The 257,287-nt window shown below is 45.9% G+C and overlaps 5 protein-coding genes, 1 long non-coding RNA gene and 1 pseudogene across 21 annotated transcripts; 3 read left to right on the forward strand and 4 right to left on the reverse strand.

Moving 5' to 3' along the window:
* Positions 1-3,619: 3,619 nt before the first annotated feature.
* MAP4K5 (mitogen-activated protein kinase kinase kinase kinase 5) lies at positions 3,620-126,306 on the forward strand. The gene is made up of 33 exons (XM_061612583.1): positions 3,620-4,061; positions 12,505-12,790; positions 41,741-41,798; positions 62,337-62,427; positions 63,121-63,185; positions 65,358-65,413; positions 68,686-68,733; positions 68,831-68,873; positions 70,185-70,257; positions 73,324-73,455; positions 74,439-74,501; positions 79,040-79,121; positions 86,835-86,951; positions 89,590-89,668; positions 90,559-90,617; positions 92,574-92,638; positions 98,457-98,501; positions 101,058-101,100; positions 102,684-102,894; positions 105,259-105,353; positions 107,923-107,964; positions 110,629-110,713; positions 110,818-110,897; positions 112,210-112,270; positions 112,594-112,708; positions 113,933-113,991; positions 115,071-115,174; positions 115,702-115,879; positions 116,266-116,334; positions 118,778-118,870; positions 120,145-120,215; positions 122,267-122,322; positions 124,482-126,306. The coding sequence occupies exons 2-33, from the start codon at positions 12,683-12,685 to the stop codon at positions 124,567-124,569; spliced, it is 2,634 nt and encodes an 877-aa protein (XP_061468567.1). The 5' UTR covers positions 3,620-4,061; positions 12,505-12,682; the 3' UTR covers positions 124,570-126,306.
* On the reverse strand, positions 5,099-5,207 carry LOC133378562 (5S ribosomal RNA; annotated as a pseudogene).
* Positions 126,307-129,511: 3,205 nt separating the features above from the next.
* CDKL1 (cyclin dependent kinase like 1) lies at positions 129,512-174,773 on the forward strand. 6 transcript variants are annotated; one of them, XM_061612584.1, is made up of 11 exons: positions 129,512-129,946; positions 130,858-131,003; positions 132,342-132,619; positions 156,154-156,275; positions 159,906-159,978; positions 161,183-161,273; positions 162,901-163,101; positions 164,533-164,615; positions 165,344-165,400; positions 170,467-170,622; positions 172,155-174,773. In XM_061612584.1, exons 1-11 carry the CDS (start codon positions 129,597-129,599, stop codon positions 172,260-172,262), a joined length of 1,665 nt encoding a protein of 554 aa, XP_061468568.1. In that variant the 5' UTR covers positions 129,512-129,596; the 3' UTR covers positions 172,263-174,773. The 6 variants fall into 6 exon arrangements, with proteins under 6 accessions (XP_061468568.1, XP_061468572.1, XP_061468569.1 ...); XM_061612588.1 differs by having other exon boundaries at positions 129,857-130,034; XM_061612589.1 differs by lacking the exon at positions 129,512-129,946 and adding an exon at positions 130,236-130,328.
* Positions 174,774-176,165: 1,392 nt separating this feature from the next.
* Positions 176,166-184,660, reverse strand: DMAC2L (distal membrane arm assembly component 2 like). 5 transcript variants are annotated; one of them, XM_061612600.1, is made up of 6 exons: positions 184,364-184,379; positions 183,553-183,676; positions 181,846-181,959; positions 179,280-179,488; positions 178,592-178,763; positions 176,166-176,899 (listed from the first exon to the last, which is right to left on the reverse strand). In XM_061612600.1, exons 3-6 carry the CDS (start codon positions 181,950-181,952, stop codon positions 176,785-176,787), a joined length of 603 nt encoding a protein of 200 aa, XP_061468584.1. In that variant the 5' UTR covers positions 181,953-181,959; positions 183,553-183,676; positions 184,364-184,379; the 3' UTR covers positions 176,166-176,784. The 5 variants fall into 5 exon arrangements, with proteins under 5 accessions (XP_061468584.1, XP_061468582.1, XP_061468583.1 ...); XM_061612598.1 differs by lacking the exons at positions 183,553-183,676; positions 184,364-184,379 and adding an exon at positions 184,431-184,660; XM_061612599.1 differs by lacking the exon at positions 183,553-183,676 and having other exon boundaries at positions 184,364-184,445.
* Positions 184,476-215,564, forward strand: L2HGDH (L-2-hydroxyglutarate dehydrogenase). Of its 7 annotated transcripts, XM_061612591.1 has the most exons (10): positions 184,476-184,691; positions 186,949-187,064; positions 190,430-190,581; positions 194,555-194,686; positions 198,447-198,609; positions 199,788-199,822; positions 202,179-202,346; positions 208,311-208,468; positions 211,969-212,100; positions 214,268-215,564. In XM_061612591.1, the coding sequence occupies exons 1-10, from the start codon at positions 184,576-184,578 to the stop codon at positions 214,461-214,463; spliced, it is 1,368 nt and encodes a 455-aa protein (XP_061468575.1). In that variant the 5' UTR covers positions 184,476-184,575; the 3' UTR covers positions 214,464-215,564. The 7 variants fall into 7 exon arrangements, with proteins under 7 accessions (XP_061468575.1, XP_061468576.1, XP_061468577.1 ...); XM_061612592.1 differs by lacking the exon at positions 190,430-190,581 and having other exon boundaries at positions 186,949-187,123; XM_061612593.1 differs by lacking the exon at positions 190,430-190,581 and having other exon boundaries at positions 194,529-194,686.
* Positions 215,565-228,501: 12,937 nt separating this feature from the next.
* On the reverse strand, positions 228,502-230,463 carry LOC133378051 (repetin-like). Its single transcript, XM_061612830.1, has 2 exons — positions 229,290-230,463; positions 228,502-229,232 (listed from the first exon to the last, which is right to left on the reverse strand). Exons 1-2 carry the CDS (start codon positions 230,461-230,463, stop codon positions 228,502-228,504), a joined length of 1,905 nt encoding a protein of 634 aa, XP_061468814.1.
* A 7,064-nt stretch (positions 230,464-237,527) lies between these two features.
* On the reverse strand, positions 237,528-248,043 carry LOC133377846 (uncharacterized). The gene is made up of 3 exons (XR_009760800.1): positions 247,934-248,043; positions 239,527-239,618; positions 237,528-237,599 (listed from the first exon to the last, which is right to left on the reverse strand). It is a non-coding gene; the product is annotated as an uncharacterized LOC133377846 (long non-coding RNA).
* Positions 248,044-257,287: the final 9,244 nt, after the last annotated feature.

Consider the following 257,287-nt stretch of genomic DNA (forward strand, 5'->3'; position numbering starts at 1 on the left):
GAAAAGAGGAAGGCCAAACAAGAGATGGATTGATTCCATAAAGGAAGCCACGGACTTGAACTTACAAGATCTGAACAGGGTGGTTTATAAGAGATGCTTTTGGAGGTCACTGATTCATAGGGTCACTATAAGTTGTAATCAACTTGAAGGGATATAACAACAACAAATAGTAAATATTTCTATCTTTCAGCCTTCAGGTATCACATGAGACATTATATAAAGGAAACACAAATTAGGAGGACATCAACAGACACAAGTAAAGAAAGCAATTACTGACAGACATTTGTCATGAAGTCCATAACTTTAGAGCAGGTGCGGGAAACCTTTGGTCCTTCAACTGTTGCTAAACTACAGCTCCCATCAGCCCCAGCTAGCATGACCAATGACCAAGGATGATGCAAATTATAGTTCACAATGTCTGGTGGGCGCAAGGTTCCCCACATCTGCTTTACACCTACAGATGATGAAGGAATATGTTAGGCTGATTTCTAAATGAAATAAAATTTTGCAAACAACATAAAGAGCCTTTGGTCTGCCTATTCCCCTTAACGTCTCAATAGATGTGTGGCATGATTTTGCAAGAAATTTAATTTGTTTCTGATTTTATGTCCATGCTGTGTTTTATGGAGTTTTTTTAAAAAACAACAACTGTGTGCCCAGCAAGCTTTTTCTTAATGGGTGGCATACAAATGCTGTAAATAAATCCATAAATTCATGGGCTGGAACTCCTATGTGTGCTAGAGTACTACACACATATGCACATGCAAACACACATATTTACCTGACAATTTATTTTTCAATATTTTTTTCTGATTTCCCCCCCATGCTGTATTTTATGGGATTTTTAAAGAAAATCTGTATGCTCTGCAAGATTTTAATGGGTGGTATAAAAATGCTGTGAAATGGAAATGCACTGCCTTCAAGTGATCCTGACTTATGGCGACTCTATGAATAGGGATTTCATGGTGAGCAGTGTTCAGAGGGGGTTTCCCAGTGCCTCCCTCTAAGGCTAGTCCTCCTCAGCTGTCGAGGGCCTGCTCAGCTTGCCACAGCTGCACAAGCCAGCCCCTTCCTTGTCCGCAACTGGGCTCCTTGGGACTCTGCAGCTTGCCCATGGCTGCACAGGTGGCAGGGCACATAACCCCTGAGCCACTCATTGTGGGGTGATCTTTAGCTGGCCCTTGACACCCAGGAGATACGAGCGGGGATTTGAACTCGCAGACTATGGACTCCCAGCCAGGCTCTCTTCCCCACTGTGCTATACCAGCTCTGAATAAATCCATAAATAACATTGTGCTAAAGAAAGGACTATAGATTGTCATGCTTAACAGGCCTTGAAGCAAAGGGTCAGGAATGAAGGTGGCCATGCAAAAATGAGCAACAACCACAGCTCCTCTCTGGAAACACAAAATACAGGATTTTGGGAAGCTGCTGTAACATGCTTGCCAAACATTGGGGCAAGACACATTCTGTTAATCATGGAATGGTTTACCCAGACCCCTTTCCCACAGGCGTCCCCACCATGTAAACTGAGCTGTAATCCACTTACGCCAAAATAAATCTGGTGCCATAAGACTATGGTTTGGAGGATTTCTCTCTCTCTTGGGGAATCCTTATGATGGGATACAAGGAAAAGTATATTTGATGCAGATGAGTTACCTGTAGGCCCCCACCCTACTCACTCCCATTTAGGCACTGTAATATAAATGGTTAAATCAGAGTGGACTTTCTCTTCAGCCTGTGGAGGACTGTTTATGACTGGAAACGAACTCGCAACTAGTAGCGTAGTGGCAAATCCAGAAGTTCAGGGTCCCTTCCTGTTAATCACAGTCATGCCCCCTCCCCCTTTTTGGCTGATAATGAGATCCCTGTTCATGCCTTCTCCCACAACAACAGATTTTTTTAATTAGATTTATATCTGGCTCTTCCTCCCAATAGGAGCCCAGGGCGGCAAATGTCCCTATTCACCAATGAGCATGAAAGGCTTTTAATAATGATTGGCTCCAATCAGCAGGAAAGGACTAGGAAGCATCTTAGAAGATTCTTCCTTTCATGCTGATTGGCTCACAGGATGCTGGAGACTTAGGGACCCTGCTCCCAATAAAGTAAAGGGTCTAATACCCCCGAGACCCTCTACAACTACACCCCTGCTCACAACCAGGAATGGGAAACCAATGGGGCATCTAATGTGAGTAAGATGTTCTCTGGAACCAATTACCTAGAGAGGTAGTGGACTCTCCGACACTGGAGGCATTCAAGAGGCAGCTGGACAGCCATCTGTTGGGAATGCTTTGATTTGGATTCCTGCACTGAGCAGGGGGCTGGACTTGATGGCCTTATAGGCCCCTTCCAACTCTACTATTCTATGATTCTATGAATGCAGAACCGGGAGACTGATGGTTGTTTCGTATTTATATTTATTTATTTATTATTTGATTTATATCCCACCCTTCCGGCAGGAGCCCAGGGCGGCAAACAAAAACTCTAAAAACACTTTAAAACATCACAAAGAGACCTTAAAATACATTTAAACAAAACAACGTTAAAAACATTTTTAAAAAGCTTTAAAAACATATTTTTCAAAAATGGTTAAAAACATTATTAAAGAAAACATATTAAAAGCAATTCTAACAGACGCAGACTGGGATAGGTCTCAACTTAAAAGGCTTGTTGAAAGAGGAAAGTCTTCAAAAGGTGCCAAAAAGATAGCAGAGACAGTGTCTGCCTAATATTTAAGGGGAGGGAATTCCACAGGGAAGGTGCCGCCACACTAAAGGTCCATTTCTTATGTTGTGCAGAACGGACCTCCTGATAAGATGGTATCTGCAGGAGGCCCTCACCTGCAGAGCGCGGTGATCTACTGGGTATATAAGGGGTAAGACGGTCTTTCAGGTATCCTGGTCCCGAGCTGTACACCAAAACTAGAACCTTAAACTTGGCCTGGTTCCATGCCTGAGGACATAAGAAGAGTCTGGCTGGTGTTTCAGGCCAAGGCCCCATGTAGCCCAACAGCCCAGCATCCTGTTCTCACAGTGGCACTCTCCCCCGCTTGTGATTCCCGCAACTGGAATCCGGAGGCATCCTTCCTCGGACAGCACACATCCCATTCATGCATCCCATTCATGCCTGGACTGAAGCGGTGTGTGTAACCCCATGCATGCGTTTTTTTTTTTAAAACGTGCCAACGAATACGGATCAATTCATTTAAAACAAGTATGACCTTGCCGATTTGGCGTGCGATCTGGAGCGGGAGATAAAAGGTTTGGGGTAATCCCTTTGTATTAATCTGGAATTAAAGGACATGGTCCTTTGGGCGACTGCGGGGCGGGTGGCCACTGATCCGGGTTAAACCGGGAAGAGGGTCGTACTGTTTTGGTGTCTGCGGGGTAGGCGGCAGCAGCTAAAACCAACAAATTAATCTGAACTCTCAGCGGCTCGGCCCTCCGTGGTGGAGCAGCAGCAGCAAGAGGTGGGGCAGCTAATCCGGGTTACTTAATCCGGAGTGAGGAGGAGAGGCTAGAAGAAGCAAGGCGTGTTGTGTGTGCCGATGGATCTGTGGTGGGGCTTCCCGGGAGCGGCGGCCGCCTTCTTGCATCTCTTTCACTTCGAGGGGCAATGGAAGCCGGAGACGGTTGTGAGGGAAGCCCCGCTTCGGGGCGCTGTGGCTCTGCCTCACAGGCAGGCTCTGTCGGGCTCGGCCCTTTCGTGGCGGCGGCGGCGGCGGCGACGGACGACGACGAGGAGGCCGGATCGAGGGCGGGACTGAGGCGGGAAGGAGCGAGAGGGAGGCGGCCACAGCGGCGGCAGCGAGAGAAGCGGCGGCGGCGGCGGTTGCTTTGGTCTGGCGTGGCCCGGAGCGGGTTCGAGCGGCGTCGGGCGAGGCCGGGCCAGACCAGGCCGAGCCGGAGGCGACCAGGCCGGATTTGTGCGGCGGTGGCGGCGCTATTCCCCCCGCCAGAGAGCCACTCGGGCGCCCGCCGCCGCTCCCGACCTGCGCCTGGCCGGGCGCGGCGGGACAAAGAGGGGCCTCCCGAGAGGCCTCCCGGCTCGGCCCGGGAGAGGTAAGGCACTCGCTCGCTCGCTCCTCCGCCGGGGGCCGGGCCTGCAGGGGGCGCGGCGACGGAGCCCAGCCGTGGGGTTCCCTCCTCGGCCAGGCCTCCGCTGGAGCGGCCGTGGGGAAGGGACTGCTCACGCGCAGGAGTAATGCGAAGCGAAAGGCGTGCTTTGAATGCCGAGGGGGCCGACGCTCTATGGGGCAGGGGAAAGTGGGGTTCGGCTCCCCCACCCCACCAAAAAGAGGGGTGGGGGTTGGAAGGAAGGTAGACTGTGAGGCGAAGGGAGGCTCGCCAAGCGCACTGGGCAACAGGGATTGTGGTGGTAGAGAGCCTTTCTTTCTTGCTCACGCACAGTATGTAGCGACTTCGGACGTGTGGTGGCAAATTTGGGGACAGTTGTGCACCTCTCTGGGCGGTGACTGAGCGACGTACCGTGTGTGTGTTTACGCACCCACAGGTACTGCCTCTGCACGTGTGTGCGCGCCTTCATAACACACTAAAGGAGGATAATGTAAATGTGCTGCCTTCAAGTTGATTCCGACATAGGGCGACCCTATGAATAGGGTTTTCATGAGGCTAAGTGGGTATAAAGAAGGTCTGGATCTGTGGGTAGATCCCTGGGTGATTTGCACCAGATCTCCGAGGATTTCTGACCCTTAGCTGTGAAACAGCCGCAGCGACCAAGTGACTCCCCTCCTTCCTATACTGCAAAGTGAAGAAAGCTTTCTGCTCAGTGCTGCGGCTCAACTCCTGCACTCTGACATGTTTCATTAGGAAGTGTATGTCTTGTACCAGGTTCAAACACAACGAAATAGACCCCACATGGCTGAAGTCTTCTCACCTCTCATCCCAGAGAGAAAAAGATGCTTCACCAGGATGGTCTGACGGAGTGAGAAGCCCCCTGCCCTCATCCCTGGAGTTTGTTGTTACATGCCTTCAAGTTGATCACGACTTATGGCGACCCTATGAATCTTTTTGGGATACATTCATAGGGTTTTCATGGTAAGAGGTATTCAGAGGTGGTTTACCATTGCCTTCCTCTAAGCCTACGGCACCCAGTATTCCCAGGCAATCTCCCATCCAAGTACTAACTAGGCCTGACCCTGCTTAGCTTACGAGATCAGGCGTGTTCAGCGTAGTATGGCCGTAGGCACCCCTGGAGTTGGGGCAGGACTACTGTGTGGTGGATTTGCACATCTTTTTTTTTAAAGAACGGTCCTGTCCTCCCCATAAAAGAAATTGTAGTTCATCCCTTACAGAGCTGCAGTACCTTAACAAACTGCAATTCCGAGGATGATGATGATGATGATGATGATGATGATTATTAATTAAATTTATATACCGCCCGACTAGCAATAGCTCTCTGGGCGGTGAACATAAAATAGCATAAAAATACAATGAATAACAAAATAATACTAAAATACAATCAACAATCCAATACAATAAACATTTTTAAAAGTAAATCAGTGTAACTTAAAATGCTTCAGAGAATAGGAAGGTTTTGACCTGGCGCCGGAAGGAGAGCAGAGTCGGCGCCAGGCGTACTTCCTTTGTGGATTCTTTTGTGGGGGGGGATTGGGGAATGTGTTTTTAATGTATGGTGTGTGTGCAGCCACAGGCCCCTTGATGGGGCTAAAGATTTCTCGGTGGTTGCTCTGCTCTCTCTCCTTCTTCACCCTGCTCCCCCCAATAGCTACAATCACGGCTGTGAATGTGAAAACCCTGGTAAGTACCTGTGGCAAAAGCTGAAGATAAGGTCTGTGCTTCCCAAACTGAGCCACCACAATTGTCCGTGCAACATGGTGGCCTGGGAGGTTTCTTTGCCATGAGGTAAAACAGTGCAGAGCTTGGAAAAGTTACTTTTTTGAACTACAATTCCCATCAGCCCAATCCAGTGGCCATGCTGGCTGGGGCTGATGGGAGTTGTAGTTCAAAAAAGTAACTTTTCCGAGCTCTGAAACAGTGAGCCAGACCGATTTGCGCTTTCCAGAGGGGCCACTGCTAATGTTGACAAACAGGTTTCCAGTGTTTTGTTTTTTAATCTCTGGCCCAAACGGAGCCTGTGTTCTCTTTTGACGCCCTTGTTGTGTGTTTGAGAAGATTTGACTCCCTCTTTTGGAATCTTCCTGGGTCAGAAGCCCATTCATCCTCTTCCTGCTTGTTGTTGTTATATGCCTTCAAGTCGACTACGACTTATGGCGACCCTATGAATCAGCAACCTCCAAGAGCAAATCTCAGGCCTCCTGTTTATGCGTTTAGCAAGTTGCTGTGCTGAAGATTCATGCTAAAGCAATTAGCCTTCTGGATTGCTGAGGAGTCCAGGCTTCTTGCATACTCCTTCAGAATGGGAGCAGGGTAAACTCTGTGCTAAACAAACAGAAATTCGACATCAATGCGGTCTGTGTCAGGCAAAGCTGGATGCTGCAATGGCCTGAGTCAGTCAGCAAAGCAAGCACATTTTGAGTATGCTTGCCCAGCAGATCCAATTCTGCTTTTGTGTTGACTCTTGCCCACCGATCACTGGAAATTCATTAAGCCTCCAAGAGTTGAGCTGATGTCATCAGCTAAAGCTGCAATTGTCTCATCAGTGGTGGCAGATTTTTATTTATTTATTACATTTATACCACGCCTTTTTTTTCATGATAGAAACTCAAGGCGGCTTACATATGGTTCCCAGGCGGTCTCCCATCCGGGCACTGACCAGACCTGACCCTGCTTAGCTTCAGCAGGGCCCTGGCTCATGTGCCTTCAGACCATAGCCTGGGACCAATTGGGAGGGAAGGCCCTGAAAGTTAATGGCACACATGGGCTGGGGCCTTTTTGGAAGCGATTCTGGTGCATTGTGGTCTCTTCGGCCAACAGTGAATGGTTGTTTTTGATTATTGCACTTCCTTTACTGTCTCAAAAAGGTGTCCATACTGAGTTTTCTGTAATAGTCAAATTCATTTTGAAAGGAAGGCCATTAACCAACTAAAAATGGTTTTGACATTCAATTCTACTTTTAAGATTTCGTTAAGCCTTGTACATGTACTTCCAAGCTCCTCTTTATGGCGCTGAGGGCTGGAAGCTTAAGGAGTTTTTTTTAATAGCTGAAATTCCCACGTTGCTGAATTCTCTGCTCCGCACCGGATCAGCACTCATGCAATGCAGCTGTAGCCTACTTGGCACCCTGACCATAGCCCATCTTTTGCCATTGTAAAGGCAGTTTCTTGTGAATTTGTCTATGGTATTAAACATTTTAAGGTCTGAAATATATTCTCTGGTATATAGAGAGTCTTCCTCTTTGGTTGTTACTTTATTGAAAAAACACTCTTTGAATAAAGGAGCAGCAGCCAAATAGTTTCTCTTGCAAAAATGTTTTAGCCTTGGTCACTGGTTGAGATTTTCCACTGGCAAATGTGGAGGTTTCTCTTGGGGGAGAATCCACAGCCATCGTCATCTTTGTGGGGCCTGCCAGCCTGCTCCGCCTCTGGCCTGGCTGTTTTGTCTAGCATCTGGAAAAGCAGCAGTTCAAGGCCTTGAGTGGAAAATGGAGAATACTGAAGGCAAACCTGGGAGAGACTCTCTCTTTCTCTCTCTTAATTGTTCAGTTATTTTGTTTTTAAAAATGTATTGTAAATATATTTTATAATATATAATATGAAAATATCACAATTGCACAGTATATAAGCAAAATAGATGATAATGTTTACCTACTTAATTTGCATTTACATTTTTTTTGGTAAAGATTAATATACACAAGATGACACATTCATCTCATATCTTAGCAGCCGGATAATGCCAATAAAGCAAATGCACTATACTAACTATATATTGGTTTCATATAGAAAAATGATATTCATAGTTACTCACATTTTTCCTTCCCCTCTTTATTACCTTCAGCGATATAAAATAAAAACATTACTGTCAAACATAAAAATCAGAAAATGATGAAAATATCAGATAAGAAACACCACAAGTAAAATTTACAGAGGAAGGGGTGATGGGGCTGTTTGGAACCCCATGGTGTGTGATGCCTTTTGGCAGTTGCTGAGGCTATTGAACCAGTTGTTCCCTTCCTGCCTCACCAACTGGTCAGAGGAAAGAACCACAGTCAGGTCAGGCCAAAGATGCAAACATGTAAGACTAGAACTTTCCAGGCCTTGGGAACCAGGTGATCATGCAAAGCCTATCCCATGCTATTCTGTGCTAGTAAGCTCACAGTCTAGGATACGCTCTCATCCTTGGTACCTGTTCTCTGAAAGAAGCTTTAAGGCTGTCCTTCCCTTATGCTCCTCATCTCTCCAGCCATCGAGGGTTAGATCTTGCTGTTCATTGTTGTTGTGTAAATTTGTTAAGCAGAGAGTAACAGCGGTCTGAAATGCGAGTGTGCCAGCGTGTGCGTGCGTTTACCTAAGACAGCAGGCTTTTACCCTGCATTGAGATCACTGAGACTTAAGACTTAGTAAATAAGAAAAGCTACTTTATTATAGAAATACATAGTAGATAGAAAGGCATACCTAGTTCTAACTAACTAAGTTGGAGGCGCAATACCCAGGCGTGGGAATTGCCCTCATGGCTAGGAGAGAGAGAGCAGAGACAAAGGTGTCTCCTCTCTGTGGGACAGTCGGAGAGGAGAAGAGAGGAAAGGGCGGAAGGAGGAGGGGAGGTAAGCTTCCCTTAAAACGTATCAGTCAACGGAAGGAAGTCAGTCAGAGCATCACAGGTAAAGGTAATCAAGCCTATCCATCTGGTGGACCCTCACTCTATCTCCCTTCTGGAACATAAACAAAAGAGCAAAACAGGAGTTGCTCTTGCCCCACTTCCAACATTCATCAGATCTGGTCAGTGGGCACTTCCCTTTAAGGAATTTATATACCACCCTTCAAAATATTTATCCCAGGGCAATTGTTGTTTTGTTTGTGCGTTAAAGGCTCTAAGCCGTGCCCCTGCACACATGTGCCATAGGCAGCTGTAACTGCTGTTGCTTCATTTCCCCTTTGCACATTTCCTTCTGGAAGATTGCTGTGGCCCAAATGCTTGCAAACCTGCATTTCCACCCTTCAGTTAGAATACTTCCAAGCTGACTGTCAGTGTGTCTGCAGAGAGGCTGAATAGATGTGTGCGTAAACCTCTTGAAGGAACCTTGATGCCGTAGCTGAAATGATTCCTGTCAAGTAATCTTCCGTAGGGCTCCCTTTGTTCACAGGAGACATTGGTACATACCACCCACCAGGCCAAGAATCTTGAGTTCCATTAGGAAAGAGCCAAGTTTCTAGCCCCTAATGCTGTTAGGATGTGCTTGCACGTATTTTATCTCAAACAGAATGGAATGGGTGCAGGAAATAGGTACTGTATTATTAAACAGAGAACTGTCAGCCCTGTCCCATTCCAATTTTTACTGTCTCCAGTACTGTTACTGGGAGTAGTCACAAAGACTGCCTTCTCTTGCCTAGAGGAACCTGCCTGAGATCAGTCCCTCCTGTCCGTTTGGTCTTATTGTCCTGCTTGTCCGCTTCCTTTGGGGCATCTTTCACCGATGAAATAATGTTTTTAACTGACTGTTTTTTGAATGTTTTTTTAACTGTAACTGCTCCAGTATTTTTAACTGTGTTTTTAAAATGCTTTTCTTTTTCTTGTTGTTTGGTTGCTTTCGTTGATACGTTTGTCGCCCTGGGGTCCTTCAGGAGAAAAGGTGGGATATAAGTCCAATAAACAAATAAATACATCTGGTTGGCCGCTGTGAGAACAGGATGCAAGATGGGGGCCTGATCCACCTGCAGGGCTCTTCTTAGGTTCTTACATTCCTACTTTGATTAGGACTTTGGAAGTATTTGAGCCCCAGCTGGTGAACTCCCAGAAGTGGGGTTGGTTGGGCGGGGGTTCCAGTGACTGGCAGCAAGGTGCCCCCCATAACTCTGTGCCCCTTTCCTGGAACTTGTGGGAGATACTCCCTTTCTGGACAGCCATCTGTTGGGAATGCTTTGATTTGGATTCCTGCATTGAGCAGGGGGTTGGACTTGATGGCCTTATAGGCCCCTTCCAACTCTACTATTCTATGATTCTATGGGAATCACCTGTATGCCTCCTTGGGTTCCATGGCAGAAAAAAAGGTGCGCTATAGATGTAAGAAACATAAATAAATAGAATGAATTATGAATACAGTGGAATCTACAGAGTTCCATTTGTACAGGCACAGAATTGGAGTTTTCTGGTCCAGAGTTTTGGCTGTTCTTTGGTGCATTTGACTCATTGTTTGGGGGCAAATGAAGCATTGACAGGAAGCCTGGGATTCCCAGTCCAGTCTTCCCCTTGTAATGCTCGCTTGTTTTGGCAAAGGAGGGTTTGGGTACACACATAAGCCGCCCTGGGCTGCTGCCAGGAGGAAGGGCGGGATATAAATCTAATAATAAATACATAAATATTTGCAAATGTAATGCTGAGTTTGAGCCTTAGACAAAGAGTCATAGAAGAGTAGAGTTGGAAGGGGCCTTTAAGGCCATCAAGTCCAGCCCCCTGTTCAATGCAGGAATCCAAGTTAAAGCATTCCCGACAGGTGGCTGTCCAGCTGCCTCTTGAATGCCTCCAGTATTAATATCCATAGTTAATATTTCATAGTGTTAATATGAATCCCTTCACTGTGCAAATAGGATATTGGCTTGTATCCAAAGTAGCGCTGATGAAATTGTCTCGTCAACACAAGGATTTCTGCTTGCGCAACAGAACTCCTCCTGCACACCCCCCAGATCTGTTCTGGGGTTCCCCCAACACTTTGGAGCTGATTTTGGGAGGGCTGGAGGGGGAAGGAGGAGGGGAACCTCCATTGTGCAAGCAGAAATTGTTGTGTTGATGGGACATGTTAGTTGACCTGTGAGGTGAACCGTGACTTTGGAAATTTAACTCTCACCTGAGCTGTGAAACAAGGCAAGCTACTTTCTCCTCTCTGTCAGCCTTTTGCATCTGCCTTGTGAAAATATTGGCCAAACTTCAGGGGTTGTTGTAGTAAGGCCTTTGTGGGCCTATGGGCTCATTTGCAAACCAGAGGAACTGTTGAGAGCATCACCCACACACATCCTGCAACCAAGCACATCCCCCTCCTATTCTGATAGGGCTACAACAGAACACTCCTTTCAGGGACGGAGGGTTCCTGAGGGTGCCAGGGAAGGTTTCTGCAGACCATGTTAAGTATTTGAAAGGTTGTTATTATCTGTTAAATTGATACCCTGCCCTTTCTCTCAAGGGAGCCCAGGAAGGCAAATACATCTAAAAATAATCTCATACCCTCACAGCTAATAATGTCAAGGTGGCCAGGAACAGGTTACCTTTCAGCCAGGGCCGGTTCTAAAGGGCGGCCAGGTTGGGCACTGGCCCGAGGGCCCCGGAGCTACAGGAGCCCCTGAGGGGCCCTCTGCTCCCCTTCTGCAATCCGCGTCCCCCACTTACCTGTCAGCCGGCTTTTTAGCATTGCCCTTAATGAAGATGGCGGCCACAGCTTCCCTAAGGTACAGAAGCCGCTGCCACCATCTTAGTTGATGGCAGAGATGTGCATGCGTAGCACGCACGTGTGCCATCAACAAAGATGGCGGCGGAGGCTTCATTTCCCTTAGGGAAACCACGGTCGCCATCTTCATTAAGGGCAATGGTAAAGACTAGATAGGTAGGGGGGGCGCGGGGGAGCCGTGCGCACACCCACCCACCCACCGGGGGGCAAGGGCAAGCTGATGCCCAAGGGCCCCCGCATGCCTGGAGCCGGCCCTGCTTTCAGCCATCGAACACTTGGGGAAACAGGAAGATTTTTAAGTTCTTCCTGAACGTTAATAAGAAGGGAGGCTGGCACATCTCGCCAGGGAGCGCATTCCACAAATGGGGAGTTGCCGCTGACCTGCCAAGGGTCAGTGAGAGCCAAACATCAGTCAGCAGTGGAGCCACCCTTGCAGTCGGCTGCCTTTGGAGGTAGAACTGTGGGCTAGCTAGTCAGGGCTGGCGAGGCTGTTTCTTCTGGCCTGACATGGAGGCAGCTATTTATATCCTACCCTTCCTCCCAGCAGGAGCCTAGGGCAGCTCCTGGACCATGAATCCAGGTGAGGTGGCCCCCCTCAGGCATTGTTGGGGCAGCCAGAGTAGGAGATGGACGGATCCGTCCCGTGGGGCAGAGTCCGCTGGAACATTCTTCTGTGAGGCCCATTCAAGTGGGTGGAATCTGCAGGAGCACAACAACGCTATCTCACATTACTGACAGCAGTGACGGCTGGTGGCTCCGTGTCAGTGGGGCAGTGGAATCTGCTCCGTGTTTTACTCTGAACTTTGAAGGAGCTGTCCAAGGGGTTCCAGCATGCCATGGAGCCACCAGCAGCCCCTGATTAGCAGGGTTTCCATTTGGATGTTCTGCCTTGGGCACCGGACGTTCCGGCCACCTGCGCACAAACCCTCACAGATGCTCTTTTTGTTTTCCCTTTTTCAAATGTTTTAGGCCCACAGAAGAGTGGACCGAAGTAATGCCTGCCACCGGTGGATCGCCTCGCTAGGACCTTGAGCGGGCTGCTTATTACCTGGTGTTGTAAAGCCCAGAAGAGAGGAAGGTCAAGGCAGCTCCACCCCGTTCCTGTTCCCCCTTTGGGGGGGGGAAGCGGAGATTATATTAACAGGTGATGGATCCTCTGAGCCGCCCAAGCGGGGATATTATGCGGCGGAACCCACAGCAAGACTATGAGCTCATCCAGCGTGTGGGCAGTGGCACTTACGGAGACGTCTACAAGGTGAGAGTCTGTTGCAATCAGAAGAGATCAATTCCATTACTAATTGGGATTTCTGTCCCCCCATCCCTGCAATAGCTTGGGCTGCTTTACAGTTGCTGGAGGGTATCACCTTAACCTCTTCTGTCTGCAAGGGGTGGGGAGAGGCTGGTCCGTCTGCCCTACTTTTGGAGGGTCAGTGGAGGTCACCTTGCTTGCATGGTCATATTCCAACATACAGCACTGTTACAGTATGGACAAGCAAACTCAAAAAGCTTCCTTAGATTATGTGAATCGAGCCATAATGCATATTATGCCCTAGGTTTTGCAATGAGAAGGGTTGGCACTTCTTAATGATAGCTTTTTGCTGTTAATCTCCAACACTGTTGCTGTGAAACAGTTTGAAATAGAAGGGAGGGAAGCAGAGAGAGTTCTGTAATCTTTATTTCAAGGGGTCAAACCGTCTGACTAGTTCAGCTTTAATTCTGAAACCCGGGCTTTGGGGCAGCGCAGATTTCATCTTCTTGATTGGGCTTTGATATATGATGGCTGATTAGGGACAAGAGGAGAATTCCCCCAGAATTTTTATCTTTTTTAAAATTAATTAATTGATTTATTTATTTATATCCCGCCCTTCCTCCCAGCAGGAACCCAGGGCGGCATTTATTGCAGATTTCACCACTTTAAAGCACAGTTACAAATGACAGACATGGAATATAAATTGAATAAAACAACAAATAAAGCAAACATTTCCTATTCAGAAAAGGAGAAAGTCAGCAAGAGAATGGAAGGAAGTTTGTTTTGCAGACTTAACACCCCATTTTGCTATAACCCCATTTTGATATTTTAGCGTGACATTGTTGCATACAGTGGTGCCACCCAACTCACAGAATTTTAATCTTTTTTTTTTAGTGGATTGGCTGCCTGATTTCGTTCTCAGGAAAAAGGCAACCCATCAGAGTTAGTCTGGTGGACCAGGGAAATTAGGGGCAGGGGGAGAAGAAACCAGATTTGCAATTGGAGGGGTCAAAGTTGTGAAGGCTGAGAAAAACTGACATTCCTGAACCTGAAGGCATACACCCGCACCCGGACATTTTTCACAGGTCGCCTCCCATCACCACGGTGTGGTTGACCTCACTTTCGTCTTATATTTGTGCCTTTGAGTTCTTCATGAATATACTCATTCAGACTTTTGACTTGGTTGTATATGACTAGGTATCATCTCGCGTTAAATGTGATATTCAGAGGCAAAATGAAGTAGAGAATTTGAGGTCCTGTGACGTGAGGCAGTGTGGGAGACAGACAGATCTGAGCCACAGGGCACAATCCCCTGGGAGGTTCTCTTGCACAGGACCTGTTGAAAGGAACAGAAGGCTGTGCACAAGGCTTGCACAGGGGTGAACTTCCCTATGGATTGTGCCCCATGCGGTTAATCTGTGATTTTTTTCACCTCAGGCCCCAAATATCTTTGGCTGTCCCTGGGCTGACTCAGGATGGAATTACAAGCACCCAGCTTTATGTGTGTGTGTGTGTGTATGTACTAAATGCGCATCTACCTTCCCAGAACTGAAGTAATCCCATGTGTTTGGTTGTTTGGGCTTGTAGGAGTGGCTTTCCAACACTGACCTCTGTCAGAACGGTCTTTGTGGATGCATCTTAGAATGCAGTGGAGAAAGTTTAGTTGGCAGAGATGTTACCTATGATGGCCATGTTTTCCCTCCACTGTTGGAGGCAGTATGCATCTGAATGCCAGTTGCTAGGAATCACAAGTGGGGAGAGAGTGTTCTTGCGCTCAGGTCCACCTTGCCGGCTTCTCATGGGCATCTGGCTGACCACTGTGAGAACCGGACACTGGACTAGATAGCCCATTGGCTTGATCCAGCTGCAGGGCTCTCCATATGGTCTTATGGCTGATGCTGCTCCTGAGAAAGAGGAGCACTTTGTGTAAATATATTGATTGGTGAAGCTGATGCTCATGGATCTGTGTGATCAGCAAAACATCTCAGCTTGGCTGTGCGATCAAGCTGGGAAGGCTAGTGCAGTGGTGCTTCAGCTGTCTCTGTGCAGAGTCCACAGCATCTCTCAGTCTCGATTTGGTGTGTGCAGGAGTGTGTTCCAGGTTCCACTGTCCTAATGGTTTGCTCCACAAGCGTGTAATATACTTGCCCTGCAAGTCAATTAAGTAAAAGCAGTGAAATTATGCAGCGTTTAAATCTGTGTTTTATGTGCCAACCTCTTATGCTATTCCATAAACACTCCTTCAGGCTGTATGAATTGAATGCTTGATGCAGTTTCAGAATTCTCAGAAATGAAGGTTTCATTTTTTTAAATAATTACTAACTAAATTTTATAATTTTTTGGCTCAGGGAGCACCAAGGTGATTAATAATATAAAATCAACTTTGACAGGGTTAGGTTTCATTATTATTAGTTGAGATTTTACTGTTTTAATGTATTAGCATGCTTTTCTTCTTTACGTCACCCAAAGTGACTGGACAACCAGCCAGATGGGCGACTAATACATTTAATAAATAAAATAAATAAAATAAAAGATAATTACAACAAAACACGTGAATACATTTTCACAAGCAACAGCTGCAGAGATGTGGGTGGTGGCTACAGATCCACACCATACATTTAAAGCCCATCCAACGCACATATAAGTCACATGACTTCCCCCAAAGAATTGTGGGAACTGTGGTTTCCCCCTCACAGAGCTACAGATTCCCAGCAACGTTTGGATATTACGCTTCCCATGATTCTTTGGGGGAAGTCATGTCCTTTAAATGTGCGTTGGATGCGCTTTACTTGTATGGTGTGAATCTGCCTTAAGCCAGAGGGAGACTGAACAGGCCACAGGCCTGATTCATAATGATACCATAGCGGTGAGATTGCTAGTTCTCTGTAGCCGTTCTGGTAACACTGTAGGGCACGTTGGACAAGCCCATGATGATGTTGTTACTGCCCATGTCAGCACTGCCTTAAAGCGCCAGCCAACATGGTGCCCTTCAGATGTTGTTGGACTCCAGCTCCCATCAGCCCAAGCTACCATGGCACCAGCGGTCAACGATGAAGGAGGCCCTTCTCTCAGTCCCAACACCCTCGCAAGTGCGCTTGGTGGGGATGCGAGATAGGGCCTTCTCGGTGGCTGCTCCTAGGTTCTGGAACTCCCTTCCTTCTGTCGGCAAGTAAAGTCTTTTTTATTCCGACAGGCTTTTGGGATAGAAGGTGTTTAGGATTGGGCTTTACAAGGCTTGTTTTATTGTTTTATATTATTATTTGTATTATTTTAAATTGTTTTTAGAAAAACAAGTGCCTTTTACAGTTTTAAGGTTGTGCATAGTTTAATTGTATTTTAATTGTATGTTTTTCTATGTTTTTAATTACATGTAGTTTTATTTGTAAGCCGCCCTGAGTTCCAATTTGGAAAAAGGGCGGGGTAAAAATAAAGTTTCAATTCAATTTCAATTCAATTCAAGGAGGCTGTAGTTCAACAGAATCTGGAGGGCACCACTTTGGCTACCCTTGCTCTAAGGCATGGGACTTTGGTGTTTTGTAGAGCCTCCATAGCAGACAGATGCAGGTCAAGTTATACCAAGAAGCCATTATATGCTAATCTGTTGCTGTTTTTACTCTGTTTTGTATTGTGCTGGGGGTGTGCCCAGGGAACAGTTGTTCTTATCTTCTGCCCAATTTGAACGCTTTTGGGTGTTTCCAGTTTTTCATTTTGTATTGTTATTATATGTTACGTTTGCTGGTTTGTGAAGAAATTCTCTTTTTAAAAGCAGGATAAAATCTGTGGCATAATTCAGATAAAGGAAATAGGCTTTCCTTGGTGTGGAATTAGGATTTCTGCAGCAAACCATCCTGCTCTTGATTAACTGGCTGCTTCGTGTGTGCAGAAGGAGGTCCCTGCATCACTTTGGCCCAAGTCTGCATGAACTTTTACTTGATTTTAAATGTTGTTGTCATTTACCGACAGAAAGAAATCTTGGTTATGGCATGTTTTTCAGCTGAATCATGCTGTTGGGGGGTAGGGTGGGTTCAGCAAAGTGAAGCACCTTTCTGCTCTCTTTCCCCCTCCCACTTCCCAGTGCCATCAACTTTTAACAAGGTGTCAGAACTTTTGGGCAAAAGACTGCTCCCTTCTGTATTCCTGCCCCTCCTAAAGCAGGCGAGCGTATATCTGTCTCGCTTTTGGGAATGTGGCATTTACAGGGCCCGATTAAAAGGACACAAGTTTAGCCCCTGGTTTAAGAACAGCTTGCAAGAATCAGATTAAGGTGGATATACCGTTCACAGCATGCTTGGAATTAAGATATGCACAGTTCCCCAGGTGCTTGTTTTGGTTGTCTTGGAGCCATTTCCATCCTTGCTCAGGATTGCTCCTATGGACTGTCCTAGATTTGGTATTCTATGGAACTCTTTTTGTTAAGTAAAGGTCACTCACTGCTCCTGGTGGGAATGTACAACACAGCACAGGCTACGTCACTGTCTGCTGAGACTTGCAGCAGCTCTCCAACATCTCGGGCAGCATAGAAATGTCTCAGCCCACCACCTGCTCCTGGCAGGGAAGCAGAGCATGCTACTCATTTGAGCAGCAAGAGATGCAGAATGCTCTCTTCGGCACAGCATGTTGTAGGGATGAGATGGGCAGAGGGAGGTGACACATTCTGGTGGAGACTCTTCATTGTATTTGTAATGTCCTAGGAAAGGCTTTTTGAGAGTGGGATATTAGTGCTTTCATTAAAGCAGGCTGCTACCTGGCTGAGTGCAATTGATGCAAGCTGGTATGAAGGGTATTTATTTATTGTATTTATATCCCACCTTTCCTCCAAGGAGCTCAGTGAAGCGTACAAACATGATTCTCCTCCTCCTGATTTTATCTTTTTAAAAAGGCTTTTTAAAAAAAATGTTTTTAACGTTTTGTTTAATGTATTTTAAGGTTTGTTTTTATGGTGTTTTAAAGTATTTTTAGAGTTTTTGTTTGCTGCCCTGGGCGGGATATATATATATATATATATATAAAATAAATAATCTTCACAACAACCTTATGAGGTAGGTTAGGCTGGGAGACAGTGACTGGCCCTATGTCACCCAGTGAGCTTCATGGCCAAGCAGGGATTTGAACCCTGGTTTCCTGGGTCATAGTCCGACACTAACCACTACACCACACTGGCTGTTTGGTTCGAGTCTTTGGTCTGAGTCACCCCTTTGCAGTGAACACACTCAGTGGCAATGAAGCCAACAGCTAATCTTTCAGACTCACCTGTGGTATAGGTCTAACAATAGCTGTGATATGCTTTGCCATGCCATTGTAAGGCTTCCTGGCCCTCAGGGAAAGGTCATCGCTCAGTGGTAGAGCATCTGCAGAAGGTCACAGGTTCAATCCCTGGCATCTCCAGGTAAGGCTGGGAGTGTCCCTTGTCTGAAAACTGGAACAGGTTCAGAGGAGGACAATGAGGATGATTAGGGGACTGGAAACAAAGCCCTATGAGGAGAGACTGAAAGAACTGGGCATGTTTAGCCTGGAGAAGAGAAGACTGGGGGGAGATATGATAGCACTCTTCAAGTACATGAAAAGTTGTCACACAGAGGAGGGCCGGGATCTCTTCTTGATCGTCCCAGAGTGCAGGACACGGAATAATGGGCTCAAGTTGCAGGAAGCCAGATTTCGACTGGACATCAGGAAAAACTTCCTAACTGTTAGAGCCATACGACAATGGAACCGATGACCTAGGATGGTGGTGGGCTCTCTGTCACTGGAGGCCTTCAAGAGGCAGCTGGACAGCCACCTGTCGGGAATGCTTTGATTCAGATTCCTGCATTGAGCAGGGGGTTGGACTGGATGGCCTTATGAGCCACTTCCGACTCTACGATTTTATGATTCTATGAACTTGGGCAGTTGCTTCAGAAGAATATCCTGGTCCACTGTATGGAAAGCTGCAGAGAGATCAAGGAGAACTAACAGGGGCTCATTCCCCGGTGTCTCTCTCCCAACAAAGGTTATTGTACTAAACCCTGATTCAAATGGATCTCCACAATCAGTGGAGGAAAGAGGAAGAGTAGCTGGTTCCTGCTGGAAGGGAAGGAGGAACAAGGTGGGCGAGCTGGGAAAGGGTGAGCAGCTGCAGTTCATATGTACAGCTCCATTTAGTTCTGGGTGGATTTATACTGCAGTTGGGGAGATGCTTATTCTAGAAGAAGCAAAACAGCTGAGATTTGCTGGCAATGGAAGTAAAACCACCACCACCCCAGCAGGGGGAAAAAAAGTAAGTCTAATTGTTCAAAAAAGGAGAACCATTTCTCAGCAAAAATCTAATTTGGCAGGAGCTGTCTCGGTTGATTAGTCTTCCCCCTAGGCAACACAGCTAACCTGTCCTCTGTGTTTAGAGACTTGACGACGCTATCCCAGCCCTGTGTTGGGTGATTGGGTTTATTTAATTTAATTAATTTATTTATTTATTAGATTTATATACCGCCCGACTAGCGATGGCTCTCTGGGCGGTGAACATAAAATAGCATAAAAAATACAATACATGACAAAATATAATACTAAATAATACAATCAAACAAAAATCAAATACAATAACATTTTTTAAAAATGAATCAATTTAAATTATTATTATTTATTATTTCAATTTATATACCGCCCTTAGCAGAATAGCTAATTTTAAATTAAATTAAAATGCTTCAGAGAATAGGAAGGTTTTGACCTGGCGCCGAAAAGAGAGCAGAGTCGGCGCCAAGCGTACTTCCTCGGGGAGACTGTTCCATAGTTCGGGGGCCACCACTGAGAAGGCCCTAGATCTTGTCACGACCCTCCGGGCCTCCCTGTGAGTTGGAATCCGGAGGAGGGCCTTCGTAGCAGAACGTAGTGTATGGGCCGGTTCATATCGGAAGAGGCGTTCCGCAAGGTATCGTGTAGTTAAGGGGCATCAGGTTTGAGCTTCTTCCCACAATCTGAGAGTCAAGAGGTGATGATCTCTGTGCCATTGTATGAAGTTCATCCTCCCGGAGCAAGGAAATCCAGGCTGATGTGGCCATGCTGTTGGGCTATTCCCGAGCGGTAGTCACTAGGCTGCGGTCAGTTGAGCACATAGGCGGCTGAATTTGGTGTGTGTTCTGGCAGGATTGGGATTGGAGTTGGATGGAGCACTGGGCCAAGTTCCGTGATACATTTTCTACAGGATGGGATATCAATCTATTAAATAAATAAAAGTAAGTGCAGAGGTAAGAATTGGTTATCTCAAGGAGTGCCTCCTCTCATGCAAAGTTTAATATCGGGCAACAAGGCCTTGCTTCAGGGTCCATCTTATCTGGCTGCTGGATTTGGCCTTTTGTTGGGGGCATAGCCCTGGAAAACTGGGACACCTTCCTTTAGGCCGTTAGTTGGCTCCCTCTGGGATATTGTTTTGTAACTGCATTAGGTGCCTTTTCTGGAGCAGCAGTGTGCATGTCATCCTGACCTGTGGAATGCGGCACTGAGCACAGAATTCTGCTTCCTAAGGAATTGCGTTGATTGTTGCTATGGTTTATTAAGGGTCTTTGTAAACCAGGTGTTTAGCCCTTATTGGTGCAACGATGCACATAATGTCAGCCACTATTGGGCCAGAAAATTCATGTCTACTGCAGAAAAGGAAGCTGCTTAATACTGAATCGAGAGCCAGTGTGGCGTAGTGGTTAAGGTGTCGGACTGTGACCTGGGAGGCCAGGGTTCAAATCCCCCCACAGCCATGAAGCGCACTGGGTGACCTTGGGCCAGTCACTGCCTCTCAGCCTCATGAAAACCCTGTTCATAGGGTTGCCATAAATCGGAATCGACTTGAAGGCAGTACATTTACATTTTTTATACTGAGTCAGACCACTGATCCATCTAGCTCAGTACTGTCTACACTGTCTGGCAGCGGCTCTCTGGGTATTCAGGGAGGAGTCTCTCCCAGCCATGCCTGGAGATGCCCCTGGGGCAAGGCAAACGCTCTGCCACTGAACTGCAGCCCTTCCAAATAAACATATTTGAGATGTCTCCAGATTAGAGATGTAAAATTTCCAGAAATTTAGAAGCCATGGGAAAAAACTTTTCCTCCCAGAAAAAAAGAAATTTTTGGAAAAATGGGAAAAAAATGCAATATTAGCACTTTTTACAGATTGAAAGTCACTTTGTTACTTCAGGAACATCAAATGTAAATATGTACAAGTTGGTTTGCCATAAAATTGTCACATGTGGTATATTAAAAGTACATTTTATTCAAACAATTATTACAAATTGAATTTACTTTTTAAAATTTTTACTTTTTTTTTTTGGTAACAAATGGATCTACAAGATTCTGAACTGTAAGGAACCTCTTTCATATTTCCAGTTTATGAGGAGCAGGCAAAAAGCAAAAAAGAGAAGAAACCATCAACATGAATAACAAAGAAAATTATTTATGTCTGCGCTAGTCCTCTACAGTGTCAAGCAGACATAAAGCATCTATTCCCATAAAAAGAACTGAGAAGAAGGGGGGACCAAGATTCAGTGAAACATTTTATTCATCATGCTAAAATAAAACATTGCATAATCCATTTTCTTCATTTTTTTTCAATTTTTCCAATTTTTTGGAAAAAAATAAAAAAATGGTTTCAGAAAAAAAGCCCATTTTCCCCCCTGAATTTTTCTGGTTTTTCCCCAGGCCTTCACATCTCTACTCCAGATTGAACATAGGATACTGCCCTTATGCCAAGACAGGCCATTGGTCCATCTTGCTCAGTATTGTCTACCCTGACTGGCAGCGGCTCTCCATCAGTTTCAGATGGGCGTCTTCCCAGCCCTTTGGGGAGATTTATTTATTTATTACATTTATATACCGCCCCATAGCTGAAACTCTCCGGGTGGTTTACAGCAATTAAAAACATTAAAACAAATATACACATTTAAAAACACAATGGGGAGGTATATAAATGCAATAAATAAATAAATAAAATAAAATAAAAAATTTAAAAACGATTTAAAAACCAAGATGCCAAGGATTGAACCTGGGACCTTCTGCTTGTAAGGCGGATGCTCTGTCATGGAGCCAAGGCCCGTCCTTGTCCCTCACCGGCTAGTCTGCATAGTTTTCCTTGGGGGAGAAGCTGAGGGCTTGGTGCTGTCCTGGGTTGACATCCCAGTTCAGGCAGCGGCCTTGCTGAGGAAGCTGTAGACTTCTTTGCACCTCAGTTACTCATCTGTATAATAAGCAAATATATTTGGATGCTGTCGAGTAATGCATTGCACAATGGTTTTTGCTGCTGGGTAAGTGCAGCAAAGAATAATTGGGCTGTCTCCCTTGCTTTCCACCTGCCAGCCTGCACTGTTTTTTGGGCTTGCTTCTGGCTTAGTCTTTTGATATTAGAACTGGCCAACAAGCGCTCTCCCCCGCTTGTGATTTATTTTATTTATTTATTACATTTGTATACCACCCCATAGCCGAAGCACTCTGGGCGGTTTACAACAATTAAAACATTAAAAACAAATATACAAATTTAAAAACACTTAAAAAAAAAAACAATTTAAAAACATATTTTGTGATGTGTCTGCTCCAGGTGGTTTCCCACATGGGGGGCATAAGAAGGTTGCTCTCCAACTTGATGTAACAGACTTGGTGTGGAAAGTAAGCTTCTAGCCCTCATGGCTGCAGAGATAAACTTGAGAGCGTGCCCTGGGAAATTTTTGGTGCGGCAGGATCGTGTGTTTGGGCAGGACGTGCACCAGTCAAGTGGTCAGGCTTGAATGCTTTGCAGTTCGTTACCCCCACCCCTTTCCCATAACATGCAGAGGCAGAACAAACTGTATGCAGAAGCAAATAGGGAGTTGGTGTGGTGTAATGGCCTGGAGACTTGAGCTGTGAATCGGCAAGCCCATTCTTGAAACGCCTGCTCTGCCAAGAACTCATGAAATGAGTCACTTTAACCATGGTTAGGGCTAACCAGGGCTTCTTCTTTAACCAGGGCGACAGGCTTGTTAACAACCCTGATTGAGAGTGAACCTAGTTAGCCTTGTGTGCAGTTAATGCTGGAGGCAATGTAATGTTTCACAATGGTGAAGTCTAGCAGGGGGATTCATGCTGCAAAAAGGGAATGGCTGGGAAAAGGGGTGTTTGATGCTGCAGCCAGCTCCTGTTACTTAACCCTCAATAAGCAATTGGGATTACTAGGTGTTCAGAAGTCCTGAAATAGCTTAACAGTTGCTACTGAGACATTTCAAGAGTCAATTCTGCTTGCTTGCTGGATCCAGAGGGTTGACAGTTGTTAGTGTTTACATCAGAAGATAACTTCTTTTCATCTTGCATTTTGGCTCAGCTGTTAGGATTTTTCTATTAAGTTCTGAATGGCTGGACCAGAGACCTAGATTTTTGTCCATCTGGCTATGAGAGCCAGGAGCATGGCTGCCTTTAAGATACTTGGCAGAAAGACATTGAAGTGTTGTCAGGCTTGATAGGGAAACGTTAGAAGAAAGATTCCTCTCCATTGGGTTCTTTTTTAAAAGCTACACATGTGGGTTTTTTCCTGTTAACCTGGCTGCTAAGAATGGCATAATATATTTGCATTCTCCATCTGTTTTTCTATTCAGAACCAGGGCACAGGGAGGACTTAGTGTTTTCTAAAGGGAAGAGGGATGTTTAGACAGCCAACCTGAACACAGTCATGTGAACTCAGGGGATCTTGCTTCTTGTATAAGATTGGTCTGTTAAATGCAGGCTCTGAACTGAAGTGAGCTGCCCTGGAGTTCACCTGACAGTGAATGCAAGATGTTTCCCCTTGAGCATACAGCAGGGATAAAGGAGTGTTGACAAAGGAATGTTCTTGCCTCTGGGCTGGTTCATACATGCATGCTCATCCCAAGCGCCATGTGGTGGTTTACACGTGTGTATGAACCATCCCTGATCATGTACCACAGATAAGAGTTTTGGCATCGCTTTGGACACCGTTTGAGTGCCTTTTAGTGGAGTTTGCTTCCATGGTTCAGCTGCACGTCATCGTATTACATAGCCAGGTAATGTTGCATGTAGGCATGAATCATGCATAGTGTGCATGTGTGTGAGAGTGAGTGAGTGAGTGTGAGAGTGAGTGTGTGTTGCTGATGTGCAAGTGATGTGTGTGTTGCTTGTACCAGCCCTTCATTCTGTTATTGTGGTGGTCTCTGGAAAGAGAGTTGAGCAGGCGATGCGGCCCTGGGAGAAGTGGCCCCAGCCGTACAGCAGCTGCCTTCACGACCTGTGGAGCCAAAAAGAGGGAGGGCAGGGCTTAGGAAGCTGCCTTGTGCCAAGCCAGATTATTGGTCCATCATGCTTAGTGGAGGGTCAGACCAAGATTCATGGAAGTAGGTCGTTGTGCGTGCCAAAGTAAGTTAGCAAAAGGTTCTTGCTCCCCCAGAATGGACTAACCTGCAAGCCCACACATACCAGTGTTAGTCAGGTGTGTCTGTGTGGGAACCCTTTAAAAGCTTCTTCCTCACCAGAGGCAACCAGTTTATTAAAATCTTGGAAAAGCGCTTCTGCTTCTGCAGACTTCTCCAACCTCCAGCCCTCCAAGTGGTTTTTTTTTAGACTACAGCTTCCATCGACCTGGGCTGGTGGGAGTTGCAATCCAAAGCGTTCGGGGGAGCATCGGGGCTGGGGACGGCTAGCTCAGGGAGGGTTGGAGAAGTCTGTGCTGTTAATCATTGAATGCCCATTTCCCAACGGGCTTTACCGCTGAACTTGCTCTTGTTGCACCAAGCATGCCCAGCGGGCTCTTGTGTAATGGATCTGAATTCAAATTGCTGGCTTTGTCCCTTGGCTCTGGCAGTTCCCAGAAGACGAGGCCTTTACTCTGCACAGGTCTTGACGTCACCAAAATACTTGTTGGAGCCTGCCTCTAACTAGTTTGCAGCTGGGTCAGGAGTTACCTGATTATTTTGCTGGAGGGTAAAGTAAGACTCCCGTCAAGGGCTTTTGCAGGAGAACAATCGTGACTTTCTTTTATGACATTGCAACTTTTAAAAAAGCCAGTGCAGTGCATTAGCTAGATTGCTGGGCCTTGGATGCAGCAAAGTGTTATTATGTGATCCCAAGGTTGAACCATAACTCAGTGAGTAGAGCATCTGCTTTGTCTGCGGTGGTGGTAGTGGGTGTCCCAGGTTCAGGACTTACCCTCATGGGAGTATTACTTCATACTAAAGACGCTGTTTTTACCTCCGTTTTCTATTTTCACCGTCCACAGTAAGGGCTCAGTGCCAGCTGCAAACACGATGTTTTCTATTCACACTGAGGGGAAGGATCAGTCACACAGTTTCCTAACGACCACACCAATTCAACATTTCCACTCCCTCTGGTTACCTGGCAACCGAGCATGCTCAGTTTGTTCTACCAATTAGTTTCATTATGAAACAAAACCAACCCGAAAGTGCGATTTACTTGTATTTTCACTGGTGCAGTACAGCTGAAATACAAATCATTGTTTGAGCAGTGTTATGCTTTTGCACACGAGTTAGAGGGAAAAGAAAAATAGAGGCACCGTTGGCAGCAACATAAAAAAGGCTTACAGAATGGGGGAGAGCAGCCGGAAGTTGCTTGTCAGCCCGCAGGAAATGAAATGAAAGAAGGGAGGAGGAGGGAGTGGGCGTGGAGAGGGGAACGATTGACAGACCCACCTAAAAGCATCGGAGCATAGCGTCTGCAAGCACTGGGGAGTGAAGACTTTTCTCCTTCCCTTATCGTATTATCAGCAGATTGGGTTAGTATGGATTTACAGGGGGAAAACTGCACGATAGCTTCTGTTTGCCGGTAACGTCATGTGAACCATACAAATTAAAAAGGGATGTGAGTAGCACCAAACGCACACTAAACCACTGTGTAGATGAGCCCTCAGTCTCTGCTTAAAAGGATCTCTGGTAATGGTGCCAAGAAATATCTCTGCCAGAGACCATCTAGAGCGGCTTTTGGTCAGAGCAGCTAGCCTAGATGGACCGTTCTTTTGATTCGGCTTCATATGTTCAAATGACTGGTTCTCCTTAAATTCCTTGGAGGGAATGTTGTGGGGCTTAAAGCCCTGTTGCTTTGTCATGCTGAAAGTGTAGCATCCTTGTTCATCCCATGCATGGTACGGGAGGCTCTCTACCTTCTTTGACCTTGCAACAATGGCCTGGTTGTGAGGTAGGGGTCCATCATTCCTGGTTTTGGGGTGGAGAGCTGCAGAGAGAGAGAGAGAGAGAGAGTTGCCCAAGGCTATGGAATGAGACCTTTGCATGCGGCTTTAGGAAGTGCAAGCGAGGGAGGCTCGCATTAACCTGCAAGCCAAATGGGCTTTCTCCCTATTCCCAGGTGAAATCCATGGGGAAGTTCCCCCTCCTCTGCTTTTGACCAGCTTCCACTTATTTCTGCGGGGGCTTGTGTGGAACAGCTGCTTTCTCCAGAAAGGTGGCTGTTAAAATATTTTCAAATAAGTAATAAAATGCCCAGTGAATTAGACCTATAGCTGATAGGAAGCTGCTTTCTGCTGCGTCAGTCCTTTGGTCCATCTAGCTAAGTTTTGTTGACACTGACTGGCAGCAGCTCCTGCAGGGCTTCAGGCAGGGAGTCTTTCCCAGTCCTGTCTTGGGATGCCATTGGGGGTTGAACCTGGGACCTTCTACATGCAGATCAGAGGCTCCACCACTCAGCTGTGGCCCTTCCCCTACAACTCCGATCTGTCTGCCTTCCACTCCAGCCTTTTTAAACAGTTCTGAAACGGTCTAATTGTGAGATTCTTCCCCCTGCCCCAGTCCGTCCGTCCGTCCGTCCGTCCGTCCGTCCGTCCGTCCGTCCGTCCGTCCGTCCGTCCTTCCTTCCTTCCTTCCTTCCTTCCTTCCTTTTTAAAGAAAAAAACACATATGGAAGGAAAACACACATATCTGGAAGAGCTACAGACTGAGAGGTACCACTGCTGGGATGAGACTCTGCTGGGACCATCAAGGGGCAAGTTTTTCCACCTGCTTTGCCCCCCCACCCTTGCTCTCAGTGACATTTTTCTGGGGACTGTCCTTTACCAGGAAGATGAATGCTTTTGGATAGCTGTTGATGCTTTTTAGAAATGCTGTAATTTTGTTAGTTTGATTTTTTGTAAATTGTGTTGTTTTTTATTTGCATTTCTGTTTTTTATTTGTGTGAAAGCCACCTTGGGGGCCTTTTTGACCAAAACGTGGCCTAGAAATAAATAAATAAATAAGGCTGGAATCTTGAATCTGCTGCTTAACCCAAGCGTTGCCAATCTGATGCCCTCCGGATGTTGCTAGACTCCGTCTGCCAACAGCTCCAGCCAGCATGGGTGTGGTGGGTGGGGATGATGGGAATCGTCGTCCAACAATGTCTGGAGGGCATCTGGCTGGCAAAGGCTGACACAGAACCCCTCCGTGGCCAGCTGTGGACCCGCTCGAAAAAACACCCTGCTGCTTTCCTGCTGCTGCGTTTCTCCCTGGTGGGAGAGAAAAGCCAGCTGAGAGGGGTGATTTTGAGCAGATGAGCCGCTGGCAGGTGAAGGGTTGGGCAGCCTCAGGAGGGGCAGGTGGGTATTGAGGAGTGACCCATCCGGTGTGGTTTGGCCCTGAAGTTCCTGTGGGGGAGGGAGAGACAGAGGAGGAATCCGCATGCCTTGAAGTCAGAAAGCCACTTCAGTGTGAAGCTGGTACCTGTCTCACCTCCACTTTGCTTGGGGGGTGGAAGGGAACCAGTGCAACAGCAGCATCCAAAATTCAGAAGTGCATTAAATTCTCTTAAGAGGGAGGGGGCCATTCGGTGGCAGAACACTTGCTTTTCATACCAGAGGCTCCAGGTTCAGCCCCTGGAATCTCCACTCGAAATGGATCCCTAGTAACAGGCCTGGAAAACACTGGCAATCTTGTGGAGACAGTCGGAGAACTGCCTGGGACTAAACCGTCCTTCCCCAACCTGGTGCCTTCCAGATGCTGTGGACTACAACTCCCATCAGCCCCAGCCAGCCCAGCAAAGGCTGGGCTATATGGAGCTGGCCTGATCCAGCAGGCTCTTCTTATGTTCTTATGTTCTTATGAGCGCTGGTCTGAAGAGATCCGCGTGCATTTGTGTGTCCTTTGAAAGCCTCTCTGCAGATGAGGATCAGGTGCAGATCTGCAGTTGCATCTTCTCCCCTGGACTTAGCTGCTGCACTAAGGCGGCTGCCTCTCTGGAGCCTGCCTGAGAACTTCTCTTTGTCTTGGGCCTCATTTGTACAAGGAGCTGATGATTGCCTGAAGTGCGTTAGGCCTGATCAGGGCTTGCGTGATGGAATCCCTATGTATTAAAACCAAACTTGTTAGGAAGGTGGTTTCTTCCCTAGCTTTCTTCCCGACACTCTTTTTTTCCTTGTGCGGGGATTTATTCTTTATTCTTTATTCATGTTACTAAGCCTTGGCCCTATGTGCACAGCTTGTTCAGTGGGACCAACAGGTTGGTGTTTGTTTGGGAAGCGCTAAGGGGTGTGGGTCACTATAAGTCGGGATTGACGTGAAGGCAGTCCATCTTCAAGGGGGGTGTGTGTGTGTTTCATCACAGTGGTAGTCACCTTCTTAAAAAGGGCTTTGAAGAAGGAGTGGAAGCAAGAGATTTCAGGGAAAGTAGCTGCTATCAGTGACTGGCTAAACTGGGATTGGGGCAGCCACACCTAGAACATGGCATTGGGGGTGTCTCTTCACCCCAGAGTTCCTGCAGCCAGTTGTTGGAGCTTTGAGAGCAGCCAACTGGACGTTCTGCTCTGTTGACAAGACAGAGGCAGAAGGCCCAGATCCCAGTAATTTTCCTAACAGTAGCAGCGACCAATGCAGAAAATCCTTCAGTCTGCCAATCACAGGAACTGATTAATGTTGCACATCTCTGTTGCTGTCTCAGCCTGAGGGGGTTCTCTAGCCCTTAACGCACACAGGGTTGACTGCCATTCCTGATTCTCCAAGCCATGACTCCCCCTCCCCCTTGTGTCCTCAGATTCAGTTAGTTGCTTACTCTTGTGCACCACTTGTAGTTTGCCATCAACACTTAAACTGGCAAGCTATGGTTTGCTCTGCTTCTCCAAATCAGAATTCCAAACCATGGTTTGCAATTCTGTTTTGGAGGGCAAGTACAAATGGCGGCGTGCATGTTAATAGAAATGCGTGTGGTGTGTTGAAGAAGGAGGAGCTGACTGAGCAGGAGGAGGGAGTGTGTTTAGTTTGGAGCAGCCTCCCTCAACTGGCTGGAGTGAATGGGAGAGGGAGGGTACGAGGTTGGGGAAAGCTGGTTTGGAGGATCAAAGATATCGCACTTGTACCAGCCCATAGTCTTTGGTAGCTCAGTCGGCTTACTTGTCCAAGCCTCAAATTGGGAGGTTCCCAGGTCCCCCTGACCCAAGACAGCAGTTGTGTGTCCTCCTTTCCACCACAAACACCCTCTTTACATGGTTGGTTCTGTAGACTTCCTGTCATTGAAAAGGGAAGTGCCTGGAGCCAGTTGCAATTCATGCAGCTCTGCTTCCCGCCCCCATTTTTGATTTTCTGACCCGATTCCCAGTTCAGGCTAGGAAATGTTTGCACATGCTCTTGCTCTTTCTAGATTCTGGACTACTGTGTTTTACTATTTTTAAGCTGGCTTTTCAAGAGTTGAAACTGCATGTTGGAAAAGGCAACAGTCAGACTCCATTGGAAGTCCACGCTCTGCAAGCTGGTGAAACACATTTGTGCAGTGTTGAGTGTTTTACACCAGGCCCCAGGTTCAATACTTGGCCCCTCTGTTCTGACTGTCAGCATCTTTTGGGGTTTCAGACAGAGAAAGGTCTCTTCCCCATCACTTACAACCTGATCCTGTTATGGGAAGGGACATTTCTCTGCCTGAAACTTCAGAAAGGTGCTGACAGTCAGAGTAGACGATAGTGGGCTAGAAAGACCAATGGTTTGATGTGGTACGAAGACAGCTTCACATCTCATAGATTTGTTAGACTAGTGCTGGTTCTCATGCAAGAAAAAGTGCTTGGAAAGAAATCTAGGAAATAGCATGGTGTAGAATAGGAATCATTCAGAAGGGAAAGATCCATCTTGTCTAGACGTGTTTAACCATCTGGCTGTATCTACCGGAGATTTGAACTGCTGGCACTGCCGAATGAATTGTTGATGGTCCCCGGAAGCAGAGTGTGTTCTGTTCCTAACCCACTTCCCACATGGCTGGCTTTTGTTTTGCCAAGATGAATTTGCTGCATTCTGGGTTTTGCACTTCTGCTTCATACATTTGTCATTATTTTTTAAAACGGTTCTGCCGTTTGTTATTGATAGGTATTTTATGTCAGATTTACCAGTTATTCTGAGTCATCTGGAGAGTCTTCCTTGAGCTGAAAGGCAGGATCTGAGTCTTTCTCTCCCTCTTTTTTTTTAATCTGTCGGAATTTGCACCACCCTGAAGGTCTCTTACAGTTTTTTTTAATTGTTTGCTCTCATTAACACAAACCTGTTTGGGGAGTGCATGAATTTCACAGAAGGTCAAGAATTTGATTCCTGTTCTTCTATACCTCCTTAAAGAGAATTCTGAACTGCAATCCGTGTTGGTTTAGAAGGGGGGCAGGAACAATTTAGATCTGGATCTCCTGGTAGATCTTGGGGTGATATGCAGTAGATAGGCAATGATTTCTGACTCCCAAATGTTACATAATTGGAAGGAACAAAATTGCACAAATATACACAGCCGCACACCCCACGTGCTGCCACTTTAAATTACACTGATGTGAAACGAAGAAAGCCTGGGATAACCAGTAGTGGATTATTTATTCATTTATTTATTTGTTATGCTTATATCCTGTCCTTCCTCCCAGAAAGAGCCCAGGGCGGCAAATGCCAAAACACTAAGAACATATATAAAAAAACACGTTAACAACAAAACATTTTTTAAAAAGCTTAAAGCCAATCACAAGCATCCGGAAGCATCTCCTGAAGAGTCAGGTCTGCCTCTGGGATTTTGCCTCCCCAGAATGAACACGAGACAAACGTATAGGAAACCCAGAAGGACATGCAGTGCTTTTTTCCTTCATGAGTAAAATTGTGAGAACGCACAGTTAAAATTTGGGAGGGTTATCTGCGGGGAGAGAGAGGTGCTTTGGGGGCCAGCTGTGGTTCATGGACTGCCAGCTGCCTACCCCCAAAACACAGGCTAAAGAAATAGCTTTATGTGGCATCTCATTTTGGGGGGGAGAGTGGGGCGTCTGTGGGCATCACTGGTGCTTTTAGCCCAGGGTTGGGCAGACTTACTTCATGGTTGCAAGATCCACCAACCAGAGCCAAGGGCAAAAGTCATACACCCAGAATTAGAGAATTCTGAGCCCAGGAGTTCGTTATGAGCACCAAAATGAATTTTTCACACAAAAATCATTAGATTTGAGATGAAGTGTCAGCAATACGCTGCTGATATCCCCTTCCATTTGTTGTATTTTTTTTTAATGCCTCTGAATACCAGTTCCTGAGGAACACAAGTGTTGCGCTCAGGTCCTTCTGGCTGGCTTCCCACTGAGGCTTATGGTTGGCCATTGTGAGAACAGGATGCTGGAGTAGATGGGCCCCTTTTGGCCTGATCCAGCAGGGCTCATGAAATGGACTCTGGTCTATGAAATCTTATGTCGTAATACATATGTAAGTCGCTAAGGTGCCACAAGACTCTGCATTGTTTTTTCTTGTTACACAGACTAATCCAGCCATCCCTCTGGAAATTGGGGCAATGGGCTTCTTCCATCAGTGCTTTCTGACAGCACCCAGCTCAGAGCAAGGCAAGACGTTATTATCTGTGTTTTAAGTACAAATGTCTTGCCTTCAGACTTGGCGTCTCACTGGGTGCTGAAGTTAGACAGCATGAGCACCAAATTTTGAGCTTTCTCTCCATGGTGGAGCTGCTTTTAACTTGCCACATGACCATAAGAAAAATCCTGCTGGATCAGGCCAGTTGGCCCATTAGTCCAGCATCCTGTTCTCACAGTGGCCAGCCAGGTGCCCCAATGGGAAGCCCACCTGAGCGGAAGAGCAACTCTCCCCTCTTGCGATGCCCCCCAGCAACTGGTATTCAGAGGCACATTACCTTGGACTGTGGAAATAGAACATAGCCGTTCTGGCTAGTAGCCATTAGTAGACTTGTCGTCCACAAATTTGTCTAATGGTGGCCATTGCTACATCTTGTCGGGGCAAATTCCATACTTTTAACTAACCCTTTGTGAAGCCAGCCAGGAGGACCTAAGTGCAGCCAGAACGTTCAGGCTGTTTATAATTCTAGGTCCCCACCGCCCCCAGCCATAATTTTGAAAGACGCATTTATGGCCGGGGGAGGGGGTGGAATGTAGAACCATGAGCTGCTTTTCTTTATTTCTAGCTGTCCTTTTTTCTTTTCCTTCCCCGCTAAGGCCTTTTGTGCGAGTGCCCCTGTTTTCTCTTTCCTTGAAAATGAAACAGGGACGCCAGTTCTGAGAGCCAGATCTCTTTAACGGTTGGAGTCTGTAAAGTCTCTGTTAAGGCCGTGTTTTCTGAAAAGCCCAAACGCCCTGCACCATAATGGAGCCTGTCACCGCTTTCCCTCTCTGAGCTTCCAGCTGGGTAAGAAGTGCACAGAATCCACAATGGCCTCTGGCAACGTTAAAAATGAAAATGAAAAAGGACTCTGCAGAGCTACAAAAGGCGGCCTAGCAGCCAGTGTTGGCTTCATATTTGCTTGACCTGTGGGCGCCAAACGCCCCAGTGAGTAAGGGAATGCCCGTGGGTGGTGGCATTATGGCATCTTGGAAAGAGTTCCAAGGGTGGCGAGCACCATGCTGTGTGCTGTTTTGGCTGGCTGGCTGGCAGGCAGGGCAGGGCGAGCAGAAAGCACCAGCCAGATTTGGACTGGGGTTTGACATGAGCACTGTCCTGGAGGGGGGGGGGACAGCCAGGTCTCTCCATTCCCCCCCTACAATTTAGGCCAGCCACGGCCACCTGCCCTACACCCAAAGTCATATATGGGCCTTGGGATGTCCCTGCCAGGGTTGCCCAAGAGGCTCTAGGCAGAGGCAGAGTCGGCTTCCAAGGGTGTTATTTATTCTTATTTATTTATTTATTTATTGTACTTTTAGACCGCCCTATAGCGACGAGCTCTCAGGGCGGTGTACAGCAGAATAAAACCACATTAAAATACAAGTGAGTGTGGGTACAATATAACAATAAAAACATTTTAAAAACACGGTTGAGACCAAAATTAAAATAAAATTACAATTAAAATTAAAATGCCTGGGCAATTTAGGTAACATAATTTATAATACTGCTTGATTGTAACAGAACCTCTAAGCGGTTTACAAGGAATATTAAAATTATCAATAAAAATAGTTAAAAACAAGTAATTAAAACATTTAAAAGACAATTAAAACGGGCAGTGAACAAAAAACACCTTAAAAACAGATCAACGTCTACGTGTCTGGTTAGGCTTGCCAAAACAGAAATGTTTTAAGCAGGCAGAAGCTGGCTTGTGCCGAACCAGACCATTGGCCTGTCTTGCTTAGTATTGTCTGCCTTGGCTGGCAGCTGCTCCCCAAGATTTCAGACAGCCCTACCTGGAGGCGCCGGGGATTGAACCCAGGACCTTCTTCATGCAAAGCAGATGCTCTGCCACTGAGCCATGGTCCTCCTTGGTTTCAAGCCAAGGAGTCTGACCAGAGAGGGATGAAATGAGGATTTTGGGCCGGCACGAGGAGCCTGTGGCTCTCCAGATGTTGGAACTGTGCTGGGGCCGGAGGTGACAGCCCTGCAACTTCTTCCTTTAAGTGGTTTGTCCCAAGGGTCCCCTTCTTGGCTGTGGGCCAGGAGGCTCCTGGTTCCCTTTCCAGGTGATCTGATACTTGTCCGGAATTTGTGATCTGAGAACAGCCTTGCTTCTTAATTTTCTGTAAGTGGGGTGGTGGCGGTGGAAGGCAAGTTAGCAGCCTTCATGGTTTTGTGAGAGAGTCTGAAGATGGAAATAGGCTGCAAGTTTGTTGCTCCGGGTCTGGATCCTTGCCAACTAAACTAGATTCTCTGCGGAGGAAAAACAGATTCCGAACACAGAAGAAAGTTTGCAAACTCATTTATAACAGAGGGAGGGAAGGCTTTTTCGTTTAGAGGAAAGGCTAGTAAGAGGTGACATGATAGAAGGGTATAAAACGATGCGCTGCACATAGAGGGTGGGCAGAGGAAAGGTTTTCTCCCTCTCTCATCACACTAGAACTCGTGGACATCCAATGAAGCTGAATGTTGGCAGATTCAGGACAGACAGTAGAAAGTACTTCTTCACGCAACGCATAGCTAAACTATGGAATTTGCTCCTACAGGATGGCCACTAACGTGGACAGCTTTAAAAGATTACTCAAAGTCATGGAGGAAAAGGCGATCAGTGTCTACTGACCGTGATGGCTTTGCTGTGCATTCGCTGTCACAGCCAGAATGCTTCCAAATACCAGTTGCTGGAAATGGCAGGAGGGGAGAGGTGCTGTTGCCCTCAGATCTTGCTATCCATTGTGCACGTTTCCACTAATTTATTTATTTATTTATTGCATTTGTATACCGCCCCATAGCCGAAGCTCTCTGGGCGGTTTACAACGCTCATGCCATGGATGTAACAAAATGGCCACAACCAAGGCATTAAGCATTCTCCATGTGGCCTTTTCTGGGTTCGTTCCTTCCATAGTCGCACGTTGTAGGATTGCATTCTGCACTTCTGTAATCATACCACTCAAGTGATGCAGGGTTTGGAATCATACGTGGCATCTTGAGAATCTGGGTTTTCTTTTCTTTTCAAAATCCACATGGCTGTGAAGATACGATTGAAAGCGTGTAAGCAAATATTCCTGGTGAATCTCAGAAGCCAGAGAGCCGGCTGAATGGACACAGGGTTGGCGCTTTGGGGCTTTGCGCCTCCTGTGGCTAGCAGAAGAATTATGCGAAATTGACAGCTGTGCAATTGTGCCTAATTTATTCAGGAGGCTGAAGCTGGATTTATATATATGTTATTTAAATCAGAGGAGAATATAAGCACCTTCTGACTGCTGGAGATGGAACCCAGTGGCAAGCTAAGCTGGAGACGCCCCTGGACAGGCCTGCACAACTTCTGACTCGCCAAGGCCAGGAGATGTGCACAGTGCCCTACTTAGGGGCTTGCTAAACAGTTTGTGCTGCCTGTTTCCGCTCCTGGGTTCAGGTTCTGCAGGCCTGGCAAAGGGAAATGGGATTTCTTGTGCTGAATTGCTGCTATTTCTAGTGCTGGGATTTTTGTGACAAGTATAGTCCTACTTAGGGCAGCTGTGTCCAGCAGTAATTCTATGAAGGCTCTTGGCTGGAAGGGCAACTACCTCCCAGCTTAGCCTTCTGCAGTTTTCTGTGTTTAAAGGAAGCTTTAGGGATTCTCAGCTGATGAAAGTATTTTTAACCAAGTCCTCGTAAGAACACAAGAAAAGCCCTGCTGGTTCAGGCCAAAGGCCCATCTAGTACAACTTCCTGTTCTCACAGTGGCCAACCAGATACCACTGGAAGCCAGCAAGCAGTACTTGAGTATTATAGGAGGCTGGGCCCAATGTCCTGTAGGACCCTGCAGACTTGCGTAGCAGAACGGAGAGTTTTGGGCGAGCTTGTGTGTGTGTGTTTGAATCTTTGCTAAGATTCTACCTTCCCTGCAAATTAGTCAGACAGAGGCTTTAAGCTTTAAAATAAGAAACAACTACTTTATTCTGGAAGTACATGCTTGATAGGAAAGAGTTCTATATCTAGCTAACTAGCTATGCTGGAGCAGCCAGCACTGATCCCAGTGCTGGCCCTCATGCTGGTTGAGAGGGAGAGACAAAGGAAAGGTGTCTGCTTCCCTCTCAAGAAAGAAGAAAGACTGTGGGAAGGCGGGAAGGAACTGAGATCAACATTCCTTGCATATCAGTAAAGCAGGAAGGAAGAGACAGCTGGAGATCAAAGGACAGGTGTAGCCTAGCAACCAAGAGGTGTCCTCTCTAGCTACGCCTTTAGCCCCGTGCAGCCTCAACCCACAAGTTGGAGTTGAACCTCATACATTCCAACAAGTATAACAGTGCTCTTCATGTTTGTATTCTCCAGCAACTGGTATTCAGAGGCAGACTACCTCCGACCGTGGAGTCAGAGCATAGCCATCATGGCTAGTCGCCGTTGGATAGCCTCATCCTCCATGAATTTGCCTAATCCACTTTTACTGCCATTCCGGTTGGTGGCCATTGCTGCCTCTTGTGGGAGTGAATTCCATAGTTCAGCTAAACAAATTCCCTGGCTTAATTATTAGAATTTGCCAGTTCTAAGAAAGTGCACAAAATCATTTAAATGTCATCTATCAAACCCTGAATTCACAACTGAATAAATGAAAGGTACCATTATTTGGTTAGAAGGAAAGGCTGTATTTTCTATTTCTGTTGATCCTGTTGTTGTTTATTAAATTTATATCCTGAGCTTCCTCTTAGGGCAGCAAACAAATGAGAAAATACTAAAAATATTTATTTATTTATTTGATTTATATCCTGCCCTTCCTCCCAGCGGGAGCCCAGGGCGGCAAACAAAAGCACTAAAAACACTTTAAAACATCATAAAACAGACGTTAAAATACATTAAAACTTTAACAACTTTTTTTTAAAAAGCTTTGAAGATTTTTTTAAAAAAAAGTTAAAAAAACATTGTTTTTTAAAAAAGGTTTAAAAGCATATTAAAAAGCAATTCCAACACAGAAGCAGACTGGGACAAGGTCTCAGCTTAAAAGGCTTGTTGAAAGAGGAAGGTCTTCAATAGGTGCAAAAAATACCTATAAAACATAATAAAAACATCTTTTAAAAATCTTTAAAAACATATTAAAACAAAACAGCTTTAAAAACAGTTTAAAAACAATTCTAACAGAGATGCAGACTAGGATAGATCTCTGCTTAAAAGGCTTGTAGAAACACAAAGGCCCTTAGCAAGTACAGAAAAGACAACAGAGACGGTGCCTGTCTAATATTTAAGGGGAGTGAATTCCACAGGGTAGATACCACAACACTAAACGTCTGCTATCTACGTTGTGCAGAACAGACCTCCTGATAAAAGGCCCTCACCTGCAGAGCGTAGTGGTCGACTAGGTATATAAGGCGTGAGACAATAATTCAGGTATCCTGGTCCCAAGCTGCATAGGGCTTTGTACACCAAAACCAGAACCTTGCATGTAGTCAGTAGCTAACAGCCAGCCACTATAGTTCTTTCAGCAAAGGGATAACACATTTGCGTCATCCTGCCCCAGTAAGCAGTCGTGCCGCCACATTTTTGCACCAGCTGCAGCTTCCGGGCCAACTTCAAGGGCAGCCCCACATAGAGCACATTACAGTAATCCAGCCTGTGTATGGATGACAGTGATCAGGGTATCCCGGTTCAGAACACCCACAGCTGTCTTACCAGCAGAAGCTGGTAAAAGGCACTCCTAGCCTCTGAGGTCACCTGGGCCTCTAGTGACAAAGATGGATCCAGGAGCACCCCCAGGCTATGGACCTCCTCTTTCAGAGGAAGTACGACACCATCCAAAGCAGGCAACTGACCAATTATCTGGACTCGGGAACCACCAACCCACAGCACCTTCATCTTGCTAGGATTCAGAGTCAGTTTGCTGGCCCTCATCCAGCCCACTGCTGAGTCCAGGCACTGGTTCCAGGGCTTGTACAGCCTCTCCCGATTCAGATGTTACCAGCAAATAGAGCTGGGTATCATCAGTGTACTGCTGACACTTTGCCCCACAGTTCCTGCTGACTGCTCGTAACAGCAAGCTTTAATAAGCCAAGAAGGGCAAGCGTCGAGAGGACACGTTGCTGGCCGCATCATCACAAACACCTTGTCCACATCATCAGGCTGCATCAACTGAAACCGATCCCAAGAAGTTGCAGCAGACGTTGCACTGGACACCTCATTGGGGACTACAGTACATGTGGAGGGGGCATCAAGACCGCTACAGAGGCAAGCAACTTTACCCTCAAAGTGCCTTGCAAACAATTCACAGTGGGCCTCCGAAGGTTCTAAAACTCCATTTCCTGGAGTTCTTTGGAATAGCATTCAGCCCCAGAAGAGCTCATTGGGACCTGACATTTAGCCAGCTGCAGCTGTAATTGGTGAATCCAGTGGTATTCAAACTGGGTTCCAGGAAGCCTCTTGGCAGTTCCTGGGTGAGCAGATCAGGAGTGGCTGAACAAGCTTCCCTGAAAGGTGGCCGGCCTGCGTGTCCACCCCCCCTCCCCCCGTACTGTGCAGCCTGGGCAACAACAGGAGGCCCAGACAAGCTGGCCAGCTCCTCACATGCATGTGGCTGTGGGCCTCGGGGTGTTCCATAGGGAGCAACCTTAGCTCAGTGGCAGAGCCCATACTCTGCACGTAGAAGGCCTCCAGTTCTTGAAGGTCAACCCTGGCGAGACACTGCCAGTCAGACTGGTAGACAATGCAGGTTAAACCGACAAATAATCTGCCTTGGTCTAAGGTGGCGCCATTGTTGCTACAGCGTGTGGGGAAACGAAGGGAGAACGCTTGAAGTTCAGTGGTGGGCAGAACAGACCAAAAAGGGGGCAGATGGGGGCTCCAAAGCCTTGCAGGGCAGAAAGTGTGGGAGGTGTTTTATCCCCCCCCCATCAGGTTTGAGTGAGGGTTTTTTTCCTCATTCAATTTCACTCCTATGTCCCTACAAAGGCAGAGATCTGGTCTATGTTATGGTCCCTGGGATGCCCATTGGGACCCTAGGCATATTCCCTAAATCTACCAAGTGAGGCTTGCAACTCTGCAAATTATCTGCAGCTGTAGGGCAGCTTCCTCGCAATCCCTTTATTTTCATCCTTTTTTTTTTCTTCGTTATGTTTTCTGGATTTTCTTTTTCTATTTTATCACTTACGGAGGACTGAATGTACCCTGGTTTGGCACAGATGTCACGTGCTTCCTGCAGGCAAGGAAGGAAGCAGCTGTCTTCCTGGATTTAGGGTCACCCTCCTGGTCCTTTCACCTTGTAGAGCAGCCAGGGAGGCAGTGTGGGATGGGAACGGGGGCTGACCCAGAAGGCCAGGCTAGAATGTGGGAAGGGGACGAAGGGAGATGAGAGCAGGAGGCTGCACCAGTTTTAAACCTAGTGGTGAGAGCAGGGCTGTGGGTCGCTACGTCAAACTCCGACTCCTCCATTTTTCTACTCTCCGACTCCTTCATAAATGGCAAATGTATATTATTTTATTTATTTATTTATTATTTGATTTATATCTCGCTCTTCCTCCCAACAGGAGCCCAGGGCCTCAAACAAAAATGCTAAAAACACTTTAAGACATCAGAAAAAGACCTTAAAATACATTAAAACAAAAAAATTAAATTATTAATTTTATTTTGAAGTCGGAGTCGGTACATTTCTACTGACTCCGACTCCACCCAAAATTGCTTCCGACTCCACAGCCCTGGGTGAGAGTGGCAATTATACCACCAGGGTTGTAATCTCTTGGCAGAAGTGTTTGCGATACGCCTCCAAATGTGAGGATTGCTTTAAGCATGGGGGTTCAGGAGGACCTGCGTACTTAAAATCAAGGGGTTGGAGGGACCCCTAGGCAGAAAGGTTACAATATTTGGGGCTTTTTAGTTTAGAGAAAAGGTGAGTCGGAAGGGATGTGATAGAAGTGTATAAAATTATGCATGGCATGATTCATCCTCTGTGTGATAACCTTTTGAGTACTTGATGAGTGGTATCATATTTTAAACATTGTTTTAAACGTAGGGATTTGAAATGTGAGTGGTTTTCAGCTTCTGGAGCATTTTAAAATAACATCCAGATCAGAAATTGAAGACGTAGAATTAAATGGCATTGCTCTCCACTGTCAGAGCAATATGCTTCTGAATACCAGTTGCTGGAAACCGCAGGAGGCGACGCTGCAGTTGTGCTCAGGCCCTCCTTGGGGGCTTCCCGCTGGAGCATCCTGTGAGAACAGGATGCTGGACTAGATGGGCCACTGGCCTGATCCAGCAGGCTGTTCTTAGGTTCTTAAGTGATACTGCCCTTTCGCTGGGCCTATTTATACATCATGGGGGCATTCTGTGGCTCAGAGTTTGGAAACAGGATCACATGTGTTTGTTCCCATCAGCCCCAGCACAAATGTTCCTCATCTGCCTTAACCACGGCTAGAACATAGGAAGCTGCCTTATACTGAGTCAGGCCTTTGGTCTATCTAGTTCAACATAGTCTGTGGTAGTGACTGCTGGTGGCTCCATGTCAGTGGAATCCGCTCTGGGTTTTAGTCGGAACTTTCAAGGGACAGCTTGAAATTTCAGACTTCAACCCAGAGTGGATTCCACTGCCCCACTGACATGGAGCCACGCGCCGCCACTGGTCTACACTGACTGGCACCAGCTCTCCAAGGGATCAGGCAGGGTTCTCTCATTGGAGCTGCAGGGGATTGAACTTGGGACCTTCTGCATGCAAAGGAGATGCTCTGCTGTGGAGCTATGGTTACGCGTTGCATTGGGACCTCAGTTAACACTAACCAGAACCTCCCGTTTAACCATGGTTTGTATCTGGTAAGCCAGTGCTGGTTAACAGAGAAAGCGGCTTGCCTTAACTGCAGTTTCTGTTGCTGCCGATAGCTGTGGTTGGCTGTGGTTAAGACTTGCCGGGGGGGGGGGTGTTCTTCTTTATTTATTAATGAAAGCGTCCAAAGCAGCTAGCATGCATACAGAACAACCACCAGTGAACAGTAAAACGTTTGCGGTCCTATTAAAAAGAAAAATCAGAGCAGCGAATAAAAATGCTGACAAGCCACTAACTCAACGGAGAGCCAGGTTGAATTAGAACTCTAAAAACCATCTAAAAGAGATCTAAGTGGCAGGAAGGTCATGGAATTGTAGAACAGGTCAGAAATCAAAAGCTTACTGGAACTGAAACGCTTTCAGGTGGTGGAGGAAGACCCTGTAAAGAAGGGGATGATGTGACCGGAGGGGAGGGGGAGGGGTTTGTCTGCTGGATGCCACCACAGAACAGTGGCCTTCCTTGTTTTATGCGTAGCCACATTTCCATACAGTATGGGTATCAACAGCCACTGTGGTGTAACGGTTAGTGTGCTGGACTATGACCTCGGAGACCAAGGTTCAAATCCCCACTCGGCCGTGAAGCTCTTTGGGTAGGTGACCTTGGGCCAGTAGTCACTGTCTCTCTGCCTAACCTACCTCACAGGATTGTTGTGAGGATAAAATGAGGAGGGGAGAACCATGTATGCCTCCTTGAGCTCTTTGGAAGAAAGGTGGGATATAAATATAATAATACTGTAATTGTAATAATAATAATAATAATCTGCCAGGGATGTGGAGACTCTACAGATTAAGGGAGGTCTTTATGGTGAGTGTGTGATGAAATCCCTGGATCACAAAGAAATCTGAGGCAATCCCCTGGATTGCAATGAAAACAGACGACAGCGTTTATCTTTGTTGTTGTTATGTGCCTTCAAGTCGATTACGACTTATGGCGATCGCTAACTTCAACAGCCACTTCTGGCGCAAACCAGAAAGGATACTGAATTTAAAAAACACATCCAGCTCCTGCACTCTGGTGGAGCTGCACCAACCAGCGTCAAGGGAAAAGGGAGAGAAGCCAGGTAGTAGGTAAGCATCGCAGGGGACGCACCCACCTCTTGTCCCTGAAATCTTTGGCAGTCAAGTCACAGCTGCTCAGAACAGACTCTCATTCTGGCTCCCACACGGGAGGCTGCTTGAATGACTTCCATGTGGCAGATCATCCACATTTCATTGTGATCCAGGGGATTGCCTCAGAATCTACCACTGACTACTGGTGGTCAGTGTCATAGTTTTAAAATGGCGGTGCTGTTCTGTAGAAATGCTTCAGAACTGCAATCTCCCCAAGTCTTGTGCATTCTGACACATGCATGAGCCCCTCTGTTTAACGCACTGATGCATGTTTCCTTGCCCTTGGCTTAAATCTGTTGTCATTTTGCTTTTTTCTAGGCCAGAAATCTGCATACTGGAGAATTGGCTGCCGTAAAAATTATCAAGTTAGAGCCAGGTAAGCTCTGTCCTTTTTTTAATACGTGTTCGTGATGGATTTGTTTCCGTAGCAACCTGCCTTCACCCCAGTTTATCCCTACGACAATCCTGTGAAGTAGGTCAAGCCAATCGGCAATGACTAACCCCAGGCCGCACAACAAGCTTCAGGGCTGAGTAGGGAACCTGCTTCTCCCTCACCCAATTCCACTGTACTGTGCCACAGTATGAGTCTGAGAGGTTGTGTCTTGACCAAGCACCCTCACAGGTTTTCTGGCTGACCAGGAAGCTAAACCCAAGAATGTGCAGCACACCACACACACATATACACACCACACACATGTTCATCTGCTCTACCACCTGGTTTTGGGTTGCAGTCAGATCGGCTGATTCCTCTCTCTGAAACAAGGCATTCTAGTTGCAGTCCATTGTATTCCTATGAAAACAGGTACAAAAGATCAGGTGCTCAAAGAGTTCCTCCAATTCTAATTCAAAGCACAGTGGACATCTTCAGTTTGTTTTCTGTTTATTCTTTGCTAAGTAAGAATTGTAGCTTCATTTGAGCCAAGGCTCTAGATCCTGCTGTAGTTGGAGTCATGAATACCCCCTTTGCAAATACCCCCTTTTTAGGGAAGGTGATTGAGAGGGTTGTGGTGCAGCAATTGCAAGTACTCTTGGATGAAACAGATTATCTTGACCCATTCCAGTCTGGGTGGCCGTGGTCGCCCTGATGGATGACCTTTGTTGGGAGAAGGACGGGGTCCTGCTTGCGGGCTTCCCCCAGGCACCTGGTTGGCCACTGTGAGAACAGGATGCTGGACTAGATGGGCCACTGGCCTGATCCAGCAGGCTCTTCTTATGTTCTTATGAGTGCGACCCTGTTATTCTTACTTGATCTCTCAGCGGCTTTTGATACCATTGACCATGGTATCCTTCTGGACCGACTTGGTGAGCTGGGTATTGGAGGCACTGTTTTACAGTGGTTCCGATCCTATATCAAAGGTCATTTTCAGAGAATAGCAATGGGTGATTGTATTTCGGCCCCTGGCAGTTGTACTGTGAGGTGCTGCAGGGTACCATCTTGTCCCCCATGCTGTTTAACATCTATATGAAGCCCTTGGGAGAGGTCATCAGGAGATTTTGGGTGAGGTGTCAGCAGTATGCTGATGATACCCAGCTCTATTTCTCTGTAACATCTGAATTGGGAGAGGCCGTCCAAGCCCTTGACCGCTGCCTGGACTCAGTGGTGGGCTGGATGAGGGCCAATAAATTGAGTCTGAATCCTAGCAAGATGGAAACTCTGTGGGTTGGTGGTTCCCAAATTCAGATAATTGGTCAGTTGCCTGCTTTGGATGGGGTCATACTCCCTCTGAAAGAGCAGGTCTGTAGTCTGGGGGTGCTCCTAGATCCATCTTTGTCGCTAGAGGCCCAGGTGACCTCCGTGGCTAGGAGTGCCTTTTACCAGCTTTAGCTGGTAAGACAGCTGCGGGTGTTCTGGACCGGGATACCCTGATCACGGTTATCCATACACAGATAATCTCCAGCCTGGATTACTGTAATGAGCTCTATGTGGGGCTACCCTTAAAGTTGACCTAGAAACTACAGCTAGTGCAAAAATGCGGCGGCACAATTGCTTACTGGGGCAGGATGACGCAAACTTGTTATCCCGTTGCTGAAAGAATTGTACTGGCTACCTGTTAGCTACTGACTAAATGCGAGGTTCTGGTTTTGGTGTACAAAGCCCTATGCAGCTTGGGACCGGGATACCTGAAAGATTGTCTAACTCCTTATATACCCAGTCGTAAAATGGGCCACACTGATGGTGCATGTGTTTCTGCAGGTGTAAGGTTTTCCAGGATCTCCAGTGAAAGGGCTTGGGGGGTCCAGAGAGTTGCTGGTACCGTAAGATGAAAAGAAGTGCCTGAGATCAAGGTCCAACTAGTCTAGTTATGCATTTCTTACAGCAACCGAACAGATGCCCCTGGACACAGGGCACGAAGTCCGTGAGCCTCCCCACCCCTTGTTGCTTGTCTCCCAGTATTTGCTCATCGGATAAGGGCAACTTCCCATGGGGCTAATAGCTATTGACATTGTCTAATTTTATTTTTTTTAAAAACCAACCCATCTGAGCCAGTGGCCACCAGTGTATCTTGCAGTAGTGAATTCTGTAAGTTAATTCTGTGTTGTGCAGCAGGCAACAAGGCATTAGAAATAAAAAATCCAGAAGAGTAATCATGTCTGCAGCAAAAGGGTGACGTGGAGCCTTGGAGAATTCAGGCGTCAGCTGAAGTAAGTTCTTGCCACAATAAACAGTTTGTTGTGGCAAGGGCTCATGTAAGGAGTTAGATGAATTAGGTGTGACTAGTTCTGACTTGGTGTGAGGCAACTCCTTATTTCTTTCTTATTTATTGAAAGCATTTTAATGCACCCCCCTTCAGCCAAAAGAGCTGCTTACATAAGATCTATAAAAACCAACCATAAACAAGATAAAGTCGGTCCCTGGTGGCAGGTGTGCAGGCACAACATGAAAAGAAAACTGGACGTGGAGGGAGGAAGAAAACAAGCAATCCCCAGTTCTCAAAGTTCCAAAATTTTTATAATGACAAGATTGAATGGAAGCACTTCAAGAAGAGGAGGAGCCAAATGGGGCTAGACTCTCAGCAGAGTCACTGGAGTCAGCCCTCCTGTCGTGTCTCATCTCCCCTCCTTCTGCAGCTTATATCCTTGAAAGAACACTGTGCAGGCCATGCTCGGTTCTGTGAGGTGTCGCTTGCTGGCTGCAATAAGAGCCACAGTCTCGAGGATGCATCTGCAGCTGATTGAGGTTGATGTCACATGCCAAGGAAACCGAGAAGGGCCGTAGCTTGGTGGTAGAGCACGTGTGTTGCTTGCAGCCGTTCCCAGGTTCAAATCCCCAGCCTCTCCAGCTTAAGGTTCAGATGTAGGTGATGAGAAAAGGCCTCTCTCTGGCTAAGAGCTTGCAAAGCCACTGCCAGTCAGAGTGGATGATACTAGGCTGGATGGACCAATGGCCTGACTCGATATAAGATGTCTTCTGCATTCGTATGCCAGTGACACCTCCTGGATGTAATTTAATGGTTGATGAGTTGGCTATATCCCATCAGGTCTCTCCCCACTACCGCCACCTTCAGATTTTCCATGCAACCAAATAATTTTGCCAGGTGGAAATCATTCCTTCCACAGCAGCCAGCTTGCTAACCAACATCTTTTGGGTTTTTTTTTTTGTCAAGGCTGTCTTAGAGCACTTCCTCTCTGAAGTGCCTGATTATGCTGTTTTCCAAGACGCAGCTCAGAAATGCTTCAGGCTTCTGTTCTTGTGGCTGTGGGCTGGCCAGGGCTGCCTCAGCACGTAATGCCTATTTTTAAAAGTCTCTCCACCAGCTCCTATCAATTCTTTCTGGGTTGTGAAAGGTTTAGCTTTGCCTCTGAGCAAGCAAGAAAATGCACCATTTGCGAAAATCAGAGATGGATTTGGTGTATGGCTGTGGCATAAAAGAGCCCAGTGGAGAAATGACTATGCAGGCGATCGCCTTTAAAGAGCTAGGAGCAGGCAGAAGGGGCCTTGCTAGGCTGTGACCCATCTGTGGGCTCTCCTCTTGATATAGTAGTTCATAGGTGGGGAACCTTGGGGCCAAATGTGGCCCTCCAGGCCTCTGTCTGGCCCTTGGAATTCTCCCTAGGCCACACCCCTTCTCCATAGGCCACGCCTCTCCCTGCTCCTGCTCTGTACCCCAAATGTTTTTGCGTGGCTGTAATGTGTCCTCGAACTCTGATAAGTTAGATTGGATTACTGCAAAGTGCTCTTACGTGTAGGCGCCTTTGAAGATGGCTCGGAAACTTCAACTGGTCCAAAATGCAGCAGCCAGATTATTGGCTGGAGTTCCCTTTAGATCTCTGTTTTAAAACAGGTGCATTGGTGCCAGTTCATTTCTGGGCCTAATTTAAGGTGCTCACACTAGTGTTGAAAGCGCTAAATGATTTAAGTCCCAAATATCAGAAAGACCACCTCCTTCACTACAGACCCCCCTTGGGTGATGAGATCAGCAGAGAGGGCCCTTTGGGTAGTTCCATCACCATCAGAAGCTCAGGGGATGGTGGCCCAGGAGAGGGCATTCTCTGTGGTGGCCCCTAAGTTCCAACAAACCTCTCCCCACCGAGGTTTGTTTGGCAACTTCATTGTACAGTTTTGGGTGAAAGTTGAAGACGCACTTCTTTACCCTGGCCTTTGACACCTGAGATGTATATTTTAGGACCCACCCTATGTTGTGATTTTAGGTTGTTTTTAATTGTTTCTAATGCTGTATTTTGAAATTGTAACTTGCCCTGGGACCTTTGGGTGAAGGGCAGGTTGTTGTTGTTGATGATGATGATGATAATGCCTGCTGTCAGTCTGGATGGAGGATATAGGCATAAACCGACTATCCAAAGATAGAATGCACACTTCTTACTCCACTCACTTTTGCCTCTGGACCAACACTGGCCTTTGGAAGCTTGCCCAGGAAGGAATGTGGTCCTTGAGCTTCAAAAGGTTCTTCAACCTTGCACTAGTTAAGAGTCTGAGCCATGGATTGCAGGCCAGCCAGGAAGGTGATGAGGGCCCTTTGGAGGGACACGAAATACATCTCTGCATTTAAGGTACACATTTTTTTTTTTAAAAAAATGCAAGTTGCAGCTGTGGGAGTCGAGCGGTGGCTGATAATAGTTGGGATCACAGCAGGACAAGAGGGATATTTTAACCCTTTCCTCCCCTGCTGCCATCACAATGACTTCCCTGAAGCTGCTGTTTGCATTGGGAGGAAAGCTCCCACTGGAGCCAATGGGCGCTTTCTTCCCAGTGCAGAATTATTTTTATTTACACAACAGTAAAAGTTTGCAAAATATTGAAAAGACAAAAAAGACCTAAAACCTTCAACCCTCACCCCACCCCAAGATAAAAACCATATACGTACTTGGCCACTCAATTAAAGCACTTTTCATAGCACGAGCAACCCACAGCCCAAGCCAGAAGGCCTTGACCAGCAATAGGCTAGCTGGAAGGGATAATGTCTTTAAAGCCTTCTGAGAAGCTTGCGTGTGGCAGCCTGCCACGGATCTGCTAGCAGGGAGTTCCAGAGCCATGGGGCCACCATGGAAAAGGTTCTCTCCCTTCTGGCTACCAGTCTGGCTGACCTAGGAGGTTGACCCCTGAGGAGCGCCTCCAATGCAGATGTCAGTGTGCAAGCAGGTTGATCAGGGGCATATCAGAGAGCTTGGGGTCCAAAAGGTGTAAGGCTTTAGCACTTAAAGCCAGCGCTTTTGGGTTTGGAGACACATTGGGAGCCAGGGCATATGTTGCAGGAGGGTGGTTGTTGAAACTGACCACCTCAGTAACAAATGAAATTAGAATGCCCCTTTAGACCAGGCGTGGGGGACCTTTGACCCTCCAGATTTTGCTGAACTATAACTCCCATCAGCCCCTGCAGGGATGGCCAGTGGCCAGGGATGTTGGGAAGTTGTAGTTCAGCAAACCTCTGGAACGCCAAAGGGCCCCCACACCTGCCTTAGTGACACCCTGCAGGGGAAGTTCAGAAGCCTATTTGGGCATTAAACACTATATGAATAAATGAAATTATAAATAGTGCTGGGCTTGTCCTGGGCAGCTTGTCCTCCATGAACGACCTTCTAATTTTGATGAGCCACCTCCAGTACGTTTCTAAGGGTCCCCAGGGCTCCTCTGGACACCTTTTGAAAGTGGCTGCTGTCTCTCTGATCGCAAGGAGATGTGAGCAACAGTGGCCAGGCAGGGTCAGGGAAGAGAGGGTGTGTGAGCAGCATGACCCCGCCCCCTGAGGCTTTGCAAATGGGGCAGGGTCTCCAACTGCTGCAAAGGACCCTCACGTATCCATGGGGAGGAGGGGGAGGAGCTTGAGTGAGGTGGCCCCATCCTCCATTTTGTGGCAGGCCGGAGGGGAAGGCTCTGCCCCGCTGCTCTATGCAGGGGGAGGCTGTGACTCGAGCCCAGCCTGTCTTGAGCAACCCCCTGCCCTTCCTGTCCCCTCAAATATCATGCTGTTGGACTCTTGAGCCAGGAACAGCCCCTCACCTCACGCCATCCCTTGAATTTCTTCACTCCTGCTTAGACATTCCCAGGGGCTTAGCTGGGATTCCAGGAGAATAAAACTGTGTTTCACAGCCGGAGCATTTTGTGATGTTTCCGTGATAACTGGATGAAATAAAAGCCAGGCCTGAAAGAGAGGCGTGCTATGTTGTCTGCCTCCTGACAATCCCCCGACTGGCTGCTAAACTGACTTTTCTGTCTGGTAGTTGAGCTTTGCATTCAGTTTTTGAGCCACTGCTGATATTTACAAGCTTCCAGGCTTGAATCTGAGTCAGGGTTGGCTCTCTTGCTGTCGGGGCTGAGCTGAAGAGCTTGTTTCTTAAGTGCAGGACTTAGTCGTGTGTGTGTGTGTGTGTGTGTGTGTGTGTGTGTGTGTGAGAGAGAGAGAGAGAGAGAGAGAGAGAGAGAGAGAGAGAGAGAGAGAGACTGACTTTGCATGCAGGCAGACGGCCTTATCTGCACCAGCAAGCAACTACTGCTTTGTCCTCTCGCCTCCCCTCAAATGTGGGATTCTGCACGTCCGTTTTCAGGGTTTGTGGCATCCAGGCAGACCTAAACACCCTCTGCCCGCTTCCCTCGCACGTCGCCTCATATTTAAGAAAAGAAACGTGCACAGTTTTAGCTCAGTCAGAGCTGACATGAGTGTCCCCTCCTCCAGGCTGCTCTTTGTGCAACTCTACAGCATTTCTGCATTTTGTACCTGGAAATGGACTGCCTTCAAGTTGATCCCTACTTATGGCTACCCTGTGAATAGAGATTTCATGGTAAGGGGTATTCAGAGGGGGTTTCCCATTGCCTCCCTCTGAGGCTAGTCCTCCCCAGCTGGCGAGGGCCTGCTCAGCTTGCCACAGCTGCACATGCCAGCCCCTTCCTTGTCCGCAACTGCCAGCTGGGGGGCAACTGGGCTCCTTGGGACTATGCAGCTTGCCCACGGCTGCACAGGTGGCAGGGCATGTAACCCCTGAGCCACTCCCTGTGGGGTGATCTTTAGCTGGCCCTTGACACCCAGGAGACGTGAGCAGGGGTTTGAACTCACAGACTCTGGACTCCCAGCCAGGCTCTCCTCCCCACACCGATAAATGGGTCCCTGTGCCCAAGGAGCTTACAAGGTAAAATAGTCAATGGGGTGGTTGAGCATGACAACAACATCTGTGTATATGAAATGCTTTCAGCTCTCTGGAGACCTGAAGTTGTCTTCTATGGAGTTAGGCAATAATTGATACATCTGTCCCCACGTTGTCTGTCTTGGGCTGGTGGGAGTTGCAGTCCAAAACATTAGAAGGGTACTGGGTTGGAGAAGGCCGCTCTGAGGTGTTGGACAGAGAGAGGTCACCCCCATAGTTATTACTTTGTAAGAGTCTGAGCACATCAGTTCTGAGGATCCCGTTTTGTGTATGTGGCTAACCCATTTGGCAGTACTCTGAATCCTTTTCACATGTGTCTTGAATCATCTACGTATTGGCTTGTATTCAGTTCATAAAGAGCTGGGCAGAGAAGTTACATTTTTCCCCCTCAGTTAAGCTGTGGATACTGAATTTAAAGGTCGCCAACTGTTAACGCTGATCTGAAATTAGACTAAAGGGAATCTTTGCTTTGTGTGGTGTCACTGGGGCAATGTGTATACACAGACTAGGAATCTCTGCTTTTATTCTTTACGAAAAGCCAAAAAGAATTTACGTTTGTATATTTGTTTTAATGTTTTAATTGTTGTAAGCCGCCCAGAGAGCTTCGGCTATGGGGTGGTATACAAATGTAATAAATAAATTCTAAAAATTCTATCCCCAGCTCATAGGTGTGACAGCTAAAAATGAAAGGCGGTATTCAGCCAAATAATTGCACAAGTGGAACGACTAATGCTTGCACAATGGGACATCCTCCCCCAGATCTGCTCCAAATAGGTTGGGGGACCCCTCTGAACAGATTTAGGGGGCATGAGGAGGGAGGAAATGGAAGAAGTCCTGTTGTGTCATTGGAAGTGGTTCTGCTTGTGCAATTATTTATTTGAATACCACCTGAAACTTCCACATTTGGGAAACTTCCACATTCTGATTACCAGCTGCTGGCATTTAGGGAACTGCCAGCTCCACCATTCTGTGGGGTGCTTAGCTGACTAGTGGGCTTGGTGGACTGTTGACTTGATCCACCATGAAAATGTTTTAAGCTTCTGTGTTTGCTCTTGGATTATCTGGAAGCAGGACAAAACATGAATGCATTACACTCTTGGATTGTCTGGAAGTGGAATGAAAATATGAATACATGCAGCTAGCCCTCATCAGTTTAAAAACCACGAGGGAAGAGAGGAGAAAACAATCAGAAGCAAAGAGGCAAGAAATGCAAAGCTCCAGGAAAAAGTTCCCTTTTTTTCTTCCATGGTTTGGCTGAGCTTGTTGATTTGAGAGTGACAGTCTGTTGAATAGGGTCATTGTGCACAGAAGGGCTGAGTGAGTGAGGGTGTGCGTGCATGCATGCGGTCGTGGGAGGGCGGTTCTCATCCACTGCTTTCCTAAAAACGACATGCAGAAGTTGTTTATGTTTAAAACACGCATGGAGAGGCCTGTGGTGAGTCCCTCTCCTGATCTAGGATGAGGATGTTAGAAAGTCACGATCGGTTTGGGAATCTCCACTCACTTGGGGGATTTTCCCACCCCATCCTTGTCTGCCTGGTTGTTTTCTATTCTGCAGGGGGGGGGGAATGAGAAGCCTGTGGCTGCAGCAAGACTGTGGTCAGAGCCCAGGCAGTCAAAGAGTTGGATGCTCTGCTCTGGCTCCTGATCAGAAACTGCTTTCAGTTGTCCCTCTCTGTACTTGTTGATCTTGTCCTGGCATTTTGCTTTGGACGGCATTTTTAGTGGGTGAAAAGCTGAAGTCTGGATGCCGGCTTCCCATAGCTGCCAGACTGGGGTGCTGGGCTGAGCCAAGTGGTCAGAAGGGCCTGATTCGTTTGGGCTGTGCATGGCCAAGGGTGGCTTGAGGCCTCAGTGCCCCTGGCTGCACAACCGGCCCGCAGGCACCAGGAATATGCAAGGGAGCCCCCACTTCCCCAACCTGGCACCCTCCAGCTGTTTTGGCTAGAGCTCTCATCTGCCCCAGCGTCTTACGGCCATGCCTGTCTCTGAAGGTACCTGTATATATATAAAAGCAATTCCTGGGGGTCTTTCCCCCCAGCATTCCGTCTGGCCCTAGAATAAAATGGCAGAAGGTCCTGGCTCAGTTTCCAGTGGCTCTTGCTGTGTGCTGTGGGCCATTTGGTTTCTCACAGCGGCCGTCCAGAAGCCTCAGTGAGAAGCTGGAACCTGCAGGAGAGGAGAGCGTTGCTGTTGTGCTCAGGTCCTGCTTGGGGACTTCCCAGTGGGGATCTGGCTGGCCGCCTGGTCCAGGCAGCGAATGCCGTCGCCGTAGCTGGGCTGATCCTTTCAGCTGGAGATGCCAGGGACTGGGGCTGGGATCTTCTTCCTGCTAAGCCCGTGCCGTAAGCTGCTTGCCCCATGTGCTTCTGCCTGCCCCCAAACTCTGTGTGATGTGTGAGGCCCTCCCCTCGCTGCCTGCCGGAGGACTCAGATGGAGAGCCAGAGGGAGGCCTCATCTTGCTCTGTGTTGGAGAGCAGCCCAAAGCGGCTACCTGCTTCCCGGCTTGGCGGGCCGTAAGGGACCTTCTCCCGAGTCCTCTGTCCTCCCAGCCCCGTTCAGCCTCTCCCTGATTATGTGCACACTTTCCCCACAGGCCAGGCCAGACCCCTCCTGAAAGAGCAGAAGGGCTTGTAGTTGCCAGGCGCCCTAAGACGTTGCCAGCGCTCTGGGGCCTGGGCAGATTGTTTCCAGAGTCGCTGTGGCGCTCAAGCCCCGAACGCTGCCCACCAGCTCTCTGCTTCTCTGGCCGTCAACGGAGCAGCCAGAGAAATTAGTAAAGAGTGGAAAACCAGCAGAGTGGAATTTGTTTAAGGGGGAGAAACAGAAGTGGAAGGGAGTTTATCATCTGTTAAGCAACGTAGCTTTGGGTGTGTATATTATCTTTCTTAATCATTGCAAACATGTTTTTGGATGTATTTGTCAGGCTGCTGTTACTCTGTGCCCTTTCCCCCTTACGTTTACATGAGAAATCTGCTTTTCATGCACCTAGACAGGGTGGCTGCCCCCACCCCAAGGCTCGTTGACGAGCAACCATTGGGCTTGGCCTATGAAGCCTGGGTTCAAAGCACAGCTTGCTTATGAAATCTCAGTGTCCTTGCTCATGAAATTTCCCTGGCTCCCTTCTATGATAACAAGACTGGATTACTTCAAATCAGTGTGTATGTCTGAGTAGGGAGGTAAGGAGACATCATTTTCCATTCTGCCATATATATGTTTTATTTTATTTATTTATTTATTAAATATTTATCCTGCCCTTCCTCCCAGTAGGAGCCCAGGGTGGCTGCATTCATCACACTCAGCACTGTTTCTGTTCCGCTACAGTTCATCTTTAGACAAAAACTACATTATTCATCTAATTGTCCACTGTGGCGAAATGACATAACTTACATAATGTACATAATTATGTTAATTACTTGGTCATTGGTTTTGCACCTTATTCGTTTCATTGCAAAGGAAATGTAGATGGACTTTGGGGGGGGCGTAATCAATTACAAATGGTTTGTGTACTGAAAGCAACGACAGCAACCACTGATCATATTTGCTGGATTGATTTCCGTTCCGGACATGGGACGAATAAGCGGACACTGACAATTTCTGTCGGAATTCTCTGCCATCCCCATATCTGTTTCTTTGAAATGAAACGCGGCATAAATGGCTGCCAATTTGTTACTGGGCCAAGCTGAAGATTTTACTGTTGGTATATGAAGCCCTTGATATCCTGGGAGCAGCTTACTTGAAGGATCACCTTGCCCCATCCGTGCTGCTTCAGTCTGGGGAAAGCACCTGTCAGGTGTCGCTGTTACAGTGTGGCAGCAACTCTGCTTTGGAACTCCCTGCATATTAACATTAGGCAGGAATCCTCACTTTTCCGTTTTTAGACGCCTGCTAAAAACTTTTTTGAAAAGAAAGTTTGGCAAGGTTATCTGGACACATGACTTAGTTGTGAACAGTAGTGTAGTGGCCAGTTCAGAAGCGCAGGGTTCCTTCACGACAGTCATGCTACATCCTTGTTAATAGCTGCGCTCCCTGTTCTACTTTCTTTCATGACCCTCGCACTCTGTCATCTCCAGGTCCACACTCCACTACAACAGATGTCCCAACAAGCCAATTAGCATGAAAGGGGAGGCTGTGTGTTGGCTACTGAGAAGAGTCTTCTCAGTGGCTGGCTCACCTCCTTCCATTCTGAATGGCTCCAGTCAGCATGAAAGGTCAAGCACTGTTCCCGGTGGCTAACATGTTCCCTTTTCATGCTAATTGGCTCATACATATGCACTTGGCTGGGACCCTCCTCCCAAAAACGTAATGGGTTTATGGCACCCCCCCATGACCAAGGATGCCTACACCCCTGGTTATGAAGACTTGTTTTTAATATGCCTGCAACGTCTGGGCATGCTCTCCTCTTCTCTCCAGCCCCTGCCACTTATTTGTCCGGGGATCCTTCCCTTCTCTCTCTTTGCCCCATTCTTCTGGGCTGGTCCCTCTCCCAATGTTCCTTTGCTGGCTCCCTGCTTTTTCGTAGCCTTCTTTTTTCTTTACGCTAAATTCCTTCTTAATAAACTAGAAGATTGGGTACAGACACAACAGATTTTATACCCTGAGCAAGTCGGCTTCCGTAAAGGCTCCTCTCCAATCGATCATTGCCTAACACTCAATTTCCTGGCAAAACAGTCCATCGCCGGTCCTACCCGACATCTGTATGTAGCATTTGTAGATTTGGCCGCAGCGTTCGACTTGATCGATAGGAATGCTTTATGGCACAAACTGTATCATCTGAACATCGACCCCCGCTTGCTATACCTTATTCGTATTTTATACACTAACACCTTTGCTATAGTTAGAGCTCCCCATTCTGGAGTCCTATCTGATCCGATACCTGTGGACAGAGGCGTCAAACAAGGATGCCTCTTAGCTCCCCTGCTCTTTAATTTGTTTCTAAATGATATCATTCCTTTTTTATCCGGACCTCAATTTTTCTCCCCCTCTATCAGCCAAAGGAAAATACCGACACTTCTCTATGCCGACGATATGGACCTTCTTTCCCTAGTTCCAATCGGACGTAGAAAGATGTTGAGATCCCTACAGTCCTATTGTTATAAGGAAAAACTCAACATTAATTATGATAAAACCAAAGTTTTAGTTTTTGGGAAAAGATTCAAAGGACATCGCTGGCATATAGCTGATCATCAGTTAGAACAACCTCGAGAATTTAAGTACCTGGGTATTTATTTTTCAGATACCCTTTCCTGGCAATATCACCGACAATATATTAAATCGCACATGGTTAAGACAATAGGGACAATTTTAAAATTTTCTCGTTCTGTGGGGGGCGGTCAGATTCACCCTACTTTAAAGATCTTTAAAGCAAAGGTGATCCCACAAATCCTATATGGAGTAGCCGTATGGGGCTGGGATTATAATATCGTAACAGCCCTGGAAACTATACAAAATAGTTTTCTCAGGCGCTTGTTATCTCTCCCTGTGGGAACCTCTGCAGCGATGACTCGAATTGAGACGGGCTCCCCCCCACTGATGGCTCTCATACATTTTACCCTTCTGAAATTTTTGAGAACACTCAATGGGCCCCAGCCCGGGACATTATTACAATTATGTTTTGACCACCCGTTCGCTTCTATCTTATGGCGCTCTAAATTAACTAAACTGCTATCAACTTACCACCTTTTAGAGCAGGATTTCAACGCAATGCCAAATAATAAATCTCTACGTGAATACATATTCCTCCACTCTATGAACCAGGATAGATACTCAAAGGTATCTCCTTGGTACTGGCGATTTAAGCTTGACTCCCACTGCTCTACTTATCTCCTTCAACCAATACCCCTTGTCCTTAGACGGGCGTTTACAGCCGTACGTTTTTTCTCCTTACCAAATGCGAACAGGGAAGGTCGACTAGCCGGTGTCCCTAAGGACCAAAGGAATTGTGTCTGTGGCTCACCCTCGGCGGAAGACCTTCCCCACGTTTTGCTCTACTGCCCAATTTATACTCAGCCCAGAAATAGATTTCTTAGTAAATGGTTAGAAATCCCTCAGCTTGATTCACTTGATGCAAAAATCATTTTTTTAATGTCAGATCATAACTTGGAAGTAACCCACAAAGTAGCTCTTTTTGTAATAGCAGCAAGAAAACTTAGGGTCAATTACATTGCCCTTCGAGATATTACATAGGCAAGTTCTCTTATATGAAATCCCCGCTTAAATGCTTCCCTTTTAAATGTCTCCATTTGATTTTAAAGTATTGTATATGTATTGTTTTAATTTGCATTGGCCTTTGGTCCTGCAAACAAATCAATAAAGTTAAAGTTTTCTAGGACCTTCTGCTTCTCCTTTCCTCTGTCTAGAGACTTTTGAGCAGTTCAACCAACCACTGCCGCGCAGTCCCATCCCACCAGGCATATTTACACAAAAGCAAGTCCCACGTTGTGTTCAGTGGGGCATATTCCCAGTTGGAGCAGTTGCTGTTGCAATCTTCTTCTGTTGCAGCCTCCTCCTCCTCCTCCTTCAATACACAATAAAACAATTCTATCAAAACACTAAAATAAACATGCGCAGTTAAAATGTGCAATAAAACAAGTCCATTAAAGCAGCAATTAAAAACAGGAGGTTCAGGTCAGGAGATCAGGGGGAATGCATGCCTGAACAAGTTCGTCTTCAAGAGCTGGCGGAATGCCGATGCTATTTTGGCAGGAAGAGCCTTCCACAGCATCTCTGCTAGGGGCAATCTGCTACTCTTGGAACCAGAGGGATGCAGTCAGAGGACCTTGCCAAGCAGCTGAACCAATGGCTGCTAGAGGCTTCATCACCCCTACAAAAAATTTGCCAGCTCCACTATAGATCACTTATTTCTGTTTCCTAGAAAGCTAAAACGGCCAATTCACCTTGTAATGACAAAGACAGGCAGAGGCAATAAGAACATAAGAAGAGCCTGCTGGATCAGGCCAGTGGCCCATCTAGTCCAGCATCCTGTTCTCACAGTGGCCAACCAGGTGCCTGGGGGAAGCCCACAAGCAGGACCCGAGTGCAAGAACACTCTCCCCTCCTGAGGCTTCCGGCAACTGGTTTTCAGAAGCATGCTGCCTCTGACTAGGGTGGCACAGCACAGCCATCATGGCTAGTAGCCATTGATAGCCCTGTCCTCCATGAATTTGTCTAATCTTCTTTTAAAGCCGTCCAAGCTGGTGGCCATTACTGCATCTTGTGGGAGCAAATTCCATAGTTTAACTATGCGCTGAGTAAAGAAGTACTTCCTTTTGTCTGTCCTGAATCTTCCAACATTCAGCTTCTTTGAATGTCCACGAGTTCTAGTATTATGAGAGAGGGAGAAGAACTTTTCTCTATCCACTTTCTCAGTGCCATGCATAATTTTATACACTTCTATCCTGTCTCCTCTGACCCGCCTTTTCTCTAAACTAAAAAGCCCCAAATGCTGCAACCTTTCCTCGTAAGGGAGTCGCTCCATCCCCTTGATCATTCTGGTTGCCCTCTTCTGAACCTTTTCCAACTCTATAATATCCTTTTTGAGATGAGGCGACCAGAACTGTACACAGTATTCCAAATGCGGCCGCACCATAGATTTATACAACGGCATTATGATATCGGCTGTTTTATTTTCAATACCTTTCCTAATTATCACTAGCATGGAATTTGCCTTTTTCACAGCTGCCGCACACTGGGTCGACATTTTCATCGTGCTGTCTACTACAACCCCGAGGTCTCTCTCCTGGTCGGTCACCGCCAGTTCAGACCCCATGAGCGTATATGTGAAATTCAGATTTTTTGCTCCAATATGCATAATTTTACACTTGTTTATATTGAATTGCATTTGCCATTTTTCCGCCCATTCACTCAGTTTGGAGAGATCTTTTTGGAGCTCTTCACAATCCCTTTTTGTTTTAACAACCCTGAACAATTTAGTGTCGTCAGCAAACTTGGCCACTTCACTGCTCACTCCTAATTCTAGGTCATTAATGAACAAGTTGAAAAGTACAGGTCCCAATACCGATCCTTGAGGGACTCCACTTTCTACAGCCCTCCATTGGGAGAACTGTCCGTTGATTCCTGCTCTCTGCTTTCTGCTTCTTAACCAATTCCTTATCCACAAGAGGACCTCTCCTCTTATTCCATGACTGCTAAGCTTCCTCAGAAGTCTTTGGTGAGGTACCTTGTCAAACGCTTTTTGAAAGTCTAAGTACACTATGTCCACTGGATCACCTCTATCTATATGCTTGTTGACACTCTCAAAGAATTCTAATAGGTTACTGAGACAGGACTTTCCCTTGCAGAAGCCATGCTGGCTCTGCTTCAGCAAGGCTTGTTCTTCTATGTGCTTAGTTAATCTAGCTTTAATAATACTTTCTACCAGTTTTCCAGGGACAGAAGTTAAGCTAACTGGCCTGTAATTTCCGGGATCCCCTCTGGATCCCTTTTTGAAGATTGGCGTTACATTTGCCACTTTCCAGTCCTCAGGCACGGAGGAGGACCCAAGGGACAAGTTACATATTTTAGTTAGCAGATCAGCAATTTCACCTTTGAGTTCTTTGAGAACTCTCGGGTGGATGCCATCCGGGCCCGGTGATTTGTCAGTTTTTATATTGTCCATTAAGCCTAGAACTTCCTCTCTCGTTACCACTATTTGTCTCAGTTCCTCAGAATCCCTTCCTGCAAATGTTAGTTCAGGTTCAGGGATCTGCCCTATATCTTCCACTGTGAAGACAGATGCAAAGAATTCATTTAGCTTCTCTGCAATCTCCTTATCGTTCTTTAGTACACCTTTGACTCCCTTATCATCCAAGGGTCCAATCGCCTCCCTAGATGGTCTCCTGCTTTGAATGTATTTATAGAATTTTTTGTTGTTGGTTTTTATGTTCTTAGCAATGTGCTCCTCAAATTCTTTGAAAGGAAAGGCAATCCTTTCTGTAGCCTGTGAATGCAAGGATCCTACCTCATAGGGCTGTTGGGGGGGTTCTTTTAAGGTAGGGCGGTGAGAGGTTGGGGGGGTTCTTGGGGTGGAGGCCCAGGAGTGGTGGAAGGTGAGAGGTAGGGGCAAGGGCCTGCCTGACCGGCGAACAGGGAGGGAGATATGTGTAGACCAGGAGGGGATACTGTGAGAAGGGTGGGGAGCCATGATATTGAAAGGCTGGGCGGCAGATCCTGGAGAGGCGCAAATGGCAGGCCACGCCAGCATAGGGGAACAAGGGATAGATGCATAATATCCATCCCTTGTTCCGGACCTGTCCACAACCAGAAGATAACTGGGGGATGCAGGACTCCATCCAACCTTCGACTGCTGTTGTGTAACGCCAGGTCTGTGGTGCAAAAAACAGCACTCATCCATGACATGATCTTGGATGTGAACGCAGACCTGGTATGTATTACGGAGACCTGGCTGGATGAGGCCTCAGCTCCTATACTTGAGGCCATGTGTCCAGCCGGTTTCCAGTACGCACAGCAGCCGAGAATTGGTAGGCGGGGAGGGGGAGTGGCAGTCATCTATCGGGGATCTCTGGTTTTCGCCAGACCCCCTCTCCATGAGACCAAGTTTGTTGATTGCATGTACTGGAGGTTGGGCCCAAAGGGCAGTTTAGGGATTCTACTTGTGTACCGCCCACCCCGCTGCACAGCAGACTCCCTGACCGAGGTGCTCGAGGTGATCTCAAGCGTGCGGTTGCTTTCCCCCAACCTATTGGTTGTAGGGGATTTCAATGTACACGCCGAGACTGCCCTTACGGGAGCCCCTCGAGGTTTCATTGAAACCATGACTTCTTGGGATCTGCACCTTAGTAATACGAGGCCCACCCATGTAGCCGGTCATGCTATTGACCTTGTGTTTGTCTCGGGAGGGGAGGGAAGTGTTCTGAAAATGGGGGCTGTTTCTTCTAACCCTGTGTCATGGTCAGATCACTATCTGGTGAATATAGATCTCTCGATGCCGCACACCCTCCGCAGGGGACAAGGACCTATTAGGATGGTCCGCCCCAGACGCCTGATGGAACCGCAGGGATTCCTGAATGCGCTGGGTGATTTGGAGCTGACTGAAGGACACCCGGCCGAAGACCTGGTGATGGAGTGGAACAGGGAGATCACTGGGGCTTTGGATAGGGTGGCTCCGAAACGTCCTCTCCCCCTGAATAGAACTCAGACAGCACCCTGGTATACACCACGGTTGCGGGGTCTGAGATAGGAGGTGAGACGACTTGAGCGCCGGTGGTGGAAATCTCGCACTGAAGACGATCGGACACTGGTTAGAGCGGCAATAGCTGCCTACCAGGTGGCAACAAAGGCAACAAAGAGGGAATTCTTTGCTGCCTCTATTGCATCAGCAGAGTGTTGTCCCAGGAGATTGTTCCAGGTGGTCCGAAGCCTGGTCGGTCCAGTTGCTCAGGAACCCATGGAGCAATCTAAAATCTCCTGTGACATTTTTGCTAAACACTTTGCTGGTAAAATCGAGCGCCTGAAGAGCATGATTCCGTTCGCCGTGGATACAGGTAGTAGGCCAGGGTCGGCCAGTTGCATTCCGGTCCGGTGGGATCGGTTTCAGCCTCTTCCCTCTGAGGAAGTGGACAAGGTGCTCAGTACTGTGAAGCCAACCACCTGTCTGCTTGATCCTTGCCCTTCGTGGCTCGTCACGAGTTGCAAAGAGAGACTGAGCGAAGGGATCAAGGCAGTGGTAAATGCATCCTTGAAAGAGGGTGCAATGCCATCAGCCCTCAAGGAGGCAGTGATAAAGCCCATCTTAAAAAAACCCTCCTTGGATCTCCAAGAGCTGAATAACTTCCGCCCAGTTTCTAATTTACCATTCTTAGGCAAGGTAATTGAGCGAGTGGTGGCCAGACAGTTACAGACACACTTGGAGGAAACGGATTATTTAGATCCATTCCAATCGGGTTTCAGGACTGGACATGGAACTGAAACAGCCTTGGTCGCTCTGGTGGATGATATGAGGAGGGCGTTGGATAGGGGAGAGTATACCTTCCTCGTCCTCCTAGATCTCTCAGCGGCTTTCGATACCGTTGACCATGGTATCCTGTTGGATCGTCTAGGGGGATTAGGAATAGGGGGCACTGTTTTACAGTGGTTCCATTCCTATCTCTCAGATAGGCACCAACGGGTAGCTTTGGGAGATGAGGTATCAGACCCTTGGCCTCTTAATTGTGGGGTGCCACAGGGCTCTATCCTCTCTCCCATGCTGTTTAACATCTATGTGAAACCGCTGGGGGCCATCATCAGGAGTTTTGGGCTGAAGTGTCACCAATATGCGGATGACACACAGCTCTATCTCTCATTTAAGTCCTCACCAGAGTTGGCTGTGGATACCATGTCCAAGTGCCTGGAATCCGTAAGTGGATGGATGGGAGAGAACAGGCTGAAGCTGAATCCCGACAAGACCGAGGTGTTGCTTGTGGGAGACAGAGGAAGGCTGGGTATTACGGACCTGATGCTTAATGGGGTGAGATTACCCCTGAAAGACCAGGTCCACAGCCTCGGGGTCATTCTTGACTCCAGGCTGTCCATGGAGGCTCAGGTCTCGGCGGTGAGTCGGGCAGCTTGGTATCAGTTACATCTGATACGGAGGCTGCGACCCTACCTTCCTGTTCATCTGCTCCCACGGGTGATACATGCCCTGGTCTCCTCTCGCTTAGACTACTGTAATGCGCTCTACGTGGGGTTACCCTTGAAAACGGTCCGGAAATTGCAGCTGTTACAAAATGCGGCGGCACGCTTGATTAAGCACAGCCGTCGCCGTGACCATATCACGCCAGTGTTAATAGATCTTCACTGGTTACCAGTTGCTTACCGGGCCCAATTCAAGGTGTTGGTGCTGACCTTTAAAACCCTAAACGGTTTCGGCCCAGTCTATCTGAAGGAGCGCCTACAGAATCACCAATTATGCTGCCTGACAAGATCAGCCTCGCAAGACCTTCTCTCGGTCCCAACGGTTAAAACAGCCAGGCTGGTGCGGACCAGAGAGAGGGCCTTCTCGGTCGTGGCCCCCACCCTCTGGAACGCCCTTCCGTTTGATCTCCGACATGCTCCCTCCCTGATGGGTTTTCGCCAAGCCTTAAAAACCTGGCTATTCAGGCGGGCCTATGGGATTGGGGAGGATTCATTTTATAAGGTTTTAAATAGAAATTGGTTTTAAATGGATTATGATTGTGTTTGCTTGTATTTTATTTTGTATTATGTACTGCTCTCTATTATTGTGAGTCGCCTAGGGTGTCCACTAACCTGGACAGATAGGCGACCAACAAATAAGATTTATTATTATTATTATTATTATTATTATTATTATTGTTGTTGTTGTTATTATTATTATTATGAGTGCATCAACTGTAGACTTTAAGGTAGTTTGTTCTATGGATAATGGGCACAGTTGTGGGAGGGGATTTGTTTAAAAAACTAGTGTCTAGTTGATCAGATTAATCATTTAAAATAATTTTGATTGCATAATAGGGATGCTTGAGGAATTTGATTCCTGTGAATTTTGACACAAGCTGACTTTCTGGATGTGCACGTTCTGAACTAAAGTGTGGAGTGGAACATAATTATCTTTCAGAGGTTGCACTTCTCCAAATTTTGCAATGCCGTACCTGGCCCCCAAATGCATTAAAAATGCACATTGTGGGATAAAATACATCTAGAAATGTGCACATTGTGGTCAAATACACAATTACATATTGTATGATAATATATGAATTTTCATGAGAGTTTTTAACAAAAGATTATAGCTCGGACGTGAGATGGGATGGATTTATGAATGAATGCATGCGGCACTGACACAGAATGGAAATAGATTGATTCATCCTGTCTAGAAAGACACCTCCCATTATTTAATCTGGAAGTAGATTTTTAGGAGAATATTCTATTTTTAATGCAGGCAGTTCTTAAAACTATGTGGCAAGCACCATCTTGGAAGGAGCATTCCCCCTGCCTGAGGGGAGGGGGACATCTCTTCCATGAGATCAGCTGCTCCTACACACATTGCAAGACATATTTTAAACCAGCCTTCCCCAACTTGATGCTCTTTACCTGTTTTGGACTACAACTCCCATCAGCCCCAGCCAACGCAGCTGTGCCGGCTAGTCCAAAACAGTTGGAGGGCTCCAGGTTGGAGGAAGCTGATCTTAAATGCAAAGAGAGTATGCTTCCTCCTGTAAAAAACAAAGAAACAACTGTTGGTTTTTTTCCTCATGTGCCAATATATGTAGATATAAAATTGACTAAAACTCGTACGGTCAATCAGCTAAGCTCCGTCCAGTCAGGCAACAGCCCTAATGGTGATTAACTATCTGTCTTTTTCAGGAGATGACTTTTCATTGATTCAGCAAGAGATCTATATGGTTAAGGAATGCAAGCACTGTAATATAGTAGCTTACTTTGGAAGCTATCTCAGGTAAGGCCTTCTTCTGTTTTATGTAAAGTCTTTTCTGTGCCAACTTCCTGAATGAGGCCTAAGGCTTTTCTGCACCAGCTCCTGAGGAGCGTGGCGTGCACCATTGTTGGTGTTTGTCACAGTCAGCAAAACTTGAATGTTGGGACTTACAGAGAGGCACTTCTCAGGCTGTGATAAGGCAGACGTGTTTTCCTCCCTAAATTCTGTTGGAGTTCTGCATTTTATTGAGCGGATCTCTGGGAATACATCTCATTCCTTATCAGGTTTGATCCTATGCCATGTGCACGCGTTTTCTGATATTCAGCACTGTTAGAAGTGTTCACACAGCTTGCTCCATACCAAGCAATCCCCACCCTGGGAAAATAAACCAAGAGGTGTGTTTTGCTTATGTGATACTTGCAAATCTGCAAACGTGTCAAGACTGGAGCTTGCTGTGGATCTTGACCCTGTGATAGCTGACTGTATAAATACGCTTGTAACCTCCTCAGTTCCTGCCCGCATAATGCAAATAATGGTGGCCAGGTGGCACTTAAACATCACAGAGCTCCTGTGAACATGGTGAAGGAAATACTGTGTGCCCTGAGCCTCAGGCACAGGATGGGCTATGCCTATCAATGCAGTACAAATAAATGGATTTTCAGTTTGTTATAAATGTCCGAAATTAATTCTGATAATTTATGCTTCATTTCATAGCCGTGAGAAGCTGTGGATTTGTATGGAGTACTGCGGAGGAGGATCCCTTCAAGATATTTATCATGGTAACTGGAAACTATATCTATTTAACTGTATCCATCTCTCTATCTAATCTATCTCTGTATCTAATCTATCTCATCATGCTATTTCTTCAAAGAGCTCAGGATGAAGTGCATGGTTCTCTTCTCCTCCCCTCCATTTAATTTGGGGCTCAATTCTCACTGTTTCTATCCAAACCCTGGAGAAATGAATGCGAAAGCCCTGGTGACTTCGGAATTAGATTCCTGCAGTTCACTCTACACAGGGCTGCCCTTGAAGGCTATCGAGAAGCTTTAGCTGCTTCAAAATTACTGCTGCCCATCTTTTGACCAGAATAAGCTTACAAAAACATATTACGCATATTTTATTACAGCAAGCTGCAAGCACACAACAAATAGCTAACGGTGATTCAGGCCTCAGCCAAGGTCAGGCTTCAGGTCATCAGATCTCAAGATCTGGGCTGTGTGCCTGACTGGCTGTTGATCCAAGTGGTCCAAAAGCAGGTGCCTGGTCCTGTACTTGCAAAAGCAGGAGAAGCTCTGAAGTGAGGCCTTTATGAGTGGTGGGCTGGGATTGGCTCTTTCTGTCAGCTGACAGGTGGGTACTACAGCTTAGGTGGCAGCCCCAAGCCACAGAGCTCAGTCTGCCAGCCTTGTACTAGAGGCAGTGCTGGTGGCAAGGCAGCCGTCTCCAACCTTGCTTTGGACTATAAGTCAATTACATAAAACTAGTCAGTGATTGCTGTAAGGGCAGCTGCCAAACGCAACTAATTTTAAAAGCCTGCATGAATTAAACTGGCACCCAAACCCCGCCATGGTCAGCACCAGCCAGATCTGTGAGGGCTGGGCATTCCACAAATGGCATGGCACTGTTGAGAACGCCCTGTTCTGCTGGACCCACAGGCTTCCCGTAGGCATCTGGTTGGCCACTGTGAGAACAGAATGCTGGGCTAGATGGGCCACTGGCCTGACCCAGCAGGCTGTTCTTACATCCTTATGTTGCCTATCATATCCTCAACAACTGCGGCACCATTAAGACCATTTCCGGACCATTTCCGGTCCGGAAATTGCAGCTGGTACAGAATGCGGCGGTACGCTTAATAAAGCAAAGCCGTCGCCGGGATCATGTCACCCCAGTGTTGATGGAGCTACACTGGTTGCCAGTTGTATACCGGGCCCAATTCAAGGTGTTGGTATTAACCTTTAAACCCCTAAACGGTTTCGGCCCAGTTTATCTGAAGGAACGCCTCCAGTATCACCAAATATGCCGCCAAACAAGATCGGCCTCACAAGACCTTCTCTCGGTCCCACCAGTGAAAACAGCTAGGCTGGTGCGGACCAGAGAGAGGGCCTTCTTGGTCATGGCCCCCACCCTCTGGAACTTGCTTCCTTTTGACCCTCGACATGCGTCCTCCCTGATGGCTTTTCGTCGAGCCTTAAAGACCTTGTTATTCAGGCAGGCCTATGGGATTTCTGGGGTGGGTTAGGCTATTACTAACAGGTGGTTTACTGTTGTATGAATATGTTTTAAATTGTGTTTTATATTGTGTAAGTCGCCCAGAGTGTCTGTTAAGTCAGACAGATGGGCGACTAACAAATAAAATTTTATTATTTATTATTAAGAGGCCGTCCCCATCACCTTCAGGCAGGGGAATATCAGAGCAAGGGGTCCATCAAATATGGATCCTAGGCTGTGTTTTTTGTTTTGTTGCTTCATATACCGCTTAATGCCAGAATAGTCTTCTGAGTGGTTTACAAAGCGTAATAACCAGTTGCACAAATGTTATAATTATAGGATGTTTAGATTTTACAGGTTGTGCATAATTAAACTACACAATAAAACAATCCTATTAAAGCATCTTCCATAATTAAAATACGCAATAAAACAATTCCATTAAAACAACTCAGCAATTAAAACAGGAGGCTCGGGTCGAGAGATCGAGGGAATGCCTGTGTGGAGCTTAAACATGCCAGAAGAAGTGCCTTGCTCTCAGCTTGGTGGATAACTGGCAACCAGTACAGTTCCTTCAGAACTGGCACTATATGTTCACGGCCAGCCATCCCCGTCAACAGCCTGGTTACCACCGTGTTCTGTACTAGCTGCAGCGTCCGGACCAAGCCGAAAGGCACCCCCACAGAGGTCGAGGTTGTACCACAGCTCAATCCTTCATCATTTTATAAGTTTGCTTTTCCTTTCAGTGACAGGGCCGCTATCGGAGTTACAGATTGCATACGTTTGCAGAGAGACGTTGCAGGTATGGTACTTCTGTGCAGTCCTGGGTGATGATGGATGTATGAAACTGCAGCTGTTTCATTAGAACTGTAGCTGAAAATACCCTGGGGAAAAATCACAATATGACCAGTAATAATATTTGGCTGAGCCAGTGTGGGGTAGTGGTTAAGGTGTTGGACTACGACCTGGGAGACTGGGGTTCGAATCCCCACACAGCCATAAAGCTCCCTGGGTGACCTTGGGCCAGTCACTGCCTCTCAGCCTCAGAGGGAGGCAATGGTAAACCACCTCTGAATACCACTTACCATGAAAACCCTATTCATAGGGTCGCCATAAGTTGGAATCGGCTTGAAGGCAGTCCATTTCCATTTTTAAGCATGATTGCATGGGAGTAAATCATATTGAACTCTGTAAGTATGCAAATGATCAAATCTGCCCTCCGTCTCCCTCCCATCTCCCTTTTGCCCATTCCCTCCCCCTTCCTTCACCCCCTCCCCCATCCCCTTCCAATCCCCTCCTTCCCCCTCCTCCTCCTTTCCCTCCCCCCCACCCTCCCCCTCCCCCATGGTCAGTTTTACCTATCCTAGGATTATGACCTGGGAGACCAGGGTTCAAATCCCCACACAGCCATGAAGCTCACTGGGTGACCTTGGGCCAGTCACTGCCTCTCAGCCTCAGAGGAAGGCAATGGTAAAAAAAACCCTCTGGATACCGCTTACCATGAAAACCCTCTTCATAGGGTCACCATGAGTCGGAATCGACTTGAAGGCAGTCCATTTCCATTTCAATATTTGGCTAATATATATTGCTAAATATAAACCAGCTGCTAAATACAGTGATCTTGCTTTGAACTTTTCACATCTACTTCATATTTCAGCTGACATTATATATTGGGAGTTGTTACATATACATAGAAATAATAGGGGTTCCTGACCAAACTTTATATGCATTCCCCAAGTGGCGGGTGAGACCCTGAGGCTCCCCAGAAAGTTTGTGGGCCACTTGTGATTCGAACTGGGGCCTCAGTAGGTCTACTGCTTTGCCGTGATACATTATCGCAAATCCCAGGGAAAGGCTGTCTATTCTCTAGGCTAGCCACATGTTAAGGGAGATGGCATCTGATCCCTTCCAAGTTGAGATTCTATGGGTTTAAAAGAAGATGGTGGATTTTTTGAACTGGTGCAGAGCCAAATGCAGCATTTTTTTAAAAAAAAGTGCCTTTCTAAGATGTGGTTTGAGGTGCCTTTGAGGGAGACTGTGACTGCTCAGTACTGAGACACCTGCACTAAAAATACCTTCACCCAGAAGCAAACATTTCTGATGTTGCACTCCTGGGTGGCCTGTTCCCAGCTCTGTTTTATTCTCTGAGGACAAGGCGCAGGGCTAGGATATGGGGACCTCTTTGCTGGACCATATTGGGGAATAGGAAAGCAAGCACCACTTATTTATGAATCGCAGAGTCATGCAATAATAATCATTTTAAAAAATAGTAATGTGTTTCAATAGCTTTTTTTTTAGTATTAAAATGTTTCACACACATCTCAGCTGTCCTCTTGGTTGGGAGATTCAGGACAGGCAAGAGGGAGCCTTTCTGACAGAACACATAATTCATTTATGGAAGTTGTGTGCTGCTGGCTTTAAAAGAGGTGAGACACCTTCATGGGGGAGGAGGAGGAAGAGAGGGCTGGCTGGCTGGCTGTTTGTCACGATGGCTTCATGGAAGCTCCAGTCCACAGGCCATCTGATAGATGCTCGGTAGCAAATGTCAGGAGGGGGCTGTTACATCCATGTTAGGGAGTTGTACTTTAGGAAGTTCCTGATCAAATTTATTTGTCTTCTTGTTTTCCCCCCCGTGGGTATTGAACTGAAGTTTTATTGATGGGCTATCTGAATTGTTTAGACCATTTTTTTCATATTGTACGGTTGTTGTTTTTGTTGTTGCTGCTGTTATTTTGATAAGCTGCTGTTAGGCACTTTGGGCTTCCTTTTGCAGACGGAGTTGAATTTGTCCATGGAGTTTGATTTCAAACCATGCAAGCAAGGTCTGCAGATGCTTCCAGTCATTTGATCAGCAGCGATTGCCAAGTCCTGCTTTTGGCAGGAATTGGCTTCACTCAGGAACTCGCATCAGGAGGCCTCAAGTGAATCCAAATCTTAACAGAGCTTCCACTTGGTGCCAATTTTAAAACGTATGTTCTGCTTCCACTGCCGGAGGCAGGATGCCTCTGAATGCCAGTCACTGGGAAACACAGACAGGGAGAGGTAGTGTGGCCTTCAGCTCCTGCTTGTGGGCTTCCCGTAATTGCCATCTGGCTGGCCACTGTGAGAACAGGACGCTGGACTAGATGGGTCACTGGCCTGATCCAGCAGCCATAACATTTTACAATTTGCCCTCCTTTAGTGACGCTCCTTTAGTGAACTTGTCAAGGATTATCAATACCTTGGCACAATCATTAACCAAAATGGAGACAATAACCAAGAAATCAGCGGAAGGCTAGGACTGGGGAGGGCAGCTATGAGAGAACTAGAAAAGGTCCTCAAAAGCAAAGATGTACTAAATCATTCAGGATCATTCAGACCATGGTATTCCTGATCTCTATGTATGGAGGTGAAAGTTGGACCGCAAAAAAAGCAGATAAGAGAAAAATCAACTCATCTGAAATATAGTGTTGTATGAGACCTTTGCGGATACCATGGACTGCAAAAAAGACAAATAATTGGGCGTTAGAACAAATTAAACTAGAACTACCATTAGAAGCTAAAATGATGAAACTGAGGTTATCATACTTTGGACACATCATGAGAAGACACAATTCACTAGAAAAGACCATAATGCTGGGAAAAACAGAAGGGAGTAGAAAAAGAGGAAGGCCAAACAAGAGATGGATTGATCCCATAAAGGAAGCCACACACCTGAACTTACAAGATCTGAACAGGGTGATTTGTAACAGATGCTATTGGAGGTCACTCATTCATAGGGTTGCCAGAAGTCGTAATCGACTTGAAGGCACATAACAACGAGTGACTCTTAAAGACTACCTTATAGGGTGGGTGGATGCCTCACTATGCCTCATAGGAATGTGGGAAGTTGCCTTATACACAGTCAGATCATTAGTCCATCTACCAAGTGCAGGTTGGCAGCAGCTCTCCAGGGTTTCGGAGAATCTTTCACAGGCCTGCCTGGAGATGCTGGGGATTGAACCTGGGGCCTTCTGTGTGGTGGGAAGATATTCTACCGCTGGGCTACATTCTGCCTTCATCACTGCTGCTTCTTGTGTTTTGGTTTTTTCTCAGGGACTTGCTTATTTGCACATGAAAGGCAAAATGCACCGGGATATTAAGGTATGTGATTCCTCAAAGGTACTCTTTGTCGGGATAAAAAATAAAATGGGTTATGCGGGTGATGGTGAGCTTCGGGATCTTTTTGTTTGTTTTTCAGGGTGCAAATATTCTGCTGACGGACCATGGGGACATCAAGTTAGGTAAGTTTGCTGGCTGTCCTTGGCTTCCTTGAAAGCAGAGTCAGATGTAGCATTTGTAGAACACTGGAGGGTGGTTTGGGAGACGCTTTGCTTCATACAGTGCAAATGTACCTTCTCTTCTTGAGGATGGGCTCTGTGTGCAGCAAAAGCTGGATGTGGATGGGACTAATTGGCTAGCTCCTGCGCATCTGTGACCCCTGAAGAAGCCTTGCAACTCTTTTTTTTTAAGTTTCTATTTTGTAAAAGCAAACAAATAAGGTGAAGGATTTACACCCAAATGTATATATGATGCTTTAAAAAGCGGGGAAGGAGCTGCTGGTAGCCTGTCTGAAGAATGTGACAAGCAGCAGGGCTCCTGGCTGACCGTGTTCTTGAGTTGATAGAACGTGCATCTGCCATGCAAATGGCAAAGTCGAGAGAAAGGGGTTCAGAACCTTCTGTGACTTCTCTTTAAATGTTACATCTGTAAGAAATTGAATCATTTCCCCCCATCTCCGGAAATGAAGAGTCACAGTGTATTGTGATTATTAGTAATAATAATAATATTTCAGTTTATATCCCACCTTTCCTCCCAAAGGAGCCAAGACTGGCAACCATCACTAATAAAGCTTTTTTTTAAAAAAAGCGTTCTAAAAACAGTTAACAATGTTCTCTCAGCCAGTGATCTCAGGTCTGCCAGGAATAGTGTCTTTCAGCCATCAAGTGCCTGGGCAATCAAGAATGTTCTTAAATTTCACCTGAAAGGCAATAATGAGGGAGACAGGTGTTCGCTTAGGGGGGGCATTCAACAAACAGGGAGCCACCACTGAAGAGGCCCTGCCATGGGTCAATGCCAACTGGGTATCCCCCCTTCTGGCTCCTGGACTAAGCTACTCTAAGACATAGACATCCCAATCTGTGGTGCGTTTGTATGGGTGGACGTGCAGCCATTCCCCCCCCCCCAATGCTGTTGTGTCATTGGAGGTAACTGGGTGAGGATCTGTGGAATGGGGTGAAGGGATGTTCTTTTTAACAGGAGCTCTTCCGCTCCTATTTTTGTTGCTCTCATATGCCCCACTGCATTGCCCCCGTTCAGCTGCCTCTCCCGCTTGGAGAGGAGAGCAGGTGGAAAGGGGTAATCCTCTCATGGCTGGCTCCGATGCAAGATGAGCAGTGCACTTGAAGGGTCTGGCATGCACACCTCTCCCCCCCGCCTCCACACGCCCACACATTCCTGGGTGAGGATCCAGGACTTGCTAATAGACTTTAACTTTGGCTGGCATCAAACGAAAGGCCAGCTTCTAGAAACGTCTCCGCTTCTTTCTCCCGCAGCTGACTTTGGCGTCGCAGCAAAAATAACAGCCACCATCGCAAAGAGGAAGTCGTTTATTGGCACCCCTTACTGGTAATAAATTCCTGGGGACTATTGAAACAAGGGCACACGACCCTGAGCCAGGGGTTTCCAGGCTGTGCTAGGACGATTCCACAGGAGAAGCATTTAGCTAAGGGGGCAATGAGCTGACAGCAGCAGACTTCCTGGCTGGACGTCCCCGAGTCTCGCCTCTTCAGCTCGTGCTGAATGTGTCCTGCCAAATTCCCTCCGTTGGCTGACTTTGCAGGAATGGGGAACCTCAGGCACGGAGGCCAATTGTGGCCCTCCAGTCCTCTCCATTTGGCTGTTGGGATTCTCCCCAGGCCATACCTTCTCCGTAGAACACACCTGTTGCCTGGCCGGAATGGGTCCTTGAGCTGGAATAACAGCTGCATACACAGTACACGTTTCAAGCACGTGACTTCCTCCAGGGAATCCTGGGAACTGCAGTTTAACCCTCTCAGAGCTGCAGTTCTCAGCACCCGTAACAAGCTACAGTTCCCAGGATGCTTTGGGGCAAATCGTGTGTGTTTGCAGCCAATGCTTCTCGCTTGCCTGGGTGGAGGGGTCTCTGTATAGAAATGTATCTTTGTTTTTAATGTTTTAATTGTTGTAAACCACCCAGAGAGCTTCGGCTATGGAGCGATATATAAATGCAATAAATAATAATCAATAAATGTGACTTTTTCATGGCTGGAATGTAACCTAAAGAGGCACATCCATTGCTGTGCTCACTTTTGCATCTGCCCCTGCCTGCCACTGGCATGTGGCCCCTAAAAGGTTGCCCACAAGGGAATGTGGCCCTAGGACTGAACAGGTTTTCCCACCCCTCTCCTTGAACAGCTTATAATAATAATAACATAAATAATAATAAATCTTATTTGTTGGTCGCCTATCTGTCCAGGTTAGTGGACACCCTAGGCGACTCACAATAATAGAGAGCAGTACATCATACAAAATAAAATACAAGCAAACACAATCATAATCCATTTAAAACCAATTTCTATTTAAAACCTTATAAAATGAATCCTCCCCAATCCCATAGGCCCGCCTGAATAGCCAGGTTTTTAAGGCTTGGCGAAAACCCGTCAGGGAGGGAGCATGTCGGAGATCAAACGGAAGGGCATTCCAGAGGGTGGGGGCCACGACCGAGAAGGCCCTCTCTCTGGTCCGCACCAGCCTGGCTGCTTTAACCGGTGGGACCGAGAGAAGGTCTTGTGAGGCTGATCTTGTCAGGAGGCATAACTGGTGATTCTGTAGGCGCTCCTTCAGATAGACTGGGCCGAAACCGTATAGGGTTTTAAAGGTCAGCACCAACACCTTGAATTGGGCCCGGTAAGCAACTGGTAACAACTGGTATGCCCTGCTACACGCCTGGGCAGGGAAACACGTGAGCCAGAAACTCAAAATTCTCCGCTGCAACAACTTCCACAATCTGGAAGGTGTATATTTTGCCGCGGCGGACAACCTGGAATTCCTGACTAACCTATTGCACTTTTTGTGTGAGTAGGCAGCTGCTGTGTAGGCACACAAAGCACCCTCTGAATGGTCCTTATGATAAAGGTGAAGGTAGTACAGATGAGCAACTGGAAGAATGTGGGCTGTTTTATACAGCTTTGTCTCCTTTTTTAAAGGAGTTCTAAGAACTCTGTTTTTCTTTTAAAAAATGCAACCTTCTAGTCCTTATGATAACAAAGTTTGAATTGGAAAAGTTTGCAAGTGGGCCCTCAATTCCAGAAATGCTGATCACTTCTCATCTTGTGCTTGGATGCACCCAGATTGATGATGCATGTACCAGGCATATTTGAATTGGGTTTCTTGTCAAGTCTTCCCTCAAAGAATTGTTCTGAGAAGCAGTGCCCTGTGTCAGCAGCCTTAGTGCTGTCTGAGAACTACACAGTCCCCACAGTCCTTATTGGAAGCAGTGACAGCTCAATCAAATATAAAGTGGGTTCAGGTCTGGGTAGAAAAAATAATAATGCTGGGAAAAACAGCAGGGAGTAGAAAAAGAGGAAGGCCAAACAAGAGATGGATTGATCTCATAAAGGAAGCCACAGACCTGAACTTCCAAGATCTGAACAGGGTGGTTTATAACAGATGCTTTTGGAGGTCCCTGATTCATAGGGTCGCCATAAGTTGTAGTTGACTTGGAGGCACATAACAACAACAGGTCTGGGTAACTTCCAGCTGACTCACCAGGACCTTAACAAACCAGGGATGGACGGATATTAAGCTTATGGGATCTGCGTTGTTTTCCCCCAGAATAATGGATTAGAAAGAGAGGCAGACGTATACTGCGATTTAAGGGGAAGGACCAGAGCACAGTGGCAGAGCGTTGAATGCAGAAAGTCTCAAGGTCAATCCCCGACGGCATCTCCGGGTAGGGCTGGGAAAAGCTCCTGCCTGAAGCCCTGGAGAGTTGCTGCCAGTCTGTGTAGACAGTAGTGAGGTAGACAGTCCAGTGGTCTGACTCGGTACGTATTTTTAAACAGCTGGAGGTCAGAAATCTTCTGTCTTCTGCTCCAAATGACCTGGCAAGAGATCCTGATCTACCTTCTGCACATCCCCTGCAATGAGCATCCTGCTTTTGGCATCTGCAGATCAAGTCTACGGAACCAGGGCAGAATATAGGGCTGTTGGGCTGCCTTCAGCTTGATGGGCACAAGAGGGGTGAGGAACCTTCAGTCCCAGGGGCCGAATGTGGCCCTCCAGGTTCCTCTGTCCAACCCTCTTCCCCAGGCTGCACCCCCTCGCTGGCCAGCCTTAAAGTGACTTTTGTCTGGCTTGAACCATGACGGGGTGTGTTTGCGTGTGGGGGTGAGTGTGTAGGAACCGCCGACTTCCTCACAGCTGGAATGTAACCTCTGCAGTACAAAGGAAAGGGTCCCACCAGCTTTATCTGCCTACCACTGCCCACCACTGGGAGCTTGCCCGTGAGAGAATGTGGCCCTTGGGCTGAGAAGGGTTAAAGTAGAGCAAGGCTTGTTGTCGTTTAATAGTCCAGATCACGCTCAAAAGTACTGATGGGTGGCATGGAAGGTCTTGGCTATTCCTGCTGTCTAATGGCATTTTTTGGTCTCTCTCCCCCCCCCCCCCCAGGATGGCCCCGGAAGTTGCAGCTGTAGAAAAGAATGGCGGCTACAACCAGCTGTGTGACATCTGGGCTGTGGGCATAACGGCCATCGAGCTCGGAGAACTGCAGCCGCCCATGTTTGAGCTTCACCCCATGAGGTCTGTGGACACTCGGGTCCTGCTTGCGGGCTTCCCCCAGGCACCTGGTTGGCCACTGTGAGAACAGGATGCTGGACTAGATGGGCCACTGGCCTGATCCAGCAAGCTCTTCTTATGTTCTTATGTTCTTATGACAGACGCGACTCCTCTCCCCACTCTCTTTAACTCTGCAAGGGCTTAGGCAGTGGGCTAGGATTAAAGGGAAAGCTGGAATCCTAGAGTTGGAAGGGACCTCAGAGGTCATCTATTCCAACCCCTGCCACCCAGCCTCTGCTTAAATCTTTATTAGTGACATCAATATCATCAAAAGATATAACGGGTGGCTGCCCAGCATTTGGCTGGTGGAGTCCACCACCTTGAACCAGAGTACTTTCTGAAAGATGTTATAATAATATTTGCTTTCTTTAATTTGATTTGACTGGCCTGTGTTTTTTTTAACTGTTATTTAATTGATGGTTAACACTGCTGCTGTTTATTTTTAGGTTTTATTTTTATGTATTTTATTATTGATACTAAAATATCGTCAGAGAAAACAAAATCATAACACATCAGTCTCTTTTACCAAAAAACTCTTTTAATCTCTCCGTTTTTAGATACTTGTTGATACTGTGTGTTTTACGGGTTGTAGCCTTCCTTGGGTGTACTTTGCCCCCAAAGGCAGCTCATAAATAAATAAATGAACAAAACCTGGCGAAGCAATCGATTCCACACTCGGAATAACTTACGCTGTCAGGGGTGGCCAGCCTGGTGCCCTCCAGAATTATTATTTTTTTGGACTACAGCTTCCATCATCTTTGACCATTGGTCATGCTAGCTGGGGCTGATGGGATCTGTAGTCCACAAATGAAAGCTGCAGTCCAGAAAAATCTGGAGGGCACCACTTTACCCTGGTCTGTATCTTTTTTCCTTGTGGTTCCCTTTTCACATACACCCTTTTTCTTGTATTCTAATAAACAGCATGGCATGGCTTCCTTGTATTTCAGAGCCCTCTTCCTAATGTCCAAAAGCAACTTTCAACCTCCAAAGCTAAAGGAAAAAACAAAATGGTAAGTCTTGAGAATGTCTTTCTTTTGCAGGGTGTCTTCGATGCGTGGTCTTGTCTTGCTCCGTACCAAGCCCTTGGGGGTTGATTTGACCCGTGAGGAGAGCCAGAACCAACCGTGGTCTCAAGGATGCGGTGGGAAGGCAGAAAGGCAATTGACCGGCTGATCTCTGACTGGCAGCCCTTCAGACTGAGCTCTCTCTGCCCTAATCATTGGGCAGTCTGCTCCTTTGATGCTTGCCTTTCTCTTCAACCCAGGTGTAGGAAACCTTTGGCCCTCCAGATGGTGCCGGACTGCAACTCCCATCATCCCTGGCTGTGCTTGCTGGGGCTGGTGGGAGTTGCAGCTCAGCAACGTCTGAAGGACCAAAGGTTCCCCACGCCTGCTTTAACCAAGAGCCTCTTCACTGGAACGTTTCAGACGTCGTCTGTCTTGCTCTGCCGTTCAGTTCTTTTAGGATGCATGCACATGTCCCGTCAGAATGGGCATTCTCACCTTTGCTTTACGTCTGATAGGGCCAGTGCAATAGACAAGTATACCAAACGTTTTTAACTGACCTCTTGCTTTCCTCCAATGATGCATGGCTGGAACAGCAATTAAGTAGAAGGAAAATATTTTTAGGCCAGAACTTTCTGCTTCTGAGCAGGCCTCTCTCCCCCTCTCCCCACTCTCATTTTAAGATTTGTATAGAATAAGGACCAAAACAATATCTGAAGGTCAATTACCCTTCTCTTTGGGGGGTTACTTTGTTCCGTGTTTTATTCTCCTCCCCACCACGTGTGTGAGTCCCAGGGTTGTGCTATGCTGCGTTACGTTGCTCTTCCCTCGCTCCGGGTGTGCTTTTTTGTAATAGACTGCAGTTCAGTTGTGATCTCAGTGTTAGCCAAGTTTTCCAGCACCCAGATAGTCAAACCACATTCTTTTGCTACAGATGTTTTTACCATTTGCATAATAGTTGCACCGCCCTTCTTTTCTTCCTGTCCCCTTTTTGGAAAAAGAGAAGTTTTTTTTTTTTTTAAAAAGAATCCCAACAATTGGTGGTAATGGTGAGGTGAAGTTGAACATTTTTTCTTAATATTGTACTTAAAAAATACAATGCAAGGTCCACTGTTGATGGAAGGAGGGCCCATAAGAACATGAGAAGAGCTGTGAGCTGGATCAGACCAAAAGACCGTCGTCATCCAGCATCCTGTCCTCACAGTGACCGGCCAGATGCCTCTTCTGGGAAGTCCACAAGCAGGACCTGAGCACAGTAGCACTCCACTTGTGATTCCCAGCAGCTGGCATTGAGAGGCATGCTGCCTCCAGCAGTGGAGGTAGTGTAGTACATAGCCCATTGTGGCTAGTAGCCATTCATAGCCTTATCCTCCATGCATTTGTCTAATCCTCTTTTAAAGCCATCCAAGTTGGTGACCATCATTCCATCTTGTGGCTGCAGATGTGTGATGTGAAGGAGGACTTCTTTTGTCTGTCTTGAATCTTCCAATCTTCAACTTCATTGGATGGCCCTGGATTCTAGGGAGAGAAATTCCTCTGTATCCACACCATGCTTAATCTTATAGAATCATAGAATAGTAGAGTTTGGTGGGGCTTATAAGGCCATCAAGTCCAACCCCCTGCTCAATGCAGGAATCCAAATCAAAGCATTCCCGACAGATGGCTGTCCAGCTTATACACCTCTGTCTTCCTTTTGACACCAAAACATAAGAAGACCCTTGCAGGTGGATCAGGCAGCTTTTCCGTCTGGTCCAGCATCCTGTCCTGACAGTGGCCAAAGGAAAACCCCTCCAGCAGGACCTGAGTGCAACAGCAGCCCTCTCTCCACTTGTGATTCTCAGCAACGGGTATTCAGAGGCAGAGCACATACTTGACATGCAAGTCCGTTCAGCACCTCCAGTTAAAGGAAGTCTGGTGAGAGAGCTGGGGAAGACACCCAGCCCTGTTGAAGTGCTGCCAGAGCAGACAATTCTAGGACTAGTAATCTGATAAATCAATTTCGTGTGTTCAAATGAACCGTGTGTGTGGTATATGCCTTCAGTTCGATTGCTACGTATGGCGGCCCTATGAATCAGCGACCTCCAATAGCATCTGTTATAAACCAGATCTTATAAGTTCAGGTCTGGGGCTTCCTTTATGGAATCTATCCATCTCTTGTTTGGCCTTTCTCTTTTTCTACTACCTTCTGTTTTTCCCAGCATTGTTGTCTTTTCTAGTGAATCACAAATGAACCATAAAGGAAAGTTCACATTAATAGGGCTGCTTTTCTATTCCCTCGATAAATCCTTGGCCCATTTCTTCTTTATCTTAAGAATGTGAACTGTTTTATTGGTAGTCTAATATTTCATAGTTGGATCCATAGTTGCTCCATCTGCTGGCTACTTGACTTTAGCACAGTGATGTCAGTTTGAGACTTAGCCAAGTTAGCTGATTTGACCTGAATCTGGCATCTATTTCATTTCAAAACGTCCCACGTTCCAAAGTGTGTCTGCCAACTTTTATCAAATAAAAGTGTCTGACTTTACATAGATTTATTTATTAATTATTTGATTTATATCCTGCCCTTCCTCCCAGCAGGAGCCCAGGGCGGCAAACAGAAGCGCTAAAAACACTTTAAAACATCATAAAAACAGGCCTTAAAATACACTAAAACAAAACAACATTAAAAACATTTTTTTAAAAAGCTTTTAAAAAAGGGTTAAAAACATTGTTAAAAAAAACATATTAACAAGCAACTCTAACACAGACAGACTGGGATAGGTCTCAACCTAAAAGGCTTGTTGAAAGAGGAAAGTCTTCAAAAGGCGCTGAAAAGATAGCAGAGATGACGCCTGCCTAATATTCAAGGGGAGGGAATTCCACAGGGTAGGTGCCGCCACACTAAAGGTCCATTTCCTATATTGTGCAGAACGAACCTCCTGATAAGATGGTATCTGCAGGAGGCCCTCACCTGCAGAGCACAGTGATCGACTGGGTATGTAAGGGGTAAGATGGTCTTTCAGGTACCCTGGTCCTGAGCTGTATAGGGCTTTGTATACCAAAACTAGAACCTTGAATTTGGCCTGGTAGCAAATCATCAGCCAGTGCAATTCTTTCAGCAGCGGGGTGACATGTTGGCAATACCCTGCCCCAGTGAGCAGTCTCGCCTCCGCATTTTGCACCAGCTGCAGCTTCCGGACCAACCACAAGGGCAGCCCCATGTAGAGCGCATTACAGTAATCCAGCCTGGAGGTTACCAGTGCATGGACAACAGTGGTCAGGCTATCCTGGTCCAGAAACAGCCGCAGCTATCTCACCAGCTGAAGCTGGTAAAAGGCACTCCTAGCCACTGAGGTCACCAGGGCCTCTAGCGACAAAGATGGATCCAGGAGCACCCCCAGGCTATGGACCTGCTCTTTCAGAGGGAGTACGACCCCATCCAAAGCAGGCAACTGACCAATTATCCGAACTCGGGAACCACCAACCCACAGTGCCTCCATCTTGCTAGGATTCAGACTCAGATAGAGTTAAAATGTTTTGTAACGATGTATAAACACCTAGAAATTTTGAAATATGACTTTCATAGAGCTGATATATTCCATACTGTTTGGACTTGTCCTAAAATTTACAATTACTGGCAACTGTAATAACTGAAATTAAAAAGGCTACCAGTTATGCATGCATCCAATTCTAATCCTATTAACGGATTAAACTATGTCCATCGACCTAACAGGCTGGTGTTGATTCGGTTCATTCTTTGTCCACTAGCAGCTGCATTTATTGATGTTTTTTTCTTGCTCAGAAAAAATACTGATATTAATATCAAAATTTTGAAAGGAAATGTTGATAAATTGAAGGAAATATTGATAAAAATATCGATATTAATATCAATAAAATATTGATATTGATACCTATATCTTAGACACTGATTTTCTTTTTTAAAAATCTGTTTCTGAAAATAGCCACAGAAAATCAGTACATAAAAGTCTGATCCGCAACGATAGCAAATAAGCAAATTAATGGAAAATTGGGTACCAAATCTGAATTGTTTCGCATTCTAGCACATCCTGGGTGAGAGTAAAAGAGGAAAGGCAACAAAATTATCACTTTATCCAGAAATAGTGTCTCTTCACGCATTACACCAGCCTTTCTGAACCTGGTGTCCTCCAGAAGTTTTGGACTTCTGTCAGCCCCAGCCAGCGTGGCCAACCATTGGGATTGATGGGAGTTGTAGTCCAAGACATCTGGAGGACACCAGCTTGGGGAAAGGTGCATTTAAAAGAATGAGAAGGTACAGGATGCAGGAGTAATCTGATCAGCTGCTGTTTATGTTGAAAGCTGCTTAAGGATGCTTAACATTTTTGTTGAATGTTATTGATTATCCTTTGCATAGATGCTTATTTTGTGTAATTTATATTGTGTAATGTATAGTTTTCATTTTCTTACTTTGAATAGGTTATTCGTAACAATAAAAATATTTTAATACTACAGAATCAGAATCTCTCTTAATCATTGTGCAGTCCCATCACATATGATAAAAATGGCACTTTTGCTTTTTTTTTAAGGTCATCAACATTCCACAATTTTGTTAAAGTAGCACTTACAAAAAATCCAAAGAAGAGGCCAACAGCGGAAAGACTTCTTACAGTAAGTATGTTTCTTTTTCTTTAAAACGTTTAAGATTAAAATCTCATCACTATTAATGGAATAAATGTTCAGGCTTCTGGGGAGCACCCAAGAGGCCCTGAATACTTAAAAAAAATGCTGTAAAGCATGATGAATATTGAAAAGTTTTCAGGCATGTAAAAAGCCTCTGTTTATACAAAAAATGCCTTTGTGTTAAGACTATGCAAAAATAATTCCCTTTCCTATTGGATGAATCATGTTTTTAAGTGTCCAAGGGCTTTTTTTAAAAAAAGAAAAAGACACAAAACTGGGAATCCCAAAAAGTTACTGATTCCAAAACCGATTTCTAGTGCAGAGGCTGCCAGAAGAATGAACAATTGGGATTTGGTCTCATTTGGATGGAATGCTAAACTATGGCGCATTATCCTAGACCAGCACTTCTTAAAACTTTTGTTGCTTTGAAGATCACTAGTCCGCTGGTGTGTCCTTTGTATGGATTGCCACGTCTTCTTGCCTTACAGTTGCCACATTGAGAAAATTCCTGAAAGTCTTTTGATTTAAAGCGTAACGTCTTGCATCTGTTTTTTTTTGTGGCAGTAATCCACATGGGGGGAAGCCTCGAAGGCAACCTCAGTGGAACTCCCCTGATTTCTGCAGACGTGGGAAGAGAATCCTTTACTTGGGGGTTGTCACTGTAGCAAGTTTGCACTGCTGAAGAGGCAAACCACTTTTCTGTTTAAATTATAAAATGCAAGCTTCAAAAACATCTTGCCTCTTCAGAGTGTCTTAGAAACCTTTGCTTTTATGGATTTATTATTTGATTTATATCCCGCCCTTCCTCCCAGCAGGAGCCCATGTAATTTTCATGTAATTGCTTTTGTTCCGTTATTAAAACGTAAGAGGAGCCACATTTTTTGCCAAGATCAAAAGAATAACCAGGCGTGTTCTAGCCAGCCATAAAAGCTCATGGTGAAGCCTGGGGAGAATTCTAAGGGCTGGAAAGAGACTCCCTGTTTAAATGTGCAGTTAGCGGGAAGGGCCATAGTTCAGTGGTGGAGCAATCTGCGCTGCGTGCAGAAAGTCCCAGGTTCTGTTTCCAGCATCTCCAAGTAGGTCTGGGAACGTCTCCTGTCTCAAACCCTGGAGAGCCATTGCCAGCCACATAGACCAGCCTTCAGCAGTCTGGTGCCCTCCAGATGTTTTGGACTGCAACTCCCACGGCCGTGCTGGCTGGGGCTGATGGGAGCAGCTGTCCAAAACAACTGGAGGGCACCGGATTGGGGAAGACTGGCACAGACGATATGGGGCTAGATGGGACAGTGGACTGACCCGGGCTAAGGCAGCTTCCCTTGAAAGTCTTGAACTTGTAGTCTCATTTTCCAATTATTGTTGTTGTTACATGCCTTAAAGTTGACTACGACTTATGGCAGCCCTATGAATCAGCCACCTCCAAGAGCATCTGTCATGAACCACCCTGTTCAGATCTTGCAAGTTCAGGTCTGAGGCTTCCTTTATGGAATCAATCCATCTCTTGTTTGGCCTTCCCCTTTTTCTACTCCCGTCTGTTGGTGTGGGGTTCTGGTTCCGTGAGGGGTGAGTCGACTTCTTTTACCCGCTCCCTTCGTCTGTCCAATTTTAATTTTTTAATGCAAAAGCCAGTGCTACAAGCCTTAATCTCTCCCTCCCAGCCGCAGCCTTCTTGCTAGCCTTCCTTCTGTCTGTGTATTTGAGTGTTATCTACAGAAAGGGAGCGCTGCAATCAATCAACTAAGATAAAATGCCGAGCCTAGACTGGAGACTTGCGTACCCATCTGTATTTTTGGACTGACTAAAAGATTAAAAGACTCTGTGTGGGGCAGACCCGTCCGTAATTTACTGTCCAGGCATATTTGGCTGGTATAGTTTGTATAGTTGAACACCGGATAAGTGCCTTTCAAACTTTAAATTACCATCATTATGGTTTTGACCAGGAAGGCTCGGAGAGCGCTAGAAGCCAGCTCCCCTTTTAAAAGCATACAACCCGAACAATCCAAACAGAGAAAGAAAAGACTGCCACCTCCTCCCTTTTCCTTAGAAAACAAAGATACCGGGAACCAGACAAAGATCACCCAGTTTTTCCCAGTCGGTTCAAACAACCAACTGGAAAACTCATATATGCATTCCATTCCAACCCCTAATGACTGGTCAGTCACTACTAAAAATCATATACAATGGGAAGAGGACATATCTCTATTTCCTAACCTGGCTTTGGAAATGGCGTTGGCTGAGATAAAGGACTTGGAAACGGCCCCACTACTCTCCCTTGGTGTTGAAACTCTGGAGAGAGATAGTCTTATCTTAGAGTCAGACATGGAGGTGGAACTCAGAAGCCCAGCAGAATGCCTCAGGAGGCACTCCTCTAATATCTACGAGATATCAGCTTTGCAACATCGTGACACGCAAGTCGCTGGGCTACCCTTTGATTGCCAGCCCTCTATATTGGAGAGCTTGTCAAAGTTGGCTGAAGAGCTAGTTCATGTAAAAGCCTTTTTGGCCGAATGCAACCAGCTTCTAACAACTCTTGTGGAGTTTCATCTAAAACCCCTTGCTTCATCTCAGCAAAATACTCTGGCCCCTTCAATGGACCCTCTGACAGTACATCTTCCACAAGCTTCGCATTCGGGCCGATCCTCAATTCTAGGTGGAGCTCTTAAGAGGAAAAAGAAAAAGAAAAAAAATCTACCTAAGGCCAAAAAAACAAAGAACTTAAAAAATCAAAAAATGCCAAGGGTTAACAAAATGAACTTCCATAAACTATTTGCACTATTGGGCCAATCTATATCTACATCGCAGGCAAAAGGGAAAGAAGAAGACAAAAAGAAGAACGTGCTGGCACAAATTGGTGCAGCATTTCCAAAAATGAACCCCTCCATTATGACCCCGCCAACACAACAAGGACCCTCAAGGGGAGTTCAAGCAAGTCAAGAAGGTGACTCCAATATCCAGAAGTTAGGCCCTGGGTTCCCATCAAGGGAGATCTTATCTTCTGCCCAGCCAGCCAAATCGAATTCCTCTATATGGCAGCTAGTTGGACTCAACATAAACTAGTTTTTGATAACTATCCTAAACCTCCTGGCTTTTTGCCCCAAACAGACCGAAAACTGCATCTGATGGAGCTCTTAAAACGCTGTTCTCTGACTTACCTTCATCTAAAGGACGTAACCCAAGTGGAATACTTATATTTTAATGGAACAAATGCACGGGCAATAGTCTCCTTTGCTTCGCAGAAGACGGCCAAAAAATTTTGGCATTATAAACAGATGCTAGCACGAACAGGTGTTATCATTCGCCGCTATTTTGAAAATAAAACACCTCCCCTCTCACTGGTCCCGCCACGGATGTCCTATATCTCTCCTCCTCGAAAGCAAAAATCAACACCTAAGCTCCCAACAGCCCCGGACCCTGAGGATTCCATCGTCCCAGAGGACAAAGCTACTCCAATCGAACCTAATTTCTCACCGATTCCGACTATGCAAGAAATGGACCAGTCGCTTCGATGGTCTTTGGAGCCCTTTGATGAGGACGAAAAGGCTCTGCTAAGCTCCTTTACCTCTCTTCCATTTAGAGACAGACTTGTGATTCTATCTAGACTCGATCTTATGAAGTTTCATCTTGTGAACATTCATACCCAGTTACCCATACCAATTCCACCTTCACCTCCTTCAGGCAACGAAGAATTTGGAAAGGAGCAAGACTCCCCCCTTCCTCATTAGCGATCCTATGGCTGCATGGCATAAAATGAGGTATTTAGAGGAGGCAGAGCTAGGTAAATCCTCCCCCCTGGATGGTCCAAAAAGGAGGGGAGATCACCTCCACCTATGCCCATCGAGGTAAAAACGCTAAATCCAGCAAAATCAGCTGAAGCCTACAGGAGGGCGGATGAGGGGCTAAGCACAAGCCCTGCAAGCAATGCAGCTGGTGGTGCCCTCTTTAAGGATAATGATATCAGTGTTTCCTGCAAATGACTACTTTCAATCCTATCTTGGAATATCATGGGTTGGGACAATAAATTCCATGACTCGGAATGGATATCCCACTTACAAAAACATAAGATCATTTGCTTGCAGGAAACCTGGTTGCTCCCTGAGAATACTCCATTTCTTCAAGGGTATCATGCTTTTAATTGTCCCGCAACTAAACATAACACTAAAGGCCGTGCTAGTGGTGGCCTCTGTACCTCCATCTCAGTGGATCTCCTGGCGGATTCTGAGCTACTGTCATGTGGGTGCCCACAATATATGCAAGTGGTGAGGATAGTAGGTAGCCAATTTGGCTCTCTGATATGTGTCAACGTTTATTTTTCCCCCACCATAGCCAGTATGGAATCCACCTGGGACCAATTATCAGATATCTTCAGTGAACTCGGGAGACAATTCCGCCATGCACATATAATTCTTTGTGGTGATCTTAATGCTAGATTGGGATCCAGTAGCACCCTGTCAGAGGCCTCCTCTAACCAAGGTCCTTATCCCCTCCCACATATAGAAGGCAGAACATCTCTGGATACTCAATCTAATAAACAGGGCTGTTGGTTAATCGAGCTTCTTAACTTCTTTCAGATGATATGTCCCCATAGCTCTGAGGTGGATTTATCAAACGGTGCATTTACCTACATGACCAATAGAGGAGCCAGTGTAATTGATTACATCTTTATTTCAGCACCCCTGTACTCAGAGGTCGCAGGGTTTAAAGTAGATAATAGGTCCGAAAGTGACCATTTCCCCCTTGTACTGTTTCTTAAGATCCCTATCCCTTGTCTGTCCCCCCAATGGTTCCCGGATTCGGGACTACTGCTGGCCAAACAAAGAATCCGCTGGTCTCCAGCGGTATACACTTCTATAGCACATCTTCTGGCCAGTGCCCCCTTTCAACTCTACAGACAAAATTTTATTAAGGGAGGGGGGGAGTTCTTGTCCCATTATCAAGCTATTATTTCTGCCCTGAGACCAAGGGTAACTCGGCCCTCCCTACAAGAGACTTCTAAATATTGGGCTAAGACATGGTTTGACAAAGAGTGCAAGTTGGCCAGGAAACATCTAATGAATTTTGCCAGGAGACCAATAAGAGACCCAACAAATTACTCTCGGGAAATACTAGTCTCCCTTAGATCAAACTATAAGGTAATGCTGAAACAGAAAAAGGAGTCCTTTGTTAGAACCGGCTGGCGCCTATTGGCACAAGCTGTTAAGGACAAAAATGAAAGCAGGTTTTGGGAGCTGGTTGCCAGGGGGACTCATTCTAACCCCTTGCCTGATCCCTGCAAGACAATGGTTTGACCATTTTGCTCAACTCCATCACTCTCATTCTTATCCAGTATCCCGAGTCCTTTCCCTTTTGTGAAAAGAGTCACTATTGTCCTATTGGCCCCCAGTTACATCCACTCAAATTAAGGAACTTATTTCCTCCCTTAAACAGGGGAAGGCACCTGGCGAGGACATGATGCCCCCAGAAATTTTCAAAAAATTTCCTGACTGGTGGGCACTAATCCTCGCCAAACTCTTCACCCAAATAAACAACACTGGGGTGTTCCCTGACGGGTGGAATCAGAGTATCATTGTTCCAATCCATAAAAAGAGAGAGTGCCAGGACCCAAACAACTATCCCCCTATTAGTTTGCTGGACATTGGAGCTAAGCTCTATGCTAAATTTTTGCTGTTAAAATTAGAGGAACGGGAAGAGGCCAACCAAATTATTTATCCAGAACAAGCAGGGTTCAGGAAGGGCCAAAGTACAATAGATCACTGTACAATAGATCACTGTGCCACTCTGTCCTTTATAGTCAGGCAATCACTTTGTGGCCCGACAAAGCATTTGTATGCAGCTTTTGTCGATCTAGCTGCTGCTTTCGATTCCATCGATAGAACAAGGCTATGGGAGAAATTAGCCAACTCCAACATTGACAGACGTTTACTGTTTCTGTTAAAGGCACTGCATTCCAACAACTGTGCAAGAGTCAGAGTAGGCACCTCAGGTTCTTTAACAGATCCCTTCCCAGTTTCGAAAGGAGTAAAACAGGGCTGTTTACTAGCCCCCTTCTTATTTAATTTTTATTTAAATGACATTGTCGCGACTATCTCGGGTCTAGATCTTCTCCCTCCTTCCCTGGGTTCTAGGAAAGTATCGTTACTGCTCTATGTGGATGATATGATTCTTTTATCAATCACCCGCATAGGATTGAGAAGGGCCCTGGCTAGACTTTCTATTTATTGTGACTCGGAAAAACTCCAAATAAACTGCTCGAAGACCAAGATTATGGTCTTTGGCAAGAGGCCCTCCATTCATAAATGGTCAATAAATGGCCAGCCGATTGACCAATGCCGGACATTTAAATACTTAGGAGTCTATTTCACTGACTCCCTCTCATGGAGGAAGCATATTGAGTCCACGAAGTTAGCCGCTTTGAGATCCAACGGATCATTACTCAATTTCTACCGCTCGGCAGGGGGTAATCTAGCCACACCTGCACTGAAAATATTCCAGAGTAAGATATTAGCTATGATACTATATGGAGCCCCGATTTGGGGCTGGGAGAACCCATTATTAGATCAGTTAGAGATAGTCCAGAACAAATTTTTGAAAAAACTTTTGTTCTTACCCTCATCCACCCCAGTGGCGATGTTACGCGCAGAGGTAGGTCTTCCCTCCATTAGAGCCCGGATCCACCTTGCCCTATTAAACTATTGGAAGGTTGGCACACAAACTTCTTCAAGACCTACCTTAAAAATAAGTGCTGAAAAAGCCTTATCGGACAAGTTCTGGTCTGCACAGTTGACAAGGATCTGCCAACTATACCACATTGATCATCTTGTCCTAGTAGACCCCTCCAATAAGTTTTGCCTTAAGGAGGCCATTTTCAATCACAGCGCCCGGTTAGACAGGCTAGCAATAATAAATTCTAAATTTAGTAAGTGGTATGGTTCTTTCAAACTTGATCACTGCAGAGCAAAGTACTTGGACCAACTGACATCAGTGAAATTGCGACATGCTTTCACTTTTTTAAGGTTCCAGACAATGCCTACTGCGTATCTGGTCAGCCAGTATAAAGGGATTCCCCGGGCCCAGAGATTATGCATTTGTGGGGCCCCTGAGGTGGAAGATCTTCCCCACTACTTGTTGAAATGCCCCCTTTACAATCACCCCCGGGCCAAATTTTTGGATGAGTTTTTGACACGGGCCCCAGAGCAGTTAGCATCTCCCATCGGTTTCCTTTTGTCGGATATGGATCCAAGGATCACACATCGGGTGGCTCTATTTGCTCTTGCATCTATGAAACTCCGAGCGAAGTTCCAAGCTAATCCTGTGGAAGTTGGATATATATATATAGGTTTTTAATGTTGACCGTTGATTTTTGGGTTAATTTAACTGTCTTTTTAATGTCTTTTTAATGTATTTGTATGCATTAGTCCGTCCTTTATTGTTTGAATTCTCTGTTAAGGCCTACGGCCAAACAGTAAATAAATGAACTGAACTGAACCACTCCCTGCTGTTTTCCCCAGCATTATTGTCTTTTCTAGTGAATCCGGTCTTCTCATGATGTGTCCAAAGTATGATAACCTCCGTGTCATCATTTTAGCTTCTAGTGATAGTTCTGGTTTATTTGTACTAACACCCAATTATTTGTCTTTTCGTAGTCCATGGTATGTGCAAAGCTATTATTATTATTATTATTATTATTATTATTATTATTATTATTAGCATAGCTTTGTGGGGCAGCCTGGTCTTTCTCGATCGCTGGCCGTTGAACTATTGGATAAAGTCAACAACCCTGACAACCACCCCCATTACGCTGAAGCAGATGACGATGATTTTGAGGTGAGAGGCAGTCCTGCAAAGAAATGCTCCTTCCATGAACAAACATCCCTTTACAACTGTAAACCTACAACTTGTGTGTGTGTGTGTGTGTGTGTGTGTGTGTGTGTGTGTGTTGGGGGGCTCCTCTTGTGCGTGCGTGTGTGTGTGTGTGTGTGTGTGTGTGTGTGTGTGTGTGTGTGTGTGTTGGGGGGCTCCTCTTGTGCTGGGCTCAGAAACTGCAGTTAGTGCAAAATGCGGCAGCACAGTTGCTGACAGGGGTGAGGCCCTAGCAGCATGTTATGCCTCTCTGCTCAGAGACTTACACTGGCTGCCATTGATTGCCCGGACAAATTCAAGGTGTTTTTATAGGTACATAAAGGATGGTTGACTGGAAGGATCGCCTTATCCCATATGTGCTCACTTGACTACTTTGGTCTGTGAACTTTTGCTTTTACAAATGCCACGTAATGCTCGTTCCACGTTTGCAAGGAGCCGATCCTTCAGTGTGGCAGCACCTATACTTTGGAACTCCCTGCCCATTGATGTTAGGGAGGCTCCATTGTTTTTGGTGCCTGCTGAAAAGCTTGTTTTGTTAGGCAAGCCTACCCAGACATGCCATTTCAACATAAAATTTTATTATGTATAATTGTTTTTAAGTTGCCGGTTTTAATTTTTATTTTGACACATTTTTATGTCAACCTGGTTTTAATGTTTGCGTTTACTGGTATTTTCAGTTAACATTTTTTATAAACTGCTTAGAAGTTTGGAGGAGCAGCCAGTCATATGAACCCCACCCCCCGGCATTCTAAAGTGGTATGACCCAGGTCTCATTTTACTGCAGCAGCAGCTGACCTCTGGCCCACCAAATAATGTTGGACGACAGCATTAATCATCCCTGAACATTGGCCATGCTGGCTGGGGCTAATGGGAGCTGTAGTCCAACAGCATCAGGAGAACCACAGATTCCTAATGCGTGCCTCATTGGGCCTTGATGCGTAGAGGATGAACGCTGAAGCTGTCTGCCTGATTTCTGTTTGGTGATGATAAACTGACTTGATAACTTAGGTTTAGGCCTCTGATAGGCCAGGCATCTACCTCCGCCAGGTGACACACAGCTGTAGTTTCTTTAGCTTACTATGTAATTTGACAGTTTCCTTTCAAACAACAAAAATATGTCAACTGAATCTGGATCAGTGTTATATCCTGGGTATCCTGCAAATTCAGCATTGAGGCATGGAGAAACAGTGAAGTTTGTTAACCCTGCGGAGGAACTTCTGAGGGCCTTTCCAGATCCCCCAGTCCAGCCTTGGATGTTGTGCTAGCCTTTGCCCATGTCAGGGGAGTTGAGGGTAAGGTTGCTGTAGCAGGAAACATTCTTGCTTGGGAGCAAGTGAGTCATCTGAGATGCGCTCTGGATCTGCAGGGGGGGGGGGACGGGAAACAGCAAGGAACAAAACTGGAAGTAGATAAAGCGGGGGAAAGAATATGGAGAAATAAGATCAGTGGAGCACTGGGCACTCTTGTAACAGGAAGTGGCACACACAGACACAACCACACACTTTTACACATTGCCAGAGCTCTTATCCACTTGAACCCCACAGTGAGCAACATTTAATCCCTAAAATAGTATGCGAAACAAAAAATCCATCAGAATTCCTCTTTTTTTATTATTGAGAAGATTTGCATACCATAGAAATAAGCACTGCTGGTTTTCAGTAACAGTTACTGATCATGATCGTAATCATGAGCCATCAACGTGCCTGGTGCTTCACCGTGTGAGGGGATGAGAATCCTAACAACAAAAAGCCCAACCTCGAGGTTCTTGTCCCAGGGATCTTATGGTCTGAAATTTGATAGTAGGGAATGGTAAGGATAGCAAAGGACAATTTGGGGAGGGGCCATACCTCAGTGGTCCCAGGTTCAATCCCTGATGGCTTCTCCAGGTAGGGCAGGGAGTCCCCTGCCTGAAACCCTGGAGAGCCACTGCCAGTCTGTATACAGTACTGAGCGAGATTGGGCAGTAGCCGTGACGCGGTGGAAGGCAGTTTCCTCTCTTCCTAATGTGAGCAAATGCACAGTGCAATCCTATATCTACCTACTCAGAAGTAAGCCCCATTGAGTTCCATGGGACTTGCTCCCAGGAAAATGCGTATAGGATTACAGCTGCAGTTACTTGGGATCTCGTGCCTGAGTTTCTCTTTCACGGGGAACATTTCAAATGGTGTTACTTTGAAATATTTCTTTGTTGGGGGGGGGAAAAGTGAATGTATGAACATCCTAATACTGAGGGTATGAATTATTTGTTATTTGATTTTATTTGTTATTATAATGTTGTTTGTTATTTAATTTATTTTTTGTAAATTGTATTGCTTTTATTGTATTTTTATTGTATTTTATATTGTATTTTTATACCTGTGTTTCTTTTTCTTTGTAAGCCGCCTTGAGGGCCTTTGGCCGAAAGGCGGGGTATAAATAAAATTTAATAATAATAATAACAGGCTCCCTGAATATATTTACAGACCAACTTGCAGGAAAGGAGTCCTAGGTGGGAAAACATGTGAATACTGAATGGGAGCCAGGGGAGGGCAGTGATGTCTTGCATTTCCCTTCAGTGACTGGTGAGGCCATCCTCTGACATCTCCCTTTCTGACTCCTACAGCCGCACCCCATTATTCGCCACACCATTCGCTCTACTAACCGGAATGTTAGAGCAGAGAGGACGGCATCTGAAATAAATTGTGAGTTTCTTCTCTCTTTAAAAACTAAACTTCTTCCAACTAATTTAACCTTAACACAAGCATTCCGCGTGATTCCCTTGAAGGGTAGAACAAAGTTCGTTATTGACCCAAGAGAACCTTCTAGATTGGCTGCTCAGGCTGCTTTCTGGGATGCTTAGAAAGTAGCTATGCAGTAAGGTGCTAACTCCATCTCTTGACTCGTACTGGAGTCAAGTGCTTCCTCAGGCATTCTGGGCTTTCTGGAATGTTCTGTGGCATGGCCTGCACATAACGAAGCCTCAGATGAAGCCTAGAAGAACATTTGCTCACCTCAAATTGAGAATTGATTCATTGTACCATCTCAGCTGAAAACATTTCAGATAGCAGGAACATCCATCTTCGCTGTCTTTGGGTCAAGTGACCACAGTAATCTCTCAATTGTTTTGGTTTCTTTTAGTCTCCAGAGAAAATTGATAGAGGATCCTACTACTGTTAAAATCCTCTTTACGTTGCTTCACGTCTAATTTGTCCTAAAAGCGTGTGGTTCCAGATGAAACAGTTGACCATTTGTATTACTTTAAGCAGGCACACTCCTTGCTGGTTCCATTTTTGAAGGCAAACAGCTCCCTTAGTATATTATGACACAAGGAGACACTTTGGAATCAAAGACCTCATAGACAGCAGTGTTTCAGAAGAGAACATTTTAAAGCAAAAACAAGCCCTCTAGCTTTTCAGGCTTGTTAAAATTTATTGTTTAACTGTCTGATATACATAACCTTTTAATGGGTTCATTTAAATGGCTTACATGAGTAAGCTTCAATAATTTGCCCTGGTGGGATGGTGTCAAAGATTTTTTTAACTTCTCTTGGGAGACAGTAAAGTTTTGTTTATAAATGTCTCATGTCTTACAGTTGACAAGTTGCAGTTTGAGCCACCTTTAAGGAAAGAGACAGAAGCACGGGATGAAGTGGTATGGGTTTGATTTTGTTGTTATTTTATTTCATTAATAGATACATACCACGTCATATTTCAACAGAGCTTTATAAGTGGGTTGGCCACTTCCCCCCACACACACACCGTGATGTAATTATAAGTGGGATGGTTCCTCCCATTTATGGTTTGAGTAGTATGTAATGTGCTAGAACAGTGGTTCCCAACCTGGGGGCCGGGACCCTCAGGGGGGGCCACGAAGTAATCCAGAGGGGGCTGTGAACAGTAAAGAAATGAATGATTTATTAATTTTTTAAAAAAGTCTTCACTCCTTCTACACTGTCTGCTTCCCACTGGCGCTGCAGATGACACCTCCCCCTTGCTCCAAACGAGAGGGGAGGCCTTTTGCTGAAGCGCCAGAGCGTCTTTCAGGCGCACTAAGGGCAGGCACCTGCCTATAAAATACATGGCAGATGCCAAAGGACGCTGAGGGTGGAGCTACCAGGAAGAAGAGGGGCTTGCTATCACTGATTCCCATCTCCTTGCACTGCCGCTGCTGGCAACACCCTTGCTTAGAATGAGAGGAGAGGGCTTCTTGTGAAGCAAAAAGAAGCAAGCCTGCAAAGAAAGGCTGCTTTCCCCCTTCCTTCCTGGCAGCCAGCCTGCCTCCCTGGGGGGAGGGGGTCATGATTTTTTTTCAGCTTATAAAGGGGGTCCCGTGCTCATAAAGGTTGGGAACCACTGTGCTAGAACATAGATTGGGATCTACTGGTAGATCTCTGGGTGATTTGCAGTCGATCTGCAAGGATTTCTGACTCCCAATTCAGCAATAGCAACAACAAAGAAGCTCTTTCCCACCTATATTAGGCTGTTGAAATGAAGAAAATTGAACCAGGAGTGGACTTCTGTGGGAAAGGACTATGAGCTCATTTAACTTCTGGTGCTGAAAATAAATTCCTAGTCTTGGAAAGACCTTAGAGGCACCCCGTTCTTTAACTGTAGTTGTACTTGGTTTCATTTGGTTAATATTGGGGTTCTAGTAGAAAAACAAAGTAGATCCAGCCAGCCTGAAATCTTTCTACCCCTGATGTGCCCTAATAACTTTCAGTAGAGGCATGAAAAATCAACATTCGGGGATGGGGTTTATGATTCGTTAGATAACATTTCTTTACCAATTTTTAATGAGCAAACTTGTTGATGTTTTAAATTATCTCAGCTTCACAACAACCCTGTGAGGTTCTGCTCCTCCTACTTTTTCAAGTGAGGGATTGACGCTTGAACCCCTCTGGCCCATGTCCAATATGCTGTTCATACTAGGGAGGCTTCCAGAACTGCAAATTGTCATGCCCAAAAGTCTTGCCAGATTACAGAGTACGTTAATGTCAGTTTGCCAAAAGCACTGTGTGAAGTGGAGGATCTTGATTAAATGTCAGTTGCATTTGGGCTACACTTGAAGGTTTGTTGCTGAAGCACTTTGGCATCTAGCACATCACAAGGGGTTGTGATGACATCATCAGTTCCACCACCACCACCTACCAGAGGCTTCCAGGCATTTGGGGCATCTCTGTGAGTTCAGGGTGTGCACTGGCCTTGCCTCATCTGCTTGAGTTGATTCTGGCTTTAAAAGGCAGGACATACGTTTTAATGCAAGCAAATAGAAACCTAATAAATACTTGAAGGCTCCCAGCTTGAAGCAAAACTGATTGTCTGTGGCTTTTGGCCATGTGAGGTTGAGGCCTGGTCTGGCATCGTGATATTCCTCAGTCTGTGCTAGGCCTTGCCTCGCTTGCATTTCCCTGCCCAGAAGCAGAACCTGCCAGAAGGTGGGCAGAGCCTGGGTCTAATCCAGGAAGTGCTCCACTTCACCCAGAGCTGGAGAATTGTGCCTGGGCTCCAATTGCAGTAGAGTTTGGTGCCACCCCTTTGTGTTGGCTGTCTCTTGAGACATCGTTCAACTGAGGGCTGTGGTGGTGTTTTTTTCCTTTTGCCTCTGCAGGTGGTAGCAGGGGCACAGTTTGCTTCTCACTGGAATCCTTTTGTTGACGTTGGAAGTTGCACCAAGTAAGTATGACTGGCCCTGCCCTGAATGAATGTATGAATGACTCTGTGATAGCAACCTGTTTGGGAAGAAAGGGTAGGGAGGCAGGACAACTTGGCAAGCCACACTTTTGAGGCATTAGACTGAGTTCTGCAGGACTGACATCCCCAGGGTAGTGTTGGTGTTGCTTGTTCAGCCCTCAGTTGGCCTGCTGGGATGTGGGTGGGAGGGCTGCACTCTTGCTGAACTCAGTTGGTAGCACAACGCGGTGACCCTTTGCCATTTCCTTGAGTCTCCCGTTGGCCTGCTTAGGAGGAGAGCACAAACAGTGACAGGCCTCGCTGTTGGCTGACCCATCAAGCTGCTCTAGCAACAGGGCAGTCAAAGACCCACTCTGTTGTATGGTCGGGGGCAATGGAGGCTGGTAGATCCCATGTCAGTGGGGCAGTGAATCCTCTCCAGGTTTTAGTCCGAACTTTCAAGGAGCTATCCTGGTCTTTTTCTTTTAAAGCTTCACTCAAGCCACATCTTGGTATGTGGGGACTTTTATGGGAATTGGCCCATAGAGAGCATTCCTTGCTATTGTTTGGAACTGCGAGACCTGCTGTTGCACTCAGGTCCTGTTTATGGGCTTCCCAATGGGGCATCAGGTTGACCACCCTGAGAACAGGATGCTGGACTAGATGGGGCCCCTTTAGCCGGATCCAGCAGCCAAGCTCTTCTCTGGTTCCTGTGTCTAACCTGGGGTCCTTGTGGTTTATGATGAATAGAACAACAAGGGCATACGTATATTTTAAGAAATAACTCTCGGGGTAGGGTTACCTCTGTCAACACGAGCCAATTGGTTTGGGATGCCATTCAGTGCAGCTGCAGAATGAGGAGATGAGATAGATTCCGGGGCAGAATCTAGTGGGAGGTTCTGCTGCACAAGCCACGTTTCACTGAATTGTGCCTCTTGGTTAATTGTGTGGAGAGGAGTGTCATTTGCATTATTTGCCTCAGCCACGTTTAACACAGTAAACTCTGAAGCAATACCTGTCCATCTCAGCCTTCCCCAACCTGGTGCCCTCCAGCATGGCCAATGGGGGCTATATTCCAGAACATATAGAAGGCTACTTTCTTTCTTTCTTTCTTTCTTTCTTTCTTTCTTTCTTTCTTTCTTTCTTTCTTTCTTTCTTTCTTTCTTTCTTTCTTTCTTTCTTTCTTTCTTTCTTTCTAGGTAGGTAGGTAGGTAGGTAGGTAGGTAGGTAGATGTATGCCAAAGTAATTTTAAATCCCTTAGAACAGTCTGGCACCAAGAAAACTCTATAAGGAATTTTGCAGCATTGCATTCCAATGTTTCTCTGCAACCACAAGGACCAGAAAGTGTCTTTCGCAAGCCAGGATTCCCCACATCCCACAGGTTATGCAGCGAAAGAACCTCGGGGACCACAAGTTGCTCATGCCAGAATGTGGAACAGCCTATTGAGCCGAAATAACTTTGCCTTAAAAGGCCTCCACTCTGTCTCCCTTGGCCTTGCAACGCAACCTGTGTTGTTTTTAGGGCATATTTCCCCCCTGAATGCCGCCCCCCTCCAGGCAGAGGCCTGGTCTCCTTTGGCCAGACTTCTGGGCGGTTGCTTCCATTATCACTCATTAAGCACCATTAGTCTACACGGCACTTTTTTTCCTCTTAAGAGGAAAATGCCAGGTCCCTCCCACAAGGAGCTCACGCTTTAAATTTTGATCATGGGGGAGGCAACCAAAGGAAGATAGGAAAGGGGGAGGCCAAGAAAGAATACATATGAACAAATGCAATTCATGTGTACTTTTGATTTCTTTTCGTTTGAAGGTGAGGGTGACGAGGTCATGCCAAAGGTGGCTTTGAGAGAGGGACACTGTAATCTGTGCAGATCTGAATTCCGTTTCCCCATCTCCTCTGGCCTGTGATTGGCCACTCTGAGAACATGACCCTGTACTAGATGGGCCATTGCCCTGAGCCAGACGCAGGGCTCATCTTAGGATCTTTCATTCTTTTCTTGAGCTGTAAATATTGATGATGCTTTTATAGCTCCTGACGGCTTTCACTTGATAGAGCAAGAGGTTTCGCCTTCCTCCTCCTTTCCTCCCCTTTCTTTCCTCTTCCCTCTTTTTTGCTTTTTCTGTTGTGCTTGTCCCTGTGACCAAAGCTGGAAAGCCCTTGCCTGCGTCGGGGCAGGTGTGCTTTTGCAGTGCCTTCCAGGAGCGGGCATCTGATAAGGAAAGGCGCGTGCAGGAAATGTGGGGCTGCTGGCGTTGTCTCTGGTTTTTGCTGTGGGTTTAGGTGTAATCGAAGTTGACTCGGGCATTCAAGACAGCTGCAGAGAAGCCAGAAGACCGAGTTATCACACACATCACAGTCACCTGCACTGACGAAGCCGGGCTTGTGACAGTCCCAAAAGCCCAATGGGAGGGAGCGTATCTGCCGCTCCCTTGGAGGTCACATTCTGCTCAGCAGCATAAACAGGAAATGCTTGGGGGTTTTGGAGGCCTGGAATGCTGGATAATGTCACCACCATGCAGAAAGAAAGGAGCTGTTTGAGCTGCAGCTTTGGGGCCATTTTCTGTCCTCTTGGACTTGGACTGCCCTGATTTATGGCCTCCGTCAGAGGTCAGCTCTGTGTGAAAGGGCCATTGTGCCTACCAGGCTTCTGCTGAAGGTTGCTTTGCTTTCAGTCTGGGTTTCATTGAATGGGTGAAGTTGCATAGAGATCATAGAATAGTAAAGTTGGAAGGGGCCTATAAGGCCATCAAGTCCAACCCCCTGCTCAAATTCAGGAATCCAAACTAAAACATACCCAACAGGTGGCTGTCCAGCTGCCTCTTGAATGCCTTCAGCGCTGGAGAGCTCACCACCTCTCTAGGTAATTGGTTCCATTGTTGTATGGCTCTAACAGGAAGTTTTTCCTGATGTTCAGCTAATATCTGGCTTCCTGCAGCTTGAGCCCATTATTCCGTGTCCTGCACTCTGGGGCAATCGAGAAGAGATCCCATCCCTCCTCTGTGTGACAACCTCTCAAGTCCTTGAAAAGTGCTATCATATCTTCCCTCAGTCTTCTCCAGGCTAAACATGCCCAGTTCTTTCAGTCTCTCTTCCTAGGGCTTTGTTTCCAGTCCCCTGATCATCCTTGTTGCCCTCCTCTGAACCTGTTCCAGTTTGTCTGCATCCTTCTTAGAGTGTGGCATCCAGAACTGGATGCAGTACTCAAGATGAGGCCTAACTAGTGCTGAATAGAGGGGAACCAATACTTACATGATTTGGAAACCATATTGTCGATTTGCAGCATATTCTGACTCCCTCCCTCCCCCTCCGAACTCCAGAGCCCCTATTAAGTGCTCTCTAGATCTTTTTCCGCATTGTTGAGCGGATAGAGCTTCCTTATGGTGAGTCAGAGCCTTGATCCATTTAGCCCAGGGCTGACTCTCAAAGGTCTCTTGGAGAGGTCTTTCTTTCCCAGCTCAGAGATCTTTCAACAGGAGAGATCAGGGACTCAAACTGGGACTGTGCATGCAAAATGCGTTCTCTGCCACTGAGCTGTGTGCCCGTTCTTTCTATTGCGGGGAAGGGGTGCTGCTTTGCCTCTCCCCTCAGGACTTTTTCTTTTTAAAAAGCCTTTCCTAAATCCACTTGGTTGTTTGTCTGCTGCTCTTCCCATCCCCACTCATTGTTAGCCCCAGGCCTGGGCATAGAGCCAGGAATAATGTGGTTGTGGGAGGGCTTGAGAGCATATTTGGGAGCCTTGGAAGTCAGCGGGAGAGGCATTGACCCGAATGCAAGCAGTCGCAAGATTTTTGCATTTCAGACGGGAGAGATGGGGAAGCCTCCTCATCTTACTGTTTCTTTGCTTAAACCTTTGTGATTGATTTCCATAATACTGTTGACTGTAGAAACTGAGTTACGCCTGTGTAGTTGTGGAGAGGACAGCCAGTGTGGCATAGTGGTTAGAGTGCTGGACTATGACCTGGGAGACCAGGGTTCAAATCCCCACACAGCCATGAAGCTCACTGGGTGGCCTTGGGCCAGTCACTGCCTCTTAGCCTCAGAGGAAGGCAATGGAAAACCCGCCCTGAATACCGCTCACCATGAAAACCCTGTTCGTAGGGTCGCCATAAGTCGGGATCGACTCCTGCAGCAGCCTTTCCTTTGCATGTTCTTGCCATCGCTAGAGCCAGCCGCTTTGGGAAGGGTATTGCCTGCCAGCTCAGGCAGGTGAGGCCGCTGAGCACCAGACCCTTCAGGGGGAGAAGTGCCAGCTCTTTCCTCCGCAGCTCACTGGCAGAGCACCCGCTTTGCATGCAGAAGGTACCCCTATGCCATCTCCAGATGGGGCTGGGAATGTCCTCTGCCCGAAACCCTGGAGAGCTGCTGCCAGTCAGTGTAGACAATACTGAGCTAGATGGACCAATACTCTGACACAGCATTAAGCAGCTTCCCCTGTTCGTCTGAGGCCTGGAATCCATCCCCCCTTCCCTCCTAGGGCTGGGTCCTGAGCTCTCAGGGGAGATGCGGGGCTGCAGAAACGTCTCATTCCAACACAGATTCTTCCCTCTGTCCGCTGTAACATACGCTGTTCCTTGTTAGCTTTATTGGGGGGGGGGGGAGAGAAAGGAAGAAACCTGGCCCTAATTCCTCTTGCAATAATCTCCCCACCCCCTTAAGCCGGGATCGCTGAACAGTGGGACATGAGAAAGGGCAGCCAGGTTGCAGCGTAGAGCCCAGCCCCTCAAGGCTTTCACCAGCTAAGCTCTGCCTCTCCTTGAGCCACCCTCCTTAATTCAGATTAACTAATTACCCACAGGTCGTCCCTCTCCTCCTGTGCCTAGGAGCGGGGCCAGCACCACCCCACACACCCCCTCCCAGTTGGGTCTTTGCTTTCGTTTGTGTGGTTTGAGAGCCAGTGTGGTGTAGTGGTTAAGGTGCTGGACTATGACCTGGGAGACCAGGGTTCAAATCCCCACACAGCCATGAAACTCACTGGGTGACCTTGGGCCAGTCACTGCCTCTCAGCCTCATGAAAACCCTATAGGGTCGCCATAAGTCGGAATCGACTTGAAGGCAGTCCAGTAAGTAAGTAAGTGTGGATTACTGAAGCGTTTTCATTATTTAAGACAAGGTAAAGAAAGTGAGGTAGGGTTAGGGAGTAATTTTTAAATTGTTTTAAATTTTTGAATTGTGTTTTAAATTGTTTTTAAAAGATGTATTTTTAAATTTGTATATTTGTTTTAATGTTTTTAGTTACTGTAAACCCCCCAGAGAGCTCCGGCTATGGGGCGGTATATAGGTACAATGAATAAATAAATAAATACAAGAGAAGAGAGTGAGCAGCAGCCCAGGAAACTGTTGGCTCTGAGCTTCTTAAGTGGCCCTAGACATGCCTCTGACATCAGCCTGCCCCAATCTGCAATACGTGGGGGGGGGATAATGATCCTGGCCTGCACTGCAGGGCTTTTGTGAGGATTGCCTTGATAGTATGCATGAAGTCCTTTGATACAGACGATGATGTTGATCTGCAACTGGTTGGCCACTTTGAGAACAGGATGCTAGACTAGATGGGCCCCCTTTGGCCTGATCCATCAGGGCTCTTCTTTGTTCTGATGATGATGACAATGAACAGAATTTCAGGCCTCCTGGGGTCTGGTCCATTGGCTAATTTTCCCCCCATAGCTGCTCCACAGACCGGAATCCTGGAGTCTCATCCGCAGCAGAGCGCCTTTGGCCGTCATAGAAGTGGATGCTCTTCAGCCCTCCTACCCGAGTCTGAGTTTTAAATTCTTTTACAAACTTTTTTCTTTCATTCTTAATTTTGTAAACGTTTTATCTAGGGGACTTCTTACCAGATTTGGCGACGGCCACGAAGATGCTGAGGAGTGAGTGACTTCTTCTTGACGTTTGGCTCTTCTCTTTTCCCTTGCTATCTAACAATATTGGCTTTCTTGAAGCATGACTGGGGGACCCTTGCAGCTGTAGGACCCCAAAGGGGCTGGGGGTTCGTTTCGAGGGGAGAGCCCCTGAGCGCCCACACTGTGGGCACTCCGCAGCCGGCCTCCTTACAGCTTTGCTTTATTTCAGAATTTGTGAACTGCTCTGTGTTCAGAGAATACTCGAGAGGTGTGCAGAAACAGAATAGTAAAACAGCATGAAAACATTAAAAAGGAACCCAACAAGAATTAAAAACTGCAGAAGTAAAATTGATTAATTTGGGAAGCATCGGGGTGAAAAGAAAATTATCAACAAACATGAAACATAAAATCTTTGTTCTTTCATTTATGAATCTCTTCCCATGAAGCATGCCAAAGTGATTTACAATATTTTATTTATTTAAAATATTTCTATCCCGCCCTTCTACCCTCCAATAGGGCACTCAGGGCGGCTACAATAAAATCGCACACATATATAATAAGATACACAATTAAATACACAATAAAACATAAAAAATTACAGTACATTAATATGTATAAAATACTATTAAAATACATAAAATGCATTATGCACATACATACATATATGATATATATATAACTGTTACCTATACTGAAACAGTTAAAACAACTGCGTGTGTGTAAACAATTTTAAAAAACAATCGTAACTATAAAAACAGTTTAAAACAACAGCACAAACATAAAATCAATTCAGTTCCAAGACAGATACCAACTGGGATAAGAATTTTCGAAGTCTTGTTGAAAGAGGAGGCTCCAAAAAGACCATAGAGAACTCTTGCTTCGTTTCTGCAGGAAGAGATTTCCAGAGAACTGGTGCCTTGCCCACCTCATGCACGGGCTCAGGATACAGAGATAAATGGAGGAACGTTTTGGCTCTCTAAAGGGAGCTTTTAAGAGCTCCTCTCACTTCCCACCTGCACTGTAACATCTACTCAGCACCCATTAAGATTTCATGGGCAATGCTTTCAAGAAATGTAAATAACTTTACAAAATTCATTACACCATCTGCAAAGCCATTAACACATTGTTGCACAAAAATATGTGCTGTTTCTGATGGCTTTTGTTTTTAATTGCTATCTGGCAGAATAATACTGAAAAATGAGGAATGGGAAGGCCAGAGTGATTGGAGGATGTGTTTACTCCCTGCTTCAAAAAAAAGAAAGTTGCAGCATAGTAACTGCAGTTCAACCCTATGCAGACATTTTGGGTTGTATTCAATGTAGTGCTAAGCAGATTGTTCCATCAGCATGATCATTTCTCCTTGTGCAACAGAAAAATCTCTCCTCCTCCTCACCCTGTGCGCCTCCAAAATCTGTTCTAAGGTTCCTTCAACACTCCAGAGCAGATTTGGGGGTGGCATGGGTGGAGGAGACCTGGGAAATCCCATTGCTCTAACACTAATCCTTGCGCGAGGACAACTTTTTAGTTGAATACCACCCTTTGAGGCCATGCATGGTGAAGAGATCAGACCTGTGCTCATCCGCCCCGCCCCCCATCCTATAATGGGGAGTACACAGAGTTGCGGGGAGGTCTGTGTTTATAAGCCCGTCTTCCCGTTTTACAGGGCATGGAGAGGAGGGCGCAGGGCAAACAAGCACAATCCTGATGTCATTGCCACCCTCATGTCTGCGTAGGGCTTTCTGTGTCCGAGAAAAGCTGTATCATGCAACCAGCTTAAATCAAGCACACCTGTTCCATTGAAGCTGAACGTGGGAAAATTCAGGACAGACCAAAAAGAAAACAGTTCTTCACACCAACTGCACACAGTTAAACTGTGGGATTTGGTGTCACAGGATGTAGTGAAGGCTACTGGTTTGGATGGGTTTAAAAGAGGATAAGACAAATTCATGGAGGATAAGGCTGTTTGTGACTGTTCCCCACAATGGGCTATGCACTGCCTCCGAACACCAGTTGCTTGGGTTTCCGGGAGGACTCGCCCACACTCTTTCATATGCTTCTTCACAACCATAAGGGCCAGACATCCTTCCCCTCCACACTTTGAAATCTGCACCCCAGGGCCACATTTGGTGCTCTCCCTGCACGTGCACATGGTCTCATGCACACACACCATATGCAGAGCCTTCTTGGGCAGTAAGGGTTGCGCATCTGAGAGACACCGGGGGATTCTGAGGGGCAGTTCCCATCCTCGGGGCCCTGCTATAGGATGCAGAAATGCAGGATTTTCCGGTGTGGGACAAATAATGACTGAAGGAGAAGGGAACGCCCACCAAGAAGAGCTGTTTCCATCCGTGTGTTTTATCCTGCTGGCTTTCAGTTGGTCCTTGATTGCCTGGCTCCTTCTTAAAAGTTACCTTTTGGAACAAGAGGTTTTGATTTTGAGAAATAACGGCCATGTCAGCCAACTAACCTTCTTTTTGGAAACGGTCGTGAGAAATAATGAACCCATTGTGTGTGCCCATCATCACTCGGTGGGAATAAAAACTTTCACCCCCTTGGCATTCCTTGTTTCTTGTAATTTTCTAGATCAACACTGAAGCGGGCAGGACCCCCTCCTCTACCTCCAAAGGTGAGCAAATGCAGTGGTTTGAAGGTGAGTCAGTGGAGGCACACTTGGCTCTCGTGAGATTCCTTGGGGCTCCTTTAGTCTCCCACCTGTGCAGAAATACTGGGTTTAAAACTTTTAAAAGGAGACATCCAGCACAACGTCTCTCTGCTTTCTCCTCTGATGCCGCACTGCACATGTTCAGGGGCTGCTCTCTCAGCCCAGTTGCTCCTCTCCTCTCTCTGCCAATCTCCATACTCTAGCAGTGGGTAACCTCCTCCAGCCTGCAGGCCTAAATAGGCCCCCCTAACCCTCTCTCCCTGGATTGGCTTGCCGGGCCGTTTGGCCAAGCCATACCCACCCACCTTACACCTGACAAACGGTGACGGATGTGGAGCAGGAAAAGGTGCGGCTGGGCAAGAGGGGGTTTGCAGCCGTAGAGGCTAGTCCCTTAGGGCAAGTGGGGCACTGCCCCACAGTGTTCGCTCTGTCTTCAGCCAGCCCTCACCTGCCTACCTCCTTACTTACAAGCCAGCCCAAGCGGGTGGCGCTGGCTGTCACGCTCCTTCTCCTTAGTTTGCGTTGCCCTTCTAGATCTCAAGAGGATAAGAACATCAGAAGAGCCTGGCTGCTGGGTCAGAGCAGTGTCACATCTCATCCAGCATCCTGTTCTCACAGCGGCCTACCAGATGCCCCAGCAGGGAAACCCGCAAGCAGGACCTTGAGGGCAAGAGCACTCTCCCCTTCTGCAGTTCCCGGCATCTGGTATTCAGAAGTATACTGCGTCCAACCATGGAGGGGAGACCATGGCTACTAGCTGCCGATAACCTTACCCTCCAGGAGAATGGGGACCAAAAGAAAGAGCTAGCTGGCTCTCCCTGCCATTGTCTCTGTCTCCATATACTTTTGGCCTCCCTGTCTTCCGCCCTGCCGGTTCTAAGGAGCACCAGGCTCCGCTGGTTTGCAGGTACTGCCGACCAGCTGGTCTGCAGTGCCCAGAAACCCCTGTGCGCAGTGCTTAGCAAGTGCTGACAATCAGCTGCTTGCCAGGGCTTGCAAAGTGCCATGCGCTGGGCTGTGCAAGCCTTGATGCCGGTCAGCCGAGTGTCAGGGCATCCGGGCGCAGCACTAAGCAACAATGCCCACCTTTCCAAGTTGCCCCACAGAGGTGGGGGAGAGAAGGATCGGGCCCATTGGCTGGATCCGGTTTCCCACCCGGCCCTCCTGTCCCACGTTTCTCCTTGCCACTGCTGCGTTTCCCCAACTGTGGGTAGCACCCCAGTCACATGTTTCTGTAACGTCAGCCTCGTAGATTTCATTAGCCGGGTGGGGAGGGGTGAAGTTTGGCCTCATGGCAGCCGCTTGGTGTGCGTGCATTCTCCCTCCAATGCCCAAAGTGGCGGTGAGGGGAGTTGGGCGTATAGTGCACTGGTCAGCAAAGAAAGGGGGCAGCCCCGAACCTGTGTCGGAAAAAGCATGAGACAAAAGAGGGCAGCATAGGGGAGGGAGGTTTGCTGGACCTGACATTTCCTGTGGAGAAATGGGAGCTCTAAGACATCAGATTGAAAAGCAGGTGCCATCTCTTTCTCGCTCTCTTTGTGCTCCAGCCCAGGCTCAGTATTTATCAAGAGGAAAGTCTTGTGGACGATGAGAAGTCTCAGACGATCAAGTATTGCCCTGACCCTCATAACCAAGCCCCACCAGCTCATAGGAGGCAAAGTATCCCGGTGTGTGGGCCGCAGATGGAGCCCTCCCCAGCTGGCATGACCAGCAGCATCAGCAGCCCTGGTTTGCTCACAGCCAGGTACAGTGACTTGGGTAAGTGGCGTTGTTCCTGGTACGGCGATCCACTCTGCTGCATTGGGCAGTGTGCAGAGGGCTTTAAACACCCTAACTCGCTGATCCTCACAGCAGCCCTGCAAGATGCCCAGGGCTGCAATGGAAATAGTATCATAGAATAGTAGAGTTGGAAGGGGCCTATAAGGCTATCATGTCCAACCCCGTGCTCAATGCAGGAATCCAAATCAAAGTATTCACGACAGATGGCTGTCCAGTTGCCTCTTGAATGCCTTCAGCGCTGGAGAGCTCACCACCTCTCTAGGTAATTGGTTCCATTGTTGTATGGCTCTAACAGGAAGTTTTTCCTGATGTTCAGCTAATATCTGGCTTCCTGCAGCTTGAGCCCATTATTTTGTGACCTGCACTCTGGGACAATCGAGAAGAGATCCCGTCCCTCCTCTATGTGACAACCTCTCAAGTCCTTGAAGAGTGCTATCATATCTCCCCTCAGTCTTCTGTTCTCCAGGCTAAACATGCCCAGTTCTTTCAGTCTCTCCTCATAGGACTTGGTTTCCAGTCCCCTGATCTTCCTTGTTGCCCTCCTCTGAACCTGTTCCAGTGTGTCTGCATCCTTCTCGAGGTGCGGAGACCAGAACTGGATGCAGTATTCAAGATGAGGCCTAACCAGTGCTGAATAGAGGGGAACCAATACTTCACGCGATTTGGAAACTATACTTCTGTTAATCCGTGGCGCAGAGTGGTAAGCTGCGGTAACGCAGCCGAAGCTCTGCTCACGGCCGGAGTTCGATTCCAACGGAAGGAGGAAGTTGAATCTCTGGTAAAAGGGGTCGAGGTCCACTCAGCCTTCCATCCATCCGTGGTCGGTAAAATGAGTACCTGGCATATGCTGGGGGGTAAAGAAAGGCCGGGGACGGAACTGGCAATCCCACCCCATATATACAGTCTGCCTAGTAAACGTCGCAAGATGTCACCCTAAGAGTCGGAAACAACTCGCAGTACAAGTGCAGGGACACCTTTACCTTTTTTTAATATAGCATTTGCCTTTTTTGCAGCCACATCACACAGTTGGCTCATATTCAGCTTGTGATCAACGACAATTCCAAGATCCTTCTCACATGTCGTATTGCTGAGTCAAGTATCCCCCATCTAGACGAAACGTGTGGCGGTCGTTTCCAAAGGCCGAGTTAATACTGCTCCTTCTGGCTCCAGTGCAACTGTACTTAGGCATGTGCCACCAAGGGAAGGAAAAAGAAGGTGGCGTCCCATGCCACTGTCTGATAGAAGTCCCAAGGCACCATTTCCCTTCACTCTCATCATAGACCGTTCTTTTGCAGCGTACAGCTGCACCAGAGTGTAGAAGGAGTTACATTTTAAAATAAATACTGTAAATAAATTCAAAAGCCTTTTAAGCAGACTTCTGTGGCATAGCTGCAACGCAGCCTTTGCCAGCCTGGCACCCTCCAGATGGTTTGGACGTCAGCTCTCATTGGGGGCTAATGGGAGCTGTACTCCAAAATATCTGGTTGGCAAAGACTGCTGTAACATAAGAAAATGTGGTGGTTGGCTTTGGCTGGTGGGTCACAATACAGTAAAATCTGCCATCGTGGCAAGTGTGGTATAGTGGTTAAGGTGTTGGACTACGGCCTGGCAGACCAGGGTTCGAATCCCCACACAGCCATGAAGCTCACTGGGTGACCTTGGGCCAGTCACTGCCTCTCAGCCTCATGAAAACCCTGTTCATAGGGTCGCCATAAGTCGGAATCGACTTGAAGGCAGCACATTTACATTTTACCTAAATCGTACACTGTCTCCATTATACTGCCTTATCCCACTTTTTTAAAAGCCTGTGCGAATTGAGCACTGTTCTGGTTGCAAATAAATTATGAGCTGATAGTATGATGATGATGATGAATCGTGTATTTTAAAAAATGCCTAAAACGTTCTAAGCACTGTAACAATATTAAAAGGTAAAACATTCCCTGCTCCCTGTACAATAGACATGGCATGAAATGAATGAGGGAGAAGAGGAAAGCAAGTATTTATTTATCTATTAGGCTTATACATTGGAGCAGCCGCTCCGTCTCTGGCCAGCGGATGTGGCTCGGTATGTCTCCCTGCTTGCCACTATGATTTCCCTGGCTGGCAGGGGGTGGAGCTTCCTTGTGGCCCTCCCAAAGGCCCAAGGATGCTGATTTCCTTCAGTTCTGCAGTTCTAAGGCTCCTGGCAGTTCGAGCTAAGGGTTGTTGTTTTTTCTGGCACGGAGGGGGAGAAGCAAGGTTCCACTTGGTAACGTAGATTGCTCTCTCTGTGCCGCCTCCCTTTTGCTTAACAGGTTTGTCTTCATGTAGTGTTTACATCCAATGAAAATTCTGCTTATCTAGGCAACGGGGACAGTGTGCCAAAGCTAGAGGAAAATGCGGATGGTCTCGGCCACGTGCCGCAGCTGCCACGGAAAAAGGAGAAGCGGGAATTTCCGGTGGGTGGCTTTGTTTGTTGAAATATTTATAGACTACGCTTTCATAAAAATACAGCAAGGGGGTATACAGCATACAGAAAGCCAGTGTGGCTTAGTGGTTAGAGTGTTGGACTACGACCTGGGAGACCTGGGTTCGAATCCCCACACAGCCATGAAGCTCACTGGGTGACCTTGGGCCAGTCACTGCCTCTCGGCCTCAGAGGAAGGCAATGGAAAAAAACCCTGAATACCGCTTACCACGAAAACCCTATTCAGAGGGTCGCCATAAGTCGGGATCGACTTGAAGGCAAATTATCATACAGCATACAAAATTCCAGTAAGGTCAATAAAAACATCAATAAATACTGGTTGGTAAAAAGAAATTCACATTGCAAAAGCCTTTCTGAACAGCATTTTGTATTTCATTCCATTCCATGGCCTAATTGCAGCTGATCAATAACCCTGGTTCCATCAGTCTGCAAGTGGGGACCTCCATAGCCAAGGAGCCTTCCTCCTGTTCAAGCTTCAACCTGTCTTGTTCAGAGCTTGGATGCAGAAGGGAGTGGGAAAGATACCTTCCCCCACACACACCAAAAAGTTCCCCTTTTATGCCAGATCATTTATTTATTTAAAGCATTATTATCCTGCTTCTCAGCCAAAAAGGTCTCCCAGAACGGCCTAGAAGTTTCAGTAATAAGATACCCGTTGCCTTCAGTTTTGCAGTCTGAAAGACATGACACAAAAGGAAAAGGGACATGGAGGGAGAAGGGATAAAGCAAAACTTGGATAGTATTACTCAGCTACATAATTCTTGTATCGAGCAGCTGGAATGGAAAGATGTCGAGGAGAGGAGGAGGCAAAAGGTGCTGGTCTCGCAGCAGGGCTGTTGGAGAGGCTGTACTGCCGCATCCCTCTCCCTTTCCTAATTGCAGCTGATCAATAACCCTGGTTCCATCAGTCTGCAAGTGGGGACCTCCATAGCCAAGGAGCCTTCCTCCTGTTCAAGCTTCAACCTGTCTTGTTCAGAGCTTGGATGCAGAAGGGAGTGGGAAAGATACCTTCCCCCACACACACCAAAAAGTTCCCCTTTTATGCCAGATCATTTATTTATTTAAAGCATTATTATCCTGCTTCTCAGCCAAAAAGGTCTCCCAGAACGGCCTAGAAGTTTCAGTGATAAGATACCCGTTGCCTTCAGTTTTGCAGTCTGAAAGACATGACACAAAAGGAAAAGGGACATGGAGGGAGAAGGGATAAAGCAAAACTTGGATAGTATTACTCAGCTACATAATTCTTGTATCGAGCAGCTGGAATGGAAAGATGTCGAGGAGAGGAGGAGGCAAAAGGTGCTGGTCTCGCAGCAGGGCTGTTGGAGAGGCTGTACTGCCCCATCCCTCTCCCTTTCCTCTAGCCTGACAGAATGGCTGCTGTTGATGGCAGCAAAGGGTTAAATGGGGCTAAGGGGCTCAGATTGAGCAGGGAGGGAGCAGTATCTGACACAGGGAAATGGGGAAAAGTGTCTTCACTCCTTTTTCCTCCGTCCTGGAGCCCCTCTGTAATTGTGCAGGGAACTTTTGAACGACGGCATGGACACCCTCACTTCCCACCCCAGAATACCATAAGCTGCTTGAGCAAGCCAACCCCCTCTCCTCCCCTTCCCCACAATTCCCCTTTCCCTTCCCTCCTCTTTTTTACTACCAGCTGACCCCCTCAGTGTTCCCTGGGTGCTGGGAGCTGCTGAGCAACAGTCCTTATCAAGTTGTTTCGGTTTCATTGGTTGTTTTTAATTTCCTTTTTCATTAAAAAAAATGGGTATACTTGTGCATACCTAGTTCCCTGAGTATGCAGGTGCGACTATTGTATTTTTGGGTGGATGAAAACTTGGTTGGTTTAGTTATGAGACGGGCTCAAGAGGCCTGCATGTCTGAGCACATCTCCCATGATGCTGTTGGGTAAGCCTGAGGGCCTGGAGGCCTCTGGGAGTGCTGGGGTATCTGTGGCCTCCCAGATGTTGTTGGGCTCCAACGCCAATCAGTCGCAGCCAGCGTGGTCAATGGTCAGAGATGGTGGGAGTTGCAGTCTTCCACCATCCAGAAGGCCACAGGTTCCCCATCTTTGTCTGAGGTATTTTGTAAGTCCAGAAATGTCAGCCGGTTGCCTGAACACGGCAATCACCTGCGAATTCTGGGAGGGCAGAAGGAATTGGTTTTGCTGGAATTCACTGAGAAGTTTAATTAATACAGCTATCCTGCCATACCCAGCTGGCACATACGTACCTCTTGGCGTTTCTCATTCTTATCTTGACACTGGAATGTCAACTTTCCATTCCTGGCACTCTGTACTGTTCTAGCAGAGCAGCTGAGATGTCGATCTTCTGCGAGGAGGTTCTGTGTGCACCAGAATGTGCAGGTAACAAGGACAGAACAGCCTGATCCACACTGGGCAACAAAAAAATTCATTCCACCTTTTCTAAGCAACCATAGAATGTTTGAGTTTGGACTACAATCTGACCCCTTCTTTCAAGGTTTTGCTCGCCCTTGTTTTTAACTGATCCTTGAGAAACCTTACTTTTTTTTTTTTTTGTCCACAGAAGCCAGCAATTAATGGCCTCCCACCGACGCCCAAGGTGCTGGTAAGGGACCTTTTTGACTGTAGAGAAAGAGATGAATCAACTGCTTTGCCGCGGTGCTGTTTCTAACTTGATTTAGCCCTGAGAGGAAGGGACTAAATATGGATATGTTTGCAATCATTCTCACCCTTGCAACTAATTAGTTTAGCCACTTCCTTCTGATCCAGACTCCCACTTCTGCCCCCCCAACAAAAAACAGGGATCCCAACAGGATCTGTGCTGAGGCCCAGCTTCTGATGTTCTGGGGCAGTGGCGACAGGTGGTGCCATGTCAGTGGGATCCACTTCCAGCACATTGGACATTCCTTGAAAGTTCAGACTAAAATCCAGAGCAGATTCCACTGCCCCATTGACATGGAGCTGCCAAAGTACTCGGGGGTATCCTGAGGTCCATGCACCCCTCCGGGGCCCATCAAGGCTTACAGCATGCCTGTGCCCTCCACCTTCCTCTTCATGCTAACAAGTGAGCAGACTTACCTGGGGGGCAGTGTTGTGATGATCCAGAAGCCATCCCACTGCAGTGGTCTGGGCACACAGGGCAGCCCCATCTCCCCCATCTTGAACGTGAGGGAGATGCTGGGTGGTCTCTGTGCCCCCCCTACCACTAGGTAAGCTAACTTGCAAGGGGGGAATTATTTGTTTATTTATTTATTTATTGCATTTGTATACCGCCCCATAGCAGAAGCTCTCTGGGCGGTTTACAACAATTAAAAACATTAAAAACAAATATACAAATTTAAAAACACATTTTTTTAAAAAGCCATTTAAAAACACATGCTAAAATGCCTGGGAGAAGAGGAAAGTCTTGACCTGGCACCAAAAAAATAACTGTTGGTGCCAACACCTCATCAGGGAGATCATTCCATAATTTGGGGGCCACCACTGAGAAGGCCCTCTGCCTTGTTGCCAGACTCTCAGCTTCCCTTGGAGTAGGCACCCGAAGGAGGGCCTTTGATGTTGAGCGTAATGTACGGGTGGGTTTGTGTCAGGAGAGGTGTTCCATCAGGTATTGTGGTCCCAAGCCGTGTAAGGCTTTATAGGTTAAAACCAGCACCTTGAATCGAGCTTGGAAACATACAGGCAGCCAATGCAAGCAGGCCAGAATCGGTTTTATATGTTCGAACCCTCTGGTCCCTGTTACCAATCTGGCCACTGCATTTTGCACAATCTGCAGTTTCCAAACCGTCTTCAAAGGCAGCCCCACGTAGAGTGCATTGCAGTAATCTAATTGAACTCAGAAACATACAGGGAGCCAATGCAAGCGGGCCAGAATCCGAATTAGAAGCTCCCTGTGGCTGGATCGGGCCAAAATGGGCCCCATCCTGTCTAGCATCCTGTTCTCGCGATGGCCAACCAGATGCCCTGACGTGAAGCCCACGAGCAGGACCTGAGCTCCACAGCAGCTCTCTCGACTTGTCATTCCTTCCAGCAACGTGCATTCAGAGGAATGATGCCTCCGACAGTGGAGGTAGACGCATAGCCGTTGTGGCTGGTAGCCAGTGATAGCCTCCATGCATTTGTCTAAGTCAGTGGCCGTCATGACATCTTGTGAGGCGACCGGCAATTGTACCCCCATGGCCTCCCCTCCCCCCACTCCCCACAAATCTAAACTGCTCCAGGTACTTTCCTCTTTCAACAAGCCTTTTAAGTTGAGACCTATCCCAGTCTGCATCTGTGTCAGAATTGTTTAATATGTTTTTTAATAATGTTTTTAACCCTTTTTAAAAGTTGCTTTTTTAAAAATGTTTTTAATACTGTTTTGTTTTAATGTATTTTAAGATCTGTTTTTATGATGTTTTAAAGTGTTTTAGTGCTTTGTTTGCCGCCCTGGGCTCCTGCTGGGAGGAAGGGCGGGATATTAATTAATTAATTAACTAAGTAATTAATCAACAACAACAACAACACTTGAAATGAGACGTATTCAAGGCGTAACACATTTTGGAATGCTTTCCTGAGGGGCAATAGGAATCAGTTTCATGTCAAGCATCTGGAATCTCCCCCCCCCTTTTGGGGGGGGGGGCTGCCCTTAGTTTCCTCACCCCCTCATGCGAGTGGGCTTACCTCATGGTAGCACTGTTTTACTTCATGATGCTCAGGTCCCTGGCCCTTTGCGGCACCCCTGCAGGGAAAGTCCACTCATTCATGAGGGGCTGTCTGAAGCTGGCACTATTGTGGGGGGGGGGAGAGGAGTAATGGCGGACATTAGGGGGCATGATCTGCGGTAAGGAAAACCTGTCCAGGACCCCCAGAAATCTGGCACCGGGCCTGTCTGTGCTCTACTACTGCTGCGTGTTTGTGCGTAGAGGGCAATTTCCGTAAGCCAAGATCCAAAGAGGCTGAGCCCATGGAGAAGTCCTGCCTGCCAATAACGAAGAAAGCCCTGCCTTTTGATCCTAGAGGAGTGTGTGGCTGGGTGGTGGTTTCTCAGAAGTGCCCTCCTGTGAGGCAGGGCTTGAGCCTTCGTGCTTCGGGTGTTGCTGCTGCAGGACCGTCGCTCTGGGAACAGTGGCACCTCAAAGATGGTCGCCCACAAAAATCAGAATGTTCCTGGGCCATTGCAAATTAGGTGAATCTGTTGGTTGACTTTGATTTCATTTGCTTCTCCCAACAGTCAGAGGGACTTGCCCCACACCCAACGGGGTTTTAAAAACCATTTTTGCCATTTCAGATGGGAGCATGCTTCTCCAAAGTGTTTGATGGCTGCCCTCTGAAGATCAACTGTGCCACCTCATGGATACATCCAGACACAAAAGGTCAGGTGGCTTTTCTGTTTGTGAGCTAGGAAGGCAATCCATTTTTTCTCCTCCTGCTGTGTTTCTGAACAAGCTAAGTCCATTTTTCCTCCATCATGTTACAGATCAGTATATTATCTTTGGGACCGAAGAAGGCATTTACACGCTGAACCTCAACGAGCTGCATGAAGCCACTATGGAACAGGTAGGCAAGATCTCTTCAGCGGAGGCCAGCCTGTGAGTGGGTAGGATCTGGGAGGGAGGGGCCCAGGAAATGGCTGAAGCCCCCTTCCAGGATGGGGAATTAGGAATGCCCTGTTCCAAGGGAAGTGAGCTGGATGTTGCCCTCAGGAGAACATGCTTTTCTATCTGGGGGGAGGGGCCTCTCTGGAGAAACATCTTCTCCTGCTCTGTGCACACCATACATTTAAAGCATTTCAGGAGGATGACTATGAGGGGAGAGAGACTCGGTTTGCCATCAGGGGAGGCTGTTTCTACCTGCCTTGCTCCACCCTCCAGCCCTGTGGCTCTCCAGGAGCTGTTGGACTACATCGCTCGTTGTCCCTGACTATCGGCCACGCAGTTTGGGGCTGATGTTGGGGCTTTTGTAAGCCACCTTGAGGGCCTTTTGGCCATAAGGCGGGGTATAAATTTATTAAATAAATAAATAATAAAAATGTGAGTTAGAGTCCCGACACCATCGAGAGGGCCACAGTTTCCCCATCTCTGAGAGAAGGGGAAGCAGCCACTGGTTAGTATCTGCTGCCACGTGACTTAAAGCCCAGCCCTCCTCCAGCCAGGTGTCCTACAGATGTTTTGGACTACAACTCCCATCAGCCCCAGTTAGCACAGCCACACTGATGGCAGTCATAGCTCAAAACATCTGGAGGGACACCAGGATGGCAAAAGCTGCTTCGCTCACATCTGGAGAGTTTCAGCCATTTAATTTTCCCAGACTATCCTTTTAAACTATTGTCTGAACGAGTTTTTTATTCTGCACTGCTGGTCTGCTTTTATTGTCTCTGCTGGTTTTTAATATATTTGATTTCAACGTACTGGTTTTAATTACGTTTAATTATTCAATAAGAGACAGTGTGGTGTAGTGGTTAAGGTGTTGGACTACGACCTGGGAGACCAGGGTTTGAATCCCCACACAGCCATGAAATTCACTGGGTGACCTTGGGCCAGTCACTGCCTCTCAGCCTCAGAGGACGGCAATAGTAAACCCCCTCTGAATGCCACTTACCTTGAAAACCCTGTTCATAGGGTCTCCCATAAGTTGGAATCGACTTGAAGGCAGTCCATTTACATTTTAATTCTTCAATATCATCTTGGGAGGTGGCAGCTCCCCACTCCGGAGGTACTTAAGCAGTGGCCAGGCAGCTCTCGGTTAGAAAGTTTGTAGCCCCATCCCGCATTGTGGAGCCTGCAATGGCCAGGAAGCTGGACATTCCCCGCTCCGCCTTATATTCTTTCTTGCACCCATGGAAGTCTCCTTCTGCTCCTCTTTTTTCCAGCTCTTTCCACGGAGATGTACCTGGCTCTATGTCATCAACAATACCTTAATGTCGCTCTCAGGTATGCAAGTTGCTGAAGAAATGCACTACAAAGCGTAAGTGGTGGTGGGAGTTGGGAGCACACAGCAGATGCCCAGGGAATCTTTTCTTTGGTGTGCTGGATTTAGCTTGGCTTTTGGTAATGCCATGAAAGTCATCTTTAACGTTCTGTTTGTTTTTTGCTCTCTGCAATTTGCTTGGACCTCTCTGGATATTTGGGGGCTGTCCTTTTAGAAGGTAATTTTTTTCCCACACTGTGATTTTTATTTTGTTTTTGCTCAGTATTTGCATTACCACAATAATATGCCAGAGTTTTAAGGTGAGTCGTGTTTGTCTGTGTTGCAGGGAAAACATTCCAGCTCTACTCCCATAATCTAATAGCTTTGTTTGAACAAGCCAAAAAGACAGGACTAGCTGCTCACATTCAGACCCATCGATTCCCCGACAGAATATTACCAAGGTAAGCAAACGCCGTCTTGCCTCTTGAACCCGATTGCAGTGAGCCAGGGGTTGCTAACATGGTGCCCTCTAGTAGCTGTTGGACTACAACTCCCATCAGCCCCAGCCAGCACAGGTGGAGGTCAGGGATGAGAGGAGTTGTAGTCCAGTGAGAGGAGGCAGGACGGAGGGATATAAAATCATGCATGGTGTGGAGAAGGGGGGTAGGGAGAGGTTTTTCTCTCCCTCTCATAATGCTAGCAGACCATCCAGTGAAGCTGCATGTGGGAAGATGCAGGATAGACCAAGATTTGGGGGGGGGGACACGTAAATGAGTTGTAGGTGTTTTGTATGAATTTGTCAAATAGTATGTTTTTAGGTTTATGTTTTTAAATGCGTTGTTAGCCAAAGATCTCCAAGTGACTTACAAGTGACCAGCAAGTCTTAATTAATTAATCGCCACAGCATTCTACCTCCACGGTTGGGGCAGCATGCTTCTGAATGCCCGGTGCGAGTGCTGTTGTGCTCAGTCTCTGCTTTTGCAGGCTTCCCAGAGGCATCTAGCCGGCCACTGTGAGAACAGGAATCTGGACTAGATAGGTCTAAAGTCCAGCCCTTTTAGATAAGTTTTTCTTTAAAAAAAAAAACCTGATTCTGGACACATAAGAGCCCTGCTGGATAAGGGTCTATGCCTTTGGAATGTTCTCCGAGTGGCCATGAAGGCAACACCCTCCCTCTGCTGTCCACTCCCTCCACCCATGCCTCCATCCATGGAGTGCCCATTTGGCAACCATGGGCCGTCGTTTTTGATTTTTTTTAGTTTATTTATAAATGCCACCTTTCCACAGCAAGCTGTGTCCTAAGCAGCTTACAACAAACATTCAGAATGTAAAAATGCAAAGCGTTACGGTAAGGGAGAGGTCAGTTTACAGAAAGCAAGAATAAATTCAAATAAGGCAAAAATCTACCATTTAGCAAACATAGAATAAATCATGTTACAGCAGAAACCGTCCAGACTTAAGTGCAAAGCAAGACAGTGAGCCGACACTAGAGCTGCGGGTGCAGATCCTGTTGCTGCGTTCCGAGGAGCCTCGGCAGAGCCTGGCTTAAGCACAGTTCAGAGGGGAGGAGTCCAATACTTTTGCTCCATCGCTGTTCCTATTTATATTCTGTGGGTTAAATTCAAAAGTGACATAAGAAACAGTCCTGTTCTTTAAAAAAAGTTAACGATTAACTGTCATTTCAGGAAATTTGCCTTAACAACAAAGATCCCAGATACTAAAGGGTGCCATAAATGCTGTATAGGTAAGTTTTCCTCTCTCAGCTCTGTGGAGCTTGAACCTGCCCCTGGGCATCTGCTCATTACGATTCATTTGCTTCCTACCTTACACTTACATCCTGCCTATTTTCATCATGGATCTCAAAGCAGCGTGTATGTGTGGTTTGATGCTGGGTACTAAAGTCTCATGTAGGAGGTGAGTGAGACACGTCCGCACACAATCCCTCACAGCCTGATCCCTAAATTCACATTCAGTTTAAGCTTATACTGGACTTTCCTGTTACTATCTCAAAACCACTGTATCTTTTGCCTTTCTGTGGCTAAATAGTCACCCTTGTCATAGGAGGGTGTATGAAACTGGCGTCGTAAAATCATGGTGACTCCCCTTCCTCCAAAAGAAACATGAGGATTGGGCTTAATACTTTGGTATGGTGTAGCAGAAATGACCGTCAACATTATTTGCTGTCCCCAACCTGGTGCCCTCCAGATAATTTATGTTGGACTCCAGATCCTATCAGCCTTGACCAGCCTGGCCAATGGTTAGGGATGATGAGAGGCTGTAGTGCAGGAACACTTGGAGGACCTCAAGTTGGCGAAGGGTAGCAAGGGGCTTCCCAGAGTGGTACAGAGAAGTACCCTTCCCTAGGAACCTTACAATCTCAAGCACAGAAAGAGGCAGCAGGTAGCTGCCAGGTTGACAGGGGAAGAATCGAGTTAAGCTGCCCTCACATTGGCTTACTTTTCAGAAAGGGATGAGGCATGAGGAGTTCAGCCAAAGGTTTCATGGACCAGTGGTCCGACTTGTGATAAGGCAGCTTCCTGTGGCCTTACGGTGCCCCACGGCTGCTCTGTGAGGGTGTTCCAGGCAGACACATAAGGAGTAGCGAGGAAGAGTGGGCGGAGTCACTTAAGGGAGCATGAGCCGGTTCAGGTGGCATCTTTTGAATCCAAACTTTCTCAGAGCTAAAAGCTGTAAAAGTGTAAAGCTGAGCTGTACGTTCTGTTTGATGGATTTGAAGGCAAACTGAAGGAGCTGGCAAATTTTAAAAGAAATGCATCCTGAAACTTTGGGGTTTTGTTTTATTTTGTTTTTCTTCTTCTTTAGTAAGAAATCCATATACGGGCCATAAATACCTCTGTGGAGCTTTGCAGTTGGGGATTGTCTTGCTTCAGTGGTATGAACCGATGCAGAAGTTCATGTTAATCAAGGTACGTTTTGCTGTGTGGGAATGTGTCCACTATCGGTGAAACCAACACCTGTGCAAGACATTAAGCCATCTGAGGTGTGGAGTGGAAATTGGATCCATTGCCAGTGAGTTTCTGGACGCAGTTCAGTGTGTTGAAGCTTATCATTAAAGCCTTAAAAATAGCTTTAAAGGAACAGGCAGAGCAGGGCTCTTTCATTGTTGGCCCCCATGCTGTGGAAGCCCCTCCCCATTAAAGGGCAAATAAAGATCTTCCATTTCAGGGGGGGCTTTTGAAAGTAATGCTGGCTCTTATACACCTGTGTATTGTGATGTTGTTGTAGTTTATATTGTTCTTTATGATTATTATTAATGTGAAGAGTTTTCTTGAAAGTAATTGGCTGTAGGGTGGAATCAAAACATTAAAAAATAGATGTGAGTGAAATAACTGAGATGCCGACACAGTAAGGAGGCAAACCTCTGAAGGGGCCAGTTCCTTTTCAGCCTGAGCTGTTCAACTTTGTTTGCTTTTTAATTTCCTGTCCCTTCCAGCACTTTGATTTCCCGTTGCCAACCCCCTTGAACGTATTTGAGATGCTGGTGATCCCAGAACAGGAATACCCCATGGTGTGCGTGGCAATAAGCAAGGGGGCAGAACCAAATCAAGTTGTTCAGTTTGAGACGATCAACTTGAACTCAGCTTCTTCGTGGTTTACAGAAATCGGTGCAGGTGAGGCTCTGATGGGCTTTAGTGCCATATTTACACCCCACTTTTCTGCAAAAAGACAATCACAGCTGCCTACAGCAAAAGTGGGGGGGGGGAACAGCAGGTGTACCATGACGTGCAAACCAGGCCGGTGTGCGTAGAGAGATTCTCTAAGCCTAGGTGAGGGGCGTAGCCCTCTGAAACAGCTGTGGTAAAAGAGAGGTTGGACTTTGGGGGGGCCCCATTGGCAGAAATCTCAGCCAGTGCCAGGGAACAGGGTCCCCTTCATCTTCAGCATGGCTGCTGTGTCTCAAAAGCAACTTCAGTGGCCTCTAGAGTTTGGGGAGGGGGAGCGGCACTGGTGGGCTGGATACCAAAGCTTGCTCTCTTCTTCTTCTTCTTCTCTCAAGGCTGCCAACAGCTTGATGCCATCCATGTCACCCAGCTGGAGAGAGACACTGTTCTCGTCTGCTTGGACAGTAAGTAGCAGGATTTATAGCCTTTGAAAGAAAACAAAAAAGGCTGTTGCTGTGCATGCTAAGATCAGTAGAACAAAGAACAAGCCAGTTGAAACGTAAAAGACGGGGTGGGGGGATGAATATCCAAAAAGGCAGGTCAAATGCCATTAAAAGCCCGAGAGAACAGGACAGTCTGGCACCAAAAGATACCAAAGAGTGGACACCAAGCACAAATGCTTCAGGTAGGTGTTGCATAATTTGGGCATCTGCACTGACACACGTTCATCAGATCATGACAATCCAGGGGACCAGGGGGCAGTCCCCCCTCCCCCATGATCCGTAATCTCCATATCCCCAGCTTTTCATTTTTCATTCAGGTCTCTAGCATTTGTAGAACCAGAGATAAGAGACAAAATGTATAGGCGCTATTTTCATTTTTGTTTGCAAGAAACTAGCCTCTTCCCACTTTCAGTGTTGTATGTCCCCCCTCCTTCCTGAAAAAACTTCTGCCGACACTCATACATATGAGCTCAGAAAAGTGGAAGGAGCTAGAGAGCCCCCCCCCAATGCAAAGATCTTAATTGGAAAGCTGCCTGTCTTCTGGAGAGCCCGCGGCCCAGAGCACCTTCCTTGGCACAGCTACTTTTGGCATAAGTGTCCCTTTATTTATTTATTTATTTATTTATTTATTATTTGATTTCTATCCCGCCCTTCCTCCCAGCAGGAGCCCAGGGCGGCAAACAGAAGCTCTAAAAACACTTTAAAACATCATGAAAACAGACCTTGAAATACATTAAAACAAAACAACGTTAAAAACTTTTTTAAAAAATTGCATAGTTGGGGTTGAAGATTTACCACCTCAGACGTAGGGGCTGGCTAAATGATGCGAGTGAGTCAAGCTGAGCAGGCTCTGGTCTGGAATTCACACCTTGCCCACAAATTAGCCAGGCGGGTTCACACGAGCGCCTCTTTCATAGCCTCAATATATATGCGTGGACTACTTGAAATGTACTGCAGCATGTAAAGCAGTTCAAACCAGCTCTTTTCCAAGCTGGGGCTGATGGCAGTTGTAGTCCAAAACATCTGGAGGCGACCAGTTTGGCGAAGGGCTGGTTGAAGCACTCTTTCTGAAGTACCGCATAAATGCCAAGTACAATTACTGTTACGCTGCATGGAAATGAGAATGATTAAGCAGTATATAAATGTCTTAAATGAATAAAAATGCTTTGTGTCTGATTGTCCTGAGCCATCCCTGAAGTGTCCCCCAAGTCCTGCAGAGCTGATGTTAAAAGCAGGCTCAATCCTCACATTTTGGGGTTGATGATGTGGTATAAAAGTCTTTTACTCAGCATATTTGTTGTGGTGAATGTTAAACATAAGAAGAGCCTGCTGGATCAGGCCAGTGGCCCATCTAGTCCAGCATCCTGTTCTCACAGTGGCCAACCAGGTGCCTGGGGGAAGCCCGCAAGCAGGACCCGAGTGCAAGAACACTCTCCCCTCCTGAGGCTTCCGGCAACTGGTTTTCAGAAGCATGCTGCCTCGGACTAGGGTGGCACAGCACAGCCATCACGGCTAGTAGCCATGTTGCTCCAGAGAGTGCCCCCCAGTGGTGAGACCCAAGACTGACTTACACATCCTTGAGTTACTGTGGAAGTTGAAGCTCTCCAGGGATTGTTGGGTTTACTTGGGGGCCAGACTAGACATGACGTAGGATCTGCGCAACATAGCAAGTTGCCTTATATTGTCAGACCATTGGTCCATCCAGCTTAGTATTGTTTTCGCTGGCTGGCAGCAGCTATTCAGGCAGCAATTCCCTCCCAGCCATTCCTGGAGACGCCATTGAGGATTGAACCTGGGAACGTCTGTACACAAAGCCACTGAGCTACAGCCATTCAAAGAACATCTGCCTTGCATCGAGAAGGTCCCAGGTTCAGCCCTTGGTGGCCTCTCCAGACAGGGCTGCGAAAGATTCCCATCTGAAACTCTGGAGGGCCTCTGCCAGTCAGTGGAGACAATACTGAGCTAGATGGACCAGTGGTCGGACTCTTTGTAAGGTATGTTCCTGCCGTAGTATTTTTTAATGTTAATTGCAGTTGTGAGAGGATGAATCAGATCAGGACTGCGGCGCAGGCGGGAAGGGGGTCAATTTCCCCCCCTCCTTCCAAGGCCTGGTGTTTGCCCCAACACAGCGGCTATGGGGGAATGACATTATTTCATTTATGACTCTCTTATTGCTCAATCCGTGTCCATTTGCAAGCCTCTGTGGTGTCAGGCCGACCCGCTGGTAGTTTTTAACAAACACCAGGGCAAGTTGTGGGATTGGCAGCGCTCCAGTGTAGAAACCCAAACGGGAGCGATTTGGTTCTTTCATCTTTTCTCAGGGGCAGCCTCTGGGGCCTTCCAACAGTCCTGTTTGACCCTGAGGCGGTTTGCCTTTCTTGCTTTTTTTCTTTTTTTTTTTAAGGATTTGTGAAAATTGTGAATCTGCACGGGAAGCTGAAGTCAAGTAAGAAGCTGGCCTCGGAACTGAGTTTTGATTTCTGCATTGAATCTGTAGGTGAGCAAACTCTCCATCTTCATCATCACTTATTGTGTCTAAAGTGCCTCTTACACATTAGATCAGAGGCGAGGATCCCTTTTCACCCAAGGGCTGCATTCTCTTCTAGGGAAACTTCCAGATGTAAAAGTGGGTTGGGCAACAGTGGGTGGAGTTTCTTCCCTCTCTATCCTCCGCTGAGGCAACCCAGAAGCATCATCAGAGTTCAGGAGCGCATTCTAGCTAGACAGAAACAAACAAGGATGGTGCAGAGCAGAGCTGGGGAGAAGTGTGGGCTAAGGAGGGGGTGTGGCCAGAGGGAGCCCCGATGGCCAGGAAAATAACCCTGGAGGGCTACGCTCAGCTTCTGGGCCTGAGGTCCACATCCCTGTGCTAGATCATGTACAGAACTAAAAAACACAAATCCACTGGCTCACAGTCTACAAAACAAGAAGCTGGAAAGAAAACTATTAGAATCATAGAACAGTAGAGTTGGAAGGGTCCTGTAAGGCCATCGAGTCCAACCCCCTGCTCAATGCAGGAATCCAAATTTAAGCATACCCAACAGGCAGCTGCTTCTTGAATGCCTCCAGTTTTGGAGATCCCACCACCTCCTGAAGTTGTTGGTTCCATTGTCGTATGGCTGTAACAGTTAGGAATTTTTTCCTGATGTTCAGCCGAAATCTGGCTTCCTGCAACTTGAGCCTGTTACTCTGTGTCCTGCACTCTGGGACGATCGAGAACAGCATTCATGATAACAGCATTCAAATTCTTGAGGAAGATCAGTAAAAGTTATGGTGAGAATATTGCTCCTGATGGCGTACATGCGCCCTCTGTGGGATTCCTGAGACATTCAGAGGGTGTTCATTTGTGATCAGTGTCATCCAGTGACTGAAACTAGATAGGAGTTGAGGATGGTAGCCCATCAGCTGCCATGATCCACTGACTTTGGAGGCTTGTAGTGGATGCTGTAGATCAAGTTCTGTAGACAGGGCTACAGATCAACGTGGGAACCGAGTACAAGCAAGAAACCAGGCCTCTGTGCTGCGTACTGTAAAAATCAGTAGGCGGCAATTCAGCACAGCCCTTGGCAGTCCCTCCCTGGTTTCGGGGCCATCACCAAAGGCTAAAACCTGTTTCTATATTCCTTCCTACCGTTTAATGGCCCTCTCTCGCATGTGTGTAAAGCGATGCGAGTCCCACACAGGGACCCCCTAGAATCCCGCCTCATGCTCAGCGGGACCAACCCCACAACGCTTCTAATGTGTTGGCTTTGCCTTGTGTCTTCCCTGCAGTGTGCCTTCAAGACAGTGTGCTAGCCTTCTGGAAGCATGGCATGCAAGGCAAAAGCTTTAAGTCTGACGAAGTAAGTTTTGGATGCCTGGGTTGCTGTTTTCCGACCCTCCTGCCTTCCCTCTCTAGAAGGTGCTTCATTGAGCTGATGGGACATGCAGAAAATGTCTCTGCTCGGCGAGAGCCAAAGAGGGAAGCGGAGTGTGTGCCACAGTGGCATAGGCCAGGATTGTAGTCGAGCGGGTGGGGCACCTGCTTTGCATGAAGACTGTCCTGTAGTCAGACCCTGAGTCAGACTCCAGTCGTAGTTAAAAGGCTTTCGGGTACCGAGTAATGGGGAAGGACCCTTCTCTGCCCCCAGATCCTGGAGAGCCACTGCCGCTCAGAGGAGATGGACAATAAGTCTGGCCTGATGTTAGGCAGCTTCCTTATGTTCTCAAGTATTGTGTCTAGGCTGTTACCTTGGTTAGTCCCCAGATCAAATTACAGCCAACAAATCCCTAACTTGCAAATATTCCTTTGGCCTTGGTCATTCTCCTTGCTGCCACCACCGCCGCTACCATCTTCCTGAAGTTCAGTCAGCCTTAACTAGGGGCTGAGGCTTTAGTGCGGCAGGCCCTACCCTGTGGAACTCCCTGCCACTAGAGGTTCCACAGAAATCATGCCTGCCTTCTTTCAGACGTCTCCTAAAAACTGTGTTATTCACACAGGGCCTTTGCAATGTGGATTTCTTTTTACCAACAATTATTTACGGATGTTTCTACTGATTTCTTTATTGGTGTTGTTATAATTTTGTATGTTTTACACTGAGTTGCTGGTGTTTTTTTTAAGGAAAGTGTGGTTTATAAATATCTAAATAAATAAATGAACAATCATGGAGATAATACTGACCTACTATAAAAAGTTGTTTTAAGGATTACTGAGATAAGTAAGGTGCATTATCATTATCGGTAGTAGTAGTATGATAATGATGATTATCTACAACTGGCTTCTTGTGTCACAAGTACAGCTGCCTACCAGCTGGGGTAAGGCCCTGCCATAATGATGCACATAGTATGTTATTTCTCCCACTTAACTTTGGGAGGGACCATAGCCCATTGATAGGGCATGTTCCTAGAAATACAGGGTGCTGTCTTTATACAGAGTCAGACCTGTTGCTCCATCTAACCCAGTATTGTCAACACTGACTGGCAGCTCCTCTCTTGGAGCTCCTTCCAAGCCCTACCTGGACATGCTGGAAATTGAATCTGGAATATTTTGCATGCAAAGGATATGCTCTGCCACTGACCCACAGTTGTTCCCCAGGATTAATGACACGTAACCATCTCTATTCTATCTACAACTTGAGAGCCGGTGTGGTGTCATGGTTAGAGTGTTGGAGTTGGACCTGGGAAACCAGGCTTCAAATCCCCACTCAGCCATGAAGCTTGCTGGATGTAACCGGTCTCTCGCCTACCTCACAGGGTTGTTATGAGGGTAAAATGGAGAGGGAGGAGAGCCATGTATGCCGCCTGGAGTTCCTTGGAGGAAAGGTAGGATGTAAGGATAATAGTGAATAAAAAATAAAACAATACAAATGAAATTTAAATAATTAAAACGTTAGCTAAAATACAACCAGTAACAATGCAACAATAACATACAGGCTCAGGATAGATTTCTGTTTTGGCCTTGAAGCAATGAACGCAGTTGCTCTGCATTCCTGCAAGGTTCTAGAAACAGCCTCTCCATATAAGCAGACGCGCCATTCCTGAGAAGAGGTGAGGAAAGGGTGCATGGGCCTGACGCGCCTTCCATGGCAGCTTAAACCAGAGGTGAAGAGCCTGTGGCCCTGCAGAAATTGTCAGGTTCTGATTCCCATCAGCCCCAGCCAGCATGGCCAGTGGTTAGGGATGATGGGAGTTGTAGTCCAGCAGCTACTGGAAAGCCACAGGTTACCCATCCCTGGCTTAAACCACAGAAGGAAGCTAGGAAGGTTGCATCTGCCCCAGCTCTGGCTAGACTGTTGGAATCAGCCCTCCTTTGCAGTCTTCACTGGCTAAATGTTCCTTTTCAAAGGGGGCAAGAGTGCCTCTTCTTCCATCCATCACTTCTTCACGTTCTCCGCCCCTTTTTTCCGTTTGGCAGGTAACCCAGGAGATCTCAGATGAAACGCGAGTGTTCCGCTTATTGGGCTCTGACAGGTAAGCTGAGAAGAGCAACATCAGCCCTTGGTTCTTTCAAAGGAAAGCTGGGAACTTATGGCCGGGGGGGACGTGTTTCTGGATTGTCCCCACACAGCGTCCCCCTGCAGGGCGGTGCTTCTGCCCAAGTGTGTGTCTGTCTTGATGGGGCTGCCGTGTGTGTGTGTGTGTGTTACAGCGCAGCATGCTGTTTTTTGACACACAAAGACAATCGCAGCCCCTGGAACATCCAGGTAAATTTCTTTGACAAAAACGTTAGAGAGTGCCAAGTCCTCGAAGCGTGAGATGCCACGTTCCAAGCGGGCGAAGCTCGAGTCTTCCTCCAGCGTGGGCCTGCGCTCTGTGAGGGCCAGGAGTGGGGAGCACCATCAGGGCTTAGCTTAGGAAGCAGGAGCATGCAGAGGGCACCCCTGCACCATGAGGCAGATTTTGGGTGTCACTAGTCCAGATGTCCTTCATATGGTGCGTTCATGATGATTTGTGGTATCAGGCTGCTTGCATGCAATCCCACTTTCGATACAGCACAAGTTTCAGGGTGGACATTTGTTTCGGTTCAGTGCGTCTCCCATAGCTTCTGGCTAAAATTTGGTAATTTTTCATACCACAGACGTTCTGGGGGATTTTTTGAGCTACACTTGTTGTGCCATAGCGCAGGAGTGACCCTCCTGCTGGCAATAATGCAATAACACTGGGAAATAATCGCAGGACAACTGATAGAGTGGAATGATACATGGATGATCCGGCATAAATCCAAAAACAGAAGGGAGTAGAAAAAGAGGAAGGCCAAACAAGAGATGGATTGATTTCATAAAGGAAGCCACAGACCTGAACTTACAAGAGCTGAACAGGGTGGTTCACGACAGATGCTCTTGGAGGTCACTGATTCACAGGGTCGCCATAAGTCATGGTCGACTTGAAGGCACATAACAACAAGTATTGCGTCAATGACATGGTACAGAGTACACCTGCAAAGAAAGTCTGGAGGGGCCCACAGACTGGGCCCTGTGGTCAGACCTGTCAGGAGGCCTTTTTGCACAAGTCACATCGAAATGGTCGTGCAAGAGCGCAAAACACTTCCTGCACTGGCTGAGTCTTTGGACCTTTCCTAGCATGTTCAGTGCTCCCCTGTGGCGCTGTGCATTTGTGGCGAAGATCAGTAGTGTACTATGTCAGGGGGAAGCCTAGATGAGACCCTTCTCCCAGTTTTTTTCAACATGCAAGGAATGTGAGCATTTCCTGCAACACACACAGTCCCGTACCTGCTGCATGAAGCAGATGCGCACTAGAAACTCCCTTAGCAATTGATTCAGCTGCAGTTGTATGAGCTGGCGCTGAGCCTTGGGAAATGGGATGGGGTGGTTAATAAAAGGCTCATCTGGTGCTTTTCCCCTAGAGGTTTTTAGCAGCAAAGACCTCAGCATAGGTGACCTCCGTGGTCTGTTAATGGGTGGGCCAGTTCTTGTACCTGAAGGTGCTCATAATCCTCAGTAGAGAAGGAAGACAACAGGTTAAGAGGCTGTCACTCCTGCATGATGAACAGCCTCCCCTCCTGCTGGTGGCTCACACCCACTCGGCCCATTCTCTGTGCCAGCCTGGTGCCCACCCAATGCTTTGGACTACAATTCCCATCGGCCCCAGCCAGCACGACTACATATATATGGGAGCTATAGCCCAAAATGTCTGGCAGACGTAGGGTTGGCGATGGGCTGCTCTACTCACCCACCCTCCAATCTTGATGGCTCAGTTTGCATCTCTAACTCTTGAGAGCATTTGAAATCAGCCACTAGCCGCCAGCCAGGACAGCATCACCAAATTGATGGGGTTGGGGTAGCCTGGGAAACCTCTCCCTCCACCCCCAGTCTGCTTCTGGAGGACCACTGCACGCACCTGCCAGAATGGTCCCCATCACAGGCAAAACCTTTCCTTGTGACAGCTCTGCGTGCGTGATATTATCAGGAAATATGGCTCCCAGGATTGCGAGGGGTGGGGGGATGTTGGCAGGCTTGAAGTGGCCAAGCTCTCAAGCACCCTTCTCCAACCTAGTGCTCACCACGTGTTGGACTCTGACTCCTGATGGGAGTGGTAGCTGGAGACGTGGGGAGTGGCAGTCCAAAACTTCCAGAGGGTGCTAAGCCGCCTATTCTGTCTTTGCCTCCTAGGGTGGTGGTGTTGGAAAGCAGGCCGACTGATAACCCAACCGCACACAGCAATCTCTACATTTTGGCAGGCCACGAAAACAGCTACTAGTCGACCGTAACCCAACTCGAACTGTGAGCCAAGGAATATGTCACATAAGGAAGCAGACCCTTAAGGAAACCATGTCCAAGCCGGACTTTCTCTCTGTCTGTCGTCTTTCTCCCCCGCCCCCCCCTTCGCTTTACTGTATCACTATCCAAATGGACTCTATTTTAGGATCAAGAGCCAAAGGTCACCTGCGTCTTGCAGCTGAGGAGCCAGCTGTTCTGTCACTTGCCACTATGTGGTTAGTTATGTCAAGTTTGCTTAATAAAAGCTATGAGATTACAAGTCCCTCTGGTTCGTTAGGCCTATGGAAACACAACGGTTGACAAATCCCAAATGCGTTTATGGTGCCATACAATTCTTGACCTGTACTTCTCTGTGCTCCTGGTCAAAAAAGTCAAGGCTGCTGCTTCTATTCTGACAATGCCAACTTTTGAATGCAAGTGGCTGATGTCAAAATTGGAACATTTGCAGCTGCCAAGGAGGGGCTGCTTTTGGGACCTGACCCATGGCGAATGCCTCCCACGCGAAACCCTTCCGGATCTTATCTAGGGCCCCACAAATGCCCCCATTCCAAGGGGTCATTGGTGTTCCCAGGATCCAATGTTTTTGTTTCATTTTTTTAATGCAACTGTTCTTTGTGGGTTTGTAAAATAACTATTTAATCCTTATTTATTAATCTGCTGCTAGGGTGGTGTGATGTATCTTAACTTCTAGCACATGAAGGTTGCAGAGCAGCTTTGTTTTTTTGTTGAGGGGGAGTGGGGGGGTTTCTTTCCCCCTCATTGTCTTTTTTTTTTTTTACAGTTGTACAAAGAAACTAGTATTCATTTCACCCTTTTCCTCTTAGAATGGAGCACATTGTCTGAGGGAGGTGCATATATATAGATAGATAGGGGATGAGGGGTGGGGGGACCCTTTTGGCTATTCCCGTATAAATGCCGTTTTGTACATGAGTATTTTGTATGGGTTTTGCTTGCCGAATTTGTTGTCAGAGGGAGCATGTGACAGAAGTGCAAGCTGTATCTTAGTGAGGAATTGAGAAACACCATTGGAGGATGGCTGGATGTGTACAGCAGATGGGCAGATGTGTAGCTTTGTGTGTGCATGAGTGTGTGTCTGGAGGGAAAGTTGCTTCACACGTCCACAAGTTCCTGAGAACGTACAGGGGTGGGTGGGTGGGAAGAGATGAAAGAAAAGCTCATCCAGATCTTTGTGGCTTCTGACCCGATGCAGTCCAGACATGGTGGAGGTCTCAGCTCAGCCTGGTCCTGGCTGATCCCGGATAGCTGTGAGAGTCACCAGAGGCTGCCTGATCCTTATGGCTAGGCCCTGGGCCCACCGTGAGGTGTGTACCAGCCTTGTCCTGGGAACAGTCTCCCTACAAATCAGACTTGAAACTCAGGAAGCCACCAACTGGATGAGCCTTTCTAAAACTGCTTAGAGGAGGAGATTTTAAATGCCTTGTTCTGTTCATGGACACATATTTTATTTATATTGTGCCAGAGGGGAGCTGGAGAAGGTGCCATGCCTGGAAAAAGAAACTGGATTTTCCCCAGACTGGGCATGTTTATATAGTAGGATTATTTCCCGGTGGTATAGTATAAATACATATATAAGAAGCAGTATTGTCTCATAAATCTTGGGGAATATCCTTTGTTCCGTTATCCCTGTTTCAAAGCTGTCATCCGTTTCTCCTTCCCCCCCCCAAAAAATCCATTAAAGTATCCCTTTTGCTCCTGATTTGTGTCTGCTTCCATTCCTTGAGTTTAAAGTGAAATGTGGAGTTCTGCAGAGGAATGCTGCAGGGAAGGGCCATAGCTCAGTGGCATTCACGTTGCATGTAGGTTCCAGGTTCAGTCTCTGGTGTCTCCAGCTGGGGCTGGTGAGCCACTGCCAATAAGCAATTTGAGAAGACATCCTGGCCCCCCTCCGTGATGGCAACCTTTCAAGCGCTTGAAGAGTGCTATCGTATCTCCCCTCCGTCTTCTCAAGGCGAAACATGCCCAGTTCTTTCATTCTCTTTCTAATTTGGTAAAGATTCAGATATTTTTCCCTGCAAGAAAAAGCTACTGTTTCAGGGAAGTTGCATATTCCCAGCGCTCCAGCTGTCAATGGTGGGAAGATGTGATTCATGAGATTATTATCATGCTGGTTATGTTGAAACGGAGGCTTCAGGCTTTACTTTGAGACTGGTCAGTTTCAACTCTCCTGCAAAACCCTGTTGGTAGTCCAAGTGTTCTGCCTTGTACAGTGAAACAAGTTTAATTTTTTATCAGCTGGGGAGGGGGAATCAATTGCATGCATATCCACATATCTAAGGCTGCTTCTGTATTAAGGCTGTCAGGTATCTCTTATAAAATCTAAACTTTAGAATGCCCTGGATGCAGTATCTAAACAGAATGTGTCTCACAGTTCTGCTGGTGCTGAGCAAGTTTGGCTCTGACTGATGGGAGGCTACAGGTGATCACTTTGGAGAATGAGTGGGTTATCAATCATTAAACTGGAGGTCAAGGTTAATTTCCAGTTGAAAGTTGCAGGCAGCAAAACTGGGATTGGGACCTCCTGCCTGAGAACTTGGAAGAGCTCCGGCTAGCAGAACAGACAGTTGATGGTTATGATTAACTTTTTTCAGAAAAGTGAAACTCAGCGACTTACAAAACCCACTAAAAAAAAATAAACAGAAAATAAAATGTCCGAATGCTGGGCAGTACAAGAATGCTTTTGCCTGGCGACTAAAAACAGATAGTGATGGTGCTAGAAGTGCCTTCCTGGGGAGAGCATTCCATACACGGGGAGCCACCACTAAGAGAGCCTGTTCTGGGGTTGCCACCCTCTGCACATCCCTCGGATGATGAACTTAAGTTCCAGGCCTATTCATGTGGAGAGAGGCAGTCCTTGAGATAATTGATTTCCTGAGCTGCATAAATCCTTATAAGTCAAACCCAGCACTTTGAAGTGAGCCTGGAAACTGGTAACCAGTGCACTCTTGCCAAAACTGGTGCAAAATTCTGCACTAGCCAGTTTTCAAACTGTCTCCAAAGTTAGCCCCACATATAACACATTACAGTAATCTAGCCTAGTGATTACCAGAGCATAGACAACAGAAGTCAGGCTGTCCCTGGAGGTGCAGGGAATGCTTATCAAATATGCAGATGATACAAAATTGGGAGGGATAGCTAATACCCTGGAAGACAAACAAAATTCAAAGGGATATTGATAGGCTGGAGCACAGAATGAAATTTAACAGGAATAAGTGCAAAATTCTGCACCTAGGGAAAAGAAACCAAATGCACAGCTATAACATGGGGGATACTTGGCTCAGCAACCCTACATGCAAGAAGGTTCTTGAAATTGTTATTGATCCACAAGCTGAATATGAGCCAACAGCGTAATGTGGCTGCAAAAAAGGCAAATGCTATTATTAGGCTACATTAATAGAAGTATAGTTTCCAAATTGCGTGAAGTATTAGTTCCCCTCTATTCAGCACTGGTTAGGCCTCATTTTGAGTACTGCGTCCAGTTCTGGACACCATACTTTAAGAAGGATGCAGACAAACTGGAACAGGTTCAGGGGAGGGCAATGAGGATCAGAGGACTTGGAAACAAAGCCCTCTGAGGATGGAAAGAGCTGGGCATGTTTAACCTTGAAAAGACTGAGGGGAGATATGATAACTCTTCAAGTATTTGAAAGGTTGCCTTGCCACACAGATCTCTTCTCGATCGTCCCAGAGTGCAGGACACAGAATAACGGGTTCAAGTTGCAGGAAGCTAGATTTTGGCTGAACATCAAGAAAAACTTCCTGTTAGAGCAGTGGAACCAATGACCTGTGGAGGTGGTTGGGCTCTGTAACACTGGAGGCCTTCAAGGAGCAGCTGGACAGCCACCTGTTGGGGATGCTTCAGTTTGGATTCCTGCATTGAGCAGGGGGTTGGACTTGATGGCCTCATAGGCCCCTTCCAACTGTATGATTCCTTCAGAGGAATTGATGGTCTGGTTTGGCTCAAGCCAGCTTACATGGTCATATAAGTATCCTCTTTGCTCTCCTTATGTGCACTGATGACCGGCAAAAGTGCATTGGCTTTAATAGGCATACATTCCTAGGCTTGCTAGTGGGAGGTGGGCTAAAATACCATCCATGGCTTTATTAAATATATAGCCTGAGTCTGGCACAGAGCAAGCTTGGGATTAATTTTTGAAGAACAAGATTCAAGCCTGCAGGATGAGTGAGGAAGGCTTAGTTGAGAGGGGGGAAGAGATTTGTACAGGAACCGAGAAACACTTTTTCATTTGATCCAGCGCCAGTGCTCTCATGGGACCGGACTCAAATGAAGCCTACTCCCGCCCAGCAGCGAAAGGGCGGTACCTCAGTGGGCAGAGCACCTGCTGTGCACGCAAGAAGGTCCCAGGTTCAACCCAGGCATCTCCCCGTAGCTCTGGAAGTGTCGCCACCCTGAAATCTGGAGAGCTGCTGCCAGCCAGTGTAGGTAATACTGAGCTAGACAGACCAAGGGTCTGACGCGGTGGAAGAAATGTGCAAGGCTGCGTCTCCCTTCACACGCCGCCTCGCTAGCCCACCTTTGCTATGGTGCTGCTGGTACAACTTGCGTCCCCCTATCTAAAGGGGTAGCCCAGGCTCCCTGGCGCCCGCAGCCAGCGAGCCAGTCGCCTCTTCTTCCCCGTTGAGCCTCCCCCCGAGGCGAGCAGGCGGGGGCCCTCCAGCTGCCGTTGGGCTCTCTTCCCCCGTGGGGTGATCATGGGCGATGCGAGGCCAACGCCGGACCCACGCTGCGCAAGGCCTGCCCCGAGAGCGCCCGGCGCCAGGCCGAAGGGCCACCGAGCCCAGCCTCCTGTTGTCGCGGTGGCCAACCCGAGGCCCCAAAGGGAAAAGGCCCACAAGCAGGCCCCGGCCGCGCGAGCAATGCTCTCCAGCAGCTGGTGCTCGAGGGCGCGCGGCCTCCCACAGCGAAGGCGCAGCACAGGCACCGTGGCTAGTAGCCCCTGGCTGCCGCACCCTCCGTGCCTTTGGCTAATGCTCGCTCCGAGCCGTCCGAGTGATTCGCGGCTGCTTGTGGGAGCGAATTCCGACGGTGGAGCATCGCCCGGGGCTCCTGCCCGAGGAGTCTGCAGTGGAACTCGCCCGGGGAGCAAAAGCAAGAGCACCGCCTGCCTGTCCGGAGCCTGTCCGCCCCGTGCGCCGCCTCCTCCTGCTCGAGGAGGGGCAGCGTCGAGGGGTCCCCCCGCCTCCCCTCCGCCGGCCGCCCTGATTGGCTGCTCCGCGCCTTTAGCGCCTCCGCGCAGCGCCGCGCCCGGGCAGAGCAGAGCCGGCATCGCGGAGGGTAGCAGCCGCTGCCACCGTCGCGGCGCCAGTAGCAGCTGGAGGCAAGAGCCGGACGGGCCCGACGGGGAGGCGGCGGCCGGGCAGAGTCCGCGGACGGAAAGCGAAGCGCCCTTGGGTGGCCCGGGAAGAGTAAGGGCAGAGGGGGTACTGGCAGCGCAAAGGGCGCTCTGAGCGCGTGCAGAGTGCCGTGCGCTCGCCTCGGAAAAGCCGGTGCGGGCTTGGAGAGGGAGGGCGGCCCGAGGCGCAGAGGGCGACTGGAAGGCTCCCTGCCGGCCTCCCCCACCCTCGCCCTGGCAAGGCGACGTTCCATCCTCCCCGTTAACTGGGGTTAAACGTTCCTCTGCATTCGTGCAGGGGTGCTGGCTGGAGGGGCGAGTGCCCCCGAGCATGTGCAGAGGGCCCTGTGGTGACGATTTCTGTGAGGTAACGGTTTTCCTGTGACGGGGTAATTACCACGGAAGAAGTAATGTTGCGGGGGGAGGGGGCGTTCCAGGGAGGCTTTTGTGGGCCCCTGTTGGTTGCCGTCTCTCCCTCCAGGAAGATAGCCCGAATCTGCCCAGAGGCCCCATGACCTCTTTCTGTCTAAGCCCCGGCACCTCTTGCTGGCTGAATTCTGCTACGGGGGGGGGGGATGGGAGCGGTGAATGGTAGCAGACGGGGGAAGAGGGACGGCTTCCCTGTCGCCCTTTTGCCCCTTCCCAGGTGGCATGATGATGCTGGGTGCCCCCGCCGTGCCCTTCTCACCTACCTGGCTCACTATTGTCCTGGGGGGGCAGGGGGCTCCTTGGGCACACACGGAAAGTGATCCAAGAAACCGGATCCTGGAGCGCTCCGCCTCCCTCTCCTGAGAGGCCCTTGTGGGTTTGCTGCTAATGAACCTGCCCAGCCGGCAGAGCCTTCCCTGGCAACCTGCCTTTTCCCCAAAGGTGCCGAATTAAATTTTAATTTCCAGACGGGCCTTCGCGGGAGGAGGAGGAGGAGGAAAGTTGCCTGCAGGAGCAAAAGCTGGCGGAGCCTTCCAGGGATTGGGTTTTGTGGCTGAACGCACTCATCCCTTGACACCTCCTTGCCTCTGCTTGGGCGCCTATTTCCTGAGAAGTAAGACTTGCTGCGTTATGTGGTGCTTACGCTAGAGTAACAGACTATTCAGTCGCAGCTTTAAAGACTTAATGGTACTCAAAGCCTTCCTAGGAAACAGCCTATTGTGCTAGATGCTTGAACCTTGCTTTGGAATCGCCTTTTTGCATGTGGACAGTGAGGACATTGAACTTGACAATGAGGACATTGAACTTGTCAAGGATCAATACCTCGGCACAGTCGTTAACCAAAATGGAGACAATAGTCAAGAAATCAGAAGGCTAGGACTGGGGAGGGCAGCTGTGAGAGAACTAGAAAAGGTCCTCAAATGCCAAGATGTATCACTGAACACTAAAGTCAGGAGCATTCAGACCATGGTATTCCCTACTCTTATGTATGGATGTGAATGTTGGACAATGAAAAAAGTGGATAAGAGAAAAATCAACTCATTTGAAATGTGGTGTTGGAAGAGAGCTTTGCGCATAGCATGGACCGCAAAAAAGACAAATAATTGGGTGTTAGAACAAATTAAACCAGAACTCTCACTAGAAGAGAAAATGATGAAACTGAGGTTATCATACTTTGGACACATCATGAGAAGACATGATTCACTAGAAAAGACAATGATGCTAGGAAAAACAGAAGGGAGTAGAAAAAGAGGAAGGCTAAACAAGAGACGGACTGATTCCCTAAAGGAAGCCACAGACCTGAACTTACAGGATCTGAACAGGGTGGTTCATGACAGATGCTCTTGGAGGTCACTGATTCATAGGGTCGCCATAAGTCGAAATCGACTTGAAGGCACGTAACACATACAAAACAGCATGCCACCATTGCCTGGCAGACTTTAGGGAGTAACACAGATGATAAGATGCTTCTTGCCCCAAAGAGCTTACAGTTTAAATTTTGTTGGAGGAGCAGAGAACAAGATTTGCGGTGGAGAGGAGGGGAACTGGGGAAGAGTGTTTGCACAAATTCAGCTGTGTGTTTCTGTGGTATAGCCATCCTCAATCTGGAGCCCTCCAGATGTCTTAGGTTACAACTCTCATCCAGTGCAGGGTTGACAGGAGCACCAAGTTGGCAAAGGCTGGTTTATATAATGAAGCCAGTTAAAAAAGAAACGTGTTGTTAAAAGAATCTCTTCCCCCCACCCCCACTAATTTGTGTCGAATCTCTAATGGCCAGCCCATTTACCCCTCTCCCCAAAAATAAGGCAAGATGGCCTTTGCTGGACCACAAAATGATGAATAGAGTCTGCTGTGATCTGTGTTCATGTCTTGTGGCACACAAACCATGTTTGCTAAAGGCTCTGCAGCTGCCCAGTATGTTTGCAACTGTGATTTGTGTTTGTTTATACAGGTTTGCAGGATTGCTGGTCATTTGAAGGGTTCATACACCCAAAAGGATACCTTCGTTGCCAGACGCCGCTTCAACTCTGGGCGGTATTTCCAGAGATTCTTTTGCTTGCTATGGAGAAATATGAAAAAATCAGCAAGATTGGTGAAGGCTCCTATGGGGTTGTGTTCAAGTGCCGCAACAGGGACACAGGGCAGGTTGTTGCCATCAAGAAGTTCCTGGAATCTGAGGATGACCCTGTTATTAAAAAAATTGCACTTCGAGAGATCCGGATGTTAAAGGTAACTTCATTCAAACCCCCTTGTGTGAAATCCAATTAAGTTTGGCATGTCTAGAGATTTTTTTTTCTATAAAGCAAGTAATGTTCTTCTTTTTAACCTTCTTTTTAGCTAGCAGTCAGACCTCAGTAAAGGTTTATGTCATGAGCACAGTATTTTGCAACTGTGTGAACACTGAAGTCAGTTAGTGCTTTGAAGCCAATATTAAAAATATATTTCCTGAGTCAGTAAATGTGCACTAACTACATGGAACTATGAACTCGGAGACAACTCTGATGAAAATATATTGTTGGTCTTTTTATGATTAGTGAATGAATTAGCCCTGGTTAACACCTACAGCAGTGATGAGGGTTTTCAGCGGTTGAGTATGCAGAAGGTCCCAGATTCCTGACATCTCCACGTAGGGCTGGGAGGAAAATCTGCCTGAAATTCTAGTCAGTGTAGGCAGTACTGAGTGAGATGGACCGATGGTCTGACCCTGTTTAAGGCAGCTTGTGTTCTTAACTTTGCAGCCGAAAATTTCCTGTTGCCCTAGAAAGCAATCTAATTTAGCATGTTTGTTTTACTTGTATTTAGTCTAGAAGGTTAAAAATGCTTGCGTAATACTGTGTTTGCAAGTGGCGTCCATTAATTGTTACTATTGAATTTACATAATGGAACATTTTCTCTGGGGAAAATAAAGCACCTGAAACATTTTCAGCCCACTTCACTAAGTTATTGCAATCTCTCCTTGGTCTTTAAGATTGGGCTGCATATTTTAAAAAATATATATAGATATATCTATATATACATGGACTGCCTTCAAGTCGGTTCCAACTTGTGGTGACCCTATGAATAGGGTTTCCATGGTAAGCGGTATTCAGAGGGGGTTTACCATTGCCCCCCCTTCTATTTTTTTACAAATATCGTGCTCTGTCCCATGGACACAGAGCAGCTTACAGCACTCCCTGCACCCCAAATGTTCACAGTTTTCTTTGCAAGGGACTCGCAATCTAAGGCAATCAAATGGCTTTTAGATAGAAGAGGCCAATGAAAGTAGGAATGTAAGAACCCTCCTTAATTTTATATCAAAGTTTTGGTTATATGTGTATTTGATATGCTGTATTTATCTGATTTTGTACGCCGCCTAGAGTGGCCGCTCATGCGGCCAGATAGGCGGCCTAGAAATAAAATTTTATTATATATTATTATTATTATTATACTGACTCAGACCATCCAGCTCAGCTCTGGCCATTGACCCATCCTGCTGGGCGTGTGTGTGTGGAGTTTCTTGTATTAATATGCAGCCGCTGTGATGAAGGACCTGTTGATTCCCTTAGCCGTCTGTTCTGATGGTTTTTCCTACAGGATGAGATTGAGGCTGCAATCCGATAAATACACTTCCCTGGGAGTAAGCCCTATTGAACACAAGGAGGCTTACCTTTGCGTAGATGTGTACAGGGTTGCACTATGCCAGAAGTGAGTCCTAACTAGTTTACTCCTGGGTAAATATGGAATCCTAGGACAGTTTAAGGCAGGTGGGGGAGCCTGCGGCCTTCCAGATGTTGCTGGACTCCCAATTTCCTCCAATCCCAGCCAACGTGGCAGAAGGTCAGGAATGATGGCACTTGTAGTCCACCAACATCTGGAGGGCCTCAGGTTAGCCACACCTGGTCTACACTCCAAGGATTGAATCGCAACGTGTTCTGAGCCAAGATACTCTCAGGAATACAGGAAATTGCCGTATAGCAAGTCGGGCTGTTTCTCTGTCTAACTCAGATAGTCTGCTGCAGCTGACAGCTGCTCTCCACCCTCTCAGCAAGGAGATCCCTTTCCCAACACCTGGTTCCTGATCTTTTTTTAACGGAGGTGTCAGGGATTAAATCTGCTGCTTCCTGTGTGAAATCTGGGGGCTCCGCCTTAGAGCTATGGTGGGCTTTCCCCACAATATCTGAATATTATTTATTTATTTATTTTATTTTATTTGTATCCCGCCCTTCCTCCCAGCAGGAGCCCAGGGCAGCAAACAAAGCACCAGAACACTTCAAAACATCACAAAAACAGACCTTAAAACACATTAAAACAAAACAGCATCAAAAACATTTAAAAAAACAACCTTAAAAAAGGGTTGAAAACATTATTAAAAAAACATATTAAATTGAATACAGTTTTGTGGGTGGGTGGGTGTCAAATGAAGAATGTTCCTGGACTTAAACAGCTTCAGGTGCCACCAAGAAAGGGCCTTAAAACGTTAAGAACATAAGAAGAGCCTGCTGGATCAGGCCAGTGGCCCATCTAGTCCAGCATCCTGTTCTCACAGTGGCCAACCAGGTGCCTGGGGGAAGCCCGCAAGCAGGACCCGAGTACAAGAACACTCTCCCCTCCTGAGGCTTCCGGCAACTGGTTTTCAGAAGCATGCTGCCTCTGACTAGGGTGGCACAGCACAGCCATCACGGCTAGTAGCCATTGATAGCCCTGTCCTCCATGAATTTGTCTAATCTTCTTTTAAAGCCATCCAAGCTGGTGGCCATTACTGCATCTTGTGGGAGCAAATTCCATAGTTTAACTATGCGCTGAGTAAAGAAGTACTTCCTTTTGTCTGTCCTGAATCTTCCAACATTCAGCTTCTTTGAATGTCCACGAGTTCTAGTATTATGAGAGAGGGAGAAGAACTTTTCTCTATCCACTTTCTCAATGCCATGCATAATTTTATACACTTCTACCATGTCTCCTCTGACCCGCCTTTTCTCTAAACTAAAAAGCCCCAAATGCTGCAACCTTTCCTCGTAAGGGAGTCGCTCCATCCCCTTGATCATTCTGGTTGCCCTCTTCTGAACCTTTTCCAACTCTAGAATATCCTTTTTGAGATGAGGCGACCAGAACTGTACACAGTATTCCAAATGCGGCCGCACCATAGATTTATACAACGGGATTATGATATCGGCTGTTTTATTTTCAATACCTTTCCTAATTATTGCTAGCATGGAATTTGCCTTTTTCACAGCTGCCGCACACTGGGTCGACATTTTCATCGTGCTGTCCACTACAACCCCGAGGTCTCTCCTGGTCGGTCACCGCCAGTTCAGACCCCATGAGCGTATATGTGAAATTAAGATTTTTTGCTCCAATATGCATAATTTTACACTTGTTTATATTGAATTGCATTTGCCATTTTTCTGCCCATTCACTCAGTTTGGAGAGGTCTTTTTGGAGCTCTTCGCAATCCCTTTTTGTTTTAACAACCCTGAACAATTTAGTGTCATCAGCAAACTTGGCCACTTCACTGCTCACTCCTAATTCTAGGTCATTAATGAACAAGTTGAAAAGTACAGGTCCCAATACCGATCCTTGAGGGACTCCACTTTCTACAGCCCTCCATTGGGAGAACTGTCCGTTGATTCCTGCTCTCTGCTTTCTGCTTCTTAACCAATTCCTTATCCACAAGAGGACCTCTTCTCTTATTCCATGACTGCTAAGCTTCCTCAGAAGTCTTTGGTGAGGTACCTTGTCAAACGCTTTTTGAAAGTCTAAGTACACTATGTCCACTGGATCACCTCTATCTATATGCTTGTTGACACTCTCAAAGAATTCTAATAGGTTACTGAGACAGGACTTTCCCTTGCAGAAGCCATGCTGGCTCTGCTTCAGCAAGGCTTGTTCTTCTATGTGCTTAGTTAATCTAGCTTTAATAATACTTTCTACCAGTTTTCCAGGGACAGAAGTTAAGCTAACTGGCCTGTAATTTCCGGGATCCCCTCTGGATCCCTTTTTGAAGATTGGCGTTACATTTGCCACTTTCCAGTCCTCAGGCACGGAGGAGGACCCGAGGGACAAGTTACATATTTTAGTTAGCAGATCAGCAATTTCACCTTTGAGTTCTTTGAGAACTCTCGGGTGGATGCCATCCGGGCCCGGTGATTTGTCAGTTTTTATATTGTCCATTAAGCTTAGAACTTCCTCTCTCGTTACCACTATTTGTCTCAGTTCCTCAGAATCCCTTCCTGCAAATGTTAGTTCAGGTTCAGGGATCTGCCCTATATCTTCCACTGTGAAGACAGATGCAAAGAATTCATTTAGCTTCTCTGCAGTCTCCTTATCGTTCTTTAGTACACCTTTGACTCCCTTATCATCCAAGGGTCCAATTGTCTCCCTAGATGGTCTCCTGCTTTGAATGTATTTATAGAATTTTTTGTTGTTGGTTTTTATGTTCTTAGCAATGTGCTCCTCAAATTCTTTTTTAGCATCCCTTATTGTCTTCTTGCATTTCTTTTGCCAGAGTTTGTGTTCTTTTTTATTTTCTTCATTCGGACAAGACTTCCATTTTCTGAAGGAAGACTTTTTGCCTCTAAGAGCTTCCTTGACTTTGCTCGATAACCATGCTGGCATCTTCTTGGCTCTGGTGGTACCTTTTCTGATCTGCGGTATACACTCCAGCTGAGCTTCTAATATAGTGTTTTTAAACAACTTCCAAGCATTTTCGAGTGATGTGACCCTCTGGACTTTTTTTTTCAGCTTTCTTTTTACCAATCCCTTCATTTTTGTGAAGTTTCCTCTTTTGAAGTCAAATGTGACCGTGTTGGATTTTCTTGGCAATTGGCCAGTTACATGTATGTTTAATTTAATAGCACTGTGGTCACTGCTCCCAATCGGTTCAACAACACTTACATCTCGCACCAGGTCCCGGTCCCCACTGAGGATTAAGTCCAGGGTTGCCGTCCCTCTGGTCGGTTCCATGACCAACTGGTCTAGAGAATAGTCATTTAGAATATCTAGAAACTTTGCTTCGTTGTCATGACTGGAACACATATGCAGCCAGTCTATGTCTGGGTAGTTGAAGTCACCCATTACTACCACATTTCCTAGTTTGGATGCTTCCTCAATTTCATATCTCATCTCAAGGTCTCCCTGAGCATTTTGATCAGGGGGACGATAGATCGTTCCCAGTATTAAGTCCCTCCTGGGGCATGGTATCACCACCCACAACGATTCTGTGGAGGAGTCTGCCTCTTTTGGGGTTTCGAGCTTGCTGGATTCAATGCCTTCTTTCACGTATAGAGTGTCTCCGCCACCAATACGTCCTTCCCTGTCCTTCCGATATAGTTTATATCCAGGGATAACCGTATCCCACTGGTTTTCTCCATTCCACCAGGTCTCCGTTATGCTCACTATATCAATGCTCTCCTCTAAGACCAAGCACTCCAGTTCTCCCATCTTGGTTCGCAGGCTCCTAGCATTAGCGTACAGGCACTTGTAAGCAGTGTCCCTCTTCAAGTGTCTTTGGCACTTGTGGTTAGGCCTGTGGTAATTTTGCTCTTCTGAATTTATATCCTGTGCCCCTGCTCTCACAATGCCTACTTCTAGGCCTACCCCTTTTAAAATTTCATCATTTCTTTGGTTTTTATCCCAGGGGGGAGGTTTATTCCGAACCGGACCTTTCTCAGCTCCTGTCGGGTTTCCCCACTCAGTCAGTTTAAAAGCTGCTCTGCCACCTTTTTAATTTTAAGTGCCAGCAGTCTGGTTCCATTCTGGTTCAAGTTAACTTTAACTCCTGGATCCTGCTCCTGATTAGGCCTTTAGCCTGCCTTTTGCAATGAACAATTTCCATGTGCCTATCTGCTTGCCCCGACGTCTCTGTGATGCCCGTCCTTCCCTGGCTCTCCCTGTCAGGTTCCTACCTGCGCGTGGCTACTGCCTGTCACTAGGCACCACCAGGGACTCCACCAGTCCGGACTGTCCTTTTTTATTTTTTCTCTCCCCGCTCTAGCACAGATCTCAACAGATCCCCCTGCTAAGCAACCACCAGTCACGTCCTAATACTAGTATTCCCAGAGACTCTGAATACTGGTATTGTTATTCTCTTCACCGCTGCCACCATTTGTTACAGTTCCCCTTCAGCCTTGGTCATTACCTTACCTTCCCTTCTGGTCTGTGAAACCCCAGCCAAGGATCAGGCCTTTGGTAAACCAAATTAAGTATTTATTACAGATAACAAAGCTAACAAGATTAACAAGATTTCTTCTTAAGGCACATAAGCATATGGTTTTACTCAATACTAATCCGAACTCCACCCCCCTCCTTCTCCACTCTCTCCTGGCAAACAACTCTCTCAAACCCCACCAAGCAACCCACTCAGTTCTCTTCTCCCCCCCAGATTCCACTCTCACTCTTCCTTTTATACGTTCAGCCATTTTAAACACTCAGCCAATCATCTAGCATTCTACTGCCCATTCACTCCCCCTCCTCTTTCACTCTACTTACCATGTATCTTCTAAACAACCAACACTTACCATATATACATTAATATAGGAACATCACAGTCTCCACCTGAATTCTTCTAGCCGATACAACCTTTTGCCGGCACCGCGGCATCCCTGCCGCCCGGCCTGCCATCCTTCCTTTTTGGCAAGCTGGGAGAAGCTTGCTTGCTGTGGAGGTATGGTGGCATCAGTGGCTGCTGTGTGGATGAACCCTGGCAAGCCGTTTCCATCTGGGTCTGACAGAGAGTGAGTCCTGCGGTTCTGTGACCCTGCCCTCTGGGCTCCTGCACAGCTCCTGTTGTGCAGGAGAACTTCCCAAGGGATTACGCTTTGGGGATCAGAACTCTCTCTAGCCCAGCCTTCGCCAATCTAGTGATGCGTGTTGTGGTGTCTGGGGCTGATGGGAGTCGTAGCCCAAAACATCCAGAGGTTGGCAAAGGCTGCTGTAGCCTTTTAAGAGCACGCAAAACACCCCGGGATAGGGCTTCCTCTTGGTGTGGTGAGCTTGAGGGATGCAAGAGTTAAATGCAACCACCGGTTTGTCTTGTTCCCTATATAAGCCAGCTTTATTTATCTATTATTTATTTATTATTTTATTTATATCCCACCCTTCCTCCCAGCAGGAGCCCAGGGCGGCAAACAAAAGCACTAAAAACACTTTAAAACATCATAAAAACAGACTTTAAAATACATTAAAACAAAACAACTTTAAAAACATTTTTTTAAAATGTTTCTTCTCGCTCTCCCCTGTTGTTGGCTTTAAAGTCCGCGTTGGTGTTCAAAGATCTGGAATGTAGTAGCTAGGAACTATTATGGGGTGCCTGGTGGTGGCATTTCCTGGGCGAGGCTGGCAACGTGGAGACTCAGTGCATTAAGCCGTCTTTCTGTGTGGCTCCTAATCTCTGGTTTCGTCTTGGCGCATCTCCCAGAGTTTTTTGCTTTGTTGTTGGCATTGTTGGAGGAACACAAGGAACGGTCTGCGGCTCCTGCACTCTGGATTGCCTGTGCAATTCTCCTAGCAAGGAAATGTCAACTTGGGCAGATATTTCTGTGAACTGCTGTGTAACTTCCAAGATGGGCGGTGGAGCTGCCTTGCTAACAAGGGTTTGTCAATATGAATTAATATTGTGAATGCGGTTGACATACCTTGAGCTTTGGCAACTGTGCAGTGGGATGTTGTAGCTGTTCCCTTTTTGTTTTACCAATCGTGATTGTCAACTGTATTGACATTTTACAGTTGGGGTTGGCAACTGGCTGGTCCTGTGCCAAACAAGTCTCATGAGAGGTGCCAGAATTCCCCTCTGTTCCTGACCGTTTCTCTTCCTCTCTTCTACCTCTAGAACTTTTGGGCTGGGATGGTAACAAGGGCAATAGAGATTTAGGAGTGGTAGTGGTCGTGGTAGTAGTATCACCCACCCTTCACCCACAGGTCCCAGGGCGGTTACAACAATTTTAAAATAGCATTCAGAACAGCATTCAAGACAATTAAAAACAACCCAAAATCACAACATAGGATGGGTCCTAAAAATACATTTTTCAGGTGTCAAAGGCCGGGATAAAGAGGTGCATCTTCAGCATTTGCTTAAAACTGTAAAATGAAGTTGCCAGATGTACCTGGGTGGGGAGGGAGTTTCACAACTTAGGGGCCACCACAGAGAATACCCTCTCCCGGGCCACCACCCCCAAAGCTTCTGTGGGTGGCGGAACCTCCGAAAGGGCCCCGTCTGCTGATCTCAACACCCAAGAGGGTCTGTAGGGAAGGAGGCGGTCTTTCAGATATAATTCAATTACAGAAAATGGGGCTGAATCCCAACCTGCCTTTCTCTGTCTTATTCAGACACCCGAATTAACGTTTACTGGCAAAGTGGAATCCTCGGGTGGTCTTGGTAGCATAGAGACTTCTGGGCTGTCTATGGTTGGGGGGGGGATTGCCTAACTACCTTTCCCCTCCCCCAATATATGGTGTCTCATTAGCGCAAGGCTAGTTGATGACCTGGACTTTGCAACTGGCGTCGTGCCAATTAAACACCTTTTGCATATTATTACAATAGATGGTTACACATGGTAGCTTTGCCTTAATTGGGTAACAGTCCGATTCTGCTGGTCGTTCAACAAATTCAGGGATATTTCTGGGGCATAACAAGGCTGCCACTGGGGCATCTGGTTGGCCGCTATGGGAGGCTGGATGCTGGATTAGACAGGCCTTTGGTTGGATCCAGCAAGGCTCCTCTCACAGCCTTGTAGTGAGGGGACGAGGGGGCTGTGTCCCATGGGCACCTGCTCAGCTTCTGAAAAAGAAGACAGTTGAGATTTTCCAGGTGACGCGTTCTGCAACTGTTGTTGGAGTTGGGTGCCTCTATTCCCAGCTTTGATCAGTCAGAGGCAGTATGTTCCTGAAAACCAGTTGCTGAAAGCTTCAGGAGGGGAGACTGTTCTTGCACTCGGGTCCTACTTGCGGGCTTCCTATGAGGGCACCTGGTTGGCCACTGTGAGAACAGGATGCTGGACTAGATGGGCCACTGGCCTGCTCCAGCAGGCTCTTCTTATGTTCTTATGCATGTTTATCAAGACAAAAGCATATGCAGCAGTTTCTTCCTGAATTGCTGAGTTTGTTAAGAAATGGGGAACGGAAGGGACAAGAAATGCAAATTGCATCTGTTCCTTGTTCCCTTTTCCAGCCTCCAAAATTGCCGCCCAACTTGATAAATCAGAGATACTTGAAGATTCCAGGCGTATTAGCACCTGATCAAGGGCTGCCCAGAACTTAGCAGATGAAATCCACAGGCAGAGCTTTTTGCTTTATGCATTCGTATGGCAATCACCGAGACGTGTCCACGCAAAAATCTGTTACCACTACGCCCGTTTTCACAACACTTCTACTCTTCCACGGCAGGACACGTGGACGTTTCTGACACACTCTGTGGGCTTGCAGACGTTTGCATTATTGCTATCTTCAGCATCAGCGTCGCAGTTTCCTTGGTGCAGGATTTGCTTTGGATAATTATGGTTATTGATGGAGGCTGTGCCCATTCGTCTTTCGAATACAATGCAACTGTCCTGGAGTTTGAGTTGCTGCCCATCTACTGAGGACTAAAGATAAGATTGTTTTCAGAAACTGCCTTTGCTGTCCACTCTGGGTGTGAGGAAATCAAGGCCCAGGGGCCAAATGCAGCCTTAAAGGCCTTTCTGTCTGGCCCTCCGAATGCTCCCCGGCTGCACCCCTCACTGACACTGTTTCACGGCGCAAGCACTTTTGCCTGGCTGAAATGCGTCCTTGAATTCTGACGATGCCTCTTGGTTGCCAGCAATGGAAACTAGTGGCTCGGATTTCATCGGGGCAGTGGAGTCCACTCCAGGTTTTAGTCCGAATGTTCAAGGAGCTGTCTTTCAGCACCTTGGACAGCTCCTTGAACGTTTGGACTAAAACCTGGAGCGGATTTCACTGCCTCAATGACGCTGGAGCCACCAGTCTCCACAACTTGCCTGGATGGAGAGGAGAGTGTGAGTGTGTGTAGAACGTAGCCTATTGCAGAAAGGTAAAGTTTACATCTGTTCTTTTGCCTCTTGCCCAGCCAAGCACCGGGATGTGGCCCTTGGAAGCAGTGGAGGCTGATCTCTTAGGGCAAATGGGGCCCTCCCTCTCCAAACGCACTCTGCCCTCAGCCACCCCTCGCCTGCCCTACTTTCTTACTTAAAACAGCCCAGAGGGCGGCCCCACCTGTCAGCGTCCCACTCCTCACTCTCACCCCACCTGTCAGCGTCCCGCTCCTCACTCTCAGTGTTGCTCCTTGTAGAACTCAGCTGGGAGGAGGAGGAAGGTGGGGACAAAACTAGAATTCGTTGGCTCTGCCCCCCATTGGCTCTGGCTCCACCTATGGGTGGCCTCCCTGCCTTTTGCCCCTCCAGTCCCAGCTGCCACTGCCTGGAAGATTGGCCATAGGGGAACGCAGCCCTCAGGATGAAAAAGGTTCACCAGCCCTCCTACGCCAACACCCAGATGCCTCTGGATCCTCACAATGGCAGGATGGAGTTGGACACTCTGTTATTTGGTTTTTAATCTCCCGGCACTTTTTCATCAGAGGTTCCGCCTTCCTCCGGGCACCTACTACATTTTAGCGATTATGTTTAAGAGCTATTGCCACCTTTTTCTCTCTGTCTCTGGATTTCTCTTGTTGTTGTTACGTGCCTTCAAGTCGATTACGACTTGTGGCGGCCCTATGAATCAGCGACCTCCAAGAGCTGTTAAGTGCTTTTAAAAGCTACCTAAAACTCAGGCCGTCCTTGCTTCTTTCTAGCCAGCCCTCCCATAGCCTGGCGCCTTGCCAGATGCCATAGAACTCCCATCAGCCTCAGCGAGCACGGCCAGCAGTCAGGGATAGTGGGAGTCGTAGGCCAGCAACATCTGGAGGGTATGAGGTTGGTAAAGACTGTTGCTAGCGATGAACTCCTAACCAAATCCTTCCTGCTGTGAAGAAATAATTTCTCTTCCTGTTCTGCCAGTCAATTCCATGGAATGGGTCCAAGTTCCAGTGTTGAGAGAGAGTGAGTAACTTTCTCCACCTGCTCCATTCTGCTTTTAATTTCGGAAATCTCTTGTTACAGGGAAAGGGCCATAGCTCAGTGGTAGTTTTGCACATATGTGGAAGGCCCCAGGTGCAACCCCCAATGTCATCTCCAGGTTGGGCTGGGATTTATTTATTTATTTATTTTATTACATTTGTATACCGCCCGATAGCCGAAGCTCTCCGGAGAGCTGCTGCTGTTCGCTGTCTGAGTTAGGACCCCTGTGGACTGATTTTATTTTATTTTTTGCAGGACTGTTCTGCAATATACCATTGACACAATAGCAGCACATCAGTGACAGATACATATTAGACCACCCACGCATCATTCCGCTTTATTTTATTTTTTTTTACAATAATTTTTATTCAAATTTTCATAAAACATACAAAACAAAATCATAAAACATTCAAAGACAAAAAACAAAACAAAACAAAAATGATTAAACAAAAATAAAATAAAATGTTGACTTCCCATTTGTCGCAGATCAAATCAGTTATAGGTCTACAATATATAACAAACCTGTCTCTTAAATTATATTATAAAATCACTTTCCTCCAGTAGTTATCTTAATTAATCATCAAATCTCATAAACATTACTTTATTCTTTCCACAAAAAGTCAAAGAGAGGTTTCAATTCTTTAAGAAATATATCTATCAATTTTTCTCCAAATAAACATGTCGATTAATCCATCTCGTTAATAATAATAATAATCTTATTGTCATAACCATAGTCCAAATAAACATATCGATTAATCCATCTCATCAAAATCTGTTAGGTCCAATAATTTCAATAGCCATTATTCCATTGTCCATATTAATTCCATCTTCCATCTTCAATAGTCCTGTTAAGTCCAGTAATTTCAGTGTCCAATCTTCCATTATCAGTATTCCATAATAATCTTGCTGTCATAGCCATAGTCATATAATAAGAGTCTGATGGGAATTTCCTCTATCCCAAATATTTTCTTGCCATCAATTCTGAATAAGTTGCTGAAATATTGTTGTAAAGTCATATCTCTGTTCTTCTTTTTTACAGAATGCACTGGCTCATCTCTTGAGAGTTTTTCCATTGTCACATGGCTGCAGTTAATTCCATAGATTTTCTCTATATCAAGGTCCACCACATCATTCCAGTCCAGAAGATTATCCAAGCCATTGATAACTTTATCTCTAATATCTTCATTAATTTCTTCAGAGATAACGTTAAATTCCAAACAGTAGGTTTTATTTCTAATATCCATAAACTCCAGATCTTTTTCTAATTCCACATTTGTTCCAATCTCCAGGGCTTGTATCTTCCCTTTATTTTTTCTTTTCTCATCTCTGATCTCATTCTCCTCTCTCACAGGATCCCCTATTTCTTTAAGCTCCTGCGTCATTTTGCTCAGTTCCATTTTCAGCTCCTTACTGCCCTGTCGCAGGGTTTGTTTCGTTATCTCAATCTCATCCATTATTTTCTGAAACATAATTACTTCCAGATTCTCAGCCACTTTCTTGATTGCCATTTTTAAAACCACGAAAACAAAACAAAACAAAAATAAAGAAGAACCACTTCTTATTTCAGCAACAATTGGGTTAATATTCCAGGCTTGATGACATCACAGTATAAACAGAGCAGCCTGCCTTATCTCTCTATGTTCAAGAATACAAAACAAATTTAGTTCCCAGCATCAAAACAGTTAGCGGCGTCGTGAAGAAGCAGATTCGTCAAAATAAAATAGACCAAAAAGAGAATAGTCCCAGACAATATAATGTTCCTCGGAATAGAAATCCCTCTTCTGTTTATATCTTTAGAGTGCACTTCCAGGACAGGTTTTTTGCAATAGAAACAGAGATAAGCTGTTAATTTCGTGAATAACAGAGAAGAGTTATAGCTCACCCAGAAGTTCTTTAAAGCTGATTCATTTGACAAATCTCTTTTTGCTGCAACAATTTAAACCAAGTAAAAAAAATAATAGAAAGAAGGGTGCTTGCCTGTTAGTCCGTTTTCTCTTTGAAGAAAAGATAAACGTATCGCATTAATCAGATAGAGCTTGTTCGGAAGTCCGTCCGGCATTGCTGGCTGGACCTTTTCTCATAAATTAATGAAATCCAGTCCTCCCAACAAAAACAGGCTTTTGAGGTTGATCTCTACGTTTCTCCCTGCCCGGGAGAAATTTCATCAGTCAAAAAAAAAATGTTCTGACTGATTTATATCTGAATAAGCTTCTTCTGCGGCGGGAGCCTGTCTCAAAAGCAGGCACAAGCGAAGTCACCCTTCCCGGAAGTCTCGTCATTCCGCTTTATTCACATATTGTTGCAGTATTGCCATCGGGAGGGGCGCTCCGGCGCTATAGTGCAACTAAAGCAGGGCAAAAATTCAACTAGAACATACAGAATGTTACAGGATTTCAGCAGAAAGGTACTAGACTTGGCAGTTTGGCTGCCCCAAACCTTTTGCAGGTGCAAACAGGATTGAAAGCGGGATAGCATATAAGCACCCCGAAGCCTTCATGAGCAGAAGGCATCCTGAACACACGATAAAAAGGATGTCAGGGTGGGGGGTTTAGATAGACCAATGGGCTGACTTTTTTTAAGGCACCTTCCTACAATGGGGGACCTGTGGGCTTCCAGATGTTGTTGTACTGCAACCCCCATCAGCTCTGCCTTCATGGTCAATAACTGAGGATGACGAAGAAATGGACTCCAATGACATCTGGAGGCCCACAGGATCTTCTGTGATCTCCCAACCTCTTGTGGCATCTTAGAAGCCTCCTGCACTAAAAGATCCACAAGGCCCAATGACCTCTTGCTGTTCCAAGTGCCTGCAGAAAGGTGGCTGTGAATTTTTAGAGCCCAGAATGCAATGGCAGCTGGTGGCCCCTATGTCAATGGGGCAGTGGAATCTGCTCCAGGTTTTAGTCCAAACTTTCAAGGAGCTGTCCAAGGTGCCTCGACCACAGTGTCAGTCCTCACAACCTGACAATCAGCGAGTGCCCATGCTGCCACATAAGATTCCAGACCTCCCTTGGTTGAAGGTTGCAGCTGACATTATTGAACTCAAACGATGCTCATACCTGTTGATAACAGATTACTATTTAAAGTATCCTGAAGTTCTCAGTCTAGCTAACAAACCAGCCGCCACCATAGTGGCAAAGCTGAAAGCAGATTTTGCTCGCCGTGGGTTCCTCAGAGAGACCAACACATACATCGGGGCATACTCTTGACCTGGTCTTTGCTACCGGACATGGGGATAGTGATCTGGATGTGGGGAGTCTTACATCTCTCCCGTTGTCATGGACAGATCATTGCTTGCTGAAGTTTAGACTTTCAGTAGCCTTTTCCCTCTGCAAGGGTGGGGGACCTATTAAATTGGTCTGCCCCCGGAGACTAATGAATTCTGAAGGTTTTCAAAAGGCTCTGGGGGGTTTTCCGGCTGATAGGACTGGCGCTCCTGTCGAAGCCCTGGCCGATCTGTGGAATACAGAGATGACCCGGGCTGTTGACACGATCGCTCCTGCGTGCCCTCTCCTATGTAGAGCTCATACAGCTCCTTGGTATACTCCAGAGCTGAGAGCGATGAAACAAGACAGGAGGCGGCTTGAGCGGAGATCGAGACGAACTCCCGACGAATGCAATTATGAGCTGGTTCGTGCTTCTACTAAGCTCTATGTAGGAGCGGTGAGGGCGGCAAAAAAACAACATTTTGCCGCCACTATTCAGTCATCTCTCTCACGCCCACGGGAGCTTTTTAAAGTGGTTCGTGGCCTACTTCATCCAGGCCTACAAGATACGGCAGATACATCGGTAGCTCGATGTAATAAATTTGCTGAACACTTCCAGCATAAGATCTCATGCATCCGCCGGGACTTAGACTCCTATTTAATAGCAGTTAATCCTATTGAGGTGTCCGGAGCACAGTCTTGTCATGTTTTGTTGGATGAGTTTCAGTTGGTTCAGTTCGAGGACGTGGACAAGGTGCTTGGACAGGTTCGTGCGACCACTTCAGTACTGGATCCTTGCCCCTCTTGGCTAATTAAAACTAGCAAGGAAGGAACAGTTGGCTGGGCCAAGGAAGTGATTAATGCCTCTTTACGAGAGGGAGTGGTCCCTGGCTGTCTGAAAGAGGCGGCAGTGAGACCACTCCTGAAAAAACCTTCCTTGGACCCAGAGGATTTCAGCAGCTACAGACCAGTAGCCAATGTTCCGTTCCTGGGCAAGATCCTGGAACGTGTGGTTGCTGACCAGCTCCAGGCGCTGTTGGATGAAACCGATTATCTAGATCCATTTCAATCGGGGTTCAGGCCTGGTTTTGGCACTGAGACTGCCTTGGTCGCCCTGTTTGATGACCTATGTCGGGAGAGAGACAGAGGGAGTGTAACTCTGTTGATTCTCCTTGACCTCTCAGCGGCTTTTGATACCATCGACCATGGTATCCTTCTGGAGAGGCTTGCGGAGTTGGGAGTTGGAGGCACTGCTTGGCAGTGGTTCCGCTCCTACTTAGCGGGTCGTCTCCAGAAGATAGTGCTTGGGGAACATTGCTCGACACCGTGGGTTCTCCAATGTGGGGTCCTGCAGGGTTCGGTTCTGTCTCCCATGCTTTTTAACATTTATATGAAGCCGCTGGGGACGGTCATCAGGAGTTTTGGAGTGCGTTGTCATCAGTATGCTGATGACACGCAGCTCTACTTCTCCTTTACATCTTCTTCAGGTGAGGCAGTCGACGTGCTGAACCGTTGCCTGGCCGCGATAATGGACTGGATGAGAACTAACAAACTGAGACTCAATCCTGACAAGACTGAGATGCTGTTGGTGGATGGTTTCTCTGATCGGATGGTGGATATATACCCTGTCCTGGATGGGGTTACACTCCCCCTAAAGGAACAGGTGCGTAGTCTGGGAGTCATCTTAGACTCTTCCCTCACACTTGAGGCTCATGTAGCCTCGGTGGCCCGGAATGCGTTCTACCAACTTCGGTTGGTAGCCCAGCTACGTCCCTATCTGAGTAAGGAGGACCTCACATCAGTGGTACACGCTATGGTAACCTCGCATCTGGACTACTGCAATGCGCTTTACGTAGGGCTACCTTTGAAGACGATTCGGAAGCTACAGCTAGTGCAAAATACGGCGGCCAGACTGCTAACAAGAACTAAGCGGTCTGAGCATATAACACCTGTGCTAGCCCATTTGCACTGGCTTCCAATATGCTTCCGGGCCAGATTCAAAGTGTTGGTACTTACCTATAAAGCCTTATACGGCGCGGGACCACGATATCTGTCGGAACGCCTCTCCCGATATGAACCGGCCCGTACACTACGGTCTACTACGAAGGCCCTCCTCCGGGTTCCGACTCATAGGGAAGCCCGGAGAGTGGTGACAAGATCTAGGGCCTTCTCAGTGGTGGCCCCCGAACTATGGAATGGTCTCCCCGAGGAGGTGCGCCTGGCGCCGACACTATCATCTTTTCGGCGCCAGGTTAAAACCTTTCTCTTCTCTGAGGCATTTTAATTCCTGTTAATTTTAAATTATTATAATTTGATTTTAGACTGTACAGTTTTGTGTACAGTTTTGTATTGTGATATACTGTATTGTGTTATTTTTATTGTATTTTTAATGTTCACCGCCCAGAGAGCTGTTGCTAGTCGGGCGGTATATAAGCTTAATTAATTAAATAAATAAATAAAATAAATCATGGCTGCTCGCATTGCATTTGCAAGCAAGCATGTGCATCAGTTTGCCAGAGAATGGGGTATCATCGTGACTCACTTGAGCCCAATGGCTTAGGGAACACATGCTCCAGATCATTAACAACATGACCATTAACAACATCCCTCCCCTTAAATATTAGGCAGGCGCCATCTCTGTTATCTTTTTGGTGCCTACTGAGGACCTTCCTCTTTCAACAAGCCTTTTAAGTAGAGACCTTATCCCAGTCTGCTTCTGTGTTGGAATTGCTTTTTAATATGTTTTTAAACCATTTTTTAATAAACAATACATTTTTAACCTTTTTTTAAGATGTCTTGAAAGCTTTTTTAACAACATGCTTTTAAAGATGTTTTGTTTTAATGTATTTTAAAGTCTGTTTTTATGATGTTTTAAAGTATTTCTAGTGCTTTTGTTTGCCGCCCTGCGCTCCTGCTGGGAGGAAGAGCGAGATATAAATAAAATAATAAACAAAATATAAATAAATGATGAAGAAGACCCTACAGGGTGGTACAGATACCCATCTGGCCCTGTTAAACTTCAGGAACACAGCAGTTAGGAGCCTCTCCTCCACCCCAGCCCAACTGTTGATGGGACGCCTTTTCACGGTACCCTCCCTGCAATTTCAGACACATTACCTCCGGCAATACCATCAGGAGTTCATACATGGCTTCACTGTTTTCAGCAGCGACAGAAGTCATGCTATGATAGGGGAGCCAACCCCTTAAAACCTCTGTGTGGTGGTGATGAGGTCCGAATGCACACAAGCCAAGAATGGATCCCTGCCCCTGTCACAGCCAAGAGAGATGGAGCCCAGACTGTATGAAGCGACAACACCAGGGGGAATGACTTACAAAAGAAACAAGAAGACCTCAGAGGAAGTCCCAGACATATCCCACCGCCCACACCTGTGGAACCACCTCAAGACGCATCCAGCAGACAGCCCCCTGAAGTGGATGGAGATCCATTGCCCCAAGACTGTTCACAACAATCTGAGCATCCAGGGACCATCAGGAAACAGTCACCCAATCTAGGAATGGTTAAAGCACCTTGGACAGCTCCTTTAAAGTTTGGACTAAAACCCGGAGCAGATTCCACTGCCCCACTGACATTGGAGCCAGCAGCTGCCACTACCAGAAAGGAACACAAAGGTGGCGGTGGCAGCTTATGTCAGGAATCCAGGTGATAAATGCATCTTCTCCTCATTGCAAAAAAAAAGAGAGAAAAGCGGGAAGATGTGGGGAAGCTCAACCATTTGCAGCCGCTTCTGCCTGATGCTCTGGGCTGACCAGTGTTGACTTAACAAGCGTGGGCTTGCTCCGTCATCTCTCTGAAAACACTTCCTCGGTCAATAGTAACCGATTGTTTGTTTGCTAACTCGAGAATGGTGTGGGTTGGGAAATGAAAGGCTGGTCAGAGTTCTAACATGACTGCATATTCGACAGCGAAAAATAGGATTCCTGATAAATCATTTTTCAACCATGTAAACACTTAATGGGACAAACTCCTGAGTAGCACGCCTGTCTGATACCGTTGCCCAGATCAGAGAGATTAAAGGGGCACCGGCTGTTTATCTTTTTTCTGTTTGAGATGCAAATGCTGGTTTTGAAATGTATGGAAGCCAGGATCTCCAAAGCCCTTTCTTCCTGCAGTGATGTTTTTGACCGGCTCTATTTTGAGCTACGGCAGGAACTTTAAAGACTAGATCACAAAAGGGCGGCTTCTGCAGTTAAGAAAGGGAACAGTTGTGTGATAATTCTGTAAGGGTTGAAGCCGGCCTGGGTGCGGGGAGTGATTAATGTGAGAAACAGACCTGCATCAAAAGAATTGATGCCCATGTCTTAAATTCAATGATTTCATTTATTCACAGAATTGTAGGCTTTATTTTATTTTGTTGTGCAAGTTGCATCCCGCCAATCAACCTACCTGCAGCCTCTTGTTAACAATATCAAGCATAATAGAGATAACAGCTTTAATGGAAGACGACTGGGAGACAATGGCCAAGATCAAAGCTCACTTTGCCTTTGTCTGGGAATGGGTTTTTGTTGCTGTGGCTCAGCCTTGAGAGATGTGAAGAAATAATTCTGGCAAAGAGTGTTTCTGTGATCATTCAGAGGGCCTTGATTGCAGCTGAGCTCCACTCCTTGGGTCTGAGGTAGGACTTCTGAGAAGGGCTGTTTAATAAAATAAGGTCTGAGCCTAGACTTTGCTGTTGTCTAGATATTTCACTACTGACCGAAAGGGATCAAAGATAGTACCCCAAGTGGCTACCTCAATGGAGGGTCCTCTTCTCTTCCCCATAGGTTCACCTCTGTCACCCAGATCATATGCATCTAGTGCTCCATGCAAAAAAATGCAATGCGGTTTTCCCAGAAGCTTGGAGAGTATGAATTAATTTTTTTATATTATTTCTCTGAGCCGCAGTCATTGCACCTGCTTTTAAGATGCATGAGACTTTGCAGAGCAAAGAAAGGGGAAAGGAGGTCCAAGTCCTGATAAACTTGTAGTCAGTGGCGATGAGTTAGCAAGGGGAGGAGGAAAAAGAAGGGGAGAGGCAAAGAGTAGAATTGTAGAGGTGGAAGGGGCTTTGTGGGACATCTAGTCCAAACCCCGGGCAATACAGGGAATCCTCTGCAACAGCATCCCTGATAGGTGGCCATCCAACCCCACTTAAAAACCTCCAGTGAAGGAGAGCCTTCTGTCTTCTGAAGCGGCTTCTTCCACTAACAGCTCGTACCACTGGGGAGTTCTTCTTAATTTTGGTCTCAATCCTTTTCCTGGCACTTTGCACCCATGGGTTTGGGAGCATCAGAAAACAATTTTGCTCCCTCAACATGACAGCCGCTCAAACAGTTGGAGGCTGCTGTCATATCGCTTCTTGGTAGTCTCTTCTGCAGGCTAAACAAGCCCAACTCCTTCAACCTTTTCTCAGAGGACTCTGACTCCAGATTGTCCCCATCCTTATTAAGCGCCTTTGGACACGATCCAATTTGTTGACATCCTTCATAAATGGCAGTGCCCAGAAGTGAACACAGTCCTCCGAGAGAGGTCCGACCGAACAGAATACGGTAGGGCCCCGCTTACCGGCACTTCGCATTCCGGCATTCCGCTAATGCGGTGGTGGGAAATCCCCCCTTTTAAAGGCCATTTTGTGACATTTTTGCGTCATTTTTGCGCGATGGCCCCATTGTGGTCTATGGGTTCCGCTTTACAGCGATTTCCGCTTTACGGCGGGGGCCTGGTCCCTAACCCGCCGTATAAGTGGGGCCCACCTGTAGAGCCCTACCATTTCTTCTTGCAGTCTGGATGTTGGTACATCCTGGAATTATATTAGCCTATTTTGCAGCAGCATCAGTATTGCACTGCTGACTCATACTTCACTTCAGGCCTACAAAACAACCTCGATCCTGTTCGCATGTCCTGTTCTTAAGCCAAGGGTTGCCCATAATGCATTTGTGCATCTGAGCCTTCTGGCCTACATGCAGAACTTTACACTCACCTCTTGTTGAAATTGATGCAAATTCCAGCTCTCTACTGTTGTGTCCTCTCTCCTGTCAGCATCCTTTTGAATCCCATTTCTGTTCTCTAAGGTATTTATTGGCTGCCCTACTCCGTTTGGCACTGTGTCCTTTGCAAAAGACACCCAACAACAGAATCATCTAACCACCATTTTACCAACTTGCCAACATAAATATTGTGGAACAAGACCTCTTGCAGTGATGCAGTTGGGGTCTTGCTCTCTTGACCCTTGCCTGGGGATTCTGGCTGGTGAAATCTCTCTCTCCCCCTCCCTCTCTCTCCCTCTCTCTCCCAAGGCATGCAGAATGTGTCTTTACATGACAGAGTGGTGCCTGATGCATCCACTCCTGGAGAAGCCCACCTTGGACTCAATGGTTTATGGTCATAAATACCCTCCTTCTTGGAGAGGGTAGTGGTTGAGCAGTTACAGGAGTCCCTGCAGGATATGAATTATGTGGACCCATTTCAGTCGAGGTTCAGGAGGAATTTGAGAATTGAATCAGCCTTGGTTGCCCTGATGGATGACCTTTATCAAGACTGGCACTGGGGTGGAAGAATAGGACTGTTCAGTGGCTTTTGCTACTGTTGACCTCCTGGGCTAGTTGTGTGGGGTGGGTATTGGGGTCCATAGTGTAGCATTGGGAGATTGTGTTTTGGCCCAGTGGTCTATACGCTATGGTGTACTGTAGGGTACAGTCTTGTTCCCAGTGCTGTTGGCTGTGCTCTGCCACCCTAGTCAGAGACAGCATGCTTCTGAAAACCAGTTGCCGGAAGCTTCAGGAGGGGAGAGTCCTCTTGCACTCGGGTCCTGCTTGCGGGCTTCCCCCAGGCACCTGGTTGGCCACTGTGAGAACAGGATGCTGGACTAGATGGGCCACTGGCCTGATCCAGCAGGCTCTTCTTATGTTCTGTTGGACATCTATATGAAACCATTGGGTGCAGTCAATAGCCATTTGGGGGCAAAGTGTCCTCAGCCCACTGCTGATGACACATAACTCTATTTCTCCATAACATCTGAGTCAGGAGAGGCTGTGCCTGACCTGGACCATTGTTTGGGTGCAGTGGTGGACTAGATGAGGGCCAGTCAACACCTTGGACCCTGGGGAAATAGTCCCACAACACTGGGAAGATGAAGGCACTGTGGGGTGTTGGTGCCCATGTCTGGGAGATTGGCCAGTTGCCTGTTCTGGGTGGGGTTGCACTCCCTCTGAAAGAGAAGGTGCATCGTTTGGGGGTGCTCCTGGATCCATCTCTGCCACTTGAGGCTCAGGTAGCCTTAGTGGCTAAGAATGCCTTTTATGGCACTGGTTGGAGAGGGATAATCTGGCCATGGTGAATCATTGGTGACATCAAGGCCCCGTTATTGCAATGCTCTCTGTGTGCTACCGCTGGGACTGGTCTAGAGGCCCCAGCTAGAGCAAAATGCACGGCTTGACTTTCTGGTGCTCAGAAGCTTGCCCCTGGCTAGCCATAATAATCATAATAATAATAATAAATTTAATTTCTGTGTCGCCTATCTGGCCAAAGGCCACTCTAGGCGACGTACAAAACAGTTAAAACACAATGAGATAAAATACAATAATACAATAAAAAACAGTATGAGGACAATACAGCAGCAACAATATTAAAACAGGGTAGGAGGCATTTCAGTCACAGTAATTAACCCTCCCCGGAGATCCCAAAGGCCTGTTGAAAGAGCCAGGTCTTTAAGGCTTTACGGAATACATTTAGGGAAGAGGCATGCCGGAGATCTTGTGGGAGGGAGTTCCAGAGAGTGGGGGCCGCCACTGAGAATGCCCTCTCTCTTGTACCCGCCAATCTAGCTGTTTTTGTCAGCGGGATTGAGAGAAGGCCTTGAGTGGCTGATCTTGTCAGGCGGCATAATTGGTGGCGTTGAAGGCGCTCCGTAAGATAAACTGGGCCGAGACCGTATAGGGATTTAAAGGTTAATACCAACACCTTGAATTGGGCCTGGAAAACAACTGGAAGCCAGTGTAGATCGAACAACACTGGTGTGATGTGATCCCGGCTACTGGGCAAGCTTCAAGGTTCTTGTGTTAATTTGCCAAGGCCCTTAACAACTTGGGTCCAGAATATCTTAAGGGCTGTCTGATTCCTTATATCCCTGCCCAGTCACTGAGGTCTTGTGGGGGGACTCACTGGTGTGGTCCCCTTTGGCTCAGATGTATGGCTCGAATCCATCAGGAGCCGGGCATTCAGTATTGTGAGCCCAATTTTATGGCACTCCCTTCCAATCGAGATCAGACAGGCCTCCTCCCTTCCAGCACTTAGTGAAGGCTTTTTTCAATTACAGCAGGCATTTTAACTGAATTATGATTGTATAGTTTTGACTGATTTTTATTTTTATTGTATTGAGTTACTTGTAAGCTGCTTAGAGATGATTATAGTGAAGTGGCATATAAATTGTTGAAATAAATATAATTAATAAATACTACTTGTGGAAACAGAAGCATTTATTTAGTTCTTAGTCATGTCACTCAAGTTTCACCTTCCAGTTTCTTCGTAGACTTTTAACAATTATTTTAACCAGACTTGAAAGGGAGGGGCCTGAAAGCCCTCTGGCGCCCTTTCTCTTCCTGACTATGCAAAACGCACCTGGCAACCCACATGGGAGAATGCAAATAAGGTCAGTGCACAGTTGTACTTCAAGCCCTGCGTTGCAGCTATTTCAAGGATGGAATTGCAAAATGCATGGATGCTTTCTCTTGAAATTTGCAAGGAGCACAAGTCTGCTGGGAGATTTTCCTGCTCCTTTGATTTTCTTGCAGAGGAAGAAGTTGCAGTGGTTTACACACTTCACATGTGCTCAAAGCCCCTTTTCCTCCCTGGGTCCTTGGTTCAACCAGGAAGCTCTGGGTTCAGCTTTCCATTTCGCCATGAAGCTGACTGGGTGCCCTTGAACATATCACTATCTTTCTACCTAAGCTTCACAGGGTGGCTGTGAGGATATGAAACGAGGGGGGGGGACTATGTTTAATTTATTTCACTTTAATAGTTTTTTGTCTTATTATTTTTTTCTAGCCTGCTTTTCAGGGTAAAAACGTCATGAAGTGAAGCACAACACAGTTTAAAATACCAAGCACTTTAAACCGTGGAGACCGATACTTAAGATTCATAATTAAAACAACAGTAAGATCATAGCAGCAGATAATACCTCAGTTACAACCACAGTTACACTAAAATTAACCAAATGCAGGTTGGGATAAGTATTTACAATCCTCTGATTGGCCAGCAAAGTGAGGGCCATATGCATTTCCTAGGAGGAGTTTATTTCAAAGATGTGAGGCCAAGCCAGAAAACCCGGTTGCTGGCTAGTCTCATGGAGCTCATTGGTAGATCAGAACGCAGGGCCTTGAATGTTGATCTTAAAGTTTAGGCTGATAGAAGGCACTCACTTCAGAGAGGCTGGTTCCGAGGAAGCTCACTATATAGTTTTAAAAATACTTTTTCCCTTTGTTCATATGGACACACTTTCCAGTGCTCTTAACGCCTGTCTTGCCCTGTTGTGCCTTTCAGCAACTGAAGCACCCCAACTTGGTCAACCTCTTGGAGGTCTTCCGCAGGAAAAGAAAGCTTCACTTGGTCTTTGAATACTGTGACCACACGGTCCTCCACGAACTGGACAAGAACCCACGAGGGTAAGTAGCTAGTCCGTTGTGTGACCCGCTGGATGCTGGGAAAAGACAGCTTGGTTATGCCGATGATATCCCCGCTGTGACTTCTTTTCCAGAGAATCTCAAACAATGGTGTCAGTTGACGCCAACCTTAATGGGTTTGGGGCATCTTGTAAAGACGTGCTTATTTTCTTGGGCATTTGGTTAGCTGGCTGAAGGAGTTGTTTTCCCGTGCTGTGGTTCTGATTTGTTGTGGTGGTGGCTAGATTGTTTTATTATGTATAATAGATTGTTACGTGCACCCCAATTTCAGAGGGGTGCTAGCACATATCTCAGATTTGGTCTGGAACGAAGGCCACTGGCTACTGTGGTGCCTTTGTGATGTATGCTTTTATTTAGGCATATATACAAGTTGAGCTGAAGGTGGAAATGCCCACTATTAAATTGACCTTAGTTCATGCGAATAGTTATTTGTCATTGAGGTACATCTCCAGCATGCTGTAAGCCAGGGATGGCTAATTTGTGCTCTGAGGGCCATATTTGCTCTTGGCTAATCCTTTGGGGACACAGGCTGTTGGAGGGCAGGGCCAAGATTAAAAAGGGTGGGGTCATGTTTTTTTAATGATGTTTTTAAAGCTTTTAAAAAATGTTTTTAACTTTGTTTTGTTTTAATGTATTTTAAGGTTTTTTTTATGATGTTTTAAAGAGTTTTTAGTGTTTCTGTTTGCCGCCCTGGGCTCCTGCTGGGAGGAAGGGCGGGATATAAATCAAATAATAAATAAATAAATAAAATAGACATACAAACACCCCGTCTGGAAGCACTGAAAGCTCCTTCCACCTGTATTCGCTCCCAGGGGTCTGTTGCATTCCAATCCATTGCATGCACTCTGATTTATCTAATTCATTTCATAGGATTCATATACTGCTGAACCATCAAAACTCATAAGTGGTTTGTGTGGCCACCAGCTTGGATGGCTTTAAAAGAGAATTAGACAAATTCGTGGAAGAGGATAAGGCTGTCAGTGGCTACTAGGCCGTGATGACTATCTTCTGCCTCTGTAGCTAGAGGAAGTATACTTCCAAATAGCAGTTGCCGGAAGCTGCAGGAAGGGAGAGTGCTCTTGCACTCAGGTCCTGCTTGTGGGCTTCCCAGGGGCATATAATTGGCCACTGTGAGAACAGGATGCTGGACTAGATGGGCCACTGGCCTGATCCAGCAGGCTCTTCTGACATTCTCATGTTCTCATAAAATATAAAATGCACATTAAAATTACCGATAAAACCAGATGTTAAAAAAAGTTAGCCTAACACTTTTCAGAGGAACATGAGTAGTTATAAAATAAAAATATGTATTAAAAATACATGTCTGCTTTACCTGTCTGGGTAGGCTTGTCTAAACAAGAAAGTTTTTTATCAGGCACTGAAAACAGTACAAGGACGCCGCCTGCCTAATATCAATGTGCAGGGAGTTCCATAGTGTAGGTGCTGCCACACTGAAGGATCAGTTCCATTTTCACTGGAGGGTAGATACATTGGAGCATCATTGCCATTTGGTATCAGCCGTTGCCAGCTTGACGTCTTTAGGCAGACAAGATGGACGTGGCAACTAAGCTAAGTGCCCTGGCAATGTCTTTATCCAGTCTACTCTTCGCAGCATTTTTCTCCAGAGGTTGAGCTACCACTGCAGGTTGCTTATCCCACTGCACCCAAACACAAACGGCGTTTTAGGGAACGGCATTTATCATAGAATCATAGAATAGTAGAGTTGGAAGGGGCCTCTAAGGCCATCAAGTCCAACCCCCTGCTCAATGCAGGAATCCAGATCAAAGCATACCCAACAGATGGCTGTCCAGCTGCCTCTTGAATTTTGAGTTGTCTGGAGTGTGTCTGGAGTGAAAATAATTGCATATACATTATTTTGATTTTAAATATTCAGAGCAAGACAGGAAGAAAAAAACCCTACATTGATTAAAAAAATTTTTTTAACATGTTGCTTTGTTGTTGTTATGTGCCTTCAAATTGATTATGACTTATGCTGGCCCCATGAATTAATGACCTCCAATAGCATCTGTCATGAATCACCCCTCTTTAGATCTTGTAAGTTCAGGTCTGTGGCTTCCTTTATGGAGTCAATCCATCTCTTGTTTGGCCTTCCTCTTTTTCTACTCCCTTCTGTTTTTCCCAGCATTAGTGTCTTTTCTAGTGAATCAGGTCTTCTCATTATGTTGCTAAGTTGTAAGATATTGGAATGGACAAGTACTTAAAAAAAAGTTCTGAGACACGTAGTTTTTGAATTCTTCATACATCAGACTCTATATCTAGGAGAAACTAAGGCTGTATACCCAACCATACATTTAAAGCACATTATTTCCCCCAAAGAATCCTGGGGACTGCAGTTTATCCTTCGCAGAGCTACAGTTGCCAGCCCCCTTAACAAACACTAGTTCTCAGAATCCTTTGGGAGAAATAATGTGCTCTAAAGTTACAGTGTGTGTGTATAAGCAGCCTAACTAAGGATGCACCTGCCAAGCAGTTGTCATGGGGCTTTCCTATGCAGCCTCTAGTATCTGGCACAGCAGCAGTTATAAAACCTCTCTTTGAAGGTCAAATGGGAAGCTGCTTTTGCTGTAATGTTTTCAGCACCTGCTAAAGATATGTTTTGTTTCAGCAAGCCTACACAGACCTGTGATTTTTATTGTGCAATTTTATTATGTACGGTGGTTTTAAAATCCCTGGTTTTATTCACAGTTTTGTGTTTGAAAAGTTATGTCAACTAGTTTTTAATGTTTATTTGTATTCATATTGTATTCTTTTTTTTTTTTACTATGGTTTGTAAACCTCTTAGAGGGTTTTTTTGTTGTTGAGTAAGCGATGTATACATTTAGTTAAATTAAATAGATGCTGATCGTTTCAAATGATGGTTGATACAGAACGGGAGCCACGTTGTCCAGGGGGAAGAAGAACAATATTTGCCTATATTGTAGGATGTGTAGTAAAAGCACCTCAGTCTCCTGGCTCCAGATTCTCTCCTGCAAATGCCCCACCACCACCAGCATGCTAAAATTCTCTTCTTTGAAGATGCCAGGTAGGCTTTGTCAAGAATAATCTTTGACAGCCTGGACCATCGTGACATCCAAAACCTGCCACCTGAAGCGGCCATGTAACCCCGCCTCATGGTGTGTCTGCCTCTACGTTGAGATTCAGATTATTTTTGAGTGATTTCAGGGAAGCCTTTGCCAAGCAAGTGCCCTCTAGGTGTTTTGGGATATAACTCATCAGCTGTGCTGGCTGGGGCTGACAGGAGTTGTATCCCCAAACTTCTGGTTGGCACCAGCTTGGCAAACGCTGATTTAGGGAGTGTCTCTCTGGCAGATTCACTTTCCATCCTGCCTGTCTCATTTTTTAAATGTTACTTTAGTAATCCATTGCTGGCTTCGAAACGTTTTTTCACATCTGCTTTATTTTTACATGTGTAGCCTGCTGTTCCACCGGTATGACTAAGACAGTTAACCAAATCAGAGTTGCCTGAACCAAAATTGCACCATGCCAATGCAAAAATGCATAGTATGCCTCCTCTCCCTTTGTTGCTGGACTGTGTCAAGCGATTGTGGACTCCTCACATTCTCTCTCTCTCTCTTTTAATTTCCCTTGCAGGGTCCCAGAGCATCTTGTGAAAAGCATAACTTGGCAAACCCTCCAAGCAGTGAACTTTTGCCACAAACACAATGTAAGTCCTGCCATGACTTCCGCACCCATGCCTTCTCCCGCTTTATTTCCGTGGAACAGGGGTGTCTGCCTGCTTGGCCTAATTTCAAAAGCCTTCTGCAAGTGATCAGTTCAGATCTGTGGCAAGAGCAATCTGCCTCCCACCACACCCACTAGCAGCCCACTTGGCAGGGAGGGAGAAGAGATGGGGTGGCAGAAAGAGAGAGGAAAGGGGATGGAGAAATTCGATTCAGTTTGCCTTTAAGGTGAACCTGCCTAGTGCCCACTTTACGAAACAATATGTGAACTGAAACACAGCCATCTGTCAAAATTCTTACTCTCTGGATTTTGCAGTGCGGTTCTCCAGCCAAAACATGGGCATGTATTAGTGAAAATAACACAGAGAAATTAATTGTATTAGGAAAAGTTGATTTGCAAAAGTGTATGTCTCAGGCAAAATTGTATATAAACGGGTGTGTATTAGATGAAATTTGCACTAAAATGCTGATGGATTTTCATAACGATTTTTTTTTAAATGCAACCTGATATGAAGATGTAGGGAACTGAACTTACGGTTGGAAAATTCACCCCTGCCTAGACCCTGCTCACTTTTGTCTCAGCCCTGCCCAACTGCTGCCATGTGGCCCCCAACAGATTCCCCTGAGGGTGTGTGGCCCTCCATGCCTACCATAAGCTCACGGAGCCCTTTCTATGGCCAAAGGGTGTTCTGGGGCTGCATTGATCCACTCTTCATCTCCAATCTGTCATTGTTTCAAATACTTTAAAATCTAAACGCTTTAAAATAAATATATCTTGTCGCACAAATTGCAGCCTTCATCTTGAGTGTTCAGGCTCCATGATTAAAAAACAAAGAAAATGTTGCCACCCACTAGCGGAGTCAGTGTTTCTGAAGTGAGGGAGCATTTAGATGCTCCTGACCAATACATCCATTTGCATCTCTCTCTCTCTCTTATGCGTTACAAAAATCTAAAAGAGGGAATATTGCAGTGTGGAATATTTTTGTTTGTTACAATTCTCCTTCCTTTCCTTAAAAATAAAATTGGGATTGTTAACATACCTTCATTAAAAAAAAATGGCAGGGCCAGATTGTCTCAAGGGGCAGATCCTAACTGTGGGCCACCAGTTGCCATCCCCAGATTTTAAATAATGTTAAGCCTCTTGGTTTTGCTCGATTGTGACATTGATGCCTCTTCCTTTGTGACCAGTGCATACACAGAGATATTAAGCCAGAGAACATCCTCATAACAAAGCATTCTGTCATCAAACTCTGTGATTTTGGATTCGCTCGCATTCTAAGTAAGTGTATTTCTTCATTACCCAAGATCTATATCCTGGCATTACATTTTTTTAAAAATACCCTAGATGGCTTACAAATAAGGCTGCTACCCTGTACATATTTACCTAGGAGGTAGACCCACTGAACTCACACGACCCTTACTTCTGAGCAAACAGGTGTAGGGTTGTCCTGTTAAAAACGTAAATCTGCAAGATGGCAACGGCGTAAAAAGCATGTTAAAAATGAAATTCTGCCAAACTAAAATGGTCTTTGCTGCCCACTTGCATAGGAGAAGTGATGGGGCAACCAGGACTTCATTGGGAAACTGTTCCAGATCTTGGGTGCAGCAGCTGAAAAGGCCCTGCTTGGGCACCCATTGGCTCTATTCCTGGCAGCAGTGGAGGCTGGGGTTTTAGTCCAAACTTTGAAGGGAGCTGTCCAAGGTGCTTTCAGACTTGAAAGTTCAGACTAAAACCCGGAGCGGGTTCACTGCCCCCCTGACATTGGAGCCACTAGCCTTCACTGCTTGGCAGCGCTGGGGAAGGGGAGCCAAACTTCTGGGGGTGCCTGTGAATAGGCTAAAGCTTGTGGGTGTATTCTGCAGAATGCCTTTGACTCTATGGAGCATCCAGGAGAACTGCATTGAGCTGTCCATGTGTGTAAGCATCCTGTGGTTTCTGCAGGGCATGCTATCCAGCTTGTTCAGCCCTCTTTAGACTGTTTGGGGTGGGGGTTATGCACCCTTGGAAAGGTTTTTCATGAGGCTTCTTCTACTTCCACCAACCTCAGGGTTCCCCCACTGAGCCGTTCCCTCTTGTGCCTGGCCAGTGTCGCTTTGGCTAGTTGAAGAAAACAGCCAAAATGTAAATGCGCCGGGTTGTGTTCAGCTACTCAGAGCAGACCCACTGAATTGAATGAACCTGCTAATCATATCCATTAACTACAGTGGGTCTGCTCTAAGTAGGACTAGTGTTGAATGTCACCACCACATTTTAATATTTTGATGCTGTTAATTAAATAGTGGTGTGTGTTCTTTTTTTAATTTAAAAAAGTTTTAAAGTGAGTGCCAAGTACTTAATATGTCATCTCTGTTATCTTTTCTGTGCCTACTGAAGACCTTCCTCTTTCAACAAGCCTTTTAAGTAGAGACTTTATCCCAGTCTACATCTGTGTTGGAATTGCTTTTTTAAATATGTTTTTGAAACATTTTTTTTAAAGAAGATTTAAAGGATATTTTGTTTTAATATGTTGTTAAGAATGTTTTGCTTTAATATATTTTAAAGTTTGTTTTTATGATGTTTTAGAGTGCTTTTAGTGCTTCTGTTTGCTGCCCTGGGCTCCTACTGGGAGGGAGGGACATAAATCTAATTCATCATCACCATCATCTCAGTGCCTTTGCACTCATTTGGGAAAACAGCTACTTTCAGGACTTCTCTTTCTTCTTGCTAAGGCATTGGGTGTGACCTGGCTTCCTTTTTCTGCAATCTTCATAACGTAGAAATAAAATCCAGCGACGGGCTGTGGAATATCTTGATGTGGGGGGCCCTCTCTCATGCCCTTGTTCCCTGGGGCGGGGGTCTGGCGGACAGTCTTTCCTCTGTGATTCCAGCTTCCTGTTTCTACCCTCCTTTTTTGACTCGTGCCTAGCTGGGCCCAGCGACTACTACACGGATTATGTGGCTACTAGGTGGTACCGTTCCCCTGAGCTGCTCGTGGGGGACACCCAGTATGGCCCCCCTGTGGACGTCTGGGCCATCGGCTGCGTCTTTGCCGAGCTGCTCTCTGGTATCCCTCTGTGGCCTGGGAAATCCGACGTGGATCAACTTTACCTGATCCGAAGGACACTGGGTAAGCAAAGGGCGCTGCGGAGAAATGCCAAGGGTATGGGGATGTCCTTTTCTTGGCTAAACTGGCTGTGGCTGCAGATCTGGCAGGCTCTTCTCTCTCTCTCCATGTTCTGCCTCGGCTGTTGGAGGTAGTACACCTCTCAATACCAGTAGCTGGGAATCGTGTAAGTGGGAAGAGAGTGCCCTTGTGCTTGGGTCCTGCTTGTGGGCTTCCCAGGGGCATTGAATTGGCCACTGTGAGAACAGGATGCTGGACTAAATAGGCCACTGGCCTGATCCAGCAGGCTCCTCTTAACATTCTCATGGCCTTTGGCCTGATCCAACAGGGGCCTTCTTATCTCCACTGTCAGAGGCAGTATGCTGGGAATCACAAGTGGGGAGAGAGTGCTGTTGCACTCAGGACCCGCCTTTGGATTTCCCATAGGCTGAAGCAGCCAGTGGAGCTACATCAGTGGGGCCGCACTGCTCTCCTGTCCCCCCAATGCTGCGCATCACTGCCGGTTACCAAGAGGAGGAGGTTTTTACACCCCCAGGGCAGACAAATAGGCCAAGGGAGGATTGTGTGGTGGATAAGAGGTGGCAGCTTCTGTCCAGAATCTCGATGAGTGTCAGGTTGGGAACCTCCAGCCCACTGACCTAAGTAGGCCTACAAGGCCATCAGCTATGGGGCAGGTAAAGATGCTGCTGAACTGACTGGCGGCACCTGCAAAGATCCACACTCTGCGCTTTGCACGCCCCCAGCGATCAGCAGATTATTCCATGCCCAGCGCTGTCACCTGAACTGTTGCGATGTCAGGTGATTTGATGGTGGGATGGCCCCGCCCACCTGTCAAAGGTGGCCCGCAGGGGGTTGGTGTAGACTAATTTTGGCATCATGGTAAAGGTCCAGCAAGACAGCCAGTGTGGCATAGTGGTTAGAGTGCTGGACTACAACCTGGGAGACCAGGGTTCGAATCCCCACACAGCCATGAAGCTCACTGGGTGGCCTTGGGCCAGTCACTGCCTCTCAGCCTCAGAGGAAGGCAATGGTAATCCACCTCTGAATACCGCTTACCATGAAAACCCTATTCATAGGGTCGCCGTACGGTCCAGCAAACTGCAATTTAGTGAATTTAAAATGCCAGGGATCAGGGGAGGTCCACTTGTCTGACTGAAAATTTGTTTGGTGTTGTCTGTTTTTGTGTTTAAGCAAGAGACAATTTCAGAAAGAAGGGGGGGAAATGCTGGCACAGGAAATTTGTAGGAGTGCCTGTTTTTGCCAGCCTTGGGAACCATGAGTGTTGTGTTGGTTGCCTCGGCAGCGATGCTTCTGTGTAAACATGCATTGCTCTCCCGCTTCCCACATAGTGCACAGGACGAGTGCCTTGGACATCTCTGCTGCCAGCGGCAGTATTTGAACTGAGTGCTGTTTTCCTTTCCTTCTTGTTCAAAGGTGATCTCATTCCCAGGCACCAGCAAGTCTTCAGCTCAAACCAATTCTTCAGCGGCGTGAGAGTGCCAGACCCAGAAAGCATGGTGAGAGTTGCCTGCCTTGCCCACATCCTCTGTGCACATCCCCATCTGTGTAAACAAGATTGCTGGGCCTGGCCACACAGGCTTCTTCGCCACCTTAAGAGGAAGGGCCAGTGTTTAAGGCTTTGTCTCCAGGCCCGCAGAACGGTGGCCTTTGCACACTGGCTGCTTGGGGACCCGGCGCATTGCCTGGGAACCAACAGTCGGCTAAATGGAACGCCTGGTTCCTGGCTGTGGCATTTTAGAGAGACGTAACTATGGGCAATGTGGAGGTCCGGGCCCAAATTGGTGGAGTGGCGTGGGGTGTGTGGGAAGCATTGCTATTGGAAACGGAGCAGAAAACTGCAGGCTGACGGACTTCAGACCAAAACTGGAAAGATAAAGTGACAAGCTTGGCTGTTCAGTTGTTTGACTTGTGCAGGGAGACAGTTTTTTAAAAAATAAGAACGAATTGCCCTAAACTGCTAAGAACCCTATGGGTGCTATTCTCCTAATGTGGCCTACCAGCGCAAGGATTCCACCAGTGCAATGGGACTTTCTGCCCTCTCCCCCCCTCCCCCCCGTGCCCTCCCCAAATCTGCTCCGGAGGAATGGGTGAGCCCCTAGAACAGGTTTAGAGGGTGCATGGGGAAGAGGGGAAGGTTCATTGTAGTAGGGATAATCCTTCAGATGACTGGACCATGAGTTTAGATACAACCCTGTGCTAATTATATTGCCCTTCTTCTTTCCAGGAGCCTCTAGAAATGAAATTCCCAACTATTTCCTACACCGCCCTGGGACTCATGAAGGTGAGCAAAGCTCCACTGGCTTTTGAGAAAGGGTGGTAGTTCAGTGGTAGCGCGCCTGCTTTCCATGCAGAAGGCCCTAAATTCAATCCCTGGAACCTCCGGGTAGAGCTGAGAGAGACTCCCTGCCTGAAGCTCTGGAGAGCTGCTGCCAGTCAGTGTAGACAGTACTGAGCTAGATGGACCAATGGCCTGACTCGGTATAAGGCAGCCTCTTACATTCCCTTTGATCTTTGATTACAATACTTATTTGAGTTAAATGTGCACAGTTCGTCATACAAAAAAAAAAGGAAACCCTGATGTAATAACTGCAAAAATCATGCAAAGGTTTTGTATGGACTATCTAGATTAAATATTAAGTTTAAATAATAATCTTAAATATTAGACAGGCCATGCCTGTTGAAGACCTTCCTCTTCCAACAAGCCTTTTAAGTAGAGACCTTATCCCAGTTTGCATCTGTGTTGGAATTGCTTTTTAATATGTTTTTAAACCTTCTTCTTTAAAAAAATAGATATTTTAAAAACTTTAAAAAAATATTGTTAAAGATGTTTTGTTTTAATATGTTTTTAATAGTGGTTTTAATATATTTTAAAGTCTCTTTTTATGATGTGTTAAAGTGTTTTTAGTGCTTTTGTTTGCCGCTCAGGGCTCCGACTGGGAGAAAGGGCAAGAAATAAATCTAATAAATAATAATAATAATAGATTAAAATGTGCAAGCAAAAAGGCCCAAGTCTTTGGAGAACCTCTGTCACTTTTATATCTGTTTTATTTTCCTTCCCAGATCCCAAATAAATTTTGTTTATTTATTTAAAAGCATTTCTAAACCATTCAGTATTTTAAAAATCTCCAAGCAGTGTACAGTATAACAAACATTATCCATTAAAACAAAACTACAACCTAAGACCAGTAAAATAATACTAAAAGATATAAAAGCAAGTAGAGATTCAAGGGTTGCAAACGCATAAGCTAGGGTCCAGTCTTACGGGTCAGGGGAAGGCTGGGCAAAAAGGTAAGTGTTCACAAGACACCTGAAACGATTGATGGTTGCTGCTTCACATATGACAGAGGGAAGGGGACCTTCCATAGTGCAGGGGCAACAGCAGAAAATGGCCATGTTTGGGTCGACGCCCTGTGATGTTCTGTAGGGTGTGGTGCCACAAGTAGAATTTCCCCAAATAATCTATGTGATCGTTTCTACTGGAGTTGGCGGTCTTTCAGACAGCCTGGTCCCAAGTTGCTCAGGGCTTTATATGTCAACCAGAAGACTGAGCATGGCCCGGCAGTTGATAGGCAGCCAGTGCCATTCACTCAGCACGGGTGTAATACATGCATGTCCAGGTGCGTTGCTGGACAACCCGGCAGCAGCATTCTTCACCAGCTGCAGCTTCCGAGCCAACCAAAGTTTAACCGCTGTCCAGCCTTTTCCCAAATTCTTTTTGTCTGTAGTGCTCTCCAAAAGGGCAGTTTTGAACGTGCTGCTTTCCACGTCGGTTCAGAAGTAGCTGACTGTTAAGTTAATGACTGACTAACCCTTGATGGTCTTTTTCCACCACATCTCTTTCTTATGTAACCAAATCAGGATTGGGGAATAAACAAGTAGGGCCTGGAATGAAATATTAACAGCGTGGAGTGTTTCCATCCAGCCGCTCTGTTTCAGCCCTCCTCTCCTCCCCCCACCCCATATCAGCTGACATTCCCTGCCCATGCTCAGTTCTCATGAGATTTAGGAACTTAGGAAGCTGCCTTAACACTGAGTCAGATCGTTGGTCCATCTAGCTCAGTATTGCATACACTGACTGGCAGCAGCTCTCTGGGATTTCAGACAGGGATCTCTCCCAGCCCTACCTGGAGATGCTATCTGGGACTGAAACTTCTGCATGCAAAGCAGATGCTGTACCCACTGAGCTACGGCCCATCCCCTTGGGTTGGGGTGGTGGTTGTGCACCCTTGGGTGTTTTCCCCAATGATTTTATTTTGTGGTTCTGAAAACCCTGGGGGTTCCCCCAGAACTGCTGATCCCTTCCCCTTGTGAGCGGAAGGAGTGTAGCTCAGTAGGCAGAGCACCTGCTTTACCGACAGAAGGTCCCAAGTTCAATCCTTGGCATCTCTGGAAGAGGTTCCCTGCCTTGAAGCCCTGGCAAGCAGCTGCCAGTCAGTGTAGAGAGTACTGAGCTAGATGGACCAACGGTCTGACTCGGTATAAGGCAGCTTCCTAACTACAGCAAGCACATGCAGCCTCCCACCCAAATTTAAACCAAAGCTGTCCCTGGCCACATCCACACCTGACCTTTATTTCACTTTGGAGAGTCATGGCTACTCTCAAAGAATCCTGGGAAGTGTAGTTAGTGAAGGGTGCTGAGAGTTGCTAGTAGACGCCCTCTTCCCCTCACAGACCTTCAATCAGAATGGCTGACTTAAACCAGTCTGGCCACTGGAGCTCTATCAGTGGAATAGGAGTCTTCTCCCAGCACCCTTCACAAACTACACTTCCCAGGATTCTTTAGGGGAAGCCATGACTGTCTCATGTGAAATAAAGTTCTGGTGTGGGTGTGGCCCCCTGATTAGCCAAGCCCAGCAGATGTAAGTCTGGCTGTTAGACACTGACCGTTGGTTCCTACTGAGCATGTCCGGGCTTATCATTCTCTAATGCTAAATTTCTTAAATTAATTAAAAATTGGCCAGGCATTTTTTAAACTTTTGAACTGCAGAAGATGAAGGTCAGAGTATGGGGCAAGGTCAGTAATAGGATTACAGGTACTCTGTGAACATGACTGATTTTTAATTAATTTCAACAAATTATGAGAACTCTGACAGAAAAAGTCCAACAGGGCTCTGAGGTTTTTCTCTTTCTCTTTTTACACTTTGAACTCTCAATTCTCTCTGACTATTTTGTGTATCGCCATGAAAATTGAGAGAGTTGTTAAGCAAGCATTTCTGAGTACAGGTCTATAAGTTTGGTAAGGTTTTGTTTTGAAATGAGCTTATAGGAAGCATCAGAATGGCATGGGGGGTATTTTCAATTTAACATTGCAGAATGTGAAAAATCCCTGCTGACTATAGTATACAGCCACTCTCGTGGCTATTTAATATTGTGCCCTTGTTTACTTATATAAATGGGACAAACAAGCAGACCTTTAAGAATTTGTATTAATGAACATAAGAGCAAGATTCTACTATGGAATCTCCATGGACTCTGAATAAGGCAGGTTCCTATGGATGGTATCTTTTTGGCTACACAAGCATTCACACCTGGAGAACTGAGATTGCTAGTAGATCTCAAAGGGCTTCCTTCAGGTCCTTTGAGTGTGTCTGAGCCCTTTGGGCGCTTCTGATCATACCATCGCATCATGATATGACCGTCGCCTAAACAGAATTAGCCAGGTTCTGCGGAATTGTGCATTTCTAATTTATTTATTTATTTAATTAATTACATTTCTAGACTGCCCTATAGCAGAAAGCTCTCAGGGCGGTGTACAACAAATAAAATCACAATTAAAATATGAGCAAGTGTGGAAAATATATATATATATAGTACAATTATAAAACATTAATAAAATTCCCATTGAGATTTATAAATTAAGATCATATTAAGTTTAGAATGTTAAATTTAAAATATTTAAAAATTTACAAAATTTTAAAAAAAATTTAATGTGATTGTCCACAGCTCAGTAAATAGCAGATTTAACGTTTAACTATAGGATTTTCTTCTGCTGTTGGTCTTCAGCTGACCTGAGATGGGTTCTCCTGTCTCTGGGGCAACATCATTTGGGAGGAGTTGGAAGCATCCATCTTGCTGGTGTGGACACAAGGGGAATCTCCCTTGGGAGAGGAATGCTCGATAATCAGGAAGTGTGAAGGAGGGGCGACAGAGGTTTTGGAGAAGGAGCACAGGCGTGCACATGAAGGAGAGAGCTCCTAGTTCAGTAGCTCAGCGCATGCTGTTATATCCAGAACAACCCAAATTCAATTAAGTCTATGTTCTATCTCCACGGTTGAAGGCAGCATACTTCTGAACCCCCGTTGCCAGGAATCCAATGTTTGGGGAGATGACTGTTTCATTCATATCCTGCACGTGGGCTTCCCACTGAGGCATCTGGTTGGCCACTGTGAGAACAAGATGCTCAACTATATGCACCCCCTTTGGCGTGATCCAGCACCTGGGCTTTTCATATGGTCTTAATCCTTGGCATCCATAGTTAAAGGATCTCTGGTGAAGGGGCTGGAAAAGACCTAATGTGGAGAGTTAGTAGCCAGAGGGGAGACTACTAGGCTAGGTGCTCTGACTCTGCTGCAGCAACTTCATACATCTTTCTTCCTTTCTTTCTTTATGGGCTGCCCTTCCTCCCAGCAAGAAAGCACTAAAATAACTTTAAAACATCATAAAAACAGACTTTAAAATACATTAAAACAAAACATCTTTAAAAACATTTTTAAAAAGCTTTTAAACCATCTTTAAAAAAAAAGTTTAAGAATATCTTAAAAAGCAGTTCCAGCACAGATGCAGACTGGGATAAGGTCTCTACTTAAAAGGCTTGTTGAAAGAGGAAGGTTTTCAGCAGGCGCCGAAAAGATAACAGAGATGGCATCTGTCTAGTATTTAAGGGTAATGTTGCAAAGTCTTTGAAGCAGCCAATGAGAGGCCTCTGGGTGCCTGTGCCCTTTCCTGATTGACTTTTACCCAGGCCAATCAGCAATCCCAGCTTGATTACAGCAAACAAGCTGTCTCTCTCCCCTCTCTGACTGGCATTTGCAGCTAGGCCAATACAGCTGCTGCAAGCTTATAACCTTCAACAGCCTTGCCTACCGGACCCTATTCCTGTAGTGGCACTGTTCGTGTTTGTGTAGAACATAGAATGCTGCCTTATACTGAGTAATCAGACACTTGGCCTGTCTAGCTCAGTATTGCCTACACTGACTAGCAGCTGCTCTCCTGAGTTTCAGGTGGGGAGGTCACTCCCAGCCCTATCTGGAGCTGATGGGGATTGAACCTGGGGCCTTCTGCATGCAGATCAGGTGCTCTGCTACTGAGCAACTCCATGCCCCAGACTCTTGCTTTTTCTTTTCTCAGGGCTGCCTCCACATGGATCCTGCTGAGCGGCTGACTTGCGAGCAGCTCCTTCAGCATTCTTACTTCGACTGCATCCGAGAGGTCGAGCTTGGGAGGGAGCGTGAAAGATCCATCACTCGGAAACCGAACCGGCCAACTCGAAAGCACTTTCCTGGGGTGAGTTACAGTTGCAGCAATTCAGACATGTCAGGGGAGGGCCTTGGAGTATTGCTGCAGGACTCCCACTTACTTTATTTTTATTTTATTATACATGCATATCCCGCCCTTCCAAAAAGAGACCAGGGGAGCAAACAACAAATGATAAAACACTAAAAACACCTTAAATGTCTTAAAAAGCAATTCCAACACAGATGCAGACTGGGATAAGGTCTCTACTTAAAAGGCTTGTTGAAAGAGGAAAGTCTTCAGTAGGCACCGAAAGTTAACAGAGATGGTGTCTGTCTAATATGTAAAGGGAGGGAATTCCAAAGGGCCGGTGCCACAACACTAAAGGTCCGCTTCCTAAGTTGTGCAGAACGGACCTCCTGATAAGATGGTACCACCCACACCATGCAGAATCCACGAACAGCTGATCAGTGCAGGCGACATTAAAACAAAACATCTTAAGAACATCTTTAAAAAACGACTTTGAAAAATCTTAAAAAGCAGTTTCAGCACAGACGCAGACTGGGATAAGGCCTGTACTTAAAAGGCTTGTTGAAAGAGGAAGGTCTTCAGTAGGCACTGAAAAGACAACAGAAATGGTGCCTGTGTAATATTTAAGGAGAGGGTATTCCAAAGGGTAGATGCCACAACACTAAAGGTCCGCTTCCTATGTTGTGCAGAACGGACCTCCTGATAAGATGGTATCTGCAGGAGGCCCTCACCTGCAGAGCGCAGTGATCAACTGGGTATATAAGGTTTAAGACGATCTTTCAGGTATCCTCGTCCCAAGCTATAAAGGCCTTTGTACCCCAAAACCAGAACCTTGAACTTAGCCTGGTCACTAATAGGCCCAGTAACTAATTGGCACTTATGATTATGGCCTGCAGCAATCCATTTCTTCTCCACATTTTCACATGATTACTGTATGTGCAGCATGGCAAGTTGCATGACAGCCAGAAACATCATTCTTTATTGGCACAGGTGGCACCAGAGGTCAGCAGGACTGGGCAATTGCTGGTGCTCTGACCTACTAAGGGGCCCCTCCCCATTTTGCCAGTGCCACCCTCTTGGTTCACCCTTGGCATGTGTTGTTCTCTCTTTGTATATTGCCAAGCCCTGGGGGAAGTGGGGGCTCCCCTGATTCACCTGCACCAGGGCAATTGCCTAGTTCAGGGGTAGCAATTGTGGCATCCTCTAGATGTTGTTGGACTCCATCTCCCATCAGCCTAAGCCGGAATGGCCAATGGTCAGGGATGATGGGAGTCGTAGTCCATCTATGTCGAGCTCACCACATTGGCTATCCTTGGTTCAGTTTATGCGTCCCACATGATCCCTTAGTGGCCCTGCCTCCTGCCTGCACAATGAGGCAGTTATAAGGCCCTGCTAGGTCCATGTGTCCAAGACCCCCCCCCCAAAAAAAAGATGGAGCCAGTCCTCTTCATCTGTGAGTCGGCCTTTTTGGAACAGCTTGTGTTGTTTCCTTTGCAAAAATGAAGAGCGCAGGCATAGCCTTCTGTAAATTATTCTCTATTCTCTATTCTTAGTTACAGTACCTTCCCCAGTTAACCAGCAGCAACATTTTACCTGCTTTGGATAACAAGAAATACTATCGCAGCAACAGAAAACTGAACTACCGTTTCCCAAACATCTAAAAAGAAAAGTGGGTGTTGTGGCTAAGTCGGATTTACCATTGACAGTCTTGACGTCTTCACAGCCTTGAAGGGAGATCTGAAAGAGACAGGGAATTATATTCTGTTGGTGTCCACCGAAGCACACCGTGAGGTGACCGTAAACATTGGAAAGAAAATAGCTGTGCAGAGAGAGACAGAGTCAACGGAAGGTGTGCAACTTCTTGAGGCTCAGTAGATAACACATCTGTTTGGGATTTGGGGGGGGGAATTGTGATTGTATTGGTATTGTTTGGGATTGATCAAAAACTCATGTTTACTCTGAGGGAACAGGAATAATTTCCTCCGCTTTTACTCTGAGGGAATAGGAATAATTTCCTCCGCTGCGTGTATGGCTGCTGTTGGGAGTGGGAGGTGGATCCACCTCTGCGAAATACATTTCACTCACAAAATCCCATTGTGTCAAAGCTGGAGAGAAAATCTTTGTTCTTATTTGGATGTGTAGTTAGTGGCATCAGCTGGCTGATGCTGCAAGCACATCTGTACAAGTGGAGCGCTGGCTTTGTGTTCCAAGTCTGAGAGGGAGAAGTCCCTCTTTCAGATCCTGTTTCAAATCTTGCCTCAACCACAGTTTTAACACAGGGTGGTTAACAATCAATTATTTCCCTCTCTACCTTTTTAAAACTGGATGTTTCTCTTTGAATTATAGTGTTTCTTCCTACAACAACCTGGTTTAAAATGAAATCTGAATAAGCCTATTTTGCCTTCATATATGCTTTCAGTTTTAAGAGATGGGTGTACTATTGCACATTATCTCATTTTTTGATCAGGTAACCTCCTTGGTAGACTGTGGGAATGCTGTGGACGTAAAAGTGCCCCATGATATTCTGATTAGCAAGCTAGCTAAATGTGGGCTGGATGGAACAACTATCAGGTGGGTTGGCTCCAGAATTGTAGTCAAAGAGTGCTTATCAAGGGTTCCTTCTCAAACTGGGTGGAAGTAACGAGTGGGGTACCGCAGGGCTCAGTCCTGGGTTCAGGGCTCTTCAACATTTTTATTAATGGATGAGAAGGTGCAGAGAATGCCTATCAAATTTGTGGATGATACAAAATTGAGAGGGACAGGACAGCTAATATCCTGGAAGACAGAAACAAAATTCAAAGGGATCTTGATAGGCTGGAGCATTGGGCTGAAAACAATGGAATGAAATTTAACTGGGATAAGTGCAAAATTCTACATCTAGGAAAAAAGAGACCAAATGCAGTTTTAAGATGGGGGATACTTGGCTTAGCAATACTACATGCAAGAAGGATCTTGGAATTTTTGTTAATCAAAAGCTGAATATGAGCCAACAGTGTGATGTAGCTGCAAAAAAGGCAAATGCTATTTTAGGCTGCATTAACAGAAGTATAGTATCGAAATTGCATGAAGTATTAGTTCCCCCATACTCGGCACTGGTTAGGCCTCATCTTGAGTACTGCATCCAGTTCTGGACACTGCACTTTAAGAAGGATGCAGACACTGGAACGAGTTGAGGAGGGCAATGAGGATGATCAGGGGACTAGAAACAAAGCCCTATGAGGAGAGACTGACAGAACTGGGCATGTTTAGCCCTGAGAAGACTGAGGGGAGATTTGATAGCACTCTTCCAGTACTTGTGACACAGAGGAGGGACAGAGGGGTGCAAGACACAGAATAATAGGTTCAAGTTGCAGGAAGCCGGATTTCGACTGAACATCAGGAAAAATCGCTAATTGTTAGAGTGGTACTATAATGAAACCAATGACCTAGACAGGTGGTGGGCTCTCCAACACTGGAGGCCTTCAAGTGGCAGCTGCAGGTATACTTTCTGACTTGGATCCCTGCATTGAGCAGGGGGTTGGACTTGATGGCCTTAAAGGCCCCTTCGAACTCTATTGTTCTGTGACTGGACCATGGGGCAAAATCTCTGACTTCTGAGGCTTAGCATTAAAAATGTCTAGGGATTTTTTTTATATTCACCTTTAAAGGTGAACCTCCTCAATTCACACTTTCCAACGCAATATGCGAACCAAAACACAACTATCCTTTGAAATTCACAATTCTCTGAAGTTTGCAATGCAGTTCTGTAGCCAAGGCGTGTACATAAATATATATACTAGAATAAAGTATGTATATAAATGCATATTTTAATGAAAATAACATACTAAATGCGTTATAAGGGAAAATTGCATGCAAAAATTAGTATATTGGGAGAAATTAGCTATAAAATGTTGATTAAATTTCATGAGGTCTTTAAAAAAAAAACACCCACAAACTAACTTAGAAATGTGGAGAACTGAACTTAAGACTGAAAAAATGAGAAACCAAAATTGGTAAGATTGCAAGATCAGCTCTCTGCAAAACCATTTCACCTGGTTGATACAAACTGTAGCCACGATTTGAATTGCCGTATTTATGGTAAAGGATGGTCAGATTTTCCCTGGTATAAACCACTGTCTCTAATGCTTGTGTAGTAAACATCATATTGGTCTGAATTATTTGTAGTTCATTCTTTCGAGATCCCATTTAAACATCTCTATTAAGATGTGACTGTCTTGTGCTACTTCTAAGGAATCGGCTTTAAAATCCATGTTGGCAGGGTTGCTGGGAGAAAGAACCATTCACATATTGGCCATGTGAAGGAACCCCCTCTGTGTAAACATCCATGTCACAGGTGCAGGAAAGACTTTATGTGGATTTCCTCTGTTCAGATGTCAACATATGGTTGGGTGGTAGGAGGCGGCGGGGTTGACAGGTAGCCAACATCAGGGCTGGAAGCACCAGTAGATCTCCTCCCGGTGGAGCCCCCTCCTACTGTGGATAACTTAGGAAGGGGGAGAGGGAGGGAGAAGCATGAATACTTCCAGGGAGGATGCAGTGCTGAGAAATTTAACCAGATGGAATTAAAAGTGAGATGCGGCCTTGGTTCAGACACGACTCAAGCCTGCTTTATGTGGAACCTCTAGACAGGCATTGGGAACACATGGCCCCGAGTCAAACCCCATCAGCCCCAGCCAGCATGGATAATGGTAAGGGATTATGGGAGTTGTAGTCCAGTAACAGCTGGAAGAACACAGGTTCTCCATGCCTGTTTTGAAAAATCACATTTGAACTAAAATACTGTGCTGCATACCCAGAGCTTGGAAAAGTTACTTTTTTTGAACTACAACTCCCATCAGCCCCAGCCAGCATGGCCACTAGATTGGGCTGATGGGAGTTGTAGTTCAAAAAAGTAACTTTTCCAAGCTCACTATATGGTAATGCACTCCAACAGCAGATGTTTCCTCAGATCAGATCTGCAGAAAGAGGTACCTTGCACTTTGTTATGCTTTCCACTGCTAAAATTTACCTATTTTGAAAGTGCTCACATGTACCTTATCTGCTAGCTCTCCCATTCCAAATGTGCCAGAGAGAATTCCAAACCAGGGTGTAGTTGTCCAGGGTTCCAGGGAGAGCACAGACCCCTTACTTTTGGGGGAGCAGGGCCGCAGCCAGGTCCCTATGTATGAGCCAATCAGCATAAAGGGGAAGTGGGTTAGCCACTGAGAAGAGTCCTTGTCCTTTCATGCTGACTGGAGCCAATCAGAGTGAAAGGAGGCGAGTCAGCCACTGAGAAGACTTCTTCCCTTTCATGCGTATTGGCTCCTACTGAACTGTTGTAGTGGGGAGTGGCCTCAGAGATAACACCAAGAGCAAGGGAAAGTGGGAAGAGGTGTGAGGGGGCCTGGTGAGACTGCTGAAGGGACCCTGCACTTCTGAATTTGCCACAACGCTGATCATGAGCTCCCATTCACTGAGAAATCAGCTTGAACGTCCTGGACCGTTAACATTTTGTCCAAATCCCACACGCCAGTCAGACAGAGCAACAACTTTAGCGATGACCCACAGCAACCAGACAGCAAGCCCACCGTGCTATTAATTTTATTAAGAATTTTTAAACCACTTTTCAACAAGAAGTTTTCAAAGCAGATTACATAATACAGCAACAACTTCAACATCCTTCAATTTCCCCCTCCCCATGCTTATGTTACTCTGTAAATTACTATAATGCTTTTTTCTTGATGATGTGAGGTGTTTAATCAGAAGCAAGGGGGCTTGGTTAATTTTTAAAAGATGACTGTATTTTCAAAAACTTCTCTGTGAGCAAGTTCACAGTTCTGAAAGCAATCCAAGTGACCTTATGTGCCCCAAACCCTCTGGATTTAGCATCTGAAGTCAACTTCTCTAACTATAAAAGAGGGCCTTCAGAAAGTGGCCATACTTCTCAGGAGGATCCTGTGCTGCATTCCAAGAGCATTGTAGTCTCATTTTATGGAAGGGGCCACAGCTTAAGCGCAGATGGTACGCCGTGCATCCATTAAGCTGTAGCACTGTCATTTAGCAGATCTCCAAAAGCCAAGGCTGCAAAGGGCCTCCTTGAGATGCTGCAGCCGCTGTGTAGACAGCAGTGGACTTCAGTAATCACTGCTCCGAGTCCGTAAGTATCACAACATTTTTTAAAAGACCAATGATGCGGCACTGCCTTTATGGCAAGTCCAATTCCAGCTGCAGCGCTGGCATTGATTGCTTAAGTATCTGTGCAGTAGCATCCTTCTCTTTTATTCCAGGTAGATCACTCAGGAACAGATATTCCAGTTTACTGGGGGGGGGGAAATAAAGATTTCATTGAGCAAAAACTGTTGACTGCTATGGAAGGCAAGAGGCAGCCCATTTATAAAAAAGCACATTGAACAGTACATGGGGGGGGATATCCCCCATGGTTTCAGATACAGCATGTGCTAGCCAACGAGGTGCCCTCCAGCCATTATTGGACTACACCTTCCATCATCCCTGGCCATGCTGACTGCGCTGATAGGAGATGAAGTCCAACAACATCTGGAGGACACCATATTGGCCACCTCTGGGCTATCCCTGGGTACGAAGAATGCACAAAGAACACAGTTTACAAGTAAGAGACATATTAAGCCCAGGGTTCTGTCTGCATGTACTGCTGAACTTGCGCATCTAAAGAAGAGAGGCACATCTGACTTGACTCACAATTAGGCTACACACCCCAGTTGTTTTAAAATGCAAGTATCTTCCCTTTTTGGAGCAATTCTCTGTAGGCATTGCCTTCCCTTCTTTCTCTGGAACAGGGTAGCCAAGGCGGTGCCTTCCAGCCACATTGCTCCCATCATCCCTGATCACTGGCTCGGCTGACTGAGGCTGATGACCATTTTAGTCCACCAATCTATGGAGGGCCCCACACTAGTTATCCCTGCTCTTGAGGCTGCTGATCCACAGAAATGGGGTCCCCTCGGTGACACCAGACCAACAAGCTATAGGACAGAGTAGAAACACATTCACTGTTCTGCCGATTCCAGTGCGTCTCCACCTCTCTCTTCTGAAAACGGGGGCACATGACGCTCGTCAAACCCCACCTCTTTTTACTGTAAAACCTGGTGGGATCAGCTTGAGTGCATTTTCTTAAAAGTTCAGCTTCAAAGAGATTTCGCAACTGATCCAGCAGATCAATCCATTCCCCCTCCAGGTGTGCCTAGAAACCCTTTGATCTGATGACTAGTGTGTTCACAGCCCTAATCCCCACTTTACACCAAGGTAGCCCAACAGGAACATCTGTGAACACTCGTCTAGAGCCCAATCAATTAGGCTGGAAAAAGTGGTTTAGCTTTTCCCAAGTCTCATTTTTGTGTGAGTCAGGGAGAGAGACCTTCCTGGAGATTGCAGCTGGAAAGGCAAAGGGCCCCCTGCCCCCAGCTGCAATCTCCAGGAATATTAGTCCCCCTTCCCCCCCCCCGCAACAATGAGGCTTGAAAAAAGCCTCTATTTCTTTTTAAAGGGGCATATTTGAAGTCTAATTGCAGCAGGATGAGGGATCAGGACAGTAGCTGGGGAGACGGCTGAGGGGGCGGCTATTCCCTAAATATTTTTATTAAAAAATTAATTTATTACAGAAAAATCCCCCCACTTTTTTTGGTCCCCATCCCCCCAAATTTTAGGCTGGTTACAGCCCTGGGAGGGGTGTTTTAAGGGGGTAGTGTGCCGATGAAGAGATGACAGCTTCCTCTCGGCTGTAACACCCCCCTCCTCAATGCTGCAGTTAGGCTTCAAAAAAGGCCTTCTGTTGGTTCCAACACAAGGATTCTTCCAAAGGTAATTTCAACAAGGGGAGGGGGGCCCAGCTGACAGACACATGCCTGCGGTGCTGCCGTGGTGACAACCCATGGTGTGAAAGTCATGCATCTTTTGCATTGGCTCTGAGAAACAGCAGAGTCCATGCAACAAACTTGTCTGTAGAGTAAAACAGAGTTGCCCTTAGTGGCTTGCACACCTGAGCTTATGCAGTGCAACGATGCCTTTGTCCGTAACGTTCCCACAGGATACTATCCACAGGCGCAGAAGGCTTTTCTGCAGGTTGGGAGTCTGGCTGAGCTGCTGCAAACACTCGTCATGGATGTACATGCACTTGCAAAGTCTCATTTCTTCAACATGCTCCAGGCCATCTGAAACGGGCAAAACGTCAGTGTCTAAGAGAGGAGGCTCGTTACACAAACACATGCCTGATGAACTACCATTCTTGTCCACGTGCTGACTTCTGTCACGGCTTCCAAGAATGGTGGTTACTGGAGTCTTGGTGCCGACAGATGCTATGGGTCTAGAGCAGCCTTCTCCAAGCTGATGTTCTGGCTAGGGCTGACAAGAGCTGTAGCCCAGAACATCTGGACAGCACCAGGTTGGGGAAGGCTGTTCCAGAGCAGGGGCTTTCATCACTGGAGGCAAAAGGGTCACATGCAACTTCTTAAAGGTGTGCATGTGTTTTGCGGCTAGAGATGTGAAGGCCGGGGGGGGGGGAGCAGAAAATTGGGTGCAGGGGAAAAAAATCTGGAAAAAAACTAGCCCACCCAAAAAAAATTTTTCCAGGTTAAAAGTGACATCAGAGAATTGGGAAAACAGAAACCTCTGTCGAGAAACTCATCTGGGATTCCTGAAAGAAAACTGGTTGAGTCTCAACTACTTACCTAAATAATCAAATCCCTTGGACATGATGCAAGATTCTGTGGCGTTAATGGCTTGTATCTTATATTTCTCTAGTGGCCCTGTTGGGAGTCCGTTGTAATCTTGCTGCCACTTCTCAGAGCCCTGGTAACGCACCAGTGCCCCACACCGGAGCAGCCATTCTGACGCGGCTCTGTCTGGGCCGACGGCCTGGATCCGTTCGTAGTCCACCCTGTTAAGGAGGAGACACAGCCGGTCCTTTCAACACCATGCAGTAGCATCAAACCACACAAGCAAGCGGAGGGGAGACAGCTGAGGGCCAAACTAGACTGGACGTTAAATGCACATCTGCATTTGGGGGGCAAGTTTCAAAAATGCAAAAAGCATTGGGGAGGCTTAAATTAATGGGGATCACAGCAAGAGCTAAGAGGGAATGAGGCCCTTTTGTCTCCTTCTGTGGTCCTGAGGAAAGCACTCCTTTCAAGCTGGTCCATACTGTTTGTTGGGGGAGACCCCGTTGGCTGAAGCGCTGCTGTTATTTGCATCTTTTTAAAACAACAACAGCCCCTGCTTGCGTTTAGCAAAGATGCATTAAGATCACATCTAGTTTGGCCCTGGTGGTCATAAGAACATAAGAAGAGCCTGCTGGATCAGGCCAGTGGCCCATCTAGTCTAGCATCCTGTTCTCACAGTGGCCAACCAGGTCCCAGGGGGGAAGCCTGCAAGCAGGACCTGAGTGCAAGAACACTCTCCCCTCCTGAGGCTTCCGGCAACTGGTTTTCAGAAGCATGCTGCCTCTGACTAGGGTGGCAGAGCACAGCCATCATGGCTAGTAGCCACTGATGGCCCTGTCCTCCATGAATTTGTCTAATCTTCTTTTAAAGCCATCCAAGATGGTGGCCATTACTGCATCTTGTGGGAGCAAATTCCATAGTTTAACTATGCACTGAGTAAAGAAGTACTTCCTTTTGTCTGTCCTGAATCTTCCAACATTCAGCTGCTTTGAATGTCCACGAGTTCTAGTATTATGAGAGAGGGAGAAGAACTTTTCTCTATCCACTTTCTCAATGCCATGCATAATATTATACACTTCTATCATGTCTCCTCTGACCCGCCTTTTCTCTAAACTAAAAAGCCCCAAATGCTGCAACCTTTCCTCGTAAGGGAGTCGCTCCATCCCCTTGATCATTCTGGTTGCCCTCTTCTGAACCTTTTCCAACTCTAGAATATCCTTTTTGAGATGAGGCGACCAGAACTGTACATAGTATTCCAAATGCGGCCACACCATAGATTTATATCGGCTGTTTTATTTTCAATACCTTTCCTAATTATCGCTAGCATGGAATTTGCCTTTTTCACAGCTGCCGCACACTGGGTCGACATTTTCATCGTGCTGTCCACTACAACCCCGAGGTCTCTCTCCTGGTCGGTCACCGCCAGTTCAGACCCCATGAGCGTATATGTGAAATTCAGTTTTTTTGCTCCAATATGCATAATTTTACACTTGTTTATATTGAATTGCATTTGCCATTTTTCCGCCCATTCACTCAGTTTGGAGAGGTCTTTTTGGAGCTCTTCGCAATCTCTTTTTGTTTTAACAACCCTGAACAATTTAGTATCATCGAGTACATGTTGTGCATCAAGGAGGTCAGTCCCCACGAACATCTCCAATTAAAAGACCTTACAGGTAGCTCGACTTGGGAAGACTTGGGGGGCTGCCTGCCAATTGAAGCAGGAAACATTGCGTTCAGTGGAGTATAAAGCCGTTTCATCTGCTCAAAGACTTTCTCTACCCCAGAAATTGTGTGCTGAAAAAGAACGGAACCTAGATTTTCTGTGAATGTTTTGGCTTAATCCAAATCAAAACAGTCTGTGTCTGTACTCGCTCGCATTCATCCCTTTAACCTGTCCCTTCCCTCTCACCTCCTCTTCCAAGGGTCTCCTGCATCATTTGCCTTTATTGCCATTTCATGCTGACTTAAAAGGGAACTCACACATGCATGCTCCTCTCTGAATAGCTGTGACATCAAGAGCTAGTGCACACGTTCAGAGGTAATAATCCCCTTGGGACCAAGGCACAGAAAGGTCAGGGGTGAGGAAACTCTTCTGGGCTGAAGTCCATACTAACCCAGTGGAAGGCTGTCACAGACCACATTCAAGCAGTGGGTGGGGCCAGGCCCACGCACACTCACAGACATTTAAGAGACATGACAAAGCTAGGCCCCATGGAAACCAAAGCATATATTCAGTTCTTACTAACTTCACTCAAGTCTTACCTTTCATTTCTTCATAGACTTTTTAGTAAACCTGGTTTTAACAACCCTGAACAATTTAGTATCGTCGAATACATGTTGTGCATCAAGGAGGTGCATCAAGGAGGTCAGCATTTTCTACTCTGCTTTGACCTTGCAGAGGAAGGAGTTGCAGATAGGGCAAAGGGCAAACTGCACAACTGCTTCAAAGCCCTTTCTCCTCCCCACTGAACAGCTGATGGTACCCACAGGGCTTGAGGAATTTTGGCTCTCCACCCATGCTGTGGGTTCCCCCGTCCCTGAGGTGAGGATCACATTCCTGAATGCTCACACTTACTTGTTGAAAACTGCGTTAAGCCATCCCCAAAAATTCCTGCACGTGTCACAAGACGGCAGCTTCTTTAAGATGCCTGCTTGACGTGTCAAAGCTCCAATCAACATCATTCAGCTTCTGAAAAAGAAATAGGTTACAATAAGGGCAGTTTAGGGGATTCACGTTCAAAGAATTATAGATGTCATTTGTTGGTAGGTTGCTTTTAACTCTAAAAAAGCAATACATGAACAAAGGAGTCTGAAAGTTAAAATGCACTAATAATAAAGGTCCTTCACACTTACATAACTAATTTCAAGGATTCAAAAAGCTTCTCATATGTTGTCCCAGGAATCCTTAGAACAGGTTTGTGCAACAATATAACAATGTAACTGTTAAATCGGGAACAAATGGCAATTTACTTAGTCTGGATCAAACCTGTAAATTTCTAAATTATGCACCAACTAGATTCACAGGGGTGGGCAATATTTTTCTGTCAAGGGCCAAGTTTCCTCAGAAGTAATCTTTCAGGTGCCGTATGCAATTGTAGGCAGAACCACAGCCACCAAGAAGCAGAGCTAGTGACCACCAGTTCTCTCCATTTGGCTCACTACCAGGCTGTGGCATGTATACAACATCGCGTGTAGAGCAGGTAGAGGTGCAGCTGGATCGTTAGCTCATGTAGCCAATTGCTGCAGAAACCAGGATTGAACTCCCTGTGCATCAACTAATGGGCAGGGAGTTCAATCCTGCTTGGTTCAGGCACGCAAGCAAGTTCCCCGTAGGAAACTCGGCTGAGCACCAGAACCCTGCAAAAAGCAGGATTAGACTCCCCATGCATCCCCTGATGGCCACAATGCTGAATCTTGCTCGGTCGCTATCTCCCCCACACCTCACTTGCGCAGGTTAGACTCCCCAGTCTTGCCTGGGAAGTGACAGGGGGCTATGGGGGATATGTCCAGTCTTTAGCCAAGCATACAGGATTACAAATTAAGAATATAAGAGCAGTGGTTGCACTGGATTAGGCAACAGCCTCATCTAGTTCAGTATCTTGCTTTCAACAGGGGTTGGCCAGGTGCCCACAAGATGGAGATGAAGACAGCAGTCCCCTCCACCTGTTGCCACTCATCATCCGGTATTCAGAGCAACTCTGACCAATTTGTGTGTGTGTGTGGGGGGGTGCGCGCACATGTGTGATGGCTGCCCCCTGTCCCAATGCTTGCACTTACCTGGCAATAAAGCCCAGTGAACTAATTTAGCTATCCTGGGGAAAGGCCACAACTCATTAGTGGTAGAGCACATGCTTTGTATGTCAAAGGACCCAGGTTCAATCCCTGAGTTGCTGCCGTTGGTGGAGGAAGCTATAGCCTTCTAGAGGTTGTTGGACTCCAACTCCCATCAGCCCCAGCCAGCCACGGTCGATAGAAAGAGAGAGATGACAGGAGCTATAGTCCAGCAACTTCTGAAGGCCTACAGATTCCCCCATCCCTGGTTGCTGCCGGTCAGTGTCAACAATACTGAGCTAGTTGGACTCCCAAGGTCTGGCTTAATATAAAACAGCTTCCTGTGTTCATAACTGAGCTGATTACCCTCAAATAATAATGATAACAACCAAATAATTTATACAGCACTTTTTAGCGCATTCAAAGCCTCCCGTAGGCATCTTTTCAGTGGTCCTAACAACCACCACCCTGCAGGGTAGGCCAATTAGGCTGCAATCCAACACACACTCACCTGGGAATAAGTCCCACTGAACCCAATGGAGCTTACTTCTGAGTAAACATGTATTGGATTGCAGCCTTGGGTATCCCAACTTTGCAGACAGAAGCCGAGTCTGAAGGAGTTTTCACTCTTTACCCTACAAAAACGAGTGAAAATTAACATGTGAGGAACTTGCAATAATAATCCTGTTATAGTTATTATTATTATTATAGATAAGATAGATAATATATATATATATTATCTGAACAGGGTGGTTTCTAACAGATGCTATTGGAGGTCGCTGATTCATACATAGGGTCGCCATAAGTCGTGATCGACTTGAAGGCACGTAACAACAGCAAGTTATTATCATCATCATCACCATTACCATTACCATCGTCATCATCGATTCGATTTGTTACCCGCCCTCCTCCCTAAAGTCCCAGGGCGGGTCGCAACCATTTCCTATTACAGCGTTAAAAGCAGTTTAATGCAAATTATCATGCAGCTTGCTGTGGGAGAACTGGGAGCGGCGGGGCGCCAAAAACCCTCAAGTCTGGAAGCGCCCCGAGCAACGGCGGCTCGCCTGAAGGCCTCCGATAACTCCCGGGCAAGAGGCGGGCAAGAGGAGGCCGGGGCCGGCCAGAAAGCGAGGCCTATGCCACCCCGGGGCCTTCCGCGCACCCAGCCGCCTTCTCTCCCTCCCAGCAGCAGGGGCTCGAGGCGCGCAGGCAGCGCGGAGGGGGTGTGGGCGGCGGGGCTTCGTGCGCAGTTCGGGCGCTCAAGGCTCGGCCTCTCAGGGGCGAAGGGGTCTCCCCACAGAGCGGAGTTGGGAGGAACATACGCGAGACGCGCCCCGAGCCAGCGCCCCTCGGTGCGGAAGGAGCGGAGGAGTGGCGCGGCTCGCTCACCTCAGTCCGGCCGCGGCTCAGCCAGTCGTGGCAGGCCCAGCCCTCCTCCTCCTCGCCCTGGTGCCTTTTGGGCCTCTAGAGGGCGGAGAAAGAGCGGGGGAAGGAGGAGCCGCGGCTGCCGCGCTTGCTGCCCTCAAAGACCGACATGGTGCCGCTCTGGATCCGGGCCGGGGGCCGGGCCTGGCGGCGGCACCACCACTGCTACCCCGAGGCTCGCGTTCTCGCTGCCCGGCCTCTCAGCGGCAGCCGCCGCCAGAAGAGGTGAGGGTTGTGCGGGGCTGCCGTCCCCCTCCCCAGCTATCCCCTCAGCCGGCCTCGTCAGCTCGGTGGAAGGCTGGGAAGGCCGCGGCGTTGACCCCCGAGGCCGGCGGAGCCCCGCTCGAAAGACCCTCGGAGGGGATCCTCCCTCTTGATTCCCACCCGCCGCCAGGAGGGCCTCCGAGGGTTTAGCGCCCCATAAAAAAACGCACCCCCGAGGTTATCTGGGGGCCTCCAGAAGGTGCCTGCCCGCTTGCAAGGCAGAAAAGCAACAGGGGCGACTTGGTACCAACGGGGGGGGGGAATACGGAGGAGAGAAGAAGCTCCACTGGTTGAATTTCTGCCTGCGGAATCATCGTTGTTATTATAATTTTCCGGCCCACGCTTCTGTGGCAGTTAAGAACAACCTGGCAGGCCGAAGTTCAGGCAGTGAAGCTTTCCCTAGCGCTTTCTTTCTGTGCTAGGGAAGGGCCTTTGCTCAGTAGTAGAGCACCAGCTTGGCGTGGCGGAGGCCCTAGGTTTAATTCATGGCAATTCCCGGTAGGACTGGGAGAGACTGCCGCCTGAAACCCTGGAGAGCGACTGCCAGTCAGTGTAGGCAGTTCTGAGCTAGATGATGCGACTCAGTATAAGGCTGCGCTGCTGTGTCGTATTTCACCACCTGAAGTTCTGGCTGAAGACAGGCTGCTGTCAAAGGGTGTTTCGAGACAGGAGCTTAATATTGCACATGGGTCATTGGCAACTGATGTTTTTAAAAGAAACTTAACAGATTTTTCCACAGAAAGGTAAATCTGGATTAAAGTGGAGGGGAATGTAGGCTAGCGTTTTTGATGCCAATAGCATTGTACAGACACTGTAAAAAGCATGCACGCATGAGGAGTACTGATCCCCTGTATTTACCTAAATACAGAATGTTTTTTGAGAAGCCAGCCATTTTAATGATTGTTCTTTAACGTTTTTATGGTGCTGTATTCCACCCTGAAGTTTTGCAAAAGGGTAGTATGTAAATACTTTTGTATAAATAAATACACCTGGAAGCACCCAAAGCCACAGGAGAAGCAATGCTGGAAAAGTGGCAGCTGTGCCATTGAAATGCTCACAGGAGCCCTGCTGGGACTGGGAGATGGGTTATATCTGTACTAGAGGCTCTGAGAAAGGACAAGCAAGTAAGGTTTCCACCTTTTTCTTCTTGTGAAGGATTCTATACATCTTGAATTAGGTGCAGGCAGAACATTGCTTTACAGGCAAAAATTCAGTAGGTGCAGTTCCCCCTCCAGCATGAAGATGGGGAAAAGTGTATCTGTTGAATGGCTGCTGGTTGTGCAATTGTTAAAAGCCTGATGGGTTTACATAGTCTCCATCATATAGCTCTATGAACTAGCATCACTGAGACCCATATAACCCTTTCGGAGGTGTCACCTTCCCCTTAGCACCCTTTTGTGCCATACCTAGCAAACCTAGAGCTCCATGCAGGAAAAGGAGTGAATTGTTGCTCTGGCCAGACCTTGCAGCCCCACACTCTTCTGCCCCTGTTCCTAGTTGAGGGAGTGTTTGGGGTTTCTATTTTGGAACTGGAGGGTGCACAGTAATTGAACTGTTCCTGGCCTGTTTCACTTAAGACTATGCATAGTCACTATGGGGAATTGTATGGTTAGATTTTTCTCATTAAAACATGGGGCCATAGCTGTGGCATAGCACATGTTTTGCATGCAGACGATTGTGAGGATAAAATGGGAAGAACCTTGTATGCCCCCCTTGGGAGAAGGGCAGGGTATGCATTTAACAAATGAACTCCCCTGTTAAAAGGCTGAGATGGAAGAACAGGTGATGTGAAAAACAAGCTGAACAGCTTTTGCCAGAGTAGACCAGAGGTGGTAGGCATTTTGCGCAGAATTGCCATGCTTTGTCCACTTACTTTTTATAAGGCATCCACGCCATGCTGCCCAATTGTTATTCTGCATTTTCCTTGCAGCTCTTTTTCAGACTGCAGAAATTCTGACTTTTTCAGGAGAACGGAAGACCAGTGGGATCTCTACAGATGTAAATGCCTTTGGTGTCACTTTTCTATTTTTTTTTAAAGGGTGGGGTTTTGGCGTGGGCTATGATGTATTGGGAAAGTAGCTCAGCCCACATAATCAGTCTTTTACGCATAAACGTAATCCTTTCACAGAAATTGTCTGATAGCTATTTACTGAAACACTTTGGTAGTATGCTGTAGCATATGGTTTTCAGATGTTCTTTTCAAACACCTTTTTAATAGCACCTTTGATGTTGCTGTTGTTGGCGCTGGAATTGTGGGGCTGGCGTTGGCCAGGGAGCTGAGCCTGCTGCATCCATCCCTCATTTTTGGAGTGCTGGAAAAGGAGAAGGAGCTGGGTATGATATCTGAATCTGAAAAAAAAAGAGCTCATTGCCTTCTTATTATTTTCACTCAGGTATTTTTAACTTTCCTAGTACCCCATCTTCCAAATTTGGTGGTAGTTTTTAAAATGCTTATTAAAAGATAGTCTAATTAGGCATAGCCCATCAGGAGCTCCTTCTGCATAGGGCCAATTTTACACACTTGCCGTTTATCTTAGTAGTTCCACAGCATGGGTCACCAAGACAGTGCCCAGGGGCAAACATGAACCCGCAGAGGTCTTCCTTGGTACCCAACGCGTTTCAGCCAAAAATAGGCTTTCATCAGGGGCTAAAATTAAACAGAAAAGAAAAAACGTAATCAGACCAAATATATATATAAACAGACATATATAGGATACATAACAACTATAAACTCTTTAAACAATACAAAGGAAACATATACTGTTTATCCAAAACATGTTCACTAGACCCACATGTACAAAAATCAACATATGTAAATGAATAAATATATAAACATATGATAAACTTTCATATAATACAAACAATAAACTGCATTATATTAGCTTAAAACTGAATGAACAACAAAAAGATAAACGTTCATTACTAAATCAATCAAACAAATTTATCATATGTTTATATATTTATTCATTTACATATGTTGATTTTTGTACATGTGGGTCTAGTGAACATGTTTTGGATAAACAGTATATGTTTCCTTTGTATTGTTTAAAGAGTTTATAGTTGTTATGTATCCTATATATGTCTGTTTATATATATATTTGGTCTGATTACGTTTTTTCTTTTCTGTTTAATTTTAGCCCCTGATGAAAACCTATTTTTGGTTGAAACGCGTTGGGCAGCTTAATAAGGATTTACAATAAATATATATTTTCATTAATTTTTCATCTTTGGCATTCTTGGTTTGCAACCTTTTTCCTGTTTCTTTTTATTGGATGCCTTCCACTTTTTTTCCTCCTTCCTTGGTACCCACAGATTCCCTACTGCTATTAGGCTAGGAAGAAGCTTTCTGTTGGGGCCAGTAGGAGTCTTTTTTCAAGCTTTCATGCAAGTAGGGAAGGGCAGTTACAGGGGATCGCAAGTGGAGAGAGAAGGGTTAATCCATGGTTGCCTGCTGAGGAAAAACGTTGCACATACATTTCTGGTCAGACTTAGCTCAGTATATGTAACAGTAGTATCCTTGCTTCTCATCTACCCATGAATAATAAAGTACATTTGTATAATGTTTAAAGTGCTTCACATTCAAAATCTCATAACCCTTATGACAACCTTGTAATGTAGGTCACTATCTATCTGTCTCACATGTATATACCCCACCTTTTCTCAAGGAGCCAAAGATGGTATGCATGGTGCCCTTGCTCCCGGTTCATGTTGCCCTTACAACAACACTGTGAAGTAGATCAGGTTGGGAGATAGTGCCTGGCCCAAGGTGATTTGAAAGCAGGGTATGCCCAGTCCTTGACCAACACTCTAATCACTGCTCAGGGATGAAAGAGTTGAGGCTGAGAGAATATTTACTTCCCAAAAGCCACCTCATAAGTTTGTTGCTGAGGTGAGATTGGAAGTCTCTGAATACCATTGGGGAAATTATTTTGTGGAACATTACCAAGTGGCTTGGCCTCCTTTCCATGGGCTTGTGGATTTAAGTATCATTTCATACTGAATGAGAGCCAGTGTGGTGTAGTGGTTAGAGTGTTAGAGTGATTTGAATCCCCACACAGCCATGAAGCTCACTGGGTGACCTTGGGCCAGTCACTGCATCTCAGCCTCAGAGGAAGGCAATGGGAAACCCCCTCTGAATACCGCTTACCATGACAACCCTATTCATAAGGACGCCATAAGTCGGGATCGACTTGAAGACAGTCCATTTCCATTTTCATACTGAATTCCATTTGGAATCATGTTCACTAGCCGCTGCCACTTTGTCTTGGTGTAATTGGGAATAAGGAAGCAAGTGGATATGAGATTTGTCTTCTCAGTTTTGTAACATTTGTGGCCTCATTGTGATCCAGTCTGGTGATCCAGTCTCAAACTCTACCAACCATGAGCCTATAAACCTCTCTGACATGTGAATGCAAGATGAGTCTACTTCAGTATCCTCTTTCAAAGGGATGCCAACCAGATGCCTCTAAGAAGCCAATGAGCACATCTTGAAGGCAATGGCTCTCTTCAATTTGCCTCCCAGCATGCTGCGTATGACCAGCATAACTAGTAGCCATTGATAGCCTTATCCCCCACAAATTTGTCCTATCCCCTTTTGAAGCCATCCAGACTATTGGCCATCCCAAAATACTGGCAGCAAATTCTATACATTATGTATTTTGCATAATTCTGTATGTCGCACCCTTTCAACTTTGTCAATTTCCACTGTAGGGAAGGACCATGGCACAGTGGCAGAGCACATACTTTACATGTAGAAGGACCTTGGGATCTCCATCTAAAAGGATGTCAAGTAGCCATTCTTGGAATGACCACTGCTTAAGACCCTGGAAATCCTCTGCCAATCAGAGTAGACTGGGGTAGCCAATATGGTGCCTTTGAGATGTTGTTGGACTACAGCTCCCATTATACCTGATTATAAGCCATACTGACTAGGATTGATAGGTCCTGCTTGTGGGCTTCCCATAGGCATCTGGTTGGCCACTGTGAAAACAGGATGTTGGACTAGATAGGCCACTGGCCTGATCCAGCAGGGCTTTTCTTATGAGCTATCAGCATTTGAAGAGCACCACAATGGCGGCCCCTGAACTAGACAGTGCTGGGCTAGAACAACAAATAGTCTGAACTGATAACAGGCAGATTTCCATGTTCCATATTCCATGATCCTTGTGTTATTCCAGCCTTTCTCTTGTGATCTGCATCTGGCTGTCATCTTTACTGCCTCCACATCCACCTCCTTCACTTTTACAGTTTGGCTGTAAGAGTGGTCTTGGAGAGGGCAGACTGGTGGGTCACGTGGACTTATGGAGTAGACCATTTGGGATTAGACATCAGCTATGTACACAGACCTAGTTCTCATTGTACTAGGCTTTAACATTTCAGATTGGAGGCGGGAAGGTTTTCCCACTGGTGGAAGAATATAGCCTTACAAAAAGAAAACCAGCACATCGGAATGAAAGCTAGATCCAGAACATAGTATTCTATATATGAGTAATTTCTTTTTTTGTAGGGAGAAGCTTTCCATAACGCACGTCCTCTTCAACACTGCTATAGCTCAGACATAAGAACCAGACCATTATAGCAAAGGTTTAAATATTTAATTCATCCAACATCCAAAAAGAATAAAGGTTAATGTGCCTTTTAGAGTCCACACATCGTGCATTTCAATATTTCTCCTTATTTGTAATGCATTTTCTGTTTAGCCTTCCATCAAAGTGGACACAACAGTGGTGTTATTCACAGTGGCATCTACTACAAACCAGGATCGCTAAAAGCAAAGCTGTGTGTGGAGGGGGCTGCCCTCTGCTACGAATACTGTGAGCAAAAGGGAATCCTGTATAAACAGTGTGGCAAGGTATGGTAGGTGCAGCACCTTTTACTTTTCACTTTAAGTAACGCTTAATATAATTGTAGATCAGAAGTCTCATTCGCAGGGCCTCTGCTCAGGTCATGCTGCTGTATCATTCTAAAGACCAATAGGCTCAGCTAGATCAAGATACACGTCCAGGTTCTTAAAATGCTTAAACCGGAGGAAGGGTTCTGTGTAAATCATGAGAATGTAAGAAGACCCTGCTGGATCAGGCCATGGCTCACCCAGTCCTGTTCTCACAGCGGCCAACCAGTTGGCTATAGGAAACCCACAAGCAGGACCTGAGTGCAAAGAGCACTTTCCACTCCTGCGGATTCCAGCAACTGGTATTCAGAAGCATACTGCCTCCAACTATGGAGGCAGAGCATAGCCATCATGGCTTGTAGCCATTGAGACCCTTATCCTCCATGAATTTGTCTAAGCCTTTTCTAAAGCCATCCAATTTGGTGACCATCGCTACATCTTGTGGGAGCAAATTCCATAGTTTGTTTAATCAAAAAGCTTACTTCCAGTATTTCAAATATTATTCAATTAATTAATTAATTAATATCCCGCTCTTCTTCCCAGCAGGAGCCCAGAGCAGCATCTAAAACCTAGTGTTCTTATTAAAACATTATCAGGGCTGGAAAATGTTGGTTTTTTACTTCCTGGAATCCTGCATCACATTTTACATACTTGGGACACCGGTGTTGTTAGCCCACGTTTTCTCTGCCTTCTCAAGGCTGCCATTTTTTCACTACTGCTTGGTTGCATTACATCTTTTCCCAAAAGGAATTAATTAGATGATGCCCATCATTCATTAAACCAGCTTCTGATGATGATGTAATGTACAAGCTTATGAGTTTCACAGATTTCTTCATTGGGTAGAATGGAAAACTACCTATTAATTACTGAGAGCAAAGCTGTAGTAGTAGTAGTAGTAGTAGTAGTAGTAGTAGTAGTAGTAGTAAAGCCCACACTGGACCTAGTGGAGTGTAACAAGTATAGACCAGTCACCATCCCTTTCTTGGCAAAGGTGGTGGAGAAGGTGGTTGTAGAGTAATTGCAGGTATTCCTGGATGAGACTGATTATCTAGATCCATCACAATCTGGATTCAGACCTGGTTTTGGAACACAATCAGCCTTGGTCACCTTGATGGATGGCATTTATCATGAGAGAGACAGGGAGTGTGACTCTGCTCCTTCTGCTCGATCTCTCGGTGGCATTTGGTACCATTGACCATAGTATCCTCCTGGACCAACTCAGTGGGATGGGTATTGGAGGCACTGTATTACGGTGGTTCCTCTCTTACCTTCAGGGTTGCGTCCAGAGAGTAACACTAGGCGAGTGTTTCTCTGCCCCCTGGCACTTGTGCTATAGGGTTCTGCAGGATACTGTTCTCTCCCCAGTGCTATTCAACATCTATATGAAGCCATTGGAAGCTGTTGTTAGGAGTTCTGGAGCAAGGTGTCAGCAATATGCTGATGACATGCAGCTCTATTTCTCCATAACATCTGAAGCAGGAGAGGCTGTGAATGCTCTGGATTGGTGTCTGAATGCTGTAGTGGACTGGATGAGGGCCAATAAGCCGTGCTTGAACACTAGGAAGATGGAGGCTCTTTGGGTAGGTGGTTCCCGTGTCTGGGAGATAAGCAGGTTACCTGTTCTGGATGGGGTTGTGCTCCCTCTGAAGGACCAGGTCCATAGCCTAGAGGTACTCCTGGATTCATCTTTGTCACTAGAGGCCCAAGTATCCTCTGTGGTTAGGAGTGCCTTTTACCAGCTTTGTCTGGTTCATCAGCTATGGCCATTCCTGGACAGGGATAACCTGACCTCTGTAGTCCAAGCATTGGTAATCTCGAGGCTGGATTATTTGTTTGTTTCTTTGTTTATTATTTGATTTATATCCTGACCTTCCTCCCAGCAGGAGCCCAGGGCAGCAAATGCTCTCTATGTGGGTCAGCCCTTGGCGCTGGTTCAGAAGCTCCAGCTGGTGCAAAATGTGGCAGCCAGATTGCTGATGGGAGCACTTGGCTGACAATGTGACACCACTTTTAAAACATCTGCACTGGCTGCCCATCCAACTTTTAAAACATCTGCACTGGCTGCCCATCTACTACTGAGCCGGGTTCAAGGTCCTTATATTAATTTACAAAGCCCTGAACAACTTAGGTCGAGGGTATCTTAGGGATCACCTGAACCCTTATATCCCAGCTCAACCACTGAGATTATTTGCAGGAGCGGCCTTGGTTGTGCCCCCAGTTGGCGAGGATCATTTAACATCGACATGATATCGAGCCTTCAGTGTCGTGGGCCCAGTTCTCTGGAATGCTCTGCCACAGAGATTCAGCAGGCACCTTCCGTTTGAACCTTTAAGCGCCTGCTGAAAACCTGTCTGTTCCACCAGGTTTATGCTGGCAATTAAGAAGATGCTTCCCCCTCCCCCCCCAACAGTTGGCCTTTGTTTTTATTGGTTTTTTAATGCTGTAGTGGTGGTGGTTTTTAGTGTGTTTATAGTGCAAAATAGCAGTATACAAATATTTTTATGAATAAATAAAAGAAACCAAGATCTTTCTTTGGCCCATAGTTCAGGTGTGCCTGCACTAAAGCTCCGCTGTTGCATCTCATTTATTTTTGTTTCATTTTTATTTGTCTCCAATTGTCCCTGTTTATTCCTGTATTGCTCTTTCCATGTCTGAAATGTGTATGGGTAGAGATCAGCTCAGAAATCGCCTGGGGCAAGTGTGCCGTTTGAAAAGACAGGCCTGGGTGGGTAAGGACATAAGGAGAGTCCTGCTGGATCAGACCAAACGCCCATTGAGTCCAACAACCTGTTCTCATGGTGGCTAACCAGATGCCTCTGGGTACCCCGCAAACAGAACACGAGTGCAACAGCAGTCTCGCATTCATGTTTCCCATCACCTGGTATTCAGAGGCATATCTCCTCCAACTGTAGAGGTAGTATCATAACTAATGGCCACTGATAGTCTTATCCACCATTAATTTACCTAATCATCTATTGAAGCTGCCCAAGTTGGCGGCCATTGATACATCTTGGGAGTAGCAAATTCCAAAGCTAAACTGTAGAAGACACTCTGATCTGACACTTCATGCAGCAGTCTATAGTGCTCGTTTGCAAATAGATCTTTTTGTAAGCAAGGCATTTAAAAGTTGTTTCAAATGGTAGAGTAGGATGTTTGCATGCAGGTAAATTAACTCACAGGTGGGCACTCAGACTTACTGTTTCAAGTAGTTGGCTCAAACTGTACAATGTTCTTTGTGATGTCTGCCCCACAATTTCAGAGACTAGTATGCTTTGGCCTGCCTTCACTTGTGAGCTCTAATTATTTGGGGTGGGAGTTCACTAAGCCTTTCCTTTAAATATTTAATACTTCTGACTGTCAAAAGAACAAAAACTAACCTGAGTCTCTTACATGCAGCACGTATTGTGGGAAAGTTGGCAGCTCCACAATGAATTCCTGAGTTTCCCTGTCTCAACTAGGGATTCTGTTCAGTGAAGCCCTAATCATGGACAGGACCTGGGATGAGATATAAACTACACTAGTTGTTCTTGATTTTTTTTTCCCTGAGAAAACACCGAGTACATACATACCCATGTGTTCAGAAGGCAGTCAGAGAACCTCTGAAGAAAACTGTGTTTACCATAACAAAGTTTTAACTAAAAAGTTTCATCTCTGAAAAACACTCGGCAGTGTTTTTGTCACAGCCCGTTTGTATAAATCAGTGGAGCCTGTTTTGCTGAAACGCAGAGCCTTCAGCTATGTCAATATTTTTCTGTTTTGAAAACTGGATTAATTTTCATTCATAAAACGTGTGTTTAATTAAAAGGGTGACATAGTATCAATCCTGGTCCATCCTGCACAACGTGGTTGCTTTATGTTTGCTTGTTTTTTGTTGCATTTTTAATCTGTGGGCCACCCGCTTTCCACAGCGTACCTTTCTTCATTTCTTTGGCAGCTGATTGTTGCAGCTGAACAGGAGGAAGTCCCAAGACTGAAGGCTCTGTATGAGAGGGGGCTGCAGAACAACGTCCGGGGGCTGAAACTCATCTCTTCCAAGGAAATACAAGAAAGGGAGCCCTACTGCAGAGTGAGCTATTTTCTTCGACATGAAGCATAGCATTCATTCAAGTAACCTGTTAGAGATGGAGGGAGAGTGTGGGTGTGTTAAGGGAAGTCTAATGCAGCTGTTCACATCCCTGTTCAAATTAACAACCTCTGCTAAAGGAACCTGGAAGCTGCCTTCTATTGAGTCAGACAATTGACCCTCCTAGGTCAGTATTACCCACGCTGATGGCCTGCAGCTGTCCAGGGTCTCAGGCAGGGGTCTCTCCCAGCCCGTCCTGGAGATGCCATTGGGGATTGCACCAGGGACCTTCTGCATGCAAAGCAGGTGCTCTGCCACTGGGCGAAAATGTATCCACACTAATACTTACGATTGGCCGTCTGTTTTGCCCTCTTTATTTATTTATTTATTTATTTATCTTTTTTATTACCGTATATTCCGGCGTATAAGACGACTGGGCGTATAAGAAGACCCCCAACTTTTCCAGTTAAAATATAGAGTTTGGGATATACTCGCCGTATAAGACTACCCCTGCTTATGATATGCAGGTACTTAGCAGGAAAACTTACAAACTTATAAATATTAATATTTGGATTGTCGAGTTGTTTTGTTTTTGTGCCTAGGAATTACCACCAAAAACTGGGGAAAGATGTGAGAAATCTTTTTTTTAAAAGCAACATTAAATGCCTAGACTCTAGTTTCCAACACTATGGAGTGTTTATTGATTGATTAAGAGAATTTATATCCTGCCCTTTTGCTGTTAAAAACAGAGCTCAGCACAGCTTACAAATATAGTAAAAACAATAAAAATACACAATCAGAGAAAAACAAGCCAAAATGTTAGGAAAAGGAGTCTTTCACACCACATGCTCAGTTCTAAATACTGTTGCAGCAAGTTTTACAAGTTCCTCCAGTATTCCACTGGTGCAGGCACTCAGACATTCAAAGTACTGTATGTTTCTTAGGTTTTATAAAAGCAGAGCTTTGCTTAACTCAAAATTTCTTCTCCCTTTGATAACCACATCTACACAGGTTCCACCTCCATACTCAAAATGAAACTGGGCCTGGAAGTGTACAACAACCCCACACATACCTTGCTAATTCGATTATCAATGCCAGGATGTCTGTCTTATCGACTACTCTCCTGCTCCCCCCCCCACACACACACCGGGCATCATGAAAGACCCAGTCCTGGGCTCAGAAAGAAAATAAATATCTGGTCCTCTTCAAAGTATTGATAAGCCTCTTGTTTTAATTGAAATAATAATTATAAATTCTTGTTCTTATCACTAATGGGAGTTAATTATCTTGCATATGCTGCTGTTGCTTCTATGGCTGTAACGGAGTGAGGTTAAAGATAAGTGAAATGCAAATAGGAAAAAAAAACACAGAAGGCAGTAACACTTTCCTAAATGTAATACCATACCAACCACAACAAGATTCCTATAAGGCAAAAAACTAAGCATCTCACAACCAGTCAGGATTCCTAACCAAAAACCAAAAATATGATAAATGAAGAAATATTTATATAAGCATAACTATCAAATATATTTATTATTTACACAAACTGTAAAGATATTTATAGTGCAATCCTAAATTTATTTATTCAAAAGCAAGTCCCAGCGTATTCAATGGGGCTTACTCAAACAGGGACAGAAATGCAACCTCAAGTGATAAAGCAACTTCATTCACACAACCCAAAATTCCGAATCATGCCACTTTACACTGTTTTGCAACTGTTTATACTTGTTTTATAGTTATTGGATTTTAAATGGCTTTATTTCTTGTTGTGAGCTGCCTTGGTTTCCAACCCTACCTCACAGGGGTGTTGGAAAGACTCCATACACACACGCACACACTGCAGATGTATAAATACATACAGCCCATATAATAGTTTATTGTCAAACCAATTGGTCATTGCAGAAAAATCAGTATTAGTTTTTTAAAAATCAGTATTAGTTTCCTACAGAATAAAAACTGCAATACCTAAGTAAGCCCTGCCTACTTGCTTTAAAATAGGACTTGGGGGGGGGGCAGAAAGAGAACACAAACACAATTCTTTTTTACATTCACTCCAAAGTCCCATTGATTTTCAGCACATTCATAATCATGTCTACTCAAAAGTAATTCCTACTGAATTCAATAGGATTTACTCTGGACATATGGGATTAGCACTGTTTTTACCCCCAAAAGCAACTATTGGGAAGGTTTTCAAAACACTGCCCAGGATCTGACTCCTACACACAACAGGGGGAAAAACTGAAATGTATATACCTACCCAATTTATGAGATTTTCAGATAAACAGGAGGGGAAACCACCATTTTCTGGCCTCGCAATGTTTTGCAGACACTGCCACCAAACAAACACTTCACTGATTGGCTGAAATCCTGAATGGGCGGGGTTAAAGCTACGAAGTGCTATACAGTAGTTTAAAAAAAGATTTAACCGGGGGGGGGGTGCCTGACGTTTTTATATATATCTCAAGAACCGCACCACCTAGAAACTTAATTTTTTTTTTAATGAAAGCTGAGAATCCGGGCCACATAAGGGGCTAGCCGGGCGCCGGGTGGCATGCTTAGAATCTGGGTAAAACCCGGCTATCCAGGCAATATGGCAACCCTAATAAGACGACACCCGGCGTATAAGACGACCCCCGACTTTGGAGAAGATTTTCCAGGGTTAAAAAGTTGTCTTATACGCCGGAATATACGGTACATTTATATATCACCCCATAGCTGAAGTTCTCTGGGCAGTTTACAGCAATTAGAACAATAAAAACAAATATACAAATTTTAAAACACAAAAACAATTTAAAAACAATTAAAAAACACATGCTAAAATGCCTGGGAGAAGAGGAAAGTCTTGACCTGGCGTCAAAAAGATAACAGTGTTGGCGTCAGGTGCACCTCATCAGGGAGATCATTCCATAATTTGGAGGCCACCACTGAGAAGGCCCTGTCCCTTGTTACCAGCCTCCCAGCTTCCCTCGGAGTAGGCACCTGGAGGAGGGCCTTAGATGTTGAGCATAGTGTACGGGTGGGTTCGTGCTGGGAGAGGCAGTCCATTAGGTATTGTGGTCCTAAGCCTCTTGCTGTAGCTCAGTGGGAGGAGGCTAACTCGCATGTGATGGAGACCCAGACATCCCCACCCAGGAAATGCCCCAGGCTAACCTGAAAAATTGCTGGGTTTGATGGGGGCAGAGGGGAAGCAGCTGTGGTGGGACCGATGGCTAAGCGCCCAGAATACTGCTCACTTTCTGATCCCAACTTGCCCCCTTCCTCATCTTGCCTCATTGAGATCTTCACCAGCATGGCTGCTTTCCCCAGTTGCCAGCAGTGCAGACGGTGAAAGAGGGGCCAAGAGCAGCACTGGGGGCCTTTGACAGCCCTGCTCTGTTGCTTCTTCCTTAATAAATGTAAGAAGAGCCCTGCTGGATCAGGCCAAGGCCCGTCTAATCCAGCATCCTGTTAGCCGCAATGGCCACAGATGCCTGCAGGGAACCCACAAGCAGGGTATGAGCATAACTGTGCTCTCTTGCTTGTGATCCCCAGCAATCAGTGTGCAGTGGTTGATTGGTAATTAGAGCTCATAGACTGTACCACTGAAAAGCCCTTGAAATGCCCATCTGACCTGCCTGCCTTGTCTGGACAGACAATCTGGGCAGGTGGCGTGATGGGCCGCTGCCGCCATGCTGAAAGTTGCAATCTTCCTTGTGCTTCCAAACTATGTATGAACCCTGTGAACAGAAATGCTGGCCCCGCATCACTTTGAATGCCTTTTCAGGGTTTGATGGCCCTGGACTCTCCGTACACGGGCATTGTGAACTACAGACAGGTGGCCTTTGCCTATGCTGAAGATTTCCAGGCAGCTGGAGGGACCGTCTTGACTGACTTTGAGGTGGAGGGCATGGAGATGGCAAAAGAAAGTCCTGCTGGAAGTAAAGAAGGTAAGGAGCTTTCTTTCTGACCTTTTCTTCCTTCCCTCCCCCTCCCTTTTGCAATTTTCCTCTGTAAGGTTTCGTTGTGATGTGCAGTCATGAAGCTCCCAGCCTCGTGTGCCTCTGAAGATCCTGTGGGCTGAGGTTGGCTTCAGCTCATGGGATGTTCTGAGAGAGTGATGTATCTTGAATTGTTTCAAAAGCCATCCTAGAGATGCAGAATTCCACATTAGTACTAGCCCACAGCCCAGATTAAAAGGGATCATAGCTGAGAGATAGCTGGGACAGTTCAGTAAACCCTTTTTCCTTGCAATTAAACAAGAAACCTGTAGTTTATACCAGTGGGCATTTTAAAATATCCAGTAAAACAGGACTAGCATCTTGGGATTAAAACAGATTTCAGAAACTTTCCAGTAAAATGGGATAAAGAAATGTTGCATTGTTGATCAGTCTAGAATTCATTACAAAGTATGGTCTGGCCATTTTGGATTATGGATACATAGAAAACAAGCCTAGGTTACCATCTAATTTGGCAGAGAGAGAAAAGCAAGAGGCAGTGGTCGAAGTGAATAGGGGTTGAAAGTGGCGAGCCAAAGAACTCTACTTCCACCCCTGCAGTTTTTTATGGGTCACCATTTGTGTGTGGCCAGCTTGAGTCTCTCTTTAGGGAAGGGATTGTAGCTCAGCAGTAAGAGTACCTCCTTTTTGTACAGAAGGTCCTAGGGTCAGTCCCTGGCATCTCCAGTGAACTGGGGTAGGTCAGAAGGAAGTGATGGGAAAGATCTCTTTCTGCCCAAGATGCTGGAGAGCTACTGCCAGTCAGGGTAGACAATACTGGGCCAGACCAAGCAAGAGAAACCTTTGTCCCTCCAGATGATGCTGAACTCCAGCTCTCACCCTCCCTGGCCATTGGCCATGCTTGCTGAGGCTGATGGGAGTTGTAGTTCAGCATCATCTGGCAGGTCAAAAAAAGGTTCCCCGCACCTGGGCCAGATGGAGAGGTAGTGAAAACTGTCTTGTTCCATCCTGCAAGGAGAAGCCTCGTTGGCACGAGCTGGCCTAGATATTTAAGGGCCTCAAACCTGCCTGACAGTTTCTTTTGCTTTGTTCTGCTGATTCTGATATACTGTTTATATGGTGGTGGTGTTTTATAGGTGCAATTTATCATTTTAGCTTATTATTTACAGGGATGAAATATCCAATTGTTGTTAGAAACTCAAAGGTAAGTCTGAGCCTTCGGGTTATTTTTTATTTTTCAAATGTACAATATTTCATCTTCTGTTTTGATATTTTTTCTCATGTCAAGAGTACAAATACTTTATCATGATTGCTGTTGTAACCACAAAAACTGTTTGAGACGGAAGAAAAATACATAGCTTTGATAATAAAGTCACTTACCCCATGAAGACAAACATTTGGTTTTCAGTTATCTTCAGAACAATCTTTGTATGACTCCTATCAGAGGTGAAGAGTTTTGTCTAAACCATGGGTGGGGAACCTCTGGCCCACCAGACCTCCCCATTTGGCCCACCAACCCACTCTGGGCAAACAGTGCCTCCCCTTCCCTACACCGGATGTCATATATTGTGGGGCAGGTGAAGGCCGGGCTTGGCCAAAAGGTACTTTGCAGATCCTCACAATTGGCAGTGCTTGCAGAGCTTCATTAAACAGCGTTTGGAAAGTGCTTTGTGTGGTGCTTGTCAAACACCCGAGAGCCAGCTGGTTGGGCATTTGGGAACTGCTGCAAAAAGAGCTTTGTCAGCCTAAGCTCGGGGCGTGGAAAGTGCTGATCACAGGGCTTGCAGAGTGCTTTGTGTAGCTCTTCCAAAACACCCGACAGCCAGCTGTGTTGAAATCCAGTCATAGCTCTTCCCAAAATCTGCTATAATACAAGGCAGATATTTTTAGTAGCTGCAAATACTCTTGGGGATAATCACGGTGCTATAATATGTCTATGGAATATTTCCAGTGAAAGAGGACAATTGAAGTGATTATCCTATTTTATTCCTTCATCCAGTTACACACCGCATAGCTCAACTTAATTGATTTGGTATATGGCCAAATTTAGTTACAGAAGTTGGCACAGTGATTTTAATTTGATATCCATCTGATCATTATTAAGTTTTCCTTTGGTTTCTGAGGTCTTTACTGTTGGACAACAGAACTATCAAAGATAATAATCAAAAAGGAGAATCCGCTTGGAAGGAGGAATTGTTCGTTTACGTCTGGCTTGAGCAGCGAAGCATGCGTGTCAGATCTGCCCAGAACATTTGGGCTTTAACTGCTTACAGCTTACTTTTATAATTGTAGAAACAACCTGCTTCTTAGAAACCTTTCATACATGTCCATACAGAGGGAGAGAGATAGAGAGAGATGGGTGCTTGTCATAAACCAAAGAATTATGCTTAGGCTGACTGCAAAGGCATAAGCCTGCCTTTGTATGATGAATTATGACTATGTCCTATCATAAAAGCCATTAGTGCCAAGTGATCATTACTGTTTGTCTCCTTTTTGAAATAGACCAGACCAGATCTAGACAGAAGATGTTCTGGTAATATGAGAGAATTGTTTTGAAACAATCGGATCCCTCATTCTTGTAGAAGCTTAGTTTCTTTCAATGTGAAAAGGTCAACCTCCATGAAATATACAACTGGCTGTTTGTATGATTTTCTTTTTTTAAAAAAAATCAGCCATTCTCCTTTGGTGTTACTAATTCATTCTGTTATAACTATTGTGGGTGTTTTGTTTGACTGGTACTAACAATAAATATTTATTTAGTGTCAGCAGGGAGTGCAAGGCACTGTTCTGGCCTTTAAATCCATGTTAGTTGGACAAGAGAAGGCAGAAGGTTTAGTGGTTGAGGGTAAGGAAAAGGGGGAATGAAATGAATGGGAGGAGAATGGCTCTTGAGAAAGGGAGTGATAGAAGAGGTGTGGCCTGACTGACAGCGCAAGAGGCTGTTCATGTTACCCCCAGGCATCTTAAATAGTGACTTTGATGCAGGAGTGGCCTGTCCTAGTGTGGGTCAAGCACCACTTGCCTCAAGGATTCCATATTCCTTCACCTGGTCAAGGTCCAGCTCTCCTCTACACACTACAGGGAGGAAGAGGATGGTGGCAGGCTCTGCCCTGAAGGACCAAGTGCCTCTCATGAGAAGCCTGAAGCTACAGTTCAGCCTGCTTCACAGCTGCCCAAGGCCCCTGACTCCCCTCACTGCTGAAGAAACAGAAAGCCTGTAGGTCACCCAGTGAGGACAAAGTGCAGAGATCCAGGCTGGAGAGTTGCCCGTTTAAATCCTGCCAGCTTAGCACACAAAAGGCCAGGCAGGCCTCCCCTGAGAGCTCTCTCCCTGGTCATGAAGCACCAGCCACCTACCCTCTGGGCTGCCAAGCCACTCCTGGTCAAGACCAGTCCCTGTCGCCCCCTCCTGTCTCACTCTCACTAGGGCAGGTACCTTCAGGCATGGAGAACAGCAGAACAGGAGGCATGGAAATTGGAAGGATAAGAGATGTTGCTTTTGTGATCATGTTAAATAGTGTTACAGTTTTGCTGAGGCTGAGCTTCTTCTTTTGTGGCAGGGGAAGGAAGTCCGGTGTCGGCACCTTGTCTCCTGTGCAGGGCTTTTTTCAGACCGCCTCTCTCGGATCAGTGGTTGCAGCCTGGAGCCCCGTATCGTGCCTTTCCGGGGTGATTATTTGGTGCTAAAGCCAGAGAAGTGCTATTTGGTTAAAGGAAATATCTATCCGGTATGTCATTTCCTGAGAGTGGAGGAAGCCCTTGGGGCTTCTGGGTGCTTTAGCTGTGGTGGTGGTGATTTAATATTTATTTAACAACACACTAAGCTTTGCACAAGGCGTGAGAGGGCTTACAGTCTCAGGGCACTTCCATATCGCACACGTAACCCTGTTGAACCACCTTGGCTTCCCTCTAAGGAACCTTGGGATTGTTAACGCTTGCAAGACATTCCTCTGGCTATGTTTATTTATTTATTTATTTTATTTATAGACCGCCCATAGCGAATAGCTCTCTGGGCGGTGAACAGCAGAGTTAAAATACAAAGTTACAATAAAACATACAAAATCACAACAAAGTAGAGTAAAAACATTAAATATAAAACATGAACGTTAATATGCCTGGGAGTATAACCAGGTCTTAACCTGGCGCCTAAAAGAAAGTACCGTAGGCGCCAGGCGTATCTCCTCAGGTAAGCTGTTCCATAGTTCGGGGGCCACCACAGAAAAGGCCCTGGATCTAATAACAATCCTCCGGGCATCCTGATGGGTTGGTACCCGGAGGAGGGCCTTAGATACTGAATGAAGTGAACGGGTAGGTTCATAGTGGGAGAGGCGTTCCATCAGATATTGCGGTCCCACACCATGTAAGGCTTTATAGGTCAAAACCAGCACCTTGAATCTGGCTCGGAAACGAATAGGTAGCCAGTGCAAACGGGCCAGGACGGGTGTTATATGCGCGGACCAATGGGTCCCCGTCAACAACCTGGCTGCCGCATTTTGCACTAGCTGAAGTTTCCGAACGGTCTTCAAGGGCAGCCCTACGTAGAGCGCATTACAGTAGTCCAATCTAGAAGCTACCAGAGCGTGAACAACAGAGGCGAGATCGTCACTGTCCAGATAGGGGCGTAGTTGGGCTACTAAGCGAAGATGGTAAAACGCATTCCGCACCACCGAGGCCACTTGAGCCTCAAGCGACAAGGAAGGGTCAAAAAGGACCCCCAAACTACGAACCTGTTCCTTCAAGGGGAGTGTAACCCCATCTAGAACAGGGTGAACATCCACCATCTGAGCAGGTAAAGAGCTCACCAACAGTGTCTCAGTCTTGTCTGGATTGAGTTTCAGTTTATTAGCTCTCATCCAGTCCATTATCACGGTCAGGCAACGGTTCAGCACATCAACAGCCTCACCTGAAGAAGGTGAAAAGGAGAAGTAGAGTTGCGTGTCATCAGCGTACTGATGGCAACGCACTCCAAAACTCCTGATGACCGCACCCAGAGGCTGCATGTAGATGTTAAAAAGCATGGGGGACAAGACCGACCCCTGAGGGACTCCACAATGGAGAGTCCAGGGTGTCGAGCAGTGTTCCCCAAGCACTACCTTCTGGCGACGATCCGCTAAGTAGGAGCGGAGCCACTGCCAAGCAGTGCCCCCAACTCCCAACTCCGCGAGCCTCCCCAGAAGGATACCATGGTCGATGGTATCAAACGCCGCTGAGAGATCAAGGAGAATCAACAGAGTCACACTCCCCCTGTCCCTCTCCCGACAAAGGTCATCATACAGGGCGACCAAGGCTGTTTCGGTGCCAAAACCGGGCCTAAAACCGGATTGAAACGGATCCAGATAATCGGTTTCATCCAAAAGCGCCTGGAGCTGGCCGGCGACCACCCGTTCCAAGACCTTGCCCAAAAAAGGGACATTCGCCACCGGCCTGTAGTTGTTCAGAACATCTGGGTCCGAAGAAGGTTTCTTCAAAAGAGGTCTCACTACTGCCTCCTTGAGACTACTAGGGACTACTCCCTCTCTCAAGGAGGCATTTATCACCTCTTTGGCCCAGCCGGTGGTTACAGCCCTGCCGGCCTTCACCAGCCAAGATGGGCAAGGATCTAGGGCGGACGTGGTCGCCCGCACCATTCCAAGCACCTTGTCCACTTCATCAAGCTGCACCAACTGAAATTCATCCAACAATGAAGGACAAGACCGCGCTCTGGACACTCCAATGGAATCATCTGTAATAACATCAGAGTGTAAGTCCCGACGGATGCAAGCAATCTTGTCTTGGAAGTGCTCCGCAAATTCGTTGCAGCGGGCTTCTGATGTTTCTTTAGTATCATGAGGGGCAGAATGTAAGAGCCCTTGTACCACCCTAAAAAGCTCCGCTGGGCGGCAAAGAGATGATCTAATGGTGGCAGCAAAGTAAGACTTTTTTTTTTTTTTTTCAATAATTTTTATTCAGATTTTCATAAAACATACAAGACAAAATCATAAAACATTCAAAGACAAAAAACAAAATCAAAAATAGTTAAACAAAAAGAAAAAAAGAAAAGAAAAAACAAAAATAAAAAATAAAGAGTAAAATATTGACTTCCCATTTGTCAAAGATCAAATCAGTTATAAGTCTATAATATATAACAATCCTGTCTCTTAAGTCATATTATAAAATCACTTTCCTCCAGTAGTTATCTTACTTAATCATCAAATCTCATAAACATTACTTTATTCTTTCCACAAAAAGTCAAAGAGAGGTTTCAATTCTTTAAGAAATATATCTATCAATTTTTTTTTTCCAGATAAGCATATCGATTAATCCATCTCATTACTAATTATGATAATCTTATTGTCATAACCATAGTCAAAATAAACATTTCAATTAATCCATCACATCAGAATCTGTTAGGTTCAATAATTTCAGTAGCCATTGTTCTATTATCTCTATTAGTTCCATTTTCATCTTCCATCTTCAGTAGTCTTGTTAAGTCCAGTAATTTCAATATCCAATCTTCCATTATCAGTATTCCATAATAATCTTGCTGTCAAAGCCATAGTCATATAGTAAGAGTCTGATGGGAATTACCTCTATCCCAAATATTTTCTTGCCATCCATTCTGAATAGGTTGCTGAAATACTGCTGTAAAATCATATCTCTGTTCTTTTTTTCAAAATACACTGGGTCATCTCTTAAAAGTTTTTCCATTGTCACATGGCTGCAGTTAATTCCATAGATTTTCTCTATATTGGGCTCCATCACATCATTCCAGTCCAGAAGATTATCCATGCCATTAATAACTTTATCTCTAGAATCTTCATTCATTTCTTCAGAGATAACATTGAGTTCCAAACAATAGATTTTATTTCTAAAGTCCATAGACTCCAAATCTTGTTCCTGTTCCACGTTGGTTCCAATCTCCGGGATCTCCTCTCTCACAGGGACCCCTATTCCAGTCTCCAGGGTCTCCTCTCTCACAGGGACCCCTGTTCCAATCTCCGGGGTCTCCTCTCTCACAGGGACCCCTTCCAGGGTCACCTCTCTCACAGGGACCCTTATATCTTTAATCTCCTGCTTCATTTTACTCAATTCAATTTTCATTATCTCAATCTCATCCATTATTTTCTGAAACATAGTTATTTCCAGATTTTCAGCCACTTTCTTAATTGCCATTTTAAAAGAAAAATATAGGAAAACCACTTCTTATTTCAGCAACAATTGGGTTAATACTCCAAACTTGGTGACATCACAGTATAAACAGAGCAGACAGCCTTATCTCTCCAATAGTTAAGTAAACAAAATGCAGTTCCCAGGATCGAAACAATTAATGGCAATCGTCAAGAAACAGATTCGTCAAAATAAAATAGACCAAAAAGAGAGTAGTCTCAAAACAGTATAATATTTTTCAAAATAAAAATCTGGAATAGAAATCCCTCTTCTGTGTATATCTTTAGAATGCAAATCCAGGACAGCTTTTTGCAACAAAAACAGAGATAAGCTATTAATTAGTGCGTAGCAGAGAGAAGTTATGGCTCCCCAGTGAGATGTCAAAAACAGATCAATCTGGCAAATCTCTTTTAAACAGCAACAATTTAAGTCAAGTAAAAGAAAAATATAGAAAGAAGGGTGCTTGCCTGTTAGTGCGTTCTCTCTTAGAAGATAAGATGAACGTTCGCTTTAACAGATAGAGCTTGCTGTTGAAAATCCGTCCCACCTTCGTCGGCTGGACCTCGTCCCATAAATTAATGAGATCTGGTCGTCCCAACAAAAATAGGCTTTGAGGTTAATCTCTTCGTTTCTCCCTACCCGGGAGAAGTTTAATCAGTCAAAAAAAAAAGAAAAAACTGACTGATATATCTGAATAAGCTTCTTTTGAGGCAGGAGCCCGTCTCAAAAGCAGGCACAGGCTAAGTCACCCTTCCCGGAAGTCCCAGCAAAGTAAGACTTTTTTGCCGCCCTAACCGCTGTTGGTCAAAGTCTAAGTTAAGCTGCTATAAGGCGAGCAGAGAGGTTGTTGAGAGATGGAAATGATCTAGTCCAGATCAGTTTACCTAGAGAGAGTATATTTTGGCAAAGGGTTGTTCGGTGTTCTAAGCAGTTCCCCAGAATGTTGCAAGTCATTGCTGCCAGTCTCCATGGCCTCCATTCTGGTTTAAAAGCACCTCTTCCCCACCCCACCCCAGCTTATTTTAATACATCCATACACTTACCTAAAGAAGAGATGTGGACTGTGTCTGTCCGGAAACAGAGAGAAAGACACGTACATATGTGCACACACACAAAAATATTTTGGGGGAGGGTGGGATTGAATCAATATTATTAGTATGTGTGCGGCTACAGGTGTTGTCTATATTTAGCATTCGATATGTCAAGCCCAAAGCAGGGAAGGGGTGTGTTTTTGAGAACTGCACAAAGATTGGTGCCGAGGTAGTGGCCTGGTTCATGTGTAATGCTAAGCCATGCTTTAACTATGGTTACCTTGGGTCAGTCACTGCCTCTCCGCCTCAGAGGAAGGAAATGGTAAACCCCCTCTGAATACCGCTTACCAGGAAAACCCTATTCATATGGTCACCACAAGTCGGGATCGACTTGAAGGCAGTCCTTTTAACTATGGTTTAGTTAACCATAGTTAAAAGTTGATCATCTGAACCTGGCCCCATGGCCTATAAACCATGCTTAAAACTCGCTCGTTAACCAAAGTTTGTTGTTGGTTTGTAAGCCTTGGTTGCTGCTAACTCTTAACATTATGTCTGATCCTGGACATCCTCCAGATTAACTGTGGCTAAGGAGAAGTCACTGCTAAAAAGGCCACATGAGGAACAGCTCAAAATTCAAACTGCTCCCAAAGCTTATTTGCTCTTCCCCATGTTTGCAGCAGGGAACTCAGGAAGGCCGCCTGGTAATGCTCTTTGGGGAGATGGACAATGTCCCTTTTCAGCATCCGTGGCTAAACTCAAAGAGTATGGTGCACACAAGGGATTAATACTCTTCCTGGCTGTTGTCAAATGTAATGGGGGAAGGGGGGAAGTCAGGGCTGGTGTGGTATTCCCTCAAAGCGGCTGAAGTGGTTCCACACCCTGTTCATTCACCCAGTTGACCAGTAGCAAGTGGGCTGCCGATGTGGTGAGGCATTGCCAATGTAAGGGCACCACAAAGGCCTTCAGGAAAGTATTCGGGAGCTGCGGAGAACCTGAGGTGATACTGGCGGTGAGAGAAATAATGCCATAGTTTAAGCATGGGCATCCATGGGGCACAGAGGGCAGCAAGGGGGGCAGTTGGTCCCAGTCTGATGAACTATAACCCCCAGATTCCTTTTTTTAAAAAAAACACTAACTTTGTAGTATTTGTGTGAGCCAAAACATACAGGTGGTATTCTTTAACTGCGCACCAAAAAAGTCTGCTTCCCCTTTCAGGGTTTAACTCCCCACCCTCACCCCGGAAAAATTTCTGCGGATGATTGCTTGTCTTGCCTTTAAACATGGTTTATAAACAGTAAACAGTAGTGTAGTGTTGCATCCAGATGAGATCAGTGAGGGACAAATTGACTGAAACTGAGGGAATTCAAAGAGTGCATGGGTTGTGTAGTTAACAGATCATTCCACGTGTCAATTGAGCGAGTTCTTGTAACTGTCCCATGTTCTCTGTGTGGTGCAGAATGTGCTTCTTTCAAATGCATTTTGACCAAATCCATTTCTTGTGCTTTGCTATGATAGGTACCTGATCCTCGTTTCCCCTTTCTGGGCATACATTTCACCCCAAGGATGGATGGCAGTGTCTGGCTTGGGCCTAATGCTGTGCTTGCCTTCAAACGAGAGGGCTACAGATTTTTTGACTTCAGCGTCCAAGATTTTATAGATGCAACTGCTTACAGGTAGTGTCTTCTCTTCATTTATTTCCAGGTTAAAAATGAGAATCCATTACCTTCACCGTACCCAGTTTCTCTGCAACCTGCTGTGGGGATCCTGGGGAGTGTCACGCTGCTTGCTGTGGGCAATGGAAGAGGGAGCCCTCCTCCCACGGGCCGGTCCCTGGGGTGTTGTGCTTGTTGGTTGTGTATGTGCATTTCCCTTTGCTTCTTCCTGCCCCCTCCCTTCCTCGGGCAGCAGCACCACCCCAGGCCAGCCCCAGATCAGGGGCTCTTACCTGGAGGAAGGGAAAGGCCTGCAAGGCGAGACAGATGGGGCCGACTCCCCACCCTCCGCTTCTCTTCACCTCCAGAGCGGATGCCCACTGCCTCATGGCGAGCTCACCCTGAGGGAGGAGGAGCCACTGCTGAAGCTCAGGCAGAGAAGGTGGCCCTGTCTGTCTCTCCCGGGTGGGGTGGAGGTTATGGGTAAGGGGTGCGTGACAGGTTTAGTTCTCTGGTGGCTGCACTGGAAGGGAAAGAGAAGGAATTGGGGAGTGGTGAGGTCGAACTGGCTGGGGGTAAAGGAGGCATTTTGAGGACTGGGGAAATCTAGGAGGGAGGAATGGAGGCCTGTGTGTGCCTGTGCCAGTTTTATGCCCCTCGTGATGGGGTGGGGGAAGGAAAGACAACTGGAGAGGAGGAGGAGGAGGAATTGATCCCTTCGTATATCACAAGCCGGGCCTTGCCTATCTTGCCCTGTCCCGCAGTGCTGCAGCCCCTTTTCCCTTCAATTATATATCCACTTGTATATACATGGGTGTGTTCGTGCAAAGGGGGCTGCAGAACAGAAGTGACTCGTGTGTGTGTGTGTGTGTGTGTGTGTGAGAGAGAGAGAGAGAGAGAGAGAGGGAGGGAGGTCTCTGTGCGTGCATGCATGTGAGAGAAAGGGACCTGTGTGTATGTGTGTGTGAGAGAGACAGAGTGAAAGGAAGTGTATCAAAGTGGGTTTCTTGAGGGGGGGGGGAAGAAAGTTAGACCAGAGCAATGCAGTGGGAGGCGTCGTGATGGAGGTGGGTGGGAAGAAGGGTATTCCAGAAGGGGAAGCAGGGATAAGCAGGGCTCCTGCTGGGAGGAAGGGCGGGATATAAATCAAATAATATAAATAAATTAAATAAAGGGGAAAGGGGGGGTGGACCAAGGCTGCAAAACTGGGTTGGGGCTGATGCATGTGTACCAAAGAGAAAATTGGGAAGGAAGGGAGAAGTCATCGGGAGATTTGGGGCGAGGTGTCAGCAGTATGCTGAGTCGCTGATGATACCCAGCTCTATTTCTCTGTAACATCTGAATCGGGAGAGGCCTGCAAGCCTGGACCGCTGCCTAGACTCAGTGGTGGGCTGGATGAGGGCCAATAAACTGAGTCTGAATCTAGCAAGATGGAGGCACTGTGGGTTGGTGGTTCCTGAGTTCGGATAATTGGTCAGTTGCCTGCTTTGGATGGGGTTGTACTCCCTCTGAAAGAGCAGGTCCGTAGTCTGGGGGTGCTCCTGGATCCATCTTTGTCGCTAGAGGCCCTGGTGACCTCAGTGGCTAGGAGTGCCTTTTACCAGCTTCGGCTGGTAAGACAGCTGCGGCCGTTTCTGGACCAGGATAGCCTGACCACTGTTGTCCACGCACTGGTAACCTCCAGGCTGGATTACTTTAATGTGCTCTATGTGGGGCTGCCCTTGAGGTTTGTCCGGAAGCTGCAGCTGGTGCAAAATGTGGCAGAAACAAAAGGGAAAAGCACCACGCAATGGACAGAAAGGAGAGGCAGGCTCTGGTGCTTGGTAGATTTATTAAGGCTTAACGCGTTTCGGAGTAATCCTTCCTCAGGAGCAATGGAGATCTGTTTCTTTTTCTCTGCCTACGCAGTTCAAATTCTTTATCCAGCTCCACACAAAACAAACACCACAGCAAAATGTGGCAGCAAAACTCTCACTGGAGCAGGTTATCACCAACATGTAACTCCGCTACTAAAAGAATTGTACTGGCTACCTATGAGCTACTGGGCTAAGTTCAAGGTTCTAGTTTTGGTCTACAAAGCCCTATGCAGCTTGGGACCAGGATACCAGAAAGACCGTCTTGCCCCTTATATACCCAGTCGATCACTGCGCTCTGCAGGTGAGGGCCTCCTGCAGATACCATCTTATCATGAGGTCCGTTCTGCACAACATAGGAAACGGACCTTTAGTGTATTGGCACCCTTTGGAATTCCCTCCCCTTAAATATTAGACAGGCAGTTCTTTTTGGCACCTACTGAAGACCTTCTTTCAACAGGCCTCTTAAGTAGAGACCTTATCCCTGTCTGCATCTGTGTTGGAATTGCTTTTTAATATATTTTTAAACCTTTTTTTAATGTTATTAAAGCATTTCTAAAAATGTTTTTAAAGATGTTTTGTTTTGATATGTTTTTAATGGTGGTTGTGTTTTAATATATTTTAAAGTATGTTTTTATGATGTGTTAAAGTGTTTTTAGTGCTTTTGTTTGCTGCCCTGGGCTCCTGCTAGGAGGAAGGGTGGGATATAAATCAAATAAATAAGTGTCCCAATAGGGGAACAGTGTACTGGGGTGGGCAGGTTGAGAGAAAGAGAGATGGAAAACTGAGTGCGCTAAAAAGATTGGTCATGGGGAGGTGGAAAAAAACATGGTAGGGGAGGGTGGCAGAAAGGAGGGGGAGGAAGAGGCATCTGGTTGCAGGTGAAAATGGGGGTACAAAGAGTGCTGCAAAATTGGAAGGGTGGTGGCTTCATAACTGGGGAGAAAGTGAAAAGTGGGTTTAAATTGTTGCAGTGTGTGGGGAGGGACAAGGAAGATTCAGGCTACCATGGGGGTGGTCTGTGATCAAAGGGCGTGGGGAGGTTACAGAAAAGTACAAAGAGGGATTGCAGAATAGGAGAAGCGTCTTCAGAAATGGGGTTGGGCAGATGAAAAGAGGGCTTCGTAGATGCATGGAATGGGAGAGGGAAGCTCTAAGTCAGCCTTACCCAACCGGTGTGCCTCCAGATGTTGGACCACAACTCCCATCAGCCTCAGCCATTGGCAATGCTGGCTGAGGCTGATGGGAGTTGTGGTCCAACAACATCTGGAGGCACACTGGTTGGGAAAGGCTGCTCTAAGTGGTTACCATGGGGGGTAGTCGCAGGGGGTTGGTGAACAGAAGTGAGCTGGGGCTCTGCCCTTACTATGTACACTCTCACACTCACAGATATACATGAAATGAGTGAAGGACTGTATTCCACCAAAGCTTATGATATAGTAAGAAATTTGATATCTTAGGGTACCGCAAGACCTTTAGTCTGGTTTCCAGCAAAAAACATTCACACAAGTGGGACCAGCCCTCTGGAAATAGCTGCAGTAATAATGTGTCCAGGGTCAGAGAAGTACATCCAATGCTGGTAGGTGTGTGCCTGTTACGTGTGCTTATGGATTAAAGCTCAAAGTGAAGGCTACTTGCAACGAGTGTTGCTTATTTCCTTCTCCCCAGTGGGCTGTGGAAGCTGGTGTTGAGGAACTTCTCGTACGGAATTGGAGAAATGTACAGAGCGTGTTTCCTTAGTGCTCAAGTGAAGCAGCTGCAGAAATTTATACCCGAAGTTACCGTCAATGATGTACTCAGGTAATAAATAAATAACTTTAAATAAAAAAAACTTGCAGATGTATCCTCAAATTTTCAGTTGAGTAAGTTGGATGATTTCAGTAGAGAAAGTGTATTTATCCACTTGAAGTGGGGAGCTCCTTGATTACGGAGGAAACTAATGCCACAACTGTTGACCATCTTGGAAGATGAATAGAAGAAGAGCCCTGCTGGGTCAGGCCAAAGGCCCATCTAGTCCGTTATCCTGTTCTCATAGTGGCCTGATGCCCCATTGGGAAGCCTGAAAGCAAGACCTGAGGCTCACCCCACTTGCAGTTCCCAGCAGCTGGCACTCAGTGAGACATACTGTCTTGGACAGTGATGCCAGCAACCATCCATCTCCAAGATGCGTAATTGCCACTAAAAACAGCATTTCAGTATCTCCTCCTCCTCCCTTCCCCAAGGATGTTGTGAGATATGAGATGTGTGATATGATGTCGTCATGTGATGATTGAGTTCCCCTCTTCCTATTCACTGGCTGCTGCCAGTGGGGGTGGAGAAGCGTACAGCACAATTGTGTGACATCATCTGTTTTCTTATCGTCTGGCTCTGTGGGGAGGGGCAGGAAGAGGAACTTTTTTCAGTAGCAGCAGACGTTGCATCTGATGTAATGTCAATTTTCAGCTTGCCTTGGAAATAAAAGATGAAATAGGAAGATGTGTGTGGATTAATTGGCACCACGCGTCGTCTTCTTAATTCCTTTTTTTTTATAATGTTACCGCAAAAACGTTGAGAAAATGGCATCTGCAACACCAGGGTTTCTTGACAGTCTCTTTTCAGGAGTGCAGGTTGAGGCATTGATTCTCCAATGTTCCTTCCCCTTTCCAAGACTAACTACCTGCTGACTCATCTGAACAACGAACGGTTCTGAGGAAAAGACCTAATAGAACTGTTAGGCAGAAAATCTGTTTTCTTTTTCTGCCACAAACTGTTACAAAGTTATATGAGAGTTCAGTAAGGTTTGCTTACATTTAAACTTGGTTGGTGGGCCTTCCCGTTCCTGGGGAATCTTGAGAACTGTAGTTCTCTGAGGATAATCATTGAGGGGGTGGCAGGGCCACTAACCTATTTGGGCCCATGGGCACATTTGCAAGTTGGAGAAACTTATGGGCACCACACATGCCCCACCAGCAATGGTAATCTCCAAGCTGGATTACTGTAATGCACTCTATGTGGGGCCACCCTTGAAGTTGTTCCGGAAGGTGCAGCTGGTGCAAAATGCAGTGGCAAGACTGCTCGCTGGGGCAGGGTATAGCCATCATGTCACCTGTGTGCTGAAAGAATTGCACTGGCTGCTCATTAGCTACTGGGCTAAGTTCAAGGTGCTGGTTTTGGTTTACAAAGCCCTATGCAGCTTGGGACCAGGATACCTGAAAGACCGTCTTACCCCTTATATACCCAGTAGATCACCGCGCTCTGCAGGTGAGGGCCTCCTGCAGATACCATCTTATCAGGAGGTCCGTTCTGCACAATATAGGAAGCGGACCTTTAGTGTTGTGGCACCTACCCTGTGGAATTCCCTCCCCTTTAATGTAGTCTGTGTCTGTGTTGGAATTGCTTTTTAATATGTTTTTAAAGCTTTTTAAAAAATAGTTTTTAAAGCTTTTTAAAAAACAGTTTTTAAAGCTTTTTAAAAAAATGTTTTAAAAGCTTTTTTAAATGTTTGTAAAGATGTGTTAATATGCTTTTAAAGCCTGTTTTTATGATGTTTTATAGTGTTTTTATTTTTTTTGTTTGCCGCCCTGGGCTCCTACTGGAAGGAAGGGCAGGATATAAATAAAATAATAAATAAATAAAATGAGGATCAAAAAGAGTCTTTTGCTCTTTTCAAACCCAGGCAACAATTAGCCTTGAAAAAAGCATTCTGTTGGCTACAATTGCTTGGGAGATGAGGGCATATTGGCATGGGGGGACTCGCAGCCACACCGGGAAGGGATAGTTCTTCCCTCTCCAGCTTCATCCCCCCCCCTTCAATTGCCCCGCCTCCATTGTAATTACGCTTGAAATAAGCCTATTTTTGTAGCTGATATAAGGTTTCCTTGAAGCCTGATTGTGGCACTTGGGGCCATGCAGCTGGGGTGGGGGGAGTAAATCATTCCAGTTCCATCTTGCCTTGTTTGAACGCTCAAATTCTCCTTTCCTTGTGCAGAGGTCCAGCGGGAGTCAGAGCTCAGGCCTTGGACAAGGACGGGAACTTGATTGATGATTTTGTGTTTGATGGAGGCACTGGAGACATTGGCAGCCGGATTCTCCATGTCAGAAATGCTCCTTCACCTGCTGCTACCTCCTCTCTTGCCATTGCAAAAATGATTGCCAGCGAAGTGGAGCAGAGATTTGAACTGTGATTGGGCCCATTTGATCTCTTTGTGGTCATACACTGTGTGATTGAAGGGTGGCAATCAAGGAAATGACAGGGAAGTTGCTTGTTTGGGGAGAGACAATAAAAAAATGGGCTGCCAACTAGTTTGCCTTGCAGAAGCCTCAAACTTCTCAGAATTAACGCCACGGAAGGTGAAGCGTAACGCAAGTGGCAGGGAAGATTCTAACTCAGGACTGAGCAGTTAGAACAGCAGATGTGCCTACTCCTTCTCCTCGGAAGTTTTGAAACTACCAGGGGATGCTGGAGCTCCGTCCTTCCCTCCCTCCCAAAATCACCTGAAGAACACAGAGCAGGAAGACAGCCAGCTTTCCACAAAAAAGGGATTGTCTCTCCGGTACACAGTAAACCCAACTCTGTCTCATGCTGTTTTCTGCCTATCCATGCCAGGCCACACTGCAGACTGCAGCAACTGCAAGAACATATAGGTTGTGCCATTACTGAAAGCCATGCTGTGAGCCCACAGGAATGGAAAACTGTTTATCAAAGTACCAAATTTGTTTCCCGCTTTCCACCTTAGCACATAAATGCTGAACATAGGAAGTTGGTGTCTGGAAGCAAACTGCAAGCATGTTCCAGAGGGAAACACTCATGGTCAAGTCCCATAGAATCATAAAATAGTAGGGTTGGAAGGGGCTTATAAGGCCATCAAGTCCAACCCCCTGCTGTCACTGAATGGGTGAGAATTGTGCAGGATAATAATGGATTGTACCTTACGTATTGGAAGCAGAGAATGGCTTGCCCTAGCAAGAAGTGTTTTCTCTCTCGAGGGTTTTTTGTTTTGTCTTGGTGGACAATCAGACCATTCTGAAGATTGCAGGCTGTGTGTGAGATTTTCTGATTAGGTCTGCATATGCACACAGTCTTCCTTTTCTCAATAGTCCAGACATGCAAAGATAGAAAAAAGTAAGTTGTATCTAAATAAATGCAAGCTGTTTGTATAAAACAAATATAATGGAAGTGAATGATTGGAAGGAGATTGGCTGTGATCAGAAGCTACATTGTTAGAATGTGAATTCATACTAAAGTTGTATATTAGACTGGCCAATAAAGTTATATAAAATTCTGTTGCATAAATACAAAGGTGTTTTCTTCTTTGAGTTATGGTGTACGATACGTTTTGTTTTGTCTCCAAACAGACTGTGAATCATTGGAAGTTCTTAATGTCACAGTCACCTGCATTGCAATTTTTCTTGGATCCAGCTAGCCAGTTAGGTGATGAGCACAAGAACCTTTCTTCATGTCCCTGCATGCACAACCTCTCCCAACCTTGCTACTGAAAGCCTGTGCCTTGCAAAGCAGAAAAACGTGCCTGTTTCACTTAAAACCTCATTTAGGCAGCAATGAAAGCTGGGAGGGAGGAACCACAGCAGTTACCTTGATTGACAGACACCCTGGACTGGGGAGAGGACTGCAAATAAGGTCTCCCCCATGCAAGTCCCTTTTCCACCAGTATCTTTCAGAGGCAGGAGCCATGTGATATCTGCTTAATATCACCAGGAGAACCTGGTATTCTGAATCTGTTATTGTAAAAGCAATATCAGCTACCTGTAAATCTGATTTTATCATTGTGAACCACTCAGAGTCATTACGGCTGAAAAGTGGTACAGAAATATGGTAAAATAAAAACACTTTGTCTTCTCTCTGTTTGGGAAGGACTCGATTGCTTACAAAATTCCTCCCACCCAATAATGGGGTGCTGAGGCAGCCTGTCTACAGAAAGTATTCTGTTTGCCCTTGAAGAAAGGAATGGGGCTTCCCATGCGGCATAGGCCATAGTGAGCATGTTCCCTTACTGCATACAACAGCCAGCAGACCAACACCACTCCATAAACCAGAATCAGTCTTAATGGGTCTGTCCTGGGCTCCTACTGGAAGGAAGGGCAGGGCTGTGACCTGGGAGACCAGGGTTCAAATCCCCACACAGCCATGAAGCTCACTGGGTGACCTTGGGCCAGTCACTGCCTCTCAGCCTCAGAGGGAGGCAATGGTAAACCCCCTCTGAATACCGCTTACCATGAAAATCCTATTCATAGGGTCTCCATAAGTCAGGATCAACTTGAACTTCCTAGCTGTTAAGAGTCATATGACAATGGAACCAATGACCTAGAGAGGTAGTGGGCTCTCCAACACGAGACATTCAAGAGGCAGCTGGACAGACATCTGTTGGGAATGCTTTGATTTGGATTCCTGAATTGAGCAGGGGGTTGGATTTGATGGCCTTACAGGCCCCTTCCAACTCTACGATTATATGAAGGCAGTCCATTTTCATGAATCGGTGACCCTATGAATCGGCGACTCCAGTAGTATCTGCCATGAACCACCCTGTTCAGATCTTATAAGTTCAGGTCTGTGGCTTCCTTTATGGAATCAATCTATCTCTTGTTTGGTCTTCCTCTTTTTCTACTTGCTTCTGGTTTTCCCAGCATTATTGTCTTTTCTAGTGAATCAGGTCTTCTTATGATGTCTCCAAAGTATGATAACCTCAGTTTAATCATCTTAGCTTCTAGTGACAGTTCTGGTTTAATTTGTTCTAACACCCAATCATTTGTCTTTTTCGCAGTCCATGGTATCTGTAAAGCTCTCCTCCAACACATTTCAAATGAGTTGTGCTTTTTTCACTGTCCCAACTTTCACATCCATACATAGAGATCGGGAATACCATGGTCTGAATGATCCTGACTTTAGTGTTCAGTGATACGTCTTTGCATTTGAGGACCTTTTCTAGTTCTCTCAAAGCTGCCCTCCCCAGTCCTAGCCTTCTGCTGATTTCTTGCCTGTTGTCTCCATTTTGGTTAATGACTCTGCCAAAGTATAGATAATCCTTGACAAGTTCAATGTCCTCATCAACGTTAAAGTTACGTAAATCTTCTGTTGTCATTAGTTTAATCTTTTTTTTTTTTTTCAATAATTTTTATTCAGGTTTTCATAAAACATACAAGACAAAATCATAAAACATTCAAAGACAAAAAACAAAATCAAAAATAGTTAAACAAAAAGAAAAAAAGAAAAAAAAAACAAAAATAAAAAATAAAGAGTAAAATATTGACTTCCCATTTGTCAAAGATCAAATCAGTTATAAGTCTATAATATATAACAATCCTGTCTCTTAAGTCATATTATAAAATCACTTTCCTCCAATAGTTATCTTACTTAATCATCAAATCTCATAAACATTACTTTATTCTTTCCACAAAAAGTCAAAGAGAGGTTTCAATTCTTTAAGAAATATATCTATCAATTTTTTTTTTCCAGATAAGCATATCGATTAATCCATCTCATTACTAATTATGATAATCTTGTTGTCATAACCATAGTCAAAATAAACATTTCAATTAATCCATCACATCAGAATCTGTTAGGTTCAGTAATTTCAGTAGCCATTGTTCTATTATCCCTATTAGTTCCATTTTCCATCTTCCATCTTCAGTAGTCTTGTTAAGTCCAGTAATTTCAGTATCCAATCTTCCATTATCAGTATTCCATAATAATCTTGCTGTCAAAGCCATAGTCATATAGTAAGAGTCTGATGGGAATTACCTCTATCCCAAATATTTTCTTGCCATCCATTCTGAATAGGTTGCTGAAATACTGCTGTAAAATCATATCTCTGTTCTTTTTTTCAAAATACACTGGGTCATCTCTTGAAAGTTTTTCCATTGTCACATGGCTGCAGTTAATTCCATAGATTTTCTCTATATTGGGCTCCATCACATCATTCCAGTCCAGAAGATTATCCATGCCATTGATAACTTTATCTCTAGAATCTTCATTAATTTCTTCAGAGATAACATTGAGTTCCAAACAATAGATTTTATTTCTAAAGTCCATAGACTCCAAATCTTGTTCCTGTTCCACGTTTGTTCCAATCTCCGGGATCTCCTCTCTCACAGGGACCCCTGTTCCAGTCTCCAGGGTCTCCTCTCTCACAGGGACCCCTGTTCCAGTCTCCAGGGTCTCCTCTCTCACAAGGACCCCTATGTCTTTAATCTCCTGTATCTCCAAACAATAAATTTTGTTTCTAAAGTCCATAGACTCCAAATCTTTTTCCTGTTCCACGTTTGTTCCAATCTCCGGGGTCTCCTCTCTCACAGGGACCCCTTCCAGGGTCACCTCTCTCACAGGGACCCCTATATCTTTAATCTCCTGCTTCATTTTACTCAATTCAATTTTCAGCTCCTTACAACCCTGTCGCAGGTTTTGTTTCGTTATCTCAATCTCATCCATTATTTTCTGAAACATAGTTATTTCCAGCTTCTCAGCCACTTTCTTAATTGCCATTTTAAAAGAAAAATATAGGAAAACCACTTCTTATTTCAGCAACAATTGGGTTAATACTCCAAACTTGGTGACATCACAGTATAAACAGAGCAGACAGCCTTATCTCTCCATAGTTAAGTAAACAAAATGCAGTTCCCAGGATCGAAACAATTAATGGCGGTCGTCAGAAAACAGATTCGTCAAAATAAAATAGACCAAAAAGAGAGTAGTCTCAGACAATATAATATTCTTCAAAATAAAAATCTGGAATAGAAATCCCTCTTCTGTGTATATCTTTAGAATGCAAATCCAGGACAGCTTTTTGCAACAAAAACAGAGATAAGCTATTAATTAGTGAGTAGCAGAGAGAAGTTATGGCTCCCCAGTGAGATGTCAAAAACCGATCAATCTGGCAAATCTCTTTTAAACAGCAACAATTTAAGTCAAGTAAAAGAAAAATATAGAAAGAAGGGTGCTTGCCTGTTAGTGCGTTCTCTCTTAGAAGATAAGATGAACGTTCGCTTTTCCAGATAGAGCTTGTTGTTAAAAATCCGTCCCACCTTCGTCGGCTGGACCTCGTCCCATAAATTAATGAGATCTGGTCGTCCCAACAAAAATAGGCTTTGAGGTTAATCTCTTCGTTTCTCCCTACCCGGGAGAAGTTTAATCAGTCAAAAAAAGAAAAAATCTGACTGATATATCTGAATAAGCTTCTTTTGAGGCAGGAGCCCGTCTCAAGAGCAGGCACAGGCTAAGTCACCCTTCCCGGAAGTCTGTCATTAGTTTAATCTTGATGTTCAGCTGTAGTGCTGCATTCGTTTTAGATTATTACTCGTTTCTGCTAGTAGTATGGTATCATCTGCATATCTTAAATTATTGATATTTCTCCTTCCAATTTTCACACCTCTATCTTGGTCCAATCCTGCTTTCCATATGATATGTTCTGTGTATACATTAAACAAATGGAAAATGGAAATGGACTGCCTTCAAGTTGATCCCGACTTATGGCAACCCTATGAATAGGGATTTTATGGTAAGCGGTGTTCAGAGGGGTTTACCATTGCCTCTGCCTCCCTCTGAGGCTAGTCCTCCCCAGCTGGCTAGGGCCTGCTCAGCTTGCCACAGCTGCACAAGCCAGCCCCTTCCTTGTCCGCAATTGCCAGCTGGGGGGCAACTGGGCTCCTTGGGACTATGCAGCTTGCCCACGGCTGCACAGGTGGCAGGGCACGTAACCCCTGAGCCACTCACTGTGGGGTGATCTTTAGTTGGCCCTTGACACCAGGAGACACAAGCGGGGATTTGAACTCACAGACTCTGGACTCCCAGCCAGGCTCTCCTTCCCATTGTGCTATACCAGCTGCTGATCAAACAAATACCATGATGAAATACACCCGTCTCACAGTGTTTGCGATTGGGAACCAATCGGTTTCTCCATATTCTGTCCTTGCAGTAGCCTCTTGTCCAGAGTATAGGTTGCACATCAGGACAATCAGATGCTGTGGCACCCCCATTTCTTTAAAAGCATTCCATAGTTTTTCATGATCTACACAGTCAAAGGCTTTGCTGTAATCTATAAAGCACAGGGTGATTTTCTTATGAAATTCCTTGGCCCGTTCCATTATCCAACGTATGTTTGCGATACGATCTCTGGTGCCTCTTCCCTTTCTAAATCTAGGTTGGACATCTGGCATTTTTCACTCCATATGTGGTAAGAGCCTTTGTTGTAGAATCTTGAGCATTACTTTACTTGCATAGGATATTTAGGCAATAGTTTGATAACTACTGCATTCCCTGGGATCCCCTTTCTTTGGAATTGGGATGTATATTGAATGCTTCCACTCTGTGGGCCATTGTTTAGTTTTCCATATTCACAAATTTTTGTCAAACTTTGGACACATTCAGTCTCAGTAGCTTGTAGCAACTCTATTGGTATGCCATCTGTTCCTGGTGATTTGTTTCTTTCAAATATTTGAAGAGCAGCTTTCACCTCACATTCTAAAATTTCTGGTTCTTCATCATATGGTTCCTCCATGAATGAATCTGTCATCCTGGCATCTTTTATAGAGTTCTTCAGTGTATTGCTTCCATCGTCCTTTTATTTCATCTCAGTCAGTCAGTGTGTTCCCCTGTGGATTATTCAACATCCCTACTCTTGGTTTAAATTTCCCTTTCATTTCTAGAATCTTTTGGAATTGGGCTCTTGTTTTGTTGTCCTCTTCTATTTCTATACAATAACTATTGTAATAGTTCTCTTTGTCCCTACATACTAGTCGCTGTATGTTGCATTTAGGGTTCTGACTGTGTTTCTATCTCCTTTGCTTTTGCTTTCCTTCTCTCTTTAACCATTTTAACAGTTTATTCAGTCATCCATTGAGGTCTTTCTTTTTAACTAGAGGTATTGTCTTTTTGCATTCTTCCCTGATAATGTCTCTGACTTCACTCCATAGTTCTTCTGGTTCTCTCAACTAAGTTTAAAGCCTCAAACCTGTTCCTTATTTGATTTTTATATTCTTCTGGGATGTTATTTAAATTGTATTTTGGCGTTATGATTGCTTTGTTCTTCTTATTTAGCTTTACTTTGGTTTTCGATACGACCAATTCACAGTCTGCTCCTGGTCTTGTTTTCGCAGAAAGTACGGAACTTTTCCATCTTCTGTTACCAATTATATAATCAATTTGATTCCTATACTGACCATTTGGTGATGTCTTTCAGTTGTCATTTTGGTTGCTCAAAAACTGTGTTCGCAAGAAATAAATTATTGCCTTCACAGAATTCAGTAAATCTTTCTCTCCTGCTTCATTTCTATCTCCTAAGCCCCATTTCCCCACAATTTCTGGTTCTTCTGTGTTCCCTGGTTCTTCATTCCAGTCCCCCATGATTATCAGCACATCTTGTTTTGGTATGTGATCAATTTCTTCCTGTACTTCTGCGTAAAATCTCTCCAATAAATGTTTACATACTATAATAGTTACTGGTGAATAACAATTCAGCCACTTTGAAATCTACATAATGCAAAAGAAGGAAAGAAAGAAGTGATCGGTTTTACAACTTGAGTTAAACCAGCTTCGCATCATGGAGTAGCCTTCACCAACCTGATACCCTCCAGATGTTTTGGACTACAACTCCCATCACACCTGATGGGAATTGTAATCCAAAATTTGGAGGGCACTAGGTTGGTGAAGGCTGCTCCATGATGAGTGGCCACAGGGCCAGAAACATAAGCGCCAGTTAGATACTGGGTCAAGTTCAACATCCTGATTTTGGTGTTATCAAGTCCTATGTAGCTTTGGGCTAGGATACCTGAAAGATTGTCTCACCCCTTAATTGGCATCACTCGTGGCCGAGTAAGATTGTCTTCCAAGATAAGGTCTTTAACAGTGGATCCATAAATGACTGTGGAGGCCAATTCTGGATCCACACAGCCCCCCACAGTGAGGACATAGGTTTCCAGATGGAAGATGGTCATGATGAGGATTTGCTTGACGAGCCTTCCGCTTAGCTCATTTGTCCCGTTCGCCCTGTATTCGTGCTTCTTCAAAGTCCACAGCACCTTTGATAATAGCCAACCTCCATTTGGAACGCTCATGAGCCAAAGCTTCCCCGTTCTCGATGCTCATGTTACATTTTTTAGATTTGCTTTAAGAACATCTTTAAACCTCTTTTGCTGTCAACCGATATTCCGTTGCCCATCCTTAAGTTGGGAGTAAAGTAGCTGCTTTGGAAGATGGTGATCAGGCATTCGAACAACATGGCCAGCAATATTGATATTGAAGGATCATTATTTCAACACTGGTAGTCTTTGCTTCTTCCAAAATGCTAACATTAGCCCATCTGTCTTCCAAAGTAATTTGCAGAATTTGCCAGAGACAGCATTGGTGGAATCTTTCAAGAAGTTGGGAGTGGCGTTTATAAATAGTCCATGTTTCACAGGCATACAGTAAGGTTGGTAGTACAAAGGCTTTATAAATAAGCATTTTGGTCTCTCTGCGAATATCCCGATCCTCGAACACTCTACACTTCAATCGGGAGAATACGGCACTCGCAGAGCTCAGACGATGCTGAATTTCAGCATCGATCCGCTTTTACAGAGATGGCTGCCAAGATAGGGGAAGTGATCAACATTCTCCAGCGTCACACCATTAAGCTGGATTGATGATGCTACAGAGGGACTAGTTTGCACCTGTTGATGAAGCACTTTGGTTTTTTTAATATTAAGTGAGAGCCCAAGCTTTCCACACGCTTCAAACTATCCTAAATGTCTTTGCAGAAGATCTTTCTCTGAATGTGCGGAGACTACATTATCATCGGTATATTGAAGTTGTATGACAGAGGTTGACATTACCTTACTTTTTGCTTTTAGCCTACTGAAATTAAAAAGCTTTCCATCTGTTCGATATACGATTTCCACACCAGTAGGAAGTTTCCCCTCAATAAGGTGTAGAATCATAGCAATGAAGATAGCAAATAAGGTTGGAGCAATGATGCATCCCTGTTTTACGCCTGATCCGACTGTGAATGGGATTGCTCTGAAAGCCATAGTTATCCAAAATTGTCACTGTCATGTTGTCATGAAGGAGTTGCAAAATACTCACAAATTTATCAGGGCATCTAGTTTTCAGAAGGATGGTCCAGAGAGCGGTTCGATTCATACTATCAAAGGCCTTAGTCAGATCAATAAATGCCATATATAAAGGTCACTTTTCTTGAGGCTGTCGTGCAGTGAAGATCATGTCCACTGTCCCCCTGGAAGGGTGTAAACCATTTTGAGATTCGGGGAGGACATCCTCTGAGATCTATAGGAGGTGATTTGCAAGGATCCTTGCAAGGATTTTACCTGCGATAGCAAGAAAAGAGATACCTCAATAGTTCCCACAATCTGTTCTATTGCCCTTCTTAAAAAGGGTGATAATTATGGCATCCCTAAAGTCTTCTGGGATCTCCTCCCTCATCCAGATTTTTTCAGTGATCTTATGAAGTTGTTGTGTAAGTTCAGGCCCACCTTCTTTAAAGACTTCAGCAGGAATCCTATCAGGTCCACTAGCTTTGCTGTTCTTCATTTGATTGATGGCTTTATTGACTTCATCCAAATTAGGATATACTGCAAGCTCGTCTCTAGTTTGCTGCTGTGGAATTTGCGAGAAGATCTCATCAGCCACAATAGAGTTATGATTAAGGAGGTTGTGGTACTGCTCTTTCCAGTGCAGTGCAGTAGACTCTTTATCCTTAAGAAGTTTGGTACCATCCATTGAACTTAAGGGACTTGTACCGTGATTTGTTGGTCCATAGATAGCCTTTGTGGCATTAAAAAAGCCCCATGCATCGTGAGCATCTGCAAAGTGCTGGATTTCTTGAGCTTTCTTTACCCACCAGGGGTTCTTAAGTTCTCTAGTTCTTCTTTGGACCTCAGCCTTTGCACTGGCATATTTTTTTTCTTAGCAGCACAGTTAATGTCTTTTTTGCCATATCTGGAAGGCTTTCCTTTTCTTGTCGATGATATGTTCAATCTCACTATCATTCTCATCAAACCAATCCTGATGTTTCTTGGTTTGGTATCCAATAGTTCGCTCATACGCTGCAATAATGAATGTCTTCAGTTTAATTTGGTGTTCCTCGACATTTTCAGGGAGTTCCGTCTGTAGATGTTTCTCGAGAGTTGTTTGAAAGCAGGCTTGCATAATAGGATATTGAAGGGCATGGATGTTCATTTTACGCCTTGGTTTTCTTCCTTGGAGCCTACGTTGAGGAACATTAATGGCCATAGTGGATCGAATTAATTGGTGATCTGTCCAGCAGTCATTGGTACTCGTCAAGGCCCTAGTGAGGAGTACATCACGACGATCTCTGGCACGGACAATTATGTAATCCAGGAGATTAGCAAACTGGTCAAATGCAGACTAGATGGAAATACTGTCAGGTAGATTCACAACTGGTTGGAAAACCGGACTCAGTGGTCGTCGGTGGCTCTGCTGCGGACTGGAAGGAGGTTTCCAGTGGAGTGCCACAGGGTTCTGTCCTGGGGCCGATACTCTTCAACATTTTTATCAATGACTTAGATGATGGGGTGGAGGGAATCCTTATTAAGTTTGCGGATGACACGAAACTGGGAGGGATAGCTAACACAATGGAAGACAGGAATAAAATCCAAAGGGACCTGGATAGACTGGAAAATTGGGCTGAAATTAATAAAATGAAATTCAATAAAGACAAATGCAAGATTCTGCACTTAGGCCACAAAAACAAAATGCACGGGTACAGGATGGGAAATACCCGGCTTAGCAGTAGTGCGTGTGAGAAGGACCTTGGAACTGTAGTGGAGCGCAGGTTGAACATGACCCAGCAGTGTGATGCTGCGGCAAAAAAGGCAAACGCGGTTTTGGGCTGCATAAACAGAGCTATAGTTTCCAGGTCAAGGGAAGTAATAGTCCCACTATATTCTGCATTAGTCAGGCCTCATCTGGAATACTGCGTTCAGTTCTGGGCGCCTCATTTTAAGGATATAGACAAGTTAGAGTGGGTTCAGAAGAGGGCAACGAGGATGATAGCCGGTATGGAGAACAAGTCTTATGAGGAAAGGTTGAAGGAACTTGGCATGTTCAGTCTGGTGAAGAGAAGGCTGAGGGGTGACGTGATTGCACTCTTTAAGTACCTGAAGGGCTGTCACATAGAGGAGGGTACAGATTTGTTCTCTGCTGCCCCAGAGGGTAGGACTAGGTCTAATGGTTTTAAGTTGCAAGAGCGTAGATTCAGACTGGATATTAGAAGGAACTTCTTGACAGTAAGGGCGGTTCAGCAATGGAACCGACTGCCTAGGGAGGTGGTGGGATCCCCTTCGCTGGATGTCTTCAAGCAGAGGCTGGATGGCTGTCTGCGGGAGATGCTCTAGCTGTGGATTTCCTGCTGTGAGCAGGGGGTTGGACTCGATGGCCTACAAGGCCCCTTCCAACTCTATGATTCTAGGTGCCAGGTGACTGAGGATGATTCCATGATGTTTTAAAATTTTTTTCTGGTGAAAGAGTGTTTGTAATAACAAGATTATGCTCTGCACATGTAGTCAGAAGTAGAATGCCATTCAGGTTGCTATTGCCAACTCCTTCTTTCCCAATGGTTTCTGGCCATAAATTGAATTCACACCCAACTCTTGCATTGAAATCACCCAAGAGAATAATTTTATCCTCCTTAGGTATCTCTGATAAGATGGTGTCCAGCTGGGTATAAAAATTTTCCTTGATGTCTTCATCAGCATCTAATGTTAGTACATAAGCACTTACAATAGTTGCCTGCTGGTTTTTGGCAAGTTTTAACCAGAGAGTTGAGAGTCATTCATTAATGCCAATAGGAACTTCTGACAATAGCTTCACAAGATTATTTTTAATAGCAAAGACTTCTCCATGTATTTGTCATTCTTGTTCAGGCAGTCCTTTCCAGAAGAAGGTGTAACCTCCTTTTTCTTCCTTCAGTTGTCCCTCTCCTGCTCTTCGAGTTTCTTGGAGTGCTGCTATGTCAATATTAAAATGTCAAAAAGAGGTCAAAGACCAAGATGCTGGAAAATGAGAACTTTTATTTTTGATAAAACCCAACGCGTTTCAGCCTGTTATCTACTACTATAATAGCTACTATCCCCTGATGAAGGCCTGTAGGTAACAGGCTGAAACGCGTTGGGTTTTATCAAAAATAAAAGCTCCCATTTTCCAGCACCTTGGTCTTTTGACCTCTTTTTGATTTCTCATTTGGATGCTAGCCACCCTCTGTTTAATATTAAAATGTCACAACTCCCTCACGATGATGGCAGTCCTGTGTTCAGGATGTTCACTATCTGTATTGTCCAGCAATGTCCATATATTCCATGTTCCAAAGTTCAATTGTCTTTTGCAACCACTAAGTGGTGACCCCACTGGAAGCGGTAATCCACTCAGGGAGAGAGATGAGGCAGACTATGTTTAGGGCACCTTTTCTAGCTCTCTCCTCATATGGGGTGAGCAGAGTGGATCCTGAATAGGACTGCTCAGTCATGAATATAGCTGCCGAACTACTCAACTGCCTCGGTCCTTGAGCCAGGAAGACTGAGTCTGTATCCACCACCCATGTGCCGGTCGATGACTAGGGGCTTCCGGATTTCACAGTCCTGCCCTCGTCACCATTTGCCGATCGCCATGGAACTTTTGGTTTGGTTGGAAAACCCCTGTGCATGAATTTATTTTATGTGGAGAAATTGGCACACAACGATCAACACACAATCTTGACAGAAAAAGGCTCTGATCCAATGGGATGGATACCACAACAATTAGAAGTCTTTTATCTGCTACAGCCTTCATCCACCTTCACAGCCATTGTAACATACACATTGTTACCCGCCGCCTGTTCTTGGATCGCTCTTTGTCTGGTTCCTCTCCCTTGACCTTACCGCCATAGGTGACCCTGCTGGGAGTACATGACTCCCAATGGCATCACTCATAGGGTTCAATGGCACACACAAGCCCACTCAGCACTACAAGGTAGAGACCCAGGGAGGGTCTCACCCCTTATACACCCAGTCAATAACTGTGCTCTGCAGGTGAGGGCTTCCTGCAGATATCTAATGAGGAGGTTCATTCTGCACAATGTAAGATAGTGTTGTGGCACCTACCCTTGGAATTCACTCCCCTTAAATATTAGACAGGTGCCATCTCTGTTGTCTTTTCACTACCTATTGAAGACTTTCCTCTTTGAACAAGCCTTTTAAATACAGGCCTTATCCAAGTCTGCACCTGTGTTGGAATTGTTTTTAGATGTTTTAAAAATTTAGTTTTAAAGATGTATTTAGTGGTTTTGTTTGCTGCCCTGGGCTCCTTTTGGGAGGGCAGGGCAGGATATAAATTTAATAAATAATTCCCCCCATTAGAGATCGGCCTTTTCTACAATAATTAGTAGCTTTCATTTGTCAAGACTGTAAGTTATCTCATACTTCCTTCAATATCCCAAAAAGTCACCTATATTAAGCGTTTGTAACAGGCACTTTATTTACATTTTATTTATTCATTCATGAATGCATTAATTGATTTAAAGGTAGATCAGTTAAAATACTTTAGTCAGTTGGTAGCCCTAATTGTGTTGGAGATGATGTGAGATAGTATGATAGCTCTGTTGCTGAGGCTTGATCTAGGATGGCCTGCTCACACATAACAATCATCACTTCATGCTGCAGCAACCAAGTGATGAATGTGTTATCTGTAAAGAGGGCTGAAGCCTCAGCCTAACCTTTATTTCATAGAGGTAAATAAGCGAAGAACTGGTATAGTGCTATTCAGTGGTGGCTGGTGCACATTGGGATTGGTAGGGCAGAAGAGCAGGGAAAGCAACAGTACGCAGAGCCAACTCATTCTAGCTTTGAACCCATCATCTGCCCTTCTGAGTTCTGTACAGGCAACACTGAGTCTAAGGAGGATGAAGCTGACATCCAGGGCCACCTTCTGGACTGATCAGGCTGTGGATGGAGGGAAGGGCTGGTTGAGGACTAACTGTGGTTGACGGGACAGTTGCCCATGCACCCTAATAGACCAGCCACCACTAATGCTATTAAAGCATTAATTATCATTCAAGCAGATGAACCACAAAATAAATAGGCTTCCCCATGTTTATTTTGCTATCTGTGTTCCTCAGAGCTTTACTTATTTGGTCTTCTAGCCACCGTGCTCCAAAATTCCATGGTGCTCTCCTATAGCAGGGTCAACTAGCTCTCAGAACTCTCCAATCTTTTAAGGGCCTCCTCCTATCCATCTGGCACTTCAGGTTCTTCATACGGTTCGTCACTACGGTAGGTGGGCTGTGAACCTTCACTGATATGTCTATCACTTAGGTCATAACAACTCAGCTCAGGTGAATAGCTGGAGCGCCGCTGGGTTGCTTGATCTGTTTCTTCAAGCTTATTAATGGAAGACTCGTCTGTCTGCTGAGTATGAGATGCCAACAGCTTGCCAGTTTTCATATTGACCCAACTTCCTTCGGGCACAGAAACAACACTGTAACTCAGCAATGACTCGTACTCCACATCAACATACGTATCTACGCTCAGCAGTGTAGTCGCGCTCAAGTGGTTACTTAGCACTTTCTCACTAATGTCCTGCAGTTCTTCCCAAGGCTGCACAATGCTGATGCTTGATTCATAACCTTGAGGTGGCTGACTGCTGTGGCGGGATTCTTGACCTGATTTTCCTTCAGGTTGTTCCAAATCAGATTGGGTGGGCTTTGGGCTTCCTACTGTATCTCTGCAGTCTTCTGGGGCTCTTCCACTAACAGCACAAAGTGAGCTCATATTTGTCTGCTGACTGTAACTTCTCAGCAATTTACCAGTTTTTCTGTTCAGCCAGATTCCATCTTCTAGAGAAATTATGCTATATGTCTGTTGAGCTTCATCTTCCCCCTCTGTATATAATGATGATAAGCTCTCCAGTGTACCTTTGCTTTCAGACTCCCCAGGCTGCTGGATTTGGTTTCCTAATGTGTTCCATATGCGGTTACTAAATTGAAACTCATCCCCCAAAAGCTGCTGCCTTTCTTGTTCCTGCGTTTCCGTATCCAGAGTGCTGCCCTGTTGGGATTCTACCACCTCTGCCTGTTGGCTAGCCTGCCGGGACTGTGGCTGTTGGCGGCTCTGTTGGAACCCAGGCACCTCTGCTTGTTGGCTGCCTTTTCTAGACTGTGGCACCTCTGCCTGCTGGCTGTCCCATTGGGAACCATCCACCTCCGCCTGCTGGCTGCCCCCTCTGGACTCTTGCACCTCTGCCTGTTGGCTGCCTCGTCTAGACTGTGGCACCTCTGCCTGTTGGCTGCCCTGTCGGGACTCGTGCACCTCTGCCTGTTGGCTGCCCCGTCTAGATTGTAGAATCTCTGCCTGTTGGCTGCCCCCTCTGGACTCTTGCACCTCTGTCTGTTGGCTGCCTTGTCTAGACCGTGGCACCTCTGCCTGCTGGCTGCCCCGTCGGGACTCGTGCCCCTCTGCCTGTTGGCTACCCCGTCTAGACTGTGGCACCTCTGCCTGTTGGCTGCCCCGTCTAGACTGTGGCACCTCTGCCTGTTGGCTGCCCCGTCTGGACTCGTGCCCCTCTGCCTGTTGGCTGCCCCGTCTGGACTCGTGCCCCTCTCCCTGTTGGCTGCCCCGTCTGGACTCGTGCCCCTCTCCCTGTTGGCTGCCCCATCTGGACTCGTGCCCCTCTCCCTGTTGGCTGCCCCGTCTGGACTGTGGAATCTCTGCCTGTTGGCTGCCCCGTCTGGACTGTGGAATCTCTGCCTGTTGGCTGCCCCGTCTGGACTGTGGAATCTCTGCCTGTTGGCTGCCCCGTCTGGACTGTGGAATCTCTGCCTGTTGGCTGCCCCGTCTGGACTGTGGAATCTCTGCCTGTTGGCTGCCCCGTCTGGACTGTGGAATCTCTGCCTGTTGGCTGCCCCGTCTGGACTGTGGAATCTCTGCCTGTTGGCTGCCCCATTGGGACTCTAGCACCTCTGCCTCTTGGCTGCCTTGCTTAGACTGTGGTACCTCCACCTGTTGGCTGCCCCGCTGGGATCTGTGCATCTCTGGCTCTGGGGCTCCACTCTTTTGGCTGCTCCGTCGGGACTGTGGAATATCCTCTTGTAGCCTCCCTCTTTGGGATGGTAGCACCTCATCCTGTTGACTCCCCACTAGGACTTCCTCTTCAAACTGCAGCATTTCCCATTCTGTTCCTTCAGCAGACATTCGTCGTTGGGTTTCAATCAGCTCTGTTGTTGCTCCCTTATTCTCAGCCTGGAACTCTTCCTTGCAAGCGTGCTGTTGTTCTGCAGCATCTTTTCCACCACACTCAGACTTCAGAGGATTCTCAGGTTCAGACTTACCTGGTTCAGATGCAGCACTACTTCCTGTACTTCCTTTAGATGACAGCTTTAGTTTTTTTGCTATGTAATCCTGAAGCCAACTTCTTTCAGTTTGTTGACTACTACATGTCATTAACTGACCAGTTCTTCTGTTTATCCAGGTGTTTATTTCAAGTGAAATAATACTGTATGTTTGTTGAGCCTTCGCAGAAAATGAAGACTTTTGTTTTGGCTGATTTGCCTCATTTGTATAAATTGGCACTTCAGTCACTTTTTCAGCACTCAACTTGGATGTTGTCTCCAATGATTGCTGACTGCTTCCATGGGATTCTTGGCCTAACCATTGCTCACTGAAATGGGGAGATTCTTGTGTAAGTTGCTGTAGACTGCCCCTTTGGGATTCTGGTGCAGTAGGTGGTTGGCTGCCTTTCTGGGACTCAGGCAGGGCAGGCTGCTCGCTTCTTCTCCAGGACTCTGGTGCAATAGCTGGTTGACTGCCCTTCCGAGACTCAGACATAGTGAGTAGTTCACTGCCCTTCCACGACTCAGGTACAGCAGGCTGAACACTGCCCTTCCGCGACTCAGGTACAATAGGTGATTGGCTGCCCTTCCGAGACTCAGACTTAATGAGTAGTTCACTGCCCTTCCGAGACTCAGGCAAGGCAGGCTGATCACTGCTCTTCCGGGACTCTGGTGCAATAGGTGGTTGACTGCCCTTCCAAGACTCAGACATAGTGAGTAGTTCACTGCCCTTCTGCGACTCAGGTACGGCAAGCTGAACACTGCCCTTCCGGGACTCAGGTACAATAGGTGGTTGGGTGTCCTTCCGAGACTCAGGTATAGTGAGTTGTTCACTGCCCTTCTGAGACTCAGGCAAGGCAGGTTGATCAATGCTCTTCCGGGACTCTGGTGCAATAGGTGGTTGACTGTCCTTCCGAGACTCAGACATAGTGAGTGGTTCACTGCCCTTCCGAGACTCATTGCTCTTCTGGAACTCTGGTGCAATAAGTGGTTGACTGCCCTTCTGAGACTCGGACATAGTGAGTAGTGCACTGCCCTTCCGAGACTCAGGTACGGCATGCTGATCACTGCCTTTCCTTGACTCTGGTACAAAAGATAGTTGGCTGCCCTTCCGAGACTCAGACATAGTGAGTAATTCACTGCTTTTCCAAGACTCAAGCACTGCAGGCTGAACACTGCCCTTCCGAGACTCAGGCATGGCAGGCTGTTCACTTCCTCTCCGTGACTCTGGTGCAACAGGTGATTGGTTGCCCTTCTGAGACTCTGACATAGTGAGAAGGTCACTGCCCTTCCAGGACTCAAGCACAGCAAGCAGTTCATTTCCTCTCTGGGACTCTGGTGCAGTACGTGGTTGACTATCTTTCTGGGTAGACATGGTAAATAGTTCACTGCCCTTCCGAGACTCAGGCAGGGCAGGCTGTTCACTGCCTCTCCAAGATTCTGGTGCAATAGGTGGTTGGCTGTCTTTTTGGAACTCGGGCATGGTGAGTAGTTCGCTGCCCTTCTGGGATGCAGGCATAGCAGGCTGTTCGCTTCCTCTCCGGAACCTTGGTGCAACAGGTAGTTGTCTATCTTTCCTGGACTCTGGCATGGCAGGTAGTTCACTGCCCTTCTGGGACTCAGGGATAGCAGGCTGTTCACTTCCCTTCTGGGAGTCAAGCACAGCGGGCTGTTCACTGCCTCTCTGGGACTTGAGCACGGTAGACTGTTCACTGGCCTTTCGAGACCCAGGGAAGGTGGACTGTTCACTACTCCTTCGGGATTCTGGATGGATGGGCTGTTCGCTGCCCTTCCGGGACTCCAGCACAAGGGGCTGTTTGCTACCCCTCTGTAAGTCAAGCATGGAGGACTGATCACTGCACCGCTGGGACTCAGGCACAGTAGGCAGCTCACTGGCCATCTCAGATCCAGATGAGGTGTACTGTTCACTGTCCTCTTGAAATTCTGGAACAGTAGGCTGGTCACTGCCCTTCCAGTACTCGAGTACAGTCTGTTCCCTACAAAACTCAGGCTGTTCACTACCCCTTTGAGACTTGAGCAAAATGGGCAGTTCACTGCCTTTCCAGTACTCAGGCATAGTGGGCTGTTCACTGGCCATCATGTAGTCTAGCATTGTGGGCACTTCGCTAGCCCTTTGGGATTTCAGTGCAATGGGCTGTTCACTGTCTTTCTGAGACTCAGGCATGGTGGGCTGTTTGCTGACCTTCCAGGGCTCAGGCACCATGGGCTGCTCACTGCCCTTCCAGGATTCTGGGATGGCAGGCTCTTTTACTTCTTTTTCATGCTCAGGGCAGGTTGATTCTTGAACCTCAGGTTCACCACTCCTTGACAGTATTTCTTTACTAGTTAGCTTCTGTTTTTTCTCTCTGTAATTCTGGAGCCAACTATCATTAGTCTGTTGACTCTGGTTTCTCATTAATCTGCCAGATCTTCTGTTTAACCAGGTAGATTCCTCAAATGAAATGATGCTATATGTCTGCTGAGCAAATGAAGTTTTTTGTTTCAGTGGCAATGTCTTGTTATCAGAAGCAGCGGGAGCCTGGGTCTCATTTTCATAATCCACCTTGTATTCTGTCTCTCGTGACTTCTGATTGTCATGCTGGGATTCCTGCCTAGTTTTCCGTTGATTAAGACGGTAGCATTCTTCCAATTCAAGGGAGAGGCTGGCCCGCCATACCTTTCCATCAAATTCCTGAGGTCTGTTATCAGAATCTTGTACCTGAGTGAGAAAACTGCCATGATGGAGTTCGTGGGTTTCAACCTGTTTGCTGCTACGGCGGGAATCTTGTAATTCCAGAGGGAGGCTAATCCGGCGGAATTCCTGTAGCTCATATACTAAACTCTCAGGGCGAGAATCCTGTAGATGAATTGGAAGACTGCCACGGTGGAGTTCTTGAATTTCAAACTGCTTGATACTATTATGAGAATCTTGCAGTTCATGTGGCAGGCTGCCAGTGTAGATTTCAGGTGCTTCAGAGGAATGGCTGCCAGAGGAGGGATCTTGCAGCTGAACTGGAAGATTGTCCTGCTCAGTTTCTTGCATGTGAGGTTGCTGGCTGCCATGGCAGGAACCTTGATATTGAACTGTTGCACTAATTTTTGAACTGCCATGGCTGTCTGTCTGTAGACTCTTTTCAAACAGTTCTCTCTTCACAGACTCTGCACTGTCTGTCTGCTGGACCTGGTCAATTTTATTTTTTTGTTTTTTTCTAAGTCGCTTTATTTGTTTTTCCTCTGACCTTTGGTAGGAGTCTTGGCCAATGGGCAGCTGCCTATCAATCCTGGATTCCAGTTCCTTTGGATGTTGAACACTATGATAAGATTCATATACTAAAAGCTGCTGGCTAGCTCGTCTTGATTCTTGCCCTTCTGGTTGCTGAATACTGTGGTGAGAAAGTTGCACAATAGACTGTTGACTACCTCGTCTTGATTCTTGCCCTTCTGGTTGCTGAATACTGTGGTGAGAAAGTTGCACAATAGACTGTTGACTACCTCGTCTTGATTCTTGCCCCTCTGGTTGTTGAACATCATGGTGAGAATCTAGTATTATAGCCTGTTGACTACCTTCTCTTGCTTCTTTTCCCTCTGGTAGTAGAATACTGTGCTGAGATTCTTGCACTATAGCCTGCTGACTTGTTCGCCTCGATTCTTTTCCCTCTGGTTGTTGAATACTATGGCAAGAGTCTTGCACTGTAGGCTGCTGACTTGTTCGCCTTGATTCCTTTCCCTCTGGCTGTTGAATACTGCACTGAGATTCTTGCACTGCAGACTGTTGAGAAGCTCGCCTTGATTCGTACCCCTCTGGTTGTTGAATACTATGGCAAGAATCTTGCACTATAGGATGCTGACTTGTTCGCCTTGATTCCTTTCCCTCTGGTTGTTGAATACTGCACTGAGATTCTTGCACGGCAGGCTGTTGAGAAGCTCGCCTTGATTCGTGCCCCTCTGATTGTTGAATACTAAGGCGAGAGTCTTGCACTATAGGCTGCTGACTTGTTCGCCTTGATTCCTTTCCCTCTGGTTGTTCAATACTATGGCGAGAGTCTTGCAATATAGGTTGCTGACTTGTTCGCCTTGATTCCTTTCCCTCTGGTTGTTGAATACTGCACTGAGATTCTTGCACTGCAGACTGTTGAGAAGCTCGCCTTGATTCGTGCCCCTCTGGTTGTTGAATACTGCGGTGAGAATCTTGCACTGCAGAAGCTTCTTTTTCTGCATCCCCATAAGTAGGCCTGCTTCTCACAGATTCATGAAATGGACGTAGAATTTCTGCAAGCGATTCTGGGCCCCAAACAATGCTTGTTTGTTGACCGCTAGATACCATTTTTATGCCTGTTCTTTTGCTGGTCCATGCTTGCTCCTTCATTGTATCAGTTCTGTTCAAGGCCTTTCCTTGTGAAGATTTTCTGCTCTGCAGAGACTGGGCATCGATGGATTGCTGACTGTTATGTGGAGATTCCATTCTCCCTATTTGTTGACTGACACACCGGGATACTTGCCCCTCCACTTGTTCACTTTCATAGCCAGAGTCTTGCACTACAGTTTGTTCTGTTTCTCCAGAAAGTATAATTTCCTGTTCGGACTGTATGCAAAAAGGCTCTTGTCTTTGTATAGGCTGGTGTCCAGCAGGTTGCTGACTGCTATAATAGGATTCGGGACCTGAGCTGCTAGAATGGGACTGTTTCCTACTACTTTTTGCACTTCCAGAAATATCTATCTGCTGACTTTGGTCTACAAATTCTTTCTGCTTAAAAATACTCACTTTGCTATCTGTCTGCAGAGACTGGTCCAGCACATCTTTACAAGAAACTCTTTGCTTTGCAGCTTCTTGCTCCATGGCTGGCTCAGTATTCCCACTTTTTCCCTGTTGGCACATCTCACTATAATTCTCATTGATTTCATCATTGTGTTTCTGCTCTGCCACATCTAGCATTTCTTCATTCCCAGAGATTTCCTGCTCAAGTACAGGATCAGAGTCATCCATTCTTCCTTTTACCTACAGCCTGCTAAAGTAGTTACTTGAGGCCCTCGGGCAGCCGCTGTTGCAGCTTTGGCAAGCCGAGTATCTCCCTCTTGCCTTGTTCTCTTCTCCTGGGCCAATCTCTAGCTTTCTTTTAAACAGCTATAAATAAAGGAAACATGAGAGCTACCCTGTCTGATCCCACTTCACGGGGGTTGTTTTATTCTTTTCATCAGGACTGCAACTTGTATGTAGACAGTATCATTGACTCGATGGGTGGCAGACTTTTTGTGTTTGTGGTCTTCTATTTACAGCCAGCTGGAATCATGGCCCTTGTGTGACAGCAAAGCTCTGGGTTAAGTGGTCACCAACTTTCTTCCCTATGGTGGTCTTCCTGTTCTCACTTCAACTGCCTTTGTTCTAGAAGCTTCAGAAGGATGTCTATGACATCATTGCCTGTTCTGCTTCCACCATTTACATTATTATAAGAAAAGAAGATCTTAGTCCAGGGCTCTAGAACCGGGCACAGAGTTGTTTGTGTTTGGCATTCAGGCACAGAAACTAAAGCTTTGGCTGTTCTAATATCCTGGAGGACAATCTGCTTTCTGTAGAAACTGACTTTAGGCGAAGGTAACTAATAATCTTCTTTTCCATTAACAGGACTCTTAAGGGGTGGATGTTAAGGTTGTTCCACTCTTTTGATGTTAGTTGAAGCCAGAGGGTTTGGGGAATAGAGACTGTTTCCCTTTTACTATGAACCCATGTTGCTGAATAGTGGCATTAACTAAGGGAAAAAATGGAGTTTCTGGTCTTAAACCACAGCTTGATTGGCATGAGGGACATTCTCTCAGACCCGCAGGGCTGGGAGCCTGGGACTGGTCAGTGTCCTCTCCTACGTCTTTGTCATGTTTTCCCCCTCATAATCTGAGATCAGCATTCAAGAAAATCACATAACAGCAACAGTAGTCTCTCTTTTCTATGCATGTGTGTGTTTTAATTTAGATTTTAGAAACTTTGTAAAACACAGCAAATAAGACTTCATCTCTTTTTAACCTTTGTACAGCTGCTAGGAAAGTGGTAGGCATAGTATGAAGCAATAAATGACAATGCTTTTGATGAGGACATACAAATAAACAACAAAAATGAGGTTGCCCCACATGAACCCAAGAGATGAGAAGCACCAGAGGCAAAATGTCAGTGTAATGAATTTTTTGAAAAAAGATCCAAAGCTGGAACAATCAATATTAATAATATACAAGGACCTGATGCACAGGATGATTAAAAAATTAAAAACTGTAGTAGGAAGTCAAACAACAGTATCTGGTTAATTTGATTCACTGCCAAGTAACAAATGCATCTGGAACTCCACAAAATTCAGTGAAGGCTAAATTTGATGAGTTGCCTATCACTGACGAGGCAAGGAGAGGTAACAAGGAATGAAGTTCTGGGATGGTATCCACCCTAGAGTTCTTAAAGAATTTGTTACAGAGCATGTGCCACAGCCCCAAGGGACACCTCAGTGACAGGGGTGCACCTTGGTGCAGGTGGCCTACAAGGTTTTCTTGGGGAGTCCTACATTACAAAGGTGATGTTGACTTTTCCTCAAGCCCTGCAGAGTATGGCCTGTTATGTTTGTTGGAAAAAAAAGGGGGGGGGGAGGTACAGTTCTGTCACTTGCCCCAAGGGTCAAAAAGGAAACACTTAGCAGCTTCAATAGGGCATCTCCTCAAGGCTGGCAGACACACTAGTAGACGGGGGGTTGGGTGAAAGTGGTCCCATCTTTCTATGGAGCTGAATAAGATTTGGAGTCCTTTCGTCCAACCTTTTTGGCTAGAAGCCAATGGGGCAGCTGCCCCTGGGGCACTTGCTGTGGCTGCATCCACAATGAGGCAGTGTGGCTACCACTGGGGAGACATGCCCTCAGCAACAGCAGAGTACAGCACTGGGTAAGCACTTTCCCATTTCCATCACGTAGGTGTCAAGAGTGCAGAGGCACAGCTGGCTCATTCTTCTACTGGGAAAAAGGGCAGGATATAAACCTAATAAATAAATAATAATAAATAATGTTGTGCAGATGTTAATGGTCATAACCTTGGGCTTAGATTCCATTTTTTTGTGCATGGGTTTGTTTTGATCAATTCCTTCTTGAATTTGCTGTATTTTTAAGTGTATTTTTTAGTTCTGTTGAAATATTATATTGCTCTGAAATTATGGCCTTGTCTGTATGGAACCATTCTGTTAGACGTGCTAGCATTGCTACTATTCCCCTTTTTTCAATTGTGACAAAGTTTTTCCTGCATCTAGTTTCCCTTCCCCCAGCAAAACCTGTCATTAACTTTTGTCCTTTAGTCATCACGTTCAGTGGCACATGCAGTGGTATGTTTTCCAAAAAACAAAACAGTATCTTCAGGAATACTGCCACTTTTAGAATGGATATTTTTTCCTATTGAGAAAATCTGCAAATGTACCCATGATGCCAGACTCATGTTAAGGTTGTTGTTGTTATATGCCTTCAAATCGATTACGACTTATGCTGACACTTTGAATCAGTGACCTCCAAAAGCATCTATTATAAACCATCCTGTTCAGATCTTGTAAGTTCAGGTCTGTGGCTTCCTTTAGGGAATCAATCCATCTCTTGTTTGGCCTTCCTCTTTTTCTACTCCCTGCTGTTTTCCCCAGCATTATTGTCTTTTCTAGTGAATCATGTCTTCTCATGATGTGTCCAAAGTATTATTTATTTATTTATTTAATTACATTTCTAGACCGCCCTATAGCAGAAAGCTCTCAGTATGATAACCTCACTGTCATCATTTTAGCTTCTAATGATAGTTCTGGTTTCATTTGTTCTAATACCCAATTATTTGTCTTTTTTGCAGTCTATGGTATCTGCAAATCTCTCCTCCAACACCACATTTCAAATGAGTTGATTTTTCTCTTATCCGCTTTTTTCACTGTCCAACTTTCACATCCATACATAGAGATTGGGAATACCATGGTCTGAATGATCCTGACTTTAGTGTTCAGTGATACATCTTTGCATTTGAGGACCTCTTCTAGTTCTCTCCTAGCTGCACTCCCCAGTCCTAGCCTTCTTCTGATTTCTTGAATATTGTCTCCATTTTGGTTAAGAACTGCGCCAAGGTATTGATAGTCCTTGACAAGTTCAATGTGTAAGTTTATCACACTCGAAGACAGTAAAGTTTTCCAAATTTTGCATAATCCAGATCCCTAAATGTTTGATTGGGGAGTCTCCCACAGAATCTGGTATTGCTTCACTATTTTATCTTTTGTAATTTTATCCAAATTGAAACCCTCCATTCAGGTTGTGTTAAGTTGATTTTGTAACCAGAGATTGCACAAAAGACCTCAGAAAATAAAATATGTTCAAAAGAGTTTGCTGGTTCATGTCCAAATAATGCAATGCCATCTGCTTAGAAATTAGTTCTGAACTCCTCTCACACTACTTTATTTCCTTGTTAATTCTTATTGCTTCAGGCAGGGGTTCTACAGATAAAACAAATAGTAGGGCTAAGGGATTTCTCTGTCATGAACCTCTTTACAGTTAGAATGTGTCTGAGCACACACCATTTACTGAGACATATGTGTTTGGATTCATGTACATCATCTTAACCTGTGCTGAAAGTCCTTCTCATCAACCCATATTTTCTAAATTATATATATTCAGTGCCTTGCAAACGTAATCAGACCCCTGACCAATGCTCTCATATTACTGAATTACAAATGGTACATTGCAATTTCATTCTGTATATTTTTTTTTGCAACACTGAAACTCAAAATCAATTATTGTAAGGTGACATTGGTTTTATGTTGGGAAATGTTTGTAAGAAACATAAAAAACTGAAACACATTGCTTGCGTAAGTATTCAACAACCCCTGTGCTATGGAAACTCCCAGTTTACACAGATGAAAGAAATTGCCCTATCGAGGACACAATTCCCTTACCATTGGCCTCCACCTGTGAACCATTCAAGTTGCTGTCACAATTGTCAGGATAACAATTCCACTGTTGAAGGATCATTGGTCAGGTTGTGGATCTGAAGGAAAATAAAAACCAAAGAGCATTCTACAGAAGTGAGATAATGCATTCTACAGAAGTGAGACAAATACAAAGATTAGGAAAAGGGTACAAAATAATATCCAAGTGTTTGGATATCTCAGTGAGTACAGTTGGATTAATAACCAGGAAGTGGAAGCTGCGTTACACACCCAGGCACTGCCAAGAAAAGGCTGTCCCTCAAAACTCAGTGCTCAAACAAGAAGGAGACTTGGGGGAGAAGCCACAGAGAGACCAACAATCACTCTGAAGGAGTTACAGAGTTCAGTGGCTGGGAATGGACTTATGGTGCACCAGTCAACCCTATCAAGGGCTCTGTATAACACTGGCTTATATGGGAGGGTGGCTAGAAAGAAGCCGTGACTCCAAAAGTACCATCTGAAAGCACATCTGGAATTTGCCAGAAAGCACGAGAGTGCCCCAGCTGCGATGTGGGGAAAGGTTTTGTGGTCAGATGAGACCAAAATAGAGCTTTTTTGGCCAAAACTCAAAGCGCTGTGTGGTGCCAACCTAACACTGCGCATGCCTCAAGACACACCATCCCTACAGTGAAGTATGGTGATGTATGGTGGGGGCAGCATCATGCTGTGGGATGCTTCTCATCAGCAGGGACTGGGCATCTTGTTAAAATTGAAGGAAGAATAGATGGAGCAAAACACAGGGAAATGCTGAAGGAGAACCTGCTTCAGCGTACTAAAAAACTGAAGCTTGGGAGGAAATTCACTTTTCATCAGGATAATGATCCCAAGCACAAAGCAACATTAGAATGACTCAAGAAAAAAAGGTGAATGTCCAGCAGTGGCCCAGTTAAAGTCCTGATCTTAATCCCATTGAGAATCTGAAACTTGCAGTCCACAAGTGTTGTCCAACCAACCTAAACGACCTGGAGCAAATCTGCCAAGAAGAATGGGCTGAAATCTCTCCAGCGCTGTGTGCAAAGCTGGTACATACCTACCCCAAAAGACAAAGTTTTTATTGCAGTGAAAGGTGATTCTACAAAAAATTAATGTGAGGGGGGGTTGAATACTTATGCAAGCAACATGTTTCAGTTTTTGTTTCTTACTATTTTTTACTTCTACAACAGCTGGGCAGAGCTCACTAAATATAATTGGACTTTGTAACTTATCTGTTAGACTGGACAGGGCAGCTTAATTTTTTTCTTGAAAAGATCCAATTCCCTGTTCAGAGGGGTATTCTGAAAAACAGAGTCCCTCATAAAATCTTCTAAATTTATTAGTGATGTCTTTTAGTGTTATATAAATATTATCACTGTCTTTCAATTACATAATTGTTATATATTTTTTCTTACACACCGATACTACTTTATGATTTATTGCCCTTCTCAAAAAGAGTTTTCTTGGAGTGCAGGTAATTAAACCTAATTGCTTCTTTATGTTTGTTCCAACTGCAGGATTTTTTAAAAATCTAGTTATGTAATTTTTGTGTTACTTTTTAAAATATGCAGCTCTCTGGATCATCAAGCCCTTTTTCACTGCTGTTGATGCCTCCCAGATAATAACTTTAGATATTTTTGAATAGAGTTATTTATTTGAAAGTATCTTTGTAGTTAGTTCTTGAGTTGCTATTTGATTGTGCAAATAGATTAAATCGATAAGAGATTATCCAAATACCAATGTCTGTTTCCTAACTGTGCATTATCCTATGCCCATTCTATAAGTATAGAAGCATACTGGTGGTGGAAAGCATTATTAAAGATAAAATTATCAATCATATGGAAGAACAAATAAGGCTGGTGTAGCATCAGCATGTCTTATCCAAAGGTTAAGTCCTGTCTCATCTTTGAAAAAGTAATTAACATATGGATAAAGGTGATCCAGTAGACATTATATACTTAGAGCTGTACTCCAAGTAGATCAACCAAATTTAATGGACATGATTCATTTCATGGCTATAGTCCCAGGCTATGGTCTGAAGGCACATGAGGTAAGCAGGGTCAGGTCTGGTCAGTGCCTGGATGGGAGACAGCCTGGAAACCATATGTAAGCCACGTTGGGTTTCTATCATGAAAAGAAAGGTGGGGTATAAATGTAATAAATAAACAATTTAAATCCATTAATTTCATTGAGTGTACTATAACATAGTTGGATATAACCCTTAGACTTTGAAAAGGCTTTTTACAGAATCCCTCATCAGAGGCTGAGCAACCTTAACACCCAAAGAACAACAGGCAGGCCCCTTTACCAGGCCAAGTTGAACGTTTTACTATTAGCATATAAAAACCTTGATACATTGGGACCAGTTTACTTGAAGGATAGCCTTGTCCCATATATGTCTACTTAACCACTTCAGCCCATTAAACTGATGCATTACAAGTGTCACATAATGTTGGTTCTGCACTTGTACTGCAAATAATTGATCCTTCAGTGTAGCAACACCTACCCTCTGGAATTTTCTGCCCACTGATATTAAGCAAGTTCCTTCATTGTACTATTTTCAACACCTGCGAAAAACCTTTTTGTTTAGGTAAGCCTACGCAGACGTGTTAATTTTAATATGCCCTATAATATTCATTCTGCATCTGTGACAAGTTGACTTTAGTGTGGCAGATTTGGAACTACCTGACTATTGTTTGTTTATTAATATACGGTCACAGACCCATTCAAATAAAATTGTCAATTAAACATCGGAATAGTTAAGATACAGGAATATAAATGTACAACATAAAAGAAATAACAGTTAAGAAAGAAGAATCCTCTTGCGACTCCTTTGGACAGAGAAGAGGAACTTAGCCACTGTCATAAGAACATAAGAAGAGCCTGCTGGATCAGGCCAGTGGCCCATCTAGTCCAGCATCCTGTTCTCACAGTGGCCAACCAGGTCCCAGGGGGGAAGCCTGCAAGCAGGACCTGAGTGCAAGAACACTCTCCCCTCCTGAGGCTTCCGGCAACTGGTTTTCAGAAGCATGCTGCCTCTGACTAGGGTGGCACAGCACAGCCATCACGGCTAGTAGCCATTGATAGCCCTGTCCTCCATGAATTTGTCTAATCTTCTTTTAAAGCCGTCCAAGCTGGTGGCCATTACTGCATCTTGTGGGAGCAAATTCCATAGTTTAACTATGCGCTGAGTAAAGAAGTACTTCCTTTTGTCTGTCCTGAATCTTCCAACATTCAGCTGCTTTGAATGTCCACGAGTTCTAGTATTATGAGAGAGGGAGAAGAACTTTTCTCTATCCACTTTCTCAATGCCATGCATAATTTTATACACTTCTATCATGTCTCCTCTGACCCGCCTTTTCTCTAAACTAAAAAGCCCCAAATGCTGCAACCTTTCCTCGTAAGGGAGTCGCTCCATCCCCTTGATCATTCTGGTTGCCCTCTTCTGAACCTTTTCCAACTCTATAATATCCTTTTAGAGATGAGGTGACCAGAACTGTACACAGTATTCCAAATGCGGCCGCACCATGGATTTATACAACGGCATTATGATATTGGCTGTTTTATTTTCAATACCTTTCCTAATTATCGCTAGCATGGAATTTGCCTTTTTCACAGCTGCCGCACACTGGGTCGACATTTTCATCGTGCTGTCCACTACAACCCCAAGGTCTCTCTCCTGGTCTGTTACCGCCAGTTCAGACCCCATGAGCGTATATGTGAAATTAAGGTTTTTTGCTCCAATATGCATAATTTTACACTTGTTTATATTGAATTGCATTTGCCATTTTTCCGCCCATTCACTCAGTTTGGAGAGATCTTTTTGGAGCTCTTCACAATCCCTTTTTGTTTTAACAACCCTGAACAATTTAGTGTTGTCAGCAAACTTGGCCACTTCACTGCTCACTCCTAATTCTAGGTCATTAATGAACAAGTTGAAAAGTACAGGTCCCAATACCGATCCTTGAGGGACTCCACTTTCTACAGCCCTCCATTGCGAGAACTGTCCATTGATTCCTACTCTCTGCTTTCTGCTTCTTAACCAATTCCTTATCCACAAGAGAATCTCTCCTCTTATTCCATGACTGCTAAGCTTCCTCAGAAGTCTTTGGTGAGGTACCTTGTCAAACGCTTTTTGAAAGTCTAAGTACACTATGTCCACTGGATCACCTCTATCTATATGCTTGTTGACACTCTCAAAGAATTCTAATAGGTTACTGAGACAGGACTTTCCCTTGCAGAAGCCATGCTGGCTCTGCTTCAGCAAGGCTTGTTCTTCTATGTGCTTAGTTAATCTAGCTTTAATTATACTTTCTACCAGTTTTCCAGGGACAGAAGTTAAGCTAACTGGCCTGTAATTTCCGGGATCCCCTCTGGATCCCTTTTTGAAGATTGGCGTTACATTTGCCACTTTTCAGTCCTCAGGCACGGAGGAGGACCTGAGGGACAAGTTACATATTTTAGTTAGCAGATCAGCAATTTCACATTTGAGTTCTTTGAGAACTCTCGGGTGGATGCCATCCGGGCCCGGTGATTTGTCAGTTTTTATATTGTCCATTAAGCCTAGAACTTCCTCTCTCGTTACCACTATTTGTCTCAGTTCCTCAGAATCCCTTCCTGCAAATGTTAGTTCAGGTTCAGGGATCTGCCCTATATCTTCCACTGTGAAGACAGATGCAAAGAATTCATTTAGCTTCTCTGCAATCTCCTTATCGTTCTTTAGTACACCTTTGACTCCCTTATCATCCAAGGGTCCAATCGCCTCCCTAGATGGTCTCCTGCTTTGAATGTATTTATAGAATTTTTTGTTGTTGGTTTTTATGTTCTTAGCAATGTGCTCCTCATATTCTTTTTTTTTTAATAATTTTTTATTCAAAATTTTCAAAAGACAAACAAAGCAAAATCAAACAACAAAAACATAAACATAACAATACAACAAAATAAAATAAAATAAAATAGTTGACTTCCGATTTGTCGCAGATCAGCTATAAGTATATAATATATATCAAACCTGTCCCTTAATATATACATACAGGATCACTTTTCTCCATAAGCTATCTTAGTTAATCGTCAAATCCCAATATCATCATTTTATTTTGATCTTTCAACAAAAAGTCTAAGAGAGGCTTCCATTCCTTTTTTGTTGTGGGTTTTTATGTTCTTAGCAATGTGCTCCTCAAATTCTTTTTTAGCATCCCTTATTGTCTTCTTGCATTTCTTTTGCCAGAGTTTGTGTCCTTTTTTATTTTCTTCATTCGGACAAGACTTCCATTTTCTGAAGGAAGACTTTTTGCCTCTAAGAGCTTCCTTGACTTTGCTCGTTAACCATGCTGGCATCTTCTTGGCCCTGGCGGTACCTTTTCTGATCTGCGGTATGCACTCCAGTTGAGCTTCTAATAGAGTGTTTTTAAACAACTTCCAAGCATTTTCGAGTGATGTGACCCTGTGGACTTTGTTTTTCAGCTTTCTTTTTACCAATCCCCTCATTTTTGTGAAGTTTCCTCTTTTGAAGTCAAATGTGACCGTGTTGGATTTTCTTGGCAATTGGCCAGTTACATGTATGTTTAATTTAATAGCACTGTGGTCACTGCTCCCAATCGGTTCAACAACACTTACATCTCGCACCAGGTCCTGGTCCCCACTGAGGATTAAGTCCAGGGTTGCCGTCCCTCTGGTTGGTTCCATGACCAACTGGTCTAGGGAATAGTCATTTAGAATATCTAGAAACTTTGCTTCTTTGTCATGACTGGAACACATATGCGGCCAGTCTATGTCCAGGTAGTTGAAGTCACCCATTACTACCACATTTCCTAGTTTGGATGCTTCCTCAATTTCATATCTCATCTCAAGGTTTCCCTGAGCATTTTGATCAGGGGGACGATAGATCGTTCCCAGTATTAAGTCCCTCCTGGGGCACGGTATCACCACCCACAACGATTCTGTGGAGGAGTCCGCCTCTTTTGGGGTTTCGAGCTTGCTGGATTCAATGCCTTCTTTCACGTATAGAGCGACTCCGCCACCAATACGTCCTTCCCTGTCCTTCCGATATAGTTTATATCCAGGGATAACCGTATCCCACTGGTTTTCTCCATTCCACCAGGTCTCCGTTATGCTCACTATATCAATGCTCTCCTCTAAGACCAAGCACTCCAGTTCTCCCATCTTGGTTCGGAGGCTCCTAGCATTAGCGTACAGGCACTTGTAAGCAGTGTCTCTTCAAGTGTCTTTGGCACTTGTGGTTTGGCCTGTGGTAATTTTGCTCTTCTGAATTTATATCCTATGCCCCTGCTCTCACAATGCCTACTTCTAGGCCTACCCCTTTTAAAATTTCATAATTTCTTTGGTTTTTATCCCAGGGGGGAGGTTTATTCCGAACCGGACCTTTCTCAGCTCCTGTCGGGTTTCCCCCCTCAGTCAGTTTAAAAGCTGCTCTGCTACCTTTTTAACTTTAAGTTCCAGCAGTCTGGTTCCATTCTGGTTCAAGTGGAGCCCGTCCCTTTTGTACAGGCCCGGCTTGTCCCAAAATGTTCCCCAGTGCCTAACAAATCTAAACCCTTCCACCTGACACCATCATCTCATCCACGCATTGAGATTGCAAAGCTGGGCCTGTCTGGCTGGTCCTGCGCGTGGAACCGGTAGCATTTCAGAGAAAGCCACCTTGGAGGTCCTGGCTTTCAGCATCCTACCTAGCAACCTAAATTTTGCTTCCAGGACCTCACGGCTGCATTTCCCCATGTCGTTGGTGCCAACGTGCACCACGACCACTGACTCCTCCCCAGCACTGTTGTAGACTTATTAAAATCAGCTAGGAAACATTTCAAAATATTTCCAGGTCAATGGCCTGCCAGGAAAGTTCCTCATAATAGGGCCAAGTAGTCTATCACGATCCTCCCTATAAAAATTACATACAAAAAAGACGTGAGTCAAAGTTTCAACTTCGTCACCACAGGGACACAGCCGGTCCACATAAGGGGCACCTTGGTATCGCCCTTCCAAGAGAGCAAAAGAGAGACAATTAAACCTGGCCCTGGAGAATACATGCCAATACTTGGGAACAGTCAGATTCTCCAAATAATTAGCATTTTGGGGGAACTGGAAACTCAGACCAAGATGGATAGAGAAGCATATTTTGCAAGCATTTGATATAGAAAGTTGAAAGTCGATATCCCTAATTCATTGATCTAAAATGTATTTAACAGTCCTAAAATTTTGTGTATGGATAAAATCAAAAGAAAAACCTAATGAGTGCAATTTAACGATAAAAAATTTAGACCTAGACCTGGTGTAAGCATCTTTCAAAAGAAGATTTAAATAACCTAAGGATCGCTGAAGACAACCTTAAGCCAGTATCTAAAAGCAGAGGACCATGCAGCGCATTCGACAGAAACAAGGCCGGCCTCAAGACATAAACCCACAGCTGTGACACACCTTGGCATTCCAAATAGAGATCTCAGGAATTTTGAAAGGACTCTTTCCACAACTGGATTAAATCCCTGGATCCAAATTGGAACACGGTACAGTAACTGAGGCAGAATTTTAGCCTTAAATAGCTGGATGGCCGCTAGAATATATTGGGCCCCCTTTGTATAGAAAAAACGAAAAACTGCCTTGGTAGTACTCTGCGCTACCTGCACTGTATGTTTTCTGTGGATAGCCCAAGAGAGAGTGGGGGGAAAGTGACACCCAGGAATTTTAAATTGCTTGATTTGATCTATATGTTGCCTGCCAATAATCCACTTATTTGACTGAGGACACCTAGAGAAAACCATAATCTTGGTTTTACTAAAATTAATTGTCAGCAAATTGTCCTTACAATAGGCCATGAAGACACATAATAAAAGCTTCAGTCCTATTCGTCATGGATCCCAGCCGTCAAGGCACAAGGACCATGCGTCAGACCCAATTCCCCACCCTTAGGGCAATTGTTCTGGAACCAAAATATACCAATTCACCCTTGCCAAGGCTGTGTATTCCAACACCAACCCTGCAAGGTAGAAGGTAGGCTGCCACCACCCCTTTTACTGGTTCCACTCACAGCCAGGGGATCTCTGAGCCCAAACAATAGGTAAACCAAGGTCCTAAAAGACAAGAGCCAAACTTACACTCCTTGTCAGGAAACCTCTAGTAAAACCCACAAAGTAGAATCAAGCTTTTAACTTCTTTTTCCCTCTTCGGTAGTTACGTGACTGAGATGGTCAAGGTGCTGAATTCAGAACCACCCTTTCTTTCAATGAACACACCAGGTTAAATAGAAGTAGCTTTATTAAAATATATAAGTGCACATCAAAATATAGCAGCAAGTAATCCTTTAAGACCATACACCCAAACAGGGGTTTAGGTACATACAAGAGAGTTCATACACACAACAGGAAAATAACAACCTTTCTAACCTAATACTTACACGTGAGGTAGATGGTTGAAGTGGCGTCTCTCCTAAGAGAGATTGATGTTAAACACAAAGCAATGGAACCCTGCATAGGTTACCTCCCATAGGCAACACTCCGAAGGAACCTTTCAGAACCTTCCTGAGGGAACAAAGGCTATGGGTCTCTAGCCCTGTACTTAAGGAAAAGAATCCCAACGGTCCAGGATTGATTTAACCAATCAGGAGATTTCTGATGTAATCCCTTTCTAGATGTTTCTCACTTTTTCGCGCCTTCCAGGCCCCCCTCCCAAACGGTGTTTCAAACTTCACAGGCCAAGAATGGCCTTGAGTGACAGGCACTTGTTAATCAGCACAGATAGCAGGTGCTTCTGTTTAGGCTTCTCTAACCGTCTTCAGCTGGAAACCGAAACTTAACATTTTTACCCTTTCAAAGGCCTGTTTTTCCTAACAGTTGGAACTCCCAGAGTTCTTTGCTTGAACCAAGATGTTACATATAATTTTTTAATAACTCATGAACATATACAGGTTCATGACACTATTTTTGATAGAGACGTAAGCACAGCATTGTATGCACATAAAAGTAAAGTGCATTTAGTCTCTGCCAACTTTGGAGGGTGGAAATCAGAACTTAAACAATATCCAGTCAAATCATTCAAACAGAGATTGAATAAGGAAGGACTAGTATATAACCTTGATGGACTCCCTTAGTAACAGAAATAGAATTTGTCAGGTTACCTTCTAATCCACACCTTACTCGAAGCATAGTGCATTGGTGGCAACTTTTGATAAGATAAAGCAATATCTTGTCAATAGAAAAAATGGAAATGGACTGCCTTCAAGTCGATCCCTACTTATGGTGACCCTTCATGGTAAGCAGTATTCAGAGGTGGTTTACCATTGCCTTCCTCTGAGGCTGAGAGGCAGTGACTGGCCCAAGGTCACCCAGTGAGCTTCATGGCTGTGTGGGGATTCGAAGCCTGGTCTCCCAGGTCGTAGTCCAACACTCTAACCACTACACCACACTGGCTACTCTTGTCAATAGAAGAGTGAAACAATTTGAGCCACAGTTTGTCTCTTGGGATTGAATCAAAAGCTGACTTCAGATTGATAAATGCTGTAAACAAACCATTTCCAAAAGAGGTTGTATATTTCTGAGCCAAATGGTTTAAAACTACACAGTGGTCAATGGTAAATCTACCCTTTCTAAAGGCTGCCTGTTCATTTCCCAAAATATTCTCATCCTCTATCCAAGTGGCAAGCCTCAGATTCAAGTAACTAGTATATAACTTACCCACTATCAACAATAGACTGATAGGTCGATAATTTGATGGGTTTTCCCTAGCGCCTTTCTTAAATATTGGTATTGCGATAGCTTCTAACCAAGCTAGGGGAAAAAGACCAGTAATTAATATGCATAAATAGATTTGCCAAAAGAGGGGCCCACCAGGTTATGTTCGCCATCTGACTATTAACATTTGGCAAGCATCATCATTATAATCTCTAAAATGCCTACTTTTTTTCAGACCTACCCAGACATATTTAAGTTATGTATACTTACTTTTTAAAATTTTGCTGATTTTATCTGTGTATTATTGGCAATTATTTTGTATATCATAGAATAGTCAGTTTGAAAGGGCCTATAAGGCCATCAAGTCCAACCTCCTGCACAAACCCATGTACACAACTCAGTTTATTTAATTAAGCAGTTTATAAATTTAAAACATAAATATTGTCATACATTTATACAAATCTATGGTACGACTGCACTTGAAATACTGTGGACGCTTCTGGTTGTCACATCTCAAAAATGGAATTGCAGAGTTTGAAAAGGCGCAGAAAAGGTCAAGCTAACTTATCAGGGGCCTGAAGCAATTCCCCTATGTCAACAGGTTACAACATTTGGGGATTAAGATTAAATTTTGAAAGGTGGTGTTGGAGGAGAGCTTTGGGCATACCATGGATTGCGAAAAAGACAAATAATTGGATATTAGAACAAATTAAACTAGAACTATCACTAGAACCTAAAATGATGGAACTGAGGTTATCATACTTTGAACACATAATGAGAAGACACAATTCATTAGAAAAGATAATAATGCTGGGAAAAACAGAAGGGAGTAGAAAAGAGGAAGGCCAAACAAGAGATGGATTGATTCCATAAAGGAAGCCACGGACCTGAACTTACAAGATCTGAACAGGGTGGTTCATGACAGATGCTCTTGGAGGTCGCTGATTCATAGGATCGCCATAAGTCGTAGTCCACTTGGAGGCACATAACAGCAACAAACGTTGAAAAAAATGTGAGAATGGGCATAGTCTAAATTTGCAAAATTATGCATGGTGTGGAGAAAGTTAAGTTTTTTCCCCTTTCTCATAACACTAGAACACAAGGTTATCCTATGAATGATGAGAAATTCAGGTCACACAAAAGGAAGTATTTTTTCATACAGCACATAGTTAAACAATGACATTTGTTACTGCAAGAGTGATAACCACTAATCCTAACAGTTTTAAATGGGGATTAGACAAATTCATGGAAGATAAGGATATCAATGACAATTTATCATTATGGCTTTAATACTACCTCCAGGATTAGAGGCAGAATCCCTCTGAATATGAGTTGTTGGGAAGCAACATCAGAAGGCTATTGCCTTAATGCCCTGCTTGTATTGTATGCCCCCCAGAGGCATTTGGTTGAGTGCTGTGGGAAATAGGATACTGGACTATTTATTTCTAATTTTTATTACAAATATTTCTATCCTGCCCTTCTACCCTACAACAGGGCACTCAGGGCAGCTCACAAGAAAATCATGGCCAATAAAATCACAAAACCATTAAAACAGATACAAATACATAAAATGCAATTAAGAAATATAGGGGAGTGATATTAAAAGGGACTAAAGAGGTAAAAACTAAAAAGGGGGCTAGATGGGCCTTTGGCCTGATCCAGGGTGGCTCTTACAAGGATTTTATTTATTTATTTATTTATTTATTAGATTATTACCCCACCTTTCCTCCCAGTAGGAACCCAGGGTGGCATTTTGAGGAAACGGGTTTACTGGACTTCCAGATTTATTTGTTGTTTCGCAATGAATCAAATTAATCATAGATTTTAATGTGTCTTTATAATACAGCCTTTTCCCCCTTTTCTTTTGACACTCCTGTGCATCAGTTCCTTGTAAATTATTTAAAAAATTGATGTCACAATTTTGTATGTTATTGAACATATGTATGTTTTGTACATTATGTTTTTGTATATTATGTATGTTTTGTATGTTATTGAAACTTACAAGATCTGAACAGGGTGGTTCACGACAGATGCTCTTGGAGGTCACTGATTCATAGGGTCGCCCATCGTGGCTCATTATGAGCTGCAAAGATAGACTGGGTGAGGGGATCAAGATGGTGGTAAATACATCTCTCGAAGAGGGAGTAATGCCATCAGCACTCAAGGAGGCAGTAATAAAACCAATCTTAAAGAAGCCCTCCTTGGATCCCCAAGATCTGAACAACTTTCGCCCAGTCTCAAATTTGCCATTCTTAGGCAAGGCAGTTGAGCGGGTGGTGGCAAAGCAGTTGCAAGCGCACTTGGAGGAAGCGGATTATCTGGATCCATTTCAATCGGGCTTCAGGCCTGGACATGGGACTGAAACAGCCTTGGTCGCCTTGGTGGATGATATGAGGAGGGCGTGGGATAGGGGCGAATGCACCTTCCTTGTCCTCCTTGATCTCTCAGCGGCTTTCGATACCGTTGACCACGTTATCCTCCTGGACCGCCTGAAGAGGTTAGGCATGGGGGGCACTGTATTGCAGTGGTTCCATTCCTTCCTCTCTGGTAGGTACCAAAGAGTGGCATTGGAGGATGAGGTTTCGGATCCTTGGCCTCTCACTTGTGGGGTGCCACAGGGTTCCATCCTCCCCCTGATGCTGTTCAACATCTATATAAAGCCGCTGGGGGCAATCATCAGGAGATTTGGGCTGCAATGTCATCAGTATGCAGATGACACGCAGCTCTATCTCTCATTTAAATCTTCACCGAGGTTGGCTGTAGAAACCCTGTCCAAGTGCCTGGAGTCAGTGAGTGGCTGGATGGGAAGGAATAAGCTGAAGCTGAACCCTGACAAAACCGAGGTACTGTTTGTGGGAGACAAGAGAAGGCTGGGGGATGTGGACCTGGTGCTCAATGGGGTACAATTGCCCCTGAAAGACCAGGTCCGCAGCCTGGGGGTCATTCTTGACTCCCAGCTGTCCATGGAGGCTCAAGTCTCGGCCGTGAGCCGGGCGGCGCTGTATCAACTCCATCTGATACGGAGGCTGCGCCCCTACCTTCCCAACCATCTGCTCCCACCGGTGGTACATGCCCTGGTCACCTGTCGCCTAGACTACTGTAATGCGCTCTACGTGGGGTTACCCTTGAAAACGGTCCGGAAGCTGCAACTGGTACAGAATGCGGCTGCTCGTCTGATTAAAGGCAGCCGCCGGCAAGATCACATCACTCCAGTGCTGAAGGAGTTGCACTGGCTACCGGTTGTTTACCAGGCCCAATTCAAGGTGTTGGTTTTGACCTTTAAAACCCTATACGGTTTTAGCCCAGTCTATCTGAAGGAGCGCCTCCAGCATCGTCAGGGATGCCGCTCAACAAGATCAGCCTCAGAAGACCTTCTCTCGATCACACCGGTTAAAACAGCTAGACTGGTGAGGACTAGAGAGAGGGCATTTTCAATACTGGCCCCCACCCTGTGGAACTCTCTCCCAAATGATCTCCGCCATGCCCCTTCTATGATGAGCTTCCGCCGGGCCTTGAAGACCTGGCTCTTCAGGCAGGCTTTTGGGGTGGGTTAGGTTTTTATTGTTATGGTTTTAAATGTTAACGTTTTAATGTATTGTTTTTATCTTGTACGTCACCCAGAGTGGCTGGACATCCAGCCAGATGGGCGACTAATAAATTTAATAAATAAATAAAAAATAAGTCATAATCGATTTGAAGGCACGTAACAACAACAACTCTGACACCTAAATAAATACAGATCTTGTGAGAAGAGAGTGAGCTCCCCTTGGTGCCTCACTCACTATGTACCTGTCAAGGTGAGACAGTGGGCTACCCCAGGCCTTGGGCCAAGAAGGAACTTCCTTGCCTTCCAGCTAAGCAGCAGCCAAGCTGAGAATTGTCACCTTCCACCCACTGTTCTTGCAGCTACCAACGGAGGCTAAGAGGTGGGGCCCCATGGGGACTATTCTATACAGTCTTTGCCTGATAAGAACATAAGAACATAAGAAGAGCCTGCTGGATCAGGCCAGTGGCCCATCTAGTCCAGCATCCTGTTCTCACAGTGGCCAACCAGGTGCCGGGGGGAAGCCCGCAAGCAGGACCCGAGTGCAAGAACACTCTCCCCTCCTGAGGCTTCCAGCAACTGGTTTTCAGAAGCATGCTGCCTCTGACTAGGCTGGCACAGCACAGCCATCACGGCTAGTAGCCATTGATAGCCCTGTCCTCCATGAATTTGTCTAATCTACTTTTAAAGCTGTCCAAGCTGGTGGCCATTACTGCATCTTGTGGGAGCAAATTCCATAGTTTAACTATGCGCTGAGTAAAGAAGTACTTCCTTTTGTCTGTCCTGAATCTTCCAACATTCAGCTGCTTTGAATGTCCACGAGTTCTAGTATTATGAGAGAGGGAGAAGAACTTTTCTCTATCCACTTTCTCAATGCCATGCATAATTTTATACACTTCTATCATGTCTCCTCTGACCCGCCTTTTCTCTAAACTAAAAAGCCCCAAATGCTGCAACCTTTCCTCGTAAGGGAGTCGCTCCATCCCCTTGATCATTCTGGTTGCCCTCTTCTGAACCTTTTCCAACTCTATAATATCCTTTTTGAGATGAGGCGACCAGAACTGTACACAGGATTCCAAATGCGGCTGCACCATAGATTTATACAACGGCATTATGATATCGGCTGTTTTATTTTCAATACCTTTCCTAATTATCGCTAGCATGGAATTTGCCTTTTTCACAGCTGCCGCACACTGGGTCGACATTTTCATCGTGCTGTCCACTACAACCCCAAGGTCTCTCTCCTGGTCGGTCACCTCCAGTTCAGACCCCATGAGCGTATATGTGAAATTCAGATTTTTTCTTCCAATATGCATAATTTTACACTTGTTTATATTGAATTGCATTTGCCATTTTTCCGCCCATTCACTCAGTTTGGAGAGATCTTTTTGGAGCTCTTCACAATCCCTTTTTGTTTTAACAACCCTGAACAATTTAGTGTCGTCAGCAAACTTGGCCACTTCACTGCTCACTCCTAATTCTAGGTCATTAATGAACAAGTTGAAAAGTACAGGTCCCAATACCGATCCTTGAGGGACTCCACTTTCTACAGCCCTCCATTGGGAGAACTGTCCCTTTATTCCTACTTCTTAACCAATTCCTTATCCACAAGAGGACCTCTCCTCTTATTCCATGACTGCTAAGCTTCCTCAGAAGCCTTTGGTGAGGTACCTTGTCAAACGCTTTTTGAAAGTCTAAGTACACTATGTCCACTGGATCACCTCTATCTATATGCTTGTTGACACTCTCAAAGAATTCTAATAGGTTACTGAGACAGGACTTTCCCTTGCAGAAGCCATGCTGGCTCTGCTTCAGCAAGGCTTGTTCTTCTATGTGCTTAGTTAATCTAGCTTTAATAATACTTTCTACCAGTTTTCCAGGGACAGAAGTTAAGCTAACTGGCCTGTAATTTCCAGGATCCCCTCTGGATCCCTTTTTGAAGATTGGCGTTACATTTGCCACTTTCCAGTCCTCAGGCACGGAGGAGGACCCGAGGGACAAGTTACATATTTTAGTTAGCAGATCAGCAATTTCACATTTGAGTTCTTTGAGAACTCTCGGGTGGATGCCATCCGGGCCCGGTGATTTGTCAGTTTTTATATTGTCCATTAAGCCTAGAACTTCCTCTCTCGTTACCACTATTTGTCTCAGTTCCTCAGAATCCTCAGAATCCCTTCCTGCAAATGTTAGTTCAGGTTCAGGGATCTGCCTGATCCCTGATGTATCCCTGATGTATACAATGAAGCTCATCCAGCAATTCATGGTGTTCATCTGTGTAGAGACTGGTGGCTGCACAAGCATATGCAGCTGTGGCCCAAATAGACAGCAACTGGACATGTGATTATATGGCACTGACTGATTGATTGGCTGCCTATCAGGGTTGCAACTTACAAGGTATCTCCCAAACAATGCTAAAAACAATATATAACATTAGAAATAATAAAAGCGTAATCCAAAGCCCAACAATATATAAAAAAATGATCACAGTTCATTGGTCTAACTAGCCCAGGATTATCACCTTTGACCAGCAATACTGTCTCAGGCAGAGAAAACACTTTTATAGCCAGCAACTTGAAACCCCTTCTAACTAGAATTGCCAGGGTATGGCAGGTGGAGGATTCCATTATGTTTACATGGCAGTTGTGCCTTTGTCAACACTGGGACAAGCTTGCAAAACTACATGCTCTAATTCAACACTTCAGTCTGTGTAGGAAAATTAGGCTGCAATCCTATGCACATTTATTTGGAAGAAAGCCAAATGAACTTAGCGAGACTTACTTCTGAGTAAACATGAAAAGGATTGAGCTACATTAGCACCAGGGCCGGTTCTAAAGGGTGGCCAGGTTGGGCACTGGCCTGAGAGCCCCAGAGCTACAGGAGCCCCTGAGGGGCCCTACTCTCTCCTTCCGCGATCCGCACCCCCCCCCACTTATCTGTCAGCCAGCTTTTTAGCATTGCCCTTAATGAAGATGGCAGCCGCAACTTCCCTAAGGTACTGAAGCCGCTGCCACCATCTTAGTTGATGGCAGAGATGTGCACGCGTAGCATGCACGTGTGCCATCAACAAAGATGGCAGCGGAGGCTTCATTCCCTTTAGGGAAACCATGGCCGCCATCTTCATTAAGGGCAATGTAAAGACTAGACAGGTAGGGGGGCCGTGAGGAGGCACGGGGGGCGTATGTGCGCACGCACACACACACACCGACCGGGGGGGCCAGGGCAAGCTGATGCCCAAGGGCTCCCGCATGCCTGGAGCTGGCCCTGATTAGCACCAATATACAAAACTTGAGAGCCATTAGTATACAAATCAGAGATTTTTATGTGATGGCCCTGGACAGTTTTTCCTGGTCCTAATAGTGCCTGTCAATTTTTTTCATCTACATGTGGTGAAAAAAATTCCTTACCGTTCCAAAAAGAATTGCTAAGGAATGTTCAGGTTTTATCCAACTAAATTAAACTCAGAGTAGACCCACTGAAATTCATGGGCCCAAGTTAGTTATGTCTATTATTTTCAATGAGTCTACCAAGGTGGTCTACAGTAAAACAATTCCACATAAAACGATTCAGGAACAATTCAATATGCAATAAAAATAACGTGTCACAATTACAGTAGCCAAGAATTGTTCAGCTGGTATCAGAGGCAAGAAATAGCTTGAGTAAACAGATACTTTTTAACAGTTGGTGGAAGCTCACCACAGTAGGTGCCTGTTGTACCTTGGTGGTGGGAAGATCATTCCACATGCTAGGGGCCATCATGGAGAAGACCCTCTTTCCAAGTTGCCACAAAATAAATTTCTGCAGGCTGTGGTATAACCAACAGGGTCTCCTCCAGAGATCCTAGTGAACAAGCAGGTCTATATGGGAGAAGTTATTTTAGATCAACTGGTCGCAAATTGTTTAGGGCTTTTAAAGTTAATGAAAACCTTAAACTTGGTTCATTAGCACAGCTAACTTGTAAGGAAGCTGGTTTGTGTGGCAAATACATTCCACCATCTGAAGACCACACTGGACCTGAGACTACTGAAGGTTTTAATCTTTGGAACAGGTAATGAGGTAACAAAACTCCACTGCATTTTTACAAGAAAAGTACCAAAGGGAAGCTCTAAGGGCCGCTTCATTTGTTACAAATCCTATAGCATTAAGAGCTGGTGGTTAGAATCAAAAACTAAAACCAGGACGCCCGATTCAAATCCCTGCTCTGCCATAAAGCTTACTGGGTGACTTTTGAGCCAGACCCCCTATCTCTTGGCCCAAACTACCTCACAGGTTCATTGTGGGATAAATGAGGGGACTCATGTGCACTGTCCCAAGCTCCTTGAAGGAAAGGGTGGGATAGAACTGTAAACAAATCACAATACACAGAAAGCACCTCCTTGCAGATATTTGCATCACAGCCCTTGGTGTAGACGTTTATATGCAATAGTAACTGCACACATCAGCATTTTGTGTTCATTTCCTGGGTCAGCAGTAATTAGATTCCCTGTAGAGGTCACTTTGAAAGTGGAACCAGGTGCCGAGCTAAGGCCTTCCAGCCGTG

Source organism: Rhineura floridana, chromosome 2 (genome assembly GCF_030035675.1).
Source record: "Rhineura floridana isolate rRhiFlo1 chromosome 2, rRhiFlo1.hap2, whole genome shotgun sequence".
Lineage (NCBI taxonomy): Eukaryota > Metazoa > Chordata > Lepidosauria > Squamata > Rhineuridae > Rhineura > Rhineura floridana.

What these genes read in the sequence shown, in the direction of transcription:
- MAP4K5 (XM_061612583.1), top strand. Translation starts at nt 12,683, where the DNA reads ATGGATCCTCTGAGCCGCCCAAGCGGGGATATTATGCGGCGGAACCCA. An exon ending in GACGTTGGAAGTTGCACCAA is followed by an intron (nt 92,639 to 98,456) that starts GTAAGTATGACT and finishes CGTTTTATCTAG; the next exon opens with GGGACTTCTTACCAGATTTG. An exon ending in TTTCTGCATTGAATCTGTAG is followed by an intron (nt 118,871 to 120,144) that starts GTGAGCAAACTC and finishes TCTTCCCTGCAG; the next exon opens with TGTGCCTTCAAGACAGTGTG.
- CDKL1 (XM_061612584.1), top strand. Translation starts at nt 129,597, where the DNA reads ATGCTCGCTCCGAGCCGTCCGAGTGATTCGCGGCTGCTTGTGGGAGCG. An exon ending in GGGCGCCTATTTCCTGAGAA is followed by an intron (nt 131,004 to 132,341) that starts GTAAGACTTGCT and finishes TTGTTTATACAG; the next exon opens with GTTTGCAGGATTGCTGGTCA. An exon ending in CCGCCCTGGGACTCATGAAG is followed by an intron (nt 165,401 to 170,466) that starts GTGAGCAAAGCT and finishes TTCTTTTCTCAG; the next exon opens with GGCTGCCTCCACATGGATCC.
- DMAC2L (XM_061612598.1), bottom strand. Translation starts at nt 181,952, where the DNA reads ATGATGTTGATTGGAGCTTTGACACGTCAAGCAGGCATCTTAAAGAAG. An exon ending in CTTAACGCAGTTTTCAACAA is followed by an intron (nt 179,489 to 181,845) that starts GTAAGTGTGAGC and finishes CCTCCTTAACAG; the next exon opens with GGTGGACTACGAACGGATCC. An exon ending in CAAGGGATTTGATTATTTAG is followed by an intron (nt 178,764 to 179,279) that starts GTAAGTAGTTGA and finishes TGCCCGTTTCAG; the next exon opens with ATGGCCTGGAGCATGTTGAA.
- L2HGDH (XM_061612591.1), top strand. Translation starts at nt 184,576, where the DNA reads ATGGTGCCGCTCTGGATCCGGGCCGGGGGCCGGGCCTGGCGGCGGCAC. An exon ending in TGTATAAACAGTGTGGCAAG is followed by an intron (nt 190,582 to 194,554) that starts GTATGGTAGGTG and finishes TTTCTTTGGCAG; the next exon opens with CTGATTGTTGCAGCTGAACA. An exon ending in ACCGTCAATGATGTACTCAG is followed by an intron (nt 212,101 to 214,267) that starts GTAATAAATAAA and finishes TTCCTTGTGCAG; the next exon opens with AGGTCCAGCGGGAGTCAGAG.
- LOC133378051 (XM_061612830.1), bottom strand. Translation starts at nt 230,463, where the DNA reads ATGTCTGCTGAAGGAACAGAATGGGAAATGCTGCAGTTTGAAGAGGAA. An exon ending in GGATACGGAAACGCAGGAAC is followed by an intron (nt 229,233 to 229,289) that starts AAGAAAGGCAGC and finishes GCATATGGAACA; the next exon opens with CATTAGGAAACCAAATCCAG.